Genomic DNA, 288,358 nt, shown 5'->3' with positions numbered 1-288,358 from the left:
ACATTGAAGCTTGCAGATTTATGTCATGTGATGTGTAATATGTGCCCCATTCTGTATTTCGTGCAACCATACAATTAATCTTGGCCATTTCAAGTTATATAAATACATAGTTAAGTGTCAATTCTTCCTCATGTTGTCTATTGTGTAAAGTGAGAATACTGATTCTTGAGTTGCAGAGTTGAGTGATCTGTGACATAGGCTTGTTTCACCCCAAAAAATCACTTAAAAGCCTTGACCTAAAAAGATCACATTCTCGTGACGCCTGCTGCAAAAAGGACATTCCACGTCCGCCGCCAAGGTCTGTGAGTGGTGGCGCTGGCTAACACTCCCAGGGTTCTACTGGGACGCATAAATACCCAAGAAGGTGGATGAAAAAGCGGCGTCGCGGTAGCTGAATTAGTAGAGCATCGCATGCGAAATGCGAAGGTTGTGGGTTCGGTTCCCACCTGCGGCAAGTTGTTTTTTCATCCACTTTAATTTCCATTAATTCATCGTTTCTTTATTTTTATTTACTAAGCACAAGTAATTTCCTCTCTCTTGTCCTTGGTTTCAGTGTTTGTTGGCTTCTCATGATATGACTAATAAAAATCGGGCCCCTCGGTTAACCCCCTTCTCGTTCTAAACATTAGAAGTAATTTCAATTTTTGTTTTAATACATTTGTTAGATTCACAAAAAAAACTTGTGTTTGCAAAACAGTATCGCAGGCGCTTTATCAATGTTTGCAATTTTAACATTCTTTTTTGTGTTGTTTTCTTGTTGAAATATGAAACTGCTACTTATCACATTGTTTTGTTTATATCCTAGATTCCTATTAGCCTTTACGGCTATGGATTCAATCATGATCAAATTGTGCTAAAAATACATACTGATTCTTGTAAAATTGTTCAACCTAGAGGTGTGCAATGAAAGAGTTCATTCATGCTTTTTCTGAAAAGTCAGTGCATTCTGCTGCTTTGATTTGTACACATAATTTGCATCACAAGTGAATCCGGTTATAAGATCTTTAGTTTCTAGATAATGAAAGATGTATGATGTGACTGTAGATGGTTATGCACTGTTTTGTGGAAGAAGTTAATGTATAAACATTTCAGGATTGTAAGGTGTTGTCAATGTGCGAGAAAGATTGACTGTAAATGATGCACACAGTCATCTACTTTTAAAGAAAACGCAAGTAGCCGTGCTCCAAGGAGCGTCAGATGCGGCCATTAAACAAGCTGCTTGCATATGCATGTTGAGAGCCAAAGGTGGGGCATGTGGCTTGTCATCTGCTACTCTTCTGACACGTGCAAAACTCAAGCATTGAAGCAATTTCTTGGATGCTTGACAGCACACTTCTATTAAAAATGAGTCCGGGACAACTTGTTCACCATTTCTAGCAGTTTGTTGTGCTACTTTCCATAAAACACTTGGTGCTTTATGTAGGGCAATATGAAAGACTGGTGTTTGTGTGCTGCAATGCAAGCAAAATCTTTGATGCCAGTATCAGGTGAGGCTGTGCACATGCTGGCAGAGTAGCAGGTGGCACGCTAGACGTGCTCCCTCTGGCTCCATGCACCTGCATAATTAGTTCTAGTGGCCACATGTGGCGCACCGTACTTGTACGGGCACTCGCATGTTTCCTTTTTTAGCTGATGCCCCTGTACATGTCTATCAGAGCTTATATATATATATATATATATATATATATATATATATATATATATATATATATATATATATATATATATATATATATATATAAGCTTATACAGTGAAACCTCGTTAAACCATACCTGGCAGGGATGAAGGAAAAGTATGCACAAACTGTTTGTACAGCTTAACAGGTGACAAAAAATTTGCAGCCACGTACCTAGAAAAAAGTTCAGATACATTGCTCAATGAAAAAAGCATCTGAAGATGCTTTTGTTCTCAAGTGCAGCGAAAAAAAATGTGACACTTCAGCAGCCTGAACGAGACAACTGCAGCCTCAAATTTGTTTATTACTGGTGTCAGCTTCTTCAACAGCTCTTTTTGAATCGCGAAGAGGCACATAATATCCAATGCCTTTGCAGCATCCACAACTGTTGGGCATGGCACATCTGACATTGCATCTTGCTCGTCATTGTCGCGTGCTCCCAGCGATGGTTGGGATACAACAATACCAACACTGTCGTCAGTTAAGTCTGGACGCGTTGCAATATTGCTGTCAATGTCACGGAAGGTACAGAATGGGATGCTACTTGCTGCACATTGCTGCTTCAAAACCTCCACTAGGAGGCTGTCGCAAGCATTGATCGTCCTCAATGTCACTTCGTGTCCCACCTTGCAAGCATCACCCGTTCATGAGTCAAACTTGGCATAGCTAAAGTAGGGCTGCACAGCTGGTTGCTCTCCTTGCTACCGCGAGTAAGTGAGCAAGTGCATGCAGGGCTCCGAGAAAGGCAGTGGAGTAGAATTTCCCTTGTTCCATCGCAAGCAGAATGCTACACAGCAGGTTCTTGTAGTTTTGCTTAACAGTGCGGATGACACCCTGGATCAAAGGTAGTGCAACAGTGGCTGTGTTGGAAGGCAGAGAGTCTATCGCCGAGAGGTTTTGCACTTCAACGTGTAATGACAAATTACCTAAAACGAAAAGGATGTTTCTTCCCAGCACTGATGCTATCCAGGTTCCTCACATATTCTTCAAATAGCTTGGTCATCATCCATGCTTTCTTCTTGCAATGCAGCATGCCGATGGCAGTCGGCTACCCTTTCCAATTACCAAGAGAGGCGTGTGGTCACTTCCTGTCATGTTCGCAACCAAAGCAACACAAATTCTGTCTCGCATGCTTGCAGCCTATACAACTTTCCCCTTTAAACGCAATAGTCATTTCAGGCAGCAGCTTGTGGTACAGGGCAGATCTGTCCACATTAGATATGTCCTTGGTGGGATAGATTTCCAAGAACTCGTGAAGTTGCTAGTGCTTCCAATCCTCTGCAGCATGTGTGTCCGCTGCTGCGCCTTCTCTGGACATGACTCTCACCTTGATGCAGTAGCGGTTCTTAATTCTTGACAGCCACCCATTGCTACAAACAAGAATCATGTGTGAGCTGCAAGGCAAATATCTTAGCTTTATTCTAGCACGAGGGGTCTGCTGACAGAAAAGTTTTGTGTCCAAACACTATAATGCCTCTTCGACATCCAAATACATCGATCCCCATAAACGACACCTTTTGAAATTGCATACCAAAGCTGCACTGAGCCAAGATGGAACTGGCCCTGGTCGTGTCTGCAAATTCGTTGTCGCCATTTTAGATGCTAGCTTTACATCGTGCTTTTAAGAAGAATGTTAATTCTAGTTGAATCTGCAGTATATCCTGAAAACTCTTGCACTATAAGAAGGTTATATACCATACTCCACCATACACTATAATGTGTATGGTAACCTACAGCTAGGTAGGAAATAAATCGTGATTTAGGTGGTCACAAAATGCATCAAGTTCAATGGTAGCATTAGCTGTCACAGTTTCAGGTTGCACGGCTACTGTTTGTGCATGGAGCTGTACAGCTCAATCGGATATGGTTTGACGAGGTTCCACTGTATATAAGTGCAATGGAACATTTCTGCATTGGTGATGTATATAAAATATACACAGGTTAATAAAGGACATTGCTTGCAAGTGTTTTGTGTGTATGTCTCTGTGAATGCTAGCATGCATGCAGCTTTATTAAAAGCCATAATGCTAGATATTGGTCACACTTTCTATACAGCTAAAAAAATGGCCCCTGTGCATATACCTTATTTACTAGGTGTTAAAATTGTCTGGACAGCCAAAGAATTTAAAAGTTTCTAAACCTGTTCGAGCATTAAATTGCATGGCATGATTTCATCCAGTATGGCTGCTACATAGGTGAAGTTTGATTAAGGTTTTGTGCCATACAGGCACCTGTATGGTGCCAGAGGGAACAGTATGAGTCAGTTTAATTACCAAACAGGACCCCTGTTTTGGCCCATTTCTGTGTCGGATCTGAGGCCTGTTTAAACTGGTTTGCAGGCTAAACGGGTCCTTGTTTAGACCTGTTTGTTGCCAGTGTTTGTCCAGTATATACCAGTTTATTTACCAAACAGGGCACCTGTTTAGACCTGTTTATATATGTCAAAGGGTCCAGTTTAAACCTGTTATGCATGCAAAACTGGTATGCATGATACCACCCAGTAGGGTTGCCACAAAGCTCCAGATTAAACCACCTTTTGTGCCAAATAGGCGCCCTGTATGGTGCCAGTGCGTCCAGTATAAGCCAGTTTATTTGCAAACAGGGCCGGCCCCTGTTAAGACCTATTTCTGCGTAAACTGGTCGTGCCTAAACCTGCTTGCATACCAAACGGGACCCTGCTCAGACCTATTCGTGTGTAAACCGGTCCTGTTTATACCTGTTTGCATTCCAAACGGGACCCCGTTCAGACCTGTTCGTGTGTAAACTGGTCCTGTTTATACCTGTTTGCATGCCAAACGGGACCCCGTTCAAACCTGTTCCTGTGTAAACTGGTCCTGTTCATACCTGTTTGTTGCTAAACAGGTCCCTGTTAAACCCAGTTTAAACCTGTATAATCCAGTTTGAATTTAAATAGGATTTTCCAATAGGGCTGCACACTGTACTTTGACAACAATTATTCTGGACACGAAATTAAAGGAAGATATTGCTTTGGTTCAAGAAAGAAGTAAAAGCAGGTAGCTAAGAAGGAAAGAAAAGGACAAACGAAAGCCATAGATGATGCGGCAAGTTCAGCTACCCAATATTCGAGTTTGTTTGTTTGAAAACGCTGCGTGGGCCGGGCTTTCAATGAGCAAGGTCGGTCAAAATTGGCTATTGATGTCCTAGTAATTCACATTCGCACGATAATTTTGACGATGATGCTATCTGTTACGATAAACAGCAAAATTTTCTGTGCGCTTAAAAGCTAATGCAGTCATACGTTTTCATAATTACGCGTTTATGGACCGGAAGGAACAGAGCTTCTTACTTGCACCGATTTTCGCTGCTTCGGCATCTAAAGGCCAAAGTTCATTCAGCGGGGCATTTTAGCGAAGCGTTCAACGACTTCGGTCATGTTGATGTCGACGTCTCTGTGGGCGTATAGAAGCGCCAGCCCAACCATGAGTTTCTCAGACATTGTAGAGCGCAAGTAGGTCTTCAGTAATCTCATGATTGAAGATGTTCTCTCTGCGCTGGTAGTGGTCACTGTAAGGGTGACTAGAATATGTAGCAGTTTGTACAGAATAATATAGAACCTGCAGTCGGAATGCGAGAGGGCATCTGTTCCTGTGCTGGGGCGCTGGCTTGCTGCTTTGTTCGCCCACTTTGTCCACCATAGTCGCAGTTCTCCCAAAGCACCCTCGCATCCACGTCCTGCGCGAAAACGGCCAGGAGATTGTCTGATACTTTCTCTCGATCATCTTTCATTTGTGGTGTTGCGGATGGTACAATTACAGAAAAGATTGTCCTGTGTTTTTCGAACTGTTGGTGTAAATGTGCAAATATCTGATCTATGAATAGAATGAACACAGTTCTCTGGAAATATTCCTCAGCATTTTCTGATGCAATACTCCCACGATCTGTCGGACACCGGCTCGTCGGCAGGTGATTTCCACATACAGTTTTTGTGCGAGTTCCTGTACTTGTGCAAATATGTTTGAGAATGCAGCAGGTCCCATTCTTCGGTCATTTTCTATAGCGTGCTGTACCACATCTATGTCTTCAATGGCGGTGCTCATGTGGATGTTCCTTGTCTGCAGCTTCTTTGACAAAGGCAGCGTCACTGCTAACGATTTCTCTGCCACATGCAGGCTCACAAGAAATGGCGGTGACAAAAATGACAACGCTAGACTATCTGCCTGAACTGGACTTTCGCCATTGCCGTTTAATTTTATCTCCTCCAGTGCCGCGATCACTGGTTCAAACAGATTCACAAATGAAAGAACTGCATCATGTTTCTCCACCCAGCGCGTTTCACATAATCGCAAATGTCGTTGCCTTGTGGACTCAGGACACATCAAACTTATCATTTCTCGTAGGACGTGTCAGCGGTTAGGAGATTTGCGGAAAAAGTACGATATTGGCCTGTAGCGTTTCAAAGCAGTTTTGGATATCTGTGATGAGTAAGCTGGCGCAATGTGGCTGGCGCAATGTGTGTATAATGCGGCTGGATATTTTTCGCGAATTGCAGCTTGTACACCATTCGTTTTACCGGCCATCGAGCTGGCACCATCATAGCCTTGGCCACAAAGATGGTGCATGTTAATTCCAATGTCCAGCAGAAATTTCATAATCGTGCCGGCAAGGGCCCTGCCACTTTGGTCCCGAATTGGCACAAAACCTAAAAAAAACTTCTTCGATGTCGTCAACGTTGTTTAGGTGCCTTGCACAAATAGTAAGCTGCTCGATTAAAGCAATGTCCGTAGTCTCACCTGCAAGTACGGAGAAGCAGCCTGCAGCGTTTACTTTTGCAACAAGGTTTTCTTTGATAATTTCACCAGAAATTTCTATAATTTCGTTCTGTGCATCTGGGCTTAAATACGAGGCATTGCTGGGGCAACTTTCCAAATGGTTCTTCAGATCTTTATCTCCACAATCAGCTCGCACGCGAAGAAGCGCTATGAAAATACCAGCATTTTCAGCGGGGGTTCTACTTAAATCCATGGGACCACTTTCCCTATGGCCACAGATAACCAGATCCTGCCGCCGGAAAAAAAGAACTGTTTCAATAATAGGCCGTAACTGTTTTCTGTTATTTGACTTTGCCTTCGTTCAGCTGATCGATCACGTTGGGCGCGCTTCCTGAGAATGTTTGGAGAAAATTGTCAGCTGTCAGGCTGACAGTCACGGTGATATGTAGTATTGTGTGCGTTGAAGATTTCAAGCGCGTGCTTCCATTTCTGGAATGGCTAGGACACGAGAGCTCCAGTGCGCGCATGTTGGCTCTTGCCAACCTCATGTCTGCAGAAAAGGACACACACTCGGCAAAACGCACCTTCTTGAAGCGCTGAGTAGCTGAGCCATGGGTACCTATCTAGCCAAGCCAACTGAAACCTTCGTTTTTGCTTCAAATCTTTCGTGCATTTGGACATGTAGCCTTGCAGAGGAATCTAAGGAGAAGTTAACAGCTGATATCTGGTTTGATCCTATATTTTTGGGCCATTCTGGTACATCAGAATGTCAAAGTTGCTTGTTTTCACCTTCTGCTGATCTGAAAGAAGTAAATATTTAAGGCATCACTATGTAGTAAGGCATATGACTGCGCTGTTTTCAAATTGTATTCTAATTCAACGAATAATAAACATTAGGCGGTAATTCTCACCAGAGGAGCATGTTGGCACAGTCAGTGCAGGATCCTACGGCACAGTTTTCGGATGAGTCTCTGAAGCCAGTCTCGTATTCAGTGGCGGTAGAAATATTCTCTCTAGAAGGAGTATTTGTGTAAACCGGAAGGGAAGAAAATTAAGCAGCGCCTGTGAGATGTCGCTGTTCCCCGTGAACCAAGGGGGTTTTCAGGTTCGGCGGGAAAGGTATGTTGCCAGCCGTACAAGAAGCCACCTTTGTTTTTTCTTGTTTTTTTTGTCTTTTTTTAAAATCTCGTATCGTCACGTACGGCAGCTGTATTCCCTGTCAAAGTGTATATTTTGCCTCCGTGGGCAAGACCCTTCCTGCAAACTGGTGGCGTAACGTGTTGGTCCGTGGTTTCGTGACTTGACTGAAAATGTGTTTCCGAATTGGCGGAACCGCCTGTGTTTAGTTTTGTCGTGATGTTTTTTTACACGTGTGTGCCGGTAACACAGTGTGAAATTTTCCACCAGTGGTGCGTGAATATGTGCATGAGGGGCAAAATTAAGGCGGCTGGTTTCAAGTTGCCAGCGTACATAATGCTGTGACTACAAATGTATCGTGCTCTTATCGCGGTGCATCTTTTTCTGTGCCCCACCAGAGAGATAGTTAACATCTGAAGGTAATTAACTGGCTTAGTCTTAAGTTTCGCACGATTCAGCAAGCAATACTGCTACATATATGCAAGCTAGCTTATTACGAATCTTCACCATCTCAGAATTAAGAAAGCTATGAAGACCAGAGTTGGTAAATTACCTAGAGTAGGTTCTTGATTCCTTTGAAGGAGCCGGACTTGCGGGGCATCTTCCTGCCCAGCGCCAACATCAGTGCTCGTCTGACGCCCTAGGCATGTAATTATTTCATTGGTGAATTATGGTGAATTATACAAATCTTTCGTACGAGAAACGCATCACGAGAGCTTCGTACAAGTGTTACAAATATATATGTACTTTATCACACCCATCGTGCCACTAGGTGTTTCTTAAAACTCCGGTTATTCAAACGCTAAGATACATGACAGCAAATTTTCAGTCAATCATGAGCGACAATTCGAGTTCAGGAAGCTGTCAGTAATATTTTTTTATGATAAACAAGTAGTTATCCAAAATTACTTGCCTACCTTATAAATGAATTACTTAAGGTCCACGGTGGCGTTTGAAGAGTTGCAAGGCATGTTTAGTAAAAGAAGTAACAGTTTCATCGGAAGGGCGAAGCAATGAATGCGATAGCAACACACCGGAAAACTAAATCAACAAGCATGGCGTCACGCGCGCACAAACGTAAACGCATTTCATTCCATGACCGCGGACATATCGGTGTGAAAACGCATACTGCCGCGCCAAACGCAGCTCGCCCTCACTTCCGCAACTCCCCCCCTCCCCTCCCATTCCCGATGCATCGCGCGCGACGGAAAGCGGTGCGCTTCCTTTCCACTTTTCTCCCTGGCGCCCGGAAGACTGAGCCACTCTCATCGGCTCACCCCTCCCGCCCTCCTGCCCCGGGGTTTTAACTCGCACACAGAGCATGGGGCCCGCGGTGGCGATGTTATCACCCTTGGATTTATAGGGACACTAAAGGTTACTATGAAGTCAAGTTAAAGTGATAAAGCAATCCTCTAGAACGTCTAAGGCGTCAGTATAACCGCGAACAGAGCTTTAGTAGTCGAGAAATTGAGGTAAATGCGTGACACGATTTGAGACCCCCCAGCGACATTCCGGTACAACACTCTTAAAAAAAGGTAGTTTCAACTGACTCTTTTCGGGGTGTATCTGCTCGTCGCACATATAATCACCTTTTGGGTGGTAACACGGACTCTCTTGGATATGCAGTACCGGCGACTCCGTCACAGTACCGGTGACTCCCTCCCACAAGACCTACTGAGGTGTATGTATTACTCCCAAAGCAGGAGTTGATGCGACTACCTCAGTGGTCCATGCAAGTACCCCTTGATAGTCAGAACCCCTTTGGAATTGCAACAATGACCCTTCCTAGGGTAGTCATCTGAAGACTGACAATGGTGGCGTTCATGACTACCATCGCAAGAGTTGGTGAAACGACCCCTTGGTAGTCAGCGGAACCCCTTTGAAATGGCAACAATGACCCTTCCTAGGGTAGTCATCTGAAGACTGATAATGGTGGTGTACATGATTACCATCACAAGAGTAGGTGAAACTACCTCTGCCTGGGTAGTCAATTAGACACTAGACACTTAGACACTGACTAGACTAGACAGATTAGATCTAGACTAGACTAGATTAGACTAGACACTGACAATTAGACACTTCCATCTTAGACACTAAGATGGAAGCGCTAACATAATAGATTATGGTTTGCATGCGCAACAAATGCCTAGTTATCAGCCACCATTATATCCTATGATAAACTGCAATACAATAAACAACTAAAGAAAAAGACTGAGCACATACCACTACAGTGAGTGGTATGTGCACCAAGAGCAAATATTTCACTACTATCACTGTATTAACCTCAATTGCATCAATGCACTATACCTGGCAAAAACAGAAGACAGCAGTCTGATTTGCTAAATTGGAATCAATGGCCAATCTTGAAAAACACTATGCTTCAATTTACAAGGCATACTAAACAGCTGCAATATGTGCAAGCTTATGAGGTAACGTAGCATTTCAGGCATTTGATAAAGGATTTAATCCTTTGCCAAGAAAAAGGGCTCATTTATTTCATTATGCCATGGAGGCATACGTGGACAGAGGAACTAAATATAAATATTAATAATAAACGACCAATTTACAATCTCACCAAATCAAAGCAATCATACAGCATCGATGCTAATCGAAGAAAAGAAATATGCCTAAAGACCAGATAAATGCAAAACCGGGCATTATAAATAGCGCCAGTTTAATATCCCCGTGGTGCCTGCATATTAAGTACATCCCATAATGTTTCAAAAGTGCAACTTGGCCATCATTTCATCCAATTTGTCAAAAAAGACTGTTGCCTCACCTGCTAAATGTTTCCGTTAGCACTGCCTCTACGTTTGCGTCAAATGCTGCCTGCTCCGGTTAAGATCTGAAATAATAACACAACTGTTAAAACTTTATAAACATTTTATTCGGTACGAAAATGCATACACCACAGTAACCTATAGCAAGAGCACATATAGTGATCACAGGGAACACTTGATTCTTATAAGCAGAGAATCCAGTTTACAGCAGGAAGAGAAGAGCCTGAGAATAGCTATAATGCATCCGTTGATGTTCTCTTTGAACGAATGACAAATGACCTTGCCATCACGGTATACCACAAGCCCACACATGTTTATGCACAACAGGGAGAACATATTTAAATAAGTATAAGTTCATTTTCCAGATTCAACTGGAGGGTAGGTTTTTGGCAAAAAGCTGCCTGCACAGCTTGACTGTGTCCAGAAAACCCCTACAAGCAGTAGCACACGAGTGGTACAGGAAATCTTCAACAGACACACATGGAATAGACACATTCAATAAAGAGAAACATTCACTATTTATGCATACAGAGTCTAATAATCTTTGCACAAAATTTGAACAATAAAATCGAAATGCTGAAATGGTCATACATATGTTCAGAAATAATAAAAGTAATAACGAAGCAAACATGCGGCATCTACTAGCAAAAACATAAAATCAAATTTCAACAAAATATTTCCGCAGTTCAGCTTTGGTATATCCTTTTGTATGTTTATATGTGTTTATAATATGGGGCAGGTTATAAGACATTTGTAATTTATAATTAGCGCAAAAAGATGGTATATTTCATGTATTAATAGGTCTTGTGTGTACGTTAACACAACGCATGTCCAAAGATACCAGAGTAGAATAAAAATCGGCAGTGGATGCCGTTGAAAAATAAATTTTTTGTAACAACTTAAAGTTATACAAATGATTGACGCGGACAATCTTATGTGCTTTAAAAGCATACTTGGAGGTAGTTGTGTTATCAACATTGGCGATTATTCGAACAATTTTCTTTTGCAATACGGGAACCTTATTTATGTATGTTTTTGTCATTGTGGCCCATACTAAACTGCATTAGTTAAGGTGAGAATGTACATGGCTTCACTTTGCTGTAAGTAATTTGAGACAACAGTTGTCTTCCAATAATGGGGCTCACTGCTGTGGACATATAGCATAATGCCCTCCAATGTCACATTTTCACATGAAATCTAGAGATGTTTCTATTATACATGAATGAAATGCAAGCTGTGATTCTATGGGGAAATGGCACTGATCTAATGCCTACTAAACAATCTGCGTAAGCGTGAATGACAGCACCATTAACAGGACTACCCTGCTGCTTTGCAAGGAGCCATCTCAGTAACATCAAAAGCGGTTTGCGCGCATCACAGAGATGAGACAAAGTTCCAAATAAGCGCCAGAATTATGTAGTATTGTTTATTGACTAAATAATGCTCACTATGTTCTGTCAAGTTAACAATGCCACACAAAACAGCTAATTATAATGGCCGCCGGCGACTCAGTGCTGTGACTTACCACGTCTAGTAACTGCCTCATCACACATGATCCTTATTTAATACTCTACTGGCGCTTTCTTTTTGCAGCAAGCAGTTAAAGTATTAAAGTACTGCAATGCACTTGCAAAGCACAGTTATTTCCCCGTAGTGGAATCAAGACCACATAATGAAAAGGACACCACAGGTACACCGTAAATGAAGGGTATTCTGCAGTATGTATAAGTGCTGAAGCTTCCTTCTTGGTACTGCTGAGTGATTTTCATGCAGCCTAGTTCCTGTTTCGTGGTCTTACAAAGATTGTGGAATTATCAACACATTGCGACAAGAGTCGCTAAAGTGATACATTCACATTCATTGGAACCACTTTATTTGTTTAACCCTTCAATGACCGCGCATATAAATACAAATCAAATTATTTTGTACCTAAATGTGCTAGAGACTCCTTTAGTAATATGGGGGAAGAAGTGGGCTCCTCCCCAAGCCACATATGGCTGCGTTTGGAATTTGTACAGAGAGCTCTTTGCGTATGTGTACTATAGGTAAAGTGTACTAGAAGAGGGCATTGGGCTCACTGCCCCTTCTTCACTGATGCCGTTCATGTCAAGCACGAGAGGTGGCGCCACCAGCAACTTCACTGTAGCTTCGTGCTGGTCCAGCCTGCGGCGCTGCTCGGTCGCTCACATATATGTATGCGCTGCTTTAATTCCTGCGCCTACTTTTAAGGGGGGAAACGGCTGACGGACGCTCCGTACATGATCCGCAAAGGAATTCATTAGCGTTTTTATGCCCCAGACAGAGCGAGATATAGCGCGGTACCCAATCAGCGACACGTAACGGCTTGATAGAGGAAGATGGTATCATGCTACATTTTTCTGAAAGTAAATGCTACTTTTTTCAGGTGTCTGCGCCGATGTTTCCATGCTGCTGAAGGTGTGATTTTAGAGACGACACTGGCGACACTGGTCAAGCAGTTAGCCAGAGCTCATCTAACCTTTTATTTTAGCAGCTCTAACTGTAGGACAAAATATGTGGTAGTCCTTGATGTCAACGGAAATTCTGAGCACATGCAGTATTCTTTGAAGCTTATCTTGAACATTAAGATAGTCAATAAGCGTCGGCGAATGCTGTGCAGTGAAACCTGAATGCGCACGCTTCTCTTATACCGTGTTTCAGGGCCTCTTAACATTCCTTTACGTGATTAATGTATGCGCATGAAGAGGGGCCTGACAAAAGTAATTCGTTATCAGGCCTCAAAAAAATTTTATTTGTCGCTTAATTCAACAATACAGTTACAAGCACTTGCACATTTACATCATGAACAGCGGCTCAGCTTAAGATGCTTTGCTTTTTCTCGCTTGCCCAAATGCTTGGAGTTTATCCCTTTCACATAAAAGTTCAGCCGAGAGATTATGTAAAAGCTGATAATCCTGGCAGAAAGAATAGGTGCGTGAGCTGAGCAGCCAACCTCTTGTCCAAACCTTTCTTTCACAACGGCCAGCACGTTCTGGATGCTGTCAGTCTGCAGATGATGGCGACTGAAGCATTCAGTGAAAAGGTTTTCAAGCTTGCTGACAAAGTCGAAGAGCACACTCGACGGGTACAGCAGTCCCCCTTTATCAAGAAAATGTGTTAACCTAGCGAGTTGGAAGTCATCATCTGGAGATGGCATTGTGAGAAGTGACATGCAACCTTGGCATCCTATTTTCATCACACATCGACGTGCAACATACCCTGCAATATGAAATATTAGCCGAGAATCACTGCTAACTACATGCTGTTTGTGGTCAGACACAGATGCTTGTGCTGGTAAAGATGTCTGTGATGTAACCGAGCTGTATGCATCAAGGCTGGGATGGTCAGGGTTGTCGGGTTGCATATCATCACCTGAGCTGATTTCTAGCAATGAGGCCAGTGTATCCACTTCACAGTTCCCATGGCTGATTGTTTTCACAAGGCCATAAAAGGACTGGTCTCGTCCTTGTCTCGCCATTGTTGCGCTGTTCCCCAGTATGAGCTTATTTTTCAGCGCAATCTATATCTAAAAGGTCATGAATAAAAATTACCTTGCTTGGAAACTGCACTATTGCAGTTGCTGCTGAAATACACTCCATGGCGCATTAGAACTTTTGTTTTTAACTTTTCTGTCAGCAGCGATTCTTGGTAGTCCGCCTGCCTCATTGCGCCTGCACACAGGTGCACAGAGTTGGTCTGCTGAAGCACTGCCTCCGCATCCTTTTCAGTCATCACTTGACACTCGCTCAGCAAAACACCTCTGGCAAATATCTTGCAGTTGGGGCCGGATGACGAGTGCAAAAGCATGACGACCTTTTCTGACTTGACTTCTCCTTTCGGGGTCAAAAACGATGTGCAGTATATGACACCATCGTGAATGGGGAATTTGTGCATGCTCCAATATTCCGATGGCGTTTTCAGGCAGTACAAGAACTTCAGACTGACTTCACTGCTTCCTGAAACTTTCTGGGCATGTAGAGAGCTTTCGGAGTAAAGTTCTAAGCCGTCTTTATGATTGGTGCCTGCATCACGTTCGGCAGCGCCTTCACTGCCGGCGCACGACACTTTAGCCGGAACCTCACAGTGGTCTGGTCCTCTTTTTTTCCAAGGTGGTCTCTCCCGTGCTGTCTTTTTTGACAAGTACGTCGGCAAGTTAGGTAAAATAGTTGGGACTGCGTGGGCACGAAGAATCGGCTTCCCACGTGGAATTCGTACTTCTTATTTTCTTTCGATAGTGTGCACGTAGTCCCGAAGCACATATCGCGGCTCAAAATGCAATTCGCAAACCGCGCTGGTGTTTTCCAGGGTTCTGTCCGCGCGGTGCAGATTCTTCTCCCATTTTTTTCGCAACTCTTCGTTCTTCGGGACTCCGAATAATGATATCTTTGGAGCACCCTTCACGTGAACGTAACCCGTCCTACACCCAGGTGCGTAGCAGTGGTTTTGTCGGCGTTTAGACATGCTACACAAATTTTACGCGAAGTCTTGGTCAAATTCGCTGCACACACCTTTTCCGCATGTTATCGGAGAACAAAGAGTCATTGACAATACGCCAGGATCACGACGTTTTAAGAAAACGCGATTATAAACACAAGCACGCACGCACAGGCTCCAACACGGTCGACACGGCCCGCTTCATTGAAGTTGACATCGGCGCCGCATCGCGGCCTTTCGGTGAAGCAAAAATCATTGACATTTCCGGCGCGCCCGCCAGTGGGAGCTTGGCTGGAGAGTAAGCCCACTGCCCTCTTCTAGTACTCTTTACTATAGGTGTACATTTCTTCGCATTGTGTCTGAGGTCACTACAGCAGGAGATCTTGCACCGGTCTGTCTCCTCTGACGCTGCTTTCCAAAGAAAGCGAGTCCTATGTCTAACTTTTTTTTCCCATCCTGTGTTCCTGCTGTAAACCGACAAATGACATTTGCTTCCAGTCATTCAGTGTTGGCTCAAGACATTTAACAAGAAACTTCTTACTCAATGCCAAAAATCAGCATGAAAAATTAATATTTTTTTGGTATGCTGTATACAGAACTCATCAACGAAGGGTTAAAACGACTCAAGTGCCAGAGTAGCATAGCCACACACCTTTCACTACATCTTAGCATGTATATCAATATACATAAATGTACACTGTAATAAAAATTCCGTCAAAATGACGGGAAATACCTTGGCAGCTCTATTTCCAAGCATGTGGCCGTTAAAATGATGGCACACCGTCATTTTCAAATGACGGTGTCTTTTCATTATTTTGATGTTTTTCTCGTCAATCCGAAATACAACCGCACCGTCAATTTGATGACATTTGACCATCAAAGTGACGGCAGAACATTATTTCTAAATGACAGTTTTCCATCATTTTGACGTCTTTCTTGTCAATCTGAAATACAACAGAACCGTCAATTTGATGACATTTGACCATCAAAGTGACAGCAGAACATCATTTCTAAATGACGGTTTTTGCATCATTTCGATGTTTTTCTTGTCAATGTGAAATACAACCAAACAGTCAATTTGACAGCACTTGACCGTAGCAGTTACAGCAAGCCGTCATTTCTAAACGACAATGTTTTTTCCTGACTTCTATGTCTTCTTTTGTAAATTTCAAAATACAACCAAACCGTAATTATACCATTTGATTGTCTGTGATGGCAAGCTGTCAATTAACTGTTTTTATGACTTCGACTTTTGCAAGTTTGAAATTTATATAACTGTCAGTACAGCATTGGCCATCAAGGTAATAGCAGGCTGTCATTTAAAAATGACGATGCCTTTAACCATTCCAAAATTTGGCTTGGCAACATGAAATACAACTGTACTGTTAGTATGATGGCCCAACAACACGACAAGTGTCAACATAATTCTGTGTCAATATATTGTGTGGTCAACGTGACCACATGATAGTCACTTGCCGTGGGCAGTACCTCATGAAACATGCAACAAAAAACAAAAATGTACATCTCTACTTGCACACTTATTCATAAATCAAAGTGCTTTCAGCAGGCTGAGTAACTTTGGCGTGATTCTGCCGGCCCTGCCTTTGCCGCGCCCTTTCGTTGGGTTGATCTGCCAGAGGTACCTGGAAACACAATGAGGATAGAATAAATCCGTCCTCCATAAACTGTGCCAATCACATACTCTGGCTACACACGTGAAATGCCATGAATGTGTGAACTGCACTGCCTTCTGCAACACACAGTATTATGACATGAAAAGACAATTAAAATCATGTAGAAGCAAATGTGAGCACACTAGTAGTGCGCTTAAATAGCTACATATACATGCACTAATTATGGATGATGTACTTACATGCAACCATTATTATAACTCGTAAAAACAACCCACAATTGCACATACACCCGTAAAGGATTTCTAGTAACAATAGGTGCACATCATATACAGGGACATGCTCCAGAAACCGTCACTACAAAAGAGGATTTTGCTGCATTTCAGGGTTTCTGCTGTCAGCCGCATACATAGGTCAGTACTGATGTAACACCCCGATGTCCAGGTATAGGCTGCAATTGCAATGTGGCAGTCGTGCGTACATTTACGAACCTCATTATCATGCTTCATCTTACCATTTGGAGAATGCTCATTCTAGTTTCTGTGCCCTTGGCTGCAAATAAGCGGAATTTCTTACTGAAATCTTCTGAGCAATCAACAAACCTGCCACGATGATGAATGTCTAATTTTTTTCTTTTACACTGCAACTGTTGACACACAGGGCTGGCAACTTCTCTGGTGCCGACATAGCAACCTTTATGATGGCTCTTTCACCTGTCCATTTCAAGTACTCAGCAATTCTGGGCAAATATGGGACCACAGTATAATTTTTAAAGGCACTAATCACCCTGCCAGCCCCTAAAAGATCACTAGGTGAAAGGCGAAAGTGCCATGTAATGGTTGCGACAGTACCTGTGAAGCATCCTGCCTATGTGTCATGTCTCCAGTTTCAATGCAAAACGAAAAAAACTGACGTTCATCATTGCAAAAGGTTTGTTGAGTGCCCAGAAGGTGAGGTAGTGAGCTCTATTTTCTTGGGGCTGATTGTACACAGGCTAGAGAGAGCACTGCATCAATGATAACAAGGGAACCTGAGGTCTGTAAAAGTGCAGACAGGCATTCGGCAACTTAGTGCCACATGTGTGGACGCAATCCATAGTGAGGCACACTGTAATGTTGCACTAGGACATTAGCCAATGGGCACGATACATAGTAGAGTGACTTAAAAGAACTGCATTTTCACTTCATTCTCGCTCCCATTTTTCCCGACGTCGGTGCCTATAAAAGTGCTGCACACATTACATTTAGCAATCATTGACAGTAGCACCTGACCAATCTGGTTCTTCGTCCTTGCGCCTTTCTTGCGGTAGCCAACCAACAAAACTATGCGTAAAACCGAAAAGTGCTATCTAGATGCGCTCACAGGACACGTGACCAAGTTTAGGCATTGTAAACTGCCAAGCTGGTGCATTAGTAATGCGACAATGATCAAATCTGCAGTTTTGCAAGTCTTAGAATGCTAGTACTGGGTGCAATTTAAAATCAAAACTTCAACCTTCACCTCGCAACCCTCTGACTCATTGCCAGAGCTAGCAAATGCGCAAGACTTGTCAGCATGTACCACTGGCAAGCAGCACTGTGTCAATAACCTTGCCATTCTACTTTCTAAAGACGGCCGTAATTGGCGAAACACCATACAGCTGTGCCAAAAAACATGATGCTGTGCCAGAGAACGAAGAAATGCACGAGAGGAATGTATGTGAAAACATCTGAATTCCAGGGGAACAGGGCAGGACTGGTCACTTGCAGGCACTGGCTAAGGAGGGCGAGTGGCTTTCCTCTGGAAAAAGAAGCCTACTGCTCACGTTATTGTCTCGGTTTACGATTACTTATCAAAAGCATAATCCACATTCACTGATTTACCTCTGCAAAAACTCCATGGTGAGGGGGCAGTCGGGAGGGTACGCCACGTTGAACACAAAGACGGCAACAAAGAGGAGGCCTATGTCCTTCTCAAGACTTCCCGTAGAGATGAATTCTACAGCATCAACTGCAACGATGATCTTCTTTTTGTCCCCCATGCTTGATCCTGCAAGGAAAAAACATTTGTTCACAAGCAAACGCTCTGCACCAATAATTCCAATGGTGATCCAATAATTCGAGTAACTCTATGGCCTTCGATGTGTACACTGAGAGAAGCCGAATCCAAATGTACACATAAAAAGCCATACTGGGTCGTGTCACTAGGCCTTATGGTACCATGGCAGTAGACAGACGTGCAACATGCTCTCCCTTATCAGTGCTTTACACGCCACTAATTATATCTGTTGAAGACCCTTGCTTTTTGTAAACACAAAATATTACACAGAACTTGTTTGTGGGAAAAGCTTTACAAATATTGCCCGACAAATAAGAAGAATCAACTTTGTCTGTCGACAGAATACTTTTTTTTAATAATGGAGAATAGTGACGAGGTGACGAAACTTAGGCAAGCATCGGGGCAACTTTTCTAAGCCAGAGTGGCCCTCCATTTTGTACCGAGCCTGCCATGACATTGATGAGAAAAGCCCAGTTCAGCTTCAATCATGCTTTCTAGCAAAACGTCATGCTTTTGGCAAGTCAGAAAGGTGCATGTTAGTCTCGATGAACTCTGGCATATCACGTTGTAGTGCAGAAATCGCCCCGCCCTCCCCACTTTTCGACAGTACTGCTACTGAGTTAGAAATGTAAAAAAAAAATGTTTTGCGCACTCTAATAAGAATGGAAAACTACTGGCCAAACTTGCACACTGTTATGTTAAATTATTAAACAAACTTCACATATATAAGATGAAGCAGCAATTAAGCCTTTCATCCTGGGCTAGCCTCATTCCTAAGTTTTGAATATGTCCTACTAAGTAGGGTGAGGTAACACAAAAACAGGTTATCTCATACAATAGTAAAATACAGTGTACAAGCCATGTTTTTGTCGCGTGGTTGGTGCCGCGTGGGGCACGAGCACGCAGGGACGGACCGAAACGTACGGCCACTTGCTTGGACGAAAAGGGAATGCCCCTTCTTTATTGGGCCCGAACATATATAGACCCCCCCCACACACACAGGTCACAGGGGGCGCCACACTCTGGTGGCAGCCTAACAAACGGGGCTGAACTGTGGCGACCTCTACATCTCCCCCCTTGAAGCATAGGAGGTTAGACGGGAGAGATTCAGGAAGCCAAACACGTCAAAAGTTTCACAAATTCAAACGGCGCGGCGGAACAATGGGCCGGCCGTAACGTGTTCGTGTCACACCGTCACTGCGGTCCCTGGCTGACAGGCTCCTGACAGCGAACTTGCTGCAGTGGTGGTGGTTCCACTCCGGAGGCAGTAGGCCCAAAAGGCACTAGGTGACGCCGGTTGCGCTGTAGGGTGCCACATCGTTCCGTTTCGACCACGTAGCTTCTTGGTCTTTGCCCCGGACTGAGGACCGTAGCGTGCACTTGATCAGGTCGCACCCAGACACGCTCACCTGTTTGAAGTGGCGGCAAGTCTCGAGCTCCATGATGCCTGTTGTAGTTGTCGGCCTGCTTCTGCTTCTAAGTCGCATCCTTGGCGACGACTTCTTTCATTGGGGGCCAGTTGGGACCTAGCTGGGAGCCTTGCTTTGGCACTCTGGTTCTGAGTTGACGTCCCATCAACAGCTGGGCTGGACTAAAGCCGTTGACTCCTGGAGTGTCCCTTTAGCTGAGCAGAGCCAGATAAGGATCCTTTGACTTGCGAAACAGGTCCTTGATAGTGCGCACCATCCTCTCCGCCTCTCCGTTCGCTTGAGCGTAGTGTGGACTGCTGGTCCTGTGGTTAAAGCCGTATGACGCTGCAAACGCCGCGAACTCTTGCGACGAGAACGGTCGGCCGTTGTCTGACCTGACTTCTTGCGGGATTCCATGGCGGGGAAAAATGGATTTGAGAGCGCCAATGACTGCCTGAGCTGTCGTGCTCCTCAGGGTCACTACCTCAGGGAACTTTGAGTAATAGTTCACCACCAGGATGAACGTCTGGCCGTTGAGGTGGAACAAGTCCATTCCAAGGAATTCCCAGGGATGTCCAGGTAGGGCCGTGGAGAGCAGGGGCTCGGCAAAGTTCACGCGGGTGGAAGCGCACTGTTCACAGTTGGCAACGAGAGAGGCGATGTCTGTCGAGATACCGGGCCACCAAACTGACTCCCGAGCTAGGGCTTTGGTCCTGTTGATGCCCTGATGACCTTCATGCAACAGCGTCAAGAGCGCTGGCCGAAGGGACGATGGCATCACTATCCGGGCGCCTTTCAGCAGAACTCCGTCGCAGACAGAGAGCTCGTCTGCCACAGAGGCGTACTTTGAGAGGTGCAGTGGTATCGTGGTCTTTCTAGGCCAGCCATTCTGGCAGTAGGAAGCGAGGGCTTTGCACTCACCATCGGACTCTTGTGCCTGTCGCACGTCTTTAGGGCTGAGTGGCAAGACTTCCGACGTGCAGCCGACTACCTGTGCTGCAAAACGTTCGATAGTGTCTAGAGGAGCGGGTGTCTTGTAGGTGATGCGCGACAACGTATCAGCTGTGGCTAGCAGCTTTCCTGGCACGTGCAGCATACGAAACTGGTATCGCATGGTCTTCAGCCGCAGTCATTAAATACGAGGCGTCAACATGTCCAGTTCCATCTTGCCCAGAAGTGAAACGAGTGGCAGGTGGTCAGTCTCGACGTCGAAGGGAATGCCGAGGACGAACTCGTCGAACCTTTGGATAGCCCACGTCGTTGCCAAAGCTTCTTTTTCAGTCTGGCTGTAACGCTGCTCGGTATCTGTCATTGACCTCGAAGCGAACGCGACTGGGCGGCGCTGTCCTGAGGGTTGCGTCTGTAGCAAAACTGGGCCGAGTCCGAATGAGCTTGCGTCTGCAGACACCGTAGTGGCGTACGACGGGTGGTACTTGGCCATGCACCTGTCTGACGTCAAGAGTTCCTTGATTTTCTCGAATGCTGACTTTTGCTCGTGCTACCACACCCAACTCGCAGACTTGTTCAGTAACGCTCTGATGAGAGCTGTGACGTCCGAGATGTGTGGCAAGAATCTGGCAAGATGGTTCACCATTCCGAGCAGCCTTCTAATGCCAGCGATGTCCGTTGGAGCTTCCATGGCTTTCAGTGCTTCGACGTTGCCCGGATCTGGCCTGATGCCCTGTGCTGAGACGACAACTGCGAGGAAGGAGACCTCGGGTACCCCAAAACAACACTTGTCCTGGTTCACTGTGATACCTGCTTTTGCAAGGCGCGTTAGCACCTGGTTCAGTCTGGCGTCATGTTCCTGGCGGGTGCGTCCAAAAACCAAAATATTGTCTATCATATTGGCGACTCCTTGGCCCTCCCCCGCAGGGGCGTCTGCGTCAGCAGGCGTTTGGTGTGTTGCGCCACCACGTACCCGAGCACACGAGGGTTGGACCCTCCCGCGTGTAGCCGTGCGCGGCTTAGCCGTGTCCGGGGAAAAGGGGATCCTGGGGGTTGAGCCAATGCCGGGTGTTTGGACCTTTACGGCCCCTCGGCGGCGGCAACACACCCCTTTGGCCTCGGCTTCACGTAGACGGCACCCCCGGACTGACCCACCCGGGGGAAATCGGTAGTTGCCTTTTCCTGTCTTTCTCTACCTACAACCTTCGTCTTTTCCTTACTTTCCACCTTTCCTGTCTCCTTCTCATTTCTTTATTACTTCCGACCTTCCTGGCAGCAAGGGTTAACCTTGTGTGAGTAGCCAACCTTGGTTATATCATATTAGGTTATAGCGGCAACGTACAGCTGGCGTTTGCAGGCCCTGTTTTTCAGGCCCTGCAGCGTCCCCTTGTTTGACTCCATGGTGGGTGGCTGGCGTTGCTGCCGAAATTTCACATATATTTATGGATAGCTCTTTTCCTCCATTCCGTGATCGCCCTCAGAAAAGAGGGCGCACCGATGAAGTTTTTCAGTTTTTCGGACGCCAAGTCCACAACTTCCCACGTTTCCACGTAGTTCACTCGGAAAAACCCGGCAAACCAGTGCGCACTATTTCACCGTTCCTTGTATCAAAGACTTTGACTGATGTTTTTGGAGCCGGATATAAGGCGACCAGGATGGCAAGCGGTGATCTCCTCCTTGAGCTCCGCGATAAGAAACAATACGAGCAACTGTCTAAGCTTGTGTCATTTGGGGATAACCAACTAACAGTAACCCCGCACCGTACTATGAACACCACCCGGGGCGTTGTCTCGGACGATGATTTGCTGGAGCTCACTGAGGCTGAGCTCTTGGAGGGCTTCAGTGAACAAAATGTTATAGATGTCAAAAGAATTAAGATAAGACGAGATGGAAAAGAAATCCAAACGAAACACTTGATAATCACCTTCGGTTCGAGTGTCCTGCCCGAGTCAATCGAGGCAGGATACATTAAGCTCCGTGTTAGGCCATACGTGCCAAACCCCCTGAGATGTTTCAAATGCCAACGTTTTGGCCACAGCTCGCAGAGCTGCCGAGGCCGCCAAACGTGTGCAAAATGCAGTGCCCATGAACACACGTCTGAAGCTTGCACGAACTCTTTGCATTGTGCAAACTGTGATGGAGAGCACGCCGCGTACTCGCGGTCGTGCCCATCTTGGAAAAAAGAAAAAGAAATTGTCACGATCAAAGTGAAAGAAAATATATCATTCAAGGAGGCACGTAAGCGGGTGGCATACCTGCCTAAGAACACATTTGCCGAAGTGGCGCGTCAGGGGGCAGCGCCACAACGGCCTCCGGCGGCTGTCCGACCCACACTCAGTGAGGCGGCAGTGACGCCATCCGCCCCCTCGGCGGCTGCAGCTAACGCTGCTACGCCAACACAGCAGGCGGGGCCATCGATCCCGAAGGTGGGCGCAGCCGAGGCTGCCCCAACCTCCCCGGCCCCATCCAGCGCTGGCAACAGCCGGCGCAGCCAGACCCATCAGGGAGCCCCATCGACCTCCGGTCTGGTGGGCGCAAGGATCTTGCCTTCCCAGGCAGGACCCTCACAGAAAGCTCGCTCGCAAGAGCATGTGTCCAGCGCCTCCCAAGAGGCAATGGACACTACAACTGTCCTGACGGCGCGCCAAGCGCCTAAGGAGCGGCGAGGCTCCCTCGAACGCTCCAGAAAGGGCAAAACCCCGATTACAGGGCCTCGAAAGAGCTCTGTAATCTAAGACATCTTTCAGTTTCCGTACACACAGCACCAACTTACTTTAAATATGGATACAGAAATCATACAGTGGAACGTCAGAGGTCTTCTTAGGAACCTTGATGATGTGCAAGAGATTATACACAAACACAATCCAAAAGTGCTGTGTCTACAGGAAACACACCTCAAATCACAACACACAAACTTTCTCCGACAGCATGTTACTTTTCGCAAAGATCGCGATGATGCAATCGCATCATCGGGAGGTGTTGCAATTGTAATCCAAAAGAGCATAGCATGTCAACATTTACAGCTACGAACGGCCCTTGAAGCAGTGGCGGTTCGAATTGTTTTGCTAAACAAACTTATCACTATTTGCTCGATTTATATACCTCCACACTACAAACTAAGCAAGCATGAATTTCAGTCCTTCATAGATGAATTGCCAGAACCGTACGTTGTACTTGGGGATTTCAATGCGCACAACAGCCTGTGGGGCGACTCTCGTATAGATGCGCGAGGTCGTCTTGTTGAACAGTTCCTCTTCTCTTCTGGTGCATGCCTGCTGAATAAGAAGGCACCCACATATTATTCTCTCGCCAACAGAACATTTTCATCAATTGACCTCAGCCTAGTTTCCCCGTGTATACTGCCTGAACTCGTATGGGAAGCTATGAACAATCCTTACGGAAGCGACCACTTCCCAATCCTGCTTAGAACACCTGAAGTAAAGGAATATCCACCACAGGCTCCTAGGTGGAAAATTGACACTGCCGACTGGGAAAAATTCCGAACTCTATCTTGTATTTCTTGGGATGACATGTCCTCGCTAGGAATTGACGCTGCTGTCGAATATTTTACAGCCTTCGTAATAGATGCCGCATCTAAATGTATATCACAAGTAAATGGCCTGTCGTGCAAACCGCGTGTTCCGTGGTGGAATGACGATTGTAGGATCGCACGTAAAAATCAGAACAAAGCGTGGGGGTTGCTACGCGCCTCCCCCACTGCGGAGAATCTTATTAACTTTAAAAAAGTAAAATCCCAAGGCAGGAGAACCCGCCGACAGGCCAGAAGAGAGAGCTGGCAGAACTTTTTAATAGGTATCAACTCGTATACAGATGAGGCCAAAGTCTGGAACAGGGTTAGTAGAATAAGAGGGCGACAAACATACTCCCTCCCTTTAGTAAACACACAAGGCGAAACCCTGCAAGACCAGGCAGATTCACTAGGGGAGCACTTTGAGCGTGTGTCAAGCTCAATCAATTATTCCCAGTCCTTTCTTAAGCATAAAGAAATAATAGAACGTCAGCCAATCATACAGAAATCCAGGCAGAATGAACAGTATAACCGGCCTTTCGGTATTGCAGAGTTGAGAGCTGCCTTGAACACATGTAAAAGCACTGCACCGGGACCAGACAGAGTCATGTATGACATGATCAGGCACCTACATACTGACGCACAAGTTACACTTCTTACACTATACAATACTATTTGGGCTTCGGGGTACCTCCCATCCACATGGAAAGAAGCGATTGTGGTTCCTGTCCTAAAGCAGGGAAAAGACCCTTCCTTGGCGGCTAGTTACCGTCCGATAGCTCTAACTAATTGTCTGTGTAAGCTTTTTGAAAAAATGATAAATCGCAGACTTATACATTTCCTTGAGCTCAACAATATACTCGATCCTTATCAGTGTGGATTCCGAGAAGGGCGGTCCACAACCGATCATCTTGTGCGCATGGAAGGAAATATCCGCGATGCCTTTATACATAAACAGTTTTTTCTATCGATATTCCTCGATATGGAGAAGGCATATGACACGGCATGGCGTTACGGGATCTTACGAGACCTGTCGGCAATTGGCATCCGTGGAAATATGCTGAACACAATTGAAAGCTATTTGTCAAATCGTACCTTCCGAGTAAAAGTCGGCAATGAACTCTCACGTCCCTTTACGCAAGAAACTGGTGTACCCCAGGGAGGCGTGCTCAGCTGCACTCTCTTTATCGTAAAGATGAACACGCTACGTGCTTCACTACCACCTGCCATTTTTTATTCAGTATACGTAGATGATATACAAATAGGCTTCAAATCCTGCAACCTTACAGTATGCGAAAGACAGGTACAGCAGTGCTTGAACAAGGTTTCCAAGTGGGCAGACGAAAACGGATTTAAGGTCAACCCCCACAAAAGTGCTTGTGTTCTCTTCACAAGAAAGAGAGGCCTGGTCCTAGATCCTTGTGTAGAACTGGACGGACACCAAATTCCTGTCAGCAAAGAACACAAATTCCTTGGTGTTATTCTTGACTCTAGGCTCACTTTCATTCCTCACATAAAACATGTTAAAGAAAAATGTCTAAAAACAATGAACCTACTTAAAATCCTATCATACACAACATGGGGTAGTGACAGGAAGTGCCTGTTGAATCTTTACAGGAGCCTAGTTCGGTCGCGAATAGACTATGGAGCCGCAGTGTACCACTCTGCCGCCCCGAGCGCGCTAAAGACGTTAGACCCCGTACACCATCTGGGAATCCGTCTGGCCACTGGGGCATTTAGAACAAGCCCTGTTGAAAGTTTGTATGTTGAGTCCGATGAGTGGTCACTCCATTTTCGGAGAACTTACATCAGCTTCAACTATTTTCTGAAAGTGCGCTCTAATAAGGAACATCCGTGTTTCACAACCGTTAACGACTTGACATGTGAAACACTTTTTCATAACAGACCCTCTGTGAGACGTCCTTTCTCACTGCGTGCAAGAGAACTTAGCACGGAAATGGATGTCCCAATTCTCGACCAACGCCTAATGCCTCCAGCTAAGCTAGTACCACCCTGGGAGTGGCAGCTGATAGAATGTGACACATCCTTTGTACAGGTCACTAAACATGCGTCAGAGACACATATCAAAATGCACTTCTTGGAGCTCCAGTACAAGTACTCGTGCACAGAGTTTTATACGGACGCTTCTAAGTCGCATGCCGGGGTGTCCTACGCAGCCATTGGCCCATCCTTCTCGGAATCCGGTGTACTGCACCCTGAAACAAGCATATTTACGGCTGAGGCCTATGCACTACTGTCGGCTATGAAACATATCAGAAAATCAAATGTTCAAAAAACAATTTTATTTACAGACTCCTTAAGCGTGGTAAAAGCCTTGAAGTCACACTGTAAACACAGAAACCCCGTAATTATTGAGCTCTATTCCGTCCTCTGTAGAGCGTATATGTCTAACCAGCATGTCATTATATGCTGGGTGCCTGGACATAGGGGCATCGAGGGTAACGTTCTAGCAGACCAGATGGCCACATCAATATCATTGCATACAGTCAGTCCTACTGCTTCGGTCCCTGTCACGGACCTGAAGCCTTTCTTAAGAAGGAAACTGCGAAACCACTGGCAACGTAAGTGGGACGTAGAAGTAAATAACAAACTGCACGTGATAAAGCCACAGTTAGGTTCTTGGCCCTCCGTAACAAAATCACGGCGAACAGATGTCCTCCCCGCAGGGGCGTCTGCGTCAGCAGGCGTTTGGTGTGTTGCGCCACCACGTACCCGAGCACACGAGGGTTGGACCCTCCCGCGTGTAGCCGTGCGCGGCTTAGCCGTGTCCGGGGAAAAGGGGATCCTGGGGGTTGAGCCAATGCCGGGTGTTTGGACCTTTACGGCCCCTCGGCGGCGGCAACACACCCCTTTGGCCTCGGCTTCACGTAGACGGCACCCCCGGACTGACCCACCCGGGGGAAATCGGTAGTTGCCTTTTCCTGTCTTTCTCTACCTACAACCTTCGTCTTTTCCTTACTTTCCACCTTTCCTGTCTCCTTCTCATTTCTTTATTACTTCCGACCTTCCTGGCAGCAAGGGTTAACCTTGTGTGAGTAGCCAACCTTGGTTATATCATATTAGGTTATAGCGGCAACGTACAGCTGGCGTTTGCAGGCCCTGTTTTTCAGGCCCTGCAGCGTCCCCTTGTTGGACTCCATGGTGGGTGGCTGGCGTTGCTGCCGAAATTTCACATATATTTATGGATAGCTCTTTTCCTCCATTCCGTGATCGCCCTCAGAAAAGAGGGCGCACCGATGAAGTTTTTCAGTTTTTCGGACGCCAAGTCCACAACTTCCCACGTTTCCACGTAGTTCACTCGGAAAAACCCGGCAAACCAGTGCGCACTATTTCACCGTTCCTTGTATCAAAGACTTTGACTGATGTTTTTGGAGCCGGATATAAGGCGACCAGGATGGCAAGCGGTGATCTCCTCCTTGAGCTCCGCGATAAGAAACAATACGAGCAACTGTCTAAGCTTGTGTCATTTGGGGATAACCAACTAACAGTAACCCCGCACCGTACTATGAACACCACCCGGGGCGTTGTCTCGGACGATGATTTGCTGGAGCTCACTGAGGCTGAGCTCTTGGAGGGCTTCAGTGAACAAAATGTTATAGATGTCAAAAGAATTAAGATAAGACGAGATGGAAAAGAAATCCAAACGAAACACTTGATAATCACCTTCGGTTCGAGTGTCCTGCCCGAGTCAATCGAGGCAGGATACATTAAGCTCCGTGTTAGGCCATACGTGCCAAACCCCCTGAGATGTTTCAAATGCCAACGTTTTGGCCACAGCTCGCAGAGCTGCCGAGGCCGCCAAACGTGTGCAAAATGCAGTGCCCATGAACACACGTCTGAAGCTTGCACGAACTCTTTGCATTGTGCAAACTGTGATGGAGAGCACGCCGCGTACTCGCGGTCGTGCCCATCTTGGAAAAAAGAAAAAGAAATTGTCACGATCAAAGTGAAAGAAAATATATCATTCAAGGAGGCACGTAAGCGGGTGGCATACCTGCCTAAGAACACATTTGCCGAAGTGGCGCGTCAGGGGGCAGCGCCACAACGGCCTCCGGCGGCTGTCCGACCCACACTCAGTGAGGCGGCAGTGACGCCATCCGCCCCCTCGGCGGCTGCAGCTAACGCTGCTACGCCAACACAGCAGGCGGGGCCATCGATCCCGAAGGTGGGCGCAGCCGAGGCTGCCCCAACCTCCCCGGCCCCATCCAGCGCTGGCAACAGCCGGCGCAGCCAGACCCATCAGGGAGCCCCATCGACCTCCGGTCTGGTGGGCGCAAGGATCTTGCCTTCCCAGGCAGGACCCTCACAGAAAGCTCGCTCGCAAGAGCATGTGTCCAGCGCCTCCCAAGAGGCAATGGACACTACAACTGTCCTGACGGCGCGCCAAGCGCCTAAGGAGCGGCGAGGCTCCCTCGAACGCTCCAGAAAGGGCAAAACCCCGATTACAGGGCCTCGAAAGAGCTCTGTAATCTAAGACATCTTTCAGTTTCCGTACACACAGCACCAACTTACTTTAAATATGGATACAGAAATCATACAGTGGAACGTCAGAGGTCTTCTTAGGAACCTTGATGATGTGCAAGAGATTATACACAAACACAATCCAAAAGTGCTGTGTCTACAGGAAACACACCTCAAATCACAACACACAAACTTTCTCCGACAGCATGTTACTTTTCGCAAAGATCGCGATGATGCAATCGCATCATCGGGAGGTGTTGCAATTGTAATCCAAAAGAGCATAGCATGTCAACATTTACAGCTACGAACGGCCCTTGAAGCAGTGGCGGTTCGAATTGTTTTGCTAAACAAACTTATCACTATTTGCTCGATTTATATACCTCCACACTACAAACTAAGCAAGCATGAATTTCAGTCCTTCATAGATGAATTGCCAGAACCGTACGTTGTACTTGGGGATTTCAATGCGCACAACAGCCTGTGGGGCGACTCTCGTATAGATGCGCGAGGTCGTCTTGTTGAACAGTTCCTCTTCTCTTCTGGTGCATGCCTGCTGAATAAGAAGGCACCCACATATTATTCTCTCGCCAACAGAACATTTTCATCAATTGACCTCAGCCTAGTTTCCCCGTGTATACTGCCTGAACTCGTATGGGAAGCTATGAACAATCCTTACGGAAGCGACCACTTCCCAATCCTGCTTAGAACACCTGAAGTAAAGGAATATCCACCACAGGCTCCTAGGTGGAAAATTGACACTGCCGACTGGGAAAAATTCCGAACTCTATCTTGTATTTCTTGGGATGACATGTCCTCGCTAGGAATTGACGCTGCTGTCGAATATTTTACAGCCTTCGTAATAGATGCCGCATCTAAATGTATATCACAAGTAAATGGCCTGTCGTGCAAACCGCGTGTTCCGTGGTGGAATGACGATTGTAGGATCGCACGTAAAAATCAGAACAAAGCGTGGGGGTTGCTACGCGCCTCCCCCACTGCGGAGAATCTTATTAACTTTAAAAAAGTAAAATCCCAAGGCAGGAGAACCCGCCGACAGGCCAGAAGAGAGAGCTGGCAGAACTTTTTAATAGGTATCAACTCGTATACAGATGAGGCCAAAGTCTGGAACAGGGTTAGTAGAATAAGAGGGCGACAAACATACTCCCTCCCTTTAGTAAACACACAAGGCGAAACCCTGCAAGACCAGGCAGATTCACTAGGGGAGCACTTTGAGCGTGTGTCAAGCTCAATCAATTATTCCCAGTCCTTTCTTAAGCATAAAGAAATAATAGAACGTCAGCCAATCATACAGAAATCCAGGCAGAATGAACAGTATAACCGGCCTTTCGGTATTGCAGAGTTGAGAGCTGCCTTGAACACATGTAAAAGCACTGCACCGGGACCAGACAGAGTCATGTATGACATGATCAGGCACCTACATACTGACGCACAAGTTACACTTCTTACACTATACAATACTATTTGGGCTTCGGGGTACCTCCCATCCACATGGAAAGAAGCGATTGTGGTTCCTGTCCTAAAGCAGGGAAAAGACCCTTCCTTGGCGGCTAGTTACCGTCCGATAGCTCTAACTAATTGTCTGTGTAAGCTTTTTGAAAAAATGATAAATCGCAGACTTATACATTTCCTTGAGCTCAACAATATACTCGATCCTTATCAGTGTGGATTCCGAGAAGGGCGGTCCACAACCGATCATCTTGTGCGCATGGAAGGAAATATCCGCGATGCCTTTATACATAAACAGTTTTTTCTATCGATATTCCTCGATATGGAGAAGGCATATGACACGGCATGGCGTTACGGGATCTTACGAGACCTGTCGGCAATTGGCATCCGTGGAAATATGCTGAACACAATTGAAAGCTATTTGTCAAATCGTACCTTCCGAGTAAAAGTCGGCAATGAACTCTCACGTCCCTTTACGCAAGAAACTGGTGTACCCCAGGGAGGCGTGCTCAGCTGCACTCTCTTTATCGTAAAGATGAACACGCTACGTGCTTCACTACCACCTGCCATTTTTTATTCAGTATACGTAGATGATATACAAATAGGCTTCAAATCCTGCAACCTTACAGTATGCGAAAGACAGGTACAGCAGTGCTTGAACAAGGTTTCCAAGTGGGCAGACGAAAACGGATTTAAGGTCAACCCCCACAAAAGTGCTTGTGTTCTCTTCACAAGAAAGAGAGGCCTGGTCCTAGATCCTTGTGTAGAACTGGACGGACACCAAATTCCTGTCAGCAAAGAACACAAATTCCTTGGTGTTATTCTTGACTCTAGGCTCACTTTCATTCCTCACATAAAACATGTTAAAGAAAAATGTCTAAAAACAATGAACCTACTTAAAATCCTATCATACACAACATGGGGTAGTGACAGGAAGTGCCTGTTGAATCTTTACAGGAGCCTAGTTCGGTCGCGAATAGACTATGGAGCCGCAGTGTACCACTCTGCCGCCCCGAGCGCGCTAAAGACGTTAGACCCCGTACACCATCTGGGAATCCGTCTGGCCACTGGGGCATTTAGAACAAGCCCTGTTGAAAGTTTGTATGTTGAGTCCGATGAGTGGTCACTCCATTTTCGGAGAACTTACATCAGCTTCAACTATTTTCTGAAAGTGCGCTCTAATAAGGAACATCCGTGTTTCACAACCGTTAACGACTTGACATGTGAAACACTTTTTCATAACAGACCCTCTGTGAGACGTCCTTTCTCACTGCGTGCAAGAGAACTTAGCACGGAAATGGATGTCCCAATTCTCGACCAACGCCTAATGCCTCCAGCTAAGCTAGTACCACCCTGGGAGTGGCAGCTGATAGAATGTGACACATCCTTTGTACAGGTCACTAAACATGCGTCAGAGACACATATCAAAATGCACTTCTTGGAGCTCCAGTACAAGTACTCGTGCACAGAGTTTTATACGGACGCTTCTAAGTCGCATGCCGGGGTGTCCTACGCAGCCATTGGCCCATCCTTCTCGGAATCCGGTGTACTGCACCCTGAAACAAGCATATTTACGGCTGAGGCCTATGCACTACTGTCGGCTATGAAACATATCAGAAAATCAAATGTTCAAAAAACAATTTTATTTACAGACTCCTTAAGCGTGGTAAAAGCCTTGAAGTCACACTGTAAACACAGAAACCCCGTAATTATTGAGCTCTATTCCGTCCTCTGTAGAGCGTATATGTCTAACCAGCATGTCATTATATGCTGGGTGCCTGGACATAGGGGCATCGAGGGTAACGTCTAGCAGACCAGATGGCCACATCAATATCATTGCATACAGTCAGTCCTACTGCTTCGGTCCCTGTCACGGACCTGAAGCCTTTCTTAAGAAGGAAACTGCGAAACCACTGGCAACGTAAGTGGGACGTAGAAGTAAATAACAAACTGCACGTGATAAAGCCACAGTTAGGTTCTTGGCCCTCCGTAACAAAATCACGGCGAACAGATGTCCTATTCTGTCGCCTCAGAATAGGACACACATTTGGTACACACAACTTCTTACTCACTGAAAATGATCCTCCAACTTGCGGTAGATGCGGGGAGAGGCTGACCGTCCTCCATGTCCTCCTGGAGTGTCGGAAAGCCGAATCTGACAGAAAGAAACATTTTCCGTTAGCATACCGGCAGCATATTCCCCTTCATCCTGTAATGTTACTCGGCCCAGAACCGCTCTTCGACACTAACGCAGTCCTAAGTTATCTGAAAGATGTTGTGTTGCATGTTGTTAGCCCAACATGTTCGTAGCGTCTCCTCTCTTCAGAGGATGGCGCTGCGATAGTTCTTTCGTGTAGCACGTGCCTCTAGGCCCTTGTGTTTGAAGGGCTCTGGCGAGGCAACAGTGCTCCAGGCATTTTTACCATCTCATATATTTTCTATTCTGCATCATTCTTTCACGATGGATTTTAGTGTTCATAGTATTCGTCATCTGTCATCGCCATAATTTTATAACAAGTTAATTTTACGCACTCTACAGCGAATATTTTTAGGCCACTTTACAGCCAAGTCACATCTTCCATAATACATCGTCAACATTACAACATCTAATGGCGCTCTTTGGCCAAACCTGGCCCTTGCGCCACAAAAAACCACACATCATCAACAGATGTCCTATTCTGTCGCCTCAGAATAGGACACACATTTGGTACACACAACTTCTTACTCACTGAAAATGATCCTCCAACTTGCGGTAGATGCGGGGAGAGGCTGACCGTCCTCCATGTCCTCCTGGAGTGTCGGAAAGCCGAATCTGACAGAAAGAAACATTTTCCGTTAGCATACCGGCAGCATATTCCCCTTCATCCTGTAATGTTACTCGGCCCAGAACCGCTCTTCGACACTAACGCAGTCCTAAGTTATCTGAAAGATGTTGTGTTGCATGTTGTTAGCCCAACATGTTCGTAGCGTCTCCTCTCTTCAGAGGATGGCGCTGCGATAGTTCTTTCGTGTAGCACGTGCCTCTAGGCCCTTGTGTTTGAAGGGCTCTGGCGAGGCAACAGTGCTCCAGGCATTTTTACCATCTCATATATTTTCTATTCTGCATCATTCTTTCACGATGGATTTTAGTGTTCATAGTATTCGTCATCTGTCATCGCCATAATTTTATAACAAGTTAATTTTACGCACTCTACAGCGAATATTTTTAGGCCACTTTACAGCCAAGTCACATCTTCCATAATACATCGTCAACATTACAACATCTAATGGCGCTCTTTGGCCAAACCTGGCCCTTGCGCCACAAAAAACCACACATCATCATCATCATCCTTGGCCCTCCAGGATTCTTGCCATCTGCTTTTGGAAGTACTCTGGTGCGGAGGTGATGCCAAAGGGGAGCCGGCAGAAGCAGTATCGGCCATATAATGTGATGAAGGTCGTAAGCTCTTGGGAGTCTTCAGAGAGCTTCACCTGGTGGAAGCTTGCGGTCGCGTGCAGCTTCGAAAAAACTGTTGCATCGCCGAGGAGGCCAAGGACTTGCTCGACAGTTGGCAGAATATATCTTTCACGAAGGACTACCTTGTTGAGTTTGTTAAGTCGACGCAGAGGCGGTAGAAACCATCGCCTTTCCGGACGATGACGAGACCCGAGCACCATGGTGTTGGCTTGTCGACCCTACGGATCACGCCTGCGCTTTCCAATTTGTCCAGCTCGCGGCGGACGATCTCAAGCAGCGGGATGGGGATTCTGCGAGGTACGCTTAGCGAGAAAGGTACGGCATCGGGTTTCAACCGGATGTTGTACTCGTCCTTGAGAGTGCCCAATCCATTGAAGCTCGGCGTGCAGCGTCGCTTTTGAAGTCTTGAGTTGATCAAGAAACCGAACTACTTGGAGGGCTTGGAGCGCTGGCAGTCCCAGAAGAGGTACAGTGAGAGACTGGATCACGTAGAGACGCTGACAGCTTGCTTTCCCTTGCCACTGAAGTCGTGGCACATACGAGCCCAGCACGCGCAGTGGCAATCCTCCCGGGCCCGTGAGCAGAGTGTCGACTTGGTCAAGTTTGGCAGGCAAGGTAGGAAAGTCGCTGGGAACAGCAAACACTTCGGCTCCGGAGTCGACTTTGAACTGCGCTGTGTAGTCATCAACGGTGACATCGACGAACTTTGCCGAGGCGGGCGTCGCGACGGCGTGCAGGTGAACGGAGCTGAGCTTGTACTGCTTGAACTTCCGCGAGCGGCATACTTCGGAAAAGCGGCCTTTCTTTTTGCAGAAGTTGCAGATGGAGCGACGGGCCGGGCAGTCTGAACGTCGATGAGGCGCGCGGCGGCAGAATTCACATCTGGACGGCTCGCATGAGCGCTCTGCTTGCGGCTGCGGCGAACGAGGCTTAGCGCCGGAGCGACGACGAGAGGGGAACTTGGCGTTTGCGGCGTCGAGGTTGAGCTCGTGGGAGTGCTCGGTGCGTCGGCGTCTGTCGGCGTCTTCGGATTGACGGGCTTGCGTCCAGGCGTCCTGTAGTGTCAACTTCGCGTTCCGGCACAGCTGGTCCGAGAGACGGGAGTCGCGGAGGCCGACGACGAACCGGTCGCGTACGAGCCTTTCCTCGAAAGCAGCAGATGGATAGTTACAGCGCTTAACCATCCTGCGCAGTTCTGCGTAGTACGTGTCGACGCTTTCGTCGGGCAGCTTAACGCGTCTGTGGAACCGTGACGATTCGTAAAGCTCGTTTGCCGGGTGCACGAAGTGCTCAGTGAAGCGGGTGGCAACGGCTTGGTATGAAGCGAGCGACTGGGCGTCGAGCAAAAAGGTCTCCAGAAGCGGGCGGGCCTCCGGGCCCATGCAGTACAGTAGCGAGCGTACCTGCATGTGTTCCGACGCTTTCGTCAGTCCTGAAACCGCTGCGTAGTCTTCGTAGCAGCTGAGCCATGTCGCCCACGTTGGCGGTTTCGCGAAGTCGAACGCTGCCGGCGGCTGGAAGTTGACGCCGTACAGTTTCGGAGGCTCGCCGGTCTCGAGGGACATCTCGGTGCAGGGGGAGGGGGGGCGTTATCCGGCCACTTCTGACACCATGTCGCGTGGTTGGTGCCGCGTGGGGCACAAGCACGCAGGGACGGACCGAAACGTACAACCACTTGCTTGGACGAAAAGGGAATGCCCCTTCTTATTGGGCCCGAACATATATAGACACACACACACACACACACACACACAGGTCACAGGGGGCGCCACACTCTGGTGGCAGCCTAACAAACGGGGCTGAACTGTGGCGACCTCTACAGTTTTGATCCAAAGTTCTATAAATGACAAAAACACACCAATGACAGCAAGGTGCGGCGTTGCTGGCAGTCCTTCCAGCTTCCCTTCAGCTGCATGCTGGGAATTCACAAGCGACATGTTATTAGACTCCAGAGAAAACATCAAAGGGATCAGATATATGCATCTAAATTATACGTCATAACCATACTTCTAAGGATCCTGCTGTCATCAAGGCACTTTCTACACCTCATGTACAGCATCATTTCAGCAGAAGTGGATGAAAATGCGGTATAAAAAATTAGAAAACCGCAAATTTACTTTACTCAATGATTCCCAGCTAATGGACACGCCAGTCGAAATAAATTTTTGGCCCTTGTTTGAGGCCCATAGGCAATAAACTATAAAAATGAACAAATTTATTCAGAAATAACTATTGCCAAAATATAAGGTAATTAGGCCCATATCTTAATGCTATACAAGAATGAAACTGCACACTATCACTACACGAACACTGAAAACATTCAGCCACTTGGTAACTCTGCAAGACTACCGCCGAACATTTCGGTAAGTCAAACTGAGGAGTGCTTCCTGCCATTGTGGTAGCTGAGAGAAGATTTTAAGAAACTTGAAGAAGCAGGAAAAACAAAGTAGTTAAATCATCTCTCACTAGGAACACAAGTGGAATTAGATCCTTAGAACCACCTGCATCCCCTACTGGGATCAGGACTGCAAAAATATGAAAAAAGAGAAAGAACATGCCGGATGAAAGGAGACTACTTGGCCGTAGTTCTCACCGAAGAAAGCACAAAGCAATTCCAGGATGTAGAAGTATATTGGAACCACTTGTCCATCCTTGTCTACTGCTGATGTCACCTTGTGAAGCAAAGCTCGCATTCCATTCCTGGACAACTTGAGCATGTAGTCAACAGTTCTTGGTCCCTTCAATGTCAATTCATGAATGAATATTTCACAGAAAGAAAAACCAACAAGCGTGTCAAGATGCCCAAAGAAGTAGGTTTCTTCAAGCGGATGAGGCAATAGCTCCCGAATGTTTTGCATTGTGACCTTTCCTTCATTGATCTCTCTGCCCTGCAGAGCATATGTAACTGCCATCAGCCTCGAAACATCCTGACAAGGTGGACTGGTTTGCAATAGCAGTCACCTTTTCTCACTGAGAGCTTCCCAAGTTTCTTGGTTGCAATCTGGCTGCCAGACCACACAGCCATACAAGTCAGTTGGCCCTTTTGCCATCTTTTCTGCAGGTTGATCAACCTGGTCTGACAAATCGTCAGTTCTCTTAGCATTTCGGTTTGGCCGTCTTTTGTTCTCAAGGAACGTGCTCAGCTGCCGGGAAAATGAAGCGGCGCCATCGCCAATAATGTCCCCAGCAGACGTCATGTCTGCAAATGACTTGGGATACTCCATAGGCACCAGTCGCGCAATATGTTTCACCGCTGCCATCCCAGGCATTGGATCATGTTTTGCTACTGCTTCCCCAAGCACCTTCACAAGTTGGCGCCTCATATGTGGATTTGGCCTTCGTCCCTCTTTACAGTCGGCAATGAGCTGATTTGGAAGCTCTGCCCACTTGATCTTAAACTCCTGCAGCCACCTACGAGATGTGCTTGTGGCTGCAGCAACTGACGTTCGGGAGCTGCTGGCTGATTCTGCGCACAATGTTGATGCTTGTTCAGCATTTCCACCACTGCTGCAGAATGGTCCATCATTGCCACTGGTCTTGAGCCCTCTAAGGAGCTTACGAGCATCGAACAACTTCAAGTGAGGTTCGAGATCATCAATTTCTAAGGAAATGAGGTCCTTTTCATGTTGGTAGTCTTCTGACTTCAAATAATTTATAAGCGTTGCAAGTTCTTCAGGGAGTTCTGGAACTGTTCTTCGTATTGCTGACACCACAGATTTCATGCTCTGGTAAAGAAAACAACATTCAAGTTGTAACTCCGTTTATTTAAGGTATGTGCACAAAACAAGATAACAATCATCACCACACTAATCAAAGTACTATTACAGCGTTGAAGAGGAGGTGTCCAGTACTACTGCAGGGCTTTGCAGAAGGGTTTTGAACAAAAATCTGTTTTCTTCTTTGTATTGAAACTACAGAATAACTAACATGTCTTGTGAAGTGGGCGGGGAAACCCCAAAGGCGCAAGAAATCTCACTGCTCTATGGCACTTCTTAAAAAAAAGAAACGTGTCTTCGGCTGTTATCGACCAAATCTCCCCCAAGTATAATATGTAATCCAAGAAACACTCCTTTCATACAAAATGAACAAAGTCAACATCATAATTAAGAGTCAGGACATTCCTAGAGGCACAAGCATACACATTCAATGAACTCCTGTGAACAAGCTGTTCATATTTCACACACACCAGATCCCTGTTTGTGAAGGTTACCACCTTAAGGCCTCTGCCACCCTATTCTTTGATTGTGCAAGGTGCACCAATGAAAGAAATGGTCCGTTCAACGGATACACAGCAGCTAATCTTTGCTCCCTTCAAACACCCACCCACACAATACAAGATAACAGAGCCAGCTTCATAGGTAGTACCCTTATAGGTTTATTGAAGGCTTAGTTCTGCTGACTCTGGTGCTGGGAATTGAGAGTGAGGTGCACGCACTTTTCTGGAATCTATAATCTCTGACTGCAATGCAAAGCACTTTTCTTGCACCAAATCGTCAGGGATAACATTTCCTGCCCTACAATATTGACACGTGTACTTATCTTTATCGGGCGACCACGTTTAGCCGCCTAACAAATGTTATCGCAGAGCGCGGGACGCGCTTGCATGTATCCGAACTTTCTGGAAAGTTATCGATGCTTCTATCCGCTGTCTGTTGTCGCCGAACCTTGTGTTATTTGATTTCATCGCTTGACGCGAATGGTGTAGAACATTGTAGAAGGCATGCGGGTCCCAACGATTAGTCTGGAACATTCGATGACTGCTGTATAAAAGCCGACGCGCTTGACCCGCTGATCAGATTTTCGACGATCGCCGAGCGTGTTCGCCGCTATCGTTGTGCTATAAGTGTAGCCTGTTTTGTGGGCACAGGTTCGCCCAATAAAAGTTAGTTTTGTCGTTCACAGTACTGCTACTGTGTTATTCACCGTCACGACCACGTGACAATATGCTTGAAGCATTTCATGCTTGCTCGCCATTGTAAGTGTAATATTCTTGAAATCCTCTGAGGCTCGGATAATGCACTTGAAGTATGAATGCTTACTTTCAAAACGCAATGTTGACGAGTGAACCAATGGACCGAAACGATAGCAGAGATCGGGGTAATGGCTCAAAAAATGATGTTTGGGTCTGAGAGGCACTGCTGCAAAAAGTCTAACTCTTTCAGTGATGCATTCACCAATAAGAACCCTGAGGTACTCAAGCTGAGTAATATGAAGCTTGGGAGACATAACTATAATAGTAATAGACTTTACCATCAAGTACAAGCTCCATACCTCGTCTTGACACCCCCGCAGGGGCGTCTGCTTCAGCAGGCGTTTGGTGTGTTGCGACACCACGTACCCGAGCACACGAGGGTTGGACCCTCCCGCGTGTAGCCGTGCGCGGCTCAGCCGTGTCTGGGGAAAGGGCGACCCTGGAAGTTGAGCCGATGCCGGGTGTTAGGACCTTTAAGGCCTCCGGCGGAGGCAACACACCTCTTTGGCCTCTGCTTCACGTAGACGGCACCCCCGGACTGACCCACCCGGGGAAAATCGGTAGTTGCCTTTTCCTGTCTCTCGCTCTCCCTCCAACCTTCGTCTTTCTCTTACTTTCCATCTTTCCTGTCTTCTCCTAGCTTCCTCTCACTTCCAATTTTCCAGGCAGCAAGGGTTAACCTTGTGTGAATAACCAACCTAGGTTATCTCATATTTGGTTATAGTGATAACGTACAGCTGGCGTATGCAGGACGTGTTCTTACAGTCCCCGTAGCGTCCCCGTGTAGGACTCCACGGTGGGTGGCTGGCGTTATTGCCGAAAATTCAATCCCTTTATGGCAACCGCTTTCCCTCCGCTTCCTGATCGCCCTCAGAAAAGAGGGCGCACCGATGATGTATTCCAGTTTTTTGGTCGGCAAAAAGAATCCTTCCCTCGTTTTCACGTGATCCACTCGGAAAAACCAGCCAAACCAATGCGAACTATCTCACCATTCCTTGTTTCTAAGACATCGACTGAAGTCTTCGGTCCAGGTTATAAGGCATCGAGGATGGCAAGCGGTGATCTCCTCTTGGAGCTCCGCGATCAGAAACAATATGAGAAATTGACAAAGCTAGTGTCGTTTGGGGAAACCCAAGTAATTGCAATCCCGCACCGTACGATGAACACCAGCCGCGGTGTTGACTCGGACGATGACTTGCTGGAGATCACTGAGGATGAACTCTTGGAGGGCTTCAGTGACCAGAATGTTATCAATGTTAAAAGAATGAAGATAAGGCGTGACAGCAAAGAAATCAAGACCAAACACCTTATACTCACATTCGGCTCAAGTATTCTGCCCGACCCAGACGAAAATGGGAGGTCAATTTCCAGCTGGAAAAGGGTTTTCCAGCTTCATTTCCAGCTGGCTTTTTCAATACCAGCTGGAATGAAAGTTTTTCAGCTGGAAATGCGGCTGGTAATCACATTATCCAGCTGGGCCAGTTTCCAGCCGGACATGGTCCAGCTGGAAAATGATCGCTAGACTGGATGGGCTGCCAGCTGAAGCTGGAAACAGCTAGGAATGTTTCCAGCTGGACGATAGTTCAGCTGCCAGCTGGAAATGCTCAATCACAGACTGTGGATGGAAAATAATTTTCAGGAGTATGGCTGTACTACAGAGTAGAAGGGTAAATGAAGCTCTTGAAAGTCCTGTACTGAATAGAACTCTTACTTTTAAAATGACTATGGCAAAGAGCTGCACAATATTCAGCAGAAGGCATGCCGCATCAAAAGCTCCGAGGATGTTGGTTTCATTAAAGAGTAAAACATCTGCCTGGTTTTAGTTTGCAGTGAATTGTGAAAAAGTGAGTATGTTTGCATTCCCTAGTACACATTAACTAACTTGAAAGCTAGGCAATTAAGGCTTAGCACTTTTTCTGAAATCCTGAAAGTTTTCTTTTTGTTTCTAATACACAGTTATTTTGTTCTGATGGGCTTGTTGTGCCTTGCACAGGAAATTCGAGAGTTGTGAGAGTGAAACATTTTAGACCAAGTTTTTGGTTCCAGGCTCATAATTTACTGTCCTGCTTTTCTGTTTGCTTATTAGCCCCGAGAACGAACACGAGCGGCGCTGCGAGCGCCGCTCGCGTGACGTCAGGGCACGGACTCGCGCCTGTCGTCTCCTACAGTTCGTTCGTTGTACGGGCGCTTTCTGCGGTGTTTTCGTTTGTTCGCCCTCGTTCTCTCTGCTTGTGTACTTATGGTGGTCATCTCAAATATATTTTTATGACGTCTTCCTTTGCGAACATTTATTCAAAGAGCTAATTTCTTAGACAACAATGCAGTTCTCGAAGGCAACGCTACAGTGCCAGCCGAAGCGACGCAGACCAGCCCATTGCGGGTTTTTCATACGCGGATAGACAATCGCAAAAGCATAGCCTATAGGAATCCAGTTATGATACCATACCTGCCGCGGTGCAACAAGTATGTCACAAAGCTGGCTATATATGACTTCTACAGCAGTTACGTTGATTTTATTCCGCTAAAAGAGGTTTGCTCACGACGAGTAGTTCATAGTATAATATCGAATTTTTGCATTTCCTCACAGAAACGCTCGGCAGTAGCACGGTGACTTAACTAATACTGGAGCTTAGATTCTACACGCCTCACTTGCTTCTTTAACTGCTTAAGCATTAGGCGGTTCTTCACGTGTTTATTTTTTTTAAGCGGCGGAAATTTGAAGTAAAGTTAATGAAGGCTTACAGCTATTTACAGAGTACAAATAGGAATGTACCAATATATATGCCCTTTTCCGTGCTACACGTTCAACTTACCTCTTTAGAGCGCGTTTGTTAATGATTAATAATGCATGTTTTGTACCTCTTTTTTTGTCTATGTTACCAAGTGTATATCATTTATTTATTTCAATGCCGCAGTGTGTTTTGCATTGTTATCGTGGAAATATTTCACTGTGCTTTCATATATTGTATAAGTGCAATGTTTTATGGCCACTATATAAATGTAATTTATATGGCGCTTGATGTGTTACCCCATGCAGCCATATTGTACCTAAGAGGGTGAGATTACCTCAAGCCGCGTCTGTGCGGCTTTTTTCCCTCATCCACCTCCATTTACCACTCCTCTGTACATGTGTGTGTGTAAATGGAAATTAATAAATCAAATCAAATCAAACTCACTTGAGAAATTTACTGGTGCTTGTTGCTTGAGGAATATACATGACGAATCTGTTTGGCAAACTGACACAGGCTGCTCGGCCCAATTTTTTTAGTGAAGTATGCCTGCTGGACCACATAGCTGCAGCCAGAAAGCAGTCGAAGCGTCAATGACTAGTAGTATGGGACATATTGAAGATATCGAAATTCCCCCTGTGGAGGGTCAGAAATCAAGTGAAAGTATATGCAAGGCTTGTGGTGCTTTCTTTATGAATGTTTGCGATTGGATTGGAGCAAACTTAAATTAGCCTGCAAGGTTCTCTTTTAAGTACCGACGAAGCGAATAGTTATCCGTTTGTATAATTAAATAACGCTGCATCGAGACATGGTGAGACAAAAGGTGCTTGAATTTTCCTTTTGTAGGCAATCTAAGCTGCGTAGTAGTAGCTCGAGAATACTTTAGCCATTCCAGTTGGCGCTGTAAAAAAATGCTTTATGGTTTTAATTCGAAGTTGAAGTGAACTGATGGGTTTCGCGAACATAGCGTGCCTCGCCATACGGACAGTCGATTGGTACCGTTACGTGATCAGGGGTGTGCCATATTGTCGATAAAGGCTACTGAGGGCCACTATGATACATTTCATCACTTTCAATTGAGTGGCTGTCGATCTAAACAACGAAACTTTTCTCTCAGGTGATTGCTACTATGGTGTTTGTGAATTAACTATGTAAATACTCTATATGGCACGCCGTCGTGTTAGCAGCCATGAGCAATTCCTTTTTTGGAGGCCTGTTTCAGAGGGGGATGAAAGTAGCAGCAAACATTTTCATAAGAAATGCGCGCCTAACTATTTTTTTACGCATTAATGAATGGCCATATTTGAATAGAACAACACACCAGGGTAATAGGAATCATGATGACAGCTTCGCTGGGCAGTGTCTTTTTAACATCGGATAACATGTTGACGCCAATTACCAAATTTTTCTTCCACGTAAAATGCAATACCTCTCATAGCTAATTACTAAAGGAATGTTAAGTGTTTATCGAAGCATCATACACAACTTCGCGCGTTGAATTTGCAGATATTCTTTATTTAGTCAAAATTTACCGATAGACACGGCGCATATACGCATTGCAAAACCTAGTAGACCCCTTTAACGCTGCTTAGCTTGCGATATCCAAGCCACAAAGTTTCTCGACTCACACACTTTTGAAGTAGAAACTGTGGTTAAGGTATTGCAGCTGAAAGAAGCCGACTTATTCTTCAATACGTACGGCTCGAGCCACCTATACCCCAAGCATACACGAAGGGAACGAGCGCGCGCGGCAGCCGAGCGAGCCGGAGCGAGCGGCGTCCTGGCCGTGACGTCACTCGCGAGAGGGCGCCATTCCTCTTTCTCGGGGCTAATAGGCAACAGAAATGATTAAGCTACAAAATTAGATTGTAATTCATTTTCAAGACAATAGTATTTGATACAGGACTGACTTCATTCTATATGATGTGCTTCAGAAATATATGTCCCTTCAGCACATATGTGGATATATGCTTTTAGTGTGCAACACTAAAAATATAATCTCTTGAAAGAAAATAATAAAATTGGTCGTATGAACAATTTTTTATTGCAATTGACAGGCAAAAATATGTGTGGGAAATGACACCTTATAAATGGAACTAGCGAACATCTTGAAGTATGTCTGTTCAAAGCATACAGAATGGCTGCGACACATATTTTGCAACTTATTAGGGGGATCAATAAATGGTAGGACAAAAAAGGACAACATACGGATGGAACCATGTGTTGTTGCACATGGTTCCATGTGCAACAATTGCTTAAACTGCTGAAAATGCAGGAGAATGCTTGGATAGCATTACTTTTATATGAAAACAATCCTGAATTATTACACATAGTGGCGTATTGAATCACAATGTAGTACCAATGAGTGCATCTGTTCTTTGTAATCAAGCGAAAAGACCAAGGTGTAACAGTGGTATACATATAGCCACCTTAGGTAATTTGCTCATACCTGCTTGTACAAAGCCTGCATGATATTCAATATTTTCATAATAGAAGAGTAACATTGAAATTCTTGCAACATCATACAATTACAACATACAGAAAAGGCAGTTAAGTCTCGCAAGTGCTGTGGGCATCTATGCTAAAGCAAAGCATCTGACTTGCTAAGTGGCTGTCAGAAGCAGACTGATGGATACCCTGTAAGCAGCTGGTCTTATGCAGCACGACTTGGATGCAAAATGTCCTGCTACGTGTAGTAAGAGATATATTACTATCTCAAGTACAATACACTAGCACAATAAGGAAGTGCTTCACATGCATGCGGCAAACAGAGGAAGGAAAACTTTTCATCTCTCAAACACCTGCTTACAAGTGGTTTCGTTGATGAATCATGGAGACTGCAATTAAAAGATGCCAAGCACCGTCAGGAGTACAAAACAAAACACAAAGAAAGCAAGAGTACTTGCAAGCACTAGGCAGTACTGAAGATGACTAATTTTTATTTGATTCATGACAGCTTCCTAGCTAAGGTTTTCATACCCCGCAGGGGCGTCTGCGTCAGCAGGCGTTTGGTGCGTTGCGACACCACGGACCCGAGCACACGAGGGTTGGACCCTCCCGCGTGTAGCCGTGCGTGGCTTAGCCGTGTCCGGGGAAAGGGGGATCCTGGGGGTTGAGCCAATGCCGGGTGCTCGGACCTTTAAGGCCCCCCGGCGGAGGCAACACGCCTCTTTGGCCTCTGCTTCACGTAGACGGCACCCCCGGACTGACCCACCCGGGGCAAATCGGTAGTCGCCTTTTCCTGTCTCTCTCTTCGCACATCTTCGCCTTTCCCTCTCGCTTTTAGTCTTTCCTGTCTTCTTTTCACTTCTTCTTACTTCCGAATTTCCTGGCGGCAAGGGTTAACCGTGTGTAGTATATCCAGTCTTGGTTATATGCATTAGGTTATAGTGGCGGTGCATAGCTGGCGTGTGCAGGTTGCTCACAACCTGTAGCGTCCCCTTGTTGGGCTCGGTGGTGGGTGGCTACCACCGCCGCCGAATTTCAAACCATATTATGGCAGAAGCTTTTCCGCGACTTCCAGATCGGCCTCTGAAAAGAGGCCGCACCGATGCACCTTTTGAATTCACCCTCCGAACCGACATAGACAACTTCCAACGTTACCACGTCTTGCATAGTGAAGGACCACAAAGTATGCGTAAGCTATCTCCTTTCTTGGTGGCGAAATGCCTCATAGAAAAAATTGGCAAAGACTATAAAGCCTCGAAAATGACCAGTGGAGACCTACTTATAGAACTTAGAAACAAAGAACAAGTGCCAAAGCTGTCCGAACTCACCAGTATTGGTGAAATCAAAGTCACGATTTCTCCCCATCGCTCCCTAAACACCTGCAGGGGCGTTATCTCAGAGGAAGATTTTCTCAGCCTGAGTGACGAGGAACTTCTCGAAGGATTCCAAGAACAGAATGTCATTAAAGTACAAAGAATTACAATCCGAAGAAACAATGAACAGCTCCCGACCAAACATGTGATCCTCACATTTGGTACTAGTATTCTCCCCACTTCTCTCGACGCAGGATACCTAAAGATAAATGTCAGGCCATACATACCGAACCCGAGGCGATGTTTTAAGTGCCAGAGGTTCGGCCACGCATCCCAATCATGCAGAGGCAAAGAAACGTGCGCAAAATGCAGTGCCAACGACCACTCATCTGAAAATTGTAATGCTCCCTCACGCTGTGTGAACTGCAAAGGGGATCATCCAGCGTATTCACGATCATGTCCCTGTTGGAAGAAGAAGGAAGTGATTGCTCTTACAGTAAAAGAGAAGATTTCATTTTTTGAAGCAAGGAAGAGGCTTTCGCTCTTACCTCAAATAAGTTATGCCAATGTGGCGCGACAGGGGGCAGCGCCACATCGGTCTCAGGAGTCTACAGAGGTCACAGTCAGTGGTCCTGTAGCCACTCCATCCGCCCCCTCGGTGGCAGCAGCTAGTGCTACTCCACCATCATCCAAGGCGGCCCTGCAGACAGTCGTCCCGCAGGTCCCCAGGCTAAACAGAACGCCAAGGCCCGAGACGCGTGTGTCGGCGCCTGGCTCTCGATCATCCAGCGCCTCAGAGAAGGCAATGGAGGTCGACACGAAAACCCCGGCGTCATTGACGCCAAAAGAACAGCGCTCTTCTGAGCGCCCTAAGAAGGACAAGATCCTTATAACTCTACAGAAAAAGGGACAGGCAACCTGAACGGTTACCGCCCATTAAACGTGTACTGTCCCTTATCGAATGTCACCTTTAGTTTTTAAGTTCGCAAACACCACTACATTTTTCATTTTAGAAACATGGCTTTCATTGTACACTGGAATTGCAGAGGTCTTATACACAATATAGGTGACATCAAAGACATTATCAACACTTTTTCGCCAGTTGCAGTGTGTCTCCAAGAAACGAATCTTGGTCCAAAAAATAGTAACATTCTCAAAGGTTTCACCGTTGTCCGAAGGGACCGCGAACACTCTAGCCGTTTGTCAGGAGGAGTCGCCATAGTCGTTCAGGGCGGCACCCCTACACGAAATGTTCAACTGAATACTCCTTTCGAGGCTGTTGCCGTCACCGTTCTATCGCATAAAACCATCACCATCTGTTCACTTTACATCCCACTCCATACTCATTTTACTACTAGACAACTGGAAAATCTAATACACCAGTTGCCGGAGCCTTTTATTCTAGTAGGAGATTTTAATGCCCATTGTAGCCTCTGGGGCACCGATAGAACAGACCACAGAGGGCAAGTAATCGAAGATTTTATCTTGTCTAACAGCATATGTCTTTTAAACTCGGGTTCACCAACATATTTCTCACCAAGCTCACGCAAATTCAGCTGTCTAGATTTAGCCTTCTGCTCACCGTCTGTTTTTAGCGATTTTAAATGGGAAGTCCCCGACACTTCATATGGAAGTGATCATTTGCCGGCATTTATCAAGCTCTCATCCATATTACCTACAATAATCTCTAAGCCAGGTCGCTGGAAAATACATCTTGCCGACTGGCCGCTTTTTATGAAACATGCAAAACTTGAAGATGTCTGTTTAAATGAACTCAATGTAAATGAAATTAATGAGAAATTCACTGCAGTTTTAATTTCAGCAGCAGAAAAGGCAATACCTCAAACATCCAGTCTTGTGCGCAAAAAAAGTTTTCCCTGGTGGACCCCCGAGTGCACAGAAACCAAAAAGCTTCAAAATAGGGCCTGGGGTATGTTACGAAGACACCCCACCTATACCAACCTTTTATGCTTTAAACAGGCCAAAGCCAAGGCACGATTTATCAGAAGGCAGGCAGAAAAATCATCGTGGAAGAAATACGTATCCTCTATAAACAGTACAGTTACGTCTAAACGCATGTGGGAACAGGTAGGGAAATTTCGGGGAGATTACTCATCTTACACAATACCGTTACTCACAAGTCCAGACACACAAACAACAATACAAGAACAGGCAGATATACTTGGCGAACATTTTCGTGATGTATCCAGTTCAGGAAATTATACGAAGGAATTCTTACAGTACAAACAATCTGCTGAAAAACAGAAGCTACCCACTACCTGCGCGTTAAAAGAACCGTACAATTCCCCCCTCACACAACAAGAAATAAACAGAGTCCTTTCTGCAGGGAAAAACACAGCGCCAGGACACGACCGTATCCACTACGCCATGCTGGCTCATCTATCTCAGGCATCTGTAGAAGCTCTCCTTAAGTTTTTCAACATAATCTGGGAATCTGGTATAATGCCCGAAGAATGGAAAAAAGCAATAGTAGTTCCTTTTCTAAAAGCCGGTAAATCCCCAACATCCGCAAGCAACTACAGACCCATTTCCCTCACAAGTTGTCTGGCAAAATCATATGAAAGCATTATCAATATTAGACTCTCATTTATCTTAGAATCAAGAAACCTCATAGACCCCCACCAGTGTGGATATCAAAAGGGCTGTTCAACTACTGACCATCTTGTCCGTCTAGAACATGAAATTCGATATGCGTTTTTACACAAACAACACTGTCTTGCAGTTTTCTTCGATTTGGAAAAAGCCTATGATACCACATGGAGATACGGAATTTTAAGAGACCTGGCTGACCTCGGCATCCGTGGTAAAATGCTAAATTGCCTAACTGATTTCATGTCTAATAGAACATTTCAGGTACGTCTGGGTACAGTTCATTCTAATACATTTACGCAGGAAAATGGCGTTCCACAAGGCTGTGTTCTCAGCACGACACTTTTTATAGTAAAAATGAACACAGTTAATAAGATCATACCGTCGTCTCTTATGCACTCCTTATACGTAGACGATCTTCAAGTGGCTTGCCGTGCCTCAAATTTGCTAACCTGTGAGAGGCAGCTCCAGATAACAATTAATAAACTTACACAGTGGGCTAACAAAAATGGTTTCCGTTTCTCCACACAGAAAACAGTTACTGTTTTGTTCTCTCAGAAACGAGGGCTACACAGCGATCCAGTCCTAAAATTGAACGACACCATACTGCCGGTGAAACAAGATCATAAGTTTTTAGGAGTAACCTTTGACACCAAACTTAACTTCCTAACTCACATAAAAGCACTGAAGATTAAAGCAAATAAAGCTCTAAACATCCTTAAAATTCTGTCTCATAAGCACTGGGGTTCCGACCGAACGTGCCTTTTACGTGTCTACCGGTCTCTTGTGCGTAGCCTTTTAGACTACGGCTCCGTGGTTTACGGCTCAGCCAGACAGTCTTACATCCAACGACTTGACCCGGTACATAACCTTGGACTGCGACTGGCAAGTGGTGCCTACCGAACTTCACCTATTCCAAGTTTATACGTCGAGTGTAATGAACCCTCCTTACAGCACCGCAGAGCATTCCTCACTTTTTCCTACGTACTAAGAATTCAGTCATCACCACAACACATATGCTACAACATCCTTACGCAATGCAACTCACGCCTACACTATACAAATAAACCGAACATGATCAAACCGCTTGTCCTGCGATATGAGGAATATGTCCGGGATTATGACATTCCTTGCGAAGTCCTCGAGGTTGCCAGAAAGCCACAGCGTTTGCCCCCTGTCAGGATTGGGGGCTCAATCCCTTCGTCCGTGGTCCTTTGCCAAGATTGGAGTACGGCATGAATTCGAAGGTAGCTGGCCCATGCCGTCGTCCAACTTATTTGCGCTGAGATCGTTGAAGAAGTGAAGAACTGTTTCTCAACGAGAACGAGGAAAAGGGTTTATTTACAGAAACTAAATCAGTCTAACATGACTGCTTGAGAAAAAGAGTATTAGTCCAACAGGACTGCATGAGAGAATTGACTCAGTCTAACATGACTGCTCAAGAGAAGTGTGACCTCAGCATTCGCACAACCACAGTTTTTATACACTCGATCCGCCGGTCCTACGACGCGGCGACTGTTCGTTTACACATCACCAACTCGCAGCTGCTCTGAAGATCAGTTTACGTACACAAAGGCAACCGCGCTCTGTACACAGAGGCAACCGCGCGGGGTGCCGTTCCGGGAAACTATCGGCGCTGATCGAGGGTCGCTCGTTGTTCCGTGCTAGGCCGAAGCGTGAGACGCTCAAAATACGTCGTCCCCACGGCAGCTTGTCCAGCCTTTCAAATCAGCTCCGCGTTGGGGAACTCCGGAATCATTGTTCACGCACCGAACTAGTCCCGTCACAATGTCGAAGGGGCTGGAGGAAGGCGGCGGATTCCAACGCAAAGGCCGCTTCTTTGAACGCCTCCCAGCTGCAGCGACGGAGAGGGAGAGGCGCGCGTCTTGCACCCCTTGTCGTAATCGGGTGGCAAGGTGGCAATCTTGTTGCGCAACTCGCCATTCTTGACAGCGCCTCCATGGCCCGAAAAGTCTCGACTGTCTAGCGCTGACAACCGCTATGCAGGAAGAGAACGGCTGCTGGTCAGGGGGGGATTGATGTCTTGGCTGGCAGCGACCACTTGTGCATTGATGTCACCGCCCCAAAACATCCAACAAGGACAGGCAACTGCAAAATGAACCCCACAACACGGCTCTGCGCCGAGATGACGTGCATTGGCTCTCACTTTAGACTCGCTAGGCTTCAAAAAAACAACAACATAAGTGCAGAAACAAAAAAAATGCTGCATTTCACTATGCCAATTTCTGAAGCAAATTCCTGCTGACAAATTCAGCAATCATGGAGGGAATTCTGCCAAATGAGAGGGGATTTTCTTCGCCTAATAAAAGTTAACACTAGTAACCCTAAAATTTAGGCGGGACCCTCAAACGCAGAATTCAAATTAGCCTGCTCAAACCATCCGCATTGCTATGCAACTTTCCCTTCTTATATCTAACGGAGAAGTTGTACTCTTGGAGAGTGAGGCTCCATCGGAGCAAGCGGCCGTTTTTGTGTGACATTTGATTGAGCCACGTCAGAGGACAGTGGTCGGTCTCGAAGATGAACTTCGCTCCGTACAAGTAACACGACAACTTCTGGGCGGCCCAAACCAAACAAGCGCATTCCTTCTCTGAAGCGCTGTAGGCTTCCTCTCTTACATTTAGTTTACGGCTGGCGTAGAGGATAGGATGCTCCTCGTTATCGTCGCCGGCTTGACTAAGTACCACGCCCATACCTCTGTCGCTTGCGTCGCATTGAACTATGAATTCCTTTGTGTAGTCTGGCGCGCGAAGCACAGGGCGAGAAACCAATAGCGTTTTCAAACTTTGGAAAGCGTTCTCTTTGTCCTTATCCCAGTGTACGTTACTCGGTGCTCCCTTTCGGAGGGCGTCTGTTAATGGACTTGCCAATTGCGAGTAATTCGGAATGTACCGTTGATAGTACCCCACAAGTCCCAAAAATGAACGAACGTCCGTTTTCGTGCGCGGCTGAGAAAAATCTCCAATCGTCGCTATTTTCAGCTCAGCCGGCCGTCTCATGCCCTGACCAACAACATGGCCCAGATAAGTAACCTGCGAACAACCAAACCTACACTTTTCCGCTTTCATCGTTAAGCCGGCTTCTCTCAACCGTGAGAACACCTGTTTGAGGTGCGATACGTGTTGTTCCCAGCTGTCCGAAAAAATGGCTACATCATCAAGATATGGCAAGGCGAACTCCTGCAAGTCTTTTAAGACAATATCCATTAATTTAGAGAAGCTAAACGGCGCGTTCTTCAGCCCGAAGCTGAGTGCGAGAGGGCGAAAAGTGCCTACAGGCGAGATGAATGCGGCATAGCGGCTGGCACTTTCTGAAAGGAGAACTTGCCAGTACCCCCGCACGAGATCTATAGTTGAAATGTATTTAGCAGCGCTAACTCTTTCAATTCGTTCCTCAATGTTGGGTATCGGGTACAGCTGATCCCTAGTGATCGCATTTAACTTCCTGTAGTCAACACACGGACGAGGGTCCTTGTTAGGGGTTTCTACGAGTATTAGCGGTGACGTGTAGTCACTCTCAGCGGGCTCAATAACTCCCAACTCTAGCATGCGCTATATCTCTGCCTCCATAATCTCTCTCTGTCTTGGAGACACCCTGTAAGGTTTTGATCTTACTGGTTCGGTAGAGGTCAGCTCAATTTCATGCGTTATCAGTTCGGTTCTACCCGGCCGATCGCTGAATCTGTCGAGATATTCCCCTAACACCCCTTTTAGCTCATCTAGCTGCTCGGGTCTTAGAGCATGAGAGCTTACCGAGTGTTCTACTACTTCTTCTAGGCCGATTTCAGAGTTGGAGGTTGCCCTATACTCCTTAAACTTGGTACCAATGCCATCCGGCTCTTTGACAGTATAGTTAATGACTCCGCTCCGCTCTACATACGGCTTCATCAAATTACAGTGATATATCCTCACTTCCTTCCTGCGACCGGGCATTCTCAAAGCATAGTTAGTTTCTGAAAGTTTGTGCAACACTTTAACGGGCCCGTCCCAGTGAACTTCAAGCTTGTTCTTTCTTGAAGGTTTGAGGATCATTACCTGGTCTCCGGCGTTAAACGTACGAAGCCTCGCATTCCTGTCGTAATAGAATTTGGCGTTCTTTTGAGCTAGTGCCATGTTCTTTCCGACTAGTTCTTGGGTTGCGCTTAGCTGTTCCAGTAAATTTAGCACGTATTCAACCACGGTTGGACTCTCCCCTCTTTCCTCCCACATCTCTCTTAACATTCTCAGTGGAGAACGGAGTGTCCTCCCATACACTAGTTCTGCTGGTGAGAACCCTGTCGCTTCATGTGGAACCGTTCGCAAAGCAAACAAAGTTGCCGGCAGACAGTTCTCCCAGTCCTCCTTGTGCTCGTAACAGAGCGCACGCAAAACTCGCTTAAGCACCGAATGCCACCTCTCTACACTGTTTGACTGAGGGTGATAGACAGAACTGTGTATTAACTTTACCCCGCACTTTTGCAAGAATGTGGAAGTCAGTGCGCTCGTGAATACTGACCCTTGATCTGCCTGAATTTCGGCTGGAAACCCAACTCGTGCAAACACTGTCAAAAGCGCGTCTACTACTTCGGTGGAGCTGAGCTCTTTCAAAGGGATTGCTTCTGGAAACTTGGTAGCCGGACACAGCATGGTAAACAAGTACCTGTAGCCTGATTTTGTTTTTGGAAGAGGCCCTACCGTGTCTATTACAAGTCGTCTGAAAGGCTCTGTTATTAAGGGCACTACCTTCAGTGGAGCTTTCCAAGTCTCTCCTGGTTTACCAGAACGCTGGCAGGCGTCGCATGATCTTACAAAGTTTTCTACATCTTTGAAACAGCCAGGCCAGTAGTATTCCATAAGCAATCTTTCCTTTGATTTGTTTATGCCTAGGTGGCCGGACCACCCATTTCCATGACAAAGACTCAAAAGGTCCTCCCTATACTTAGTAGGTATGACTAACTGATCTAAAATCCTACCCTTTCGATCTCTGTAATGCCGATACAACAATCCTCCTCTCTCATGTATCGTTACGTTGCGCCTAGCAATGCCTTCTTTAGCTGTGTCACGTAATTTGGCTAAGCTCTTATCATTCTTTTGCTCAGCTGCCAGTGACTCTCTATCCACGCGTAAGAGTTGATCAAAGTTCTTTGAGGCCGGTGATAATAACGACCCTGTCTCGCTTGTGAGCGCGTCTGCTTGCTCTTCCTGCAGGCTAGAACTCTGACACTCTAGTGCTACGCTCTCATTGAGCTGGTCAACTGGCAGGCTCTCCTCAACTGTTCTTTTGTCCCTCGGGCCTAGCTCGGATTCGGGTACTGAAGTTATTCCCTTTTCTGCTTCCGCTGGAGGAGCTTGAGCATTTTCAGCCGAAAGCGCCGCGATCTTACGAGCTTGGCCTCTGGTCAATGCCTGTACTATGCCCTCTCCCAGTTTGAGCCCTCTGTCACGCAGTAACTGATTCGAACGATTCGAAAAGATGTAGGGATACTGCAGTGACAAAAATTTGGAAACTGCAGCCTCAGTCTCTAGCTCCCCGAATGGTCCACTGATCTTGATTTTGGCCATGGGCAGACACACGCTGTGTTCTTCTACAACCTGTTTTATCCACGCTACTTCTCCGGTGAAGTCATCTACCATCACGTAAGACGGATGGACAATGTCCAGCGTGGCGGCACTGTCTCTTAGCACTCGGCATGGTTTTCCATTAATTGCAGGTCGTGGAGATATGGACTTAGAAGTTCCATATTCTCATCCTTTTCCTCCACGTAGGAAAAAACTACGCTAGACTTCTCGCAGTTTACAGCTATATGTCCCAGTTTGTGGCATTTGTAACAGCGAATTGGTCTAACAGATTCGAATTTTCTTTTCTGTTCTTTTTGTGCGGTTTCTCCGTTAAGTTTCTCCTCGCTCTTTTCTGCGGGCTTTTCCGCCATGTCTACAGGCTCGGATCGTCTAGTTTGCGCACCCTTTTTGAACGGAAATGGTTTCCGCGGTCCATTTCGACCGTCCCAGTTTCCCTCCTCGGCGTTCAATTTTCTACGGGTTGCGTACTCTTCGGCTAATTCAGCCGCCCTTTCCACAGTGTTTACATTACCTCTGTCTTGCACCCACAGTTTCACAGCTTGGGGGATGGTTTTGTAAAACTGCTCTAGACACATGCATTCAATGATCATGTCTCTGCTGTCGTACGCTTCCGCGCTTTTAAGCCACTCGACTAGGTTGGCCTTTAAGCTATACGCAAACTCCGGATAGCCCTCGCTATCTTTCTTGCCTGTGCTCCTAAACCTTTGCCGAAAAGCTTCGGCTGAAAGGCGGTATTTCTTCAGGAGACTAGCCTTAACTTTTGCATAATCATATGCATCCTGCACACTCAGTCTGGCGATTACTTCCGCCGCCTCACACGGCAACATAGACAGCAACCGCTGTGGCCATGTACTCGGGCCGAAGTTCATCTTTTCGCAAGTCCTTTCAAAATTGCTTAGGAACAAGCCTATGTCGGTCCCGACCTCAAATGGCTTTAATAGCCTGTCCATGCGGTACGATTCTGCCTCACTTGATCGTCCCAGAGCGCCTTCACTTCCTTGAGACATCTCCAAACGTTTGCTTTCAAGTTCCAGTTGCATTTTTCTTAACTCGCGATCTTTATCGCGTTCCTCTCTCTCTTGTTTTTTCTCTGTCCCGTTCTTCTCTTTCTTTTTCCCGTTTCTCTCTCTTTTTGAGAAGTTCCAATCCCATTTCAATATCTTCCTCACTGGCCTGATTGGAAATTAGCTCCAATAATTCCGATTTGAGCATTTCCTTGCGTACATCTAGGCCCAGTTCCTCACCAACAATCAACAACTCGTCTCTCAGCAGTGTCCTTAACTCCATGACTGCTGCTTTACTGCCTTGATTCTGCTCTCTAAATCTAGCTAGGAAGACACAACCTAGCTAACACACAACAATCTAGCTTCCCTACTGTTCTAAACAGAACAACCACAAAATGAAGCCTAGAGAGTCAAAGCAAAAACCAAGCACTCACCGCAGATACAGCACCATGTCGCAAAGTCCATCTCACCGCTGTCAGCCAGTTGTCAGGATTGGGGGCTCAATCCCTTCGTCCGTGGTCCTTTGCCAAGATTGGAGTACGGCATGAATTCGAAGGTAGCTGGCCCATGCCGTCGTCCAACTTATTTGCGCTGAGATCGTTGAAGAAGTGAAGAACTGTTTCTCAACGAGAACGAGGAAAAGGGTTTATTTACAGAAACTAAATCAGTCTAACATGACTGCTTGAGAAAAAGAGTATTAGTCCAACAGGACTGCATGAGAGAAGTGACTCAGTCTAACATGACTGCTCAAGAGAAGTGTGACCTCAGCATTCGCACAACCACAGTTTTTATACACTCGATCCGCCGGTCCTACGACGCGGCGACTGTTCGTTTACACATCACCAACTCGCAGCTGCTCTGAAGATCAGTTTACGTACACAAAGGCAACCGCGCTCTGTACACAGAGGCAACCGCGCGGGGTGCCGTTCCGGGAAACTATCGGCGCTGATCGAGGGTCGCTCGTTGTTCCGTGCTAGGCCGAAGCGTGAGACGCTCAAAATACGTCGTCCCCACGGCAGCTTGTCCAGCGTTTCAAATCAGCTCCGCGTTGGGGAACTCCGGAATCATTGTTCACGCACCGAACTAGTCCCGTCACAATGTCGAAGGGGCTGGAGGAAGGCGGCGGATTCCAACGCAAAGGCCGCTTCTTTGAACGCCTCCCAGCTGCAGCGACGGACAGGGAGAGGTGCGCGTCTTGCACCCCTTGTCGTAATCGGGTGGCAAGGTGGCAATCTTGTTGCGCAACTCGCCATTCTTGACACCCCATGGTACAATTTTAAACTGTTATGTGACTGGACATTGACACATTTAAAGAAGAAAGACACCCCACGCGAACACATTACACAAGAATTCCGTGAACTTCAGGAGAAATATAAAAATAACGTGCAATATTACACTGATGGCTCCAAAACGAAAGAACACGTGGGTGTGGGGGTCATAACGGAAAATTGGGAAAAAAGTATTCGATTGCCACAACACGCCTCTGTTTTCACGGCCGAAGTTTTCGCCATATGGGTTGTTGTGAAAAAAATTATCGCTGATAAACACACAAATGCAGTCATATACACAGATTCTTTAAGCACACTGAAGGCACTACATCTCAAATCTGAGTGTGAACCCCTGATTGGAGACATTTTAAACATGGTGGCTTTTAACGAATACGGGAGGTCAATTCGTTTCTGCTGGGTCCCAAGCCATGTTGGGATACCGGGTAACGAAGCAGCTGACACATATGCATTGATGGCAGCACACGAAGACATTACAAACACAACACTCCCATACAAAGATAGCATCCGCGCAATTAGAAAAGCCTTAACGGTAAAATGGCAACGCGAATGGGACCGTTGTTCTGACAACAAGCTACATCTCACGAAACCCATAGTTGGGGAATGGAAGTCATGCTATCATCAGGAGCGGTTCATCGAAGTAGTTTTGTGCCGACTACGCATCGGGCACACACACATCACACACAATTACCTACTTAGGAAAGAAGACACACCAACATGCGAGAAATGTCAACAGCCACTAACAGTTATGCACCTATTACTCACATGTACGCAGATTGAAACACACAGACGAGCACTCTTGCACAAATTATATGAACAACACATACCGTTACACCCTGCTCTAATTTTAGGCGATGATCCACTAGTCCCATTTTGTGACGTCCGTAAATTTTTAGACGACACTGGATTTTTACATAAAATATAGATTATTAACAGTCTTTCACTTTATAAACTGTATTTTAGAACACCTCGTGTTTGGCGCAGCATAGCCTTAGCTGCTTTTGCGCCATTAAACCCCATTTAACTAACTAACTAACTTTCTAGTTTCACTTGACAGCAGCTGCTGGGTGTTGCACCTTGAACCTACTTGGTCGGTACTGAAGTTAGTTCAGCATCATATGGCATCTCAAAGAGCTAGTGATCGCGAAAAAGAAACTCATGAGGTTATGTACTCTGCAGGCAGTACATGCTACTATAGCCTAACTAGCAGATCATCAAATTGGATTTCTTCATTTGTTACCCTGTCCTGACCAATATTCTGCATATGGCAACATCTTTCTAAGGATGAAGAGAGTCTTATACCTACTGGAGCACTGATGGACCTGTGTTCGAAGTCTACCACTGTACACTTTATTTTTGACGCTATCTGGCTGGACAAGAATAAACCAGGGGCCAATCCTAATGCTTCACATTAAAAACTTTGGTGCCAGAATTTTTTTATTGTGAGCTATTAGGTCATCAAAACCATTCAGAATAGTTAACTAAATCGCAAAAGTACTCGTGGTTATTAAAACAAAAATATATGCATGGTCGTATCTGTGCACCAATCTTGAGCGGACATTCATCACCTCGTTTTTTTGCGTTCTTAATGTGCTCACTTGGCAGGACAGAGTCAACAGTGTATACTTCAGAAATAATAAAGAAGTGTTCTCCCGATGGTTCTCTGGAGCAGAATATTCTTTTTACCCTGGCATAAGTGCCATCTGGAAAAACAATAGCAGTGCTATTTGTTCTGACATGTTTGCTGTATCGCTCTGATGCAATTACAGTGCACCCAACCTTCATCCTACGAAATTCAACTATTTGCTTTCCCTGTAGTTCTGTATGGGCAGAAAAATCATGAACTGTCTCCGGTTTGCCTAGAGAAGTAATGTTTTCCAAGCATTCTTTTGCAGCACTTTCTTTGATCAGCGAAAGTGCATAGTTGCTTGCACGTGCTTTCAGGGCTAGCAGACTGCTGCGCAAGAGAAGCCTGCTAGCAATCTGCAAGGCCACTCCATTGGCAGATGTTATTAGCTTCAAGAGCCTGCCCATATTTGTTTCAAATGAGAAACAAGAATGTGCCCACAGAGGTCCACACAAAACAACCGACTTTGGCAAGCGTAAAAGCTGGTGCACATTGTACGTCATGTTGCTCCGGCCGTACAAAAATTCAACACCAACGACAAACTCTGTAAGTAGTTGTGTGCTGAGGTCTACATCTGCACGTGAAATAGAATCCTTTAGCAGGATGAATACACCTGATGCAAGAAGGTTCCAGTGAGTCATATGCTTGTCCTCAAGCACACCAGTGAGACAAGGTACACTGTAATAAAGCAACCAGTACTGCCATTCTGAGGCCTTCCAATATTTTCTAACCTGCAGCGGTCGTGGCTGACGGCTAACACATACAGGCATTCTTATTTCACCAAGCCGTTCATTTATAACCCTCACAGTAGAGGGCATGCCACAGTAATTATCTGCTCCTGTATCAGAGAGCCACAATTCTGTCAACTGTCTTGCGACACCAAGTAGAACACAATGCATGTAATCTGGGCACCATGACCAAGCAGGGCTAAAACCGGGTAAGTTAATAAGTGGAGATGGGCCCTTGGCTCCATGTACAGTAGTGCCAGTACGACAAGCCGCCTTCATGTCCACCAAAGTTTCTTCGTCAGTGCGATCAGGGTAGAGCTGATCCAAGCAGTATTTGATAGTACCTGTTAAAAAAAGCAAAAGTATACACACAGCAAGTTTAATTTACGGTAACTGAATCACACTTCCCTCTACACTGATCCATACTAGAGATAAAATGTGCCGAATACTCAGCCACATAGACTGGCACATTTTTTTGCAGTGGTAGCATGTATTTTAACTGATCCAGCTTTCTGACCACAGCAAAAGAGCCAAGAGTGGCATAGGACTTGCCTTGTACATTGGTTCCTGGATGGTAGCACCAGCTACAACCAAAGTAACCGTTGAACTGGACCATTTGTTGCATTGCAGCTCTGGCAGGTGCATCTGCACAGCAACATATGCAGAAAACCTGCAAAATAATGGAATATCATGTGAATATATACTCAAGAGTTGTGTCGTAAATGTGTTAAAATTTTCTGTTCGGGATCATTTACCTTAGAGCGTACTTGTGTGCCAGCAAGTGTCCACGTGATACCAGTTGCATTTAGCTGCTCCAGTTGATGCACAAATGCCTGCAGCAGCATTGGCATATTTGGATGCTGATGCCCATACCACAGGAGTGGTGCCATTACATTGCTCCAACGCAGCCGGGGTGGTAATTCATTTAAAATTATTTGCACAGGCCATATGCTGTACTTTGACGACTTCAACACAGGACTGCCATCACTGTTCACAGTCAATGTTAAATCATGAGTAGCCATCCCAACCTTTTCACGTGCAGTGCGGTATTGATGGCCATCCAAGATGTCAGTCATTAAGCCATTACTGCTCTGTGGCCGGCTGAGGTTTGCTGCTAGCGCACTGTTGGCTGTCTTGCTAGAAAGAATTGCCATCAGCTGCTTCTCAATTGGCAAAGTTACAAAAAAGCTGCCTGTGCGCACAAGATCACGGCCTACATATTTTGTGTTGCAGACTGTACATTTGACTTCTAGTTTTTGACGCAGCTCCAGGCATCCCGTTGTTTTAGCAAGCAGATGCTTGTAATCTGCGCAGTAAAAATTGAAAATCACATCCTTCATGTCAATTCCACAAAAATTCTTGAAGAGGTATTTGCTTTCCGGAAAACATTTCTTCTCAAAAAGGTTGTTGAAAAGCTTCTGAATGTCTTCAATTGCAGCCCAGGATAGGCCAAATTTAATTGCCAAGTCCAACAGCAGCATATAGGCATCTCCTCGGGTGACTGTTCCACCTTCAATGAATGGTTCACAGAGTTCATCAGCATCTATATGTTTCGGATCACCGCTCGGACACGCACTATTTTCGCCCGGCAAACAGTCTTCCTTCGCGGACACCGGTTGGGAGAAAGATGCATCGGAAGTTGGGTGTTCACCATCACTAAAGTCACTGCAGTCTTCATCACTGTCCTTCTCTCGGGTTAAGTCTGTGTATGTAGACTCATCACAGATTTGGTCCTCGAGAGAGTTTGCTGGCGATGTTGGCGATCTCGTTGATGTCATAGGCGACTTGTGACCTTTTGGTGTTCGCGGAGCGGCGCCAAGTGGATGGTGAAGGAGCCACTTTGTTGACTTCGGCATGCTGCTGCTTGATCCAGGGTCGAGATAGACTTTACGCCTTTTTCGCGGTGCCATTTGGTATCCAAGACAAGTACAGCTATGTAATCGCGAACGAGATAAAGCTCTTGATCCACGGACAAACAGAGCGTCGAGAGCGCGGACCACATGCGCATGGACTAAAATCTACCATAACCTTTTGTGCTGCAGCACTATACCCCGCACCGCAAATGCTCCGCAACCGTGCAATTTACAAACTCTTTTGGTAAAGAGTCATATATTGTTTATAAATGAATAATATACAATAATACATGTTATGAAGTATGAACAAATACCCTTTATTAAAAATGTACTACCATTTAATGTACGCACATGCGCGATCTACATGTTGGTGTTCCAAACCCTCCGCAGAACTCCAGAGCGTGAGAAGGCCAATTAGTGTTCCTCCGCAGTCCGCGCATCTGAGCGCGCGCGGTGCGAGTGTCGCACGGCTTCGTGGTGCCGCGTTTGTGTTGCGGATCGTTTTGCACGCGTGCATCGTATCAGTAAGCGCGATGTTTGCTCTTGTGCGATTTGTTGAAGACAAGACAGACAAACGATATGTTATACCGGTAACCGATGTCAATAACTTCCATCCCGAAAATGAATTGGATTTTGACAATACGATGCGTTACGACGCATACTGGCGGGACGAAGACAACGAGGAGAACAGTGGCGTATGCGTCGTACAGATTCTCAAGCTCGCAGGTAAATACTTAGAGTGCCCTGCTGATTAAAAAAAAAGTGCAGTTCACAGAATTGTGATATCGTTTTTCATTGCCGAGTTAGAGTTAATTGTAAACTTCATAGTTTCGTTTTCTCAAACTTTTCAATTTTCGACAATTTTAAATAGTTGACAACCGCAGTAAAAAATTAGAAACCAGCATTCACTAGATATTAAGTTTTGCTTTTAAGTGCAACAAACCTCGTGAAATTTGATGCAATGGTTGTCGAGAAAAACGAATTCTCCTTTTACATGTATTTAGGTAGGAGCACCGGAGCTAAAAGTTAGCTGCACTGACTTTTCTGGAGATTACTGCCTGTCGGTTGAGTGTATTAGAATAAGGATACTGGCTGCGTATAAACTTGTAACAATTTGAGCACGCACTTATAATACTTGTATATTGTTTTAAAGATACGTATTTAAGGGCTCGGCAAATTAATATGCCGCTCGAAAGATTGCATTTCAGTGTAAAGTGTAGGGGAGTGGACATGTCCACTCCCCTACACTTTACACTTTGAAATGCAATGTTTCGAATTCAGCTGGCATCTGGCAGGCAGTGCAAGGAGACGTTTTGCGGCGCTTTGACCTCATTAATTGGTATTATTTCAGCATTAACCATATGGCTTCGAAGAAGCCGTCAGAAAATACAAATTGGTGACAGCGGTGAGTGGGCGAGCGAGCGCAGCTAAAGCCTGGGAAAAAAAGCGAGCATGCCAAAGGCACATCGCGGAACGGCAAGCCTGTGCCACTGACCTTGCAGTGGCAGGGACCAACTGCCTAGCATGTTAAATTACGGTGCGCTTATACTTGCTACTTACTACCGCTTTAATATGATCCTTCTTTGTACGATACCGGCACAGTCTGACGGCGGTGAAATGGCTGTTGCCCACTCAATATGCCTTCGCGTGATCGGGACTCGGATAATTACGCTTTTGACAATAAAACCACGTTTCAGCAGAAATGTATCTATGCTAAATATATTAAGGGTTACTATAGCGTTTCTTGATATATAGTTTTCCAAATATGATTCAGTCAATGAAACATGTCTGTTGTTTTATACTCTTTGCAGCCACAAAGGAAGAGATGGCAAGAGAAAAAAAAAAACAAGAGAGTGCCCATTCCACCGATCAGGCTGTCAGATGTGGAGGACTTGCCCCTCTCTGAAGGGGATGTGAATGCTAAAAAGAAGAACATAAGACAGGTACATGCATATTTTGCTTTGTCTATACACAGCTCCAGACTACTAAGTTTTTAACAGTGTCACTAATTTCCAGTATTGTCATCCATTATAGCAGGACAAGGCCAAGCAGGCAAATCAGGCTGCATCAAGAAAGCAGCAGTACGAGGCTGTTCTCCGACAGCACATGGCACATGCCCTAAAGAATGTTGACGTTGCTAAGGAGGCTGCTGCACCATTGCCCACACCTCGCACCTCCACCAAACAGTCACGAGGGTCACAAGTATGTAGAAGAGAAGCAAGTATCTTGCAGTGTCTGAAAGACCAACACAGCTGTGCGATGTTAACTTCTGACGTGCCTTTCTTGTGCTGTGAGGTATTACTGCATTGATGGCATGCTAACTTGCAAACACCTCGCCACGATATGCTGGAAGAAGTGGTCATGGATGCAGCCTTTTTTTAAACTGATAGCAATGAGCCAGGGAATTGATTCACACCTTATTTTGCTTATGTTGTGTTTGCACTGCATTGTTAAAACCCCATATTGACTGAGATGCACAAATTTATGCTTTTGCGTACATGCTGTAAATGTAGGTTAAGGCATCAGCAGAAAGTGACTTCGTTAAGTGTTGAATTATGCAAAAAGGTATAAAATACAGGTGGGTGACTTTATGTACACTTTGAGGAGCAATTACTAATGCATAAAAGCTAGCATATAAACCAGTACAGTAGTCAGTATGTGGCACAATGTTGCATACCCTTTTGGCAACCTATTTCTCTCTGCTGTAGCAAAATTTGGGAAATAAATGTAATGACTAGTATCTGGAGGCTCTTGCCCACTTAATTATTTAAGTGCCCACAGTCTTGTGTCTTCACATTTGTAATGGGTACCTGGTATGTGACCATAATTGTAAGGTACCATTGAGTTGCTGTCAACTTGCGATATCATGAATTTGTAAATGCCAAAAGGGTAAATCGTTGGGCAACTTGGTAGCAGCACGTAATAATATTTTATGCAGCATGAAAATGGTTTTACGGAAACAAAGAAGTACAGATGAGAAAAAACACTTTTTCTACTTTTTTATTCTAGAAAATGATTTGCACATTGCACAAACCTTCACCATTAAGAACTTTTTTTATTGGCTTCTTTAAGCTTACCACTGTTTCCCTGTGGCCTGAGGAATGTCATCTAGCGATCTCATGTATGGGCAACCTTGTTCTCTCTTACCTTCCGCTTTGGCTAGCATTAATTTGTGCCCCTTGAGACAAACCCACATGGCATGACCAAATAATAAGACTTGTTTCAGTACTCTTGCTTTGATAGAAGATTTGAAATTTATCTCCCGTATCACCGATAAATCATTTGGCAATCCATGGGATTCTTAAAGCTATATGTCAGTACCAGAGATCAAAAGAATTTATGATAAGCAGTAGTCTGATGCTGTACACTGCACCACATCATCTTTGAGTTATGGAGTGCCACGATAGTCACACTTTCTTTTTTTTACATAGCACATGCTGTTTGAGTTGTTCTTCTAAAATAGGATATTTCAGCACTAAAGTGTGCACACTTCAGTGCAATTTTGTTGAACAGTACACCAACAAATATCAAAAACGTCTTGGCATACTGAACGTGATGTGTGAAACTTGATGTTCATTTTAGGATCAGCTTGAGAGTGAAGACACAAAACCATGGCCTACAGAAAAAAAAACAATGGTGTTGCTAATGCTTTTTGTGGATGATAAAGGCATCACAATAAACTACGTGGAAGGTCCCCCTGCTACCCAGCGTAGCACCCACGTCTCTGCCAAATATCTTTCTTATTAGTCACTTTGATCAAACATTAACGGTGTAAAGTTACTGCAGTTTGAGAAAATCTGGCGCTAGCCGAGATACAATATAGGGAGCCCCAGCAATGGTGCCACAATCTTGGTGCATACCCCAATTTTGTTGTGGGAGTGTTCAATGGAAAAAGTGTATGCACCTCATAATTGTTTTTTTTTTCACAGGTCAAAAGGAAGGTGTATGATGAAACCAGCGATTCAACAGACGATGAATCGCTGGTTTCTTCAAAAGAGCTAATAACTGCACGAAAAGATGCTAAATACTGGAAAATGCAGTGCCGCATTGAGCGGGAGCACAATGCATCATTGAAAAAACACATAGAGTTTTTGGAAAATAACATTAGAACACAGCTGAACAACTGTAAGCATTACTTCATATTTATTGTAGTTGAGTGTATTATATGCTGTCTAACAATGACTACTTTTCATGTTTTCCTAGTTGCCCAAATACTTGACATGCAGAGAAGCGAGAGATGTGAAGGTAAGCAATCATAAATGCAGCACTGTCAGCTGTAAGGTACCTAATATCCTGTATTATCAAGTGATCATCAAAGTGTCACTACTGAAGCTATATTCCTGCAACATTTAATAAAACAACTTATTTGCACTCTTGTGGCAAGTTTGCAGGTGTATTTAACAAGCATTCTGTACAGTATATATTGTGTTTGTGTAGCCAACTATTTTTGTTAAGTATTCTGATAAGAGAGAAGAGAAAGCTTTGCATGGGAAATTATAGCATGGACATTTGTATGGGATAACAGCAGTTAAGCTAAAGACTATGAATACATAGTTTCTTTTCCAAACAGGTACATCAGCGCAAGTCAAAGTAACTGAAGTGTATAGTTGCACGCACAACTCAAAGTTTTCATTACACAGGTGTGAGCCAGCACAGACTGCAACAGCAGTTGTATTGCTGCTGGTCCAACAGCTAGTCTCAAATGGCCACTGGACGTAAGAGTACTTAGTGTACCAGCAATATCACTCATTGCACATTTATGGTGACCAAATACATATGTATCTCAAACTTTTTATTGTACAGGTGAGAGACGACAAAATCTGGAAACACCACTAGTGGCACCTGCTACAGAGCGGCCTCAACGAGTGGCTGCTTTTATCGAAGACGGTGAATGTACTTGCAACATTGTTAATTGAACGAAATTTTGATGTGAACCTATTTTAATTATACTTATTGTTGTCTGTCTCACATTTGCTGCTTTAGCACCAGATTTGCCTGTGCCAGACGCCTTAGACGATACGAAAGGATGCCAGGATGGCAACTTTGTGGCCACATCTGATGGACGTGTGAGTATGGTTGTTGCTCACCTATACCACAAATTTATCGTTAGCACCCAAATTCAAATAAAACTTGCTCTTCAAGCCCTTCACGTGCATGTGTTATAAGCAGCAGTTGCCTCTAGTGCTGTAATACTAGTTGACGCTGTATATAGCAATAAACACCTTTTTTTCGCTTTCTTCCAGTTCCACTCGTCTGGTGGAATTTTCGTCACGCCTGAGCAAGCGGAAAAACTGTTCAGAAATAAAAAGCCTAGCATCCTTGTGAGAGAAACGGCCCAGGTGATCTGGGGCAATGAACTATTGGCAAAAAGAAGTGTCAGCGGCAGACTCGCACCAACAAAAAGTGGCAGCAGCGAGCAGCCATCCAAGCAGCTGACGCCTGCAAAGGTGGAGGTTGTTTATGGTAGGTACTTATTGCTTAAGGTTTGTTAACGAGTATGCATTTTTCCATCTGATCACTGTGATCATCTTTTGAGATACATTATTTTGATTATAGATTGTCTGCGGCACTGGGGACAGATACACAACCAGGACATCGGCGCTGCGGAGCGTGCTCTGCCAAGGACCCTCAGTGAAAAAATTCAAGATGTAAAAAGAAAACTTCGCCTTCCACACTGAGAAAGTGCTGTCAAGTACTAGAGTACCACTGTAAATATTTTTAAATATACGTACATTGTGTTTTTTACTGCTGGCGTTTTGTCCTCTATGCATATGGCTGAGTGGTTGCTCAAAACAACCAGCTATATGCCCTTCTCCTTGGAAGAAAAGCACTGTATGGAAGTGTGAAACGTAATCGATCCTGTTAAACTTTCTTTCCAGAGCAGAACTCGGCTTGGTTTAATTCTGTCTACCTGAAGGACATTTGCAGCTCGGTAGCTGAGACTCCAAGTGGGAATTGCTTCATTTTCAGCTGGAAACGGCTTCGATTCCAGTTATTACAGGAACCCTTTCAAGCTAGATTGAGAGCATTCTCTAGCTGGAACAGGGACACTTTCCAGCTGGAATAGGAGCACTTTCCAGCTGGAAAGAGGAGCAATTTCCAGCTGGAAGAGGTGCAATTTCCAGCTGGAAGAAGAGCAAGTTCCAGCTGGATCAGAAGTTCCAATCCCGGCTGGAAAAAGTCATTTCCAACTGGAACATTTTCCAGCTGGGAAGGATTTCCGGTTCAATAATACAGCTGGAACTGGAAATTTTTTCCATCTGGGGAGTCTGTAGAGGCCGGGTACATCAAGCTCCGTGTTAGGCCATATGTGCCAAATCCCCTCAGATGTTTCAAATGCCAACGTTTCGGCCACAGTTCGCAAAGCTGCCGAGGCCGTCAAACCTGTGCGAAGTGCAGTGCCCACGAACATACTTTTGAAGCTTGCGAGAACACTCTCCATAGTGTGAACTGTGAAGGGGAGCACGCCGCATACTCGCGGTCGTGCCCGTCCTGGAAAAAAGAGAAAGAAATTGTGACAATCAAAGTCAAAGAAAACATATCTTTCAAGGAGGCACACAGGCGGGTAGCTTACCTGCCCAAAAACACATCTGCCGATGTGGCGCGTCAGGGGGCAGCGCCACAACGGTCTCCGGCGGCTGTCCAACCCACACCCAGTGAGGCGGCAGCGACGCCATCCGCCCCCACCCCCGGCGGATGCAGCTAGTGCTGCTACGCCAACCCAGCAGACGGGGCTATCTACCTGTGGGCAGGTGACCCCGAAGGCCTCGTCCAAGGTGCCGAGGCCTTCACGCCAAACAAAGCGCTCGGAAGAGCGCCTGTCCAGCGCCTCGCAAGAGGCGATGGACAAAACCACCAGCCACACGGCGCCACCAGCGTCTAAGGAGCGGCGAGACTGGGAACGTTTTAGAAAATCCACCCACATATCACGGGATTTTATAGATAATTTTACTATAGATCATGCTGTTTCATACTTCACCGCTTTTATCATTGACGCCACTGAAAAGTTCATTCCTCAAACAAGAGGCACTTCATCCAAAAGACGGGTCCCCTGGTGGAATGACGATTGTAGAGAGGCGATGAAGAGACAAAATAAAGCTTGGAGCAAACTACGCGAAAGTCCTACAGTAGAAAATCTAATAGAATTTAAACAGGTTAAATCGCAGGGAAGAAGGACGCGACGACTGGCAAAGAGGGCAAGTTGGCAGAGGTTTCTATCTGGTATAAATTCATATACTCAAGGATCTAAAGTATGGGATGGGCTGAAAAGGCTTAAGGGGCAAGAAATGCATCCGTTGCCCCTAGTAAACGGCGAAGCACACCGCTTCGAAGACCAAGCTGACACCCTTGGCGAACACTTCCAATATGTTTCCAGTTCTAAACATTACTCCAACGCGTTCCTAAAACACGAACAACTAGCAGAACACAAGGCTATCGACCGCAAATGCAGACATAACGAACCCTTCAACGCGTCTTTTAACATCGCCGAGTTAAGAGCCTCCCTGACTGCATGTCAGAGCTCCGCATGTGGACCGGACAGGATCATGTACGACATGATTAAACACCTTCCCAGTGATACTCAAATTACTCTGCTAACACTTATCAACGCAATATGGGCTGCGGGATACCTCCCTACCGCTTGGTAAGAAGCGTTGATCGTTCCGATTCTTAAACAGGGCAAAGACCCCACTTTAGTAACAAGTTATCGCCCAATTGCCCTCACAAGTTGTATATGCAAACTTTTTGAAAAAATGATAAACCGTCGACTTTTACACTTCCTTGAATTAAATAAATTTCTTTATCCGTATCACTGTGGTTATAGAGTAGGACGATCTACAACTGACCATCTAGTGCGCATGGAAGCAAACATTCGCCACGCCTTCGTGCATAAACAGTCCTTCTTATCCGTGTTTCTCGACATGGAAAAGGCGTACGATACAACTTGGCGCTATGGCATCCTGCGTGACCTATCGACGCTGGGGATCCGCGGCACTATGTTAAACATTATAGAAAGCTACCTGCAAAACCGTACATTCCGAGTGAAAACAGGTAATGCGCTGTCGCGTGTATTCATACAAGAAACTGGAGTACCCCAGGGAGGCGTACTGAGCTGCACGCTCTTTGTATTTAAAATGAACACGCTTCGTAAAACATTACCCCCATCTATTTTTTATTCTGTCTACGTTGGCGACATACAAGTAGGTTTCAAATCTTGCAACCTAACAGTCTGTGAGAGGCAGGTACAACAGTGCTTAAACAAAGTCTCCAAGTGGGCAGACGAAAACGGGTTCAAAGTGAACCCCAACATAAGTTCTTGCGCTCTTTTCACGAAGAAAAAAGGGCTTGCTGCAGATCCCACTGTTGAAATATATGGGCAACGAAAACCCGTAAACAAGGAACACAAATTCCTAGGCGTTATATTTGACTCCAGGCTTACATTCATCCCACACATAAAATATATTAAAGCAAAATGTATTAAAACAACGAACTTACTTAAAATCCTATCCTACACAACATGTGTAGCGACAGAAAGTGTTTATTGAATCTTTATAGGAGCCTAGTTCTATCACGACTAGACTATGGTGCCGTGGTTTATCACTCCGCCGCACCGAGCGCGCTAAAGATGTTAGACCCTGTTCATCATCTGGGTATCCGCCTCGCCACTGGCGCATTTAGAACAAGCCCCGTCGAAAGTCTATATGAAGAGTCAGACGAGTGGTCACTACATTTTCAGCAAACATACATCAGCTTCACCTACTTTCTTAAAGTGCGCTCTAACAAAGAACATCCGTGTTTCACGACAATGAACGACTTAACATCCGAAACACTTCTCCGTAACAGACCCTGCATGAGACTTCCTTTATCGCTGCGTGTAAGAGAACTTAGTGAAGAAATGGATGTCCCAATACTCGAACATCGCCTAATGGCTCCTGCTAATTTATTACCGCCCTGGTAGTGGCTGGTGATAGAATGTGACACATCCTTTGTAAAGGTCTGGAAGCACGCTCCTGAGCTTGAACTTGCCATGCATTTCCGAGAGCTTCAATCGAAGTACTCCTGCTACGAATTTTACACAGACGCGTCCAAATCCCGTGCTGGCGTATCCTACGCTGATGTTGGTCACTTTCTTTCTGAATCTGACGTGTTGAATCCCCTAACAAGTATCTTCACTGCAGAAGCCTACGCACTGTTGTCTGCAGTAAAACATATAAAGACACTGAAACTTGACAAAGCCATCATATTCACAGACTCGTTAAGTCTTGTAAAAGCACTCATTTCGTTACCAATCCTGTCTTCAATGAACTCTACACACACTTATCTAACATCTATTCATCACACAGACATGTAGTAATATGCTGGGTTCCAGGCCATAGAGGAATCGAGGGAAATGTGCTTGCTGATGAGATGGCCAAATCAGTGGCATCGCAGGGTATTCGTTCTGCTGCAGTCCCTGCCACAGACATGAAGCCTTTCCTCAGAAACAAACTGCGAAGCCATTGGCAACGCTTGTGGGACGCAGAAACGAGTAATAAGCTTCACGTAATTAAGCCTAAGTTAGGTGTCTGGCACCCAACAACGAAAACACGAAGAACAGACGTCCTGTTCTCTAGACTAAGAATAGAACACGTTCGGCACTCATAACTTTCTCCTCACCGGTAACGAGCCTCCAACCTGTGGTAGATGCGGTGACAGGCTTTCGGTCCTCCACGTCTTCCTGGAGTGCCGGGAAGCCGAAAGAGACAGGAGGAAACATTGTCCTTTTGCATACAGCCATCACGTCCCCCTGCATCCGGCCATGTTTCTTGGTGTAGAACCGCTTTTGAAGACCAAAGCAGTCCTCGCTTACTTGAAAGATGTGCTACACGTGACAAGCCCAATTATTCCGTAGTGCATTCTCTTTCCAGAGGATACATCTACGATGGTGTTCCTCGCATAGCACATGCCTCTAGGTCCTTGGCTTTCAAGAGCTCTGGTGAGGCAGATGTGCTCCAGACATTTTAGCATCTCACGTATTTTATATATTGCATAATTTTTTCTCAGTGCCTTTCAATGTTCATAGTACACTTCAATAGTCATTCCCATAATTTTATTACTCGTACATTTTATGGAATTTGCATCAACTCTTTTAGGCTCCTTTACAGCCACGACACATTAAGATCGCAGAACTCATCTGTCCACTGCGAACTCATTAACATTAGCATGGCGCTCTTTGGCCACACCTGGCCCTTGCGCCATTAAACATCATCATCATCATCGTCTTCACAGTCAAGTACTTTATCATGGATGAGAATAGGCAACGGTCTTATCAAGTAATAGATTTCAACTGCTTGCCCGCGCACTTTACAGCTGTTATTATTCATAAGCGTTGCTGGCCTGCTTTTAGCGTCCCGACGGCTTAGAGATATATTCTTGATTCGCTCATTTAACTGCGCAACTGTAAACCATTTTTTTATGAACAAGGTGCTTCACAATTAGTGACAACTCAAATGGAGCGATCCCTTCTAAAATGTCATGAGCAGCACATGGTGGCAGCCCAGACGTCACATGAAAAGACTGCAAGGCATTAAAAGCAGAGTCAAATTTCACTCCTTTTACCAAGTCATCGTAACCCTGTTCGGCCATGCTCACACAGTTATTAGCTCATCACGTGAGCGTTGTAGCCCCAGTAAATGGGGGTTGTTGAGAAAGTCCTCCTTCGTGACCTCACTGTATCAACAAAACCACCTTGATGTAGAAAAGTTTTCTGTGAAGCTACCAATTCCATGGCTTCCCAAATTGTCACCCAGGATAGCAACCAAGGCACATTTGAAGTGATCACTTCCCACAATAATTCCATTTTCTTCAAGGTCCTTAAGTTCTGCAACAACTGTCTTCATTACAGCATGGTGGCCTAGATTTATATGTGTCGACTCATAACAAATGATCACTAACTGAATATTATGTACCTTTGTGGTAAAGTGTGAAGGAAGGTTGGTAGCACTGTAATACATCCCCATAACTTTTTGCCTTTTTCTTGCCGACCCAAGAGGATTTGCCACTTCAAATGCGTCCTGGTACAAGAGCAGCTGAATAGCGCCACTGTTCTGCTGTAAGTAGGCAGACTCTTTACAGAGGGTTCCATCATTGAAGCCGGAAAGATACTGGCTGTCACAAACAGCATCCTTGTTTAATTCTTGTTTCACTGTGACATCTGCAAGCATCGCAGCCAGAGACTGCTTAATTGGCACATAATGAATACTTCGTTCATTCTTAAAGGTAATCTCGACTGGCTCTCTAATTTTAAGTTCCTTTTTATAACAGTCGTGCCGTGAATATTTACTTCGCAGCACACCACCAACTATATTAAAAGGGGTTTCTTCATTGCTTAATGCAGAGAAAATCTTGCCAGATGCTTCGTCATCTATGTTGTGTTCGTGAAGTATCTGACCAATAACATTGAGCCTGTGGTCTGCAGACAAGAAATTCATAGAATGAATTTCAGCACTGATACTGTGCACCACGGATGACGGTACAAGGTGAAATGATTCTAATTCCATTAAAAACAGGGCTGCATTTCTTGTTTGCCAAGACGGCGCACTAGAGTCTGCAGCGTCTGAAGATGCTAGATGAACAGCGGTGCAGTCATCTACACTGCTTGGTGCAGCAAAATCTTCACATTGTGCCACACTGCGCCTTGGACACAAAATGCTGCCATGACAGCGACTTACATGAGAAGTGAAAGATTTCGCGTTTGAAAACTCTCTTTTTGCAGTCAACAAAACAACATGCTGTGGCAACACCAGAAGAAATGTGTTTTTTAACATGCGTAACAACATCTTTCTTAAAGAGAAACAGGGCATCACAGAATGTATGAGGACAGCTAAATGCTTCTCCTGATGAAGTTGGAGAAGCAACATCTGGTACATGACTGCGCGAAACATGCACACGCAGCGCATTAAATGTTCTGAAATGTTTGGAGCAGCCCTTATTTATGCACGGTATGTTAGTGTTATGAATATTGGAATGAATTTTGTAGTGTCTCATATTTGTACAAGTTCAGCACTGGAGTCTAGCAAAAATGACAAAAAATCATGGTAGTAAACGAAGTTTGCAGGCAGTCTAGCTTACAAGTATGCGCCTATGAGCCAGCTGCGCTGACGATGTGACGATGTGCCGCAGACGTGCCTTGGGCGCATGTGGAGAGCTCGCCTGCGCTTTAAAGATTTCAGTTACTAATCTTAAGTGTTCTCAGAAGTAAGAAGTAGATGAAAGAAAATTCTGCAATATCAAGTGCATACCATGCTTGATGGAGTTTCAAAATTGAGTTGATATCCGTGGCCAAATATTCAGAGTTGCCACAAGGTCCACGCTGACCCTAGAAAATTTTCCAGACCTCCTGCAAACTAGAGATGATTGGTGGTTTTAGTAATCAATCATAGCCACTTGACAGTTGCGTAAGGTAACTTGCACGCTACAGGCACAAGCAGATGTTTGCCCGTGCCTTTGTTATAAACACTTAAACATTTTTATGAATGCATTAGTGCACAATGCAACGAAATATACATTTTCCTGACTGCATCCGACACCACATACACATTAAATCTTTATATTATTGCTGTGTATACCATATAAAGGATTGGGGTTACAAGACAGAATGTTTAAGTCACCACTGGGCTGGTTGTTAGACAGACTGTCATGCTTTTGAAAACACCATCACTGTCGCTCAGATCTCTGATAACTTCAAAATGGTAGGCATGGGGTGCTTTGCGGACAGAAGCGGCCAAGCTATACAAGGCAAACTCTTGCACAGCTTAACACGTTCACTGCGTAGCCCCTTATCACAGTTTTGATCTTTGTGCGTCGTGGCCCATCGGTAGGTCACCCGAGGCTTTCCGCAGGTGCGGCGTGACACACCGGTGGGGCACACTTCTGAGGCTGTTTTTTTCCGCGTGCTGAAAGATGGCTCTACTGGCATTTTCGGTCGCAGCTTGCGCGGGTTACTTCAATCATGTATGCTAGCGAAGAAAATCATCACGTGATTCACTTGGCCCGTGCACTTCTAGGAAGTTGCTTCACTAGGGCCTAATTTTATACGAATACATTGTCCATTTTCCGCTCCATTGCGCGTGACGTAAGCCTGACGGGATCATCAGACGAAATCAGGCCTCGACCAATCGCAGAAATGAAAAGCAGCAGACACCCGCGTTGACGATAGCCTTCGCCATTCGTTGCGCGCTGTGGTTCAGTATGGGCTGCCAGGTGCACCCAATAGTGAGGTCCAGTCGCCAATGATCAAATAGTCAGGTCGCTTCCCACGGACGTTTGAACGGCACGGCTACGTCATCGAACAATAATGACCTGACGTGAAGGACCAAATGGATCATAAAAACAAAATGGATAATGGATCTTTGTAGCATACGGCATCTGGAGAATTTATCGAGTTATTTATTACCTCGACTCTGCTCGCTTCATCCCCACTGAATGCGACTGAAGCGCGTTCTCAAGGATGTCCTTGAAAAGCGGCGCCCTTTCGGTCAACAAAATTTCTGCTTTATGTAACTAGAGCGCGGCCATGAGGTTCGGTCGTTCTGGTCCGAACAAGTGCCAGAAGCGCTTGTTGCTCTCGCACCCTCGATTCTTCTTTCTTTTCCTGGGCATGCACACGTTTCCACAATAAAGAATTTGCGTTTTGAAGCCGTTGCCTGCTACGTTTACTACCCACCGACCAGCTACCCTGTGTAGGGCAAAGCCACGTGACCCTGCGTTCCAGCATTCACTAAGCACCAAGACTCAAGAACAAGACCACAAAGTCGACATTTTGTTGAAATACTTCCAGAATAATTTTCGGAAGAAAAAAAAAACAGTTAAAATCACAGCATTTGCAACTAAACGTCTTACGTGCCACCAGCTCACGATGTCTAAAACGTAGCCTATGTTCAGGAGTTCTATTCGTGCAGAAGATTGAAACATGGCAAACACATAAATGGCCTTCCCGCGCAATTTGCGCAAAACGTAACAAATTTCTTCGCCATTACCCTTGCCTGCTCTGGACTTCTGCGAGCTCTCAGCGATGCGTAGCATCCAGCACATCTCCTTCGGACAGACCGTGCAGGTCCATCGGCCTTTTCCAGCGTATGGGCGCGCTTTATTCCGCGTGTCCTTTCGGTCTCAATCTGAGCTGTGGCGAAGAGTGCGCGTGCCAACTCCTCGCGGAATTCGATGATTGGCGACGTTTTACCGTCCACCATTGAACAGACAACCCATGCGTTCACAACTGCAGTTCCAACGACGAGCTCCACCGCAGCTTTCCTATACCACTTGAGCCCTTTCCGTAGGCAGGAGTAGTAGGACGTCATTTGGTCACTGTAGTCTACGCCCTTTTTCGCCACGTTGTAGTCGAAGAGTGTGCGCGGTTTCATAATCGGCTCACCCTTTCTCGTTGTTTTTTTCCGGTATCAACAAGGCTGGCGTCATGCTCAGCAACCGTTGTCATCATGAGAACGGGCCGTTTATCCAACCACTTCAGCACCTTTACGCCGTTGTGGGATTCAAGACCAACGACATCCCCTTTTTTACTGTAGCTTGCGTAACTTCTTTCGGAAGCCCCTTTCGGATCGATCGGAGAGTGCGAGTTAAAAATGTATCAGCTTTCAACAGGCGTGACGCAAGCGGCATGCTCGCGTAGAAGTTGTCGACGAAAAGTGTGCGACCACAGCCGGTGAAGCCAGCCATCAAATTTACTACTACTTCTTCGGCATGCCCTACTACAACTAGAACTGATAAAAAAACTAGAACTAGAACTAATTAAAAAAAGAAAACACTGAACAATACCCTGACAGATTTACTCCAAATGCACACTGAAGAACGAAAAGGGAGTCCTCACAAACACTGTATAGACACACTACAATGCACTGACTACAAACAATACAAACAAATCCTTGAACCAAACAACCTGTCTGCAGCTGGTCTGCATTACGAAAGCGTTTTGAGCTTTCTTTGCTGTTTCTTTTTTGACAGTTCGATGTTTAAGAGGTCTGTCTTCATTTGGACATAATTTTTAAGCAACGTGTTTGCTGCTGCCCACAGTATATTTTGATAGACATCATCAGGATGATGACCTTGAGAACAGATATCGAATCCTTCATCGTCTAATACTTCTTGTGTCAAACTAATCAGCAATTCCCTTTGATGTCAGGAAGCATGAAGCTGCACAACATTTTCTTGTGTAGTCAATTTCTCAAGAACTAGTTGCATTCGCAGCACGGCATCTATGACTACAGGCCTCGGGAACTTCAAACCACCCCGGGAGAGGTTCTCAATTATTATGTTGCGATCCAGCTCCATTTCTCTTTCCTGTGCAGTAAGGTTTTCTGCACAAGCTGTGCAAGGAATCTTTTTTAGAACTGCATGTGCACAAAATCCTGCTATGTATGTAATAGCTGGAAAGCTCGACTCCTTGCTTTTAATGTCTTCTTCTGTTATTTTTATCTCGTAGTCTTCTATGAGGCGGCTGGCATCTAATGTTTTGCTGCTAGATTTCCACATGTCTCTCATTTCAGGGAAGAGAAGCGAGTCTTGCAGCCTTAGCTTCACATTTGATCTTAGCCTAAAGGCCGAGAAGCGTCCTTCTCTTCAATCTTCGTCTTTCTAAATTTTGATCTTTCCTGTCTTCTCCTCATTTCTTTTTTACTTCCGCTCTTCCCTGCAACAAAGGTTAACCATGTGTGGTGCAATCAACCTTGGTTGTACATATTTGGTTATAGCGGAAACGTACAGTTGGCGTCCGCAGGACTTGTTTCTTTATAAGACCTGTGGCGTCCCCTTGTGGGGCTCCATGATGGGCGGCTACTGTTACTGCCGAAAAAGACATTTCCTTATGAATTATTCCTTTCCAAAACTCCCTGATCGCCCTCATAAGCGAGGGCGCAGCGAAGAAGTATTTAAATTTTTTGGCCGACACACTGAAAACTTTCCCCGCTATCAAGTCATTCCTTCTGAGAAACCTGGAAAGACAACGAGAATGATCTCGCCTTTCCTCGTTTCCAAATGTCTAACTGAAACTATTGGCCCAGGCTATAATGCATCTAGGCTAGCAAGTGGCGACCTCCTCCTAGAACTGCGTGACAAAAACCAGTACCAAAAACTAAGTAACCTAGTGTCTATTGGGGACACTCCTGTTTCAGTGACCCCACACCGCACCATGAACACCATCCGTGGTGTGATCTCTGAAGACGACTTAATCAACCTGACCGAGGCTGAACTTTTGCAAGAGTGGAAGGATCAAAATATCATCAACGTAAAACGAATTAAAATCAGGCGCGACGGTAAAGAAATCGATACTAAACACCTAATTCTTACATTTGGCTCCAGTGTACTGACCAGGCGCCAGCTAACATTGTCGTACCGTTTAAGAGACGCTGCAAGCGTGACGCCCTTCTTCAAAAGGCGAAAAAAAAACGGCTTACCATGAATGACATTGGCCACTCCTCAAATGAGCCCATTTTTCTGAACGAACGTTTGTGCCCACCATTGAAGCGGCTCCTGGGCATGGTCATTGAGAAAAAGAGAGCGTCAAACTTGAACTTCGTTAGATTAGCAACATGAGCTTGTTGGTTTTCCATCCTGATGTTAGCGCAAAATGTAGACGAGAGGCGAGACAGCGCTTGTGGTGTCGTCTTCTCGTCTCGTCTCTTGTCTACATTTTGCGCTGTTAACGCCAGGTTGAAGATCGTGGGGGTCAAAATGGTGATATTCTCGCGCGTAAAGTTGAACATAAAAGACTCCCGAGTTGTCCGAGTGAGATGTGCACGGGACATCGATATGATTCAGTAAGCCTACATAACTGCATTCTTTGTTCGGTTCACAAAGCAATGGCCGTTCCACCCGATGACGTAAATAAAAAACTTATGTTGGAAAATATTAAAGGATTCACATGTTTCCACATCAGTGTTGTGGGGTTCCCCTCCCGTACTCTTGGGACAAAGGAGCGACAACACAGTAGTGCAAACGATCACAAGGGCATTTATTGCACCTTTCCTAGATCAATGCCTGCTAGCCGAGTCGCTAACCGCAAAACATGCCGATGGGCGCGCGGCAAATCTAGAAGTCCGACTCACCGCGACCGCATGACGAGCGAATACGTTCGCCCCATGCTGGATCCCAACGCCTGGCCGTGCGCGCGTACTGTCACGCGAACGGTGGCGCGTTCACACGAGGCCTCACGAGACGGTCTCGCAGAGCCATGGATCGGTGCGCGCGCGGGACGTCCGCGCTGTTCGCCGATCCGCCGGGAAAGCGATACCTTTCTCCTTTTCGCTCCCAAATAACCCTGCCGGAGGTGGCGTTAGCAGCGCAACACTCACGCCATCTCTCGTGCTGCGCCTCAACCACTCCGACTGCTGCGGGCGCCAGGCCACGCTGCGAAGCCGCACTGCCGAAGACAGGAGCTATGCGGGAAAACAAGATATCAGGGGACGCGTGAGAGTCACGCATCCCCGCAATGTAAGGTCGGTACAAAACAAAGAAGATGAGTTAGGTATTCTGTTTAACAGTTTCAATTTTATGTTTTACTTCATATTTCTAACCGAAACATGGCTTACCTCAGAATGTGACACTCCAAAACATGAAAATTACGGCAGCTTTTCGGAAAGCAGAAATAACCAAAATGGTGGTGGGGTGCTTATATATGTGCAGTGTCAGATCCGGTTTAATGGAAAACTTTTCGTTAATGACGGATGACGTAGAGAGTCTTGTTGTCCGGTCCAATGATCGAATGTTTGCCGTCATGTACGTACCGCCCGCCTGATGGGAATTCACTCAATTTTTCGCCTACCTTGAAGATCTGTTTATGTGCGTAAATCAAAACGGACTGACACATGTCCTTGGCGATTTTCATATTAACATGTGGATACATCCACCCCGCGGCACGCGTTCCAGACGCTTTTAGATTGGAATGGTCTCTACTGCACGATTAATGTGCACAAGCACATTAATCGGTCTATTCATTACCAATTTTGCACCGCATGATAAAATAGGTGGTGTTCTCCCCTCCCATATTAGCGATCACTTGGCTATATTCCTGCTTATTAGGTCACCGCACCAGAGAATTGGCACACAGCTTTCAGATAATCGGAAAATCCAAAACATTAATCGAATCACGCTTGAGAAATTTCGCTCTGAGCTAAAAAGCATAGCTTGGGGCAGTATATATCACACAGATACAGCTGATGAAGCGTGTGATACATTCTTATGTCTGGTAAAAGAAGCCTACCATGAGTCTTTTCCTTTCATTAACTTTGGATTTCGAACTTCTGCTTTAAATTGATAAAAAATAAAAAATAAATTTTTAGACATTTTTGTCCACGAGAAGCCCTAATGACTGGGAACAATTTAGACAGCATAGCAAGAATACAACCGCCTGCTTTCGTAACGCGAAAAGGGAATACTTATTTACCTTTTTTTTCAATTTGGCATATAATGGAAAGGCAGATGCGGTATGGACAAGAATAAATTAATTGTTGAATCATTCACCTGCAGTTCAAAGTGCTCTAGAGATAAGCATAAATGGTTTGGTTTTGAAGGGCGGGAAATTGGCTGAAGCTTTCGATGATTTTTTTGTCAATCTAGTGAACACTTCGCACTATCCTGAGGCTGTTAATCAAATACATAATAATAAAAATAGCCTATATCTGAACCCTACGAGTGTGAATGAGGTTATAACGACATTTAACCTGCTTAAATATATCAATGTCTGGGATGTGGATAACGTACAATCAAAACCTGTTAAGTACACAATTGATATAATTGCAGCACCACTCGCACATATCTATAACCGAGCGATGACTACTGGCAATTTCTCCAAACGGATGCAGCTCTCTAAGGTAATTGTTATTCGCAAAGGAGGAAAAAAAAACACGTTTCTAACTATCGCCCCATTTCCATTCTTCCAGTGGTCTCATAAGCGCTACAAAAAATAATACATTGTAGAATCGAAAATTTCGCCTCTAACTTCCATTTAATCACTAACGCTCAGTACGGCTTTCGTAAGAGCAGATCAGCAGAACTTGCTTTATGAAACCAAAGGTAATAACTTTAAAAGCTTTTGAAGAGAAAGAATTTATAGCTGGTGTACATATTGATTTTTGAAAAGCCTTCCATCGCCTGAACCACATAACATTGCTAAAAAAACTCGAGCTGTATGGAATAAGAGGCACACCCCTACAACTTCTAAGCTCTTACCTAAAATTTCGTAAGCACGCTGCAGTGATAGGTGATTCCCTCTCCTCAGAAGGGGACGAAGGGAGCATCCTTGGTCTTCTTCGGTTTCACTTTTACGTTAAGGACATAATTAAGATAACCACGAAACCGACATTTGTTATTTATGCGGATGGCACGGTACTACTGTTCCGAAACTCTAACACTACGACACTTCACCTCGATATAAACGATTGCCTTGACAAATTGCACTCCTAGAGCAAGTTAAATTCATCGCAGATAACCGTCAACAAAACAAAGGCAATTCTCTTTTCACCCAAACAATCACGTGTTGTGCTAGAAGGTAATATTCTTTTCGATAATGAGATTGTAGAAGTTGTTGACTCCGTTAACGCTTTTGGTGTCCATTTTCATAAAAACATGTCCTGGGATCTGCATATCATTCACGTTATTACCCGTATAGCAAAACCTGTTGGTATTTTAGCAAGTTTCGATTCTTTTTACCGCAACAGGTTAAACAAAAAATTTACAATGCTCTTTTCCTTTCTCATCTTCATTATTGTGGCCGTGTCTGGGGGAAAACCACAACAACGAACTTAAATCGCATACTCGTACTCCGAAAGAAAGCTCTTAGACATATACCCAATGCAGATAACCAGGCTCATACTAAACAACTTTTCAACAACGATTTAATTTAGTTTCTACTCGCAATCTTCGCTCATCTGGCGATAAGATATGAACAAAGCCTCAACAATCCTGGAAATTTATTAGCTTCCCTTGCAGATCTGACCAATTGGATGCCGGTATATCACACTCGTATCACGAAACCTTGGCAAATACCATTTTCGCGAACATTGTATGGGGAGCAAATGCTTCGCTGTTCTCTTCCTATGCTAATAAATTATGTACACAAATAGGCACTAACGATAGAAAATAGTAGTAGAGGAAGACTTCGCACATTTCTTGTACATGCCGAATAATATCTTCAAAATAAGTTTACGATGTACTTATATGTTGGTAAGATTATGTTTCTTCTCATTTGTACGCCTGTGTTATTGTGCACTAGTTATTAACTTGTTCTGAAGTATACTTGATTCTGTTGTTTGGATGCTTAATTGTCACCTTCGCTGTGTCTTGTAAAAGGGGGCCCGAACCCTCGTCCAGCGGACTAGGTTCCACTTTTCTTTCGGGACTCCTTCCAAATGTTCTTTGGAAAAAGGAAAGATGATTTGACGCTGTCTGTGCAAAGTTTTGCAATCAGCTTCCTTGAGAGTAACGACAAACTAGACGCCCTTCAATGTGGTTTCAGAGGGGGAAGGCCGACAATAGACCACCTTACTTTACTGTCTCTTGTAGTAGTCCTGAACATGAAATATTTTATTTCTGAAGACCGAAGGCTTGACGCAGGATTTTCAATCTCTCATAGTGCATTTTGCGCCATTCTTCAAGAAGTGCATGTCGCTCAACCTGCCTTTGAGCTCTGCGATTTTATTTCTCAGTATCTCTGGCTGTTTTACGACACTCCCCCTCTTCATTAGTAGCCCTTATTTTAGGAAAAGAAAACAGCTTCATGTGTCGCAACCGTGCAGTGCTTGCATTCGGTTTTACATTAGCATTTGGTGACTGCCTTTCATTTTTCTCAATGCTCTCTGCATTTGGTAAGACTAGTGTTGGGGATTGCTGTGAGTCCTGGAAAATAACCCCCGAAGCATCTCTTTGCACATCTGGTTCAATGATATCATGAATAATTTCTATTTTGCGAATTTCTTGATCAAATGACATAGGGCTCGGGGATGCCCCGTATCTGTTGTTGTCTTAGGCAGCCTTGCCACGTCTGATCAGTCTTGTGCCGGTTCTCACATTGCTCTGCCGTTTTCTTGATACCAAGTACAGCTCCAACATCCATGGAGATTTCCTTGAAAGCCTGGTTTTCTGTTTTTAAATTTCTTGAACGGGTCAATCTGCGGGAAGTACTTTTAGTAGTACTCTAGCAGCATCTTTGTCTGTCCCTCGGTCGACTAAGCAGCTGGAATGAACATACAGCCGCGGCCACGTCTGTGTAGAGCGCGCGAGCAGACGGCCTTGCTCTGCGGAGCGACACCATGGGGCAGTTGTGGGATCTGACGCACTGTGCCCAGGAGCATGCGCGGCCTAATAGACATGCAGAACTACATTGCACGAGTGGCAACGTTGAAACGGGCAGTTGTTTAACCGAATATGTACTTTTCATCAGGGCGCTCTCGGTATAGCCGTGCCAAAAGATTACGCGTTTCAGCTGATAACACGCACCCGACTCTATCGCTCTTTGGGACATTGTGCGCCCCATAATAGCAATTGCGCGTCACTCATCCGCTGTGAGTCGGGGAGCCATTGCGAATAAATTCTGCGAAAAGGTTTGACTTGTATGTCTAATATAGGCAGCACGCTTGCGATGTTGTCATTTCATTGGCCGATAACATTATCTGGGATTGGTGAAGACAGTTTTTCATATCAAGTGCCCTGACAGAATCGCACATGCTATCACTCACGTGCGCAATTCCCTTGTCATCGCGCGTAGTAAGATGGCGCCCTCGGGTAATGCGCACAACCGGCAAAACACGCGCGCTTAGCAACATAATTTCTGTTTTAAAGCAGCGTGCGCCGACCTGCATGTCTATTAGGCCGCGCATGCTCCTGGGCACAGTGCGTCAGATCCCGCAACTGCCGCACGGTGTCGCCCTGCAGAGCAAGGCCGTCTGCTCGCGCGCTCTACACAGGCGTGGCCGCGGCTGTACATCTTAGACAGTGAGCGGAAACTGAGGCGCTCACCACCACCTCCTCTCCTAATGCCCGATGGTCTGGCCTGAGCATGTGCCTTCCCGTCACTTGGTACTGGTGCAATGGTCGACGAGCTTCTATGCAGAATTGCCTGTGTACCACCCATAAAGATGACAGAACAGTAAATGTAGGGCTTCAGAAAAAAGTAATACTTGCCACTCCCAGCTCCAATCCACGATCACCAGCCTCCTTGCAGCCTCCATCACTTACTGGTATTTGCACATTGGCAGCCGAATTGGTACGAATAGCTGGAAATGTTTTCGCACGTGATCGAAAGGTATTCATTCACTCATATAGCGTAAAATAGGCCCCTAAGCAGCGAGATAATTTATGCTTACACACATTGTTATAAGTTTGGATATCAGTAGAATGCTCGTACAACGGGCATAGATGGAGTTTAGTGAATTGCATTGGCTGTATGAAATATTGCACAAATCATCAATAATAGAGAAACACTTGCGACGCATAATATTTCCCATGTGCGTAATGCATAAAGTTGCTTGAAAACAACCATCAAAGCTTCATTGTCTCACCTGGCATGCTGATCTCTGGCATCATCAGGCTTGTTTGCTTTTGGGTAGCATTAGTGCACAAAACAGCCGCTGAAATCGGTATATACATACTGAGTGTTTTCGCGGCTAAACTGTTTTCGCAGCTAAACAGCTTAGAGATACTTAAGAGTTTTACTACACCACTTTCGCCGCAAAACTCCTTTTACTTTACAACGTTCACTTCAGTCGCTCGTAGCTGGCTTCATGTGAAGTAAAGCAGCAAAAGCAGGAGCCTAAGAAACGGGCCTTCTGGCTCATACACATGACATCGGAGTGACAGTTTTAAAGTCACATGCTCCTACATTCGTACAGCTTGCATTGCAGCTAGGTAAATTGCATCGAGAAAAAACAGCCTTGCAATTTTTTACTATGTGTATGTCAGGAGATGTGGGTCGCTTTTACGCGGCATTAGCTACACCTCTTTTGCGAATTCATAAGTAAGCTAAAAAAAACGTCATACATAGAATGGATGAAAGACGACCGACCTAAAGTTCACCACATACAACGAAGAGAATTGTTTCTGCGAACATAAACAGAAGAACCACAGGAACAGGATAATATGAGTGAACACACAAAACACATGTAAATCAAATTGGGTCCGAATTGGATCCAATATCCAAAATAGATATTCAAAATTCTTCAAGAAACTTCACTAATGCGCATGGTGCTCTCTGTTGCAAGTATTCCGATGGCAGTACGCCCAGTATTTTATCCAGTTATATTGGTTTTCTATTCAGAGCGTGAATATTCTCAAAAGCATGTTACGATTAGTCATATCTTTTGCACTGTAACAGCATACGTTCTGTGTCTTCTCGAGCCTACTCACAAGAGCACACAGCAGCGTAAGTTTTTCATGCCTTGTCCAAGAAGCATTTATTATTGGGCGTATTGTTTAGCGTTACAGAAACGGCGGCAAAGCAAACGTACGTGCATTTACAAATATCTCTACAGCGCATTCCTGATGAGAAGGCACGTTAGCGCTGTGGGCTGTATATCATAAATTTAATTATCGGTTGCGAAGTGCTGTGCTGTATTGGACAGCATGTAATCGTTCTGCAGCCGGTTTCTAAGCATGGATATGCTTATCCATGCTGGATGCCTGGCAGAAACTTCAGACCTTGAATTCTTCTCGCTAACGTATTGCTTCACGGGAGAGGGTAGCCTATCTCTCTGAGGGCTTCGTACCCGGTGTTTCCACAAGCAAATGATTTTGCAAACCTTGATTGACTGTTCGCGCTGACCACAAGTTACCTTGATTGTTCTGGAAAAGAGCACGAATTTAGTCCTCATTTAAAAACGTCGCGTTTTGAGCGAAATTAGTTGCTCTTTCTGAAGCTTACGATGCTGCCTCTGTATATTTCAGACAGTTGTTGAATGGTCGATGTTTTTTTTTTCAGTTTAGTCTAGGCTACTGTAAGGTCTGCAGTCTTCTTTCTCTGCCAATCTAAATCGGTCACACTAACTAGTGAAGTTTCTTCAAGGCGTGCATCATCGGAGATCAAAGAAAGTTGCCTATTAGCATCGCCTGACTTGTGTACTCCTCGATCTCTCAGCAGACACCGTGCCTGAGAAAGTATCAATGGGTGGAAATTCATGCTTAGTTAACCCTGTAACGCCCTGAAGTTGTTTTAATGAAAAAAAATATTTATATGTAAATTAACGCTTCACATGTCTCAGAAATCACAACCAAATAATATTTTATTTTTGTGCATAAATATTTATACATAATACAGGGCGTATCATATGTTATACACTGGGAATTACTGCTAATTACTATGGATGTGCCTTACACATGGTATGAAGCAAAACAGTCGCGATCTTTGAGGCATAACTGAACATTGGACTTGCCACAATAAATTAAAGAAAAAAGTTATTTGCTGGTGGGCAATGCCTATACTTTAGCCTGTCGGTGCCCCAGATTGGCATGTGGCCCACTCCATCCTTGCTCACCTCGATGTGGGGCGAACTTGCACATACCTTGCCCTTTTCGGAAGCCGGTATTCTGAATGAGGATGGTCTTCCAACAGGCTTTTTTACCCAGTGCAATGACGCACTCGGCTATACAGCTCTGGAAGTGTCGGAGGTTCACTACATTCTTCTTATTCAGCCTGCACAGTACAGTAGCCAGGTATTCACGGTACTCATCATTATCATATGAAAAAACAAGGTACTGGTACCATCTGCGAGATTTGATTCGAAACTTGTATAGCTCCAGCAAGTAATTCAATGGTTCCATGCCTTGTTGATCAGTTTTGAATTCTATCTTATCTCTTGAGTTAGACACTTTTTATTCTTTGTCTTTTCTTTATTAGGTCCTTTGTTACATGGGAGAACTTGCCTATTGGTTGCCTTGGTGCCTTGCCTCCCACTTGAAGGGAAGCCAGCCTAGTTGAAGCCAGCCTAGTTGCGGTTTCATTCATTACCTCTATGTCATCTTCATCTCTCTGTTCTAAGGCTGTATACTTCTTTGGAAGTACCAGCCTGAATTTGTCTGCGTTTAGGCTTACTGCCTCTAGGTTGACCTGTTTCTTCTTGACCAATTTTACTCTTTCTCTCTTGAAATTGCGGTGAATCTTAGCCCTCACTAAGCTATGACCACTGCACTTTACCCTCCTTATCACTTCTACACCCTGCACTATGCTGCACTATGCGCTATGCTGCGTCCTGATCTATGCTGGCATTGGCAGAAAGTATGAAATCAATTTCATTTCTTCTTTCACCATTAGAGCTTTTCCAGGTCCACTTCTGTTGCTTAGCTTCCTGAAAAAAGTGCTCATTATTCGCAGCTGACTCCTTTCTGAGGATTCTACCAGCATCTTTCCTCTAGCGCTTCTAGAATCGACGCCATAGTGGCCAATTTCTTGTTCACCAGCCTTCCTTTTCCCCACTTTTGCATTGAAGTGTCCCATTACTACAGTATACTGAGTTTGTAGTTTCTTCATCGCTAATTCAACATTTTCATCAAACTGATCATCGTCATCTTCACTGGATGTTGGAGCGTAGGCTTCCACTACCTTTAATCTATACCACTTATTAAGTTTCATTACGACTACTGCTACCCTTTCATTACTGCTGTAGAATTCGTCAACGTTTCCCGCTATGTCCTATGGATTAGGAATCCTACACCCTTAGCTGGGTAACCCTTAGTATAGGCGCACAAATTCGCATTTATAAGGTACATCGTAACTAATATATTATAATGTACATTGTAATTAATACAAAATATAAGGTACATTGTTGCCCTGGAAAAGGTTTACAAGGTACATGGTAACTAATATATTATAAGGTACACTGTAACCAATATAAAATAAAAGGTACATTGTTACCCTTGAATATTCTGCAGCTTTAAAGGTTACGCTGTAGTCTTTTATTTTCTAAAAGCAAATGTAACCTCTAAAGGACGTGTTAAATTTGCGGGTTACTTCAGCAACTTATAGGGATATTTTTCGTTTTGATTGCATCATATTTGTATAGCCAAGCTAGAAAGTGTACAATTTTCGACTACAAGATATTTGCATGTCGAGTTGGGCCGATATTGTCATGCCTGCCAGTTGACTGATATGTTTCACCTCAGATTATAGTTATGCTGGTGTTTAAATTGTGGGACTGTAAATAGGAGACTTCCACTGTCAATGCATTTCATTAAAGCTTTAAAGAGAGCATGTAATTTGCTCGAATTGGTATTGACCCGCACATTTTTCTTTCAGTCCCATAATTCAAACTTCTGCATGACAATCTGCGGTGAGAAGACATCAGAGGCAACTGACAGGCATCTCAATGTTAGCCCCATTCGAGATGCAGAACATTTTGAATCATGACGCGGTGATAGATCTTATAGGTTAGCTATAAAGATACAGCGCAATCACAATAAAGACATCTGAATAAATAGCTGAAGTAACCTCTAAATTTAACATAGCCTTTGGGGTACAGTTCCTGCTTGACTACCAATATAACTCAGCTGTAGGTGCCTAACATATACAGCCTCTGAGTTAACGTCCCTCCAAAAAAATGTGAAAGCCAAAAATACCTCCAGTTCCTAGAGTATTACTTGTGCAGAAATGCCACTATTTATTAAAAATTCATTTTGCGAAGGTACAAAATTACTTGAAGTACACACGTTTCAGACGTTTCAGACGGGCAGAAAGCACTCCTTTCACTAGCTTGTCTCCTGGCAGCACAACGTTTTGCGCGAGAGCAAGCATTTGGTAAAATGCAAATGGATATTCTAGGTTCTTAACATAATATGTCTGCAGGCAAAAGGTACGTGCCCGTTGTAATCCACACGTGGAGACAGTGATCACTTCGGCTTGGCTGCCCGCAAAAATACATATCTTGGCATGAGCACAGTAAATGTGAGGTGCTGTAACTTGGAGCTTATCAGCTGGCAATGCCATCTGTGAAAAGAAATTACAGATGACATAGACCGCTTCCCGAAATTTATTTATGTAGGTTAGAGCACGGCATGTATGTCGGATTTCCCTACATAATAAAGCAAAGAGATGTACGAACAAAGGCAAAAGGAGAGAAGTCAGCTAGGAATGCTAGCACTAGCAAACCAGACAGGCGTGTTACTCACAGTCAACACATATTGATTGTGCCTGAGTAGTTTGTATTTCCTAATTCACTGACTACAACGAATGCTCAAAACACGCATCTAATAATATATGGGGTTTTACGTGCCAAAACCACTTTCTGATTATGAGGCACGCCGTAGTGGGGGACTCCGGAAATTTTGACCACCTGGGGTTCTTTAACGTGCACCTAAATCTAAGTACACGAGTGTTTTCGCATTTGGCCCCCATCGAAATGCGGCCGCCATGGCCGGGATTCGATCCCGCGACCTCGTGCTCAGCAGCCTAACACCATAGCCACTGAGCAACCACGGCGGGTAAAAAAAAAAAAAACACGCATTTGTGGTCTAGTGTAGGTTGAGCCAGTTCCCATGCATTGTTCTCTTAAACGGTCGCATCTCTTACCAAAGTTTCCGAGGAAGAAATATCTCCACAAGAAGAATGAACAAATTGCTTTGCTATTTACTGAAAAAATTATGTAGCCCAGGTTATAAGTAGAACTTATCTATCTTACGACATCTGTAGTCCATTAGTTTAATGCTCGGAAGTGAAAGGCAGGAAGAGCTCGCACAACAAGCAAGACAATGCACAAGTTCTTCTCCCACCCACGGCATAGCTGTAAACCACATACGGGCACCAACAATGACATATGGCATCGCACTTTATATATATATATATATATATATATATATATATATATATATATATATATATATATATATATATATATATATATATATATATATATATATATAGCGTTGGCACTGGTAGGATAATAACGAAAAAAGATAGTACGCCGCACATTGTTCTTGCACAGTACATTTTCCGAACGTTTCGCTTTGACAAAGGCTGGGCCACCAGCCAAAACATACGTCGCACTTTCTTTTTTTCTTTATACACACTCATGTTCACTATACAGACGTCACTACATATAAACCATCGGTCCAGACTGTCACAGAGTGCATGCCCGCTACCTTCTCAAGATGGCCGTCATTGCCGCAGCAGCAGCAACGCTGCTTGCTCAGCGATGGGAAAGAGAGCCCATTGTCCCTGAGCTCGCCGGACCCGTTGGTGACGTGGGTTGCCTGAGCGCGACGGAGGGACGAGCCGGCTCGGCGAGCGGGAGACTGGCTTGGAAGACGGAGCAGCGTGGCCGTGCACCGGGAGACAGCTGAAGATTTGCTCGGCAGGCTGAGATCTCCAGGCCGAAGTCTTCGCCGGTCGAGCGACAGACGGTGCAAGTCCGTCAGGATCCTCGGCAGCGAGGTAGCAGCAGCCCGACGCTCTTCAGATCGGGATCTCGGCAAGCACGCCCCAGATAAGCCTCGTGTTCCAGCCCGCTCTCAGAACTTTCCGCCGCACTGTATTTTTTTAATCGCGTGTCATCTTTCATTTATTTATCCATCGCGTGCTAATTATTGTATGTTCTGTTTGTGTAGTGTTTGCCGCGTTTATTGTCACGTGTATTTTTCATTTTTGTCCCGTATTTTGTTTGTTATTTCGCGAGTGTAGGATTTCCCACGTGGTGGGCTTAGTGTCGCGCGAGCGGCGTCAGGGCGTGTGTTGTGTGACCCGCACGCCTTCCACGAACTAGGCCCCGCTGCTGGTAATTTGTATGTCTTTCCAGTATGTCTCGCGCATGATTTCACTTTATTAAATTGAGTGTGTGTCGACCTTATCGTCGGTCAGCAGTCGAACCCTCAATAAACGCACGCGGGGTGGTTTTGTAGTCGCCCCATCCCCTCCGGTTCGGTGAGTGCGACTGGCTCACCACCAATCTTTGACACAGACCAACATTACTTGCAAGAAAACATAAGCAACAAATTGAATATACAAACAAATTAGATCAATTTCATTTTATAAACATTAGGACACATGATTGCATCTTAAAGCTGAACAGAATCGTCGTAAAAAAGCAGGGCTGTTCATGCAGCAATATGTTCATATCGAATTCAAGTATAATAGAAAGATGAACCTTGAATATAGAATCAAAGCCATTATATATGCATGAGCTAAAGTACAGTGCGTAAATTGAGATATTTGTGTCGTTTGGTTTCAAAGTTGTTGCAGTTGTCAGGATAGCTAGCAACTTCGGAGAGAGAGGCACTGACTCAAATTCCTTTCATTTCTCAGGACACCTGCATTGTACCAGTATACCTCAGGTTATTCTAAAATATTGGGTTCAGTTTGGTCTACGTCTGCGTTCTTTTCAACAAAGATGCATCCCAACCACACCAGATTTTGACTGCACTCGAGTGCATGCATGCAGCCGACAATGCCTGCTTTCAGAAGTGAAGGGGAACAGGTATTGACCCCATTTGCCCCGACCCTGGTGAACCATCTATGTAAGTGGTACAAGCTCAAACTTGCTATGAGGAGGTGTGTGCAGCGGTAGCCTCTTTGGCAATGCTGGCTCACAGGGCATGAAAGCGTCGCGCAGGTGGCTCGCACCGACAGAACCTGTTATGCGTTGTGGTAGGGCATGAAAGGCAATGCTCACTGCAGTTAAAGGACGGATTATGAATAAAGGTCCGTTAATTACATCATTGCTATGCTGCAAGAAAAGTTCGCCTCAGTTGTTGAATTTGCCAATGTACTGCCAACCGTCCTCATCATCAGCGTATGCTATGTCCACTGCAGGACGAAGGCCTCTCCAATAATCTACAATTTACCCCGTCTTGCGTGAGCTGATTGCTTTTTATGCCTGCCGACAGCGACCGAATCAAAAGCGGGTGGAGGGGGGGGGGAGGCTCAGCCTCCCTTGTTTGAAAGTGGGGGGGGGCAAGTGCTCCCCCCATCCCTCGGTACATACGCCTATTGGTACCTGGATGCCCCACCACAAGACACGGAATGTCCACGCTGCAGCCCTTTGTGGCCACTTATATGCTGCACAAGAAACGCACCCGCCTAGGGCACAAAGTGCAACATATCGCTGAGACTAATTGAATAATTTTGTAACGTCGCACAGCGCATTCCGGCACGACGCTCTCAGCCAAACGACACAATCATCTGACGCTCTATCCTTTTTCGTCCTCTGTTCTCTACAATAGATCTCACATGCCAGTCAGTTCGTCCTTTTCAGTGTGCGCCACTTGACCTACTACAATACTTTCCGAGTCGCAAGTGCATCTGCTTAATAAACCCCGAGTCATTGTTATAAACATTGCAAAAACAACTCACAAAAGTAGGCAGGTTTATCTAAGGATGAAAAGCTGTATTGCTGCGCAAAGCAGAGAAGGGACTTCATTCCTGGCTCTCTGCTATCCTTATTAGAGTTTTAGTGTAGGGGACGCAAGCGGCTTGCGTACGCAAGAACTAGGGGCGACGGTACTGCGCGTGCGCAGACCGCTACGTCTACTTGCGTCCTTGGGTTGTTTGGCCGGCCGAAAACATCGCTGCCCCTAAGTGGTCACGTTACCCACGTGACTCTCGCGGTGTAGGAGGACTTACGAGTAGCTAGCGAATAGATAATCTAATAAATCTTTCGCCAAGTGTCGACAGACGTCGTTTTGGTATATATTAGAGAGGTTTAGCATGTCCGGTATGCGGATAAACGCAGTTGGGGCGTTGGGGCGGAGCCATAAAGGGGAGCGTCTTGCATGGTGCATCCACCTGGCGGCGTAAAGCGCAAACTGACAAAATCAGCTGATATTTCTGTAACCAAGTCTATTCTACTTCGCTGCTGGTGTAAATTTTCGGCAATGGCGTAATTGTGTTGCTACAAAAATTTATACCCGCAGCAATGTAAAATACACTTGGTTACTGCTATATTAGCTGTTTTTCTCTGTTTGAGCTTTGCGCTACCAGGTGGCAACACCATGCAGGCAGCTCTAGTTCATAGCTCCGCCCCAACACCCCAGCCTGCGTTTACCCGATTACCGGACACTCTAAACCTCTCAATTAACTGCTTTTAATAAGAATAGTTTTATGTGCTTTACTTCATATGCTTGATTTCATGTTTTAAAAAATGATAATGCATCAAAGATCAGGCGTTGATGGCGCTGCGAGCGCATGCGACCTCACTCCGGCTTGCGTTTGGGGCCGCTAACCTATAACGTGTTTCTGCTTGCGTACGCAAACGCAAACGCACCCAAGCGCTTGGGGCCCCAACGCCTTGCGTCCCCAGTACTGGAACTCTCTATTACCTCAAAACCCGAATTTTATTTTATTGACGATACTGCCCCTAAATACTTTACTTATTGTGTTTTAAGGAAGCAAAGACACATACAGATAGATCCCAACCACACAATAAAGTACATCGCTCTTTAGAAGTATTCGCCAGCTAGAGATGAGAATATCTTGAACTAGGTTTTTCAGTCTCGCAAAGAACCCTGTTCACACATCTATGAGAGGATTTGAGCAGCAAACTATTCAAGAGTGCATGTCCACCTACCTCACATATGAGACTGGGCCCAACATTGCCTTGTATGTGCTTCATAACAACCACCAGCGTGCATTCCCGTTCTTCTTTTCCGAGAAGACTCATGCCACAGCAGTGATTTTAGAAAATTGCTATGAATAATTGGTCACAAAATTAGCTTGAAACAATAAATAATGTTTGACATCGCAAAAATGAGCTGTACAGATCAGAACATTTAATAATTAAGTGCACTAGCTCATTCGCTGAGAACTACTTGGGAGCGTTCACCATTAAAACTACTATCATGGTTACTGACCAATTTTTAATGAATGTATTTTCTAAACTTGCTTTAAAATTTTCAAGATAACATTCTTGCACATTTCAAAAACATTCCAGACTACCAAGTACGTTAAGAGTTTAGTGAAAGCTGGTAACCTGTTTGCTTTTCTGTTTTAGTTAAGCTGACATGCTTTTATTCCTGCTACATTTCTTCTTCTGCCAGCTGAACTGAAAGCTTTAACTTATCTCAATAACATTTGCATAATGATTGCTTCCTGTGTGGCATTTCACGAAATAACCAGTACAACCTCCAATAAGTTTTCTTAAACGAAACAAATCTGCAACGGCTTTTACAATATTCAGCCCATAAAGTAACATTAGTAACAACAGACTATAGGTTGAACACGAGGGTTTAAGCTAAAGAGCTCACGTTTAAGCCAAGAATTTGCCTGCGCTAGGCAAGTCCCCATACGAAATCCTGGCTTTTTAGCTAAAGCACTCCCATCCAACCTGCAGCTTATTTCTATCATTCAAACATGTTTTGCCTTCAGACAACCTTAAAATATTAGTAATCTAAACTTGCTATTTCCTCCACCAAAAAGTACTGTGAGAGAGGGTCCATGTGTCTATGGCGGCGGCCTGGAAGCGTCACCGTGAGCAGGGTTCTTATTCTTTCAAAGTCAAGTGATGCACGAGTCATACTTGAGGAGCTTAGGGTCGGAAATAATTTAATTATATGCATAAATGGCAGCGCACCTCTCTGGCAAGGATCTATACAGAGAAATAGACTTGGCATAATGTGGCTTCTAATTCTGATTAAAGACGTTAGGGAACAAACCTGTAGTTCAGAAGCAGTGTTGTCATTTGTGATGGTTGCTCGGGGTTCCATAGCTGGTTCCATAGACCCTGTCAAAAATTTAATTTATCAGCTTATTTCTTCGCACAGAAGCGCACGCACAGTGCACGCACCGTGTCATCGCTCCTTGACGAAATTGTAGCCAATCGATCAGACACACCGCGAAGGATATCAGCGCCTGCTGTTGTAACAGCCGAAGTTCCGGATGCGGGAGTACCGATTAGCGCGACGATCTTGGCGTTCAGCAGCTTGATTTCACCTTCAGCGGCCTCCTGTTTCTGTTTCCAAATGTTTAGTTCAGCGAGTAGTGTTACCTGATCGTTTTTTAGCTTTTGGAACTTGTTCATAGCTGCCGTATTACTGGCTTTGGCACTAGTTAGTTGAGAAAGCAAGTGTGAGTGCGCTTCTCCTAATTTCCTAATAGCCTCTAGTGCAGCAGCAAAAGCTTCTTCTTGAGCCTTAGTCATTGGTCCAGGATTAGTTTCAATGCCTCCCGACAGCATCAGTGTTATTGCAGACAAGGCATAGCATATTTCACACGCCAGAGCCAAGAACTGTTTCAACACATCATTCAGGTCTCGTGGGCACGACACCACCAACAAGCAATAATTGCTGGATTTAACGCAAGCAGCACCTTTCAGGTAACTAATCTGAAAAGGTAACGAACGTAAGCCTGCCATTCTGGAAGTGGTGTCGTGCCCAAGTGAAGCGGCTGCCAGCTGACGATTATGAAGGCAGCCGGTTGCGTCCACCTTAGTCGTGCTGGATCCATGTTGCCAGATGAGCTCGCTCGTATCCAAGCTTGGCGTCCTGCGCAACCATGGCGGCCGTGCTGTAAGCGGATCCTCTACAGCAACATGGCACGAACCGAGCGTCCGGAACACACGAGTCAGGTGAGCGTGATCTGAAACGGCAACGGACGTAAGCCTGCCATTCTGGAAGTGGTGTCGTGCCCAAGTGAAGCGGCTGCCAGCAGGCGATTATGAAGCCAGCCTGTTGCGTCCAATAATAATCTCATGCTTCTTTTTTCTCGCCTCATAAAGAAGGCAGAAGAGGCCAGAGGAGCATTAATTTGTCACTTGATAAACTATACGTACGTTGAAAGTGCTCCCCAATCCGTAAATGTCAGACTCATAACAAACAACAACAAAAACAATTGCGGCGGCGTGTGTCGGAAGCGGCATGCGGCGGCAACGGGATAGCTTTCTGCAGGACACATGTAGTGCCATTGAAAAGCGCTAAATGTATATAATATTTGCTCGGTCGGTAATTGTACTTCCGCCACGAATCATCATTATTATTACAGAGCATTCTTTACCCGCGGCCTATAGCTTCCGCTATGCGGCTCTGCCGGCTCAATCAGTAATTTGCTCTCAGGCAAAATTTGCGACTGAACACCTGTACACGTGCGTATCAAGTGGATCAACCATGTGTGCACGCAGGTAACTTATCCTGCGCTTTGTTAATGTGTAAATTGCGAACTTTCACTGCCTATATAATGTCTCCGTGGGGTCTCGGTTAAAGGTCACTTAAAATTCTACAGGTTACAAAATAGACGTCAGACACTGGAGTTTTGCAAGACGCGTAGCGCCACGTGCGTGTGCAAAGAGGCAGTAATTGAGTAGTGCGAAGCCCGACTCCCTTGCTATGTTGCCTATGCAGCTAGCGACTGCGAAACAACGATTTAACTAGATTTTGGTTCATATTGAGAGTGTTTTGCGCATTTAACACTCAGACAGAGAGCTGTGAATTTATCCGATAGTCGGACGCGCCGCCGAACTGCCATAAAGCGCTTGCTGGCTCACTCGTCAGACTGATGGTGGGAGCGACGGCAACTCCGATAGCTCCACCCGCTACGAAGAAACGCCGAAATCGGTGCTACTGTTGTGCTGTAAATTGCCATGAACGTGAAGGACTGAATAACAACGTTCCGTTTTAGCGATTTCCATCGCGATCGTAGGAAGGGGATAGGCGAGAGCGCCGGATATGGGCTCTTCAACCTGTTGGGTAATCGAATTACTTGTATTCCCCACAACACAGCGGTTTGCATGAGCAAGTGCGACAATTTTCTTCTGCTGTAATTTGTTGTGTAGCCCTGACAGAGGGCCGTGGTAGCCAAGCGAAAACTCAAGAATCTGCAGCCGCCACTTCGTTGGTAACAAAAAAAAAGGAAACGTTGCGAACCATCCTGATTATGTGCCATCGGTATTTCCAAATTTTAACAGACGTCCGCCTCCGCTTGACTCAACAAGTGGAACGGAGAGATTTGGCAGGTCAGTTTAACCAAACATTTTCGTTAATTTATGAATTCAAAATCCTGTTCTAGAGCATCGTTGTATCGCGAGCTCATTTCTAGTTCCGGTATTTTGTATGTCCTGCGCCGATACAACAAGCACGTTTCGCAATGTGCTGAGCCTGCTCGACTGTGTTTTTCAAATGTGAGCAATAAAGTTGCTGTAGGAGCACTGGATGAGTAATTGCGAAGTAACACGCGTGTCTAAAGAAAAAAGAAATTCGCGTTTATTTACATTTATTTGTGCGCGCTTGTTGCTCGAAGCATCTGCGAAAAGTTCGAAGGTACTGAGCGATGCTGTAGCTCCTGCGAGAAAGAAAGATGCGGCGCGTATAGCAGTCTAGGAAGCTTACTTTCGTCTTGTTCGCACGCTGTTTGCTGCCTTGGAAAACGTTTTCAGTTTGCTGCCCTGAAAAAGGCTATGGAAGGATTTACTCTCTGTAAATAATTGCGAGAAAAAAACACTAAAATGCGTAAAAATATTGGAGATACTTAAGTCTTGTGTTCAGGACATTTTCGATATGAACCAAATTGAAATGCTTAGATTTTTATACTGATAGGCCTATAAACAACCCCGATGCTCCCTGTACTTGCGAGTTGCAACACGCCGAAATAACACCTGTGACTTCTAATATATTGTACACGTACTTCGCCCTGCTGAGCTTCCTCCCTTCCTTCTTCAAATAGTCATATCGGCCGGACATTTGCAATGAAATACGACCGTTTATAACCTTCTAAATAGACTGTGTGTCATTTAGTGCGTCTGCTGTCAGATGTTCATTTCGTCTTGGCGAATACGTACGAAAGCAGACTTTTATCCCTTTTTGTGCTAGCTGGAGACCAACTAAAGAAAAGCGGATTTCAGTCAATAAAGCTGCGAATGAGGCCATATTGTTAAAGTAGTCTGACAAAATAGTTTCCTGAGGGGTAACGTCACAAAGGCTCCGTGGTGCATGTCCCAACAATGACTGCCGTCTACTGTCTACCTGGCTCGACGTAGCTGGAAAAAGAGTAGAGACATCCCGGAACTAGGGAAATGTGCTCAGCAAAGCTCCCTATCAACAATATTCACCAAATTATTTGTCTGCTTTCGCTGATTCCACGGTGTGTGAACGTATGTCGTTCAAGTGGTGCTCCCAATTCACTCCCATGAAAGTGATTTGTGGCCCACTCTACCACTTCACGCGTGGGCGGCCGTATGTGTATACTTAAAAATTAAATTATGTGGCTTTATGTGCCAAAACCACTAATTATGAGCCACGCCGTAGTGGGGGACTCCGGAATAATTTGGACCACCTAGGGTTATTTAACGGGCTTATGTAGCACGGACTTATGTAGCTCCAGTAGCATAGAAGTACGCAATGTTGATGTATCTTAAGCAAGCATAACTTCAAGATCCAAACCATCAAACCTGGTGACCTGGCCTTTTATTCCTCACCGCACAGACCACCATGTGTATCACCCAGGCTTGTATTTCCCGCCAACACGCTACTAGGTGAAGTCGAAGCGCGAACCAAAATGATGCATTGGCGGAATTAAAATGTAATTTTTCTTCTCAATTACAACGCCAACTACTTTGATTAAAATTTTCCTTGCGAAAGTTGTGCTTTTCAATTATATGCGCTATTCTCCTTATTTTTTCATGGACGACTTTAGTCTGCCACCAACATCTCAACATAGGCCAAAACAGCGTTTTTGCCAAGCTCAGGGCTTATTTTAGAGCCTGTGCGCAGCACATAAGCGAAAATGAAATTTTCGTAAAGTTTAGGGAATGTTCTATCAAAGTAGTTTCAGGCTTTCTTCCCTGACCGTATTTTCTGAAAATTTTCCACAATACGCTACATTTTCCGCATTTAAACATCGGTGCTAACGAGTAAAAAACAATAAGTCCTTTTCTTAAACTGTTTTATAATGAAAGAACAATGTGGAGAGAACGCAAAAACGCAAATTTTGAAAGAATGCACAAAACGGTTGATCTTTGGCGAACTTTTTTAAAATTTGGTTTGTCACTATTTGGTAATATTCAAATGGCCCTCACGTACCCAAAAGTTTTTTTCCGGTTAAAATTGTTTGGGAAAATGCTGTGCAAGCACTGCTTATAGAGGTGCAATTCTTTAATTTATTGACAGAAATTACTTGCGAGCTTCGCGGCTGGATCAGTTAACGTGGAATGATTCATTTCCTCTTTTCATGCTTAACGCTCTATTTACGAAATTTGTGCCTTACGAGATGAGCACGTATGGACACACCGGTGAATACCGCCTGCAATCGATCAGGCGCTCTTGCAACGGGGCGGCACAGGACCTGTTTGCAAGCACTAAAGCGTAGCTGTATGATGCTTTCCAAGAGGCAGTTCTACCGATTCAGCACAATGCAATCTACGAAGCAAGCGAACGAATGCAACGTAAAGGTGCATTACGTGCAGTCACACAGGCACGTAAACGCTTTTGCAAAGCTGCCAAAGCTGTTAAAAGCAGACGCAGCCAGCCTTCGGGATCACTTGTTATGCTTTGCCTAAACCGACTACCGAAATCCGTGGGCGTCGCATATTTCTATTTTTTTTAACAACGTTTCCTTCGTGTCTCGTCTCGCCCTGTGATTCATTGCCTAACTTTGCAGTTTTCTTTCGCCTGGTCGCTACTCAAACTCCCGTCCGCATTGATGATCTAGAGACGACAGAAACGGGGTCATTTGAATCGGGGTCAGCTTTGAATCAAGGTTCACTCTGTTACAAACCAAGGACTGGCGATAACATTTAGATAAACGACAGCAGAGAAAGTGCCCCAAGGAGCGCAACCATAAAACGTATTGTCGGCCGGGTCGTCAACGACGCACATTCTTTTACGATCACGGACGAGGCTGTGGCTGGACGTGAACGAGGTGAGTGGGCCTTTTTTTACAGTGAAAAGCTGAGCTTTTTGTGACGTATTGCTTCAGGTTTCTGTGCTTTGCTACTGTCTGCGCGGTGGCTTTCAAACAGAATACCGCGTGAGAGAGCGCGTTGCACAGGGCTCGCTTCAGCAGTGTAAGGCTTAATCTAGTATCGCAAGTGATGATTGTGTAGCATCCCACAAAGGGAAACGGATAAAAAATAAAAGCCGCTGGAAAAAAGTGCACTGAGCAGCTTACCCACGCTCTTATGAAGCGCAAATATGTAGTTACATCACATCTGCATGAAGTGTCTCGAAAAGATTGCCAGTAGATACGACGTTCACCTCGTATTTTTGTCAAAAGGAAACTTACCAATATTTGTGCGGCCATTCAAAGAAAATTTCGAGGCAGGGCAGGTCATGAGGCTAGTGCATGTTTAGTAATACGCGTCTTCGCGCCTTGTATGTCGTTTTCATGTCACAAGTTCTTCATTGGGCAGACCGGCCGATGCGCGAATGTCCGCCTGAAGTAACAGTGCAGCTCACTAAAAGACGACAAATTCCCGTTTGTCAAGTCATTGTCGTTGCTGGTGTTGCTAACCGGATTTAGCAAACACGGGCGTCGTCATCAGACAAAGATCAGCGTACACGTGAGGTAGCTGAAGCTTATCGTATCCAGAAGCACCAGCGGATGTGTGCGTGTCAACAGCCTATCAGTTTAACGCCGGGTCAATGGGCATACTTTAATATTATGTAACGAGACGTATATAGTGCTTAGTCTGTTTTGTCGTTAGTTTAGCTCGTTTGTTCGCCTGTTTTTGGTTTGTGGCGCTGTATGTATACATTTATGACGTCTTAATGAAGTTTCAGTTCAAAGACAGAGCTTGTGTCGTCCCTTCTCGTCCGTGTCCATTCATTGCCCTGCTTCACAATGAAATTTTTCCAACTCGCCCAGTTCACTACAAGTCATGAAATGCACACGAATAATGTTCTAACGTGTCCTGCACGTTCTTGTTCTTATGGAACTGCCACAATAATAAAATAACGATTCAATTCAATAACTGATCAGGGCAGCCAGAAGGTCGTTTCTGCTACGTCTTCTGCCATGTCAACGAAGTAAGAAGGGAAGAAGCTCACCTTACATGATATTAAAGCAATGGAAACTTCGCTTTGTTTCTAGATTACCTCGACCGTTCCTGTGACGAGCATTGTACATTGCACTCGTATCGTTCTCTAAAAGGCAGCGGTTGAAATGAAAGTGCTGCGAGTTTAAATAGATTGTGTCATCGTGATGTAGTGCTATGAAAAATGGGTGTCGTGCATTAATTCTGCCATTTTGCTGATTTTGTAGTAGCTTACACGGCATCACGATTTGCTCACATGTCTGGAAGAGAGGGCATCGAGAACGGTGGTGCTCGACACACCAAGCGGAAAAGAAAATTTTTGTGTGGCTGCACAGACAAATTCCACTTAAGCAACGCACGGCTCTCTTCCTTGCCTTTGCTTTGTTCGGAGGGGAAGGGGTATTTTATGGTGGGGTTTCTTACGTTCACACTTATCAGTTAACAGTACTGTAGTAGACGTGAAAACTGCACAGTGTCAATGTGTCCTTGCTCTTCCATAGCGCAGTGACTTAGTGGCTGTAGCGTTGCGCTACTGACCTCGGGCCACGTGCCTCGGGCTCATGCGTTCTATCCTGACCGCTTTTTCATGAACGCAAGAACGCTCGTGTACTTAGTTGAGCACACGTTAAAGGACCCTCTTGGGTTCACATTAACTTGGAGTCACCCGCTACGGCGTGCCTCATAACGATAACGTGGGTTCGGCATGTAAAACCAAAGTTTTCTTTAATAAGGTGCGGTTGGGACCAATTGTGGGGAGACCCTTTTCGGAACCATCACATTATTTTTCCCATAAGCAAAAAATAAAATGGGCATTTTTTTTAGTATGAGAGAACACCAAGGAAGGACGGTCAATGAAGCGATGAGGCTTGAAAAGGATGATGGGAAATTTCGTTTGCCGCTAGACTTTCGAACTACTCATGCAGAATCATGTTAAGCAGCGAGCGCCCGTGGCGAAAGCGTGGTACGTGGTCATAAAACTCAGGCGAGGCAACTGATTGTCGCAGCAATGTCGAATATTCAAATTGAAACTTGTGCTACTTACTTGACGGGACATCGGAACGGTGGGGCTTTGAGCACCTGCCGACTTGGACGCAGTACAGCGTATGCGGCACGTGCGCAGTGTTTAAAACCAGCACTCGTGTTGTCTTTTTCACACATCGTATGTGCGTCACATAAACTGCTCGAAGTGCCTGCAGGCACTTGCTGAAGCATTGCCAAGAAGTGCCTCGTCTTTGCGGCGCCGTCACTGCTCTAGCGGAACACCAGGGCCGTTACGCCAAGAGCGTCAAGTTTGTGTCATTTTTGTATTCCTCGCTATGTTCCCTTACTTCCATTATCAATAGAAAATAACGGCATCACGAGCCTCCAGCAAAAACAACGAACGAAAATAAAAAAAGCTAAATACATAAACAAAGAAAACAAAACCGAATGGTCGTGGATAAACACCGGCACGCGATGCGCACATAAATATTGGTGTAAGCGCGCCGCCTGCCGAACTGTAGAATTACGACCGCGTTGAAAAAAAAATGTCTTGGTTACCGTCCACCAATTTCCACAGAGCCTTACGAAGAACGTTGCGGAGATGCCTTTGGCACCAGAATAATTCTGACCACCCGGGGTTCTTTAGCGTGCACCAAATTTACGGTACTGGATCGTTCTTTCGTTCCGGCCGAGATCGGACCTCGCGCTCTGCAACGCGTCATCGCCATTGACCTACCGAAACGGTTGGGGGACCGCGTTGAACCAGTTGCATAGTTGCAGAGGTCTCGGCTTTCTTACCCGCTATCTCCGAGTTGGCGCACGGAAGAGGGCGGTGTGTGAAGCTTTGGACTCTATAGATGGTGTCGAGTTTACAAGCTCACTGTTCTGCAATGTACACCTAGTTACTTTTTTAGGTAGAATCGCTGTATTGGTATTTGTACATTTTGGAAGTGTCAATATTGCCACTCCTTGTGGCGTAACTTTGTGCTGTTGTGCCACCTGCGCCACGTGATTATAGCTCTAAAACGGCTTGTACACCTTAATTAATGTGGCGTCCCTTATGACCACGAACGGCGGGCTGGTCAATTCAACAGGGCCATGTGTGCACCTATTAAGTAGGTTGGTGTCATTTTGCATTGCTTATGTGTATGTCAAATGTACAACTTGCTTCTTATATGTAAGTCTGCTACTTCCTGCGAAAGTTCCCTCTAATATCGCGGCCACCGCGTCAGTGGCGCTGTCATCGTGCTTTCACGTCACGTAAGGTATTATGGGGAAGGTTTGCAGGTGAAGTGTGAACACAGGCGCAAAAGCAAATCACATCCTCACCTATCGACGTATGAGTTGGACATAGCGCGATGCTTCTGTGCTCTGTCTCAGTGCCGCTGGCATTCGGCTGAGAGCGAGCTAGCGGACTCGGTTAAAGGCCATGGTTCGTCGGCGGTGGAATGCAAAAGCGCTTTCCTAACGATTTTTAGGTGCACGGTAAATAATCCCAGGTTGCCGTCGTCTGTTTCAGTGCCTGCTCATGGCTGCCGCCTCAGTGGACACCGTGCTGGACAAGCTGTCCCGTTGTCACGTGGTCATCTTCGTGTTCGCCTTTATCCGAGGCTTGCCTGTCACGTGGAACCTGATGATGCCAGTGTTCGTGGCACCGTCAGCAGTTGAGTTCCGCTGTGCCGACGCATTGAACGAGACTGTGGCGACATCCAGCGACGGCGGTCACGAAATATGGACGAACAACACGGCGCAATGTTTCCACTCAGCTGGAACCAATGCCAGCGAACCGTGCGAATCCTGGGTCTACGACCGCAGTGTATATGGCAAAACGGTCACTGAAGAGGTATGGCATGTTATAAACTTACTTTCACCGGCTGCATCTAAAAGTTCTGTAAATTTCTGTCTTGCTTCACAAACCGGCTTTCTCGGTTAATTCTACAGCCATTGCTTATCTCTGTATTTCCCATATTGCTATTCCCCAGGCGTCATTTAAGCACCATTGGGTTCTGGTAAGGTTTGAACTATCCTCGTGCATTTGTGTTGAAAAAAAAATACACGTTATTAAAATATGTTCGAATATCTTGCTTGCACACGGCAGCACTGTCGTACTTTCACCTATAGCGTTCTGTTCTCAAGCACACAGACCAAGCCACAAAAGTAGAGCACTCCTTTTGGAGTTTATAGAGCAAAAATCTCTACAGCTCTACGTGACGTCTTGAGAACAGATCAGATCTTTGTCCTGAATTTTAGTTCTCTCAACCGGGTTTCTGGCGGCAACTTTCGAGGTCGCGTTCAAATGGCTGTAGCTACGTACTTTGAAGTGAAGGTTTAAAGGAGTACTGACACACACAAAAAAAATCCACGTGGTTTTTTCTGCTTTAATCAGTAGTTAATGACCCAGTAATCACGGCACGAAACCTCATTTACTTCAGAGTGCGACAGGTAATTATTTGCAGTCTTTTTTGTAGCGACCAGTCGAAGAGAGCAACGAGACGGGAGAAACGTAACAAAGTGTAAACAAAGTGGTCACGTGTTCGCAAAAAGTCATGACGTATGCTCTGACGAGCAGCCAGCCTGCACGACCAACTTGCTAAATATTGTTGTGGGACTGCCGCATCGGTCGGACGACCGCAGCCAATGACAGCGCCGGTAGCGTGAACGTCATGGCGACGTGGTATACCCGGCGGGGCGGGGCCGGTGAGCGGGCGCCTCGCCGCTCTGATCGTCTGTTTCTTTTCTCTCTCTGGTCGAAACGCGGGCCCCTTTCGCCGCTGACGGCGGCACATAAATCGGCTACAATTTGTTTCTGACACGAAATAACTTCTAGAATAAAGTGACCTCGAAAAAGTGCGAGTTATAAAATGTTGTGCGATATAGTAAATCGTCGGCATGATTTCTACTCGGACGCAGTAAGCGCAGACGCGCCAGCAATCGTCTGTATACGAACGGCTCGCCCGACTGGCGTGTTTACTCATCGCTACTAACGGCACCGGCAAAACTAACCGTATTTTCACTCAAGAGAAACATAAATGTTCAGGCATTGATTGTGCTGACGAATTTAGGCGCTTTATTACGAGCTGCAGATGCATCGCAAGGGCCCTCGGCCCCGGGTAGACGGCCGGCAAGCTAGGCCTACATCATATCCCAGCGATCGCAAGCTCACCTGGCATGCTCGTTCGCTTCTGTTGGCGCCAATGAAATGAAATGTGCTGCAATTGAAGCGTGACATAACTGTGTACACGTTGTGCCGACTAACATAGGCGCTTCGTTATACGCGCTGCAAGCGATCGTGTCACAAAGGCCACCAGTGTCGGATTCGATGGCCCAGCGAGCTATGCCTGCCGGCTCCTGGCCATCGGCGGCTGTCAACCAACGGATCCGATACTGCTAATGCGGCCTTGCGGAAACACATCTACAGAGCTCGCATAGACGTGTTTATATTGTCATCGTTTGTTTCAAACACGATAGCTGTGTAAACACGGTTGCTTTCACTTTCTGTTCGAAGTTACGCAGCATTTCGAACTTCCACGCAGGGGCGCCAGTTCTGAGCGGAGCTATCCGTCGCTCGCTCATTCGTACCATGTGTCCCCGAATCGCCGCATGCGGCAAGCCGCACACGACGCGCCGTACGACAGGTCGCACGGAAAATCGCACCATGTGTCTCGCGCTTTAGACGTGGCCAATCACTCAGCGACTCAGATATTGCGGCCGGCGATGGCGAGGACGAACCTCAACAAAACCCTCGCATCGGCCACGATCAATGGTAAGACACAAAAGATCGGCGTTGAACGTTGTGGCAGCGCACTCAAGCTGGTAGTGGGGGAAATATTCCGATGGACACGACAAAAAACTGCAGTTGCAGCGACACGGATAGCGTCCTACTACAACAGCTAGAACAAGCAACAACGGAGGAGAAGAGCACATGTAAGCCGCATGGCAGCCAACGAAAATTCGTGACGTAGGCACATGACGTCGCGTTTTCTTCGCTATTTACAATCCCGGTTGATGTCGTTGTCGCGAGGTGCTCTGTTTTGCGGTTGGCTGCGCGCACGTACATTAAAATTTATTTTAAATATGTTCTAAGCGATATTCGCCGCTGATATTTTATAGACGATGTGTGTGTGACCAACTAAATCGATCTCGCAAGTTATCTCAACTTCAAATGTTTGTGTCAGTGCTCCATTAATGAATGAAATACAACTGTGAAATACTGTTCCTTCTCTCTGTAGTCCTTTTACAATAATTAGTTTCTGATAAATACTAGGCGAGAACGTAGCACCACTAACTTAGAATGTGATAATTGTGACGTCTTGGCAGCAGCGCGCGCGTCACGGGCGACTTCGAACACTGGCAGTTATGAAAGTTACGTCTATATACCTGGTTTCTCTTGCAAACTTATGATTTCGTGCACACTGTGACGCACTCGCATAAGCTGAACACACTTCGAGTTTTCTGTGGCTTGTTACAAGGTAGTTGAAGTCAGCCTATGATGCTACAAATAATTGCGTGACGGACGCTAGGATCGAACTTTCGTCTTCCAGCACAGAAGCTCAATGCTGTAAATATTGGGTCATAATTTCGCGCACGCTTGTCGCGTCAGTTTATAGCACTTTTGCCTCATGATAGCTGACACTTTGAGACGTAGGGCTACACTTCGCTGCCTTCGTAATAAGCCCATATTTTTCGTCAGAGGAACGTGAAACCTTAGGTGGCGAAGTCTGCCTATAATGCTATTGTATGAAAGCGGATGACGTAGGTCATGTGTATCTAGGCACCCTTTCTGGAAAACAAATGTAGAGGTGAAACTGAAACTGGTCATCGGAAAGCTAATGTAAAATGTTCCGGGCACCCCGAGACTTCACAGTATTATTTCTACGGCTTCGTGGTCTAAAGCCTTTACTTAGCGGGAAAATGTGGAGTCGAAAATGTAATGCCAGTACCCCTTAAATCAAAGTTAAAACAAAGTTGTTTGAGCTGTAATAATAACTTACCCTTTTAAGACAAGAAGAAGAAGACACTCTTACCGTGAGGGGAGGATTGGTACACTTGAACACACGCGAAAAAGGAAGATGGGTGGCGACTCCGCCCTGAAGTTGCCGGACTTATTCGACGTGACTACATGAACGTTAACGGCGTCTGCTTGGGCCTAGTAAGCCTTTACAGCGATATATGTCCTGCATAGTATTATAAGGGAGCCCAAGACAGAACTTGGGAAGTTTCCACCGCAATGACGCAAATACGAGAAAGTGCTTTGAAGCTTTGGCACGCAGGCCAAAACGTTTATGCGCGACATCTAAAAAAAAGTGATAGCTTACCTTCACCTTCCTTTATAATATTCAATATATTACCTCAAGATTTACGAAAAGAAAGAATGTTTCATGAGTCTAAACTGATTCAGTGTTGCTGTCTAGTGTTCTTGAAAGAAATTAACGCACCTGGAAACCTGGCATGGACCGCTCGTTGCCCAGTCACACCGTCGGATCCTGTGTAACAATAGGCGGGCAGCCATATGGTAGCATGGCGCAGTCACTCTTAGCACGTTAGCGTCGTCTTCACAGGGGCACTGTAAGCCCACCCTGCCAGCACGCAGTACAGAAGTAGCAGTACCATGGAAGTCGTTGGCGGAGGCTTGCCGAGTCAGGTATCCTTTGTTTAGACCCCGGACTTCCCATGTGATGCCTCAGTCCTTTACAGTGAACAACGCTATTTGGTTCTCTCGTCTGCTTTTGTGGTTGATAGTGGTGGGACTTCCATCGTCGTATAAGAGGCGTAGTTGCAAAGGTCACGTGCTCTTGCGCAACCTAGTTGCGGGGCGCATTCGTTGTTGACGACCAACTCTTAGTAGGTTTTAGTCACCCCGCAACTCTTAGACACTCCGCAGGGGCGTCTGCGTCTGCAGGCGGTTGGTCTCCGGACTGAAGCACCCGGGGGAAATTTGTAGTTGGCTTTTCCTGTTCTCTTCAATCTTCGTCTTTTTCTCGTACATTCCATCTTTCCTGTCTTCTTCTCACTTGTGTATTACTTCCGATCTTCCAGACAGCAAGGGTTAACCTTGTATGAGTAGCCAACCTAGCTTATGTCATATTTGGTTACAGTGGTAACGTACAGCTGGACTTTGCAAGACGCGTTTTTACACGCCCTGCAACGTCCCCGCGTAGGGCTGCATGGTAGGTGGCTGGCGTTGCTGCCGAAAACTATACGTTTACCTATGGCTGGTTCCTTGCCCTCACTGCCTGATGGCCCTCAAGAAAGGGGGCGCACCGATGCAGTGTTCCAATTTTTTGGACGACAAAAAGAACGCTTTCCTTGATACTACGTAACTCATCTCCAGAAACTAGATAAGACAGTAAGAATGATCTCACCTTTCGTAGTTACAAAATCTCTTACCGAAACTCTTGGTACGGGCTATATAGTATCCAAGATGACGATCTCCTTCGAGAACTCCGTGATAAAGCAACGTGAAAAATCTTCCCTAAGCTAGTGCCGTTCGGGGACATCGCGGTGACAGCTACCCCACATCGTGCCATGAGGTGTCATTACACAATTAGAGGTGTCATTTCTGATGATGATCGTATGGAATTGACGAAGCCAAACTTCTAGAAGGTTCCAACGACCTCAACGTGATCACTGTGAATAGAATTAAAATCAGGCGTGACGAAAAACAGGTCTATACCAAACACCTAATACATTTGGCTGAAGCAACCTGCCCGACACTATAGGGAGAGGGTACGTGAAGATCCGAGTCAGGCCGTATATCCCAAATCCTCTGAGATGCTTAAAGTGCCAGTGATTCAGCCACAGTTCACAGATATGCCGAGGCCATCACACTTATGCAAAATGCAGTGCTAACGAATACTTCTTTGAATCATGTCAAAACTATCTACACTGTGTTAACTGTGATGAGGAGCACGCCGCATAGTAGGGGTTCTGCCCATCATGAAAAATAAAGAAATAGTTACAATCAAAGCAGAAGAGAACATTTGCATTCAAAGAGCGCGTGGGCGTGCGTACCTGCGGGAGAACAGCTCTGCCAATGTGGCACAACAGGGCGCAGCAACACAATGACTTCCAGCGGCTCTCCGGCCCACAGGAAGCGAGACGTCCCCCCGGAGGCTGCAGTTAGCGCTGCTCCGCCGGCCAGCAGAATGGGCCATCGACCTCCGGGCTTGTGACCTTGAAGGTTACGTCCAACGTGTCGAGGTCTTCACGTCAAACAGAGCTCTTCACAAGGGGTGATGGACACAACAACCAGACAGACGGCTCCACCAGCACCTAAGGAGCGGCGACATTTTCACGACCGCGAAAAAAAAAATCTCACATCACAGGGCTCGACAAGGGGTTTTCAAGGTGACTTACATTCCCTAAATACACAGCGCAAATCTCTTTTCATTACGGACACGCAAACATTGTAGTGGCACCGTTAGGGAACTTCTCTATAACCTCGATGACGTTAAATCGCTCCTTTATAAATATTTTCCGAAAGTGCTGTTCAGGAAACGCATCTCAAATCAGCAGACAAATTTTCTGAGGCATTACGCCATCTTTCGCAGAGGCCGCCAGCATGGTATACGGCGTCGTCCGGAGGCGTAGCAATTCTTGTAGATGAATATGTTTCTTGTCAGCGTTTTTCCTCGCCAGACACGCCTTGAGGCTGTATCTGTGGGAGCAATTCTCTTCAGTAAGTTTATAACTATCTGTAGCATTTATATAGCACCTAATTATGACCTCACTAAAACAGAATTTCAAAGCCTCATTGACCAGCTCCCAAACAATACATGATCACTGGTGATATTAAAACCCATCACAATCTTTGGGGAGACCCAATGGGGCACGAGAGGCCGGCTGATGGAAAACGTCTTACTAAACTCCGGTCCATGTCTCTATAGTAAGAAGCAGGCAACCTATTATAATATTTATTATAATTCATATTTATCAAAGGTCTGTCGATTGGCTCCTCTTTTCGCTGATTAGAATGAAATGCACTAAAAATGCATGCGGGCGTGACCACTTTCCAGTAACCCTAAACTTAGACCACATGACTCTCCTCCGCATGCCCCTAGGTGGAAACTAGCCTCGGTCAACTGGGAATATCTTAAAGGATCGACTTTTTATCGTGATATTTTATGAGGTAATTTAGTATATTACCATTGACACAGCAGAGAAATGCATTTCACAAACAAATGCTTGCTCATGACCCGCAGCGGCGTCTGCATGAGCTGGCGTTCGGTGTGTTGCGACACCACGTACCCGAGAACATGAAGATTGGACCCTCCCGCGTGTAGCCGTGCGCGGCTTAGCGGTGTCTTAGCGGGATTCGGCGGGTTGAGCCGATGCCGGGTTTTCGGAGCTTTAAGGCTTCGCCCCGAAGGCAACACACCTCTTTGGCCTCAACTTCACAAAGACGGTACCTGCAGACTGACCCATCTGCAGGAAGTTGGCAGTGGCCTTTTCCTCTCAAATCTTCATCTTTCTCTATCGCCTTTTCATCTTTCCTGTACTCTTTTCACTTCTTCTCACTTCCGTATTCTGGGCGGCAAGGGTTAACCTGGTGTAATTATCCAGCCTTGGGCATTTTATATTAGGTTATAACGGCGATGCATGGCTGGCGTCTTCTCCCAACCTTGTAGCGCCCCTTGCTAGGCTTGGTGGTGGGTGGCGACCATCGCCGCCGAATTTTCGAACTTTGTATAGCAAGTGCTTTTCCCCTACTCCCTGATCGCTCCCTGAAAAAGGGGCGCACTGATAAACCGTTCAACTTTCTTACGCAACCGAAAGAGTATTTTCCCAAAAACTACTTTGTTCACAGTCAGCACGAAAGATAGTCCCAATGATCTCAACATTTCTTGTAGCCAAACCTTTCACTGAAGCAATAGGCCCAGGTTATAAACTAACGAAGATGGGAAGGGACGATCTTCTCGAAGTTCGCGACAAGCCAGAATACAACAAGCTCTCTATCCTTGTAGCGTTTGAGGGCATTCCCGTTTCAGTAGGCCCACGCAGGTCGATGAATACAGTGCATGGTGTCATCTCGGAAGATGACCTTCCCAAACTTAGCGAAAGTGAACTACTAAAAGGAAGGAAAGAACAGAACGTTGTCAAGCTGCAAAAGACAAAAATAAGGCGAGATGAAAAAGAAATATCAACCAGGCATATAATCATTAATTTTGGAATCAGCATTCTTCCTGAATCAATCCAAACCGGTTGCTGTAAGCTTCATGTTAGACCGTGCATCCCAAATCCGCTTCGATGCTCCAAGTGTCAGCGTTTTGGGAATAGGTCGCAAACCTGAAGAGGGTGTGCTACTTGTGATAAGTGTAGCTCCATTGAACAATCTTCAGATGCTTGTACTCCAGCAACCCACGGTGCCAACTGTGAAGGAGAGCACCCTGCTTATCGCGATCCTGCCCGTTGGGGAAAAAAGAACAACAAATAATAGAGCTCAAGGTGAAATTGAAGATGCTATTCCCAAAGGCACGTAAGCATTTATATTCAGGCAATCAGTCCAGTACTTGCTACACCGATGTGGCGTGCCGAGGGGCAGAACCACATCATTCGGCGGCCCCCCAAGTCACACGGAGAGTGAGGGCGGTCACGCCATCAGCCCCCCTGACTGAAACAGCCAGCTCTGTTCCGTCGCCCGCAAAGGAGGGCCAGCAAACCCCTGGGCCTACCGGACCCAAGGCCACTGCCTATGCAGATCGGCCCAAAACTCCCGCGAAGGTGCCCGCTGCGCGGGCAGTATTCGCAAAAGAGGTCTCAGAAACCTGTAAGCGGCGAGGCCTGTCGGTGAAGTCTTGTTACTTCAGATGTAGTCTACGAGATTACGGTGCATTAATTTGCTGCTATGAAGTATAACGTAATCATTGCTTAAAAGTGCAAGTGATATATTATTAGACATTCGCGCTTTATTCTATGCTTCGGAAACAAAACCACGCGCATGGCACGGCAACACGCTGAACTGTGTATCACGTGTAAAAGGGTCGTTTTGTTTTCGATCCTATTGTTTTCGTCTTGACTGGTTAAATACCAAAGCAGTGGGACAGCAAACCACAAAACGAGTAGTTATTGTCGCAGAAACACTTCAACACTTCGGAAAACGTGAATCGCAGGAACATTGACTTGATAAGCGAATGCATAAGTTCTCACAGTTACACCCGCACTTGCCATTTGCCACTTGCCATCCCACTAATGCCGGCCTATAATCGCTATCACGCCCACTCCTCACTGTTTCCAGCCTGCTGCCAGTGGACGACTACATGCTCACTTGACATAGAAAAATTCTCATAAAAATGTTCCGTGTCGTTTTCCGCGTTACCACTTCATGATTAGACACTCTCACCGGTAAACTTTTCAGCGCTGTAAAGAAATAGGTACCCTGAAGATTGTCGGTTCCCTTGACGTAATAGAAGGAATTTATTCAGCCATACGTTCCGTGTTAGATTTGGCAATGCTCTGTCCAAGTTATTTATCCAGGAGGCTGGTGTACCACGGATTTAAGTACATAGTTGCACCCTTTCTACAGCGATGCTGTTTATGGCAATTGTTGCGTACATTTGTGTCCAGCGTGTGCAAAAACTATGGGCCTATTCCGGATATAGTGAAATACCCACCCGACCCACGGCGGAGCCGAAGCAGGCTTCAAGCACTCCGCCAAACTGCAAAAATAAATTTAATATCTTGGTTCAAATAGAACTCGTATCTGGTGGTAAGCTAAGAACAGATACTACACTTTTATCCGTGTCGGCAATGTCTACGTTCGCACCGCCTTCTCTTTCTCGGCGTTCCAAGCGCTTGCATGTCTACTTTCCTTTCCTTCTGCTCTGCTGTGGGGGCTGTCCCGTCGAAACGTCACGCGTGTGTAGTTTCTTCCTGCTCCTCGGGGCGGCGGTCCCCTTCTCAAAACAAATGTGTACAAAAATCAAGGTAAATGAGTTCGTACTTTGTTAAAACTTCTGTGTCACCTCTGCGTTGAGTGCAAAGAGCTTCGCTGGTCATACACTTTTACAGAGTGGAGTGGCTCACGATTCCTTTATGTAAAAATAAATTTTGTTACAGTCGTTTATGCAATGAAGCATGTTTTATTCTATTTATGTTGGTAACGTGTAGATGGGTTTCAAGTCGTGTAATCTGGCTATCTGTAAACGGCAGGTTCAGCTTGGCATGAACAATGCGTCCAGATGGGCGCAGCGGAATGCGATTAAGCTAAATCCCTAGAAAATCTCCTGCGTCATTTTTTTGGAAAATTGTACAGGCATGGCTCCAGCCCCATATTGAGTGGCATGGTCAACACTTACCTGCAAACGGAGACCAAAAATTAACCTTTATTACATACGTGAAGTACCTTAAAAACAAATGCTTAAATGGCATCAACATTCATGAAATTGGGTCACACGCAACATGGGGCGCGCACGGAAGGTGCATTATGAACCTTTACAAAAGCCTCTTTCGGTCACGCTTAGATTACGGGGCCATAGTATATCAATCGCCTGGTCCTCGTGCGTTGAAGATGCTGGATCTTGTCCATCACGCAGGTAGCCGATTGGCGACCGGTGCCTTCAGGACAAATCCTGTAGAGAGCCTCTACGTTGAAGATAACGAGTGGTTGCTTCTTCGAAGGTCGTGATACAGTTCCCTGTACTTTCTAAAAGTGAACGTGAACCGCGACCATCCCTCTTATGTAACCATAAACGACGTTATATCTTCAACGCTGTTTAATAAAAAACCAGCAGCTAGAGAACCATTCTTTCTGTGCGCAACACAAATTTCTCAAGAAATGGGAGTTCGAATTCTTCAGCATAACCTGATGATCCCAGCGAAGCCATTGCTGCCGCGCCAATGGCAGCTCATAGACTGTGATACATTTCTCGCAGAGGCGACAAAACACGCCCCAGAAGCACATAATGGAATGCATTTCCTAGAACATTAGTCGAAGTACTCGTGCATAGAATTTTACACCGAAGCTTTTACATCACGTGCCGGCGCGTTTTAGTAGAAATCGGTCCATCCTTCTCCGAATCCCATGTATTGACTCTGAAACAAGCACCTTTACGGCTGAGGCCTATGCATTATTGTCGATTGTAAAACATGCAGAAATTAGAACTTCACAAAACAATAAATATTTACAGACTCGTTAAGCGCCGTAGAAGGTTTAATGTCGCTGCATAAAAACAGAAACCCTGTACTTATGCGCTTTATTCCGTTCTTGGCAAACGTGTAAGGTCTCACTAGCAAGTCATTATATGCTGGGTGCCTGCGCATAGGGGCATATAAAGTAATATGCTAGCTGTCCAAATCGCCACATCAATTGCATTCCAAGCTACCTATCCTGTCGCTGGGGTCCCTGTCTTAGATCTCAAGCCTTTCCTACGAAAGAAACTGAGGAGCCACTATCAGTGGCCTACACAATGAAGACACGACGAACTGATGTCCTTTTCTATCGACTCAAAATGGGACACACATATGGCACACCCTGTTTTTGCTTACCTTTAATGAACCTCCGAATTGTGGTAGATATGGAGAGACGCCCGCAGGGGCGTCTGCGCAAGCAGGCGTTTGGTGTGTTGCAACACCACGGACCCGAGCACACGAGGGTTGGCCCCTCCCGCGTGTAGCCGTGCGCGGCTTAGCCGTGTCTGGGGAAAAGGGGATCCTGGGGGTTGAGCCGAAGCTGGGTGTTTGGACCTTTAAAGCCCCCCGGCGGAGGCAACACACCCCTTTGGCCTCGGCTTCACATAGACGGCACCCCCGGACTGACCCACCCGGGGGAAACCGGCAGTTGCCTTTTCCTATCCCCCTCTCCATTCTGCGTCTTTTTCTCTTCCTTTCAATCTTTCCTGTCTTCTCGTCTCTTCTGTTTACTTCCGAATTTACTGGCAGCGAGGGTTAACCTTGTGTGGGTGGCCAACCTTGGGTACTCCAGATTGGGTTATAGCAGCACCGTACAACTGGCGAGGGCTTGTCTTATACATAGGATCTGCTCCGTCCCCATGTTGGGCTCGGTGGTGGGCGGTTGGCGCTGCTGCCGAACTCAAGACCCCTATATGGCTTCAAGTAAACCACTATCCCTTGATCGCCCTCTGAAAAGAGGGCGCACCGATGCAAGCTTCCAATTCTTTTTGAAGAGCAATGAGGAACATTTCCCTAAGTACCATGTCATACACAGTGAAAGCAACACAAGCGTGCGCAAATTCTCCCCCTTCTTGGTGGCGAAATGCCTTGCAAGCACGATAGGACCTGGATATATAGCCACAAAGATGTCTAATGGAGACCTACTCCTTGAATTAAAAGATAAAATCCAATATGAGAAAATGAATGACCTGAAATGCATAGGCGATGTAGCGGTCACTGTGTCCGCACATCGAACCATGAACACGAGCCGTGGAGTAATCTCTGAAGACGACTTCATGGACCTTAGTAATGAAGAGCTGCTTGAAGGTTTTCAGGATCAAAATGTCATCAAAGTAGAACGAATTCTAATCCGCAGGAATAACGAACAACTTCGAACAAAGCACATTGTACAAACCTTTGGTACCAGTGTGTTGCCTAGTACAGTGGATGCAGGCTATATCAAAGTACGTGTAAGGCCGTACATTCCAAATCCTCGACGGTGCTTTAAGTGCCAGAGGTATGGGCACGGTTCCCAGACATGCCGAGGACGGCAGACTTGCGCGAAATGCAGCTCGAACGATCATGCATCAGACACTTGCGACTCATCTCTACATTGTGACGGAAGCCATCCAGCTTACTCTAGAACGTGCCCTAAGTGGAAGAAAGAAAAAGAAATCATTACATTAAAGGTCAAAGAAAATATAACATTTCACGAAGCAAGAAAACGTCTGTCATACCTGAATCACACGAGCTTTTCCGAGGTGGCGCGACGGGGGGCAGCGTCACAAATCCCTCGGGAGTCTACCGCGGTCAATGACAGTGGCCCGGTAATCACTCCGCCTGCCCCCCTGGTGGCTGCAGCAAGTGCTGCTCCATCAACATCGAAAGTGGACCTGCCGACTCCAGTCCCGCAGGCCCCAAAGCTAATCCGAACTCCACGGCCTGGGACGCGAGTTTCAGCGCCTAGTTCACGATCTTGCAGCACCTCGGAAAAGGTTATGGAGGTCGATCAAAAATCGCCGGCGTCATCGACGCCGAAAGATCAGCGCTCTCAGGAGCGCGCTAGGAGAGACAAAATTCCTGTAACTACTCAAAGAAAGGGTCCGGTAACCTAAACGGTTACCGCCCTAGTATACATATCCATCTATCTTTACTACGTTCTCTTGAACACAGACAACCAAAATCTTCCTCGATATGGCTACACAAATAATTCAATGGAATGCCAGGGGCCTATTTCGCAATCTAGATGATATCAAAGATCTACTAGCGGAATATCAGCCACGTCTGTTCTGTGTTCAAGAAACACATTTAAACTCTACACACCAGAACTTCTTAAAACAGTACATAGTTTTCCGTAAAGATAGAAATAATGGTAATTCTTCTTCTGGCGGTGTGGCAATCATAGTCCAAAAGTTAGTTGCATGCCAGCATGTATCACTCCAAAGTTCATTTGAAGCAGTGGCTGTTCGGGCTATATTGTTTAACCAACTTATAACTATTTGCTCTATATATTTACCGCCTGATGAAAGGTTTGATATTGCTGAATTTGAAAAGCTGATTGACCAGCTTCCCGAACCTTATATAATAATCGGAGACTTCAATGCTCACAGCACATTCTGGGGTGACTCAAGATGTGATGCGAGAGGACGGGCAATAGAGAACTTCCTTCTTTCTTCTGGAGCCTGCCTATTTAACAAGGCAGAGCCAACCTTTTACAGTTCCACACACAACACGTTTTCATGTATAGATTTAGCAATAGGGTCAGCGTCACTTCTTCCATACCTGGAACGGAGAGTTATCAGTAATCCATATGGGAGCGATCATTTTCCTACACTCCTAGAAACAACGAAGTGGCACGATGGACCAGCTTACCCCTAAAAGTGGAAAATTCATAGTGCAGACTGGTCAAAGTTCAGAAACATATGTAAACTGTGCCTGGAAGATGTGGACCACCTAGGTGTAGAGGAACTGGCCAGCTACATCACTGAACATATCCTCTGTTCTGCTAAAAACTGTATACCTCAGTCCTGCACAGATAAACCCAATCCGAAGCCGTGGTGGAACAAAGACTGCGAAACTGCAAAGAAACGCCAGAACAAAGCATGGAGTAGATTTTCACGCTATCCAACCACAGAAAACCTAATAGAATTTAAGCGCTGCAAAGCAAATGGACGCCGTATCCGCCAAATATCCAAAAGAGAAAGCTGGACACGCTACATATCCTCAATAAACTCATACACGGACGCTAGCAAGGTATATAATAGGGTACGTAAACTAAAAGGACAACGTCCAAATCCTTTTCCTCTCGTCAATAGCTCTGGTGAGTCAATAGAAGTTCAAGCAAACACTTGGCGAGCACTTTGAGAGAGTATCAAGTTCAGAAAACTATTCCGAAACTTTCTTAAAGCATAAAAGAATAGCTGAAAATATTCCTCTGCGTCCAAACAAGTCATCAGAAGGGTACAATAGACCGTTAACATTCCATGAACTCAAGCTTGCCCTAGGCTCTTGTGGGAGCTCGGCTCCAGGTTCTGACGCAATAACTTATGAAATAATCAGCAATCTGCCTCGTGAGACCCTAAACTGCCTGTTAAGCCTTTACAATAAGATATTTGCTACTGGTCAAATACCTTCATCTTGGAAAGAAGCAATAGTCCTACCAATACTCAAACACGGCAAAGTCCCTTCCTTAGTTAACAGTTACAGACCTATTGCACTCACTAGCTGCTTACTTAAAGTATTTGAAAAGATGATTAACCGACGCCTTGTCTTCTTTTTGGAATATAATGGTATATTGGACCCTCGCCAATCTGGCTTCCGAAGAGGGAGGTCTGCTACCGATAATCTAGTTCTCCTTGAATCATATATACGTGATGCATTTGTACATAGCCAATACTGTCTATCTATATTCTTTGATCTTGAGAAGGCATATGATACTGCCTGGCGATACGGTATTCTGCAAGACCTGTCTTCCTGTGGAATTTGTGGTAGTATGCTGAATATTTTGCAAAATTACTTATCTGAAAGGAAGTTCCGCGTTAGAATTGGCAATGTACTATCGCGTACTTTTATTAAAGAAAACGGTGTACCACAGGGAGGAGTGCTAAGTTGCACACTTTTTATAATCAAAATGAACTCTCTCCGCTCTGTTATACCTTCAATGGTATCGTATTCCGTCTATGTGGACGACATCCAAATCAGCTTTAAATCTTGCAACCTGTCCATATGTGAACGCCAGATACAGTTGAGTGTTAATCGGCTCACGAAATGGGCAGACGAAAACGGGTTTCGATTCAATGTAGAAAAGACTTCCTGTGTGCTGTTTTCCAGACGAAGAGGTGTATGTCCTGACCCTTGCATTACCATACATGGCAGAAACCTGGTAAATAGAAAAGAACAAAAATTTCTTGGTATAACATTCGATAGTAAGCTAACCTTCACGCAGCATATAAAACAGCTGAAGCTGAAATGTCTTAAAACCATGAACCTTTTAAAGATTTTATCCCATCAGTCGTGGGGAACAGATAGGTATTGCCTCCTATCTCTTTTTAAAAGCCTTGTGTTGTCACGCATAGACTACGGATGTATTGTTTACCAGTCTGCTTCAAAGACAACACTTAAGCAACTCGATCCTGTCTATCACTTAGGTATCCGCCTAGCTCTTGGTGCCTTTAGGACGTGCCCCTTCCAAAGTCTATACGCAGAATCGGATCAGTGGCCGCTGAATTATCAACGTACATATCTGGGAGTCACCTATGCAATAAGAATCATGTCACTAAAACACCACCCATGCAAAGCACTCATAAGTGATCAGTCCACAAACCAGTTGTACTTAAACAGGCCTTCACACGCCCCACCGTTCCCGTTGGCAGTAATATCTGTTGCGGAAAAACTCGGAGTACTTTTCACAGATCTACAGGAAAGTGACAATGCTGAACCTATTCCACCCTGGGAACAATGTACAGTTATCTGTGACTTGTCCTTTAGAGAACTGAACAAAAAGAGTTGTCCAAGTGCCCTCATCCAGCAACATTTCTTGGCCCTTGAAGACAAGTATAGGTCAACGGCATTTTTCACTGATGCTTCGAAGTCGGCAACTTCGGTATCATGTGCAGCCCATGGCCCAAACTTCTCCAACGCTAAAACCTTACATAACCATAGCAGCATTTTTACAGCCGAAGCGTATGGTATCCTGATCACTGTTGAATACATAGTGCAGCACAAGATACAAAAGTCCATAATATACACAGATTCCTTAAGTGTTGTCACAGCCCTGTCCTGTGGCAAAACAAGCCGAAACCCTGTATTAAACATGCTCCTTAAACACATTCACCTAGCATATAAACAAAACCTAGCTCTTGTTGTATGCTGGGTGCCAGGACACTCTGGGATTGCAGGCAATGAAATGGCAGACAAGAATGCTGGACAAGCGGCTTATCGGGGTATTATTGATGTAAGCTGGGTACCTGGTGTAGATATGAAACCTGCTGTACGAAAGGTGCTTCATAACCATTGGCAAGCTGAGTGGGACAAGCAAGTGGAAAATAAGCTGCACCTGCTTAAACCGCGATTAAGCAAACCTTTCCCACTGAAGCTTGATAGGCACACCGAAGTCGTCCTAGCACGACTCAGAATAGGACACACTTATGGCACACACAAACACCTATTGACTGCTACTGACCCCCCGACGTGCACACGCTGCGGTGAGAACTTAACCGTCCTACATATCCTCATTCAATGTCCCGAACTTCACCAAGAGCGATTAGCTCATTTTAAGGAACTCTACACACACCATATACCACCCCATCCCTCGATGTTCTTATCAGAAGATGCACTTTTTAACTTTAAAAGAGTGCTTAATTATCTTGCTCAATCTAACTTTCTAGATATCATCTCATTCCATGCTAACCATCAGACTGTGCCTCACAGGTGAAGTACAGTCTGATGCACATAAGTATGTCTGAGCTCTTGCACTTCTTGCGTAGGCAAGAATTGTACAGCAAGGGACTCGGGCAATCCGCAACAATTTACCATGTGTCCATATAACCTATAATTTTAGAATTCATCCACCAGTATTTATAGATTTCTTTTACGTGTAGGCCTCTATACAGCCTTTATTTTAAGTCACAGCACCAAACCCACAATTTTACTAAACAAAAACATATGTCCTGGCGCTCTTTGGCCTTAGATGCCCTTGCGCCATTAAACTCCAATCATCATCAGATATGGAGAGACGCTACCGTCCTCAGTGTCCTCCTGGAATGTCGGGACGCAGAAGCTGACAGAAAGAAACACTTCCTTTAGTTGTTACATGTGGTTAGCCCAAGAAAGTTGTCGCGCATCCTCTCGCCAGAGGATGCCGCTGTGATAGTTCTGGTTTTTAAAGCACATGCCTCCAGGCCCTTGTGTTTTACGGGCTCTGTTCAGGCAGTAGTGCTTCTTGCAAACTTTTGCCTCTGACATATTTTGTTTATTATACCGTTCCATCGCTATGCGTTTTTCATACTCATAGTACACCTCATTAGTCATTGTCATAATATTATTACTTGTAGATATTATGCACTTCACAGCGACTGATTCTAGGAGCCTTTACAGCCACGTCACAATTGCCTCTCGAAATTCATCGCTCCACTGTCAACTTATTAACACTAGCCTGACATTCTTTGGCCATATATGGGCCATTCGCCACAAAACGCCACACATTCATTCATTCTTTGGTATTTACTTTGAAAACGTATGTAGTTCGGCACACTACTCCTACTCTTTCCTGAAACGTGAAACTATAGACAAAAGAAGGCCGTTGAAACGTAAATATATAGACACAAACTCTACAGCCGTCCTTTCATTCTTGCCAAATTTAAGACTGCACTGAGCAGCTGTAGCAACTAAACACTCCAGCAACTAAACACCTGGAGGTGGCAGAGTTGTATATGACATGATAAGGTACCTGAAAGTTGAAGCTCAAATGACATTTCCTTCCATTTTTAATATAATCTCGGCTGCTAGACACATACCTTCGACATGGAAGGAAGCTACAGTAATTCCTAATCTAAAGACAGGAAAGGAGCTATCCATGGTATTCAGCCAATATCATTCATGAGTTGTAAGTTTTTCGACTTAATGATTAATCGACGAGTGCTGTAATATCTGGAAACCAATGCTGCGTTTACTTCGTATCAATATGGGTTTACAGGGAACAGATCTGATGAAGAGTACCTTGCTTGAATAGAAGGAATTATAACAGATGTATTTGTCCACAACTAATATTTTTATTAGTCTTCTTTATATGGAGAAAGCTTACGATACGACATGGCGCTCTACAGGACCCATCTTCTATGGGAGTACGAGGCAGGATGTTGAATCTTATAAAAAAGTTTTATCTCGAACCGGACTTTCTGTAGAAAAAATTGGAGGACGCTTAAGCTTCGCCTTCAAGAGTGGAACGCGATAGCCTTATCGTACCCCGTTCGCATCGACCACTCAAACGATCTACGCGAGCCAAACGTCGCGATCGGCACGAACAGCCGGGCCGCTACGCGCCATGAAGGCGGACGCGATCATGAGGTGAGTAGCGCGCCACGTGTCGGGGCAGCGCCGTAAATTGCGAGGAGGGAGTCTGTCGTGTTTGCCGCAAGATGGCTCTGCGTGTGCGCAGAGCCTAGAAGAAATGTAGCGGAAACGTACTTCGCTACTCGTTCCCGATATGCACCGCTATAATTACCGATATACACCGCAGTATAACTGTCTACGGCGAGTTTCTAAGGCAACACTGCATTCACTAAAGGCACTTTTGTCGCGCTTGGACCCATCGAACTTGTGGCTGAGTGGTAGCGTCTCCGTCTCACACTCCGGATACCCTGGTTCGATTCCTACCAAGCCCATATTGCAAGTCGTTTTTTATTTATAAAGTGCCTTCCGGGATTTATCGCTCACGGCTAACGCCGGTGACACCGGCTTTTCTGCGACACGAGCTGCTTAACGCTATCGCGTTAAAACCGGCTAAGAAATTGTTAAGGCGCACAACATGGGATTCTTCAGGTCGGCAGCGGCGCCGCTGTGATTGCGTAATGCCGTCTGGCAGGTACGACCTCATAGTCCACTGCGCTGATACCTCGCATGATCGTGTAGGCTCCGAAATAGCGTCGCAAAAGTTTATCACTAAATCTTCGTTGGAGATTTGGTGTCCATACCCAAATACTGTCGCCGGGCAGGCATTCCACGTAGCGCCATCGAAGACAGTAGTGTCGGCTGTCTGTCCTTTGCTGGCTTTTGACGTAAAGGCGGGCAATTTGTGCTTCATCGGCGCTCTGCAGATAGTCGGCGACGACGAGATTCCGTACACCAGCTTGAATGGCGTGACCGGCGTTGTTCCTTGCACCGTTGCGTTATAAGCAAAGACTACGTAAGAAGGACTGCATCCCAGGTCGTCGACGTACATCGGTAACATGTCGGCGAGAGCTACATTCAGGTGCTCTGTAAGGCCATTCGTCTGCGGGTGGTAGGCAGTTGTCCAGCGGTGACTAGTTTGGCCGTATTGCAGGATGGCTTGAGTAAGCTCTACCGTAAAAGTAGTTGATCTGCTGGGGATCAGGATTTCTGAGGTACCATATGGTAACAGGATGCTATCGACGAGTTTCACCACTTCCGTCACAGTACCTTGGGGTAGGGATTTCGTTTAGGTGTAGCGGGCAACGTAGTCGGTCGCTACGACGACCCACTTGGTCCTGCATATTGATCTCGGAAATGGCCCCAAGAAGTTCTTTTCGATGTGCTGGAATGGTCAGCAAGGTAGATCGATCGGCTGCAGCAACCGGCTGGGGTTCTTTGTGATGTCTTGCGTCGCTGGCATTCTGGGCATGTTCTGACGTAGTGGGCAACATGAGTGCTGAGGAGGGGCCAGAAATATTTCTCTTGCACCCTCGATGGCGCACGGGAGAATCCGAGGTGACCAGCGGTCGAGTCGTTATGTAGGGCGTTCAGTACGTCTGGATGCAATGCTGAGGGAACAAGAAGGTAGTTGGCACGGACTGGTGAGAAGTTCCTCTTTACAGGTGCGTCATTTTGTAGGGAAAATGAAGAGAATCCTCGCCTAAATGCCCTAGGGACAACGTCGGTGTTGCCTTCCAAGTTCTCCACGAGGTTTCTTTAGCTGCGGGTCATCTCGTTGCTGTTCAGCGAAAATGTCAGCGCTTATAGTTCACAGAAAGGCGTCCTCATCGTTGTCATAAGACGGTGGGTCAAAGGGGGTGCGCGACAGGTAGCCGTCATCAGGGTGCCTCCGTCCCGACTTGTAGACGATGGTGGAATCAGCTCAAGCCTGTAGGTCCATCGTGCGAGGCGTCCTGATGGGTTTTTTAATTTGGCTAGTCAACACAAGGCATGGTGGTCGCTTACGACTTGGAATGGCCTGCCCTAGAGCCAAAGGCAGAATTTCGTGGTAGCCTAAATGATGGCAAGGCATTCTTTTTCTGATGTCGAATAATTATCTTCTGCTTTCGACAGCGACGGGTTCCCATAAGCAATGACCCTTTCAAATCACTCATTCCGTTGGACGAGGATGGCGCCAAGGCCTAGGCTACTTGCTCCGATGTGTATTTTGCTGTCGCCGTCCTCATCCAAGTGGGCTATCAGTGGCGGTGACTGCAGGCGTCGCTTAACCTCCTGGAATGCTTCGATTTGCGGCCTTTCCCTCTTGAACTCGACGTCGAATCTTGTGAGATATGTCAATGCCTCGGGGATTGGTGACAAGTTTTTGAAGAAGCGCAAACATGGACTCCAGTGGCGCCGAAGCACCCACTCATGACGGAGTAGTCGGCTTCTGTGTCCACTAAAGCGGTGACTGCGTGGCCTTCAAAAAGCACGTCGATGTCCGTGGTTCTTTGTATAGCGTTACGGCTAGGTAGTGGCGTCGGATCACGGCTGCGCCACACTGTGCCGTTGTTACCCCTTGTCGTCAGATCTTCTGCACGCGGTCTTCTGTTGAAACGTCGTTGTCATCAACGCAGGATCCTCGGTTTTTCGACGTTGCCTCTTTTTCGAGTTGCTACTTTAGTTTTCTGGGTAGAGGCTCAAGGACCAACCACAAGATGGGCCAGTGTTTTGTCGGCGCTGCGGCGACACGCAGTGGCCTGATGATGTAGAACGGGTCGGTCGTCGAGTGCTCCACTGAGTATTAGCGAAGCATTCGGCGATATTACGAATCCGTTCACCTTTCTGTGGGCGCGGCGCGTTGACGGCAAACCCTCGCAGTCCCAATTGGTGCTATGGGCATCGGTGGTAGACATGGCCGGGTTCTCTGCAGTGATAGCAGAGAGGGCAGTGGTCCGGATTGCACCACGCATCTGTTTTCCTTCGGTAGCTGCCCTGGGCGACGGGCCGCGTAGCTGGCAACTGCGGCGGACAACGGAATTGCGGCGTTACAGGGCCCTGGCACGGGTGCGGAGGCAGATCTTGACGGCGAGCGACGGAGGAGTAGGCCATCGCTTCTGGCTGGGGTTGCGGCGATGCCGGAACTTTGTGTAGTTCCAGTGACCGCTGAAGCTCTCCCTAACTATACCAGCTATCTAGGGCCTCTGGAGCTGTGCGACCTTAGGCACAATTCCTGTACAAGCATTCCGATGGTCTAGCGCACCTTGTCGGCGCCAGCGGTTGAGCCTAGGCGTAGATGGTTGTCAATGCATGGCAGTTGTGTTGCCTGGTTCGCATTTCAAGTATTTTCTCGATTGATGTGGCCTCCGAAACAAACTCGGCTTCAGTCTTGGGTCGATTGCTTATGAATCCGGCAAATAGCTGCTCTTTCACACCCTGCGTCGGGAACCGCACTTTCTTCAGACATGTCGGTGTCGGCGTGGCGGATGACGCGAGTCATTTCCATGAATATCGCGATGTTCTAGTTCGGTAGCTGTAGTAACTTCAAAAAAAAAACGCAGCGGTGGCATAGAGGTAGAACACCCGCCTCGCGTGCAAGATGTCTGTGGTTCGAATCCCGGTGCCGGCAATTTTCCACCGGATTAAAAAAAAAAATCCGCGTGTTGATAAAATTGCACAAAGAGGCCTGGAGTATGGCCTGATCCCGGTGACCACAACCGGTAACGCACTTCCTCACCAGAGCAGGATTGGCCACCCTGGTGCAGTACTTGGCCACAACCTCCTATATGAACACAACAATCAAACCCCGGCCCTCAGTTCCCAGCAGCGGCGAAGCAACTGACCACGGTGGCGGTCAGACCTGCGACGCAGCAGAGGGTGCTAAGAATCACTGGCTCCGGACAGGCCGCCATTGGAATATGAACCTGGCAACGTTTAACGCTAGAACGTTATCTAGTGAGGCGAGTCTAGCAGTGCTATTGGAGGAATTATAAGGCAGTAAATGGGATATAATAGGGCTTAGTGAAGTTAGGCGGCCAAAGATGCATATACAGTGCTAAAAAGCGGGCACTTCCTGTGCTACCGGGGCCTAGCGGATAGAAGAGAACTAGGAGTCGGATTCCTGATTAATCAGAATATAGCTGGTAACATACAGGAATTTTATAGCATTAACGAGAGGGTGGCAGGTCTTGTTGTGAAACTTAATAAGAGGTACAAATTGATGATTGTACAGGTCTACGCCCCTACATCCAGTCATGATGACGAGAAAGTCTAAAGCTTGTATGAAGAGGTGGAATCGGCGATGGGTAGAGTGAAAACTAAATACACTATACTAATGGGCGACTTTAATGCCAAGGTAGGCAAGAAGCAGGCTGGAGACAAGGCAGTGGGGGAATATGGCATAGGCACTAGGGATAGCAGGGGAGAGTTATTAGTAGAGTTTGCGGAACAGAATAATATGAGGATAATGAATACCTTCTTCCGCAAGCGGGATAGCCGAAAGTGGACGTGGAGGAGCCCGAACGGCGAGACTAGAAATGAAATAGACTTCATACTCTGCGCTAACCCCGGCATCATGCAAGATGTGGACGTGCTCGGCAAGGTGCGCTGCAGTGACCACAGGTTGGTAAGAACTCGAATTAGCCTAGACCTGAGGAGGGAACGGAAGAAACTGGTACATAAGAAGCAGATTAATGAGTTAGCGGTAAGAGGGAAAATAGAGGAATTCCAGATCAAGCTAAGAACAGGTATTCGGCTTTAACTCAGGAAGTAGACCTTAGTGTTGATGCAATGAACGACAATCTTGTGGGCATCATTAAGGAGTGTGCAATGGAAGTCGGTGGTAACTTCGTTAGGCAGAATACCAGCAAATTATCGCAGGAGACGAAAGATCTGATTAAGAAACGCCAATGTATGAAAGCCTCTAACCCTACAGCTAGAATAGAACTGGCAGAACTTTCGAAGTTAATCAACAAGCGTAAGACAGCTGACATAAGGAAGTATAGTATGGATAGAATTGAACATGCTCTCAGGAACGGAGGAAGCCTAAAAACAGTGAAGAAGAAACTAGGAATCGGCAAGAATCAGATGTATGCTTTAAGAGACAAAGCCGGCAATATCATTACTAATATGGATGATATAGTTCAAGTGGCTGAGGAGTTCTATAGAGATTTATACTGTACCAGTGGCAGCCACGACGATAATGGAAGAGAAAATAGTATAGAGGAATTCGAAATCCCAAAGGTAACGCCGGAAGAAGCAAAGAAAGCCTTGGGAGATATGCAAAGGGGGAAGGCAGCTGGGGAGGATCAGGTAACAGCAGATTTGTTGAAGGATGGTGGACAGATTGTTCTAGAGAAACTGGCCACCCTGTATACGCAATGCCTCATGACCTCGAGCGTACCGCAATATTGGAAGAACGCTAACATAATCCTAATCCATAAGAAAGGGGACGCCAAAGACTTGAAAAATTATAGACCGATCAGCTTACAGTCCGTTGCCTACAAACTATTCACTTAGGTAATCGCAAATAGAATCAGGAACACCTTAGACTTCTGTCAAGCAAAGGACCAGGCAGCATTCCGTAAAGGCTACTCAAAAATAGATCATATTCACACTATCAATCAGGTGACAGAGAAATGTGCGGAATATAACCGACCCTTATATATAGCTTTCATTGATTACGAGAAAGCATTTGATTCTGTTGAAACCTCAGCAGTCATGGAGGCATTACGAAATCAGGGTGTAGACGAGCTGTGTGTAAAAAATTACCGACGATTACGTTACTTCCTAATGCGAAATTTGAGCGCAGCAAATAAGCTGTTTCACCTTTTCGATAGATTGAGGCAAAGAAATCGAGCAACACATGTATGCGCTATCACAGAATTTTTTTTTTATTTTTCACACGTATTCCTTTAACAAAGACTCCACTAACAGTTCTTGACAGTCATGAAGGAAGCTTTGTGGTCGGAGAAATAGACTGATATATGTTCGACTTGGTACACCAATGCTTGATTCTCGAAGACGTTCACAAAGACGTTCACAACTTGGCCCTTAATGCCATATTGGCCTCCGCCGTGCATCAGTCGTCGCACTTGCATGAATGGGATTCGCGAAGATACGAGTCTTACACTCACCGCATTAAGTTGTGGAAGGTGCGCTGGCCTCGAGGGATATTTGTAACCGTTTGTTGTCGAAATAACAACCAAAACAAGCGCGAACGAGACCGACCCAACAGAACCAAACAGGCGCGGGCGAGAGCTGTGGCGCGAGCAGACGATAGTACGAAACGAGCGGATCGGCTGAGACCAGACACGAGTGCGCATCGAGCCGCAAGGAGGGTCCGCATGACACCAGCATCGCGCGCGCACGTCACTGAAGGGGCCGCTCTCACTGGTCTCCGCCATTCGCGGCTCGCGTCCTTCGTCTCCCACTCCAGCGAAGGGGGGCGGAGCTGGTTACGAGGCCGACAACGCCGACGACGACGCGAAACCCAGGAACGGACGCCAAAGAGCTGCGCTCTAAAATACTGAAAGATATCTATAGCGGCTCCACGGCCACCGTAGTCCTCCATAAAGAAAGCAACAAAATCCCAATAAAGAAAGGCGTCAGTCAGGGAGATACGATCTCTCCAACGCTGTTTACAGCGTGTTTACAGGAGGTATTCAGAGACCTGGATTGGATAGAAATGGGGATAAAAGTTAATGGAGAATACCTTAGTAACTTGAGATTCGCTGATGATATTGCCTTGCTTAGTAACTCAGGGGACCAACTGCAATGCATGCTTACTGACCTGGAGAGGCAAAGCAGAAGAGTGGGTCTAAAAATTAACCTGCAGAAAACTAAAGTAATGTTTAACAGCCTAGGAAGAGAGCAGCAATTTACAATAGGCAGAGAGGCACTGGAAGTCGTAAGAGAATACGTCTACTTAGGGCAGGTACTGACGGCGGATCCGGATCATGAGACGGAAATAATCAGAAGAATAAGAATGGGTTGGGGTGCGTTTGGCAGGCATTCTGAGATCATGAACAGCAGGTTGCCATTATCCGTCAAGAGAAAAGTGTATAATAGCTGTGTCTTACCAGTACTCACCTACGGGGCAGAAACCTGGAGGCTTACGAAAAGGGTTCTACTCAAATTGAGGACACGGAACGAGGTATGGAAAGAAGAATGATAGGTGTAACGTTGAGGCATAAGAAAAGAGCAGATTGGGTGAGGGAACAAACGCGAGTTAATGACATCTTAGTTGAAATCAAGAAAAAGAAATGGGCATAGGCAGGACGTGTAATGAGGAGGGAGGATAACCGATGGTCATTAAGGGTTACGGACTGGATCCCAAGGGAAGGGAAGCGTAGCAGGGGGCGGCAGAAAGTTAGGTGGGCGGATGAGATTAAGAAGTTTGCAGGGACGGCATGGCCACAATTCGTACATGACCGGGGTTGTTGGAGAAATATGGGAGAGGCCTTTGCCCTGCAGTGGGCGTAACCAGGCTGATGATGAATGGCTCGTACTGGGAGATGTTTTCGACGCTTTCTATGTGCCCCAACATTATTATAACTTATTGAGGTAGTTCTTGGTCACGATCGCCGCACCTGGCTTTGTGACGTCCGAACTCCGGGGGCAGGTTTTGTAGCCTGAGGCTAGCCCCACGTTCCGGGCGACGTTCCTGCTCTCTTGGAGGTTTGGGCTTGGATCATGGTTTTCGGAGGCATCTGGCACATGAACGGAAAAGCACTTTCATCTGATGTCACGTTGTACGGAGGGTAAAGAACAACAAACGTGACAACTGTGAGTAACAAATTTAGCGCTATATTGGCCGAACCTGTGCCGAGCAAAACAAGTAGCACTTGAGCAGAGTAATAGCTGCGAGCCGAGTTGGCGATCGTTAAAAATCTTATCAGCCGGTTTTGCAGGTCGGCTTTTATACATGAGTCGGCAATGGTCCCATCGTAATCGATGGTGCCCGCGTGCCTTCCAGAAAGGACTACATAATTCGCGTTGCGCATACAATCAAATTACACAAACTCCGGTGACAGCAGACCACGGATAGAACCATCGATAACTTTCGTGAAAATTCCAATACCATTTGTTACCCTTTGAAAAGCGGTCACCCGAAAAAGATAAACAAGTACACATATCAACATTTAGACACGCTCCCGATGAATTAATACGCAGGCACTTCCTAGAAATACAATAAGAACACCTTTGCCCTGAATTTTATACGGACGTTTCAAGATATCCCGGGAAAACTTAAATTAAGTTATGCACTTTTACGTCCCAAAACCACAATCTAATCATGAGACACGCTGTAGTGAAGGAAGAATTTGGACCATCTAGGCTTCTTTGACGTGTACCTAACTCTACTCCTAGGAAAGCCCCCTTTACCGATGTTGGGCGATCTTTTTTTTTTAAGTTATCAAGGGTTCTCTATCCACAAAATGAATATTTTTGCTGCCGAGGCTTATGCAATAATGTCGACTGTGAAATACATAAGAAACAAAAGCTTAGAAGAGGTATAAATTACAGACTGAAATCCTTGAAACCGAGACTATAAAACATTGAAGAAGCACAAAAAACCTTTACTGAATGAACTCTAGTCATAGTTTGGCATGGTAAAGATATCCAACCACCACATACCGTAGTGTTGGGTGCCTGGGCGTAGATGCTTTAAAAGCAATGTGCTCGTTGATAGTAATGCTACATCCGTCGCCCTGGAGCCGCGCCCACCGACGTAATAGTGTCAGTCTTCGTTTTAAAAGCTTTCCTGGGTATGAAGTTGAAGGAATACCGGAAACGAGAGTGTGACAAAGAAGCGTGAAATCAACTGCGATTGCCCCGCAGGGGCGTCTGCGTCAGCAGGCGTTTGGTGCGTTGCGACACCACGGACACGAGCACATGAGGGTTGGACCCTCCCGCGTGTAGCCGTGCGCGGCTTAGCCGTGTCCGGCGAAAGGGGGATCCTGGAGGTTGAGCCGATGCCGGGTGCTCGGACCTTTAAGGCCCCCCGGCGGAGGCAACACACCTCTTTGGCCTCTGCTTCACATAGACGGCACCCCCGGACTGACCCGCCCGGGGGAAATCGGTAGTTGCCTTTTCCTGTCTCTCTCTTCCTCCAGTCTTCGTCTTTCTCTCACTTTTCATCTTTCCTGTCTTCTCCTAGCTTCCGCTTACTTCCGATTTTTCCAGGCAGCAAGGGTTAACCTTGTGTGAATAGCCAGCCTAGGTTATATCATATTTGGTTATAGTGGTAATGTATAGCTGGCGTTTGCAGGCCGTGTTTCACAGGTCCTGCAACGTCCCCTTGTAGGACTCCACGGTGGGTGGCTGGCGTTACTGCCGAAATTACAATCTATTATGGCTTCTTTTTCCCCCCCTTACCTGATCGCTCCCTCAAGAGGGGGCGCACCGATGATGTCTTCGAATTTTTTGCCCGTCAAAAAGAAACTTTTCCTTGTTTCCATGTAGTGCACTCCGAAACACCAGACAAACGTGTGCGAGCAATCTCACCATTCCTCGTGTCCAAGTCTCTTACCCAAGTTTTTGGTACAGGTTATAAAGCATCCAGGATGGCAAGCGGCGATCTCCTCTTGGAACTGCGCAACCAGAAACAATATGAAAAGCTACCCAATCTAGTTTCATTTGGTGACGCCAAAGTAACCGTAACTCCTCATCGTACCATGAATACCGCCCGTGGCGTAGTTTCTGATGATGATCTCTTGGAGCTGACTGAGGCTGAGCTCTTGGAGGGCTTCAGTGAGCAGAATGTCATAAATGTTAAGCGAATTAATATGAGGCGTGATAATAAGGAAATACAGACCAAACATCTGATGCTTACTTTTGGCACAAGTGTTCTGCCCGAGTCCATCGAGGCCGGGTATATCAAGCTCCGTGTTCGCCCGTATGTTCCTAATCCCCTGCGTTGTTTTAAATGCCAGCGTTTCGGTCACAGCTCACAGAGATGCCGAGGCCGCCAAACCTCCGCGAAATGCAGTGCTCATGAGCACACCTCTGAATCTTGTGAAATAAACTGTGAAGGCGAGCACGCCGCGTACTCGCGGTCGTGCCCGTCTTGGAAAAAAGAAAAAGAAATTGTCACGATCAAAGTGAAAGAAAATATATCGTTCAAGGAGGCACGTAGGCAGGTGGCATACCTGCCTAAAACACATTTGCCGAAGTGGCGCGTCAGGGGGCAGTGCCACAACGGTCTCTGGCGGCTGACCGTCCCACACCCAGTGAGGCGGCAGTGACGCCATCGACCCCGAAGGTGGGCGCAGCGCAGGCTACCCCCACCTCCCCGGCCCCATCCAGCGCTGGCGACAGCCGGCGCAGCCAGATCCCTCAGGGAGCCCCATCGACCTCCGGGCTGGAGGGCGCAGGGATCTTGCCTTCCGAGGCAGGACCCACACAGAAAACTTCTCGCTCGCAAGAGCATGTGTCCGGCGCCTCACAAGAGGCAATGGACACTACACCTGTCCTCACGGCGCGCCAAGCGCCTAAGGAGCGGCGAGGCTCCCTCGAACGCTTCAGAAAGGGCAAAACCCCTATTACAGGGCCTCGAAAGAGCTCTGTGATCTAAGGCATAACATCCGTTTCCTTACATACAGCACCTATTCACTTCCAGTATCCCCGCAGGGGCGTCTGCGCGAACAGGCGTTTGGTGTGTTGCGACACCACGGACCCGAGCACACGAGGGTTGGACCCTCCCGCGTGTAGCCGTGCGCGGCTTAGCCGTGTCCGGGGAAAGGGGGATCCTGGGGGTTGAGCCAATGCCGGGTGCTCGGACCTTTAAGGCCCCCCGGCGGAGGCAACACACCTCTTTGGCCTCTGCTTCACGTAGACGGCACCCCCGGACTGACCCACCCGGGGGAAATCGGCAGTCGCCTTTTCCTGTCCTCCTCTTCAATCTTCGACTTTCTCTCTAGCCTTTTCATCTTTCCTGTCTTCTTTTTACTTCTTCTTACTTCCGAATTTCCTGGCGGCAAGGGTTAACCGTGTGTAGTATATCCAGTCTTGGTTATATGCATTAGGTTATAGTGGCGGTGCATAGCTGGCGTGTGCAGGTTGCTCACAACCTGTAGCGTCCCCTTGTTGGGCTCGGTGGTGGGTGGCTACCACCGCCGCCGAATTTCAAACCATATTATGGCAGAAGCTTTTCCGCGACTTCCAGATCGGCCTCTGAAAAGAGGCCGCACCAATGCACCTTTTCAATTCACCCTCCGAACTGACATAGACAACTTCCAACGTTACCACGTCTTGCATAGTGAAGGACCACAAAGTATGCGTAAGCTATCTCCTTTCTTGGTGGCGAAATGCCTCATTGAAAAAATTGGCAAAGACTATAAAGCCTCGAAAATGACCAGTGGAGACCTACTTATAGAACTGAGAAACAAAGAACAAGTGCCAAAGCTGTCCGAACTCACCAGTATTGGTGAAATCAAAGTCACGATTTCTCCCCATCGCTCCCTAAACACCTGCAGGGGCGTTATCTCAGAGGAAGATTTTCTCAGCCTGAGTGACGAGGAACTTCTCGAAGGATTCCAAGAACAGAATGTCATTAAAGTACAAAGAATTACAATCCGAAGAAACAATGAACAACTCCCGACCAAACATGTGATCCTCACATTTGGTACTAGTATTCTCCCCACTTCTCTCGACGCAGGATACCTAAAGATAAATGTCAGGCCATACATACCGAACCCGAGGCGATGTTTTAAGTACCAGAGGTTCGGCCACGCATCCCAATCATGCAGAGGCAAAGAAACGTGCGCAAAATGCAGTGCCAACGACCACTCATCTGAAAATTGTAATGCTCCCCCACGCTGTGTGAACTGCAAAGGGGATCATCCAGCGTATTCACGATCATGTCCCTGTTGGAAGAAGGAGAAGGAAGTGATTGCTCTTACAGTAAAAGAGAAGATTTCATTTTTTGAAGCAAGGAAGAGGCTTTCGCTCTTACCTCAAATAAGTTATGCCAATGTGGCGCGACAGGGGGCAGCGCCACATCGGTCTCAGGAGTCTACAGAGGTCACAGTCAGTGGTCCTGTGGCCACTGCATCCGCCCCCTCGGTGGCAGCAGCTAGTGCTACTCCACCATCATCCAAGGCGGCCCTGCAGACAGTCGTCCCGCAGGTCCCCAGGCTAAACAGAACGCGAAGGCCCGAGACGCGTGTGTCGGCGCCTGGCTCTCGATCATCCAGCGCCTCAGAGAAGGCAATGGAGGTCGACACGAAAACCCCGGCGTCATTGACGCCAAAAGAACAGCGCTCTTCTGAGCGCCCTAAGAAGGACAAGGTCCTTATAACTCTACAGAAAAAGGGACAGGCAACCTGAACGGTTGCCGCCCATTAAACGTGTACTGTCCCTTATCGAATGTCACCTTTAGTTTTTAAGTTCGCAAACACCACTACATTTTTCATTTTAGAAACATGGCTTTCATTGTACACTGGAATTGCAGAGGTCTTATACACAATATAGGTGACATCAAAGACATTATCAACACTTTTTCGCCAGTTGCAGTGTGTCTCCAAGAAACGAATCTTGGTCCAAAAAATAGTAACATTCTCAAAGGTTTCACCGTTGTCCGAAGGGACCGCGAACACTCTAGCCGTTTGTCAGGAGGAGTCGCCATAGTCGTTCAGGGCGGCACCCCTACACGAAATGTTCAACTGAGTACTTCTTTCGAGGCTGTTACCGTCACCGTTCTATCGCATAAAACCATCACCATCTGTTCACTTTACATCCCACCCCATACTCATTTTACTACTAGACAACTGGAAAATCTAATACACCAGTTGCCGGAGCCTTTTATTCTAGTAGGAGATTTTAATGCCCATTGTAGCCTCTGGGGCAGCGATAGAACAGACCAAAGAGGGCAAGTAATCGAAGATTTTATCTTGTCTAACAGCATATGTCTTTTAAACTCGGGTTCACCAACATATTTCTCACCAAGCTCACGCAAATTCAGCTGTCTAGATTTAGCCTTCTGCTCACCGTCTGTTTTTAGCGATTTTAAATGGGAAGTCCCCGACACTTCTTATGGAAGTGATCATTTGCCGGCATTTATCAAGCTCTCATCCATATTACCTACAATAAACTCTAAGCCACGTCGCTGGAAAATACAGCTTGCCGACTGGCCGCTTTTTATGAAACATGCAAAACTTGAAGATGTCTGTTTAAATGAACTCAATGTAAATGAAATTAATGAGAAATTCACTGAAGTTTTAATTTCAGCAGCAGAAAAGGCAATACCTCAAACATCCAGTCTTGTGCGCAAAAAAAGTTTTCCCTGGTGGAGCCCCGAGTGCACAGAAACCAAGAAGCTTCAAAATAGGGCCTGGGGTATGTTACGAAGACACCCCACCTATACCAACCTTTTATGCTTTAAACAGGCCAAAGCCAAGGCACGATTTATCAGAAGGCAGGCAGAAAAATCATCGTGGAAGAAATACGTATCCTCTATAAACAGTACAGTTACGTCTAAACGCATGTGGGAACAGGTAGGGTAATTTCGGGGAGATTACTCATCTTACACAATACCGTTACTCACAAGTCCAGACACACAAACAACAATACAAGAACAGGCAGATATACTTGGCGAACATTTCCGTGATGTATCCAGTTCAGGAAATTATACGAATGAATTCTTACAGTACAAACAGTCTGCTGAAAAACAAAAGCTACCCACTACCGGCGCGTTAAAAGAACCGTACAATTCCCCCCTCACACAACAAGAAATAAACAGAGTCCTTTCTGCAGGGAAAAACACAGCGCCAGGACACGACCGTATCCACTACGCCATGCTGGCTCATCTATCTCAGGCATCTGTAGAAGCTCTCCTTAAGTTTTTCAACATAATCTGGGAGGAGGAGGAGGAGGAATAGACTTTATTTGTGCACAGCAGATTAGAGACCTAGGCCTCTACCTAAATGACGGCCTCGAGCCCTTGGGCCCTGGCGGCATCTTCGGCCTGCTGGATTGCCTTGCGTTGGTCTTCCGGTGCACAGCTGAGCAACGCGGTCTCCCACTGCTCTCTGGTTTTAATTATTTTATTCTGTATGGGTGTACGAGGACAAGCCCATACCATGTGTTGTAGGTCCGCCCTTTCTTCACAGAATCTACATCTATCCGTGTAAAGGTCCGGGTAGTAGCGGTGGTAGGCCACCGGGTTCGGATATGTATCTGTTTGTAAGAGGCGCCATGCCGTCGCTTGCCGTCTATTTAACGAGGAGTGTGCCGGGGGGAAGTGGGCCCTTCCCAATTTATAGTGTTTGGTGATCTCGTTAAAGCTGGTCATCCGGTCTCTCTCCGTTCCCAGTATTTATTGTGTGTCACCTGCTCGGCCTGTCAGTTCTCGAGCCAGGTTGTGCGCTATTTCGTTCCCGGGAAGGGAGGAGTGTGCGGGTGCCCATATAATGTGAATGTCGCGATCTTCACGAAAGTTGTTTAAAATTCTGAGTGCTTCCGGCGAGATTCTTCCTTTTGCATAGTTCTTGACTGCTGTCTTGCAGTCGCTTACTACGATGTTGGCTTCCGTGGAGGCTATTGCCAGTGCTAAGGCAGCTTCCTCCGCCACCTCTGCCTTCCATGTTTTCACCGTCCCACTAACTCTGCAGTCACCCTCTAGACTCGTAGCAACTATCGACATACTCTGTCCATTTGCGTACTCCGCCGCGTCCACATAGACCACGTCCCTGGCATAACGGAATCTTTTGTGGAGAGCTCTCGCTCGTGCGTTTCTTCGATCTTGGTGAAACTCCGGGTGCATGTTTCTGGGGAGTGGGGGTATTGATAGATGTTCCCTTATTTTCCTTGGGATGTCTCTCCGCACTCCGTGCTGTGCTTCGTAGGTTATTCCGATGTCATCTAAGATGTGTCTCCCCGTCAAACTCTGCGTAAGCCTTTCATACTGCGCTACTCTCTGTGCCTCAATAAGTTCGTCTAATGTATTGTGCACGCCGGGCGCCAAGAATTTCTCGTTTGACGTATTTGCGGGAAGTCCCAAGGCTTGCTTATAGGCCCTTCTAATAATGCAGTCTATCTTGGCTTTCTCCGCAGCGTAGAGCTTGAGGTAAGGAACCACATATACAATACGACTGATTACGAATGTTTCTATTAATCGGATGAGATTGTGCTCTTTCATGCCATAGTGCCTGTTGGATATCCGCTTTATTAGTCTGATTGTTTGTTGAACACTATTGTCAAGTAGTCTAATGGTTTCTCCGTTATGGCCGTTTTCGGATATGCGGAGTCCCAGTATTCTCAGGCTCTCCACTATCGGTATTGTGGTGCCTTCTACTGTGACCACAATACCCGGCCTTTCCCTAATGCTTTTTCTACCGCGGCATGTGGGCCTATAGAGCAGAAGTTCTGATTTTTGCGAGGAGCATCTCAGTCCCTTGTCTTTGATGTAGTCTTCTACCGTGTTTACTGCGGTTTGAAGGATCTCTTCCACATGGAAGCGATAATCTGGGAATCTGGTATAATGCCCGAAGAATGGAAAAAAGCAATAGTAGTTCCATTTCTAAAAGCCGGTAAATCCCCAACATCCGCAAGCAACTACAGACCCATTTCCCTCACAAGTTGTCTGGCAAAATCATATGAAAGCATTATCAATATTAGACTCTCATTTATCTTAGAATCAAGAAACCTCATAGACCCCCACGAGTGTGGATATCAAAAGGGCTGTACAACTACTGACCATCTTGTCCGTCTAGAACATGAAATTCGATATGCGTTTTTACATAAACAACACTGTCTCGCAGTTTTCTTCGATTTGGAAAAAGCCTATGATACCACATGGAGATACGGAATTTTAAGAGACCTGGCTGACCTCGGCATCCGTGGTAAAATGCTAAATTGCCTAACTGATTTCATGTCTAATAGAACATTTCAGGTACGTCTGGGTACAGTTGATTCTAATACATTTACGCAGGAAAATGGCGTTCCACAAGGCTGTGTTCTCAGCACGACACTTTTTATAGTAAAAATGAACACAGTTAATAGGATCATACCGTCGTCTCTTATGCACTCCTTATACGTAGACGATCTCCAAGTGGCTTGCCGTGCCTCAAATTTGCTAACCTGTGAGAGGCAGCTCCAGATAACAATTAATAAACTTACACAGTGGGCTAACAAAAATGGTTTCCGCTTCTCCACACAGAAAACAGTTACTGTTTTGTTCTCTCAGAAACGAGGGCTACACAGCGATCCAGTCCTAAAATTGAACGACACCATACTGCCGGTGAAACAAGATCATAAGTTTTTAGGAGTAACCTTTGACACCAAACTTAACTTCCTAACTCACATAAAAGCACTGAAGATTAAAGCAAATAAAGCTCTAAACATCCTTAAAATTCTGTCTCATAAGCACTGGGGTTCCGACCGAACGTGCCTTTTACGTGTCTACCGGTCTCTTGTGCGTAGCCTTTTAGACTACGGCTCCGTGGTTTACGGCTCAGCCAGACAGTCCTACATCCAACGACTTGACCTGGTACATAACCTTGGACTGCGACTGGCAAGTGGCGCCTACCGAACTTCACCTATTCCAAGTTTATACGTCGAGTGTAATGAACCCTCCTTACAGCACCGCAGAGCATTCCTCACTTTTTCCTACGTACTAAGAATTCAGTCATCACCACAACACATATGCTACAACATCCTCACACAATGCAACTCACGCCTACACTATACAAATAAACCGAACATGACCAAACCCCTTGTCCTGCGATATGAGGAATTTGTCCGGGATTATGACATTCCTTGCGAAGTCCTCGAGGTTGCCAGAAAGCCGCAGCGTTTGCCCCCATGGTACAATTTTAAACCGTTATGTGACTGGACATTGACACATTTAAAGAAGAAAGACACCCCACGCGAACACTTTACACAAGAATTCCGTGAACTTCAGGAGAAATATAAAAATAACGTGCAATATTACACTGATGGCTCCAAAACGAAAGAACATGTGGGTGTGGGGGTCATAACGGAAAATTGGGAAAAAAGTATTCGATTGCCACAACACGCCTCTGTTTTCACGGCCGAAGTTTTCGCCATATGGGTTGTTGTGAAAACAATTATCGCTGATAAACACACAAATGCAGTCATATACACAGATTCTTTAAGCACAATGAAGGCACTACATCTCAAATCTGAGTGTGAACCCCTGATTGGAGACATTTTAAACATGGTGGCTTTTAACGAATACGGGAGGTCAATTCGTTTCTGCTGGGTCCCAAGCCATGTTGGAATACCGGGTAACGAAGCAGCTGATACATATGCATTGATGGCAGCACACGAAGACATTACAAACACAACGCTCCCATACAAAGATAGCATCCGTGCAATTAGAAAAGCCTTAACGGTAAAATGGCAACGCGAATGGGACCGTTGTTCCGACAACAAGCTACATCTCACGAAACCCATAGTAGGGGAATGGAAGTCATGCTATCATCAGGAGCGGTTAATCGAAGTAGTTTTGTGCCGACTACGCATCGGGCACACACACATAACACACAATTACCTACTTAGGAAAGAAGACACACCAACATGCGAGAAATGTCAACAGCCACTAACAGTTATGCACCTATTACTCACATGTACGCAGATTGAAACACACAGACGAGCACTCTTGCACAAATTATATGAACAACACATACCGTTACACCCTGCTCTAATTTTAGGCGATGATCCACTAGTCCCATTTTGTGACGTCCGTAAATTTTTAGACGACACTGGATTTTTACATAAAATATAGATTATTAACACAGTCTTTCACTTTATAAACTGTATTTTAGAACACCTCGTGTTTGGCGCAGCATAGCCTTAGCTGCTTTTGCGCCATTAAACCCCATTTAACTAACTAACTACCAATATGGATACACAAATAATTCACTGGAACATCAGAGGTCTTCTTAGAAACCTAGATGATGTGCAGGAACTCATCCAAAAACACAATCCAAAGGTGCTGTGTTTACAGGGAACACACCTAAAATCGAAACACAAACTTTCTCCGACAGTACATAACCTATCGCAAAGATCGCGATGATGCTGTCGCATCATCAGGCGGTGTCGCCATTGTTATCCATAAGAGCATTGCGTGTCAACTTTTACAGCTACGAACGCCTCTCGAAGCAGTGGCGGTTCGAGCTGTTCTCCTAAACAAACTCATCACCATTAGCTCTCTTTACATACTCCCACATTACAAATTAACGAAACATGAATTTCAATCCTATGTAGATCAACTGCCAGAACCTTATGTTGTTCTTGGCGATTTCAATGCGCGTAGCACCTTGTAGGGAGACTCTCGCATCGATGCGCGAGGTCGTCTCGTTGAACAGTTCCTTTTTTCTTCTGGAGCGTGCCTTCTAAATAAGCAAGAACTCACATATTACTCTCTTACAAACAGATCCTTTTCGTCAATAGATCTTAGTATAGTTTCCGCGTCTTTACTGCCCGAACTCAAATGGGAAGTTACGAGCAATCCTTACGGGAGCGATCACTTACCCGTACTGCTAAGAACATCTAAAGAAAATGAATTTCCCCCACAAGCTCCTAGGTGGAAGATAGATACAGCCGACTGGGAGAAATTTCGAAATCTATCTAGCATCTCATGGGCTGATATGTCTTCTCTAGAAATCGATGCCGCTGTGGAGTATTTTACAGCGTTCATAATAGATGCCGCATCTAAATGCATATCTGAAGGAAGTGGTTTGGCATGCAGACGACGTGTCCCGTGGTGGAACGATGAATGTAGGATTGCTCGTAAGAAACGGAACAAAGCGTGGGGGTTGCTACGCGCTTCCCCCACTGCAGAGAATCTTATCAACTTTAAGAAAGTAAAATCTCAAGGCAGGAGAACCCGCAGGCAGGCCAGACGAGAAAGTTGGCAGAACTTTTTATCAAGTATTAACTCGTTTACAGATGAGGCGAAAGTCTGGAACCGCGTAAATAGAATTAGAGGGCGACCAGCATACTCCCTTTGGTAAACATACAAGGCGATACCCTACAAGACCAGGCGGACTCACTTGGGGAGCACTTTGAAAGCGTGTGAAGTGCCAACCATTACTCGCAATCCTTCCTGAAATATAAACAAATAGAAGAATGTAAGCCACTCATGAGAAAATGTCAACAGAATGAGCCTTACAACCGTCCTTTCAGGATTGCCGAATTGAGAGCTGCCCTGAGCGCATGCAAGAGCTCCGCACCAGGATCTGATAGAATCATGTACGAAATGCTGAAAAACTTACACAGTGACACACAAGTAACACTACTTACACTTTTCAACCCTATCTGGGACGCAGGGTACCTTCCGACCACATGGAAAGAAGCCATTGTGGTCCCTGTTTTAAAACAAGGCAAAGATACTTCCTCAGTGGCAAGCTACCGCCCGATAGCCCTCACAAGTTGCATGTGTAAGGCATTTGAAAAAATGATAAATCGGCGACTGATCCATTTCCTTGAACAGAACAAAATGCTTGATCCCTATCAGTGTGGCTTCCGAGAAGGGCGCTCCACAACCGACCATCTTGTACGTATTGAAGGAAATATCCGGGACGCATTTATACATAAACAGTTCTTCCTCTCGATATTTCTCGATATGGAAAAGGCGTATGACACAACGTGGCAACACGGCATCTTGCGAGACTTATCGGAAATGGGCATTCATGGTAATATGCTCAACGTAATAAAAAGCTACTTGTCCGATCGTACCATCCGGGTGAAAGTCGGCAGTGTGCTGTCACGCCCTTTTACACAAGAAACTGGTGTACCCCAGGGAGGCGTGCTCAGCTGCACACTTTTTATTGTTAAGATGATAACGCTTCGTGCTTCCTTACCACCGGCCATTTTGTATTCCGTCTATGTGGACGACATTCAAATAGGCTTCAAATCCTGTAACCTCGCAGTATGCGAGAGACAGGTACAGCATGGATTTCACAAGGTGTCAGGGTGGGCAGAGAAAAATGGTTTTAAAATCAATCCTCAAGAGGGTTCTTGCGTGCTGTTTACAAGGAAGAGAGGCCTGGTTCTGGATCCTTGCTTGGAAATGTGTGGACATCAGATACCTGTAAACAAAGAGCACAAATTTCTAGGTGTTATACTCGACAATAAAATTACTTTCGTCCCACACATTAAACATCTTAAAGAAAAGTGTCTGAAAACAATGAACCTAATGAAACTTCTATCCCAGACTATGTGGGGTAGTGACAGGAAGTGCCTAATGAATCTCTATAAGAGCCTCATCCGGTCACGATTAGATTATGGTGCCGTGGTATATAACCCTGCCGCCCCGAGCGCACTAAAGATGCTAGACCCTGTTCACCATCTAGGTATCCGCTTAGCCACGGGCGCATTCAGAACGAGCCCGATTGAAAGTTTATATACCGATTCAAATGAATGGTCTCTCCACCTACAGAGATCATACCTTAGCTTCATATATTTCCTTAAAATACGCTCCAATCCTGAACATCCATGTTTTCATAACGTTACCGATATGACGTGCGCTACACTTTTCAGCAATCGTCCCTCCATTTCTCGCTGCGTGTGAAGCAGCTTAGCGATGAAATGCACGTCCCGCTCCTCGAGCATCGCTTAATGCACCTAACCAAGCTCTTACCTCCTTGGGAATGGCTGGTTATACGATGTGACATATCCTGTATAAAAGTTACAAAGCACGCTCCTGAGGCCGAAATCAGAATGCATTTCCTAGAACTGCAGTACAAACACTCCTGCGCAGAGTACTACACAGACGCTTCGAAGTCAAATGCCGGGGTATCCTATGCAGCCGTCGGCCCATGCTTCTTGGAATCCGATGTACTGCATCCGGAAACAAGCATCTTTACAGCCGAGGCCTACGCATTACTCTCTGCTGTGAAGCATATAAGAAGATCAAAACTTCCAAAAGCAGCGATCTATACAGACTCTCTAAGCGTCGTGAAGGCCCTAATGTCACTCTAAAAACATAAAAATCCCGTATTCAATGAACTGTATTCGGTATTGTGTAAAGCGTCCTCATCCAACCAGAACATCATAATATGCTGGGTACCTGGCCATAGAGGTATCGAGGGTAATGTACTGGCTGATAAAATGGCCACATCACTCACATCACTAAACACTTCTTCTGCAGCTGCTGTCCCGGTCACAGATCTGAAGCCTTTCTTGCGTAAGAAACTGCGACAACACTGGCAACGTATGTGGAACGCAGAAATAAACAATAAATTGCACGTTATAAAGCCACAGCTAGGTTTTTGGCCCTTACCATCAAAATCACGGCGAACAGATGTCCTATTCTGCCGCCTCAGAATAGGGCACACATTTGGTACACACCAAATCTTCTTACTGGAAACGAACCGCCAACCTGTGGTCGATGTGATGAGAGGCTGACCGTCCTCCACGTCCTCTTGGAGTGTCGCGAAGCCGAACCTGAACGAAAGAAGCATTTTCCTCTTGCATATCGTCATTGCATAGCTCTTCACCCAGCTATGTTTCTTGGTAAGGAACCGCTTTTTAATACCAAGGCAGTCCTCGACTTCTTAAAGGATGTAGTTCTACACGTTATAAGCCCAATAAATTCGTAGAGCATCCTTGCTCCAGAGGATGCCGCTGCGATAATTGTTCCGAATAGCACATGCCTCCAGGCCCTTGTGTTTTTCAAGGGCCCTAAGGAGGCAGTAGTGCTCTAGCTAATCTACTATATTTTACCTATCGTATCATTCTTTTTAAATGCATCTAAACGTTCATAGTACAACTCATACTCATCGCCATAATTTTATTATACAGATTTTACGCACTTTAGTGCGTATATTTTAAGGCCCCTTTACAGCCACGTCACACCAACCTCATAGTAATCATAAGTACATTGCAAACCCATTAGCACAGACATGGCGCTCTTTGGCCATACTTGGCCCTTGTGCCAAAAAAACCTCATACATCATCATCATCAACGGCGCTTGGTAAAGTCCCAAATAGGTAACTGTGTCAGTGGAAAGCAAGCAATGCAAACTGATATGGCACTCACCCGATTGAGTCACTCGTAGCTTCTCAGTGGAAATGAACCGCCAAGCTGCACCAAGATCGTGCAAATGCTCATGTCCTAGAACAATGCAATGACGTAAAAACTCACAGAATGAAACATTTTCCTCCGATATGAAGGAGCGTATTCCACTGCATCCTGCGCTGTTCATTGGAAGAGAGCCAATTGTCCCTAGTGTCACTGAACCTGCTTCGACAGGTGCATGACTATTGTGAGCCCAAGCGACAACTGCAATCCTTGCATAAATAGACTGCAATTTAGACTATCCCATGAACATTCACAGGCACTGTTCTGATCTTGTTTATCTGCATTCACTGTCAACTCTTCAACATTTAACGCCTTACTGTGTGCACGCTCATATTTTATTGCATGGTTTCAAGGATTTTGCGGTAACTTTAGGCTCATTTACGGCCATGCTACATGCAACATCCTACATAGCACTATCTCACAGCATTAGGAACATTGTTCTGGCAATCTATGGCTACAATTGGACTTTGTGCCATTAGAGAAAACAATACATCATCATCAAAGCACTTATCGCGCGGCATCTTGACAAACAGATGCGTCACGGCGCTGTACATGCTTCAAATACAGCCATAAATGTATTTTTGGGGACATGAAGGAACTCCTCCTCAAACCGCTATTTGTTGTTAAACGGCGCGCTCTTCTTTTGCAGTGGAACATGGTGTGCAGCAACAGGTGGATGGTTTCTTCTTCCCAGAGCATCTACCTCGCTGGCATGGTCGTCGGAACAGTCGCTGCGTCCCACATTTCCGACTGGTGAGCACTAAATATTCATTCTAAGGTAGCCCATCCTGTACGATCAACAGTGTCGCCTCTAGCGACATTACCTCAGTCGTTGAACTTTGTAAAAGAAATTTTATCTCGAATCGTTTTGCTTAGTAACATAGCTGCGGACTCCATACCTGCTCTGTGGCGCCAGAATTATGTAAACACGCAACCAATGATTAATTATATCCTCTTTAATTCGGCCACTTCCAAACGCGCATCAAAGCGCGTGTTATGGGTTATTACTGTCCCATTATTGTGATTCTGTTACACAATTTAAACCCGCCGTGGTTGCTCTGTGGCTATGATGTTGGACTGCTGAGCACAAGGTCGCGGGATCGAATCCCGGCCATGGCGACCGCATTTCGATGGAGGCGAAATGCGAAAACACCCGTGTATTTAGATTTAGGTGCACGTTAAAGAACCCCAGGTGGTCGAAATTTCCGGAGTCCTCCACTACGGCGTGCTCATAATCAGAAAGTGGTTTTGGCACGTAAAACCCCATAATTTAATTTTCATTTACACAATTTAAGATGCCTGTTCGCGATATTACTTCCGCTTTCTGATCATTTTTTGGATATTATAATGTATAAAGCCCTTGCTTTCTTTCTTCTTTTTCTTTTCATTCTCACTGCATTTGAGCAAATGTATGGGTGGAGGGACTTAGTCAGGCAGAGTTCATGTCCCTTTAGTCCTTTCAACCCTGATAATGTATGTCTGAATAAAGTGAAACTGACACTGAAAGCATCGCGGCTTCCTGACATAGTCTTTTGAACAGCATGAAAATCGGAAGTAGTCGCCACGGGGTACCACACACCATTGATGCACTGGTCGGTGTGCCTGGCCGCTCAGTTGAAGTTGTCCCAAGCCACGCAGTGTTTGTGTTGACATAACCTGTGCGCGTTTCCCGACCATGCATCCGTCTACATTTATCCATTAATCGAGTAAATGTATCCCACTAAGCGAGTAATCTTCATCGATGTCCACCTTTCCTTTAATCGACCTAATCTATCAGGACTGTTCGAGCAGCCGTTCTCCACAGTTGGACAACAGTGGCGCAAAAGTTTTGAAATCGTGCTGGAATGGTGGCGCACAAGGAATGACTGTGCTGCTGGGATAGGGCGACTGCCGACTGTTTGTCCCGAGTCCCTCGTGACGCCGAGCCGAGCGCTTTCCCTCTTTTCCCCCACACCGCGCACGCCACCGCGCCGCCCGAAGCCGGAGGCTTGCAATGCCCTCGCGGCTCAAGACATATTCTAGCGACCCCGTCGTTGATCGTCTTGCCACTCCCACTCCACTAAAGACGCGGCACAGTATGCGCGCTAGTTTGGAGCATGTATTTGACATAGCGATAGAGTTCATGTCGATTGCGGCAAATCTATAGCGTTCGAGCATCGATGCCCGCATGCTGGTGTGCGGCCATTCAGTGATGGTGTCGGTTTCACATAAGTGTCCCAGGCACTTGACATTGCTTCGCTCTGCAGAAAACATCATGTGGTTTAAAATGTTAAAACAGGAATTTTCTTTTCCACTGTGTATATTGTAATTTCTTGAATATTTCAGTGGCAGTACACCTTCAATATTGTCATTTTTCTTATTTCGTGTTTAACTGTACCGTCAGTGTATTCACCAGTTCCATGTATCTTATATAATTCTGCACTAAGTGCCATTTTATATTGTTACGAAGAGTTGCGAATAAATGGTTTTATTTACAGGAGATGGACGATGATCGTAGCGTGATCGTAGCAAAGTCCGGCCTCTCAAACTCCTCGTTCTCTTCGTCTTCTCTTCTTTCTTCTTGTACCCGCTTTTCGTATCCGTTACGTTACTCCGCAAGCAGATGAAGCCTGTGGGGTGAGTCAGAATGGACAAGCAGGGTAGAAAGGCTTCAGGCGAGCAATATGAGTCACCTATGTTCTTGTTGATCGCCGACCATTAACCAGGAGGCGAGCTATGACGTAGGTGAGTTCAGTCAGGCAGTCCACAACTACAAATATGCCTGAATATTGTGACAAGAACATTTGGCACAATCCACGCTTGTGTTGCGGTGTCCAAAGAAGGATCAAGTAACCTTTTTCGATTAATACTTGTACGTGACGGCCGTCGTATCGCTCTTTTGAACGACTTTGCGAGGCCACAGTACGAAGACGAGCTATTCGACCGGCTTCTTCGATGAGACAAACAGATGCGTTGAAGTCTAGGTTGAAGATGCGATGAAATCTTCGATACAGAATCGTCACTGTGCAGAGCGAAGGGTAAGGAAATGTCCAGAGGGCTTCGCGGTAACCTTGCATAGAGGAGATAAAATGAACTATTGTTCGTGGTTTCGTGTTTCGCCGTGTTGTGCCGTGTTGTATGCGTAAGTGATCAAGAGCAGCATGTCGTCCTAGTTGTTATGATTGGAGGAGGCGTACATGGCAAGCATGTTGGCCAGTGTTCTGTTTGTCCTTTCAACGAGGCCATTGGTCTGTGGATGATACGGTGTGGAATGACGGAACTGTGAAGTGCACAAACGAAGTAACTCTTCAATGGCATCAGCAGTGAACTGGAGACCACGGTCGCTGATGATGACACGTGGTGGGCGATGACGAAGGAGAGAGAGAGGGGGCTCTTTATTAGAAGAACAGAGAATTTTGCCGGCGCGTATATAACCGCTGGCATGCTACTCTGTATAGGGATGGGGAATGGGATTAAAAGATTCCAGAAAAGAGTGGGAGAAAAAAAAGGATAAAAATAAATATGAAATGTCCTAGTGGACCTGATACTAATTTTTACACGTGACATGGCGGGTAAATTTAGGCTTTTGTATAGGAAGGATGCAATTTTTAAAGTTTTCCTATTCGACCAATTTCTGTCAGGTATTTGAACAATGAATCAAAACCCGTCGCTGTTTTGAAGGGCCGGGCATTGGACCTAAGATGTTCGCTAACGTTAACGGTTCGTGGCGAATCATGTCCATTTGGTGCTCAAAAAATTGTCTCTCGTCGCGGTACGCGGGGCATTCTAGTAATATGTGCTCAATTGTCTCTAAGTTGCGACAGTTAACACAGTATGGGTTAGTGTTAAGTCCTATGCGGTACAGATAATTTTTCGTATATGCCACGTTCAGTCGAAGACGATGGTACAATGTCTCTAAGTGTCGAGGAAGTGGTCGTGGAATTTTCGGTATCATTTCTGGGTCAATGTAACGTAGGAAGTTGTCTTGGTGAAGCGGCAGATTGAAGATGCGGTCTTTTTCTTGATAGGCATATTTTTTTGCCATGGTTGAAGCGTCGGCTTTTGTAAGATATGTTCTTCTGAACTTGCGGTATTGGAGTCCATTTCTGGCAGCTTCGTCCGCTCTTTCATTTCCCGAAATGCCGGCATGGCCAGGTATCCACTGGAACTTTATGCATTGCCCAGCAATCTTAGCCCTGTGGGGAAGATAAGCAATGTCTAATGCTGTTGGTTGATTATTGCAACTCTTGTGCCGGTTCCACATACTTTGTAGGGCTGCTTTTGAGTCTGTGAATATCACCCATGTCTTTGGCGGCTGCTGTCGAAGTATATGCACAAGGGCCTCCTTAATGCCATATAGCTCCGCTGAAGTAGATGATGTCGCTCGCTCAAGACGAAACGAGAATCGTTGTCCTGTAGAGGCAACAAAAAGTCCGCATGATGAACGATGTGGAGTTGTAGAGCCATCTGTGAAAATGTGCGTTGCGGCTGCGTATTCTTTGTGCAAATATTCTAAAGCTATCTGATAAGTCGCTGCTTGAGGTATTTTCTTTTTCGCACTGATTCCAGGTATGTATGGCACGATTTCCAGTGGGGACAGTGTCCATGGTGAAATGTTTCGCGGCATAATTTGTGACGCCTGAGCAGGAATCGAAATAGATATGCTTCCGACGGCCTGCCCAAAGCTAGATGTAGCACGGGTTCTGGAAATATCCTTTAAAAAGTCAGTCTTTGTATGAATGACGTGGCGGAGGTGTATCCGAAGTGTCTCCTGCGAACATAGCACTTCCAGAGGCAGGCATCCAGCTTCTGCTACAGTCCCTGAGCGGGACGACCCCTTCGGAAGGCCAAGACATACGCGAAGGCAGTTGTTTCGTGCTGCCTCGAGTTTTCTCTTGCTTGTAGAAGATATTTTGTGCAGGATCGGGAGGTAATATCGTAGTGTTCCATCGACGTAGGCCTTATGGAGGAGCACCATTGATCGACAGGTGCTGCCCCACTGTGATCCGGCTAGAAATCGGAATACGTGCGACGCCGAGGAAATCTTCTCACTCAGTTTTTTCACTTGGGGCGACCATGTGAGGTTCCTGTCGATCGTCACTCCAAGAAACCTTTGCGTCTTGACGTATGGAAGGGCGCGACCACCCAACACTAGTGGGTATTTTTCCACACATCTCCGCGTGAAAGCCATGGCAACGCTTTTGTCGGGGGACAATTTCAGACCCCTTGGATTTAGGTAGGCCGATATATTTGCTAGCGCTCTCTGGAGGCGTTGTTGGGTGGTACTGCGGGAACGCGCCGCACTCCAAATGCATATTTCGTCCGCATACAGTGTGATTTTGACGCCAGGGGGCAGGTTTCTTTTCAGATGGATGAGGACTAAATTAAATAATACCGGGCTTAACACAGCTCCTTGTGGCACTCCCTTCTCGACGGCATAAAGCGCCGTGGGGCCATCCGGGGTACACATGAAAAGTTGGCGTCCTTGAAGATAGTCTGCAATCCATGTGTAGAGCCGTCCTCCAAGACCAAGGGTTTCCAAAGCGTCAAGTATTGCTGTATGTTCGACCGAATCATATGCTGCCTTAATGTCTAAAAATAATGCAGTAGGTATGTTGCCAGAGACCAATTCCTCTTCAATTGATGAGACCAAGGCAATGACATTATCAATTGCGGATCTATTTTGCCGGAAGCCATTCAGTCAACCTTTCGACGTGACCAGATTGGAAAACTTGTTGACAAACACTCAGTCTCCACATATTATTTGTGGCGATTTCAACGCACATAACGAGATCTGGGGCAGTTGACATACATGTGCTCGAGGTGCCAAGCTGGCGAAGCTTTTTGCTAAATACAATATATAGCCCTTGAACGATGGCAGCATAACATACCTGAAAAATCCGATGACTGTTAGCTGCATTGACGTCACATTCGTATCAAGTCAAGTGGCCCCTATGTTCGGATGGTGTACAGATTTCGAGACTCGAGGTAGTGATCACTACCCGATCCTAATCTCTGCCCTTCATTTTCGGACGTCGCCCAGAAAAGTGAAACTGAAGTCGGTAGACTGGGAAGCTTACACAGCAGCCGTAGACAAAGGAATCACAGCCTCGACTACGAATACAGAAATAATACCGACAATAGCTCATTGCCTCAAACAAAGTACCCGCTCTGCCACTAAGCATTGTAATGTACCAACAAACGACGAGGAATTTGAAAGGTTATGTGCAATTCGAAGGCGTGCCGAAAGGAAGGCTCTACGTACTAAGAATATCGAAGACCTCAGAACTTGTCGATGGGCACAAAGACATATACGACGTTACCTCACCAAGCTGGACCGAAAAAGGTGGAGGGACTTTTGTGCGACACTGGACATACGACAACCACTGAGCAAAATCTGGCGAGTCGTCAGAGGCATTCGCAAAGAGCCGCAACAGCTTTATCCTTTTATCGCCCTCTCATTACATGAGCGCGCATCCCTGAAAGAGGTGGCAGAGCAGTACTGCAGGCTCCTTTCCAACGGGGCACAACCTTTGCGGCAAATTGCAAGTCGTCAGCCTAGTCCACCTCGAGCTACCCTTCCTGACTTCGAATTACCATTCACCATCGAAGAGCTCACGGCAGCAATCAGCGACGTAAACAAGCGATCATCACCTGGCCATGACGGCGTGAGTTATGAAGCACTCGCAAATCTATGTCACACATCTCGCCTACGCCTTCTGGAGTACTACAACGCCTCATGGATAACTGGGGAGGTTCCTACGGAATGGAAGCTTGCGAAAGTCATTCCTATATTGAAACCATCGAAGCAGCCAACAAATTACGCCTCCTTCAGACCCATATCTCTGCTTAGCTGCGTAGGGAAGCTATTCGAAAAAATGATCTACAAAGGACTAAATTGGTTCCTGGAAACTGCAAAAGTTTACCCGGAGGAAATGACGAAGGACCACGAAACGCAGCGGGAAGATCGCCACGTAAGTAGCAGTGGAAGACGGTATGGCTGCAGTTTTTGCATACCGTGTAAGATGATCTACGCAGACAATTATCCAAGGTTTTTTTTTGTTAGATAACGGGAATGGACCCAAAATGTCAAAGCCTACTTGCTCGAACGGCGTACTGGGCGGTGTCAATGGCCGAAGCGGACCCGGGGCTACGGTGGTCGGTCGCTTGTGACGTTGGCACGTTTCACAACTAGCGGCATAGCGCTTGGCTGATTCGTACATCTTGGGCCAGTAAAAGCGCTGCTGCGTGCGGTGTAGCGTACGTACGAAGCTGAAATGGCCGGATGTCACATCGTCATGCATGGCGCCTAGAACGCCGGAGCGGAGACTCTCGGGAACAACAAGCAGAAAACGAGCGCCATGCGCGGAGTAATTAGTTTTGTAGAGCAATTTATTACAGGCAGTAAAGCGACCGCTGCCTTGAGAGGTACGGCCGGCGACAGCAAGCGGATCCAGGGTAAGACCATTCCGTTGTTCTCGCTGAAAGTCTGCCGCGTCAGGGAACGTGAAAGTAACAGGAGCGAGACAGTCGTCAAAATTCTCAGCATCGCAGCCGGTAGTCGCAAAAGGAATCCTAGAGAGGCAGTCTGCGTCGGCGTGATGATGGCCACTCTTGTAAGATACCACAAAGTCGTTTTCCTGGAGGCGCAGCGCCCAACGGGCGAGGCGACCAGAGGGATCACGCAAACCGACCAGCCAGCATAAAGAATGATGGTCGGTGATAATCTTGAATGGTCTACCGTAAAGATAACACCGAAATTTCTGTATGGCGAAAACAGCTGTCATGCATTCCTGTTCCGTAACCGTATAATTGCGTTTAGATTTGCTCCGGCAACGGCTGCCATATGCAACAATATGTTCTGCGCCACTGTGACGTTGTATAAGCACCGCTCCTATCCCAATTCCACTAATATCAGTGTGAACTTCAGTCGGGCAAGATGGATTGAAGTGACGCACGAGGGATGCCGACGTTAGTATAAACTTCAGTTGAGAGAATGGTGCCTCACACTCTGTGTCCAATTGAAGGACGCATTTTGTCGCAAAATACTTGTCAACGGGTAAACGATGTAGGAAAACCGGGGAACAAAACGACGAAAATACGAACATAGGCCAATGAATGAGCAAAGATCTCGTGCTGACTGCGGTGGCTTGAAGGAGCTCACCGCTTCAATCTTACGAGGATCGGGTCTGACGCCATCCTTGTCGACTAAGCTTCCTAAGACCAGTGTTTGACGTTCGCCAAACCAACATTTTTTTACTTTAGAACCAGTCCAGCTTTCTCAATGCAGTGGAGAACAAGGCTGAGGCATTCGTTATGTTCTTGAAACGTGGCGCCAAAGATTACAACATCATCGAAGTAACATGCGTATCTCCCACTTTAGGACACGTAGTGCTGTGTCCATGAATCTTTCGAAGGTGGTAGGAGCATTGCAAAGGCCAAAAGGCATAACATTAAATTCGAATAGGCCATCTGGAGTCAGGAAAGCGGTCTGTTGCTTGTCGGCAGGGTCCCTAGGTATTTGCCAATACACCTATCTCAAGTAAGAAACAGCGTGTAAGCAATCAACGACGTCATCGATTCGCGGTTCTGGATAGACATCCTTCTTCGTCACTGCATTTATATGTCTGTAATCCACGCAGAATCTCCAGGAGCCATCTTTCTTTTCGGACCAGGATTACTGGGGCTGCCCATGGACTAGACGAATCTTGAACGACACCTTTGTTCATCATGTCCTTGACTTGCTCTGCAATAACTTCGCGCTCGTAAGATGACACTCGGTAGGGCTTCTGGCGAATAAGATGTGCTGAGCCGGTATCTATTCTGTGACGAGCGCGGGAGCACGGTAAATGAAGGGGTGCATCTCCATGCGTGAAGTCGAATGAAGCCCCATGCCTGGCAAGGACTTGTACCGGTGCTTGCCGTTCCGATGTACAGAGTCTTGCTAATCATGCCAAGCATTAGCTCTTCAGAATGGCGATTATCGCTGTAGAGACGTCCGCAGTTAGTGCCGCTATTGAGCTACATGCTGCTTCATCCAAGAGAGCGATCTTCACACCGCGAGGAAGGACAACCGGCGTGGCGAAACAGTTCAGCGCCCACAATGTGGCGACTCCTTTCGCCATGCACATGACAGAGCAGGGCACAAGCATATTTTTAGCACAGTTTATGCGGAGAGGCCTAACTACAAGGTCAACACAATCAGCGTCAACAGTAGTTGCAGAAACACGAACGGGCGTCAGGCACCACGATGATGCAATCACTTGATCAAGAACGACTGAGTGTATCTGTGTCCCTGTCTTCGCCACGCGAGCTTTGTTCGGAATGTGCTGATATAGATAACTTGTTCAGTGATATTTCGCCACAACCACAGTCTACGGAAGCGCCGCATTGCTCAATAACATCGATATCAAGAATAACATCGTGCGAACAACGAGAAAGTGCAAGGAATTCCGAAACAAACCCTTTCCCAGCCAAGAAAACACTCACAGCACAAACACCAAGGGGATGAAGCCAGTCGCTGCCTACTCCACTAAAGGTAATACCGTCGTTCCAAGAAAACATAACTTTGTGGCCCATACGATTTTTGAAAGCGAGGCTTATCACAGACACAGTCACCCCAGTATCAACTAACGCCATGGTCGGTATTACGTCAATCGACACATTCACTTTGTTTTTGAGCATCACAACAGGCAAAGGCATTTCTTTCAAAGACTGTCCGCCGACCTCACCTAGTTTCATGCTAGTTTTCCGGCGGCGGTGAGGAAGAACGGCGCCGAGGGGACGGAGAGCGACGGGGACGGTTATTTGGTGGCGTCAGGCTCCGCTCAGAGGCTAGCGAATCGCTGCGTCTGGTCTCGTGTGAGAAGTGGTCCATTGGAAGCAAATCGGTCGTGCGCAAGTCATATGAAGTTCTGGTTCCGGGCGGCGAAAACATCCGTGGTGTCCTTCGTGATTGACGGCCTTGGCAACAATACCGAGCTATGTGGCCTGTGGAACCGCAGCTGTAGCACACGGGAGGGTCGCGGTTCACAGCATCTTCCTCGAAACGAACGCTAGGCTCCTGCGTGCGGCGAGAAAGTTTGTTGTCATGCGGATAACGTGTCTCTTCTGCTGGCTGGAATCCGTTGTATCGGTCATAAGTCACGTCGTGGTAGTACGGTTGGTGCTGTTCTTGTCGTGGCCTGACAAAAGTGACAAGGACTCGGGGGTAAAAACGCGGCTGTTCTCAATGTGGCCGAGCGTCATAAGCACGGCCTCTGTCGTAGAGACGTGGCTGCTGTCGGGGCGCGAGTTCATAATCCTCAGTGCCCCTTGCCGCAGGATACGGGGAGAAGCATGCCACGTTTGGCTCGAAAGCAGGCGGAAGCTATGAGTGCCTGGATGTGTCACTTGCGCGTGTAGGCTGAGCTCTTCCCGAACTATTTGTCGGATCGTTTGTGCAAGGTCAAGGGGCTGGTTGTTGTCCACGCTTGCAACTGTCGCCACATTGGCTTGCCTGCCAAACTTCGGCGTGATGCGCCTCGTCTTTAGTTGCTCGAAAGTGCGACAGTGCCGAATGATGCCAGCGACGAAAGCCAGGTTGTCTTTTGCGATGAGGAAATTGTAAACATCTTCGCAATTCCTTTTAGGATGTGCCCGACTTTGTTTTGTTCAGACATTCCAGAGTCCACCATCCTACACAGTTTTATTACTGCCTCAATGTAGGTCGTGCATGTTTCGCCTGGCACTTGCGCGCGTTGCAGTAGCGTCTGTTCTGCCCTTATATTTTTCGTCGCGGAGTCGCCGAATCGCTCTTTCATTTCCGAAACAAATGTTCTCCATGTTGTGAACGTGTCCTCGTGATTGTCGAACCATACCAACGCAATATCCGTTAGAAAGAACGCGACGCTCGAAAGCTGAGAAGCGCTGTTGCACTTGTTGGCCGCACTCACCCGGTGATAATGGATGAACCATTCCTCGACGTCTTTGTCCGATCTTCCGGCGAAGGCAAGCGCATCTCTCAGTTGTAGAACGGAACTGGTCGGCGCAGCAGTTGGAATGGGCCGTTGTTCGTCTGCGTCGTGGGACATATTCAACTCCGGTGTATTCGGTGGGAGTGCAGCAAAGCGACGGCTCCGTCAAAGAACTTGTGTTTCAGCCTCTGTTTTCGGGTGTCGATTACCCCGCACCTCCACCACAACTGTTACGAAGAGTTGCGAAGAAATGGTTTTATTTACAGAAGATGGACCATATAAAGATTATCCTCCATGGAACGTTTATACACTTGTGTTTCAAGCTTGGTTCACCTCTGAAACATTGAAATGTAGTCCTTTAGTGGTCCCATGCGCCACTAAACAACACACATTTATTCATTCATCCGTTTGGTTGTCTAGGTCGTTCACACAAGAGACCGGTGTGCCGCATGGAAGTGTAGACTGTTGCACACCATTCATTGTAAAAACGAATTCACTGGAAACAGTGATCCCACGCACAATGTTTTATTCTGTTTATTAGACGATGTGCAGGTAGCGTTGAAGTCATGTAATGCTATTTGCAAACGATAAGTGCAGCTTAGAATAAAGAGATTGTCCATATGGGCAGATAAAAATGGTTTTAAACTCCCAGAAGAGCACTTGCGTAAGGTTTTCGAGGAAGGGAGGCGTCACACCAGTTCCAAGTATTGAAATCAATGAAGATGAGCTCTCTGTGAGCAGCGAACATAAGTGTTTAGGAATTATTTTGGATTCTAAAGTGACGTTTACTTCTCATCTTAAGCATCTGAAGACAAAATGTCTGAAAACAATGAAACTTCTAGACTTTCTGTCGGGCACATGAAGCTCTGATCAAAAATGTCTCTTAAACTTGTATAACAGCCTTGTCCGCTCATGCCCTGAATACGGAGCTATAATCTATTATTCCGCAACGCCAAGTGCGTTCAATGTCCTTGACCCCGTTCACCATCTCGATATCCGCCTCGAGACCGGTGCTTTCCGGACATGGCCGATCCAAAGCATCTATGCATACTCCATTCAGTGGTCATTTCATCTGCAGCGGTCATATACCAGTTTTAAATAGTTTCTGGAAGTATACGCGTACGTTGAACATCCTCCTTATTCAGCGATAAACGATTTGACCGCTGCCACACTCTTCCATAACTGACCTGCAGCGAAAAAGCCGACCTCTTTTCGTGTAAGGAACCTTAGTGAGGAAATGGATGTTCCAGTGCTTGAACATTCTCCTATGGATATAGGGAAACTGTTACCGCCGTGGCAGTGGAAACAGATAGAGCGTCACGCACGTGTCACACACCCTTTGTATAGGTCAGTAAACATGCGCCAGAGGCATATATTAGAATGCATTTTCCGGAACTCCTGTCCAAGTACTCGTGAACAGAGTTTTACACAGACTCTTCTAAGTCACTTGCCGGGGTGTTTTATGCAGCTGTCGGTCCATCCCTCTCGGAATCCGGTGTATTGCGCCAGGAAATAAGTTTCTTTACAGCCGAGGCCTATGTACTATTGTCGGCTGTGAATCGTGTAGGGAAATCAGAACTTCAAAAAGCAATCATATTTCAGACTTCCGAAGCGTCGTGAAAGCCTCGACGGCATTCTGTAAACACTTAGATGCCGTACTCATTGAGCTCTATAGTCGGATGCAACTTAAGTCTGCAGTGAAGCCCCGCCCGCGGCCTCATAACCACCAGTCACTGTTCCTCCGCGAGGCTGCAAATAGTTCGTAGTTCAAACTTTCTAAATAAGGCGGTAACCACACTAATGAATTAAAAGCGCGTAATTTTACACGTTTTCACGTGTCTACTATTGTGGAACGGTAAATGCTTAATTCTTTATTGAACTGAAATAAAATGCTTGCTCCGCTGCAACTATTTGCTGTCAAGTGTCATTTCACTTGGGATTCAAGTTTCATGAGTAAACGGGGCTCAGAAGTGAAATGAATTGTACCGCGGACTTTTGAAGAATGTAGTGCTCAGAATCCCACACTCTGTCCAAGTATGTTGCACAATTTATCGCTTTCGCCGATGAAAAGACTCAAGAACAGCAGACGCTCCGGAGGTATGAAGTATGACGCCATTTTGTAAACGTCGCATGACGACGACTTTGTTTCCTTCTTTGCTAGGCTAGTAACACAACGCCGCGCGGTCCGTGTGGCTTGGTTGCCAACTGCTCTTTTTTTAAGTTGTGTTCTACTATAGTCCGTTCTGTGCAGAGCGTGAATATCTAACAGCGACCTCAATATATCCTGGGTGCTTGACCATAGAGGCATCGAGGGTAATGTGAGAGCAGACCAATTGACCACACCAATTACATCGCAAGCTATTAATTCTACCCCTGCTATCCCTGCCACAGATCTGAAGCCTTTCTTGCGAAAGAAACTGCGAACCCACTGGCCATGCTTGTGGGACGCTGAGACAAATAATAAGGTTCACATGATTAAGTCACAGTTAGGTTCCTGGCCCTCCTCAACGAAAACACGACGAACTGATGCCCTATTTTTTCGCCCCGGAATACAACACATACGTAACACCCACAGTTTTTTTTCTTTCTATTTTTTCTTTCTATTTTTTTTTTTTTTTGCTGACTGGTAATGAACCTCCAACTTGCGGCAGATGTGGTCAGAGGCTGACTTTCCTGCACGTCCTTTTGCATTGTCGGGAAGCAAAAGCTGATAGCAAGAAATCCTTTCGTGTAGCATACCAGCAGGACATCCCTCTTCATTTCGTATTGCTTCTTGGCCTAGAACCGTTTGTTCACACTGAAGCTCTCCTAGGTTTCTTGAACATGTTTTACATGTTATTAGCCCCATAACTTCACAACATAACGACTTTCCGGAAGATGCCGCTGTGAGTTTTGTAAGGCACGTGACTTCAAGCGTTTGCGCTTCAAGGGCTCTGTTAAAGGAGTAGTGCTTCTTGCAAATGTTTAACTTTGACGCATTTTATTACTTCATCATACTTTCACAATGTATATTCCGTAGCCATGGTGCACCTAATTAATCGTTGGCATAATTTTATTACATATAGGTTTTATGCACTTGTCTTTAGGCCCCCCTTACAGCAACGCAACATCTCTCGTAACTCATAGCACCACTGTGAACTCATTGACCTGTTCGTGCGCTGATTGGCCGTACTTGGCCTCTACGCTGCAGCATACCACATTCATCACCACGCCGTTTACATGGTGCTGAAATGATCACTTGACGCCCACTTGCGGCTTGACCACCCAGAAAGAGGATGGGAAGCGTGTAGCTAAGACGAGCATAAAGGCTCCCAGCTTAGGTGATAACGTGCTGCTCGCATGCGGCGGGACTGTACGAGTGGGGCTGATCACATTCTGCCGGTGTGGCGTGTGGCGAGGCACTCACTGGTGTTACCGTACAGGCCCCTCTACGGCCTTTATAGGCACATAGTTTTGTATACGGCTGCCATATACATATACAGGGGCGCTACTGTTCAGGGATGCCAGCGTACCAAGCGCAACACGCTGAGGGGCGAGGTGGTTACGTGGCGTGACGTCACGGCTCTCGCCCATTCACTCTCCTCCTTCATCCGCGCCCCATAGTCTGCAGAGACGATCACCTTCCTGTTGGCTAGGACAAACCTTTCACTAAAGGTCAAGCTCTCTCCAAAATGTTGGCGCAGTACTTTGCACAAATGGTCAAGCCTTCTCCTGAGCATATATCGAAGAAGGTTACTAGATTCTTCACCGGTCGTGTCCGTTGGCGCCTAATGTGGTGTTTTTATTGGCGTAGACGAACGGGGACGCTATCCTCATAGCACAAATGCCCTGTGTTAAGTTTCAATGCCTCAAACCGAGGAAGGGATGAAGCGTTGGCGTACTGTGCTTTTTTAGAACTGTCTTCGGCATTGGTGTGACCAGCCATAGTAAATTCGATCAGCGTTGACAAAATGAGTGAGGGCAAATAAACGTTACCTTTGTTTTGTACCTATTGTTGCTTTGGCATTCCCTAATTGAATGATCTGTCAATTTGTGCAGGTTCGGCCGCAAAAATACCATACTGGGCGGAATAGTGCTCTCAGTCGCAGCGAGTACCATGACGGCCTTCTCGACATCGGTCACCATGTACTACATCTCGCGGTTCATTGTGGCCCTGGGAATCTCCGGATACGCGGACGTCATTTACACTCTGAGTGAGAGATGTGCACTGTCATGGTTGTACTTCAGGCGGCAACTGTATTGTAATGCCTCTAATATTACTGCCTCTTTGATGCTCCCTGTGGGCCCGCAATTATGGTTTTACTATAGTACAGTAAAGCTCGCCATATACAACAAAAGACGGAGTACTGTTTTTTAATATGGACCGCAGAAGACCACCGTATACAGCAAATCCATATTAAGCAGACACTCGACCAGCGGGCCGAAATTTTCCTGCAGCTGCTGAATCTGACCGTTCACACGAAATCTAGGCCAGTATGGCACCGACTCCGACGCGACGTTAGCGCCCGCGATCTGGGTCGTCGGTAGTCAGCGTTGCTCTTAAATCAAGCAGCGTCACTTCGCAGAGCGTTCCGATGGCACGACCAACAAGCGATTCTTATCGCAGTTTAACCGTGTTGCTTACTTACAACGCTGACAAAAACAAACAATCCATGTCTCGGACATCTTCGACGTCCGAAAGATTGGTCCCTGAGCGAGAACGTCACGATAAACAACTTACTCTGAATGCGACCACCTTGCATCGACTTTAGTAGGACTCAGATTAAGTGAAAGCAGGAGTTTAATGCTCATTGTAGAAACTATTGGCTGACTTGTCAGCCGTCGCATTATGCTCCGTCGCGCAATGCCGTTCCGCGAAAGGCTTACCGCGGCTGTATTACCGTATGGGCCGCTATTGAATCTAGGAGCACGGTAATCGTTGCGCACATTGCGTCTTCTCGCCTTGGTGGAGGTAATGATGATTTCAAATAAACTATTCCTTTCTTACATTAGAGAGAGCGTTCGCAAAGTACAGCGCCTGCAGTGTCAGCAACGTTTCGTCAACGTTGTCAGGTTTGGCCAGTTGCATCTCGCCGAATTCAGTGTCTCGGTTAACACGCTTATTTTCGGCGAAATCTTCTTTAGTTTCCACCAACCGAACCAGTGGGGCGCCCTTCGTTGCAGCTGTAGGTAAACAAGCGTCACCAACCGCTAGGGCACAGCATGCGAGGAGGGAGGAGGGGGTCGCGGCGTACGACTTCAGTACATGCGATTGTGCGATAGTCGCCAGACTTTTTATGACCCATGACTACACGAAAAAAAAAGATAGTTTTAAGAGTGTTTCATAAATACCTTGACTTCACCGCATTGCAGTTTGTTCATTTGATGGAAAAGAACACGGTGGCTTGAAGAGTTGCATTGCGAAAAGGAAAATACATGATGCGATAGGACAGTGCGCCGACATTTTCTCATGCGAGTGATTCAATATCGTAACGTAACCGGGCAGCACGTACTCAGCTCTTTTCGCCTGGGAAAGAAGCGTTTTGCAGCGGAAGGGCTCATCCTGTCAGCCAACAAGCACAAAAATATTGAGAAAAATCTGAGAAGCTTCAGTAGAACAAAGGAACGACACAGGCTAGGAAGCGTCACTCAAAAATTCGATTGGCCTGTCGCATCGTGTCCCTCTTATCGTCTTATGCTGTATTCAGCAGCGCTGAATCTTGGAATCCTACGTCGCCTGTATTTTCGACTTTTGTTCGAAATTGCAAGAGTGAACAAGGCAAAAGTTTTTTTTTTTTTTAAACACAGCGCTGACGAATGACAGAGCGCACAAACTACTAAAAAAGAACGTTTTGTTTGTTGGTTTCCTGCTTTCTATGCGTCATTGTTTTGATGTCTGCATCCTCGGCAACAAGTCGGAATGTTAACACCTTTAGTTTTTGTTTCTGTTTTGTCCACAGAATGCATTTTATGAGCTCGCTCCTATACACTAATTCTGCGCCGTACTCAAATTCCCTTAAGCATATTGCATAGATAAGCACAATGCCAAATGCCTAGATATTTAGAGTATTCGAGGCATTATGGGTAAGCAAGGAGAAAATTTCAGTGAGGGAACAAAGTTTCTACAAAAGTACCGATACTGTTGCTACAAGAGGCTGTTTGTCAAGGTGACGTCCCCTATGAAAGCTAGATCAAGAGGTCGCATTTCTTCTTGTGCGCATGTTGTACGTGAAGGGTGTTCGACAATTGAAGTTTTTATATATTTAGTAGTTTGTATTGCTTTGTCCCTCTCGTGTTCATTGTATGCCCGCAGTTATGTTCCAGTGTGAACATGTCCGGTTTAATTATAATTTATCTGCCTCTTCGCACGCATCACCGTCCCCTTTTCTCATAGCGTCACCGTTCCTTCTTAGTCTACATGGAACTCTTAGTCATCTTAGTCAAGGAATTCTTAGTCATCTTAGTCTACAAGGAATTCTGCCTTCCCCCTTTAACCTGGCTGTTGTCTTTTCCCACAGCTTAAATTCGTTTTCTGAGGCCTTCTCGAAACAAAATAACATGTATACGATAAACCCCATCGTGCAAGAACTTGTCATTTTTTTAACCAAGCAAAGAAACGAACAGTCAGCAAGCACTTCACCAGCACGCGTTCCCCAACTTCTCACCCAAATCGCTTGTATTACAACGCGGCATTCGGAAAGCGACGCCTTCGACGAACTTCTGTACGCTACTGTTGCCGGTTGCCAAGTCATGGAGACGGTGTCGCCGCGCTACCGCTACATGCCGACAATGACCATGGGCAATGGCTGGACGACGGGCATGCTGCTGTTGCCGTGGCTACACTACTTGACGCGGGATTGGCGTGCCACCCAGCTATACGCAGCGCTACCACTGGCGCCGCTGTTCGTGCTCGGCTGGTAGGTACGCACTGTTAATATGCCACTATCCTGTTTAGGCTTCTTTATTATTAGGCAATGTTTACTTATCTGCTTGATTGTAATTTAATATCTTTAATTTTATCCATATTCTTACGACACTGCGCGCACCTCTTTTACCCTTATTTGTTTCGTCTGTGGCACTGTAGCCAAGGCTTAGTGACCGCTGCCTTATTTCCTTCAAAACGCGAGAAAAATATACGTTGTAATAGGCCATTTTTGTGCTATATAAAATGACACTTGAAATGACCGCTGCGTATCGCCTTATACTGATCGTAGTTATAAAGTTGTTGCTGGTTTTTGAAGAATCCTCTTCTGTCCCGGTGAAATCTCTTGTCTGTGGGAGCGGAACTGCAGCATTGACGGAACACAGAGAAAGTAGGGATGCTTTTATTTGTAAGAGAAATGCCTTTTACAGTTGAACTGCGATATAACGAAGTTGTACTTGAAGAGAAAACTATGTTCGAACGAATTCCGTTCGAGGTTTCGAGGTTTTAAAATTTCAGCAATAAGCACAACTACACAAATTCCCAGAACATCCATGCTATAAGATATCTTGTTAGTAAGCACTTATAAACAAATCGCAAGAAGGTTGGGCCACAGTAGCACGGCTATGAGCGCCACCGCGTGCGGTGCGGATCGCACCGAGAGCAAAGCATCGATGTGGCTCACGGCGTCCGTGATTTGCGTGTGTCGGGCCGCGCGGTGCCGCAAATATTGGAGGCCATAGCTGACCGCGCTTAGTTCCCGCAGCCGGCGCCCACAAATTAAGAACAGGGTGTAAAAAGATACAGATTTGGTCCTGAGACAAACCCATCAGAGAGACTACACGAAGTAAGGTTCGTAGTGCTATCGGTGTCACGCGCGCTCAGGCAAACATTAGCAGACCTCCCTCGATGACCATGAACTGGCAGTCACAGCGCGAGTAGCGCTTCGTACCGTGCCTCGGAAACTTGAGATTACGCCACTGCCAACGCTAGACGCAAGGGAACAACAATATGCGCGTGAAGGCACTATCCATTTCAGCTTGCCGCGAAGAGATTACCTGCGTCCGGCGTGTGCCCCCCCCCCCCCCCCCCCACACACACCTTTCGTCTAGTGCGTGCTTGATCACGTTACGGCCCGTTCGCTCCTTTCCCATCCCTGTTGCGCAAAAGGAATCGTCAGCCCTCGTGTTTCTCCGAGCTATTTATCCACGCGACAAATGACGCACAGGTGTTCCCTACCCACCGAATCCTGGCGCCCAGGCTTTGACAGCGGCTTTGCCGCTCGAAGTTTTCGCACAGAAGGACGCTTTAAATAACTTTTGCCTTGGCCGACATAGTATTCTGTAGATTCACTAGCCATACCGGTTCCAAGTAGATGATTGAAATGAGCGAAAGCTTCGTGAAATCGAACCTCTGTCGCTAAGGTACTTCGTTAAATAGCGAAAAATAAATACGCGGGTTTCAATGCAACTATAATCAGGAAATGAAAATAGTTCGTTACATCGCGAATGTCGGTAAATCTAGGTTCGTTATGTCGACTTTTCATTATATAGGATATCGGAAATGCCGTGTAAATCTAATCACTAGAACATACAAAGGAAAAAGAACGAAGAGAAGGTAACCTGATTCAGGCTGTGATAGCGCTACTGGAGCAAACATAAGTGCATTGTTTTGTCTTAAAGTACTAGTGAGGAATCCATTGCACATTCCTCGCCCTTCCCCTTCTTGCTATAAAATATCACGATGATGCTTCCCCTCACGACCTATCCCTGTTTTGATAAGCCAGATTTATTCTAAGAATCTGTCTCGAAACCACAATTTTGACAGTGAGCTGATAGCTGTAGCCGCAAGGTGCACAAGTACACCTCTCGCCCCCGACCCATTATTTCTACATTTAATTTATTCAGTTTCCTCGAATTTGGAGCGTCGTTTATTTGGAACATTTTAATGACATACATCGCAATTTCATAGGTTTCTCCTGGAGCAAGTACGTTTAAACTTGCTTCGCGGCAGCAAACTCCTTTTTGCAAATTCCTTTTAGCTGTTTTTCGATGGCACATAGTGGATTACTTCACCTCCTGAGCGAGCTGGATGCAAGCAGACTCAGCGATGCATGCAGGGTCGGGTTATGGCCTTCTTTGTTAGTTCTCCACTTGCTATTATATTTGCTGCTGTCATCGCTCTGTATTTTTATGTTTCTCCGACTTGCAGCATCCTGTAAAATTTTCGTCACTCTAAGGGTATTTAATTGAATAAAGGAAAATGAATAAATTGTCCTAAGGAACGAAGCAGCGCTCGAAGAACCAGTGCACGGGGTTCCCGTAGGATGAACAATATTGGAGACCACACTGTTGTCCAGAACTTCAGCTTGCTCTGCCAATCATATTCGCCATATTCGAAAATAAAGCACACAGGTCAACGAAACCCGTGCTTACAGATTTATGATACAGTAGCTATTAATACAGTAGCTTCTAATACAATAGCTGGATACAGTAGCTATTAGTAGCTACAGTAGGTAATAGTGATACAGTAGCTAATACAGTAGCTAGTAGTAGATAATACAGTAGCTTCTACTGTAAATTAATCTGACAATAATTGGGCTAGTTCTTTAACAAACGTAAATGTAACAATGGCGTCGCATTTATGCTAAAGCACATTGGCAGTGCAAGAAGACAGGCGAGGGTTATGCGAAACATCTGTTGTGCTTAATCTTGTCGCTACACGGGGGGATGCCAGTGGCGCGTTGCTTCGGCACACCGAGCGCCGTGGTGGACGCACCCTGCCCATAAACCGCGGTCTGGTGCACGCTCGAGGAAACAATACAGGACGAGCACGTGTGCATTCGGAAAGCATTTATTACGATTGCAATTAACGAGCAGGCCAGCCAGCTATATAGTTGACATAACTGCGGGTTCCATCGAAGACAATACTGCCCTAGGTAAAGAAGAGCTTGCTACTTACCAGGAGGGAATATGGGCGGCCGCGATGACTCCCACGGCAAAAAAAAAGAAAAGAAAGAAAGTCGCAGTTACAACCGAAGAGCGAAACACCGATTGCTATAGCAAATTAGTAGATAGCTGTACGAAGTAAGGATAGTAGTTTTACCGGCCGTATTAACTTGTAAACAATCGCTTGCTAACTAAATTAAGAATCATATAATGTGTAAGCGTGACTGAACGAGGACTTAGAAAGAAGCAGACACACAGGGGCAGCGCCGTCTTTGTGTATCTGCTTCTTCCTACGTATTTTTTCAGTCGCGCTTACTCATTCTATCATGGATTCAAGCCGAATAGCCCGCCAACGTTTTCTAACACTACGAATACGCGCACGCTAACGAGTGCGAGTACGCTACCGTACTCCGTACTTTTAACGAGTACGCTACAGTAGTTTCACCGCCCGTATAGACTTGGAGACATAAACTTACTAAGTGAATAGCAACCATGGTGTCACGCGCGCACAGGTAAACATGAACACATCTCGCTCGTTGAGTGCGGAAACCCGCTGTCAAAATCCAGCAGTGAGGAATCGCTGCAGCAGCAAGCGAATTGACCTTCGTGCATCTCTCGCTTCAACGCGAACGAAACCTCGAAAGCACAGCGCATACGAAGCTACCGGCACTACGCGCACCCTGCAAACATCGTAGATCACTTTGAAGATGAGGCGTGCGCGGGCGCGCACTTTGGCCACGTCGCAGATTGCTTTTCAAGATGCAAGAGCGCAGGCAACGCGTCCTTACTACGGTGTCCGCCATTCGCATGCCCAACGTCGTGTAGACGCCGCGGATGTCTTCGCTCTGTACTGAGTGGCGGGCGAGGACGACACCGAGGCAGCCTAGCAGCCACCGGAGAAGAACGCCCCTCCTTCCTTTCCTGACATGTGCCTCTCTCGCGACAGGAGATGACATGCTTCAGGCCCGCGTTCCTCGCTCGCCCACGCGAGGTTGAACCGCGTTCGCCGGTTTAACCTCGCAAGCCTTCACTCGCACATACAGCGCACGGCGCGCGGCAACGGTTTTATCGCCCTCGCACTTTATACAGAGCCTCACTGCGACGGCGACGGCAGAAATGCGCCTGGAGCGTCCGTGAAGTTGCTAACGCAATAAAACGTAGCTGACTAGCCACGTGCGGGAAAACGGCGGCGGAAAGCGGCGCCGGAAACTTGCACACTCGCAGCTTGCTGGCGGCCAAAGAAATTCGGGCGATATCAGAGGGATCTCACGTGACACACCCGGTGACGCTGATAGCGCTTGCGATTCGGGTGCGCCGGCCACGAATTGAAGGTTTCCCCTCCCCAACCTACTTGGCGCGCGTGCACCCGACGCGACGCTCACCGCGCGTGCGACGGACATGGGATCCGAGGATTCCCACAACATATTGAAGATGCAGCAGGACATACATGCCTGCCTTGAGGAAGACATTACCAGAGCACAAAATCGGGCGAGCTGGTTTGCTTATAGAAATTCCTACTTACGGCCGAAGGTGTTACGGTAGAAGGATGACAGCAACATAAATACAAAAAACGCAACTTCACTTGCAGTTCATGCCGCGTTACATTCATCATCACCCAACCCTGTTCCTGACCTCAAATTAATAATAAATGCGCACCGTTAGACAAAGCAGGGTATGCACCTCATAAAACAAAGCTCTCCATTACAAAATACTCTTCCACCATAAAAAAACAATTGAGAAAAACCAAAACAAGAAGAGGAAGTACAAGAACTTTCGGGGATGCAGCAAATGTTTCGACGCATGAGAAATTTCAGATCCGCATGACCATTGGGCCACATCTGCTTGACTATTTCACTGCCTTACTGCATGGAAAGAATAAAATCAGAAAAACAGGAATGCTAGCAAATAATCATTTTAGCTTTACCGGTGGTCATGACGCAGTGACGCATAGTTACAGGATGAAGGTAATTATTTTTCAGACGGTGTTTCGACATAGAAACATAGTACCTAGGAAAGTTCAATGCAGGAAAGCACGTCTCCTTCATAACTGAGGCTAACTCATTAGTTGTTTAAAATATTTTATGTCATGCTCAAGAGTTCATGCCTTGTTAACAATAATGCAGCGCTGTTTTGAATTGACTTCAAGCTAATTTAGCGTAATTTAGTTTGCCTGTCTGAAAACTGTGCTAGCGTATACATATGTTGCTCCAATATTAGTTTGGAAAACAAGTTCCATAAGAACCTGATGGCACCGCTTCGAATTATTTACCCTGATGAAATTAGAGACTCGGCCGTCTTGAGAGGTTTTGTATGTGGATGTTCTGTGCAAGGTGGTTATTCATGATTTAATAACAGCGCGATATATGACAGAGGTAACCAGATACAAGCACACAACTGACTTCTATATAGTTTGTGAGAAGAAGTATATTTGTGGTAGGAAAATTAGCACATGACATATTTTTCACCATGCGCAGGAAACGCTTATTTCCGTCGCCAAGAAAAATTATTTTCTTGACTCTGAATATACTGCTATCTTCGAGGGGCCGGTGGCATTTCGCATAGGTCTCGACTGGCGATATTACTGACAGTGAGCGGCGAATAGAATGAGCGGCGTTTAACCGAGCAGCCCAGTTTTTTGCCAGAGTCTCCCAGGTGGCTGATGGCGATGGGCCGGTTCCCAGCAGCCAAGCAAGTGGTCATTAAGTTCGCCAGGAACGCCCCAGCACACGTCGTTGACGACATCATCGATGAGGCCAAGCGCCAAAAGGCAGCGGTGAGTCATCTGGTGTGTTTGTGTGAGAGTGGTGTTATTTTCTCTGTGCCCGGAAAAGACAACGCCCAGTCTGAATGACTTAAGCGTAGGGCTTAAGCACAGGTTAAGCAATGGCTGCAAACACAGGTTGGCAGAGTAAGCGGACAGTCACTCATACTCATGCACCAATCCTTTCGTAGTCTGTGTACTCACACATACTCATTTGTGCTGACACTAGCTGGCACTCACTCACGCTCCTAGTCGTGCTCACGAATATTAACTTGCCGTTCAGAGCAGCTTCCATTCACACTTACCAGGGCCCACTGATGTTCACACACGCGTCAACACCATCTAATTAGCACTCACATACATACTCGGGTCCCTTCACACTCGCCGGCAGTCACTCAGGTGAATACTCACGTCCACTGACCGTCACTGAAGTTTGTTCGTACTCACGTTACCTCATGCTCACTCACGTTCACTGTCACGTCCACACACAGCCTTAACCACTCCTTAACGCCTTATCTAAAGCCCATGAAATGAGCCTGGAGTGAATGCCAGTCAGGGTGAACTCGTGAATACGTATGCTGAACGATGTCTGCAAGAAGGGCCTATGCACAAATGGCGAACGGTAGCGATCAGTGAACGATATGCTTTCCCACACACCATAATTTTGCAAGATTCGCATGTACACCCTTTCAAAAAGTTAACCCTAGTGATCCATTGCCGCGACGTCGCCCGATTGTCGTTTACTTTTTTCTTTGCTAGACAAGCTCCACAACTGCAACCATAGAGGTTTATTCCAATGACATTCGGGCACGAACAGGCAGATTTATCATTGATAGGTTGTATGAGTACGGCAGTAAAATGAGTAAAAACGCAGCCAGATCAATTTCTTGCACTACACCTAATACTACCTGCTGGCGTCTCGTGAAGGTTGCCAGGGTGCTTAGCAAAAGCGTTGACGAAATGACTAATTACTCATTAAAGCGTGCTGACGCATGAACCAACCATCGCGTTCATCATGGACAAAAATGTTACAATATTTGCACATATTATCAATGTAATTCTCAATGTAAACCATGATACTCGTGTCTTCTGACTTTATTTGCCAGTCTATTCTGGGCACATGCTCAGTGACGCATCTTCTGAGTGTTACATGTGCAGCTTTGATCCTGGAAATAAACGCGTACAAAGTAGCGCGGCATTTTTGTGCCTATGTGTGCGTTTCGTTTTTATTCCCTGCGTCGAGTGCTGTACACTTTAAACTTGCAGTAAGACATGTCAACTAGCCCAGCGTACAAACTTAAGTCCTAAAATTTAAAAGTTTTTCCCCTTATCTTCATTTAGGCTCGAGACATTGGCAGAGCAAGCATCGCTGACTTGTTCTCAACAAAGGTTTGGGCCAGAAGAACGACGCTGTTCAGCTTCCAGCTGTGAGTCCACCATTCGAATTATGTCGAGGGTTGGCTGCTTGGTGCCTTATAGCGTCGTAGTGTTGGTATATCATGAGCTATTTTGTCAGATTGATCAAAACTGTTTGCGAGAATAAGCGTGGTAAGCAGGACCAAGACTCGCCACCAGTGTTAACAAATATTGCGCAATGTTAATAGAAAAGTTTCAGGAAATATGACAAATGATACGACGCGATGTGAATGACAAAAAGAAACCGGAAACGAAAAAAATAGCAAAAAAATGAAAAATACGACAACATTGTACAAACAGCTGTAAGTCTGTTACCTGAGCATATAGCTTTTCAGCACTCGAAAGCAAAAGTCCTATGAATGTGTCGCTTGAAGGGAAGCTGATGTCGATGCTACCAGAGATACATATTTCTCCGTCAGAACCCGAGATAACGGAGAAAACCTGTACGTTGCGGCTCCACAAGACTTTGTACCCAATTCTGACAAACATACCAAGTAGGCTCACTCTGTAGCTTTGCGCCTAAGTGAATATGTTAAACAAAACAGCGATGAAATGAGCAATAAGATTGATATATCGACGAACACATATAAAACGAAACAAGGTTCCTCCCTTATAGGAAGGCCAGGCGCCGGAAAGGCCAAGGTTATGAAAAATAAGAATAAGGCAACAAATGTATAATTTATACGTCAACGCAAAAGAAAGATCTAAGTTCAGAACAAGTTCGAGGTCTTAAGTAATGAACACTGATCAAACAAGGAATGATAGTAGAGCAAATGTTTTGTCAAAATAACTTGTCTTCGTCACGGTTGCAACGGCTCTCATTAATAACGTTTATGTAGGCTTAGCTCACTCTACCCCACCATCGAAGCGGAGGGGGAGAAGAAGAGGCAATAGACAGTTTTAGCAGAGCGTTGCCTACGCTCCGCTCCGCGCACATTTCACGCGCACCGGTGGCTGCATAGAATGCGCTGACTTCGCTTATCTAACATGCGCGTCTCCCAGAGATGTCAGTTACATGCTCTCAGATGAGCTGTAAAACGACAAAGAAAGCAACTAGACGCACCCTGATGCTCCGCAAAATCGGGTTCCTAGCCGAACGTGGGCAGCGTTCTACGTTCCGCTGCCGCCATAAGCGTTGTGCGCATGCGCACCAGTGTGCGGATTGTTATGATACGCCGGTCTGAGCGGAGTGGACCGTAAACGCTCTGCTAAAACTGTTTTTGGCCACTATACAGCCGCATTACATGCACCACTAGTAGTTCATTACAAAGCTGAAAATTCATTACTCACTGGCTTGGCGTTCTTTGACTAGACCTCGATCCTGCGCTACTGAACCACACACATGATCAAAGCAGGAACGCAGCAGCCCAACATTACCGCAGCTCGTCTAGAAAATCAGCTACGACGCTATATTGGCATTACGCTTAGCTTTCCCTACTGATGGCTTCTTGGAAAAATGACAAGCACAGAAGATGAGTGTGTTTCTCAGCACGTCAGGACAGATACGTCGAGACTGGTACTTGCCTCACCATTTTGATTTAATGTAAGCATTGCCTCACTTTATATTGCCACGTAGCCAGAAACTTCCTCTACCGCGAGCCACCTCTCTTGCTGAAATCACACGCCGTCGTTTCCAGTTGTTGGGATAGCACCACGTTGGGAGGTCGTGCACACGCAGGCTGGCAGGCACGCGCACTCCGCGTATCTTGACGGACGCTTGTGGTGTTCCGCTTTGCTGCAACGCTTGCGTTGTCCAAAGCGATTTGTGCGGTACATGAATGCAGGCTGCGTGGCAACATGCACAATGTTATGTAGTGGTTTAACATAATTACCTTTGCATTATTAAGAATTTGTCGGCTCAATGAATGCTGGTATTTCTGGTGCAACTAAGGTATAAACTTTTTTAAAACAGGGTTGAAGTGCCTCAGACAGGCTGGCCAACGTTTCGATAGGTGGACCTATCTTCGTCAAAGGCGGCCTCGTCATCCTCGGCGTGTTAGTTTTAAAGGGTTAGTGCAGTGACGTCACGTGCGGGTGTTGTCGCTGGCGGCTGGTTTTAAAGAGAGAGATTACAAGAGGGAACAGGCGTTGTCGTCCGACGTCTGTGAGCCTCATTCTCAAGACGAAGGGACAAGAGCGTGAGAGTGGGCACGCGGGGAGGAAAGAAAAGAAATAGAAGCAGAAAAAAGGGGGAAAAAAGGAAAAAAAAGCAGGGGGGAGCCAGGGCCGTACCAAGACACAACAAAGGGGGGGCGGGTGAAAGAAAAAGAAAGAGAAAAATGAAATCTTTAAGAAATACGGGGGCTTGGGAGCGTGTTGGGGATGCGAAAGGTTAGGAGGTATTCAGGGGAGTCGTTGGCGGCATGTTTTTGAGGCATTAGAACGGCCGGTCAAGCAATAGGTCGAGTAATTTTGAAATAGTTAAGGTGGCGACGAGTAGTCTGCGGTGCAATGTGTGGGTTGACTGAAAGGCAGCGGCATGGTCTTTCAAGGGGCACTGCCCCACGCGCTTAACGTAGGTGTCGTTACGGCGGCATCCAGAAGGCGATACTCCGGGTTGAGGCGCCGAAAAAGGCATATTGACTTCAGTCAGTATGCCTTTTTCGGCGCCTCAACCCGGAGTATCGCCTTCTGGATGCCGCCGTAACGACACCTACGTTAAGCGCGTGGGGCAGTGCCCCTTGAAAGACCATGCCGCTGCCTTTCAGTCACCCCACACATTGCACCGCAGACTACTCGTCGCCACCTTAACTATTTCAAAATTACTCGACCTATTGCTTGACCGGCCGTTCTAATGCCTCAAAAACATGCCGCCAACGACTCCCCTGAATACCTCCTAACCTTTCGCATCCCCAACACGCTCGCAAGCCCCCGTATTTCTTAAAGATTTCATTTTTCTCTTTCTTTTTCTTTCACCCGCCCCCCCTTTGTTGTGTCTTGGTACGGCCCTGGCTCCCCCCTGCTTTTTTTTCCTTTTTTCCCCTTTTTTCTGCTTCTATTTCTTTTCTTTCCTCCCCGCGTGCCCACTCTCACGCTCTTGTCCCTTCGTCTTGAGAATGAGGCTCACAGACGTCGGACGACAACGCCTGTTCCCTCTTGTAATCTCTCTCTTTAAAACCAGCCGCCAGCGACAACACCCGTACGTGACGTCACTGCACTAACCCTTTAAAACTAACACGCCGAGGATGACGAGGCCGCCTTTGACGAAGATAGGTCCACCTATCGAAACGTTGGCCAGCCTGTCTGAGGCACTTCAACCCTGTTTTAAAAAAGTTTATACCACAGTGTGCCATTCCATCTGCCAGCCCCTTTCTTGTTTTTGGTGCAACTAAGTGCAATTCTCCTCAAGTAATCTAGCCGAAATGGGAGAAGTCGGCAATTTGCGGAGAGAGAGACAAAAGGGGAGGAAAGACAGGGAGGCTAGACAGCATAAATACCGGCTGGCTACCCTGTAAAAAAATAAAAGGAGAAAGAAGAAAAAATTGAGAAAAGCCTGCCACAAGCTGTTCAATTAAAGTTCCGCTGTCGATCCCGCTTGAACGTACGCAGCACATACCGACCGACTTTGCAGGATAATTTCCAGCTTGGTATGGTACCATATGACAGTCTCCACGGCAGGCGTGGGTGGCAATCCGTATGTGAACTTCGCCATCGGCGCATCATCCGAGTACCCGGTGAAGCTGATAAACGTGGTGCTCATCAAGTACTTCCGTCGCCGGTTCACCATCTGTGGCACGATGTGCTTTTCGGCGCTGGTCATGGTGGCCCTCTGGCTTTTGCCTCGCGGTAAGTGGCTGAACTCATAGGAGCGGGAAATAGTACGTGTAATAATAAGTGAGGGCATGAAGCAAATACACGTAACTTATAATGCAAAGAAGAGTAGGATAGGTCAGCTCTGTTGTCCTTCAAAGTGGTTCCTGAGCGAAGTTGCGAATAAAGGCGATATATATATAGCTACTAAAAGAAATATAGAGGGAAAATGAAGTATTCCTGGCAAAGCCTAATTTTGAAGGGAACAGCAGGCTACATACAGAGCTCTGTGACGCTTCATTTGATGTCTATATAAGAGGACACTTAAGAGCACTAAAATAAGAGCGCACCAAAGTATGTCTTAATGACTCGCCTAAACAACATGTAGTAATGGTAACTGCCAGGCAAAGTGAATCCAAACGACAGTGTCTTGTTAGTAGAGACCCAGAGCACTAGTCAACAGCTTGGTAATATCTGTCGAGGGAAGGGGGGGGGAGCTGGATATCGCACTTATGTAGAAAAATCAGGTCTCATGGCTGTTAATGATAATAAAGCTCACGGAGTCTCAGTACATGATTCCTGGTTACCTACAGTGGGCGAATATACATATCAAGGTGTGTACAAAAATATGGCAATTATCTATTTTTAAACCTACGAACATGCACTTAGTACAAACGGCGAGAGAAATACAACCATATTGAAGCACTTGTCATTAGGGGCTGGAGTGCAAGCACATTAATTTTTTTTGTTTGCCGTCAAGTACAGTTATTTGTTTCTTTAAAATGTTCAGTTTCTGTGCACATATTGAGGGCATGAGTCGGCAAACATGATAAGACTCAGATCAGCTAGTGAGTCTGAGTAAGACAGGTTCAGTTGAATTCTGGTGAGTGACTCCGTGTGAGCCCAGCTCAGCAGATGTTTGGTTAATCTGAGTCTCATTCCGCTCTAAGAAAACAATATATTTTCTGAATGAGCCTGAGGAAGTACCGCCTATTTTTCCGACGTATGCGAGCCATATGGTGCACTGAAAACAAAGCGAAGAGCTCCAAAACTGTTTTCCAAAGGGAAGAAAAATGAACTTTGAGTATGTTGAATGAGATTAAAAAGGTACTTTTTGTTCAACATTATTTGATGACACAATAAAAAGCAAATGTTGCCGGCTGCAAACTATAGTAGCACGGTAAGTGGTATGGGTTTGACAATGTACACCCGTGAGCTAAAGTATACGGAGCACAGGGTCGCCAAAAAAACTAAATTGCTTTGTAATTAACATGCATGAGCTGAAATTCACTAGCACACTGGAAAGGTCACAGCGCCAAGTTCGGACTTCAGCCCCCATACTGAAGTTGCATTCACAGGCAGAGCAAAAAATCGGCTTTATCGGGCATCCCTGGTCCGTATACTTTTGCTCATGGGTGTACGTGTATGTGTGCGTGCGAGCTTGTGTTTTACTTTGTGCGCGCGTGTTTCTGTCTGTCTGTACGAGAGAGGGGACGGTTGGTGCTCGCACTAACAGCGAGCGCTTTCATTTACATATTTATTTTATTATTTTTCGTACGAAGAGCTCATCTGCGGAAACAATACGAATTGAGTAATTGAAAGCGCAGGTGTTTGAGAAGTGCCCTAGGAAAGACTTGTAAAGCGCAAGTGGAAAAACAAATTGGTTAGTAGTTGAAGTACAGTGGTGAGCAGCCTTGTCTAGAGCGCGGCGACGGTGCTCTGCGCAGCAAGTCAGCGCCACCTAACGTTACGCTCTGGGTTTGAGCTATGCGTCTCGTGCGCATGCGCGGCCAAAATAAAGCGGTGCCTGCTCGTGGGTTCTCGGCCTCAGCGCTTACGCTTCAGTCCGCCAGGGCCGCGCTGAATGATATTTAACGGGGGCCGGAAAACCAACGCGTTTCGCGCGAATCACGGGGCGGCTAGGCAAGGAAGTGCAAGTAATATCGGGTGGTCGCGCGTTTCTGAAGCACGTCCAAGTGATAGCGGGTGATCGCGCTTTGCAGGCGCAGACCAGGCTACGAGTGCGAGAATTGGGCCTATTTGGTTGTTTGGTGTCTATTTTCGTCTTGTCCGTATACAGCATATATAGGGTTTGAGCGTTACCACCACGCACCATGCGTTGCAGGCATATTGTGTGATGGCGTGTCTTCGCGATGTGTTATCAGCTAGCTACAAGTGACACCGCCTTTGGCATCCATACAGATCTGAGAATTTGAAACACGGCAGCATGGCGACGCCCTCGCCGCCGTCACAGCGTCACAATTGCAGGCAGCGCGTCCCTGGCGGCACGAAACGAACTCGCAAGGCGGTGGCTGGACAAGGAAACGATCAGCAGGCATGCCTCTGTTCCTGCCGCCCATGCGCGCGGGACGCATAACTCAAACCCAGAGCGCAACATTAGGTGGCGCTGACTTGCTCCGCAGAGCACCGTCGGCGCGCTCTAGACAGGGCGGCTCACCACTGTACACTTCACAAGAACTAGGCTACACAATTGATCATCTTAGATTATCAAACTTTGATATAAAAACATTTCCGAGCTTTTACGTGCCAAATACATAATATGAATGTGCGTCACGTCGTAACGGGGCACTCAAGATTAGTTTGACCACCTGGGGTTTCTAACGTGTACCCACCCCATGCATGATACACGGCTTCCACACGAAAGACGGAAGCTCTTTTTTCCCATGTCTTTACTCAAATTTAATAGATCGAACGGACACCACCTTGCGAATACATTGTCTCAGATTCGTTGGAATCACCTTGATCCCGCTTCACATTTAGTATCGTGAACTAAAAAATCTTGTAGTTGCTAGCGGTATACTTAGAGCTCGTGAGTCGCTTCACAAAGACCGACCCGTGAGCGTCAGTCAGAATGAGCCCGTCTGAGCTGAATTTCGGTGAGTCTTTGTTCGAGTGAGCCCAGCTGCGTAGAAGTTTCGTAAGTTACGAATGTGCCTGGCTGCGCAGATTTTCGTGAGGCTGGGACCGAGTGAGCCCGGCAGAGTTGAATTTCAGTGAGTTTGAGTGAACCCGGCTGCGTAATTTTGGTGAGTCTGAGTGAGTGAGCCTGGCTAGGTTGAATTTCGCTGAGTCTGAGTCGGAGTGAGTCCTGCAGAGTGAGTAGAATTTTCGTGAGACTGAGTGAGCCTGTTTGCGTAGGTTTCGGTGACTCGAAGACCAAGTCAGCCCGGCTGAGTGTAATTTTGGTGAGTGAAGCCAAGTGAGCCCTAGAAAAAAAATATATATTTTACGAGTGAGTCTCAGTGACTTTGGTTTAGTTTGCCCACTTATGATTGTGAGACGTCTGCACACATTCTGTCATTAAAGAAAACAGTTCGTTTATAGTGTAGTCGCTGCTTGTTGTAAAATATTTTTGCACTTTCTAAGAATCTGGCTGACATCGAGGGATGCAAATTAGGCTATAAGAACTGTCAAATTACTATAGATCAACAAGGAACATGTATCCATAGTTTCAATTATAATATTCCAGATTTAAAGGTTACCGCTGCTAAGGGCTTAGGTCTCACAGCAAATAACCAACACACTTGCACAAGATACGCATAGATATTATTTGTGGCAGGGAATAGCGAAAGTAATGCCTCTTACGGGAAAACATAAAGTTGTCTTCCACCAGCGTTAAGCTGCAATCCGCCTGCTCGCTTATTTGCCCTTCCTTTGAGTATGTTGCCGTGGCTTGCGATTCGGGCTCTGCCTGGCGGGCGATTCACTGGACGGCGCTTGCTAGGAGTGACGCAACGCTCTGCGCGATGGAGTCTTCATCGTCCGAAGTTCGATTACTCGCGTCTACATCAACCTGTAGCCGCAGACGCCCTGGCCGGAGCCTATAGAAGGCGACGAATAAGATGCAACGCGCTTCAGGTACCCGTGAGACGACGACTACGACATCCAGCCAGAGTACGAGGTGGCTTCGCCTACGAACCCGATGAATGTAGTGTCAACACCATGGTGCCTTCGGAAAAGCGCTGTCATCGTTCGGCAAGCTGGTGTCATCCTGTTGAAAAGTAGTGTCATGGAGAAAGAACACTCAACGCAATGTGCGCGAAAAACGAACAAGAACTCCGCAAATAAAACTTATCTGAGAGATAGCGATATGACCGCTTTGCCGTATAGCATTAATCAAAAGACTAGCGCAAATAGGAGAGACACAGGCGGAGGAAGCGACAGGACGAACGCTAAACATCAACTGAGGTTCTACTGCGAGAGAAGGTACTACATATATACATTGCGGTGGTGCATGCGCACACTGGGTTAAAACAGTACAAGCACAATCTAATCAAAATGTGGCAAACTATTTTGCAAGTAAATCTTTTTTTCCTTTTTGGACAAGGCGAGTGATGTCATACTGTCACACCAACTAGCCCAGCTCTCTGCCTTGATTGCCGTATAGCGTTACTGCGACCTCATAAACAGCAACATTACACTCCGTAAGATAACGCAAACACTCTCAACTCAACATTTCGCCGCAACGCTAGACTCGGCGAAATGACTCAGCGACACACTGAAAGACAAATAGTGCTCTTGCAATGACACATCATAAGGATGCAATATCGGCTTCGGAAAAGTCTTTATCTACTTCGGCACTCCGCAGATCTTCACAAATAGACTGCTACAAAATATTAGAAAACACTCTCATATCTCTAGAACACAGATATTTGAAAATTCTTTTTTATCCTAACAGACTAGAGGAGTGCATTTCTTCGTCTTCAACAGCTGTAGGGTGTAGTTATATGTATTTCCTCATCCGAATAGTTTGTTCTTCCACCCTTTAGCAATCTATCTCTCCTTCGTTGGTCAGCCCTGCTTCTTGCAGTATTTGTTGTATTTAAGTGATTTGCCTTTAAGCACAATTCGGAATAGCGAAATTGAAACTAAGAAGCAGTCATGTCACGTGTGTTCAGCAGAACACCTAAGCATAGCACGATTATATAGACTGGCGCCATCACCACAGTGAAAAGCTTTTATAACGAAGCACTTCGGAGCTCCGATATCTTTCGGTATACAGGTCAGTTCATTGTAAAGGTCAGGCACTTTACCGTTAGCGATAGAACAGGCTAAGCGCTCGCTCACACAAACACACACACACACACACACACACACACACACACACACACACACACACACACACACACACAGAGAGAGAGAGAGGGAGAGGGAGAGACAAATAAAAAGTAAACTTAATCCACAAAGTGCAGGGCAAGTCAGGTATGCCTCCACTGGGTTCCTGAGCAACCCCGTCGACAAAATGTGATGAATTTTCTGGAATACTGCAGACAGATGTTGCATAATGCGTGACGATTGTGACACAATTATGTGAGTTTCTCTCTTATTTCTTTTTTGCCTTTTTGCATCATATTTGCCCCTTCGTTCGGTGCGCCAACAGGCGGCATTTTCGAGTTTATTGCTATACATGCCTGCGGTGCACCCGTCTAGCGAAAGTAGCGTGGCATTCTTCGCAGAATACTCGTGGCTGCGGCTGGGCCTCCTCATGCTGGGTAAGGTGGGCACGTCAGTGAACGGCGCAGTGCTGCGTGTCCAGCTGAGCGAGACGTACCCCACCGTGGTGCGTTCAGTCGCCATGGGCTTTTGCTACACGCTCGGCAGGCTAGGCTCGGCTCTGGCACCCTTCTTCGACGACTTGGTAAGCGGCTACGCAGAGGTCGATGACATTCACAGCTGGTGTATGATGGTGTTGGAAGGGTTCGGATTAGGCCGACAAAGCTCAGGGGCTCGTTCTCGAAATGATGAAATTGATACCGCAATGTACTGATTTAAGCGCGCCAAACTTGACAGAAAACCAATTGTTGCGTTTTCTATAGACTATAGTTTTCAATTACGGATAGTTTCACAGACTAAATACTAACGAAGTATCACACTTAACAATGTATTGCTCAATTATCATTTAATTAGTTCTAATGCGGAGTCCTTAGCCAGGAATAAATGTGAACAAGTTTTTGTTTTTCTTTGATGTGGAACAGTGCTTGCATTTTCGGAATTTGTTCGGGTAATTGTTATGTCTGACCATGCTCGATCGTTCAAAGACATTTAGGCCAAGTATCTTTTGTGAGCGTTATGAACGGAGGTAAACACAATTAAAGGCATAGTTTTGCCTGACCTTTACAACTCAGTGAAGAGAATGCGTCACGAACTTGTCCCAGTAAGGTTCAGTATACGCGAAACTAACCGTGGTACATGGCCGAGCTGCTTTTTCGCTAACTGCGTCACAAACTCAGGTGCGGCGAACGTGACCAAAAACTACCTCAATAAGTTATAATAATGTTGGGGCTCATGGCAAGCGTCGGAAACATCTCCCAGTACGAGTCATTAACTGAAATTAACTACGCCAGGACGGCCGAGCTGTGTTTAGCTAACTGCGTCGCAAGTCTCGGTTCCGTGCCGTAAAAGCTAAAATTGCTTGAAATGCGTCGCAGACTATCCAACAAAACATTTCTCACCTTGCCCTAGTCAAATAGTGCAGGGGTATCGTGTCGAAGTGCAGAATGAACGCAAGAATACGGCGGGAGCCCAACAAATACGCTATATCCAAACGAGACGGGTCGCCGAATAGGCGAACTTTACATGCGCAACGGGCCTCACTGGATTCGACGGCCTGACTGGCGAATGACGCACGCATCTGTCGCGCCTGGCGTGCCTTTGGTTGTTGCTACGTGACGCAAGAAAATAAGTTGCGAAGTATAAGTTAATTTATATGCAAAAGCTTTAGTTCTGGTGGGAAAGAAAAAAAAACTAAAACGTTTTCTGTAAGCTCATTTCACATTCTTTTTTTTTCTGATGCTCGCGCCAACTAACGGATGGGATTAACACTCAGCGTGACGTGTTTCCTGTTGCAAGTTTTCACCAAGTGTTCCCTCTTATTGAATTTCTTTTTCTGTGGTTTTGCTACCTTCTTCACCGTCACTACTACGTGACAATATAAAGGAAGCCAGCCGTCACTAATGGAAGCCAGCCGTCACCAACGGAAGCCAGCCGTCATCAGTGCAAGCCAGCGATGTTCGCTAGTTGTTCTGCAATTTATTTTTCGCTTTAGGTTCATGCGCCCCCCTCAGTAGTTGATGAAAAGAAAAAAAATCGGCTTCCATTCTACCCTGTAAAAATGCATGTACAGCGAAGCTGTTGCCCACGTTAGACAAGAACAACCACTCCAAGTGACGTTAGACGTCGTTACTTGCGCGGGCCCCTAAATTCCTCGACTTTGAGCCGTACTGCCATTTTTTTCCCTCTGCCGTCGTTCGTACTCACGCTCCTCTTCTGCGGACCTACGTATACGTGGCCCACCCATATCGCAGCCGCAACGACACTGATGTCCGTTGCTATAGGCTACTTCTCCTTGAAAAGGCCCCCGCCATCTGCCATTGGGTTTTGCCGATTGACGTGAATCCACACGCCGCCACCTGCAGGTGCATTCTGTCTATTGACGTCAGCTGACACGCTCACTTTTGCAGATGCCGTTTGAGGTCTGTCTAAGTGGGCGCGGCCGCTAGGTGCGACACTTGCGCTGTGCGGCAGATGCAACGGGCACAGCGCGCACGCATCAAGGAGAGACACTTTGGGCGCACATGTACAGTCGCGTGTAGTGTGAGCTCAGAACAGGGTTCACTTGTTCAAAATGGCTCCAAGAGTGCACGGCGACACCGACCAACGAAAAATTGGCACAGTAAAAACCAGTGATTGTAATGGTGTTCAGTTATCCAAATGTTCAGATGTCGGCGGCCTCCGTGCAGCCGTGGGCCCTTTTGAACCCGAGTACCGTGTTTTAGCTCATATAGCGCGCGACTGCACGTCGCGCGCACGTATTAGTGCGGAAGTGCAGCATACGTGCTCATTCTTATAGGCCCTCCGCTAAGCGCAAGTATCCTATTGAACTTATTGGAATTCCAGAGTAAATTTCGTCATAAAATTTGTAAATTACGACTAAAACACAAGCTGCGGACATGGTAGCTTGAGGTTGTGGATGGAATATACAAAAACATATAATTCTGTTACGCGGAAACTCCAAGGCCCTTTTCCAGCTGTCGTTTGGGGTCTGCCTGTGTGGCTCCGGCCAGTAGGTGGCGCTAATGTCTTTAGATGGACAGGAGCCGATGAAAAAATCCCGACCAACTAGAGGCTCACAGCTTGCTTGTAAAACTTGCCCAGCTATGATAAGGATACGTTCCTGATTGTACTTGTTTTGCGCCAGCAACAGCCACGCCGGTTGCCCGCGACAGATCAGGCTCCGGTCACACGCACCGGCACGGCTGCGCTGCGCTTGACATTTTGCTTGACTTTTCCTCTTTCTCAAGAGCAATTCCGCCAGAACGATGGAACCTTTAACGCGATAGCGTTAAGGAGCTCGTGTCGCAGAAAAGCCGGTGTCGTCGGCGTCGTTGGTCGTGAGCAATAAATCCCGGGAGGCACTTCATCAATAAAAAACAACTTGCAAGATGGTCTGGGTGGGAATCGAACCAGGCTCTCCGGAGTGTGTGACGGTGACGCTACCACTCAGCCACGCGTTCGCTGCTTCAAAGGGGTATAAAGGCGCCTGTAGTGAATGCGGTGTTGCCTTAGAAACGTGCTGGAGAAAGTTATACTGCGGTGTATATCGGTAATTATGAGCCTGTAACTTACAGGGGTGCTATTTTGTAGGAATGCCTTTTTTCATGCCAATGCCTCTTCGCGTGACGTCATCGATTTTGGAAATTGTGTACACGTAGGCACGACGTTTCTTGGATCGTCCAATCAGAAGCTCCCTTCATTGGCCGGATGTTTCTTTCGTATTCTCTTCTCTTTTTCCGGGACTGTATAGCAAATTTGTTTTGTGAAACAGCACTTAATGAAAGCGGACTTCCATGCTGCGCAAAGCAAATTCATTTTGTTACATTACAACGCAAAAGCTGCCGCAGTCCAAAGAAATGCAAACGCAAGTGCTCTATTTTTGAAGCCGTAGCCACATAGTAGTCGGATGTGCATCCAATCCATGCCGTTGAGCTCACGCAAAATGGCAGCCTTTGTTTACCTGCAACAGCTGACAGCCGCTAGCGTGTCGGTAACGCAGCGCAACTATTTGCGGACCACAGCGGTACACTTGCATCTGAGAAGAATCTGCGCTGCTTGCAGGAGCCGTGAGATGCAGCAGAGTGAGGTGAGTAAATATTGCTCGTGTAGTGCTTACGTTGTCGTGTGGTTTTCGGTGCATCATGTCTGACGTGTGATAATTTCTTCTTTACGAAGGGCCAACAAGAATTAACCGTAACCCACGAGGACAAACTTTGCAACATAGTGGATCGAGAACTGTCAAGCCACTCAGCACCCTTCATTAGAGTACCGCCACGACAGAACAATAGCCTCGTCAATGTGATCGCAGCAACAGTAATACTCTGGGCCTGGCGCCCCTGCGCTGACGGTTACGCTCCGTGAAAGAAGCTGCTACAACGGTAAATGTGAGTAGCTTGTTTACCTTTTCTATATTAGTGGTATAAAAAGGCAAAAAATAATCAATTCGTAGTGAGCACTTTATGCAGGCGCTTAGCTTAGACAGAATGTTTGACTGTAAATTTCTTACTGTGTTGCGGGCCGGCTGAAATTCCCAAGTTTGAAAATCGGCAATGGCGGCAGCGAAAGGGCCCAGAGTGTCACAAGAACAGACGGATATTCTGGTGCAGTTCATCGAGCAGCACCCATACCTGGCGAGAGCTTCTACGGAGTTCTCGCCACGTATGACTGCTGCTCGAAAGAACGAGCTATGGGAGGCGGTGGCGGCAGTGTTGAACGGTCAGGGCCCAGCGGTTAAGACAACGAGCCGTTGGCGAAACCACTGGGCCAAAATGGCTCACAAGGCCAAGAAAGAAGCGGCCAGGGCCGCGAGCGAGAAGAGGTGAGCTTTCTAATGATGCTGACAGTAACGTCGTTTCACGTAGTTGTTGTCGTTGTTGTGTTTGCAGGGCCACTGGAGGCGGGAAAGTGGGTGGGGTGGACGGCCGCGTCCTCGACATCCTTGGGAGGACAGGCGGCCTCCTTGTTTCCCCGCCGCAGTACTTCGCCGATAGCGAGGTGCGTACATTGGGTTTAAAAAGTGTTGTTTGTGCTGCTGTAGCCTAACACATTTTCAGCATTACATTGTAATACAACATTCCAAAATCTCTTCAGCCATATTTTTTTTTTCGTTTTTTGTGCTGGTTACAATATAGGTTATGCACTCTGAGCAGCAACTTGTGTAAATGATGCGCATTGCACATACTGCTCGCAACGACACTACTCTGACTGCAGGACGCAAGTTCGGAGGATGCTGCAGGGCCCTCCCGCAGTGCACCAGCAGCAACAACTACGTTTGTGGTGTCGGGTCCTGCAGCTGTTGCTGGGCCAAGTGGCCTTACACGTAAGTCAGTGACCCAGCTTTTGTTGTAGCATTGTTTGCAGTTGCTGTATGACCTTGCTATGAAGTAGCCCACTGTGCTGTTACTACCTTTGTGTCCAGCATTCAGCTCTTATTCATGGAGCAGAAATGCAAGCCTACAAATGACATGATGTTGTAATAGAGATTCCTTGTGCTTCTTATAGGTTAATGTAACCAGCAATTTTCTGTGACATCTTTTGCTCCAACTATGCGACTGCCTTGTGTATCATAATTGTAGCTGTGCAGCTGCAATGACATTTCGAAGTGACTGGTTAGGACAATCAAGCTGTGTGGGTCGGATAACAGTGGATGAGCAGCGTTTGCTTTTGTCTTGCATGAAGAGCAACCGCCTACCCTCCAGCAGCCACCCTTCCAGCCGACCCCCCAGCCAGCTCCACGAGAGCCGCAAGCACCCCCCCATAGGCAGTCGAAGCAGCAAGACCTTGAGGGCGCCGTCCATATGGCTACTGCCGAATATGTTCGGCAGGGCCAGTCGGCGGAAGCCAGGGCACAGGAGGAGGCTCGCTTCCGCCGACAAATGCTGGAGCAAAACCAGCGGGTATGTGTAAGGCCACAGACGTATATTTTTCTGCATATGAAATTGACGAGCATATGACCTCTCCAACAATTAATCGTTAAACAAGCATAATGTATGCATACAGTGCTCTGATTATATCTTGTACACATTTGCGTGGAATAATATGTGTCAATATTTACGCAATTATGTGGCGAAAAGAAAGAAGTGGCATTAGGTTCAGGGAAGCAGGTATAACCATGTAAGACATCTTAATGGGATGGGACTGCACAAATTTGATGGACCAGAAAGATATTATCAGTGTTTCAATATACAGTGACAATAGCCTGCAAATGCAGATGAATGCAACACACCAAGGCATTGTCACTGAGCTTATATAATTAAACTAATTACACATCTTATTCGCTAACAGCACCACGAGGCCCATATGGACATCCTGCGCCAGCAGCATACAGTCCATATGGAAGTCCTGCGGCAGCAGCATGCTGTCCACATGGAGGGACTTCAACAGCTGAGGGAGGTGGCTGGCAGCATGCGCGACGTGCAGCAGCAGCGGCTGGCAGTGGAACGACGCGCACTGGAGACACACCAGCGTATCCTGCAGCTGCTGCTGGCTGCACTGGCCCATGGTGGCAGCCAAGTCCCTCCCCCCTCTGAGGACCCACATATGTAAATAAGAAGTAGCATAGGCAAGGAATTTTATACCATTTTTTTATTAGCTTAAATTTTGCTGTTGTAGTAATGGTGATATGAAGGCCGGATATTGCTAGTTAGCAAGAAATAATTGCTCAAGTCACCCTTTCATGCAACCACAAGTAGCATAGCCGTTGCAGCATGATTTTTTTTGCTTGAAGTTGTACTTCAGCACTAAGAGCGCCCACACTATAACGCTCACCTGCACAAGTGCCAGCAAGCCCGATGGTACATTAATCTGACTGCGGCATTGCAATTATGCGGTGCCTAGTTGTTGTCATGTCAAGTTAAGCACGAAGCAACACTGCAAATGTTCTACAATTCAATCCTATGTCATCAATGCGCCTTAATGTAATGTCACACGGAACCTCTGAATATGCACAGCAAAAAGCTCTGAAAATTCCTTGCCTATGCACCTTCACCTCATCTGTAATGTGTATTTTTTTGCATATTTATGTACATATTATGCTTGCATTTTTTTGGCATGCAGGGCTGCAATGTCTTCTTTTCGTGTTTGTTGTCATAACATTTTTTTTCCATTTACTGTACTTTCATGGTCAATATTTTTTTTGTAGTGACATACAAGGCTTAATGTCTTCTTTTCTTGTTTTTCATTATAACGTTTCGTTGCCATTCACTGATATTTCATGGTTATTTCTTTTTTGTCGTGACATAGGGGGCCTACTGTCTTCTTTTTCATGAGTACGTTTTGTTGTCGTTCAGTGTTTTTCCATGGTTTATATAATTCGTTGCCGTGACATGCAGGGCTTGACGTCCTTTTCTTGTTTTTCATTACCAGGTTTCGTTGCGATTCAGTGTTCTTTCATGGTTGTGATACATTGTACGTTTACCCCTCGTGTGCAATATTTATGCAGTTTCTCTTACTCAATATCAAAGCAAGATGTCATGGCTTTCTTTTTCAGTATGGAACTCCACGACAGCATGTTCCTTTCACACGTAGTGATGTACCTACATATTTTGCAGTGATATTCTTCTGTCGATGCGTGATTTAAGCACCTGCACCTTTTTCAGGTGCAGTTTAAGCCAGTTGCTATTTCTGCAGCGTACAACACTTTCCTTACACGCTGCCTGCCGTTACCTGTGAATCTTTCAGATGCAAGAACAATGTGATGCAATATTTATTGCAACTTGTCTGTGATATGTTGCATATGTCTCTACTGCTGCAGTACTCACTGTTCTCGCACTTATTCAATGTAGAGACTGTCGCACGTGATGTGTACATAAACAAGTGTTACCAAAAAAATGTCTGTATGTTGAAGGGTGAAATAATACGGAAAGGTGCAGTGTTCTGGTGCTTTTATTTGCATGGCGCTACTGTATTTGCAGTGCTAGCTTGCACTGTGGAAATGTAATTACACACTCTGCAATATTCCATTCCCCGAGTTCAGTTATTTACAATTGAGGGCACTTTGTTGAAATGTATCAACTGCTCATGCGTGCCACACTTCACAGGAGCCACAGCATTTGACATGTCGGATGACCAGGTGGACGGCATTTTCGTCACTACAAAGGCACTTTGCTGTTGTTGCGAGACAAACTGGCGCAGGAACTAGAAGTTGCACGTGTAACAGCACGTTCAATGGAGCGGAAGGTGTGACGTACACTGTACATTTTGGCTTTTGGGAGCTTCTCTGCGACGAATACAAAGCAAGTAGACAGGCGTTTCTGTCCATCAACGCGTAAGGGAACACAGAACTTCACCGATACGAGTAGAAATAATTATGACAACTGCAGGCTACATGCATGGCACGCAGGGCATCTAGGTGACGACAGCAGCAACATGCAAATCATGGCAGACCCTTTGAAAATACACTTATTTTTAGCTTGCTTTCAATCTTATATGTCGCCACTAAACATACTGTTTCACTTAGTATAAATGCAGGCCTTACATAACGGTTCACTACACAACTTTTACATTCCTTGACCAGTCATGAATGCTTTGCATTACATAAACATCACCCACAACTTAGCATGGGAAATCTGTCTACAATTTCACAGCATGAAATGCACAATGCAATTTTTCGGCACATGTTATGCTACAACTGTGTGCATGCACCTAGCGATGCTGACGCTGCTGTTGACGTCGCAGCTGCCGCCGAACACTTCTCAGGTACTGTATGTGCTGCGCACGGGTTGTCCCAAACATTCCAATCACAGAGTCACGGACGGCCCGGCCTTTCAAATAATTCATTCTCGACCCTGTGCTTCGGGGCAGACCTTGCGGAATGGGGTCGTCATTACCGCAGAGCTCAGTACTACTGCTGCTGCTGCTGTCGTCATCGCTGTCATCATCGCCCGAGTCTATGTTGCCCTCAGACAGGCGAAGATTGTGCAACACAGCACATGCCGCGACAATGTTGGCTGCACGTTCCGGCTCGTGGAGGAGGGTGCGATATCGCTGAAGACAGCGGAAACGGCTCTTTAAGAGCCCAATGCACCTCTCCACTACGGAACGCATGGCGCCATGTGCTGTGTTGTACTGCCCCTCGGCTGTCTGCGCTGGAGGATGGCCAGGAACTGGGGTCAGGAGCCACGGCTCCAAGGGGTAGCCACTGTCACCTGCACGAAGATGGAAATAGTACATTGAGTACTCCTCTGACGAGAGGCAAGTTGTAAACTTAGTAAATCTACAGAAGGCTCCAGAAGTGAATCCCAAGTAAAAGCATGAGTTGAGCATGTCCATACCCGACACAAACGGTTAACAAATTTACAAGTGCACTACTCGGTGCCTGCCACAAGCATAAGAAATCAACACTTGTTGGTACTATCAATGACAGTAGTAGCAGTAGCAGCACTAATGTTTGTTCATTTCTTCTGCTTCTGGCAGGCACTTGGTGTAGTAGCAGCACTAATACGTATTGCTTTCATCTGCTCCTTGCAAGCACATAATGTGCTTGTAACTTAACACTTCGAACATTGAGAATGGTGGCAGTCACAATGGTGAATTCATTTTTTTTTTCCCGACTTATGTGCTTGTAATTTGGTTAAAAGTTTGGGTTGGAGCGGACACGGCGTTCTGCGCTACTGAAGCGTGACTGCGCCAAAAAAGGTGTTTCGCCTCACCGAGGAGGTATTCTCCGGGATTCACGATGCGGCCCGCTTGAAACCGCCGGCGCAACCATGTCGTGCGCCAGACAAAAGCGTCGTGGTCCGACCCCGGTCGCAGAGGGTCCACGGCCAAGATTTTCATGTCCGCATCGCAGATCTGGTAAAACGTAAACAGAGAAAGTGCCCGATGACATGAGCAACATTACTGTCAAAAAGGATCGGCACCAGAAAACGTGAGGTTTACTTACGAACATGCAGTTGAGGGCGTAGTATCCCTTGCGGCACATGAACGCAGCCTTGCGCTCACCCTTCGGTGCGACAATAGCTACGAGGCTGCCGTCGACGCATCCTATGACACCGGAGATAGCACCGCGGCGAAGAAAGCCTTCCTTTACGGCTGCCTTTTCCTCGGCCGCCTTAGGAAAATGCACCCACTTGTTGCGCGCCCCGGCCTTCACAACAGCCTCTGCCACCCGTCGCACGCACTCGCTCACTGTCGACTGCGACACACGAATCGTCTCCTCGCTCCCAACGGACGCTTGGAAGCTCCCAGTGGCAAAAAAGCGCAGCGCACACAACACCTTCCGCTCCACCGACAGTCCCGTCGCTCGCTCCGCTTCTAGTTCCCCCGCCAGTTCCTCGCACAACAACCGCACCGTTCCCTTCGAGAGTCGAAAATGCCGTCGAAAATGGTCATCCGGCATGTCAAACGCGTCGTCTGGCTCTCCGTGTTCACGTCGGCGACGGCGAAGAGCCACGGCCATAGCAATCAGAGGGGCGGCCATTTTTGTTATGCCTTCGGAAACGACCCTGCCTCTGGCCGTGCCAAATATCCGTGCCTTTTGCTCCGCATAATGAGTGCGTCAACGTCACGATGACGAATACAGTTTTTGCGGGTTCCTGACGTCGCGTGATTGACAGACAAAATGGGCGCGGCCCGGTCATTTTCGACCAATGGCTGCTCAGTGATGGCGGCAAAACGCATAAAAAAAGTAATAGAATTCCTACAAAATAGCACCCCAGAAGTCGCAATTACACGAGTAGCGAAGTAAGTTTCCGCGACATTCCTTCGCTCTGCGTACACGCAGAGCCATCTTGCGGCAAACACAGAAGACCCCTTCTCGCAATGTGTGGCGCTGCCCCGACACGTGGGGCGCCACTCGCCCGCTTCTCTCCTTCGGGCCGTGCGGGGACCGGTGCGAGGATGCCCCACTACCCTTGCATTTAATAAGTTTTATCACTCTCTCCCCTTCCAACGTCCAGCGTGCGTCACTGAAATCCTCGTGTCCAGGCGACGCAGCTCCTCTTTCCGCGCACAGCGCAATTCCTAGGTTCAGCGTCCGATGCGGGGTTCCTCTGACGTGATCGCTGCGGCGTAGCGCGTCTGATGGGAAAGCGTACCCTGCGATGTGTGCCGAGCTGCTTCCGAGGAGTCATGCGTCTGCGTGGTGCTCCCAAGCGAGATAGAGAACGATTCCATCGAGGCGTCAGCCCCATGATCGCGTCGGCCTTCATGGCGCGTCGCGGCCCGGTTGTCCGTGTCGATAACGACGTTTGGCTGGCGTAGATCGTTTCTCCTTCCGAGACACCGAGTTCTTTGGTTCGTTGCGCTTGCTCAGGCGCACGTTTCGTTGCCGCGCCGAACGCTGCGTTGCTCGGCCCTAACCGCGTGATTGGTGGGGGCAAAGTCCGATGCGGGGCGCCTCGTAGGTGATCGCTGCGCCGTAGCGCATTGTCTTACACCTCTTGGCGTGTCGACGGGAACGCTATCGCGTTCCACTCTTGAAGGCGAAGCTTAAGCGTCCTCCAATTTTTTTGTGTAAAGCAAACGCCAGCGGGTTCAAGAGAGATATCGCGAAACAAATTCCCAAGCCTCAAGTTCTCAAATTTGGCTTTGCATTCAATCTTGTAGCCTCTTGGTTATCTCAATTGGTAAAAAGACCGCACCACTGTGGTGGTGATATTCCGCGGACAACGTCTTCTTTTTTTAACTCCAAGGCTATAGCTTTCAGAGGGACCCGTCCGTATATCTGTGCTGCATTCAGTTGGCTTGAACATTCATTTATTTTCTAGTACTTCCTCCTCCACCTTGCAGGCTGCCACGTAACCTTTTCTATTACAAATTAACTGATAGACCAACTTGCATTAGCGCTTGGAGAGCATTCTTGTGCGAATGTGCGGCGCTTTTCTTTCTTCGACTACAGGGTGAAGCGACGCAACCGTGGGTGCCAAGCGTGGTGTCGGCAGGCCTCTGCATAGCCGGCGCCGGTGCATCCTGGCTGCTTCCGGAGAGCTTCCAGAAGACGCTGGAGGACGGGTTTTCCAATGGCGAGGCCGCAGTGAACGAGTAAGCGCATTGACTCTCTTGCGAGCCAGTGAAGAAGCTTGCAGGGAAGCACGAGCGACTGCTCGGTACATCTGCGCACTGAAGTGCCTGCAGCACAATGTGCGATAGGCATACTCCTCTGTCGCACGGGAGGGGCCATAGTCTTAAACGGCGCGGCGTGGTAGATCGGTCACTATGGCCCTGCGCTGCTAAGCACGGGGTCGCAGGCTTTATCCTGGCGGTGGTGGCCGTGGGGGCGGAATGCAAGTACGCTCGTGCCGTGCAATGTGTACACCTTAAAGAAGCCCCTGTGGACAAATATAATTAGTAGCCTTCCACTATGGGATCTCCCATAACCCGGTGTACAGTTTGGGACGTTGAAGCGGGCAAGTTGACCCTTTAACTGGTAGCTCAACAATATTGTTGGCCTAACAAAAATATCTGCAAAAATGAGACAAATTAGATATCAGTCTGTGCCTTTCAATTTACATCTGTTTATGTTCCTGCTCAACAGTGGCATTCAGAAAAACTGTCGATCGTGAGGAGCAGCAGATGCTTTGATGACGAAACCGGAGGACTTCGGCATTATCTTCTTAGCGCACATGGTGGTCGCATTCTCGCCATTGCGATTTTTTTCATGCAAGCAGTCATTTTTTATCCCCATAGAGGTGCATTTCAAGAATACGCATTGACCTTGTCAAAGCAAATATCAAGCACCAGCTTTTGACTATACATCGATCTTCAACGAACTGATGAAGAATATTTATGACCTACTGCATCTCGCTTAGTTTTTACAGAAACTCTTCGATATTTCAGCTGGTGTTTACTTGAGCAATGTAATGAAGAAAAAAGCAATAAAGATGTTCTAGGTCAAGCCTTTCTTATCTTGCCAGTTAAAGGGTTAAATTTATTGCTGCAGCATTTAGGTGTTCGAAACATCATTTGGCTTGTGCGTTCGTCCGTCCTGTCATCCCGTTACGCTAACGCGTATTATTTACAGCGAATGAAATGCTAACAGCGGAGCGCGCGCCTGAAGTATAAATGAAGGTACATTACGCGCCCGCCACCGGCCAGTCGTCCTTCTACACATGCGCGTGCGTATACACTTATAATGCAGAGCGTGGTGCTGCACACCCTACTGTGATAATGCTGCGAAACTTATTTCACAGCATATCATTCTAATGTCTCTCAATATATACATTAATCTGTCTAATCGGGATTAGGTTGGGTTGGTTTAGCTTAGGGGACCTAACCTAACCTGGCACAGCACAACCGAACCTAACTAAATCTTGGCCAAATTCGTCTAATTAAGAGCTGTTTAGATTATGTTCAATTAGGTAAAGGAACCCAACCCAACCTAGCCGCATAGACCTCAGACTCTGCCCAGGCGGCGCTGCGGAAAAACTCGTCACCAGCGCCCCCATCGGAGCCTTGGCACGAACTGAGTAGTGCAAGGAGGGCTGTCCGCAAGCGAAGGTGCATAGCCACAATGGACCCTTCTCTTTCGTTTGTGTTGAGGCACGGTTTCCTAAAAATCACGGACTTGGAAAGCTTCTTCCGCCCATCCACGCTTCGTAAAGGAAGCTTAGCAGGGCGAAGTACGTGTACAATATAAAATAAAGTATCAAGTGTTATTTCGGCGTGCTGCAACTCGCAAGTACAGAGAGCATCAGGTTTGTCTATAGGCATATCAGCATAAAAATCTTAGCATTTCAAATTGTTTCATGTTGAATATGTCCTGAACACAAGGCTTATTATCTCCAATATTTTTATGTATTTTATCGTAATGTTTTGTCTCTCAATTATTTAGAGAGTAAATCCTTTCATAGCCTTTTCCAGGGCAGCAAACAGAAAACGTTTTCCAAGGCAGCAAATAGCGTGCGATCATACCGAAAGTAAGCTTCCTACAGTGCCTACCTGCTGCATCTTTCATTCTCGCAGGAGCTACAGCATCGCTCAGTACATTCATTTGAACTTTTTGCAAACGCTTTGAGCAACAAGCGCGCACAAATAAATGTAAATAAATGCGACATTTTTTCCTTACACATGTGCGTTATTTCGCATTTACTCATCCAGTGCTCCTACAGCAACTTTATTGCTCACATTTGAAAAACGCAGTCGAGCAGGCTCAGCACATTACGAAGCGTGCTTGTTGTATCAGCGCAGGACATACAAAATACGGAAAGTAGAAATGAACTCGCGATGCAACGATGCTCTAGAACAGGATTTTAAATTCGTAAACGAACCAAAATGTTTGGTTAGACTGACCAGACAAATCTCTCCGTTCCACTTGTTGAGTCAAGCGGAGACGGACCTCTGTTAAAAGGCGGAGATATCGATGGCACATAAGCAAGAATCCCGGCCACGGTGGCGGTATGTCAATGGGGGCGAAATGAGAAAACACTCGTGTGCTTAGGTTTGGGTGCACGTTAAGGAGCTTCAGGTTGTCCAAATTTCTGTAATGCCCGATTATGGCGTGCCTCATAATAAGATCATGGTTTTGGCACGTAGAACCTGATAATTTAATTTTATTATAGCATCCTTTTCTCCTTTGCTTAATCCTCATGCTCGAAAGTGGGGATGCACCGATGAACTCTTGAACTTTTTCACCCGATCGATAGACACTCTTCCTCGCTTTCGTCTATTAGACGCTGAGAAAACTAGAAAGCTGAAAAACCTATCAGAACAAATTGTCAATTTGTTGTTGCCAAGCCTTTCACTTACAGCCTAGGCTCGGGCTTTTAGGTCACAAAAATGGCCAGCGGAAACCTCCTGCTGGAAGTTCGTAACAAACACTTGTACGGGCAGGAGACCATTCTTGTGGCATTTGGAGGTACTACGACCAGTGTTACACAGCATCAATCCATGAATAGCGCATGCGGAGTAATATCTTAATCTGATGTCACTGACTTGACAGAAACCGAACTCCTGGAGGGCTGTAAAGAACAAAACGTAACCAATGTTCAGCACATCAACATCCGGCGTAACAATAAAGAAATCCCACCTAAGCATCTGATACCAACCTTTGCACCCAGCGTTCTGCTACAGACCATCGAAACAGGGCATTCTTAGATAGTTGTAAGTCCATACATTCCGAACCTCACACGATGTTTACAGCGTCAAAGACATGGCCATGACTGGCAGAGTGGGCGTGGTCAACTCGTGCGAAATGTGATGTCCAAGCTCACCCCTTGGATAATTGAGCTGACACACCTCACAGTGCGAACTGCGATGGCGACAATCCGGCGCATTGACGATCATATAAAAGGAAAATTACCATCAGTAAAAGGGAAAAATAGAGCATTACCCGAAATGTCAAATATCTCGATTAAGGAAGTCCGCAAAAGATGGTCGGCATTTCACGGCAGAACTTAAGCTGATGAGGCGCGTCAGGGGGCAGCATCGCACCAGCCAGTCCACCAAGAAGCGAGCTGTCAAATGTGGCGCCATTCTCCATGGCGACTGTAGTTAAGTCTACTCTGCCCACTCAGCGACACAGCTCAGCAAATTCAGAGCCGTTGGGCTACAAAGCCCCTTCACGTCAGATGAGGCCTGAAATACGAACGAACAGCCCGCAAGCGCGGGCATCCAGCGCCACCCAACCGGTGATGGAATCAACTTTGGCGTCCAACTTGACCGCGGAAGGAAAGAACAAAAAATCAAGAGTCCAGTTAATAACATTTGAAAATAAATTGAATTCCTATTTGACACACTGAACGCTTTTCTGGTATAATTATTGCGGAGACGCAGGTAGGAATATTACGGGACTCATTAACAAACTGGATGACATCACCGAATATCTCAATATCAGGCTCAAGTGCTCTGTGTCCTGAGGCACACCTAAATCGGAATCTAACGAATTTCTTTCGGCAATACACTATTTTCCGACACAATACGACGACTGTGTTGGCTCGTCTGGTAGGGTAACAGTTATTGTTGACAAGTCTCTTGTCAATATGTAGCAATAGAGGACCGTTGAAGCAGTTTCTATACCAGTGATTCTGTTTGATAAGCTGATAACTTTCTTGTCTATTTCCGAATTAGAACTTGAGACTGACTCCAACCAAATAACTGAATTTTATTAGCCCGACGTTTCGGAGCCCATTCGGCTCCTTCTTCAGGGGGTTGTTCTTCGGGGGGTGGCGGTGTGCCGCTTTTAAAGCGTCTTTTTTGAAGAAAGGAGGGGGGGGGGGAACACGGGAGGTGGGGAGACACTCCACAGACGGAAAGGTGGGGGGGAACAAAAGGAAAGGGGGGTTTGTGTTGTTGACCGCTTCCAAGGTGCTGCGATGACCGGTGCTGGGTGGAGTGCTCACGAGGGTGCCCTTGATGGGCCGCGGGGGGGGGGGGGGGGAGGAGGTTACAGGGTCGCGCCGACGTTCTGTGTTGGTGAAACGAGCGGGAGTCTATCTGGCTGTGCGTCCTTTTCTTCTTTTCGTCATGTCGCCAAGGCCATGGACATAGACCGAGGGTAGGTTGCCCTTCACACGGTTTATGTTATTCTTCGTATTCTGAATGTGCCATGACTCCAGTAGTAGTCTCTTTCGCCAGTTCGTTTCTGTTTGAAGGATTTCAGTTTCCTTGAAAGCAATTTTGTGGTCGGCGACTTCAGAGTGTTCAGCGACGGCGCTGCGAATACGGTTGAATGTCCTGACGTCGTTCTCGTGTTGTCTGATCCTTTCTTTTAGATTTTTGGTTTCCCCGATGTACGACGCCGGACAGTCAGCACAACTGATTTTGTAGACGACGCCTTGAGCTTTTTCTTTTGGTGGACGATCTTTTGGTTTAGGGAGGAGGATATTGAAAGTGTTTATTGGTTTGTGCGCCACTTTGAGGCCTTCTTTTTTTAATATTCGGCTGAGCGCTTCGCTGGTACCTCTGATGTACGGGATGGACACTCGCTTCTGGGGTTGGGGAGAAGTAAACGGCTGAAGGTCCCGCATTTTGCTTCTTCTTTTTTGTTGTCTGGTTGTCTTTCGAATGAAGTCATCTGTGTAGCCATTCCTCTTAAGTTCGTTGAGAACCGTTCTCTTTTCTTTCTTTAGATCCGATTCCGATGAGGAATGCGTTTCGGCTCGTTTGAATAAAGAATTTACAACAGACGCCTTGTGGTTTGCCGGATGGTCGGATTGGAAATGAAGATAGCGGCCTGTGTGGGTTGGTTTTCGGTAGACTGAAAATTTTAGAATGCCGTCTTTTCGTGTAACTTGTACATCTAAGAATGGGAGTGATCCGTTCTGTTCGCGCTCATATGTGAACTGTATATCCGGGTCTATGGAGTTTAAGTGTTTCTGCAAGTTTTCGACTTGGCTCGTCTTCACGATGCAAAAACAATCATCCACGTACCTGAGGAAGACTTTTGGTTTCGGGAAAAAAGTATTTAAAGCTCTCTCCTCGATGCTCTCCATAGTCAAGTTAGCCATGGCAACGGAAATTGAGGCCCCCATAGGAGTTCCTTTAACCTGTTTGTAGTAGCTGCCTCGGAAGGTGAAATAGGTATTGGACAGGCACCATCAAACTACCACCTCACCAAGACAGAAGTGTACAGCCTTATGACCAAGTCCCAGAACCTTACATTATCAGCTGGTACTTTTATGCTACTAACCGTCTCTGGGGAGACTCTGGTTGCGATGCTAATTAAAGGTCCGCCTACAGAAAATGTCCTTGTAACCTCCATTGCATGCCTTCTGAATCACAAGTAAGTAACTTATTACAATATCTCACTTAAATCATACTCTTCTACAAAACTAGCGATAAGCTCTCCAGCTTTTCGTCCTTAGAATGTAGTGCAGCAAAAAATCCTGATGGAAGTGAACATTTCCCACTTATGCTAAACTTTATAAAGCAACAAATTTTTTTTCAATGCCCCTGGGTGGAACTAGTCTCAGCCTATTGGAATAACTTGAAGGAGTCAACTTACTTTTAATTATCTTTTATCACCAATGTTACTGTAGACAATGTAATAGCGTATTTCATTGCGTTTATCATTGACGCAGCAGAAAAAGGCGTTCCACGAACAAGTGACACTTCATGCAAAAGACGAGTTACTAGGTGGAATGACGACTTCAAGCAGCTGGGAAGAAAAACAAAAGAGAGCATAGGGCATCTCTTTCAATCGCTAGTTGCTGAAGATATGATCGAATTGAAACAGATTAAGTCTCAGGGCAGCCGGACGCGACGGCAAGCTAGGAGAGCAAGCTAGGAAATGTCCCTCTCGTGCATTAAATCATACACGAGGGAGTGAGTGAGTGAATGAAACAACTTTATTTGGTCCACTATAGACGCAAGCAAACTCAACGTCACCTGGCTAGGCCCACTCGGGGACCATCAGGTGAAACCTGACGGCCCTCTCGCGAACACTCTGGACTGCCAGGATTTGAGAGGTCTGATCCTGGGCCCTAATTAGCTTCATCATTTCCTATTGAGTGAAAGGGGGACCGGCAGAGGCGCAGCCCCACAGGACATGTTCGAAGTCCGCGTACACACAGAGGGCATTCAGGGCTTCGGAAGCGTTGGGGTACATTGTGTGCAACGCCGCGGGGCTCGGGTAAGTGCGTGTTTGCAGAAGTCTGAGAATGACTGCCTTGGCCCTGCACAGCGAGGAGAGCGGTAAAAGCAGGAGTCTTCGCGACAGATAATTATGTTTGCAAATTTCATTCTACGAGCAGAGAGGCTCGGGCCGCCCAGGAGAGGACGCGTTACCTCGTGCAGCCTAGTACGCCTCCTCGTTGGGATAGATCGAGGCACCCTCAATGGTTCCAAGGTGCGCAGGGAACCAGGCCAAAGAGTGATGTTTCATGGCTTTAGCACTTTGGATGATACGTAGGGCCTGGGGAGCTACCATTCCCATCTGAAAGGCCCTGACAGCGGCCTTGGAATCTGAATAAATCGTGTTATGCACACGTACACAAGGGAGGTAATATTTTGGAACGGGCTAAGAATGCTTAAGTGGCAAAAAATCCATCCGTTGTACCTGATGCATAAAGAAAGAAACAAGTTGTAGGACCCGGCCGAAGCTCTTGCTGAACACTTCTGGCGCATGTCTAGTTGGATCCACTATTCGGAGTCCTTTCAGATACACAAATAAATGCAACAGCGTAAGCCAACCAACTTTAAATGTAGGCCAAATCAACCCTATAACGCTCCTTTTAGCATTGTTGAGCTTAGACCTTCCTTGACTGCATGCCAGAGCTCTGCACCGGGGCTTGATGGAAGATTCTACGATGTCATTAAGCGCCTCGACTCTGATGCACAACTCATGATACTCCAACTATGTAATACTGTCTGGTCTGCTGGATATCTTTCATCATGAAAATAGGCTCTTGTTTTCCTAGTATTTAAGCACGGTAAAGATTCTTCATCGATGACCACTTACTGTCCTATAGCACTGACGAGCCGCGCAGGGGCGTCTGTGTCAGTAGGCGTTTAGTGCGTTGCCACACTATGGACCCGAGCACATGGGTTCTGGACTCTGCTGCGCTTAAAACTGACCGGGGAAAAAGGGATCGTGAGCGTTGAACCGATACTTGGTGTTTAGCCCCTCAGCGGAGGAAACACATTCCTTTGGCTCCGGCTTCACGTAAGCGGCACTCCCTGCCTGACCCACCTGTTTGAAATCGGTAGTTGCCTTTACCTATCCTCCGCTTTATTCTACGGCTTTCTTTATTACTCCCTATCATTTTTAACTTCTCGCTTCCTTTTACTTCCAATATTTCCGGGCAGCAAGGGTTAACCTGGTGTAGTTTATCCAAACTTGGCTGTGGTATATCAGGCTATTGTAACTATATGGAGCTGGCGTATGCGATGCCTTCGGTTAGTGTCCCCTTGTTGGACTCGGTGGTAAGCGGCTAGCACGATTGCCGAAATCAAACAAATTATTTATGGCTCTAGCACCATTCTCAGACTGCCTGATCGCGAAAAGATGGTGCACTGAAGAAACATTCCAATTTTTTGTCCAACGCAAGGAATGCTTCCCTTGCTACCATGTTATACGCAATCAACGCCCCGAAAAGACAGTCCGAACCCTTTCACTTTTCACTGTTGCGAAAGTTCTCACTGACGCGCTGGCTCCCGCATACAAAATCACTAAAATGGCTAGCGGCGACCTGCTGCTTGAAGTACGCGACAAGCTCCAACATGAAAACATTTCAAATCTCCTGGCTTTTGGTGATCTTCAAATCACGGTAACCCCAGAGAGCTCAATGAACACACCCGGAAGTGTTGTATCAATGATCAGTGATCTCTTGAATCTGATCGAAGAGCATGGAAGGAAGATGTTGGTGGAAAGAGCATGATGTTGTCAAAGTGCAACGAATAACGACCAAGCGCGACGACAAAGAAATTTCTAAAAACATCTCATTCTCACCTTTGCTATTAATGTGCTGCCAGAATTTTTTGAAACAGGCTACACAAAGATATGAGTAGTACCATACAACCCAGATCCACGAAGATGTCTCAAATGCGAAAGATTTCACCATAGCTCGCAAAGCTGCCGAGGGCCGCTCAATTGCGCGAAATGTGGTGCGCTATATTGTAAAGCTATTCCAAACTTTTCTATTCCAGTTGTGCAATCAGCCCTCCGCAATTGGTCAAAAACTTTTTGGACCACCCTCACTTCGCCTGTCTGGTACGCGACGTCATTAAAAACGCGATAGCTCCCAATCTGGTATGACGTGTACACACTAAATATGCATGAGTCGACCGGACAAAGGAAAAATAATTATTTTTCAATACAAGTCTTTTCGCCATTAACCCTCTGCTATCGGCCAAATCGAAGCCTTTTCGCCATTAACCCTCTGATATTGGCCAAAAGGTTTCAGGCTGCACCCACATCACCTGCTTGTCAATCGACGACACAAAACCGCGAAAACTCATTGCGTCAAAGGGACGTGTGAGGGTTCAAGATGCATTAATATGCCGAACAAAACTGGATTTTTTTTCTGAATAGCCGGAGAACGCCCCGTTCAGAAAGAAATAGAAGATGGCTGCCGCCAATCCATCAGGCACTGGCTAGGTGCACCTACCGTAGAGCATGGGTTTATTGCCGTATAACAAACCTTTCAGCGAAGCCGCATAACGTTATCGAGCCCCTTCGGCACCTATACAACATCGTTTTGCCAACTCTTCTTTGCTGATGATCCGTTTTAGCGACATTTCTAACTGTGTGTTGCACGCCGCTGCGATTTTAGACAAGCCACCGCAACCTAAGGGAAAGCGGACGAATCGCAAACGCTAGCTACCACCCTGTTCATCCGGTTATATATATTCAGTGTGCTGGGTCGACCCCATCGAAACATTCTCTGCTTCAGCGTACTCTTCACCTCTTGTCAACCAATTAGATATGAAAAACCCTTCAATGTAAGCAATGCTATTCGTTTTGAAAGCAAACAAATGTGACCCCCAATAAACGAAGAGGGAGTTTGATTGGTCTGTTCAAGCAACGTTGCGGGTCACTGCCTGATGCTTGCGCTGGCGGTTACGCAAATTTGACGTCAGGAGATTGGCACAAAAACACACTGGAATAGTTTTACGTTATAGGCCCCGTGGTGAACAACAACACGCTTCCGACAACTGCACTGGCACGCTCCACTGTGCGAACTGCGACGGCGGTCATACCACATAGTCCGGATCATGTTCCACGTGAGCAAAAAGGGAAAAGATATCATTACGCTGAAAGTCAAGGAGAACATCTCGTTTCAAGACGCACGAAAACGGGTTTCCTTCGTTTATACCTCAGGATACGTTAATGCGGCGCGTAATGGGGCAACGCCGCAACAGACTCCGGCATCTGCTCGGCCCGCAAAGAGCGTGGCCGTGGCTGTGCCGCGAGCCCCCGTGGTGACAACAGCCAGCGATGCTTCGCCGTCCCTGAAGGAGGGTGCGTCGACGTCCGGGTTGCTGGGCTCCAAGGCTGCGTCGCTCGAGGAGAAGTCTACATGAAGCACGCATCGCTCGCTAGAGCGAGTGTCCATGACTTCAAGGGGCTGCGGACACTACTCCAAGCAAGGTGGCGCAGCCAGCGCCTAAGGAGCTGCGAAATTCTTCTCAATTTACTGATCGGTATTAAATTTTGCGCATCATGCATGCCTCTCATCAACACGTATTATGTTGGGTGCCCCGCCATAGACGGATCGAGCGTAAGTTGTTTGCTGACCAGATCGGCGCATCTATAACAAAAAAAAAACTAGCGATTTTTCTATAGCTGCTCCCACCATAGGTTTGAACTCTTTCATACGGAGGAAACTGAAGAGCTATTCGCCGCGTATGCGCTACAACGAAACACTGGCACAACGGAACAGCAACTGCCGCTTGACAACAAAACTCCCCGTTGTCAAGCCGCAGTTCGAATTCTGGCCTTCATAACAAAAGCTGAACGAACTGAATTCTTATTCTGTCGACTCAGTATGGAGCAAACATATGACACAATTTTCTGCTGACAGTGGTGGTTCTCCAAAGTGTAGTAGTTGTGGTGAAAAGCTGTCAGTCCTGTATGTTTTGGTAGAATATCAGGAAGCAGAACTTCTACGTGAAAAATACTTCGCTTTAGCCTTCATACAACAGATTCCTCTTTATTCAGGAATGTTCTTAGTATAGAACCATTTATTGTCATTAAATGAGTATTAAGCTTTTTACATGTCAGTGCACTGCAGGTCATAAGCCAAGGGGATCGAATCACATCCTATCACTAGAGGCTGCTGCTGTGACAGTACCGCTTTGTATACCACATGCCTCCGGGCCCGTCCGTTTAAGGTTTCTGGCAAGGTAGTAGTTCTGATAGCACTGGCGTCTGTTAGTGTACCACCCTTGATAGCTTAGCTTTCATGTTTATAACACACCTTACGTGTATTTGTCAGAGTTTTAAAACACATGCAACATATTTCGCGCAATTTACAGCGAGTACATATAGGTCATTATACAGCCATCTCAAATAGTTTTCATTGACCTCAGCATCTACTACAGCATACCATTTCTTCGAGCTCTTTGGTCATTATTAGCCTTAGCGTGCCATAAACATGTACATAACATCATCGTACGTTCACTTAAACTCCGCTGTTCGCATTTCATTCGCCCTCGATAGACCATGTACAGTTTATTCTAGTCACCCATCAAGTCCAACAGGGATCTATGGTGATGATGATGAAAAACTTTATTTGTCCCTCTTTAAAGGGAAGGGGGCAATGGAATAGAGGGTGGGGGAGGAACTACTTGAAGTAGGCCTGCTTTATCTATGGTGCAGACCATAGGTCTACAAGTGATAGGTGGGCCGCTTGGGTGTTGTTCCTTGCTTAATTTTGACAGTAACGGCACCTCTATCACTGTAGTCTGGGACAACTCCGCAAGACGTGCGGTAGAGCTGCGAGAGGAGAAGGAACACTTCGAGGCGCTGCAGCCTAGCCTATAGTCGGAAGCCCATACACAGGCTGTAGGTGAGGTCAGTGCTGCACTCACGCCGACCTTAACGCAATCTCTTGGCAGCGGAGGCCGGGCGGCAGGTCTTTCTCCGTGCTTTGCAGGCACTTGCTTTTGCTTTTATCGTGAACTTATATTTCAGGACTTCTCCAGTATTGTGCAGCTTATGTGGATAACCACTCTAATTGCCGCTGGCCAGTGCTAGAAGGTGTCTGCTGTCACTATATGTTCATTTATTTGATGAAGCTCTAACGCCTCGGCACTGCCGCGTTCATTTGCAGTGGGCCGTTCCTTACCTCTCGCCTTTGTTTTGGGCTACATGTGCCTTGCATGCCACACGAGCTTGGAAAACTCACCACGTGCAAGCTACCGCATTTTGATATTGTTTATTTCCTCTTATTGCCCTTCCCAAAATGCTAGAAAACGTGACTACTACAACACAGCGTGGCTATAATTTCCCGATGAATCTATATAGGGTTCCACATTACTATACCCTACGTAATTATAGTTTTACATCATTGTTATTATTGCGATATCAATTATACGGGCACTCCAGACGCATTTCTTGCGTCAACGTTGCCGTTGCCGTGATGTTTGATTGAAAGCATGAGGAAAGCCGATGATCGCGGCTGAATCAAATCGCAGGCGCAAGGGTAACTGACGATGCCGGCTAACTGTTGCTCACCATCTATGGAGGAAAGCGGAGAGGTAGTGCGCGAGGGAGGGGGGGGGGCGGCTTGAACTCCGTCAACAAGTGCGTACCTTTGAAAGGTATCCGCAGACGGCTCATACTCCTGTGGGCGCTGTTTTCTCGCCGCTCTTGCGTTGAAGCCATAGACCGCACGAACGTCACTTCGCTCGCTGCTGCTGCCGCGCTTGCTCACACCGGCGTTTTGACAGCGAGTGTCCGCGCATATCGAGTGGGATCTGTTATGTTTGCTTGGGCACGCTGACACCATGCTTGTCAATTCACTTCGTAAACGAATGTTTCCAAGTTTATGCGGCTGATAAAACTACTATCACTACTACGTATAGCTGCCTACTAATATGATATCGCAATCAATGCTTCGCCTTTCAGGCGAAACTGCGACTTTTTTTTCCCGCGTGAATCTCAAAATTGATGCTTGGTCACAGATGAACCGCTCCTCTCACTACACCCATTTCGCTTGCGCGTCTAGCGCAAAGGCATAAGTTACTTGCGACTAGATGGATCATACGTGCCAGAGACGTCTATATGGAGCCCCCAATGCTTACTCTGTACCGTGTCACTAAAGGAGCACAGAGTCGCTCCGCCTACCGATGTACATATAAGCACTGAGCGGGTGCCTTTTTCCGCTGCTCGTTCCAGGCTCCATATTCGTCACACTAGACAGTAAGCAGCGAACGCGCCATGGAGGGAAAGTAAATTGAAATCGGTACCTGCTGCTGGAACAAAGTAGGTATAACCCTACTTTTGTCCGAAAGTCTCTAGGGCGTGCTACGCCCTGCAGACACCTTGTGCACTCTCATTCGGACGCCTTCCTTGCCATTATAGAAGTACGAGCCGTGCGTTCCTCCAGGGACGCCGTTGTTCCGTAGATGTCGTATCTGTGAGTGTAACTGAAATGTGTGAGACGAATCGCGGGTTGCATGTGTTCCGCGTCACGCTGCAGAACGGAAATGGAAAGCTGTATTCATAGCAGTATTCCTAGCCATCCTAGGAAGCGATTCTTGAATATCGAAAGTACCAAAACCTGAAGATATGCGCCAGAGCACTTTCCTGTGGCAGCTATCAACAGACATTCTGGCGTGCCGTACACACGCCTCGACGATCCCAGTGGCTCGTTTACAGCGACTGCCAATTTACGCTTTGGACGGCGAGAAAGCGTTTTCATTTCCTTCATCGAAGAGCGCAAACGCCTTTTGGCTAGGCAACCCGCCATAATCGTGTCGCTAAAACGCAAGCTGCTTCTAAGCGGGAATTACGGTGCCGTGAAACACTAGTCCCGAGCTGGAGTGGCGCAGCATATGATGTGCCATTTTGCTATCCGCCTGTAAAAGTGAATACGTACACGAAGTTCGTAATTGATGATTGAATAATAACAGCGCGCACATGTATAGCAGAAACAAATACACACGCACATCAATACTTTGTGCCCTCCCACAACGCGTGGGATGTGTAATTTTTTCCCTTCTTCTTTTGATGGTCAGTGCAGTTTGTGCACAGATTCTGAGAGGGTCATCTTCAGAGGTGGGTGTATGTCCTCAACATAAGGGTAACTACACCGTAGTTAAATCATTATTGCCTTGTTAGCATGACAGCAGAAAAGGTGCTCTAGTAATTTCAAGTGAAATAGTAGAAAAGCCACATGAAGTGTGTTTTTAAACTTTTACCTTTCTGTTCTTGCAGAGCCGCTGCCACCACAACTTCCAGCCCAAAACAAGTCTATGTTCTTGAAATGACGCACTTTTAACTGTACTAGACGACCAGAAGTTTTACTCGACAGCGGACAACATGATGGAAGATGGAAATATCGCCGCAGCCGAAGCAGTTGTAAGCAAAGGCGTTTCTGCAGCTAACTTTGAAAAAGTTTGCGAAGTGGCTACAGCCAGCCTACCATTCTTAAATACTTGTTCACAGGCTAGTCATTGTATAGTTTAAGAAGCACACTGCATAAAACGCTTACGTGAGACAATCGGGCGACGTAATATCAAGGCTTAATCAAGCGCTGGAGCATGTCTCATGAAGAGGACAGATAATCGCACTAATGACGCGAACACCTGAATTCGTTTTGCCGTCACCAACAGTTGAAATCATCGTTTGATTCAATAAAAGCGTAAACCATTTGTAAGACTTCTTTCATATTTCTGTTCTCTTTACCAACAGTACCTAGAATGAATGGCCGCGGGCTCTAAACAGTATTATTGGGGACGAGCTCCACCACTGGAAAAGCAGGCGCCACTGTCCGCGTGACGTGGCATGAGGGATCACGTGAATACAGTGGCAGCGTCGGCTGCTTCGGAAACGCCAAAGCGAGCTGAAGATGAAAGTTTAAACTCCCACTTGCGGGCTGCCGTTCTGGTTAAGTGGTGAGGCTTTCTCACCTTGGGTGTCTGCTTGACGACATCTGAAAGCACTAGAACAGGTAGTGGCTGCCTATGGAGGCGTGCAGCACGGTAGGCTACTGCACGGTGCCGTAGTGCCGGACGTACGCAACGGAGCGCGGTGTGAGCCTTATTCACACGTAGCCGCGGGACAAAAAGCTGCGTGAAGCTTGGCTCGCGAAACTTGGAGCCGGCAAACAGCCATCGGCTACAACTCGGGTATGTAGCAAGCAGAACACGATGAAGATTTCTGCTACGGCGCCGGGACTACGACATTCGGTGAGTAGCAGAAAACACGCGCTGATGCGCTCGTCATGCACTGAGGCGCTAAACACGCACTGAGGCGCTAATGTCATGGCGGTTTGGTCTATGATCCTGTAGATGCTAGATACTGGCAACTTCACTGGAATGGAAAGGGAGCGGTAAGAAGCACATCAAAAAAAGGCATAGCATACGGTGATCTTTGTCTTATGAATTAATGTACAGCATTACAAAAAAGAAGCAGCGGGAAATAAACGCTGAGAAAACCGATAGACATACAGTGCGACGCAACTTGAGAAATAATATTGAAACGTCCAACAATTTAGAAGAAAAAAAAAGATTGCATAGTCGCGAAGGCACATCACAGTCACCGTAGGCGTCGAAGTCTCTATAGCGAAATTATTTTTGAACAGCTCTGATAGCGTCCACGCAGCAATGGTTGCTTGTGTACTGTCAAATACACGCATTTTGAGGCCTAAATAAAGCTCACGGCACGGTGCTAAAACCCGCTCAGAGCGAAAGCGTAACATTGTGCGCAGACATGCATGTAGACGCGCAGTCGGTCGCTGCGAACCTGTGCGATGACTGCATTGAGGCTTGATTCTGTCATGCTCCATTTGGTTATACAGACAGCCCACTAAAAGAACACATTTCACATAGTTTGCTCTAAGCGTTTGCCTACCTTTCGCGCGAGTAGCCGGTTCGGGAGTCTCCATCGCCCGACTGCGCGCAGTGGCGTTCACTGTACGTATTTGGTAAAAAGGTAGCGTTTGTAAACTATTCTGTGCTTTCTGCTGGCCGAATATTATTATGTTGACGGTACAAAACTTCCGTTTTTTCGAGAGAACTTACAGAAATGTCCAGGAGGGCTCTTGCATGGTGTTTTATTGAGCGCCGACAACCATACCTATGAGGAGCGCGCCGCGTGATCCTTCATATTGTCACGGGTATAAACTATTTACATGATGTATTTACACGATGCGTATATATTGGCGGCGAGGAGTTACGGAGTCGCCCTCTATCGGAAGCGCCTCGATGCCGTAGTATGAGGGATCACGTGACGCGCTCCTCATAGGTTTTGCTGTCAGCGCTCACTGAAAACACCACGCGCGAGCTCTCCCGAACATTTCTGTAAGTACTTTCGAAACGAGAGAAGTTTCTTACTGTCTAAATAATAATCTTGGGCAAGCTGAAAGCACACAATCGTTTACAGCCGCTATCTCTTTACCGAATACGTACAGTGAACGCCACTGCGCGCGGTCGCCGCGATGGAGTCTCCCGAATCGGCTTCTTGCGTGAAAGGTAGGTAAACGCCGAGAGCAAACTATGTGAAATATGTTCTTATAGTGTTTTTATAACTAAATGGAGCGTAATAGAATGAAGCCTCAATGCAGCGATCGCGCAGATTCGCAGCGACCGACTGCGCGTCTGCATGCTTGTCCGCGCACTGTTTCGCTTTCTCCGCGCGCGCGTTTTCGCACCGTGCCATGAGCTTTAGGCCGCAGAATATGAGCATTTGACAGTATACAGGCAACCATTGTTGCGTGGGCGCTATCAGAGCTGTTCAAAAATAATTTCATTGTAGAGACTTCGGCGCCTACGGGGACTGTGATGTGCCGTCGCGGCGATGCAATCTTTTTTTTTCTTCTAAATTCTTTGACCTTTCAATACTATTTCTGGAGTTGCGTCGCACTGTATGTTTATCGGCGTTCTCAGCGTGCAATTTCCCGCTGCTCCTTTTTTGTAATCCAGTGCATTAATTCATAACACAAACATGACCATATGCCATGCTTTCTTTAAATGTGCTTCTCACCGCTGCCTTTCCACTCCACTGAACTTGGCAGTATCTATAGTATCGACAAGTTCATAGACCAAACCGTCATGACATTAGTCGGACAGCGGACTCAGGCGAGCGTCTCAGTGCGCGTTTTGAGAACATCCCAGACCGGGCGCCGTAGCAGAAATCTTCCTCGCGTCTGTGCTTGCTGCATACCCGAGTTGTAGCCGATGACTGCCGGTTTTATGTTTCGCGAGCCAAGCTTCACACAGCTTCTTGTCCTGCGGCTACGTGTGAATAAGGCCGACACCGGCCTCCGTTACGTGCGTCCGGCCCTGCGGCACCGAGCAGTAGCCTACCATGTTGCGTGCCTTCAAAGGCAGCCACTACTACCTATTGTAGTGCTTTCAAGCGTTGTAAAGGAGACACTCGAAGCGGGAAAATTTCGCCACTGAATGAAAACCGCAGCGTACGCGGGAATTTAAACTCGTTTTCAGCTCGCTTCGGCGCGCCCGAAGCAGCCGACGCGGCCGCTATGTCCACGTGATCCCTCCTAGCACGTCACGCCGACGGTGGCGCCAGCTTTTCCAGTGGTGGAGCTCGAGGCCAATACAGCAGCACAGAACCCCGAGAGGCTGTTCACTTCGACGTCTTTTCCGTCGACGACTTTGTCCTCTTCCACCGTAACATGACCCCGGCAGAAAAAGCACCGTCCCGGTGCTTTAGACGGGACCGTCGGTAAGGGCATAGTACGGTTTAAGCCGAGAGAATTGTACGACGTCAGGTGATGTGGAACCGGGTGCCATGACGGAGGTCTCGGGGATTATCTCGTAAGTGATATTGGTTACTTGACGTAGAACATGGTAAGCGCCTTTGTAGCACGAGAGGAGTTTCTCGGGGAGTCCCACTCGGCGGCAAGGAGACCAAAGTAGCACGAGAGAGCCTGGTGAAAAATATGCGTCACGATGGCGGTGATTGTAAGCCTGTCGTTGAGATTCCTGTGATGCCAATAGACGAGTACGGGCAAGCTGGCGCGCATGGTCAGCGTGGGCGATGGCGTCGTGGGCATACTCGGTCCTCGGATCCTGTATCAAGGGGAGGGAAGCGTCCAATGGTAATACTGGGCCACGACCGAAGAGTAAGTAAAAGGGGGAATGCCCAGCAGTATCGTGACGTGATGAATTATAGGCGAACGTGACGTAGGGCAGCACCACATCCCAGTCCTTCTGGTCGGGTGAAACGTATTTCGATAGCATGTCAGTAATAGTCCGAATAAGTCGCTCTGTAAGGCCGTTGGTCTGGGGATGATAGGAGGTGGTCAGTTTGTGCTTGGTAAAACATGACCGTAGGATATCGGCGATGACTTGGGAGAGGAAAGTGCGGCCGCGGTCAGTAAGGATCTGTCGCGGGGCGCTATGTACTAAAATAATATCCCGGAGTAGGAAATCTGCGACGTCGGTTGCGCAGCTCGTGGGAAGTGCCCGAGTGATTGCATAGCGCGTCGCGTAATCAGTAGCCACAGCGATCCACCTTTTGCCGTAGATGAACTCGGGGAAAGGGCCAAGGAGGTCCAAACCCACGCGAAAGAATGGCTCAGGTGGAATGTCGAATGGCCGTAAGTACCCGGCAGGAAGCGTTGCTGGCTTTCTGCGATGTTGACATGGCTTGCAAGCAGCTACATAGCGCCCTACGGAGCGTGCGAGGCCGGGCCAGTAGAAGTGGCGGCGCACCCTGTCGTAAGTGCGAGCAAAGCCAAGGTGTCCAGCAGTTGGGGCGTCATGAAGCTCCTGAAGCACGGTTGAGCGGAGGTGTTGAGGAGAGAAAAGGAGAAGGGGAGGACCGTCAGGATGAAAACTGCGTCGGTACAATATTCCGTCGTTGAGAACGAACCACCGTAACGATGGATCAGTAGGAGCAGATTCCATTCTGTCAATAAGGGTCCTCAAAGTAGTGTCATGGCGTTGCTCGTTGGCCATGTCCAAAAGCTGGGAAATGGAAAGAACGCTTGCGGCAACGTCCTGTCGGCGTTGGCGGGTGTGTGTAAAGGGTAACGGGACAAACAGTCGGCGTCCTTGTGCAGGCGACCAGTCCTATACACCACCGAATAGGAATACTCTTGTAGCCGCAAAGCCCGTCGTCCAAGCCTCCCTGTGGGATCTTTTAAGGACGAAAGCCAACAGAGGGCGTGGTGGTCCATTACAATAGAAAAGGGCCTGCCGTATAAATAGGGGCGAAATTTCGCCACTGCCCACACAACGGCCAAACATTCGCGCTCGGTAATAGAGTAGTTCCGCTCCGTAGGTGACAAAAGGCGGCTAGCGTACGCGATGACACGTTCATGGCCGTGTTGAACTTGTGCCAAGACGGCACCGATTCTGTGGCCACTGGCATCGGTGCGCGCCTCTGTAGGGGCTGAAGTAGCGAAATGTCCTAGAATCGGTGGAGTGGTGAGCATGGTGGTAAGGCGAGAAAAGGCGGTGGCCTGAGAGGATCCCCAAGAAAACGGCACACTTTTCTTCAGGAGACCTGTGAGAGGGCGTGCCATCGTGGCAATATCTTTAACAAAGCGGCGGAAGTAAGAGCAAAGTCCCACGAAACTTCGGACATCTTTTGCGGACCGTGGGACAGGGAACTCTTTCACGGCGCGAATTTTCTCTGGGTCCGGTCGGATGCCAGTCGCATTGACGACATGCCCGAGCACAGTAATCTCACGGTGGCCGAAGTTACATTTCTTGGAGTTGAGCTGTAGACCGGCCTTGCGAAAAACAGCAAGTACAGTTGAAATGCGCTCAATATGTGTGCTGAATGAGGGCGAGAACACAATAACATCGTCTACATAGCAGAGACAAGTCGACCACTTTAATCCTTGGAGTAATGAGTCCATCATACGCTCAAAGGCAGCCGGAGCGTTGCATAGCCCAAAAGGCATAACTTTGAATTGGTAAAGACCATCAGGCGTTATAAAGGCGGTCTTTTCACGATCTAGATCATCGACAGCGATTTGCCAATATCCGGACCGCAGGTCGATGGACGAAAAATACTGTGCCCCGTATAGGCAATCGAGGGCGTCATCTATACGAGGTAGCGGGTAGACGTCCTTCTTTGTTATGCGATTGAGGTGGCGGTAATCGACGCAGAATCTCCATAAACCGTCCTTCTTGTTGATCAGCACGACAGGGGATGCCCAGGGACTTGACGATGGCTCAATGATGTCTTTCGCTAGCATCTTGTCAACTTCCGTTTTGATGACGTGACGCTCCGAAGCTGACACTCGGTAGGGTCGCCGATGGATGGGTGGAATATCGCCTGTATGTATACGATGTTTGACAAGTGACGTCTGGCCTAAGGGTCGGTTGTTCAGGTCGAATATATTCTTGTAGGAAAGCAATACACTGCAGAGCTGTTCAGTCTCTGCAGGAGTGAGGTCCGGGACGATCATTTTTCTAATGTCGTCGTCAGTACGTTTAGCAGACCGGAAAGGCTCACAGGCAGCGTCGACGGCGAAGGTCTCAACGCAGCTAACTTCGAAAGGAGTGATTGTTACCAGGGTGATATCTTTCGGCAGAATTTGCTTACCGAGCGCGAAATTCACCACAGGGAGATACGTGCGCTTGTCTGTGACCCTCACAATTGTATGCGGAACGGTAACGTTGTGGGTGAGAACGACGGCAGTTATAGCAGCGGAGATGTAATCACCATCGGGTACTGGCTTATAAGGCGACATCTTGATCTGAAGATCCGTGGTGGAACGTGAACCAAATCAGTCCGTCTGAGGCGAATTTCGTGTGGTGTCGGAGGAACGTGCAGCAGAGGCAGGTCAAGGCGCACAGTACTTGAGGAACAATCGATGAGCGCTGAATGGGCGGAGATGAAGTCTAGGCCTAGTATGAGGTCATGGAGGCACTGGTGAAGCACGGTGAAAAGGACGACAGTATGGCGGCCGGAAATGCTCACAGGTGCAGTACACATTCCGACCACGGTCACCGTGCTACCGTCGGCGATTCGTACGAACCGAGTAACGGCAGGCGTAACAATTTTATTTAAATGGCGGCGTAGGCGGCTGGTCATAATCGATATGTGTGCTCCGGTATCTATGAGTGCTGTGACGGGTGTGCCATCAACTTGGACGTCAAGAAGGTTATTTCTTGTGAACAGCGTCAAAGGAGGATTATGCGGCGAATGCGACATCGCAGCACCACCTCGAGGTGCCGCATTGCCTAGTTCTCCTGCTTCGACGGTCCTGGGTAGGTCGGCGACAGCGAGCGGTGAAGCTGGAGCGGACGTGGCTGACGACGTTGAGGCGAGGACGAGCGAGCATAGCGGCTAGTCGACTTAGTAGCATTGGAAGCGTCATAGAAGCGACAAGGTAAGGAACTTCGAGGCGAACTCGCAGTCCGGAAGGTGGTTCGAGGAGGGGACGGCCAACTGCTCCGGCAGTGAGGAGAAACGTGACCGATTGGGCCGCAGCAGAAACAGATCGGTCTGTCGTCAGGTGTACGCTAGTCCGATGGATTCCTGGTAGTATAGGGATAACGGACACTGTGAGGTGGACTGCGATAGGACCGAGGCATAGCAGCAGGGCGGATATCAGGGCGAGAGAAGGAGCAGGAAAGGCCCATATTAGCGATTTCCTGGCGGACCACGGACTGGATCAGCGATATCGTCTCAGCAATGTTGTTCCAAGACGTCTGTTGAGGCGAGGCAGGAAACGCTGCTTCGAGTTCGCGACGTAAAATTCGGGTCACGTTTTCGTTCGGTGGTGGCGAGCTAGATTAGTCGGTGGGGTCGGTACAGGAAGAGGTCGCTACAGTATTTGGAAGCCTTGTAAACTTATTGTATATACGGCGACTCTTCGCCTGCTCAATATGGCGACATTCCTTCACGATGGCATCGACAGTGGATGCGTTTCTAAAGACCAGAAGGTTGAATGCGTCGTCCGCGATGCCTTTGATAATGTGTCCAACCTTGTCCGCCTCTGGCATGGACGTGTCGATATTATGACAGAGGGCTAGGACGTCCTGAATGTAGGAGACATAGGACTCGGTAGCAGTTTGGACACGCGTGGCGAGTTGTTGCTTGGCGGCTAGTTGTCGACCGGTCGGATTGCCAAAAATTAACGTCCGACAGCTTCTCTCTGAATAAGTCCCAGCTGGTTAGCTCTTCTTCGTGTGTGTAAAACCACGTACGCGGTGTTCCGTCGAGGTAGAACACGACATTAGACAGCATTATGGTCGGATCCCACCTGCTCAACTCGCTGACACGCTCATACATCTTCAACCATTCTTCTACGTCAACACCTTCGAGGCCGGTGAACTTTCCGGGGTCTTGTTGCTGAGGCAGAGCAACGTACTGGGTATCCGTAGTCGGCATTGTAGCTGCGGACGCGGTGCCTTCCACTGGAAGCATGGTCCCAGGCTGGGTGAGACGTCCGCTGCGAAGCTCCGTGGCGAAGAGGCGTACCCCGCACGTCCACCAACATGGCACGGGTATAAACTATTTACACGATGTATTTAGACCATGCGTATATATACAACAGCACACAACCCCGAGAGGTATGGTGTGGTATGGTATTCTTTATGCGATAGCGCACACCCGCTTTGGGGGATTGGACAATATTTGGATGAAATTAGGCAATCTTTATGAAGTACTAAAATTGTTAAAGCTGACTGGAGGAAATGAACAAAAATAAAATGTTTAAGAATTCAAGGCAATCTCTTTGTAGCAACTATAAATTGCTCCACGGTTGAGCAAATATCCCTGTGGCACTTTCCAAGAGAGGAGGCTCCTAGAGAAAGGATATTTATCATTGAAAAGCTTCAACCAAGCTGTGTAAATCCTGATTCTAGAATATTTTTTCTTAAAGAATTAAAACGGCGGCAGAATAAGAAAAAATGATCTATTGCTACATTTTCTCCACAGACTGGGCACAGAGGGTAAGGCACCAAACCAGCCCTGAGACGATATAAGTTTAATTTTGGTATTCGACAACGTAATCGGGTAAAGATGACTTCAGTCTTTCTGGTGTGAAAGGAATTTTGGGGGCAAGGGAATAGGAGGTGTCGATATTCTGAAAAATTAGCTACAGCTCGCCCTTACAAAAATTTTTAATGTGTTTTTTTAGAAAGTCTTTTGAACTTTCTCTATAGAACTTTATTGTGTTTAGTTTGATTGCCTATAGAATTTTCCTATAGAGTTTCAAAAGTTATTTGGCCACCGCATTCTTATAGGAACTCTAAAGACACATTTCTATAGAACATTTCTATCGAGTTGCTTTAGAGATGCTAAAGACAAATTTCTATAGAATATTTCTATCGAGTTCCTTTAGAGATGCCAAAGACAAATTTCTATAGAATATTTCTATCGAGTTGCTTTAGAGATGCTAAAGACAAATTTCTATAGAATATTTCTATCGAGTTCCTTTAGATGTGCTAAAGACAAATTTCTATAGAATATTTCTATCGAGTTTCTTTAGAGATGCTGAAGGCAAATTTCTATAGAATATTTCTATCGAGTTCCTTTAGATGTGCTAAAGACAAATTTCTATAGAATATTTCTATCGAGTTTCTTTAGAGATGCTAAAGGCAAATTTCTATAGAATATTTCTATCGAGTTGCTTTCGAGTCCCTACAAGCAAATGCCTATAAAAGCTAGGCCGATGTGTGTAAAGTACTTGCAATTTACCAAAGTTCTACTGTAGGCAATAAGGACTACAGTAAATGCAGTGGCAAAATAATTGGTGCTACAACCACAAAGTATTCAGTTTGAAATGTTTATTGCACTTCAGACTAGATACATGCTTCATATATGTGACATACACACTTCAGACTAGAACTTGCAACACACAAACTGTAGCTGCCAACATGCTTCTCAGGTCAAGCTGGTGGTGCAAACACACGAAACATGAGGTAAAAGAATCAGTGGCAGACTTGATTACAGTTGACACCTCGCAATAACAGGCTTGACTAGGACAAGAAACCATACCATTAAAACTGCAAAAGGAGTGCCTGTTCCAGCAGTGCACATTAAATGTTTGGATACTAAATCCTGAAAATAGACTGATATGAATGTGCACTGCAATGTTGTGTCAGCCTGACGAAACGACACAGCATTTTAGTCTGAGCAAAAATAACACTGGCAGTCGCTGCAAAAATGTGGCAAATAATGGCTTTCACAGATAAGTACACCATATACCGAAACCACACAGCATTTTAGTCTATGTTTATGTGTAAGATTAGCACTGGTAGGCCCTGCAAAAATGTGGCAACCAGGGGTTATCATAGAGCAGTACAGCATATATCGTAAAAAGTTTAAAAGCTTGTATTTCGTTGTAAGGGAAACAATTTTGAGATCAGAGCCAATATTCTAATTAGGGTGAGAAATACAAACCAGACCGACACACGCAATGACTAAAAAAGATCTAGCTCAGGAGCTCCTATGTAATGCACATGAACAGTAAAATCGTTTTTCTCGGCAACTATGCAACCAAATTTGATGAGGTTTGATACATTTAAAAATGTTTAAATTATAGTTTTTACATTAACACCATCAATTTTTATTAAAATTTGCTGAAAATAGCAAAACTTGAAGGAAAAGGACTTAGTTTGCAACTGTAAATAAAAAAAAAGAGCTAGCACAAGTTCGTTAATTCTGTAAATTTTCCTACTCAAATACATCCAAAATACAGAAATACTTTTCAGACAACCACAGCACTAATTTGAATTAAGTTTGCGGCATTTGAGAATTCTACCTGTTGCAGGAAGGACTATTTGGCAGGTTTAAGAAAAATAACACCACGAAGCTTACTAATGCCCGTCTCTGTGCCAGAAAGAGATATCATAGTTCTGCAGACTCCATCTGCTATGTCTAAAGTCAACAAACTGTATATATGAATTTACAGCTAGCATGAAATTGTTGCAATGTTTGAGAGTTTCGCGCATCTACTCATAAATTAGTGATTGTATATTAGAGCAGCATATGGTATCTCTAATTTGACAGATTAAATTATGGTATTAGGTCCAACAGAAATGTGATCTCATTTTTTGTTATATAAGATTTGTTAACCTTACTGCTCTGTTTCTTCAAAATTTACAGTTTCCATGAATTCGTGCTACGTGAATTATGCTTTTTCAAATAACGTTTACTTTGATGCAACAATATTTCTTTATTTTACCTGACTCCTTGCTAAAAAAACTGCACAGTATTCATGAGATATGAATAAATAAATATTAAGTGAATAAGTAAACAAATAAATATTGCGGTTTGTCTTATCATTCCACCACCAGCATGAACTGTAGGGAGCTTTGGCTACTGCCCACATGGTTGCAAGTTCATTCTTACATGACCACCTGCTATTTCACTTCCCAGGAATGGAGCGAGGAAAGGCTAGTTTTTGGCCTCATTTGGTCCGTCTAGTAACGGCGACGGTGGAGCCTGGAAAATAAAATTGAAATTAATTTTCAAAAGGTGTAATGAACATTCAGTCATAATGTATTAGCAGGCACAAACATGCCACAAATATCTATATAGTTGTAGCATTATGCTAAGTTTCATTTCAGTATTTCAGAAAAAAATTATAACAGAAAGGTGGCAGAACGCCCCACCTCCCCACCACTCTGCCAAACAGTGGCAGTTCTTTTGAGAATCACTTTTGAGAATATTTTTACTTTCCCAAGATTCGGTGACATCAGCACTGGGCCAATGTGCCTGGCAGTAGAATATCATTGCTGATGACAAAAAGCATCTCCGAACGACAACAGCCTAGTCACACATTAATCTCATCTTGCAATGACAACACATTCCCATTTATAATATAAGCAAGCAGGAACACCCATGAGCTAAGAGTCCTATACAGATGTCACACTATGCATAGAAAAATTTTTTTTTGAAAAGGGAATGACCTACTGGCTTCTATTGCTGAGCGGTAGACGAAATTAATATTCCATCCGCTATTAGCCATAGTTGGTATGTACTATGCTTAATATGCGAATAATAAATTTCTCACATGGAGCTTGGGCATCTAAGTATGCATTGTATGGGGAACAATAATGTTTTAAGTTGTTTTCGCAAACTATGATGGATAACTGCCAATTTGTGGTATTTGGAACACAGTCGCGGTGTCACTGTCAGATACAATGGACACAGTATATTCGTGCTTTTTGAGTTATTGAAACAATTAGTTTCTAATCTAGTACGGGTATGTACACTGATATGTATCCTAAACGCAATGATAAGACTGCCCAATTGCAATTGAAATGTTAATTCAGTTTTAATTAAAAAGGGTCCTTCTTGCAACCTGGCATGTGAAAAACAGAAAACAAAAATTATACTAATCAAGTAACTTTGAAAACTGATTGCATAACTGCTCTATAGGTCAAGCAGAAAATTTAACAAGAAATAACGTGCCTAAAACTAGTTGCAACAAACAAATTTGTTACTACGAAGGTTGCGGACAATTCAGTAAACAGATTGTGACCCAGTCTTTTTATGTGGCATTCCTCAGCGATGTTGTTGGCCAATTGGTTGCCGCAGCTGAACAAAACAGATGAACAGTCTAAATCAGGTGCGCAGCCCCAGTCCCATCGGTGCATGGTCAAGTGGGACGAACATACTGATCCGGGGAGTGAATTATGGTGCTGTCTTAGGCACGTGTTGAGGCACCGGCCAATCTGTTGCATGTACATTTGACCAAATATACACATGATCACAAGAATAGACTACACTACCCCTGACAGACAAGACAAATTTAGTGGTATCTAAGCAAGCCTTTCTTGTCAGGGTGCCATATGCACAGCAGTGTGCAAGAGAATTGAGAAAGGCAAGCAGGCAAGGGAGGCTTGCTCGGTGAAAGATACCACCAAATTTGTCGTGTGTCACAGGCAGTGAGTGCACTGTATCCCTTTCACATGTGGTCAAGCGTACATACGGCAAACTGGCCGGTATCTTCTCATGTGTATAAGAGATCCAGTATGGTCATCCAACTTGGCCGTACATTTCCACAACGGGGCTTCATGTTGGATTACAATCGTTCATCTGTTTTCATCCACCGTAAAAACTGACAAGTGAAATCGATGAGGCATACCACATATATAGTAAGAGATGTGGGTGAGCCCCCATATTTAATGCAACAAACAAAAAAGGCATCCTGTGTAGGTCAACAAGGTATCCATATCAGTCTGTGCCTATGTACTACAGAAGTAAATGCAGCTTAGTAAATACTGACCTTCATATTAATTTTTAAGAAATTAAAGCTCACCAAATGTGTATTTTGCAGTGGCTGTTACTATGGGAACAGAGAAGTAACTGTAAAGATATCAATGATAAACAAAGATGTGCACACTACGTGCTTAGACCTGTGGCATATTTAGTCCACTACCCTTCGAATTCCTACATGCACAGAAAACTGCACGAGATTCTAGCACAAACAGAAAAAAAATATGCAAATAGGGGTACAGCATAGGAAATAGTTTTCAAAGAATAAAACCCCAATAAAAAGTCATAAATACACTATGTACAAAGCAAAAAATATATGTAACTTGCAGGTAAGCAACTTACGCAAAAGAAATACTAAACATCAGGAATGGTTGGGTATAGTTTTATACAGAGCACAATCATGTGGGCATAATGGCTATGCACACTAATAGGTAGCAAGTTCAATAAGGTTGCATAAATATTTAGTCTCTTTAGTATGCTACATTAAGTAATGTGTCGACAAACTTCACCATGAATGACACCAAGCCCCCTTTTTGGAACACGTACATTTCATACACACCTGTCATGACGATCCAGATCACACGCCATGCTGCTGCAGCCATATATCCACAGGGTCGGCATTTCTTGGGGCTCCTCGATCTTGTAGCTAATGTTGTGGGTCACGGCCTCGCCACTACAAAATCAATTCTATGTTAGCTTAAAGCAGTGGCACAATAAAGCTGTGATATCGTGAAAACATGCGATCAGCACCTAAAAGAGTCACGAAAACAATGTCTGCACTAATGTGGAAAGAGAGCAAATGCTCGAAATCATCGAATGTCATGACAATGCGGACCTCTACATCAAATAAAGTTTTGGACGCACCGCAGCAGCAGATTACAATCTAAACTTAATGTTTTTTTTCCATTACTTAGTATAGGCAACGTTCCCCTGTCATGCTTAGTTAAGTCAGTTATGTCAACACATCTTGCCTTGGAAATAAAGCTGTACTAGTAGCAAGCTGTGATTGGCTTACATTTTTTTCTTAGAACTGTTCGTTAGCCAAAAACCTCGTAAGCAGAGATTGTGCACAACGTCGAAGCATTTATAAGTGAGGAAACGTCATTGAAGAAAGAATCGATGAAGAGGTAGACGGGTCGTTACTATGCAACTTTAGCAGACAGGCGGGAGCTCACGCACAACTGCACAAGGCGAACACGATTTCCGAAACTTTTCTCAGGGGAAGCAAACGCTTATCAGGATTATCAATTCCGCACTGTGGCAATAGAGTTGCGTACCCAATTCTTACAACCAGCGCGTAGCAAGTATCAGCACAGGGTTCACTGTTGTCGTGGGTGTTCCACTTACTACGTTCGCAAGGCACTCTATACACACACGGGAAGCACACACAACACGGATGAACGCACGTGTAGTTGGCGAGCACGATTGCTTACCGTTTCAACAGTACGACGAGGTCGAAAGGCACTCTCCAAGTTTCCAGTGATGCGTCTGCGATGTTACTTGCAGCAAACAAGCCACTGGGTAGTGGACGAGCTGAGGCGCGCTAATAATACGCATTACTTCTCTGCGCCGTCCACCAAACTTTCCACGAACACAAGCGGAGACAAAGGGAACGCACTCCATGGCATGAAAATCGTTGGTCCACATTTAGCTGGCGCGCCACGCATACGGCGTGCTTACAGCGAGACTCAAGCCATCTTCTGGCACTTTCGTGCTCGCGAACTACGTCTCATTTCATTACAGCAAACCTAATAACACACGGGCAAACAAACACATCGACGCAGCTCGCACGACAACCGTTGAAGACGGAGCAATAACAACACGCCGTAGCTTCGTATTCTACCTGTCGCGTTGAATACGAAAATACCGGCGCCGCCAGTGCCGTCTGTATAATAGTGCGGCTGCTGTGGCCTCCGTGATTCCTACAATACTACCCACTACAGCAGGTTTTGCGCCGTTTTGAGCCGGCCTTTGAGCCGAACTACATACATATGTTGCTAGACAAGAAGAAACATTGACATGCTCATATTGTGTGCTATAGTTTAGGGCAGAAATAAATTACATGCAGTATTCTTGCTTTTGAATCGCTTATGCCACATGTAGTCAGCAAAAAGCATGGCCTTCAAGATCTCGACAATTTACCCTGTGTAAGCTATCGTTGCGGTGTGATTTTAACGATTTCAACCTCGGTCACTGGCCTTAAAACCCTAACTGACTTTATGCGCAGCCGTTACCTGCAGTGCCTGTGCCCTCACTTCGTTTCTCATTGAAGTAACTTCCTGCTGTCGTTTAAATGTAGCCCAGAAATTGTCGAGACAACCTCGGAGGTACACGTGTGCAGTGTGTGATGTTTCCGTGCGCTTGTGTCCGTCGCACAGCAACGTATATACGATGATGTTTAATTTTACCCGTGAGGTACAGGTTACGCTTATGTGTTCCCTATCTTGCTTTCGTGGCGATGCGCTTATCATGCCCGGATCGTGCTCATGTGGTCTGTGACTGCTCAAGATTCCTTGAAAAAAAAAATCGTTTCTGCAGCGTGCATTTGAGTGGTATGTGCCAGAAATTTGCGGCGGCGTTCGATCTGTTTCCGCCCCAAGTGCTGCAGTCACTGCATGCCAGCAAATAGATATGACGCGATTGCTAAGGCGCAGTTTTGCTTAGTGTTTCTTGGTATACATCTTTGTGATTTACCTGCATATGCGATATAAACCACAATGCGCGCTTCCGTTATATTTCTTTGGTTTTCCTAATTTCGATTAGTGTGATGTTTGCCTTGGTCAATGAGTGTCTTTTTAACGATGCTCTTACTTGATAGTAAAAAACCTCTGAAATGCCGATTGCAAGAACCAGCGTCTTCCAGTGCCTTCCAGTGTGAAACCAGCGCGTTTTTCTTTTTTCTTTTTCTTTCTTTTTTTTAAAGCACTGGATCGCACTGGGTACGCTGGCGCTCGCTGGGACTCACTCGAGACCAGTGAGAACGCTGGATAAGAGCTGGGTCACACTGGAAGAGACGCTTGCATTGGAAACGGCGCTGGTTGTGTTTGTGCCGCGCTGGCTCCAGCACGCAAGGACGAGCGCTGCTGAATATTAAATGCTTTATACAATTTCATGCCTTGATACTAGTCTCTTGTCCTAAATAACGCTATATCTTAGGGTCATAGAACTCTTTCGTGTCGCAGCATGGAATAAAGGTGCGTGAGCTGCCTTGTTTATTCCTGCACATGTGACACTGAAAATCACTTTCGTTTTTTGCATTTTGCCTTGTGACAGGGCGGACAGCTAAATTCTTTAACGAAACCACGCATAGACGGAGGACGCCGCTTTTTTAGTAGTTCGCACGTAACGTATGACTGGGAGTTATCGCCATTGTCGCAGTGTTGTGGAGTGGACATGAAATCCAGAAGTCGTTCAGACGCGCTCGAACGGACCCCGAGTTCGATGCCTACCGCTGCTTGATATTATCGCACCGATAACAAGGCTGAGGCGATTCGTGCGCTTCCACTTTCCCTATTGTACTAAAAAGAGTTCTGAGGCTCAAATACACACATTTTAGCTTTCGCCAGCTACCCGCGCCGAGATCAGTCCCCATCGAAGCTTAGGCATAGCGTATCCGCCGAGTCCGTCTGCACGCTATCGGCGCGTCTAACCTCAAGAATCAAGAAGTCTAAAAAGGATAAATTACTTTATATTTCAGATTTCGCATCGGTGCTTTTAAATAAACAATTTTTTCATGTCTACAGTGCCAGCACAAGAAGTGAGGAGCGCCGATGTGACGCATCATAAACGCAGGTATATGTGCTGTCGCCGAAGGCTCCCAGCACTAGCCTGCGTTTCTCTGACGAATATATATGGCTAGACAGACGTGTAGACTGAAAGGCATCACTGAACTAAGAAAACATTGCATACCCCTCGCGTGAAGAACAAGAAACGGCTATCGAAATCGGCAGTAACAGCCCATTCATGCAGCGTCCCGGGTCGGTGGTTCATTTAGGACTTTTTTTCGAAGCTAAAATACCAATCGCAATCGATGTTATGGCACTTCCGAGCACACTATTGAATATGGAGAGCAAATTTTTCTTTGAGGTACAGGCGTGAGTTTTAGTTGCTGGCCGATAGCGCATCTACCACGTCTGTGCAAGACTTCTCTCTGTGAAACTAAAACTGCTTCTCGATTTTGATAAGCTAAATTATCCGCCCATGTCCCTATGCTGACGCGGCGTAGCGGTAATGAGCCGGGCTGGGCATCTGCAGGTACGACGATCGAATCCTGGTCAGAGCACTTCTGTTCTTACATGTTCATTTTTTCGATTTATATTGTACTAAAACGCTATCTGTTGCTTTCTGTATTAAAAAAAAATACATACGGTGTCCAGGCACCACGTATTTAACGCGCTAGAGCTGTTTTTCGCACCAGTAACCAGCGCCTCCCAGTACGCCGCGCTTGCCCAGCGCCCCATGCATCCAGCGCGCGGCACTGGACCCATAATCCGGCGATGCACTGGATACTGGGTACTGTTTATAGAGTGAAAATATAGAGCCGTTCTTAGACAGGCCGCACTTTAGCTTGTTTAATTTCCTATAAACGTTCCTTTACAGAACTCAGTACGTATGCCATATGATGGCACACTTTTAGAACGGGAATGGAGAGCCAGTCTAGAGACAGGCCGCATTAGAAGTTCTGAAAACGTTCTATAAATTTTCTATAGAATTTGGTACATAAGATGTCAACACGACCTCTATAGAACTTTTATGGAGGATGTAGAGCCATTCTATAGACAGGCCGCATTAGAAGTTCTGAAAAGGTTCTATTAACATTTTTCTGTAGGATTTGGCACATAAGATGTTAATACGACCTCTATAGAACGTTTCCGAAAACGTTCTATAAATTTTTTTCTATAGAATTTGGTACATAAAATGTCAATACTACCTCTATAGAACATTTATGGAGGGTGAATGGAGAGTCAGTCTATAGACAAGTCGCATGAGAAGTGTTAAAAACTTTCTATAGACATTATTTTATAGAATATTGTACATATGATGACAATAAACCCTCTATAGACTGCTTATAGAGCGTGAATGGAGAGTCAGTCTATAGACAAGCCGCATTAGAAGTGTTAAAAACTTTCTATAGACATTATTTTATAGAATTTAGTACATATGATATCAATACAATCTCTATAGAACATTTATAGAGAACGAATGGAGAGCCATTCTATAGACAGGTCGCGTTAGAAGTTTTAAAGACATTCTATAAAAATTACTTTATAGAATTCAGTACATAGGACGTCAATACACCCTCTATAGAACATCTATTGTGTGTGAAATGACTTGTTTCTATAGAAAGGTTCTATAGACTTCTTATAGAGATTCTATGCAGACGACTCTATAGATCGCGAGTTCCTATAGAGTCCCTTTTGACTCCATAGGAACTCATTAGGAGTTCTAAAGGAACTCTAAATCCATTTTCATAAGGGCGGTTCAAAAAGTCTTGAATAATTGTATATCTCCTGAATCTAGTAGACGTTAGTTAAGCTATTGGAGGAAGTAAAGGTAATACAGGGCCACTGAGGGCCGCTCTCACGAGACCGTCAGTAATTTCGTTCATGACTAATCCTTTATGTCCAGGCACCCAAAGCAATTTAATTAAATTTATGGGGGCAGTCACTAGAAAATGAAATGTACGTAAAAGGTTAGTGGCACCATTTGCTGTGAGCGAGGAACATAAGGATAAAGAATCTGTTATTATTGCTACCGCCGATATTGACGAATTCAGGTTGCGTAAGGCTAGAAGTACAGCTAGGAATTCAGCTAAAAATACGGAAAAGAAGTCCCGAATCCTGATTGCAAATGACCAGTCTAGAGCGGGAGATAAAATGCCGATTCCAGATTTTTCTTCACGCTGGGAGGCGTCTGTCACAATGACCGTACTTATAGATAAACTCAATAAATCGTCCTCTAATAATCCGTTTAATATATTTTGAGAGAAGTAATAATTTATAAACTTCTTGCGTCTTTTCAAATCGTCGAATTTTTGAAAATCTTTTTCAACAAAATTCAGGCACTAAATCGAAATTTCACTCGTACAGTAAATAGAAATTGACTTTCTCTATCAGATGCAACAAACTTCATAAAAATAGGTCTAGGGGTTATCTCAGAAAAGCGTTTTTGCGTTTTGCATGCATTTGAATAGGCCACGCCGGAGTTGGGCCTGAGCTAAAGCTTCCTCTTGAGGAAGTTTTAGCTCGGGTTTTGCAAAAAATATATTTCTATGTAACTGAATAGTATTTAGCTTCATGTGTAACATGTCAATTCGTCCGCTTTTGATGTACTATCAGATGCAATTCACAGAATTGCGATATCATTATTTCTTGCTGACTTAGAGAGTTGTAAACTTCATAGTTTCGTTTATTGAAACATTTTGCCAATTTTTAATAAAAAATTGCAACCTAACGGAAAATTCGAAACACGCAGTCAGTAGATTTTAAGTTTCTCTTTTAAATGCAACAAACCTCGTCAAATTTAATGGATTGGTTGCCGAGCAAAACTAGTTCTACTTTTACATGTATTTAGAGAGGAGCACCCGAGGTAAAAATTCCTCTTAAGCTTGCCGCTTAAGCTTCATCTGCTGTTTGAGTTTCCTTTGCGTAATAACACGATTGCGAGAGCAATCGTAAAACAACGTAGGGTGATATAACTAAACTTTTGTAGGCATTTGTATCACGATCCGAGCTCATTCTGCACGTCAGGGTTGGCCTGCCGAGCTGCTGAATCCTCACGTTACTTTTAGGCCGTCATATTGCTCGTGACCAAGAATGCCGTACACTTGCCTTTCTGGAAACAACGAAACTTTTGGGCGACTTATGAGACTGATGCTTATTTACAAGTTCTCGGGTACATGCTAGTATGATGGTGAGGTCAAGCTTGCATACGCGTCAGCTGTTTGTAACGATCGAAACGTCTACGCTTCGTGTTAGACTATTGCACCTTCGCACGTTGTTGTATATTTAGTAACAGAGTGCCGGCCACTGCGCCCGAATTTCGATTGTGGCGAAATGCGTAAACACCCTTGTACTTAGGTTTGGGTGAACCTTAAGAACCTCAGGTGGTCCAATTTATTCAGGAGTCCCCCACTATGGCGTGCCTCATAATCAGATCGTGGTTTTGGCGCGTAAAACCTAATAATTTAATTTTTTAGTATTGAAGAGCGTTTGTCTCTTTTGAGTAAAATAAATTTCTGCCAAGTGATTTACTGTGTCGTTTAAGCTTTGTGTACCGTTTGAGTTTCCTTTGCGTAACCGCGATTGCAAGAGTGGTTACGCAAACCACGCAAGTTCCAAGCAACGGAACTATTGTAGGCATTTGTATTTCAATGGCAGCACCTCTCACACAGGGCGGTTGACCAACCGAGCCACTTCAGTTTTCTTGTCGCATTTCTTGTCATTTGGGCCAGCGTATGTGCTGACATGTGTGCGCGACGCGCTGGACAAGATTACGAGACTGTTGCATTCCCATATTATCATTGTATCTTTAGTGAAACCATGTAGTCGGCATTCGCCAATTTTTTCTTTATTACTGCGATAGAAATTGTACGAACACTCCTGTCGAAATTCCGCTGACGCGAACATGCGTTGTGTTGGGTTGTGGCTCCGCAAGTGTTGTTCCTGCGCAGCTGTTGTATCGAAGATCGCGAAAAATTGGCTCTGGAAACGCAATGCAGCTGGAAGCAGAAAGAAGCGATCGCGTGTCGCTGCTGCGTCGCTTCATGACGCCAGCGTTCCTACAGCGTGCTTACCGTCAGCGAGATGCGTTCATGTTTCGCTTTGCGCACGACACCAAGTTAGTTAACAAGGTAGCGAAGGTTTATTGTTATTGTGTTGATAACACGTACAGCTGCTTAAATATAGCTGTCTGGTAATTTGTTGTCGCAATCATTGCTTCGCTTTTAGGGCGAAACTGCGACATTGTTATTGTTATTAGCTTGCTTGACATAGCTAAGCTGACGCAGAGACTAGGAGAATTACTTTTTTCTTTGTACTAAGTTGAAATCGTTACAACTTCTGTTCTGGTAACTGTTAGCTCAGCAATTTAGTACACAGCCACAAGGAAGCAAAGTTGCTGTCAGAACTAGCACATTGATGTTAAAAGTGCAGGTTGTTAACGTGCACATGTATATTGACAGCAATTGGATCCACATGTACATATATATGGATCCGCATATATGGATCCGACATGTACATGGATAGCAATTTTCGTACACATTTCTAACACGTTCTTATATTGCATGCTTTACAGGCATGCTATGTTCCTGCCATCAGCCTGGTGTCATCTTTGGTTGATATCATTCTTCGTTGATGATCAGCACAGAAACAAGCACACGGAAATCTGCTAACGTTCTTAGTACCTCTGGTTTCAAGAGTGAATTTTCTTGTTTCCGACCACTGGAACCGATACTGCAGGATGACTAGTAAATTGTGTAGCGCAACCGTGATCACCTCTGTTCTGCATGTGTAACCATGAATGAAAGGATCCACCCAGCGCATGGTAACTTACTTATGCGCCCATGTATCTGTGAACTCTGGTTTCATTTTGTCTCTATGACTGTTCAAGCAAGTCCACAGAAACGCCCCACTAAATTTCTGAGTACATATGAACTGCAATGTCTGCGACCGCTCAGCCAGCCTGCAGCGAGCCATAGTAAAGTGTTCAGTCACAAAGATACCCGTGATCCTTCCAGAGGTATCTTTATTTGTTGTTGTGGTAGAAGAGCCACGCTCTGCCTCTAGTAACTTCCATCGAGGTTTTCTGATACCTGTGAATTTTTAGGATGAACTTGTGTTTCTCTGTGGCCGCTGAAGCAAGCCCGCACAAATCCTCTGTTAGCTTTTGCTACAGGGGAACTCATATAATGCATTTTTGTGTCTCTGCCTGCTGAAGCGAGTATGCTGCAAGCCTTTATTTAATTGTGTCGACGTCAAGGTACCTGTGACGGATTCAGCAATATTTAACTGCGATCACGGAAAGGTCGCATTCAGTTTCTGTTTATTGTGTTTGCCTGTGAACATTTACGGTGAGTTTGTGTTTGTAACTATTTCAGTACAGCAAGTATCTTGTAACTTCTAGTACCTATGAAATGAGTTTGGCTTGCGGCGAAGCAAGTGTCTTGTAACTGCTTTTGTACCTGTGAACTCTCTAGTAATGTTTGTGTCTGCAACTGCTGAAGTGATCCTTTAGTAATATTACTATGCTCCAGCGTGTCTATCAAATATTCAGTACTTTGGCTAGGTGCGAACATTGAAGCAGGCCCGCAGAAAGTCTGGAGTAGCTTCCTTCATGGCTAAGACCCCTACAAACTTGCCAGTAAGCATTGCATTTATGTGTCTGCGACCGCTGAAATGAGCCAACCCCCAGTTCTCCTGCTAACGTCTTTGTAAACCCCATCTTTGCAGAGGACTTTTAGTGTTCTTTTACTGGCCGAGGTGCTTATGAAAGATATTAGCTCAGCTTAAATGGCCCTGACACTACACGAAAACGTCAATGTTTGCTCTGGTGACCTTTACTAGAAATTGTTATGGATGCATAGCGCATTTCTTCTATAAATGGATCATCATACAGCAGCTGTTTGTGCCTATAGGTGACTACTGGACTTGCATCAAGAAATTTCGTTAATGCCTAATGCAGTTGTTACATATTTAGCATAATTCGTGTTAGCGTGCTTAACTGCTAAATATGGCCTAGGGAAATGCTCTGGCACCTTAAGGTGGCTAACATATCTGAAATGCTAAGCGAATTTTGCATTGATGTCGTTGTGACCACGGAAGTGAACCCGCAGAAAGCCTAATGATAACTTCCGTAGTGGCCCCACTGCGAATTAAAATTTTTTTTTTGCTATGCAAAGTGAATTTGCAAACATTTTACTTCATGCATACTTTTAATAACCATGGTGCGTCATAAATAACTCCTGATGGCTGATCTTGTATGATGGAATTGTTGAGTTTTATTTGTTTGCATTGATGAGTTTCACTGACAATTGCTGAGGGCATCTGAGAGTTGAACTCGTGATCGCCTTCAACTGTTTTATTAAAATAAATGCTGTATTTTTAATGGGATTGTCAAATGATTCAGCAGCCTGCAGAACTTAGTTCTGTAGCTTCGTTTCTGTTAGCACAAGAATGTCTAGCTTCCATGTCTATATGTTTTGATTTAATTCAATTTTATCAAGTTGTATGTAATGTATTAGCTTACCGTAGCACGGAATTATATGTCAATGCTTTGCTGCACTGCAGCCTTCTTCAGCATGCTTTTAAGATGCCGTGGGCTGTAGTGCTGCTGGTTTGTCTCCTGGTACTTTAGCTTCTGCATGACAAAAGTGTTTGGTCACCTTATTGGAACGCTGGGATGGGTCTTCAAAAGCCATGCAATTCTTTTTCATCATTGCCCCACAAGCGAATGCAAAACCAGGCCAAAATTTCTTTGTTAATGGTGTGTAAAATGCAGCAGGCCTGCTGCGCTGCTAGGGCACATTATGAGGAATATCTCTATTATGTTAATTTATAATCAGTATGGACGTCCTGCGGATATTCTGAATCTACAACGAAATGTCCCACAAACGTCCTTTGGACTATTGGTAAGGAAATGTCCCAGATGTAGTCATGATTATGCAATAAGAATAATCCATATTTAAACGTCTCTTAGACGTCCGCATATCCCATTATGACGTTCGTGGGACGTTTCTATGAACGTCAATTTGCGTGCATGGCACAATCCCATAGACGACCCAGGGACATTCGCGTGTCTCGTTTCCGTGGGACGTTGGTGGTTTTATGGGTTACCTTGCAAGGTCCAGTAGACGTTCGATTATCCGGTTTTGAAGTACAATGGACGTTTGTTGGATGTGTATTTTCTTTGCGTCGGACATCCTGCGGACATCCGTAGTACATCTTTGGGACTTCTGTGGATGTCCGACAGACGTCAAAATATCCGTTGTGGAATGTCCTTTGGGTGTTCACTGGATATCTGTGGTCAAACGGGTAGTAAAGACACGACAACCCATGGTGCAGAACACAACGCATATCTTTGCGTGTCGTCGACGACGATGTCTTTACACCGCCCTATCGTGCAGTCTTGTTCCGGTTATTTGCGACGCACAGTACAACGAAGACGGAGTAGCCGAACAAAGAACAGCACTTCTGCTTCGTCACGGTACTTCCATCGCTCGTGGCATTGTCAGCTCAGCAGAGGAATGTGCTGACGAGCTGCTGACCAATTGCACCAACGAACGGCAGTACATCAGCAAAGGCACCACGTTAGTATCCCTTGAGCAAATCCACAATGCCCAATACTGTTTTACGGCTAAAGAGGAAGCAATAGTTGATGTGGCACGAATGTGCCTGTCGTCGACGTTCGTCCAAGTTTACTGCTGAAAGATAGACAATTGGATTGTTTCTCCTTGACATCGCGGGTTGGGGAAACGCCGCTGACTAATTACGGCGCAATAACGGAGGAGAGCGCAAGATCCATTCGCAAAAATCCGTACCCTGTGTCTCAGCAAGAACGCGAGGAAATACAACAGCAGGTTTTTAAATTTTAGAGGATGTTATCATCTAACCGTCAAAAAGCGCCAGTGGTGGTCTTAAAAAGAAGGATGGTAGCTTGTGGTTTTGTATTGATTATCGCATGCTGAACCGTGTGAAAAGAAAGACATGTATCCGCTGTCACGCATAGATGATTCTCTCGACAGGGTACGACATGCGCCTTTGTTCTCATCGACGCATCTGAAAAGTGGGTACAAGCAAATTCGTTGGGCGTGGTAGAAAGAACGCCGCTTTCATGACGCCAAATGGGCTTTAAGAATTCGAGGTTCTTCCCTTCGGTTTTTGCTCAGCCCCGGCCACTTTTGGATACCGAATAATGGATACCGTCATGTTCGGCTTCAAATGGAAGACTTGCTTGGTATACATGGACGCTGTACTTGCTTTTTCGGTCACGTTAGAGGAACATCTTAAACGGGTCCTGTCAAATATTCAGGTCATACGGTCGTCTGGGCTCACTTTGAAAACAGAGAAATCTTTGGATTTGAAGGACTTCAGTTCTCGTGTCATGTTGTCGGCGCGGTGTTGGACCGTATCCTGATAAAATTGCGGCCGTCGCGATGTGTGCAAAGCCCAAGGACAAGAAAACCGTGCGACACTTCATGGGCCTCTGAGCCTATTACCGGCGTTTTATCAACTGTTTTGCGTGCATGGTCTCTCCGCTCAACAGTCTCGGAAGACAAGGCGTCGCATTTATATGGGGAGAGGAGCAGGAGGCGGCATACAGCGAGTTCCGGCAACGCCTACAAAGCCCACCATTAGTCGCTCACTTCGACAAGGATGCACCTACATCAATCTACACAGATGCCAGCAATGCGGTCATAGGTGCAGTTCTCGTTCAGTGGCAAGATGGCTCTGAGCGAGCCATTGCACAGGCGAGCACCGTCTCACGTGCAGAGTCCAACTATCCCACCACAGAGAAGGAATGCCTAGCTGTAGTATGGGCTGTCGGTAAGTATAGCGCGTACTTTACAGCCACTCTTTCCAATTAGTGAGTGGCCATAACGGGCTTTGCTGGTTTACAAACATGAAAGACTACTCTCGACGTTTGGCTTGCTGGAGCCTACTACGTCAAGAGTATATGATGGTGGCCCATAAATCGGGGAAGCAGCAGTTACATGCCAATAAAGCGCCTCTCAAGATCGCCACTTGAATAACAAGGCAATAATGAAGATGGTGGATACGCAAGCCTTTTCGCAGTTGTTGATGCTGCCACCTTTTCTCGCCAATCACACAATCAAGAGCCCCATTTAGTGAATAACTTTTTGGAAGACCGACCTACAAGATGTCGCAAGTGTATTTAAAAGGTCTATCATCGTTCTGCTTGCGCAACGGTATCCTCTATAAAAAGAACTCTTTGTCGACTTGGCAGAACTACCTGTTAGTCGTCCCATATACTCTCCACAAGCAAATCATGCAGGCATGCCACGACGGCCCCACGTCAGGCAACCTCGCTGAACGCAGACATTGGTTAGAATCAGAAGCATGTACTACTGGCCGAAGTTTGCAGCAGAGGTGAAGCACTACGTCACCACTTACCTTTACTTAGAGCGGCCTAAAGTTCCGCCCACTAAAGGCGTCGGGCTGTTACACCCTGTTGCAGGGCCGGAGTCGCCGTTTGCACCAAATTAATTGGATCTTCTCGGTTCATTTCTAACGTCATCCAGCGGAAATCAACGGGTCATAGTCGCGACATACTACCTCACCAAATACGCGTAAACCAAGGGACTTCCGAGTGACACGGCAGCTGAGGCAGCAACATTTTTTATTGAGAACATCGTCCTAAGGCATAGTGCTCCAGCTGTCGTCATAAAAGACCTGTCAGACCCCTCGCTTAGCTCATTCCTCGTGTTGGATGGCATCTTATACCGCCGAAATATGCGCTGAGAAGGACATGAACTGCTGAGAGCCGTTCCTTCTCATCTCCGGGCAACTGAACTTGCGCAACAACATGATGTACCCACCGCTGCCCACCTGGATGTTTCCAAGACCTACGACTGTGTCCGGCGACGATTTTTCTGGCCTGGACTCTACCGTACCGTGCGACGTTGTGTGGCTGCTTGCGAACCATGCAAACGTTGTAAGAAGCCTGCTTTGCTTCCGGCTGGAACCCTCCAGCCACTTGATGTACCCACTGAACCCTTTTATCGTGTTGGCCTGTTCCTGGTGGGCCCTTTCCGTAACTGTAGATCTGGCAATAAGTACATCGGTATTGCAACGGATTATTCAACCCGCTGTGCCGTCACACGAGCCATCCCGACCAATTGTGCTACCGACGTCGCAGACTTCCTGCTCCAAGACGTCATCTTATGCCACGGAGCTCCTCACCAGCTTCTCACAGACAGGGGCCCCTACTTTTCATCACGGGTTATCGACGATCTACTTTGCTCTTGTGCCACGAAACACAAGTTCACGACAGCATACCACCCTCAAACGAACGGCCTCACTGAACGCCTGAAGCGAACACTTCAAGATATGGGGCGCTATAACGTAAAACTATTCCAAACATTTATATTCCAATTCTGTAATCAGCCCTCCGCGATTTGTCAAAAACGTTTTTGGACCCCCCCCCCCCCCCACCCTACTTTACCTGTCTGTCTCGCGACGTTTCATTGGTCTCTTACGACAACCCTGCGGGTGACCACCCTGTGCTTGCGTCAGCGGTTACGCAAATTTGACGTCAGGAGTTTGGACTACCAACATATTGGAATAGCTTTACGCTATAGGGCCCATGCTCGCCATGTATCTCCCCTCAGATCGTCGTGACTCGGACTTCGCGCTTCCATTTGTGCCGTTCGCGTACAACTCGTCACGTCACGACATCGCTCTCTACACCCCCTTCTATCTCGTCTTTGATCGTGACCCGACCTTGCCTTTTAACACGCTCCTGCCAACTGCTCTCGAGTCCCCGTCTGAGTACGGTCGCGACGCTATTGATACAGCCGCCCAGGCACTCCAGATTGCCCACCGTCGCCTTTCTGAGTCGCAGGCAAGACAGAAGTATCTTTATGACAACCGTCATCGTAATCTCCAGTTCTCTGCCGGCGACCTCGTCCTCCTTTGGACTCCTTCGCGGCGTGTTGGCCTCTCGGAAAAACTTGTCTTCCGGTAATCTGGCCCTTACTGCGTCGTGCGACAGCTCAGTGATGTCACGTATGATGTAGCCCCAGCCGACGCTTCTCCGTCGTCCACGTCAACTGATATCGTCCACGTGGGCCAGCTGAAGCCCTATCATGCGGCCGCCATCTCGAAGACGCCGGGTCGTCGCTTTTGCCGACGGAGGTTATGTCACGATGCCACGAGGGGGACAAAGACGAGGAACACCAGCAAGACGAAAGAGACGACGTAGTGTGGTTAACCTAACGTGCGGCCATACTGGTTGTACCGACCATATTTTCTGCAGAGTAAACGCAGTCCCATTTATTCTTATATATATAGCACGCCATTATATGCTGGGTGTCTGAGCATAGAGGCATGGAGGGTAATGTGCTAGCAGACCAAATGATCGCGTCAATTAAATCGTGCGCTTTTAATCCTACAACTGCTATCTCTGCCACAGATCAGAAGCCTTTATCGCAATTGAAACTGCGAACGTACTGGCAACGTGTGTGGGACGCTGAAACAAATAATAAGCTTCACTTGATTAAGCCAAAGTTAGGTTCCTGGCCCTCCAAAATGGAAACACGACGAACTGACGTCCTATTCTGTCGTGTCAGACGAGGACGCACATACGGCACCCACAGATTTTGACTGTCAGGTAATAAACCACTAACCTGTGGTAGGTGTGGTGACAGGCTGACTAGGGATGGTCCATTAATTGTTTTATTCGATTAACGAATAATAATTCATCATTTCAGCCTTTAATCGATTAATCACTTTCGGTGAAGGGGTTCTGATCGACTAATTGATTCATTTAAATTCTTGCAGTGCACTCTTATATTGGTTGAAACACAGTTGGTGGACCTTATGTGAATGTTTGAGAGGTAGAACGAAGTTCGATGCGCAAGTTTACAAGCGTTTCATAAGGTATAATCTTTAACTTGTAACACTATATATGGTCTGCACTAGTGGCTTTTCAAAAAGTAAACAATATGTGTTGGAAAATGACACTTAGTGAAGAATTAAACAATATACGTGGCAATAGTGAATCCCTGTACATACATTTAAACAAGAAATAAGTAAAGATGGCGTAAGTGAAAAGTGAAGTCCAACTGAAGTATGCAAGAAATTGCAATATGCACAAGGGAAGGAAACTTACTGGATTAGGATTTTAAGCCACATGCTCTTTTCTACAGAGCAAAGGAATGTCAATTGGCTGTGATGTTTGGGGGAAATCTACGCTGTCTTCGAACGGCCGTGCAATAATCTTGCGAGAATAGACACTCCGACTCTACAGATTGGCGAAATCGCCATGAACGCCATCGCTCTCTAGAACACGTGATGCAAACCGGTGTGAATGCTGCGCCACGTCTTTATTGTACTGGGAGTGGCACAGTGATCAATGAGTGGGTTTGCAACAGTACGCCTTGGATTGTAAGGTCATTTCGAGCCTCGGCCTTCGGGTTGCGAGGTGGCATGCGTGATGTGGTGAAATAGGGGGGAACGCTCGGCTTGGCATCATTCGGAAATACATTCCGCAGTCGCTCTACTAAAGCGCACAGTCACTGCTCATGAGCCACCATTCGAGAACAATTTCAAAGCTTTCGCGCCACTGCTGTCAAACTCTGGAAAACCACTAATGAAACAGGTCTATACGTTTAAGTCGATTTAATGAAAGGTGGACATTACTGAAGAATAATTGTATTGCGGGATACATTCATTCGATTAGTCGATAAATTATTCATCGATATTACCAACCCTAAAGCTGACCGTCCTCCACGTCATCCTGGAGTGTCAGTAAGCAGAATGCAAAAGAGAGAAAAAAAAACACTTTCCTGTAGCATAGCGGCAACACATATCCTTCTTCATCCCGCAATTTTTCTAGGTCGAGAACCGTTTTACGACATCGGAGCAATTCCTAGCTTTATTGAACGATGTTTCCTTCGGTGGTATTATATCCATAAATTTATAGCACATCCGCTTTCGAGCGGATGCCGATATGATAGCACTTTTGTATAGCACATGCCTCCATGCCTTTGCGTTTCAAGGGTTCTTAAGGCGGTAGTGCTTGTATCAAACGTTTACCTCTGACATATATTACTATATCACCATTCTTTGACAATGTATTTTTTGTGTGCATAGTACACCTCATTAACCATTGGCATATTTTTACTACGTATAGGTCTTACGCGCTTTGCAGCAACTGTTTCTGGGCCGCTTTACAGCTACATAACGTCTGCCTCCCGTAATCCATAGCTCCACTGTCAGCTCATTGAAACCGGCCTGGCGCTCTTTGGCCATGCTTGGCCATTGCGCAAGAAACAGCCGTTCACCCTCATCATGCTCATCCAATTAAACATAAGATCACGAATCCATCACCTCAAGCCAATTATGTCATGCATGACAATGACGTCATGGCATAGATGCCAGATGTGACTCATGTGATACATGTCATGTCATTCATGTTATGAATATCCTGATGCAAAAACTAAAAATTGACCTGACACGAATGACAATCATGTCATGACGCGGATGACATGACATGCTTGTTATGACATTAATGTAATGAATGAAATAATCTGACGCGTTTTTAACTGTATATATTCTGGGTATGTGTGTCATGACATGCACGCGGGACAAGAACGATATATCATGAAATGCATCTAATGGCATGATTGGCATGAATGTCAATAATGCATGTCACGGTATGTCTGTATGCGCGCGATCGTGTCCTAATTATTAGAGCACTCTCAGATGTCACAATCGACATTAGACGTTCGATTACCACATCGGTGACACATCTCATTTTTAAGGCGAAAGCCGTAGATCTCCATGTTTCGAGGTCGCGTTATAAGGTAGAGAAAAACGGAACGCTCGTGCCATTGCTCCGACGTTTGGTTTCGGCTTCTTCCACGTCGCTGCGACATCGATGCCGGTAACCATGCTAAAAAAAGGTACAGATAGCTAATATAGCAACAATTACGGCACTCGAACCCACGACCTTTGCTGGGAGTTGAAACCACAACTTTGGTGTTAGTTAAGGCGAAGTTGATCAAGGCACACTTCAATAAAATAGAGTTAATTAGGACTCTGCAACGCACGACCTTTAGTGGTAGAAAACAATAATAAGTAACAACGAATTCGAATAAGAACTTCAAATAATTTAATGGATGTCGCTTGAGCGTGCCGGCTTTGGCCTTAACCCTCTTTGGTGTATGCCAAAGTGATTGTAAATTTTTTCTAAAGAGAGGCAAAGGGCCAAGAAGTAGTAGAGAAACGCTTAGCATCAAGAAACTACACCAGTCTATCACTCCAGGCTTGACTATTGAAGTTTAACCTGTGCTTCTGCTCGCGTATGTGCTTTGCATGCTTGCAAAGTTGACTGCAGCACGTAACATTGCTTGCTTGAATGAGTCAGTAACCTAGGAACACTGGCGCGGAACTCTACAACGTAAGGTGTGAACTTTAGCTAGTTGGCTGTGCATATTTCACAAACGGCACGTAAGCGGACACAGCACAGAAGTAAAGAGACGACAAGGACAGGAAAAATTACGAAGCACCTCGAATACGTTGTCTATACGGTAAAACTTTTGTTTCTGAGTTTGTTTTAGGGAATTGCATGGTTTCATGTGCGGAAACCACGATCTAAATATGAGGCACGCCGTATTGGGGCACTCTGAAATAATTTTGACCAGCAGCGGTTCTTCAGCGTGCCTCCAATGCAAGGGACATGTGAGTTTTTGGATCTCACCCCCATCGAAATGCGGCCGCCGCACATCCTGTCACCGTGTGCCTAGCAGCGCAACCCCATAGCCGAGGAGCCATCGCGGCTTTCTTGGCCTGGTGATCCTGCCCCTCCCCCACACCTTTACATCAAACTACAAAGCGTCCCGCTTTTCCCTACCAATGAAATGCGCTTTGACTATAATTATGATGGCATTCCTATGGCACGTCTTCCTGGACAGCGCAGTGTTAACACAGTTAACATGAAAACGTAGGCACATTGTCTGACCATATTATGAAGATGGTCACGCAGAGGCAAATAATCCTTACACAAGCATGCTTTTTTTATGAAATCAGCGCTTGCAGCTGCAACATGATGAACGGGTTGTTCGAAAAGAGCAACCACATACGGACGCAGCTAGAGTGAAGGAACGAAGCGAAGGTGTGCGCATAAGCCCGTCTGGCTTGCATCAGGAGCTTGGTTTTCGCAAATGGCCTATCGGTATTCTCTTTCTAGTTGAAGTCAGACAACGCTATTAACCATGAATGTCAAAATAACAAGGGGCTCTTTATAAAGCAGGGCCTCCTTAGTACTTGCTGTGTAATGTGGTTTAGTTGCAAAAGGGACGATCAATCCGGTAGCAGCCTAGCGGCAGCGAATACCACGCGCTCTCTCACGATCACAGCACGGGTCGTCGTCGTGGTCTTCGAGCTACCACCGAAAATACGAGGCGCGTCTGGTTCATTACATTGGCCCGGTGTGCGAAACGAAACCATCCTGGCGACTCAAGAAGCAACCAAGATGACGGGGTCGCAATAGGGCTTAAGGCGGTTCACAGGCACTGTCTCGTGGCGGCGACTAAGAAGGTCCGGAGATAATGAGACGAGCTCAACAATTTACATCACAGGTGAGGTGGCGTCGATGATACGGCGCGGACAGCAGTACCATGCGAGTAGTTTAGAAGAAAGGCCAGGGATGTGAGGCAGTATGCAACGTCAAACAAGGAAACTGGCAGGGAAGGTAGGCGTGGCTGGTGACTGTCACGTCGTGTCTTCTGACGACGCTGATGCTCACTAACCAGCGAATGAGCCAGCTGGCGGCAGTCTTCAGTGTTTCGGGCTACTTCTGAAATTGTGCACTCAGAGGCGTCGGATAGATAGAGCAGGATAGTATACATTGGAGACGATGGCTTACGTCCAACCAAAAGAACAAAATGTGAAAAATCTGTGGTCGCTTTCGTCAAGGTGCTATACGCGAACGTAACGGACATGAGCATTGTGTCCAATTGGTGTGGTAAGGCGAAAAGTACATCCTCAATATGTCGCCGAGTATTCAGTTCAACCGCTCCATGCAACCATTCTTTTGCGGGTGGCATGCGCTCGATTTCCGGTGAGTGACGTTGCACTCGAGAAGGAGTGATTGTTTTGCTTCTGGCTACAAATAAAGGAAGACATCCTTAACAAGATCCCGAAAGCATGCGAAAACATCATGGCCCTAAACCTGAAAGGGGCTTTTGACAATGCCAGCTACGGAACCATCGTGGAAGGGCTAAACAAGGCCAACTGCGGCAAGGGAGTCCACGATTACGCGGGGGCATTCTCGTCAAAGCTCACGGTGACAGTAAGACTCGGAGACCTGCGGAGTGATACCTTTGAGACGCCTAACAAGGGTACCCCGCAGGGCTCGGTCTTTTCGCCAATTCTCGTTAACGTCGCGGTGATCGGGTTAGCCCAGAACCTGAACGAGGTCGAGGGCATCCAGCATGCCATGTATGCGGATGACATCATGGTTTGGGTAAATAACAAATCATTGGGCCAAAAAAAAGAAAGAAAAGCTTCAGAAGGCGGCCACATGCGTCGAACAATTCGTCAAGGCGAGAGACCTCGCGTGCTCAACCGAGAAATCAGAAATTCCGAGGATTGGAAGGAACACCATCAAGAAAAAGATAGAAATGTATCCGGAAGGTCAAGTCATACCAGAGAAGGACATAATACGCATCCTGGGCATGTGGACTCAGAGCAGCAAACAGTGCGGACACACGCTAGGCCTGCTAAAGCAATCGACGGAGCCAGTCAGCAGGATGATCATGAGAGTGTCGCAAAGATGGAGCGGCATGAAGGAGGGGGACACGTTGAAGCTGGTCAGGAGCCTGGTGGTCAGCAGGGTCACTTACTCACTCCCGTACCACAATATCACGCAACAAGAGAGAGAACAAGCCGAGACTCTCATCAGGAAAGCATACAAGACGGCGTTGCATCTGCCCAGAAACACGTCGAACGACAAGCTGCTCAAGCTAGGTAGCCACAACACATTTGAAGAGCTCAAAGAGGCACAACTGGGTGCGCAGCTGCACAGGCTCCAGCAGTCAACCACCGGCAGGGCGCTCCTTAAAAGATTAGGCTATAAAAACATAGAAGCAACGAAGGATAGGAAAGTTAACATACCAGACTCTTTTCGCCAGACACTGAAAGCTATCCCCCTACCGAGGAATATGGACCCGAATGTGCATGCGGCCAGAAGACAGGCGCTAGCAAAATACGTAGAAAAACACCTGGCCACTAAAAACAATGTGGTATACACGAATGCAGCCCTACACCCGTGGGACCAGAACACCAAAGAACATAGAGTTGCGGCAGTGACCGTGGATCACATGGGAGAGCTGATAAGCAGCGCAACCATAAGGAGTTGCACGGTCACAGAGGGGGAAGAAGCAGCTGTGGCTCTAGCAGCGGCGGAAGGTTACCGTAGAAACAGATCCTTGATAATACTCACAGACTCCAAAGAAGCATGCAGAAATTTCATGGCAGGTAGAATCAACAAAGGGGCGCTGCGAATCCTCCTCGAGGCAGGACTTCCGAACGAAAAGATACTGCGTACGATTTTCTGGGTGCCGGGTCACACCAGAATAGAGGGTAAATAGAGGGCCGACAGTCTAGTACCACTATGACTGTCGGCTGTCGGCTAGTACCACTATACCACTATGACGGTGGAACCAACGTACGCGGAAATACTATACCATCACCGAGGCAGAAGGATAATATATCCACTGCCCCACCCATCTTTAACACAACACGAAGCAGTCGGCTGGCGAAGGCTGCAGAGAGGAACGTTCTTCAATCTACACATGCTGCATAAAATGTTTCCCAGTCAATACAGGGACACATGCCCATGGTGTGGGGCCGTCCCAACACTATATCACATCACATGGCAGTGCAGAAATAACTTCTTTTTCCACAAAGAAAAAAAAAACCATTGCGGAACAGTAGGAGGGCCTGCACACCAGCGGCGTGCTCACTTTCCAAAAAGGATTGGTGCAACACGCTCTCAACGTGGTCAGGCTCAGCGGCGCTCTGGAATAGGGGCGCCGACAACTCAAGACGACGGAGACTTCAGTAAAACATGACGACCATTGTTAGCCGCTGAAAGCTGTAAATAGAGCATTAAAGTTTTTTCTTCCTTCCTTCCTTTGCTTATGGCCAGAAGACGCGACCCCTATCGCTGAGTAGTACTCGAGAAGCAGCGTGGCGAAGGACAAAGCTATCAAAACTGAACATGCAACGTCGCACGCGGTCGCTGCGGGAAAGGCCGTCGTCTTGGCGTAGCGCATCGGGTGATCGACATCAACAATAATCCAGCCATTTCCGCGTGCACTCTATGGAATCGGGCGAAGAGACCGATGCCGACGCAGTCGAACGGTGGAGCAGGACACGTTAGCGGCTGTAGTGCGCCAAGAGGGCACTTGGAGGGGTCTTGCTTTCTTGACAGTCGGTGCAAGAGCGAACGTAGTGCTGGACAAACCGGTACATTCAACGCCAGTAGTATCACTAACGCAGCCTTGGGAATGTTTTTTACGACACTTTTATGGGCGCTTTGGGAGTCTGCATGGAAGTACGCGCAGATATCGGATCGCATGGGACGAGGGATAGCCAGAAGCCATTTTAAGTCGTCGGCCATGTAGTTGCGGTGGTATGAGGTGTTGTCTCGCACGCAAAGTGGGCTGCTTGACGGCGTAGCCTCCGTGTTGACGGAACGACCGATAAAGCGGCAATGTAGTCATGTAGCAGGGCAAGCGATAGGTCAGTGCGTTGCTCAGAGGGCATGTCAATGTCGTCCAGTTGTGACGGGTGTGCGATCATTGAGGGAACAGAGAGAGAAGCTACATCAGATATCATCGGCTATTGGGAAAGCGCGTCAACGTCGGAATGCTATTGACCGGAGCGGTATACGACACGAATGTCACATTCCTGCAGGCAAAGCGCCCAACGTTCGAGGCGGCCCGACGAGTCTTTCAAGGAAAGCCAACAAAGGGCGTGATTGTTCAGTGATGCTGCTGAAAGGACGAAGGTAATGCCGAAACTCGCCCAAGGCCCAAATGATGCCTAAGTATTCCTTTTCTCTGAAGGAGTAATTCAACTAAGCTTTATTGAGGGTACGGCTTGCATCAGTCACGACATATTCTTCATTCCTGGTTTTCTGTTTGGCCAAAATCGCACGAAGACCGACACCACTGGCGCCGGTGTGAACCTCTGTCGGCGCAGTTGGGTCGGAATGGCGAAGAATCGTCGGTGAAGTGAACAATCACTTTAACTTTTCAAGGGCTTCTGCGCATGCTGATGACCACTTGGAAGTGCCTTTGCTTCCGGTAAGCAGATTCTTCAAGGTTGCCATGATAAAGGCGATGTTCTGGAAAAAGCGGGGAAGATAAAAGCACAGGCCTATGACACTTTACACAGGGCCTTGATGGATGCGGGCTTTGGAAACTCGGTGACTGCACGAAGCTTGTCGGGATAGGAAAGACTGCCGTCTTTCGAGACAATACCACCCAATATATTGAATTGTCGTATGGCGAAACGCAATTTCCTCAGGTTTAGCTGTAGGCCAGCAGAAGTGAGAGAGGTTAGGACGTCATGCAGGCGGACGAGCTCTCTCGGTAAATGCTTTGAGCAAACGACTATATCGTCCAGGTAGCATAAAATATTTTTCATTCGTAGCCGCGAAGGATGTTATCATCATGCACTCGAACGTAGCGGGCCCATTGAAGAGACCGAACGGCGTAATGTTAAACTAGTACGGGCCATAGGGGGTGAAGAAAACTGTCTTCGGATGTTCAGCATTTGCCATGGGAACCTACCAATAGGCAGAACGGAGATCTAAAAAGGAGAATAATCTGCACCTTGACCATTGTCCCTCTGAGGCAGTGGGTAATTGGCTTTTCTTGTAATCTTGTTTAAGCGGCTGTAATGACTACAATATGCAATGGAGTTATCTTTCTTTTTATTTGCGAAATAGAACAAGTGAGGACCAAGGACTTCGAGAAGGCTCAATGACGCCTGGCTGCAGCATGTCGCCCCCTTGTTCTGTGATTACTCGGCGTTCTTCTGCGGAAATGCGATACAAACGCGGTTGCAAGGCGGAATGTGAACCGGTGAAAATGGTATGAGAGGCGTTTGTCCTGCGATCCAAGCTTGGTTGGTTGCAGTCGAACGAAGAAATGACCTCGTTAACGAGATCAAGAAGTTATGTGTGATGAGATGGCGGAAAGTCTGCGGCGATAGCGCATTCGAAAACGGCTCAAGGCAGTGTTGATGAGACAGAAGTTATGGCTTCAAGGTGTGAACGGGTTGCACACATATGCGATAATGAGTCATCATCACCATCATCGGCACCGGCTGATGCTGAATCACATAACGGCGAAAGGTCCACTTGCGCGGGAGAAACATCGGTGATTGCGCGCGCTATGGCATGACAAGAAGTCCCACCTGAAGATGACATCATAACAGGATGGCAAAAAAAAAACTCGATGACTTACAAAATCTCGTGGATGACTACACGGGCGGTGCATACCGCTGTACGATGAATACACTGCGCGCTGGCAGTGCAGAGTGCCATGCCAGAGTTAGAAGTAGTGCCCGTTTTTTAGCTTACGTCAAATATTTTCATGGATGACGGAAACGGCCGCCCCGGTATCAACAGCCGCTTGTGCGGCTGCACCCTCGACATGGACCTCAATGACATGCTGTGGCGAAAACTGAGGTCTTAAAAATTTCGACGTACCTGCATTTCTTGTTTCTAGAACTGCGCTAATCAGCCTCCCTCGGCAGTAGCTCGTCGACGACGCACCGGTAAAAGCAACCGTTGACGTAGAGGAGAACGGCGAATGCCTGAATGGCGGTCGAGATCAAAGGTTCTCGGCGGCGAGTCAGTGGCATCTCAGGAACGAATCTTGGCGGCAGGTTGCGGCGCGTAGCGGAGCTCGCCGAAGGCGCCAAGGTTAGACCACATGTTACGACGAGAGAAGCCACACAACGTGACCAGCAATTCCACAGGCGAAGCAAATACACCTGTTGTTCGGCCCGTGTCATGTGTCTGCGCGACGAAAAAGTCTGGGAAGAAGCGGCAACTGCAATGGAGGAGCGGAGTCAGCCTGTGGGACATTTTGGCGCGTGGTGTTGCGTCGACGGCGTAATTCGTGGAAACTCTGACACCGGTGGAAGATAACGGTTACACTTGTTGCCCTCTTGGCAAGCAGAATATGAAAGGCGTCGTCTTCAATGCCCTTGAGAATATGTTTCGCCTTCTCTTCCTCCGTTATAGCTTGATTAACATGTATTGCATCTCTGCAGCCATTCTCAATATAGCTTGCGAAAGTCTCGTCCGGCTGCTCTGCCCACTGGCGTAGACTCTGTTCGGTGCGTAGCTTGCGTACAGCGGGGCGGCCAAACACTTGTGTGAAATGTGTCCACACTGCAGACCAACTCGAGATGTCAGATTCATGATTTTTAGCCACAGGTTCGCAATACCATCAAGGTAAAATATGACGTTGTTAAGTTTCGCCTGGCCATCGCAATAATTGTGAGCGCCTACAGTTTCACAGGGGAACAGCCAGTCTTCAACATCATGTTCACCGGTTGCGCTGAAGATGGCCGGGACACCCTGACGGAGAACGCCGCCGCAAGTGACAGGGGCAGCCATGGGGTCAGTTGGTGGGTTGGCCGCGTCACTCATGGTTTTGGTGGGCAACGTACGAGTGCTCAGCTCCAGAGTGACTTGAGGGATTGCAGCCACCTCTAACAAATGTGATGTGGTTTAATTGAAAAAGGGATAAGCAGTCCAGCAGCAGCCTAGCAGCCTAACAGCCTAACAGTGATCACTGCACGGGTCCTCGTCGTCGTCTTCGAGCTACAACCAAAAATACGAGGCGCGTCTGCTTCAGTACGCCTGTATTACCTCGATAACCAAAGCACACCAAAGAAAGAGAGATAGGGAGAAAACATTCATATTAGTATCCAAAATGCGTCTTGCATTTTGTACTGTATTCTTTTTTTATTTTCTCTTACATTCAGTATTTTATTCTGCAGGTAACTTACCCTTCTGCTTGGGTCTCCGCAAGGCCTGCAGTATTTTCAAAAGTAAAATATATGTACAAAGTAAAAGGCAGTGAGGTAAACAGACTCCGCCCGGTGGGCTACCCTGCACTGGAGAAGGGACAAAGGATGCTGAAAGATGAAAAGAAGGTGAGAAGTTCTTGGTACGCACGAACTTTGGGGCTTCACCGTTCAAGTCATGACAATCGATCATAAAATCTAGCGCATCTCAGAGAACGCCAGAGAAGCTGGCGGCACACTAAAGGGGCATCAAGTCCGGTTGCACAGTAGTATGAGCTGAGCTTTATTGCAACAACCAAATTCCCTGTAATAGGTGCCTTGTAGCATTGCACGAACCCACTGACAGGTAAGAACTTAACCATGCAGACGCTATGCTATAGTGCTAAGCTAGTCCAATTCGCTTGCATTCTGTGGCATTTACGCAGCGGCGGAATCTGTCCCTATAGTATCCCGGCCGACAGAAGCAGCTAGCTGCGCAGGCCCTACTGCAAGGCTTCTGCTGTGGTGGTTTCAGCAATTCTAAGCAGGTCTTTTCTCCGCAATTGATGCTTGCACAGGACTTGAACTCCGACGTTGGCTGGCATACTGAAAGTAAACCAAGAGTTATGAGAAAAAAAGAAGCTTTGTGAAAATAAGGAATAACTTCGCACATTTCATATACAAAAACGTTTAATCAAGTGCGCCACGTCATCTTCATCTTCGCGTATCATCATCGCGTCACGCATGTCCCGGAGCTCACGTCACCAGAACTGAACGCATTCTCGCTCTCGACTAGGCGTGTCACCGGAGCCGCCGCTCCGCTCACCGATTTCCCTTCCCGAAAAAATACAGGGATGACGGCATCGGTCGTCGCCCGCCTTCGTATCTTCATACAATGTGGATTGTATAAGAGTAATACAGCTTCTTGCTAGGGCGAGTTGGTTCACAATGCTTAGGAGGAATAAAATACGCAATGCAGGCAAGGAAGAGAGGTCAAGAGCGCCAATGCGTGTCCCTTGACCCCTCTTCCTGGTCCGAGTTGCGCATTTTATTATTTCTAAGCATATAGGATTGAACTTTGACCACCATATTACGGTCACGCTTGTTTGGATAGGTACAAGCACGTGAACGAAAATCACAGCAGGCTCATATATACTTCCGCACTCGGCAGACGTCTTCGCGGAAAATTTTAGTAGCTTAGTTCCCTTTCATTCCTGCTGCGATGGCCTAATGGAAGCTGCCTTGTTACCTATCGTAAACTGCTGTTCTCTTCAGAGACTGTTAAACGTTACTTTAGTTTTCTGCAGACTAATTTTTAGACCCACCCTTCTGCTTTGCCTCTCCAGGTCAGTGAGCAGGTATTGCAGTTGGTCCCCTGAGTTACTAAGCAAGGCAATATCATCAGCGAATCGCAAGTTACAAATGTATTCTCCATTAACTCTCATCCCCAATTCTTCCCAATCCCGGTCTCTGAATAGCTCCTGTAAAGACGCTGTGAATAGCATTGACACCTTTCGTTATTGTGATTTTATTGCTTTCTTTATGGATGACTACGGTGGCTGTGGTGCGGCTATAGATATCTTTCAGTATTTTTACGTACGGCTCGTCTACACCCTGATTCCGTAATGCCTCCATGACTGCTAGCTGAGGTTTCGACTGGCTTAATAAAGTCAAGCTTATTATTTGTTTCAGCGTTCCACAAGCGTTGCCAGTGGGTTGGCAGGTTCTTTCGCTATAAAGGTTTCTGATCTGTGGCAGAGATAGCAGTTGTAGGATTAAAAGCGCACGAATTAATTGACGTCATCATTTGGTCTGCTAGCACATTACCCTCCATGCCTCTATGTCCAGACACCCAGCATATGGTGGCATGCTAGTGATATATATACGCTCTACAGAGAACGGTAAGAGCTCAATGATCACTAGATTTTGATGTATCAAAGTGAGTTCAAGGCTTTAACGACGTTTTGGGAGTCTGTAAATTTTGAAACGGGCACAGGTATAAGATTAAATGGGACCGTGTTTACTCTGCAGAAAATATGGACCGTACAACCAGTATGGTCGAACGTTACGTTAACCCCACTACGTCGTCTCTTTCGTCTTGCTGGTGTTCCTCGTCTTTGTCCCCCTGGTGGCACCGTGACATAACCCTTGGCGACAAAAGCGCCGACCCGGCGTCCTCGAAATGGCGGCCGCATCATAGGGCTTGAGACGGCCCACGTGACGACATCAGTTGACGTGGACGACGGGGAAGCGTCAGCTGGGGCTACTTTATAAGTGACATCACTGAGCTGTGGGACGACGCGGTAAGGGCCAGAGTACTGGAAGACCAGTTTTTCCCAGAGGCCCACATGCCGCAAAGGAGTCCGAATGAGGACGAGATCGCCGGCAGAGAACTAGACATTACGATGACGTTTGTCATAAAGATACTTCTGTCTTGCCTGCGACTCAGAAAGGCGACGGTGGGCAATCTGGAGTGCCTGGGTGGCTGTATCAATAGCGTCGCGACCGTACTCAGACGGGGACTCGAGAGCAGTTGGCAGGAGCGTGTCGAAAGGCAATGTCAGGTCAAGACCAAAGAGGATATAAAAGGGGGAGTCGAGAGCGGTGTCGTGACGTGACGAGTTGTACGCGAACGCCACAAACGGAAGCGCGGCGTCCGAGTCACGATGATCAGAGGAGACATACATTGAAAGCATGGGCCCTATTACGTAAAATTATTCCAATATGTTTTTATTCCAATCTTCTAACGCCAAATTTCCGTAACAGCTTACGCAAGCACTGGGCGGTCACCCGCAGGGTTGTCTTAAGGGGCCAATCAAACGCTCTCCTCGTTCATAGCAGATTACTTTTGTTTGCTTGAAAAACGAATAACATTGCCTACACTGAGCGGCTTGTCTTTTCTAATTGACCGAAAAGAGGCGAGGAGCACGCTAAAGTGGAGAGTGATTGGATAGGGCCTAGCCATTGCACTGAATATCGATAATTGGATGAAGAGGGTGGTGCCGGCACCTGCGATTGGTCCGCTTTCTCTTACATAGCTTGCTGTGGCTCATCGACAACCGGGGGGGAGCTGGGGCGATGCAACGGACGCTTAAGGATGACGCTAAAACGGATACTCAGCAAAGCAGAGTTGGCAGAACGAGGTCGTAAACGTGCCGAAAGTTTTCGAAAACGTTACATGGCTACGCAATTTTTTTTATTACACGCAAATAAACGCATGCTCTCCGACAGGGGAGCGTAGCAAGTCCCGGTGGGATCGGTGGCAGCCATCTTTTATTCATTTCGGAACGGGACAGCCTGGGGCTATTCAGGAGAAAATCCCGTTTCGTTAGGCACATTAATGCATCTTTAACACGTACACGTCACTTTGACGCGGTAAGTTGTTGCGGTTTTGCGACGTCGCGTGAGAGGCACGTGAAGTGGGTGCAGCACGAAAACTTATGAGCAATAGCCGAGGGCTAATGGCAAAAAGGCGTCGAATCAGAAAAAACAATTTTTTTTGTTCGGTCAAGTTATGCATAATCAGTGTGTACACGTCATATCAGATGGGGAGCTATTTAAGTTTTCGTGACGTCGCATGACAGGCAAGTGAAGCAGGGGTGGTCCAAAGAAGTTTTTGACCAATCGCGATGGGCTGATTGCAGAATTGGAACAGAAAAATTTGGAATAGCTTTACATTATGGCACCCCATATCTGGAAGTGTTCGGTTCAATCGTTCAGTGAGGCCGTTCGTTTGAGGGTGGTATGCTGTCGTGAACTTGTGTTTCGTGGCACAAGAGCAAAGTAGATCGTCGATAACCCGTGATGAAAAGTAGGGGCCCCTGTCTGTGAGAAGCTGGTGAGGAGCTCCGTGGCATAAGATGACGTCTTGGAGCAGGAAGTCTGCGACGTCGGTAGCACAATTGGTCGGGATGGCTCGTGTGACGGCACAGCGGGTTGAATAATTCGTTGCAACACTGATGTACTTATTGCCAGCTCTACAGGTACGGAAAGGGCCCACCAGGTAGAGGCCAGCGCGATAAAACGGTTCGGTGGGTATATCAAGTGGCCGGAGGGTTCCAGCCGGAAGCAAAGCAGGCTTCTTACAACGATGGCATGGTTCGCAAGCAGCGACAAAACGTCGCACGGCACTGTAGAGGCCAGGCCAGAAAGATCGTCGCCGGACACCGTCGTAGGTCCTGGAAACATCCAGGTGGCAAGCGGTGGGGTCATCATGTAGTTGCGCGAGTACAGTTGCCCGGAGATGAGATGGAACGACTTTCAGCAGTTCATGTACTTCTGTGCGCATATTTCCGTGGTATAAGATGCCGTCCAAAACCACGAACAAGCTAAGCGAGGGGTCTGACGTGTCAGAACGGAGGCGGCTGATGAGGTCATGCAAGAATCTATCACGTGCTTGCTCCTGGCCGAGGTGATGGAAGGCGCAGAGCGTGAATATTCCAGCAGTTACATCACTATAGTCAGGACCGTGGACGGGGTGCGAGAAAAACAATCAGTATCCTGGTGTAGCCTACCGGACTTGTACACCACTCTCTAGACAAATTCTTGAAGACGTGGTGCTCAGCGACCAAGACGACGTGTTGGATCCTTAAATGTCGAGAGCCAACAGAGGGCGGCATGGTCCGTGGTAACAGCGAAATGTGGACCATATAAGTAGAGCCTACTTGCATACGCAATAACTTTGTCACGCCCACGTTGGCACTGAGCTAAAACCGTGCCAACTTCATAGCCATTAGCGTCTGTACGGACCTCTGTTGGGGTAAATATGTTCACGTGAGAAAGAATTGGCGGACTAGGGAGCAGGGTGATAAGGCGCTGAAAGGCCGTAGCTTTGTCAGGCAGGACCCCATGAAAAGGGGGCGCCTTGCTTCAGATGTTCAATCAGAGGCCGAGCATTGTACGCAAGATTTCTGACAAATCGACGGAAATAAGAGCACAAGCCCGCAAATGTGCGGGCGTCTTTTGCACAGGTCGGCACAGTAAAATCGAGAATAGCACGAACTTTTGCGTGATCGGGGCGGACGCGAGTCGAGTCGACGAGATGACCTAGGATAGTAATTTGTCGGTGACCGAAGTGGCACTTCGAAGAATTGAATTGTAGCCCAGCAGCACGGAAAACGGAAAAAATGGACGAAAGGCGTTCCAGGTGTGTCGCGTAGGTCGGCGAGAACACGATGACGTCGTCGAGGTAACAAAGGCAAATAAAGCACTTAAAGCTGTTCAAGAGCGTGTCCGTCATACGCTTGAAGGTGGCTGGAGCGTTGCGCAAGCCGAATGGCATGACTGGAAACTGTTCAAGGCCATCTCGCGCAACATGTGCGGCCTTCTCTAAGTGCATGCCATCGACGGCAATCTGCCAGTAACCGGTGCGCAGGTCCATGGGGCTCTTGCATTGCCCAGGGGGCGCTGCGAAAAAGGTGCTAAAAAGCGCCCTCTGTCCTAAAATTGGTCGTACCAAGCTCGGTCGTCTGCTTCGGAAAGCACGTTTACAATATGGACCCGCCGCTTTCGGTTGTGTTGTACCACAGCCTGCAGCGAATATCCGGTGCCGAAGGTTTTTTCAGGGGTGGCACGCTGTGTAAAGGCAAGAAATTATGCAGTGCCGAATACCTGTATGCCGTTCAAGCATTAAGCGGCGAAGTTTTAGCGCGGTGTCAATCGCAATTGAAGCGAGTCGCGTACGAAGTGGAACATCAGGTTAGGTTTGCCCGCTGCTAGATTCAGGCGCACAAACGCGAGGAAATGCTTGATATAAATGAATCCACAGCAGCGATAAGCAGACATCATGTGTACGGAACTGCTGGTCGTACGCGCCGCGAAGGCAGCGGTCTTTCGACATGCCGCGAAACGGCGGGCGTCCTGCAATCTTTGTTGACTGCATGCCGCTAAACAAGTAGATATGCCTGCGTTGTCGTAGCGGCCATCTGTCCCTTTTAGTGACTGGTAATAACTGATGCAATGCATATGAGCTCGCACGTACGTGCGAATCGCGCTGCAGCGCGAGCTCGTGCGCTGCTGGCTTGACGTAGCTTTTATGTAATGAAAGCTCTCGAACATCGATCTGCTGTAATCAATACTACCTGCTTCGCTGCCTCAACATGCTGACTTGAGGTCAGTATGAGCACATTTAACTCTCTAACCTGTGCTGCTCGTAGTGGGGTAGTGAATTGTCACCGAATCAGCCCGGCCATTTGTGGTCATTTGCACATACCTGGTCACTTAACCACTTCGCATCGGTCGAATTGTTAATTGTCGCTGTGGCCGGGCCTCGAATCGTTAATTACCACCCATGCCTCCTGCTATGTCGGTGTGCTGTGGGGACTGTAGGTGCAAAAGACCGAAATTTAGAACGCAGACAATCAAGCAAGCTTCAAGACAGGCGAAACAGTCACCATGGCGCGAAGTTTCGCTTACTCAGCGCGACGAACTGCAGCTATGCAGCGCGCCCGACGCTCCACTTCGTGAGGCCTTGAAGGAAAACGGTAGAATCTGATGTTGGGATTCAGGCCTTCTTGTTAATGGCAGCCCACGACGCAGAAGTAATGACGGTGACGCCTTCTCGAGGCTGGGCTAGGTCTCTCCGGATCGGCGTCACCGATTCCGTCTGCTCCCAGCATTACGTCCCACGGCACACGGAGAGCCTGTTTTCGTTAAACTGTAGGCTGCGGCGAACTCGCAGCGTGGTCGGCATGGTCAGTGAGAAGTGACGAGCCTTTTCGCACTCGCAACAGGGCAGAAAAAAGTGCGAATCGACGCAAAACTCGGCCTAGAAACGTGCTTCGCCATAGCCAGGGCTCAATACGACCCAAGCTGGTACGACCCAGATGTCGTTTCCCGCGCCGCCACCAGGCGCCGCTACTATATCTCAAACTCCAGCGCAAGACTCCCATCGATGAAAAATACGTCACACCGTGTAGGCAATCGAATGCGTCGTCTGTGCGTGGCAGTGGGTAGACATTCTTCTTGGTTATTTTGTTTAGATCGCGGTAATTTATGCACAATTGCCAGGCCGACGGCATCTAGCCTTATCTCGTTGGAGTACTCGCCGCTCTTTTTTAAAAGTAGATTGTCGATACGCGCAGTTCTCAGCGGTCGCCCTTTGATAGCTTCCAGTAGAGCAGATAACCAATAACCGAACAGATAACCTTGCGCAGATAAGATAGCCGATGATTCCTTAGAGATAGAAAGTATGTACCAAGAGACGGGAAATGGCCTTCCAGGACGACATGTATTAGATGGTAGTATGAGACTGGAAAATTTGGAGACATATGATGACGTCACGCGGCGCACGACAGGCGCAACCTAATATCGCTGGGAAAAGCCGTGGTCATGCAGTGTACATAAATAGATAGGCCCATGATGGCGATGAAGATAAACATCGTGCTACTTTCCTGACTATGGGTCCTTTGGCAGTCTTAAAATGTTATTGGGTCTTAAAGTTTTGATTTCCTTATATGCTTCACAGTCGACAATAGTGCACAGGCCTCAGCCATTAAGATACTTGTCTCCGGTCGAAGTAGAACGGATTCCGAGAAGGGCGGACCTTAGAAGAACGAGTACGTCTTGGCTAATAAAGATGCACGAAAAAATTCTGGCAGAACCCATATCACGATGAATGTCGACATTGATGCGATGATCATTCAAGCAATAGAGCGACACACCTACTTGCTGAAGACATCTTTATTTAGAATCTGTAGTTAGCATCCCAAGATTTCCATTACTTCGGCTATATTTGACACATTGTATCCGGGATCGGCCCAATTTGCATTGACACGCACTCGCCAGGATCGGCCATGACCATGATGGTATGACGACTGTATGACGAAGACGCAATTATGACGATGGAATACGAAGAAATGACGTCACTGCAGGGACGAAGGCAGTATAACGATGATGACATGACGACAATGGGATGGAGATAAGAAAATTATCACGCCGATATGACTACTACAGTGAGACGATCCGGGCATAAGGACAATTGGATGACGACGAATATACGACGACGTTGGTATGACGAGAATCGGATGACGAAACTGGGATGACGATAGAACGACCACGACAATCCCGACCACTAGCACACACGTAGTGTCTCAATTTGGGGAGGTTTGTTGCATTTAAAATAAAAATTTTAAATGTAGTGGCTGTTAGTTTGGAATTACCGATTAGGGTCGGTATTTTTTATTAAGAAGTGGCAAAAATAAGACATTTTCAGAAAATGAAGCTATAAAGTTTCCAACACTGTAACACAGCAATGAAAAGTGACATCACAATTATGTGTATTGCATCTGATAGTACATCTAAAGGAGACAAAAATGATAGCTTACACGTAAATCTAAGAAAATCTGGTAATATGGAAATACACCTTTTGCAGAACCTTTGTACACAATGTAACAAATTCTTGTAAGGTATAAAATAACATGGCAAATTTATTCGCTTTCAATGATCTAGTAGATGCCGTTTACAGAACCACGAATCTATTTTTGATGCAGAGCTAATAATTTATAAACTTCGTGCTTCTTTTGAAATCTTGGAATTTTTGAAGATCATTTTAACAAAATTCAGGCCTTAAATAGAAATTCGGCCTCCTACTGTACCTAGAATTTAACTTTCTCTATCAGATGCAACAATTTTCATGAATATAGGTCCAGGGGCTATCTCAGGAAAGCGTTTTTGCGTTTTACATGTATTTGAATAGGCCACGTATGAGTTGGGCCTGAGCTAAAGCTTCCTCTTGAGGAAGTTGTAGCCCGAGGTCTGCAAAAGCTATATTTCTATATCATTGAATATACTTAGATTCATGTGTAACACATCAATTTCGTCTGCTTTTGATGTACTATCAGATGCAATTTCCAGAATAGCGGTATCATTTTTTCATGCTGAGTTAGAGTTCTAAACTTGATAGTTTCGTTTAGTGAAAGTTTCCGATTTTTTTCCAATGTTTAATAAAAAATTTACATCCTAAATCAAAAACTCGAAAAAGCAGTCACTAGACTTTAAGTTTCTCTTTCAAATGCAACAAACCTCGTCAAATTTGGTGGATTGGTTGCCGAGAAAACGAGTTCTCCTTTTGCATGTATTTCGATAGGAGCACCCGAGATAAAGATTCCTCTTAAGCGTGTCGCTTAAGCTTCTTTTGCTGGTTGCGTTTCCTTTGCGCAATCGTAAAACAACGTAGGGTGATATATCTAAACTTTTATAGGCATCTGTATCACGATCCGAGCGCATTCTGCACGTTAGGGTTGGCCTGCCGAGCTGCTGAATCCTCACGTTACTTTTAGGCCGTCATATTGCTCGTGTCCAAGAACGCCGTACACTTGCCTTTCTGGAAACAACGAAACTTTTGGGCGACTTATGAGACTGATGCTCATTTACAAGTTCTCGGGTACATGGTAGTATGATGGTGAGGTCAAGCTTACATACGCGTCAGCTGTTTGCAACGATCGAAACGTCTACGCTTCGTATTAGACTATTGCACCTTCGCACGTTGTTGTTTATTTAGTAACAGAGTCCCGGCCACTGCGCCCGAATTTCGATTGTGGCGAAATGCGAAAACACCCTTGTACTTAGGTTTGGGTGAACGTTAAGAACCTCATGTGGTCCAATTTATTCAGGAGTCCCCCACTATGGCGTGCCTCATAATCAGATCGTGGTTTTGGCGCGTAAAACCTAATAATTTAATTTTTTGTATTGAAGAACGTTTGTCTCTTTTGAGTAAAATAAATTTCTGCCAAGTGATTTACCGTGTCGTTTAAGCTTTGTGTACCGTTCGAGTTTCCTTTGCGTAACCGCGATTGCAAGAGCAATCCTACAACCACGCAAGTTCCGAGTAACGGAACTATTGTAGGCACTTGTATTTCAATGGCAGCACCTTTCACAAAGGGCGGTTGACCAACCGAGCCGCTTCAGTTTTCTTGTCGCATTTCCTGTCATTTGGCCCAGCGTAAGTGCCGACATGTGTGCGCGACGCGCTGGACAAAATTACGACACTGTTGCATTCCCATATTGTCATTGTATATTTAGTGAAACTGTGTAGTCGACATTCGCCAATTTTTTTCATATATTACTGCGATAGAAATTCTAGGAACATTCCTGTCGAAATTCCGCTGACGCGAACATGCGCTGTGTTGGGTTGTGGCTTCGTAAGCGTTGTTCCTGCGCAGCTGTTGTGTCGAAGGTCGCGTAAGATTGGCTCTGGAAACGCATTGCAGCTGGAAGCGGCAAGAAGCGATCGCGTGTCGCTGCTGCGTCGCTTCATCATGCCAGCGTCCCTACAGCGTGCTTACCGTCAGTGAGATGCGTTCATGTTTCGCTTTGCGCACCACACCAAGTTCGTTAACTTAACAAGGTAGCGAAGGTTTATTCTTATTGTGTTGATAACACGTACAGCTGCTTAATTATAGATGTCTGGTAATTTGTTGTCGCAATCATTGCTTCGCTTTTAGGGCGAGACTGTGACATTATTTACTGTTATTAGCTCGCTTGACATAGCTACCTGACGCAGAGACTAGGAGAATTACTTTTTTCTTTGTACTAAGCTGAAATCATTTAAACTTCTTTTCTGATAACCTTTAGCTCAGCAATTTAGTATAAAGCCACAAGAAAGCAAAGTTTTTGTCAGAACTAGCACATTGATGTTAAAACTGCAGGTTGTTAACATGCAATTGTATATTGATAGCAATTGGATCCACATGTCCATATATATGGATCCATATATATGAATCCCACATGTACATGGATAGCAATTTTCGTACACATTTTTAACACGTTTTCTTTTGCATGCTTTACAGGCATACTATGTCCCTGCAATCAGCCTGGTGTCATGGGTTGACATCATTCTTCGTTGAGGATCAGCACAGAAACAAGCACATTGAAATCTGCTATCTTTCTTAGTACCTCTGATCTCATGAGTGAATTTTCGTGTCTCCGACCACTGGAACCAATCCTGCAGGATCCCTAGTAAATTGTGTAGCGCAACCGTGATCACTTCTGTTCTGCATCTGCAACCATGGATGAAAGGATGCACCCAGCGTATGGTAACTTACTTATACGCCGATGTACCTGTGAACTCTGGGCTCATTTTGTATCTGTGACTCAGAAACGCTCAGAAACGCCCCATTCAGAAACGCCCCATTCATTTAGTCTCAGAAACGCCCCATTAAATTTCTTAGTACATGTGAACTGCAATGTCTGCGACCGCTGAGCCTGCCTGCAGCGAGCCTTAGTAAAGTGTTTAGTCGCGGAGGTACCTGTGATCTTTTCAGAGGTATATGTATCTGCCGCCATGACGAAGAGCCACGCTCTGCCTCTAGGAACTTCTAACGAGGTTTTCTGATACCTGTGAATTTTTAGGATGAACTTGTGTTTGTGTGTGGTCGCTGAAGCAAGCCCACACAAGTCCTCTGTTAGCTTTTGGTACACGGTATCTCATATAATGCATTTTTGTGTCTATGCCTGCTGAAGCGAGCATGCTGCATGCCTTTAGTTAATTGTGTCGACGTCAAGGTACCTGTGACGGCTTCAGCAATATGTGGCTACGACCACGGAGAGGTCGCATTCAGTTCCTGTTTATTGTGTTTGCCTCTGAACATTTAGGGGAATGTGTTTGTGACTAAAGTACAGCAGGTATCTTGTAACTTCTAGTACCTATGAAATGAGTTTGGTTTTAAGCGAAGCAAGTGTCTTGTAACTGGTTTTGTACCTGTGAACTCTCCAGTAATGTTTCTGCCTGCAACTGCTTAAGTGATCCTTTGGCAATTTTACTATGGTCCAGTGTGCCTATGAAACCTTTAGTACTTTTACTGTGTGCGACCACTGAAGCAGGCCCGCAGGAAGTCTACAGTAGCTTCCTTCGTAGCTAGGACACATGCGAAATCGGCAGTAAATATTAACACGTGTGCTTATCTTTATCGGGTGACCACGTTTCGCCGCCTAACAAATGTAATCGCACAGCGTGGGACGCGCCTGCATGTATCCGAAGTTTCTGGAAAGTTATCGATGCTTCTATCCGGCTGTCTGTTGTCGCCGAACCTTGGGTTATCTGATTTTATCGCGTGACGCGAATGGTGTAGAACTTTGTGGAAGGCACGCGGTTCCGAACGGTTCCGAACAACCCGCTGATCAGATTTTCGAAGATCGCCGACCGTGTTCGCCGCTATCGTTGTGCTATATTAAATTATGGGGTTTTACGTGGCAAAGCCACTTTCGGATTATGAGGCACGCCGTAGTGGAGGACTCCGGAAATTTCGACCACCTGGGGTTCTTTAACGCGTTGTGCTATTAGTGTAGCCTGTCTTTTGTGGGCACAGGTTCACCCAATAAAAGTTTTCTTTTTCACATTATTGCTACTGTGTTCTTCAACGTCACCACTACGTGACAATATTGCATTTATGTGCCTGCGACCGCTGAAGTTAGCCAACCCCCAGTATTCCTACTAACTTCTTTGTACCCACGACCTTTGCAGAGGGTTTTTAATGTTCTTTTACTGGCCGAGGTGCATCTGACAAATATTAGCTCAAGTGAAATGGCCGTGATACTACACGAAAATGTCAATGTTTGCTCTTGTGACCATTACTAGAAGTTGTTATGGATGCATAGCGCATTTGCTCCATAAATGGATCATCATACAGCAGGTTTTGCGCCTCTATATGACTACTGAATAGCCTCAAGTAATTTCGTTAATGCCTAATGTAGTTGTTACATATTAAGCATAACTCGTGTTAGTGTGTGTAACTGCTAAATATGGCCTAAAGTAATGCTCTGGTAACCTAAGGTGGCTAACACACCTGAAATCCTCAGCAAATTTTGCATTGATGTTCTTGTGACCACGGAAGTGTACCCGCAGGAATCGTCATGATAACTTCCGTAGTGGCCCCACTGGGAATTTTATATTTTCTTCGTACCCAAAGTGAATTTGTAAACATTTTACTTCATGTATTCTTTTACTAACCACAGTGTGTCAAAAAGGACTCCTGATGGCTGGTCTGGTATGATGAAACTATTGAGTTTTATTTGTTTGCATTGATGCGTTTTACTGAAAACTGCTGAGGGCATCTGAGAGTTGAACTCGTGATCTTCCTGCAAATGTTTTATTGAAATAACTGCTGTATTTTTAATGAGATTGTCAAATCATTCAGCAGCCTGCAGAACTCAGTTCTGTAGCTTCGTTCCTGTTAGCACGAAACTGTATAGCTTGCATGTCTATAGGCTTCAATTTAATTCATTTTGATCAAGTTGTATCTAATGTATTAGCTTACCGTAGCACGGAATTATATGCTAATGCTTTGCTGCGCTGCAGCCTTCAGCATGCTTTTGAGATGCGTTGGGCTGTAGTCCTGGCCTGTCTCCTGGTACTTCAGCTTTTGCATGAAAAAATGTTTGGTTGCCTCATTTGACCGCTAAGAGCCATGCAATTCCTTTTCATCAATGCCCCACAAGCGAATACAAAACCAGGCCAAACTTTCTTTGTTAATGATGTGTAAAATACAGCAGGCCTGCTGCACTGCTAGGGCACATTATGAGGAATGTCTCTATTATTTTACTTTATAATCAATATGGATGTCCTGTAGATATCCTAAATCTACAACCAAATGTCCCACAAACGTCCTTTGGACTATTGGTAAGAAAATGTCCCAGATGAACTCAGGATTATGCAATAAGAATAATCCATATTCAAACGTCTCTTGGACGTCCGCATATCCCATTATGACGTTCGTGGGAGGTTTCTATGAACGTCAATTCGCGTGCATGGCACAATCCCATAGACGACCCAGGGACATTCGCGTGTCTCGTTTTGGATCTCTGCTGGACATCTGTGGGACGTTGGTGGTTTTGTGGGTTACCTTGCAAGGTCCAGTAGACATCCGATTATCCGGTTTTGATGTACAATGGACGTTTGTTGGATGTGTATTTTCTTTGCGTTGGACATCCTGGGGACATCCCTAGTACATCTTTGGGACTTCTGTGGATGTCCGACAGACGTCAAAATATCCGTTGTGGAATGTCCTTTGAATGTTCACTGGATATCTGTGGTCAAATGGGTACTAAAGACACGACAGCCCATGGTGCAGAACACAACGCATATCTTTGCCTGTCATCGACGACGATGTCTTTACACCACCCTATATGTGCATTCTTGTTCCGGTTATCTGCGGCTCACAGTACAACGAAGACAGAGTAGCCGAAAAAAGAACGGCACTTCTGCTGCGTCGCGGCACTTCCACCGCTCGTGGCATTGTCAGCTTAGCAGAGGAACATGCTGACGAGCTGCTGGCCAATTTCACCAACGAATGGCAGCGCATCAGCAAAGGCACCACGATAGTATCCCTTGACCGAATCCACAATGCTCAATACTGTTTTATGGTTAAAGAGGAAGCACTGGTTGATGTGGCAAGAATGTGCCTGTCATCTACATTGGTCCAAATTTAATGCCGAAAGATAGACAATTGGGTTGTTTCTCCTTGACATCGCGAGTTTGGCAAACGCCGCTGACAAATTACGGCGCAATAACGGAGGAGACCGCAAGATCCTTACGCAAAAATCCGTACCTTGTGGCTCAGCAAGAACGCGAGGAATTACCACAGCAGTTCTATAAAATTCTAGAGGATGATATCATCTAACCGTCAAAAAGCGCCAGTGGTGGTCTTAAAAAAGAAGGCTCGTAGATTGAGGTTTTGTATGGATTAGCGCATGCTAAATCGTGTGAAAACGAAGGCATTTATCCTCTGTCACGCATAGATGATTCTCTCAACAGGCTACGACATGCGCGTTTCTTCTCATCGACGGATCTAAAAAGTGGGTACAAGCAAATTCGTTGGGCGTGATCGAAAGAACGCCGCTTTCATGACGCCGAATTGGCTTTCAGAATTCAATGTTCTTCCCTTCGGTTTGTGCTCAGCCCAGCCACTTTTGGATACCGACTAATGGATACCGTCATGTTCGGCCTCAAATGGAAGACTTGCTTGGTATATTTAGACGCTGTACTTGCTTTTTCGGTAACGTTGGAGGAACATCTTAAACAGCTCCTATCCAATATTCAGGTCATACGGTCTTCTGGGCTCACTTTGAAAACAGAGAAATCTTTTCCTTTGAAGGACTTCAGTTCTTGTGTCATGTTGTCGGGGCGGTGTTATATCGGATCCATATAAAATTGCTGCCGTGGCAATGTTTGCAAAGCCCAAGAACAACAAACTGTGCGACACTTCATGGGCCTCTGAGCCTGTTACCGGCGTTTTATCAAGTGTTTTGCGTGCATGGTCTCTCCGCTCAACAGTTCCCGCAAGACAAGACGTCGCATCTATGTGGAGAGAGGAGCAGGAAGCGGCATACAACAAGTTTTCGCAGCGCCTACAAACCCCGCCATTAGTCGCTCACTTCGACAAGAATGCACCTACATCAATCTACACAGATGCCAGCAACGTGGTCATAGGCGCAATTCTCCTGCAGTGGCAAGACGGCGCTGAGCGAGTCATTGCTTCGGCGAGCACCCTCTCACGTGCAGAGTCCAACTATCCCACCACAGAAAAAGAATGCCTGGCTGTAGTACGGGCTGTCGGTAAGTTTCGCTCATACTTTACAGCCGCTCCTTGCAATTAGTGAGCGACCATAACTCGCTTTGCTGGTTCACAAACATGAAAGACTACTCTGGACGTTTGGCACGCTGGAGCCTACTACGTCAAGAGTACATGATAGTGGCCCATAAATCGGGGAAGCTGCAATTAAATGCCAATTAAGCGCCTCTCAATATCACCAATTGAATCACAAGGCAGTAATGAAGATGATGGATACGCAAGTCTTTTCGTAGTTGTTGATGTTGCCACCTTTTCTCGCCACCAACAAGACAATCACGAGCTCCATTCAGTCAATAACTTTTGGGAAGACCGACCTACAAAGTTGCCCCAAGTGTTTTTAAAAGGACTATCATCGTTCTGCTTGCGCAACGGTGTCGTCTATAAAAAGAAATATTTGTCGACTTGGCAGAACTACCTGTTAGTCGTCCCATATACTCTATACAAGCAAATCATGCAGCCATGGCACGACGGCCCCACGTCAAGCAACCTCGCTGCACGTAGACATTGGCAAGAATCAGAAACATCTACTACTGGCCAAAGCTTGCAGCAGAGGTGAAGCACTCCGTCACAACTTGCCTTTACTTAGAGCGGCCCAAAGTTCCGCCCAATAAAGGCGTCGGGCTATTACACCCTGTTGCAGGGCCGGAGTCACCGTTTGCACCAAATTAATTGGACCTTCTCGGTTCATTTCTAACGTCATCCAGCGGAACTCAACGGGTCATAGTCGCGACAGGCTACCTCACCAGAGAGAGAGATAGTGAGCAAATGATAAGTGAAAGGTAGGGAGGTCAACCAGGACTGAGCCCGGTTGGCTACCCTACACTGGGGAAAGGGAAACGGGGACGGAAAGATTAAAGAAAGAAGAGAAAGTCCACCGAGGATACCCTTCAGTCACTCAGTCCGGATTACAGACGCTGACTCAATCCTGTATCTTTCAAATATCGCAGCAGCGCTTTTGTGGCCTTTTGTAGCTGCGATATACGAGGCCATGGTCCCAAGATCTTGTTCAAGGTGAACGGTTTTCTATCTAACTGGTTGAGAGCTGTGCAGAGATCTTGTCTTTCATTTTCAAATGATGGGCAGTAGCACAGTAGATGGTCTATAGTTTCTTCGACACCGCAGGCATTGCACTCGGCGCTATCAGCCATTCCAATCAAAAACGTATATGCATTCGTGAATGCGACGCCCAAGCCTAAGCCGCACAGCATTGTTTCCTCATTACGCGGAAGCCCTGGTAACAGCCGCAGTTGCATAGATGGATCGAGGGAATGCAATCGATGTTGAGTGAAATCAGGTGTGTGCCACTTCTCCAATGTCATGCGGTGCGCTAGCTTGCCTAAGTGTTGGGCTGCGTCAGTACGCGATAAAGGTATAAACGCAGCTCTCCACGTGTACGGTTTCCGTGCACCTCACCAAGTACACGGAAACCAAGGCACTTACGAGACACGGCAGCTGAGGCAGCAAAATGTTTTACTGAGAACATCGTCCTAAGACCTAGTGCTCCAGCCGTCGTTATAACAGACACAGTAATCGCTTCAACAGCCGTGCTTTTAATAAGTGTGCTCAAGCTCAGCGTTACGGCCCATAGGAGGACAACAGCAAACCATCCTCAAACGAATGGGCTTAAGAACGGCTCAACAAGACCCTCGCTGACATGATCTGTATGTGCGTCGACGTGGAGCACAATTGGGATAAAATTTTGGCGTATGTCACCTTGCGTATAATACAACACACCAGGACCTCACTATCCTATGTTTACCGCACTTTATCCTACCTAATACTTCTACACCCTGCACTATGCTGGAATCGTCGGAAAATGAGATATTCTATTTCTTGTGTCGGCATTAGGTTTTTTCCAAGTCCACTTGCAGTTGCTACGCTTCTTGAAGAAGATAACCATTATTCGGAGCTTATTCCTATACACGAATTCTACTAACGTCTCTCCTGAAGTGTTCCTAGAATCGATGCCGTAGTTCCGGTCGCAACGGGGGCGCAATAGGGCTTAAGGCGGCTCAGATGCACTGTCTCGTGACGCCGACAACGAAGGTCTGGCGAGAATGAGACGAGCTCAACAATTGGTGAGGTACCGTCGATGATACGGGGCGGACCGCAGTACCGTGCGAATAGTTTAGAAGAAAGGCCAGGGATGTGAGGCGGTATCCAAAGCCAAACAAGGGAACTGGCAGGGAAGGTGGATGTCGCCTGGTGACTGTCACGTTGTGTCTTCTGACGACCCTGATTCTCACTAAACAGCGAACGAGCCAGCTGGCGGCAATCTTCAGCGTATCGGGCGACTTCTGAAATTTTAATGCACTCAGAGGCGTCAGGTCACTAGGGCAGGATAGTATACAGTGGAGACGAAGGCTTACGTGCAACCAAGAGAATAAAATGTGAAAAATCAGTGGTCTCTTTCTTCAAGTAGCTATACGCGAACGTAACGGACAAGAGCACTGTGTCCGAATTGGTGTGGTCGAGCGAGAAGTACATCCTCAACATGTCGCCGAGTGTTCGGTTCAACCGCTCCGTGCAACCATTCGCTTGCGGGTGGCATGCGCTCGATTTCTGGTGAGTGACGTAGCACTCGTGAAGGAGAGATTGTATCGCTTCTGGCAAGAAGACGCGACCCCTTTCGCTGAGTAGTAGTCAAGGACAACCGTGGCGAAAGACAAAGCTATGAAAACTGAACATGCAACGTCGCAGGCGGTCGCTGCGGGAAAGGCCGTGGGCTTGGCGTAGCGCGTCGGGTGATCGACGCCAACAATAATCCAGCGATTTCCGCATCCACTCTATGGAATCGGGTCAAGAGGTCGATGCCAACACAGTCGAACGGTTGAGCACGACACGATAGCGGCTGTAGTGCGCCAACGGGGCACTGTGGAGGAGTCTTGCTTTCTTCACAGGCGGTGCAAGAGCGAACGTAGTGCTGGACAAACCGGCACATTCAATGCCAGTAATATCACTGACGCAGCCTTGGGAATGTTTTTACGACACCTTTGTGGGCGCTTTGGGAGTCGGCATGAAGGTACGCGCAGATGTCGGAGCGAATCTGACAAGGACATCCAGAAGTTATTTTTAGTCATCGGGCATTTAGTTGCGGTGGTATGAGGTGTTGTCTCGCACGCAAAGTGGGCTGCTTGACGGCATAGCGTCCGTTTTTAAGGAACGACCGACAGAGCAGCAAGGTAGTCATGTAGCAGGGCAAGCGATGGGTCAGTGCGTTGCGCATAGGGCATATCAATGTCGGCCAGTAGTGACGGGTCTGTGATCGTAGAGGGAACGGAGAGAGAAGCCACATCAGATATCATCGGCAATTGGGAAAGCGCGTCGGCGTCGGAATGCTATTGACCGGAGCGGTATACGACACGAACGTCACATTCCTGCAGGCAAAGCGCCCAACGATCGAGGCGGCCGGCGGGTCTTTCAAGGAGGAGAGCCAACAGAGGGCATGATTGTCAGTGATGCTGCTGAGAGGAAGAAGGTAACGCCGAAACTCGACCATGGCCCAAATGATGGCTAAGTATTCTTTGTCTCTGACGGAGCAACTCAACTAAGCTTTATTGAGGGTATGGCTTGTACCAGTCACGACGTATTCTGCATTCCTGGTTTTCTGTTAGGCCAAAACCGCACGAATGCCGACACCACTGGCGCCGGTGTGAACGTTTGTCGGTGCAGTTGGGTCGGAATGACGAAGAATCGGAAGTGAACAACCCCTTTAACTTTTGAAGGGCTTCGGCGCATGCTGATCACCACTTGGAAGTGCCTTTGCTTGCGGTAAGAAGATTCTTCATGGCTGCCATGATAAAGGCGATGTTCTGCAAAAAGCGGCGAAGATAAGAACACAGGCTTATGACACTTTACAGGGCCATGATGGATGCGGGCTTTGGAAATTCGGCGACTGCGCGAAGCTTGTCGGGATAGGGAAGACTGCGTGGCATTGTCTTTCGAGACAATGCCACGCAAAATAGTGAATTGTCGTACAGCGAAACGGAATTTACTCAGGTTTAGCTGTAGGCCAGCAGAAGTGCGACAGGTTAGGATGTCATGCAGGCGGACGAGCTGTCTCGGCAAATGCTTTGAGCAAACAACTATGTCCTCCAGGTAACATAAAGTGTTTTCCATTCGTAGCCGCTAAGGATGTTACCAATCATGCACTCGAACGTAGTGGGATCATGGAAGAGCCCGAACGGCACAATGTTAAACTGGTACGGGCCATGGGGAGTGAGGAAAACTGTCTTCGGGCGTTCAGCATCTGCGATGGGAACCTACCAATAGGCAGAACTGAGATATAAGAAGGAGAATATTCCTCGCCTTGCAGACAGTCAAGAGCATTATTGATCCGAGGCAGTGGGTAATTGGCTTTTCTTGTAATCTTGTTTACACCGCTGTAATCAATAGAATGGCCGATGGACTTATCTTTTTTTTTGCGGAATAGAACAAGGGACGACCAAGGACTTTGAGAAGGCTCAATGACGCCGTGCTGCAGCATGTCGCCCCCTTGTTTTATGATTACCCGCCGCCCTTCTGTGGAAATGCGACACAAACGGGGTTGCAAGGTGGCATGTGAACCGATGAAAATCGTATGAAAGGCGCTTGTCGTGCGATCCAAGCATGGTTGGTTGCAGTCGAACGAAAAAATGACCTCGTTAACGAGGTTAAAAAGTTAGGTGCGATGACATGGCGAAAGGTCTGCGGCGATAGGGCAGTCGAAAATGCCTCAAGGCGGTGTTGATGAGACAGAAGTTATGGCTTAAAGGTGTGAACGGGTGGCACACATATGCAATAACGAGTCATCATCAGCGAAGACTTTGCGCAAACTGAGGTCGGCGCTGGCTGATGGTGAATCGCATAACGGCGAATGGGCCACTTGCGCGCGAGAAACATCGGTGATTGCGCTGTGGCATGATAGGAAGTCCCGCCCGAAGACGACATCACTGGATGACAAAAAAAAACTCGATGATTTACAAAAGGTCGTGGATGACTACACGGGCGGTGCATACCGCTGTACGATGAATACGCTGCGCGCTGGCTGTGCAAGGTGCCATGCCAGAGTGAGAGGTAGTGCCTGTTTTTTAGCTTACGACAAATATTTTCATGGATGACGGAAACGGCCGCCCCGGTATTGACAGCCGCTTGTGCGGCTGCACCCTCAACATGGACCTCAATGACATTCGGTGACAAAAGCTGAGGTCTTAAAAATTTCGACGTACCTGCATTCATTGCTTTTAGAACTGCGCTAATCAATCCCCCTCGGCAGTACGTGGTCGACGATGCATCGGTAACAGCCACCGTTGACGTAGAGAAGGAGAACGCCGAATGCCTGAACGGCGGTCGAGATCAAAGGTTTTCGGCGGCGAGTCAGTGGCATCCCAGGAACTAATCTCGGTGGCATGTTGCGGCGTGTAGCGGAACTGGTCGAAGGCGCCAAGGTTAGACCGCATGTTACGACGATAGAAGCCGCACAACGTGACCAGCGATTCCACAGGCGAAGCAAATACACCTGTTGTTTGGCCTGTGTCATGTGTCTGCGCGACGAAAAAGTCTGGGAAGAAGCGGCAACTGCAATGGAGGAGACGGAGTCAGCCTGTGGGACATTTTGGCGCGTGCTGTTGCGTTGGCGGCGTAATTCGCGGAAACTCTGACACCGTTAGAAGATAACGGGTTACCCTCTTGGCAAGCAGAATTTGAAAGGCGTCGTCCTCAATGCCCTTGAGAATATGTTTCATCCTCTCATCCTCCGTTACAGTTGGATTAACATGGATGCAGAGATGTAATACATTCTCAATATACCTTGCGAAAGTCTCGTCCGGCTGCTCTGCCCACTGGCGTAGATTCTGTTCGGTGCCTAGCTTCCGTACAGCGGGGCGGCCAAGCACTTGTGTGAAATGTGTCAACATTGCAGACCAACTCTAGATGTCAGATTCATTATTTTTTTGCCACAGGTTCGCAACACCATCAAGGTAAGATATGACGTTGTTAAATTTCGCCTGGCCATCGCACTTATTGTGAGCGCTTAGAGTTTCACAGGGGAACAGCCAGTCTTCAACGTCATGTTCACTGGTCGCGCTGAAGATGGCAGGGACACGCTGACGGAGAACGCCGGTGCAAGTGACAGGGGCAGGCATGCAGTCAGTCGGTGCGCTGGCCGCGTCACTCAAGGTGTTTGTGGGAAACGTACGAGTGTGGAGCTCCAGAGTAACTTGAGGGATTCCAGCCACCTCTAAAAAATGTGATGTGATTTAACTGAAAAAGGGATAAGCAGTCCAGCTACAACCTAGCAGTAGCGAACGGCGCGAGCTCTCTCGTGATCACTGCACGGGTCCTCGTCGTCGTCTTCGAGCTACCACCAAAAATACGAAGCGCGTCTGCTTCATTAAGCCTGTATTCCCTCGATAACCAAAGGACGCCAGAGAAAGAGAGAGAGAGAGAAAATATTCATATTAGTATCCAAAATGCGTCTTGCATTTTGTACTGTATTCTTTTTTTATTTTCTCTTACATTCAGCATTTTGTTTTGCGAGTAACTTACCCTTCTGCTTGGGTCTCCGCAAGGCCTGCAGTATTTCCAAAAATAAAATATATGTAAAAAGTAAAAGGCAGTGAGGCAAACAGACTCCGCCCGGTTGGCTACCCTGCACTGGAGAAGGGACAAAGGATGCTCAAAGATGAAAGGAAGCTGAGAAGTTCGTGGTACGCATGAACTTCAGGACTTCACCGTTCAATTCATGACAATCGCTCATGTAATCTAGTTCATCTCAGAGAACCCCAGAGAAGCTGGCGGGACACTAAAGGGACATGAAGTCCGATTGCACAGTAGTATAAGCTGAGCTTTATTGCAACAACCGAATTCCCTGTGGTAGGTGCCTTCTAGCATCGCACGAACCCACTGACAGATAAGAACTTAACCATGCAGACGCTATGCTATAGTGTTAAGTTAGTGCAATTCGCTTGCATTCTGTGGCATTTACGCAGCGGCGGAATCTGTCCCTATAATATCCCGGGCGACAGAAGCAGCTAGCTGTGCAGGTCCTACTGCAAGCCTTCTGCAGTGGTGGTTTCAGGAATTCTAAGCAGGTCTTTTCTCCGCAATTGCTGCTTGCACAGGTCTTGAACTCCGACGTTGACTGGCATACTGAAAGTAAACCAAGAGTTACGGAAAAAAAAGCTTTGTGAAAATAAGGAATAACTTCGCACATTTGGTATACTAAAACGTTTAATCAAGTGCGCCGCGTCATCTTCATCTTCACGCAGGCACGTACTCAGGAATCTTTTTCGGGGGGGGGGGGGGGCGCCCACAACCTCCATCATCATCATCACCACCATGATCATCATCATCATCATCAGCCTGTTTTATGTCCACTCCAGGACGAAAGCCTCTCCCTGCGATCTCCAATTACCCCTGTCCTGCGCAAACCGATTCCAACTAGCGCCCACCAATTTCCTAATTTCATCGCTCCACCTAATGTTTTGTCGTCCTCGATTGCGTTTCCCTTCTCTTGGTACCCATTCTGTAACCCTAATGGTCGAACGCTTATCTAACCAGCGCATTACATCACCTGCCCAGCTACATTTTTTCCTCTTGATGTCAATTAGAATATCGTCTATACCCGTTCGCTCTCTGATCCAAACCGCTCTCTTTCCCTCTCTTAACGTTATGCCTAGCAATCTTCGTTCGATCGCTCTTTGCGCGGTCCTTAACTTGCTCTCAAGTCTCTGCCCCATATGTCAGCACTGGCAAAGTGCACTGATTGCACACCTTACTTTTCAATAATAATGGTAAGCTTCCAGTCAGGAGCTGGCAATGTCTGCCGTATGCGATCCAACCTATTTTTATTCTTCTGTAAATTTCCTTCTCATGATCAGGGTTCCCTGTGAATAATTGACCTAGGTAAACGTATTCCTTCGCAGTCTCTTGTGGCCGACTGGCGATTCTGATCTCTTGTGTCTTTGCCCGGCTGTTTATCATTATCTTCATCTTCTGCATATTAATATTCAACCCCACTCTTACACTCTCTCTGTTAGGTCTCCAATCATTTGTTGAAACTCGTCTGCATTGTTGTTGAATAGAACAATGCCATCGGCAAACCGAATGGTGCTGAGATATCTGCCGTTGATCTTTACTCCTAAGCCTTTCCAGTTTAATAGCTTGAATTCTTCTAAGCACGCAGTGAATAGCTTTGGAGAACTTGTCTCCCTGTCTGACCCCTTTCTCTATAGGTACCTCCCTGCTTTTCTTGTGTAGAATTAAGGTAGCTGTAGAACCTCTGTAGATATTCTTACGCGAAGGACGAGGTCAGTAAGACGAGAAACTATTTACAGAATATATTTACAACAACGGTTGCAGCGCTGACTGGTTAGATTCACAGCGCGAGCCCAGTTCGTTCTTCCTCCTCTTTAGGGGTGATGGCGCCTACGCGCCTCGTTCAAACAAACAAATACCACATGCATGTAGCAATATTTTCCCAGCTTTTTACGTAAGCGTTCTGTACTCCTTGATTACGTAGTGCCTCTATGGTTGCTGGTATCTCTACTGAATCAAATGCCTTTTGGTAATCTATATAAGCCACATAGAGAGGCTTATTGTACTCTGCAGATTTCGCGATAACCTGATTGATGACATGGATGTGACCCATTGTAAAGTATCTCTTCCTGAAGCCAGCCTGTTCCGTTGGTTGTCAAAATCTAGTGTTGCCCTTATTCTATTGGATAATATTTTGGTAAATATTTTATAAAATACTGAGAGCAAGCTAATGGTGCCATAATTTTTTCAATTCTTTAACGTCTCCTCTTTTGTGGATTAGTATAATGTCTGTATTCTTCCAGATTTCTGGGACCTTTGCAGTCGATAGACACTTCGTATAAAATCCGCCAGTTTTCCAAGCATTATGTCTTCTCCATCTTTGATTAAATTAACTGTTATTCCACCTTCTGCTCCCGCTCTTCATCGTTTCATGTCTTGCAGGGCCCTTCTGACCTCATCGCTAGTTATAGGAGTATTTCTGTATCCTGTTCACTACTGTTTCTAAGTGAAGTATCGTGACTCCTCTGGGTACTGTATACAGGTCCGCTTAGAATTTTTCCCCTGCTTTTACTATATCTTCGAGATTGCTGATGATATTATCCTTCTTATCTTTTAGTGCATACATCATGGTATGTCCTATGCCAGGTTTCTTTTCTACTGATTTCAGGCTGCGTTCATTTCTTACGCCTTCTTCAGTCTTTCTCATGTTATAGTTTCGAATATCAGTTATTTTCGCCTTGTTGATCAGTTTTGACAGTTCCGCGAATAGCGTAACGCTGTGCGGCCGCCAGTCCCATACAACTGCGTAGAGCGCAGGACTGCGATTCTAGATGTACTGCGCTCACCGAGAAAGGTTAGAAAAACACCCACATAAGCACAGCAGAGAAGTGGGTACGTGAGGCGGTTCCACCGATAACTGTAGAAGCGTCATTCAAAACAAGTAATTGTTCTCCACTTCCGGCGTCGTTTTCCCTACTTCCTTTTTAAACAAAAAGATGTTGATCCATAAATATTCTCATAAACAACGGTTAACTTTTTTATTATTCGCTTTTGCTTGCAGTTTGGTTGTTGCCTTGGCTCTCTCTCTTAGTAGATCGCTTAATTTCTCAACTCCTTGCGATTTGCGTTTCCAGTTGCCAATTTTGCACGAGAAGTGCTATAAAATTAGGGAAAAACAGACGAGGTAACGGGCGACAGCCATCTTGCTTATGGGTTTAAGGGTTATTGAGGGTTTCATGATGGACGCTCTTTCATATTATTTTATTTCCCACCTTATCTAACCCATATCACGTGTATATGGTTCCGGGCATCTGCCAGCGTCGCGGCGAGCTGTAACTCAAGGAAATAATGAAGCAAACGGATAAGTTAAACGCAATTGGCGTTTTCTCCGGCCGCAACTCGTTCCATGAGAGTACAGACCAGCTGAGTAACAGCCGCATCCCTCTCATGGTCCCAGGATCAGCCTAAACAAAGAAGGTTGAACTAACGAAAGCAACAGCTATGCGCGTGACGGTTGAATAGATGGTGACAACTGAACGCATCTCGAGTTAATCGCGCGGGTGCGGAATCTATGAGAAACCTGTCCTTCACATTACAAGAGGTGCCGATAACTACCGCCGTTAAAAGGAGTGAAAAAGGCAGCATAATGCTGACCGATGAACAGCTGTCAAGTCTCAACATTGATCTGGCGGCGCTTTAGGAATGTGTGAGGAGTGGTGGCGTGGGTGGGGGGGGGGGGAGTATGCCACTTGATTTCGGGGGGGGGGGGGCTGGGCCCCCCCGGGCCCCCCCCCCCTGGGTACGTGCCTGTCTTCACGTATCATCGCCGCGTTTCGCATGTCCAGGAGCTCACGTCACGAGAACTGAACGCATTCTCGCTCTCGACTAGGCGTGTCACCGAAGCCGCCGCTCCGCTCACCGATTTTCCTTCCCGAAAAAATGCAGGGACGACGGCATCGGTCATCGCCCGCCTTCGTATCTTCATACAATGTCGATTATATAAGAGTAATACAGCTTGTTGCTAGGGCTAGTTGGTTCGTAATGCTTAGGTGGAATAAAATACGCAATGTAGGCAAGGAGGAGAGGTCAAGAGCGCCAAGGCGTGTCCCTTGACCCCTCTTCCTCGTCCGAATTGCGCATTTTATTATTTCTAAGCATATACCACTGAACTTTGACCACCATATTAAGGTCACGTTTGTTTCTATAAGTACAAGCACGTGAAGGAATATCACAGCAGGCTCGTGTATACTTCCGCACTCGGCAGGCGTCTTCGCGGAAAATTTTAGTAGCGGAGTTTCCTTTCATTCCTGCGGCGACGGCCTGATGGAAGCTGGCGCGGGCGCACACATACTTGTGCGAACGGGGATCTCGTGTGCATGTGCTACTCGACGTGAGGCACGCCCCTTCCCGACAACGCAGAGGCAGATATCACGTGAAAAGTATGGGCGGGTTCGTTATGAAAGCCCTGCGCGAGCAAGGCAGGACTATGCGTGAAGTTGTTCACGGAGGGAAAGCGTTGCCTGGTAGAAAACAATATATCAAAGCCCCGGCGAGAGGCAGCGATGACGTCATTACATTAATTTGGCAAAATATGACATAGCAGCGAAAGTAATTCGTGTCGCACGAGTATTTTTTCAACGGCTACGGAGTCAATGACGTCCAAAAACTTCAAAATCTGTCGACTCGACAGATTGCTTCGCTACTACACGCTCGTTTCAAGTGTCCTTGAGTTGTTTTAGCAATCTGACGTCCACTACTATGGCGCCACCGTCATAAGCGGCAAAATGCATCCCCGTCAGTGACTGACCTTGAAAATGATCATAAATATTTAAAAGCGGATTTTCATTGCTTAAGTGTTCCTACATGTCATTTCAGGTTAGTTCATTGTATTTTGCTGGCTTTTAAGGACGACGCAAAAATGCTTGAGGTAATTGTTTATTTCTTGTGAAGGCGTTGTCGACACACCATGCATAAAAGTATGCTGTTAAAAGGAGACTGTGGAGATCGCACACACTGTGAGAATCGATGCCATGCGAAACGTTTTGCAGACAGCAGGCTATGCGGCATCCTTTGGAGTTTCGTTGCCATAGTGGAATTAGGGGCAGCGTTGTCGTACTTGGACACTATGTGCATCAGCACCAAGCAGGCCTGAGTGTTTGATTGAGCGGCCCAGTACGTACGAAAACAGCCGTGAGATTCCCGTACGAGCTTCGGGAGGAACGAGGAGGCGGCACATTGCTGTGCGGAGCTCGGAAGTTAACAATGCTGGGAAACTTCGTTTTCAATCCTTGTTTGAACGGATGCAACCTCCACCCGCTTGTCTGCTGCCGAGATACCGGGATCTAATTACACGTGCCCTCTGACTCGAGCTCAGGTAGATTGCGAAAGTCACAGACGAGAATCGAACTACGAAGCTTGAATGGCGATGCAGCGACCATAACAGCATCGCGAACACGTGCATCGGCACAAGTTATTAGACAATTGGTCGACAAGGTCGGCGTAAGCTTTTGACATGAAAATAACAGCGTGCCATGCATGCATATCATGAATTTAAAACATTATTGCAATCCAAGGCAATACAGTCATAGGAATCATGTAATGGCTTGACATACATACATTCATGCCATGACATGCATTCATGACAACCGTGCTACTTATGCTATTACACACATTTGTTCTTGTCCGACGTGCATGTCCTTACACGCCTACCCAGAATGTATTCAGTTAATGAAGTGCATGTCGTTAAGTCCAATAAAGGCGTGTTGATTCATGACTATATTGTCATAATATGCATGTCATGTCATCCGCGTCATGACATGATTGTCATTTGTGTCAGGTCTATTTTTAAAGTGTTGTGCATCAGAATATTCATAACATGAATGAAATGACATGACGTTCATCATATGAGCGACATATGGCGTTTATGTCATGACGTGATTGTCATGAATGAGGCAAGTGGCTTGGGGTGATGGATTCGTGATCTTATGTTTAAATGAATGATCATGATGAGGGTGAATGGCGTGCTTTTTGCGGAAGGGCCAAGTATGGCAAAAGAGCGCCAGGCCAGTTTCAATGAGTTGACAGTGGAGCTATGAATTACGATAGGCAGAGGTTACGTAGCTGTAAAGCGGCCTAAAAACAGTCGCTGTAAAGCGCGGAAAACCTATACGTAGTAAAAATATGCCAATAGTTAATGAGGTGTATTATGCACACGAAAAAATACATTGTGAAAGAATGGTGATATAGTAAAATGTGTTAGAGGTAAACGCTTGATACAAGCACAACTTCCTTAACAGCCCTTGAAACGCACGAGCCTGGATGCATGTGCTATATAGAACAGCTATCGCATCGGCATTCGCTGGAAAGCGGATGTGCTACGAATTTATGGGGATAATAACACGTAAGGCAACATCGTTCAAGAAAGCTATTATTGCTCCGATGTAAAAAAAACTGTTCAGGACCTAGAAAAATTACCGGATGAAGAAGGATGTGTTGCAGGTATGCTAAAGGAAAGTGTTTTTTTTTTAGCTTCCTCTTACTGACATTCCAGGACGACGTGGCGGACGGTCAGCCTTAGGGTTAGTAATATCGATGAATAATTTATCGATTAATCGAGTCAATGTATCCCGCAATACGATTATTCTTCATCGATGTCCATCTTTCATTAAATTGACCTAATCAATTACACCTGTTCCATTAATCGTTTTCGAGAGTTTGACAGTAGTGGCGGGAAAACTTTGAAATTGTTCTTGAATGGTGGCTCATGAGCAGTGACTGAGTGCTGTAGTAGAGCAACTGTGGGATGTTTTAGCGAATGATGCCAAGCCGAGCGTTTCCCCTCTATTTCACCACATCGCACATACCACCATGCAGGCCGGAGGCAGAAGCTCGAAATGCTCTCACAAACCAAGGCCTACTAGCAAACCCAATGAGTGGTTATTTCTCGTGAAAGCGTTCTCGACACACTAGGAATACGATTATCCTATTAAAGAAAAGCTGTGGAGATCCCACACACTGTGAGAATCGACGCCATGCGAAGCATTTTGCAGACAGCAGGCTATGCGGCATTTTTGGAGTTTTGCTGCCATAGTGGAATTCGATGCAACGTTGCCGTACTCAGACAATATGTGCACCTGGTACGAGCTGGCCTGGGTGTTTGATGAAGCGTTCCGGCACCGACGAGAACAGCCCTGAGATTCCCGTACGAGCTTCGGGAGGAACGAGGAGGCGGCGCATTGCTGTGCGGAGCTCGGAAGTTAACAAATGCTGGGAAACTTCCTTTTCGATCCTTGTTTGAACGGATGCAACCTCCACCTGCTCGTCTGCTGCCGAGATACCGCGATTTAATTACATGTGCCCTCTAACTCGAGCTCAAGTAGACTGCGAAAGTCAGAGACGAGGATCGAACTACGAAGCTTGAATGACGATGCAGCGATCATGATGTCATCGCGAACACGTGCATCGGCACAAGTTAGTACACAACTTCGTCCTCAGGGTCGGCGTAAGCTCTTGACATGAAAATAACTTCGTGCCCTGCATGCATGCATGCCATGAATTTGTAGCATTATTGTAATGTACGGCAATACAGTCATAGGAATCATGTCATGGCTTGACATACAGACATACCATGACATGCATTAATGACGTTCATGCCAATCATGCTATTAGACGCATTTCATTACATATCGTTCTTGTCCCGCGTGCACGTCATGACACGCATACCCAGAATATATGAAGTTAGAGAATGCATGTTATTCAGTCCTATAAAGTCCGGTTATTTCAATCATTACATTATTGTCATAACAAGCATGTCATGTCATCCGCGTCATGACATGATTGTCATTCGTGTAAAGTCAATTTTAAAGTGTTGTGAATGAGGATATTCATAACATGAATGAAATGACATGACAGGCATCACATGAGTGACATATGGCATCTATGCCATGACGTGACTGGCATGTATGACATAAGTGGCTTGAGGTGATGTATTTGTGATTTTATGTTCAATTGGATGACCATGATGACGGTGAATGGAATGTTTTTTGCGCAATGGCCAAGTATGGCCAAAGAGCGCCAGGCCGGTTTCAATGAGATGACAGTGGAGCTATTAATTACGAGAGGCGGACGTTACGTAGCCGTAAAGCGGCCTAAAAGCAGTCGCTGTGAAGCGCGGAAAACCTATACGTAGTAAAAATACGCAAATAGTTAATGAGGTCTATTATGCACACGAAAAAATGCATTGTGAAAGAATGGTGATATAGTAATATATGTCAAAGGTAAACGTTTATTACAAGCACAACCGCCTTAACAGCCCTTGAAACGCAAGGGAATGTAAGCATGTGCTATACAAAACTGCGATCACATCGGCATACGCTGGAAAGCGGATGTGCTATGAATTTTTGGGGATAATGACACGTTAGGCAACATCATTCAATAAAGCTAGGAATTGCTCCGATGTCACAAAATTGATCAAGAAAAATGTGTTTCCGGTATGCTACAGGAAAGTGTTTTTTTGCATTTAGGTTCTGCTTACTGATACTCCAGAACGACGTGGAGGACGGTCTGCCCTAGGGTTGGTAATATCGATGAAGAATTTATCGACTAATCGAATGAATGTATCCCGCAATACGATTAATCTTCAGCGATGACCGCCTTTCAATAAATCGACCTAGTTGATTAGACCTGTTCCATTAGTGGTTTTCGGGAGTTTAACAGTAGTGGCACGAAAATTTTGAAACCGTTCTTGAATGGTGGCGCATGAGCAGTGACTGTGCGCTTTAGTAGAGCGACAGCGGAATGTATTTACGAATGATGCCAAGCCGAGCGTTCCCCTCTATTTCACCACATCACACATGCCTTCTCGCAGCCCGAAGGCAGAGGCTCGACGTGCTCTCACAATCCAAGGCGTACTGTTGCAAACCCGCTCATTGATCAGTGTGCCACTCCCAGTCCAATAAAGACGTGGCGCAGTATTCGCACCGGTTCGCATCATGTATTTTAGATAGCGATGGAGTTCACGTCGATTCCGCCAATCTGTAGAGTCGGAGTGTCGATTCTCGCAAGAATGTTGCACGGCCGTTCGAAGAAGCCGTCGATTTCCTCCAAACATCACAGCCAATTGACATTCCTTCGTTCTGTAGAAAAGAGCATGTGGCTTAAAATCCTGATCCATCAACTCTCCTTTCCCTTGAGCATATTGCAATTTCTGACATATTTCAGTTGGACTTCACGTTTCACTTACGCCATTTTTTTTATTTCTTGTTGAACTGTATGTACGGGAATTCACTATTGCCATGTTTGTTATTTAATTCTGATCTAAGTGCCATTTTACAACATATATTGTTTACTTTTTCAAAAGCCACTAGTGCAAACTGTATTTTTGTCTTCGACAAGTTAAAGATTATACCTTATGAGACGTTTGTACACTTGCGCATCGAACTCGGTTCTACCTCTCGAACATTCACATAAGGTCCACCAACTGTGTTTCAACCTATGTAAGAGTGCACTGCAAGAATTTTAATTAATGGGTTAGTCAATCAGAAACCGTTCACCGAAAGTGATTAATCGATTGAAGGCTGAAATGATGAATTATTAATCGGTAATCAAATAAAACAATTAATCGACCATCCCTAGTCAACCTGTCGGCACATCTACCACAGGTTAATGGTTCATTACCTGACAGCAAAAATCTGTGGGTGCCGTATGTACGACCTCGTCTCACTCGACAGAATAGGATGTCAGTTCGTCGTGTTTTCGTTGTGGCGGGCCAGGAACCTAACTTTCGCTTAATCAAATGAAGCGCATTATTCGTTTCAGCGTCCCACACACATTACCAGTCGGTTCGCAGTTTCCATTGCCATAAAGGCTTGCGATCTGTGGCAGAGATAGCAGTGGTAGGATTAAAAGCGCACGATTTAACTGACGCGATCATTTGGTCTGCTAGCACATTACTCTCCATGCCTCTAGGGCCAGACACCCAACATATGATGGCATGCTGGTTATATATATACGCTGCACAGAGAACGGAACGAGCTCAGTGAGCACAGGATTTTGGTGTTTACAAAGGCACTTCAAGGCTTTAACGACGTTTCGGGTTTCTATAATGATTGAAACGGGCAGAGCTATAAGATTAAATGGGACCGTGTTTACTCTGCAGAAAACAGAAAATATGGTCGGTACAACCAGTATGGCCGAACGTTAGGTTAACCCCACTACGTCGTCTTTTTTGTCTTGTTGGTGTTCGTCGTCTTTATCCATCTCGTGGCACCGTGACATTATTATTGCTTTCTGAAGTTCTGGTTTCCTCATATGCCTCACAGTCGACAAAAGTGCGTAGGCCTCAACCATTACGATACTTGTTTCCGTGCGACGTAGACCGGATTCGGAGAAGGATTGACCGAAGAGGGCATAAAATACTAAGGCACGTGACTTAGAAGCGTCTATGTAAAAGTCTGTGCACAAGTACTTGGACTAGAGTTCCAGGAAACGCATTCTAATATATGCCCTCTGTCCTATGTTGTGTGTGTGACACGTGTGGGGCACTCTATGAGTTTGCACTGTGACGGCGGTAACAGTTTTGCTGTTGCCATGGGACAACGTTCAAGCACCGAAACACCCCTTTCCTCACTATGACTCCTTACACGCAAAGAGAACGGCTTTCTAGCTGCATGTCAGTTATGGAAGAGTGCGGCAGCGGTCTTATCGTTTATGGTAAAATACGAAGGATGTTTATTATTCGCGTGTACATTCTGAAAATATGTAAAACTGGTATATGGGCGCTGCAGATCAAATGACCATTGATTCGACTCTGCGTAGACGCTCTGGATCGCACCAGTCCTGAAAGCACCGGTCACGATACGGATGCCTAGAAATGTGGACGAGGTCTAAGATTTATAATGCGCTTGGTGTTGCGGAATGATAAAGCTCCGTAATTAAGGCATGAGCGGAAAAGAATATCCTACAAGTTCAGGAGGAGACACTTTCGATGAGAGCCCCATGTTGTGCGTGACAGAATGTTTAAAAGGTTCATTGTCATCAGGCATTTTGTCCTCAGATGCTTAAGATGAATAAATGTGAGTTTAGAATCTAAGATGATTCCTAGAAACTTATGCTCGCTGGCCACAGAGAGCTCATTTCAATTCTTGCTTCTCCCCAAGCCACATGCGTGTAGAACTGCTAGTTACAGTTCTTTTCCGATGTAACACAGGGGTATATACGCTATCGACTAAAAGTTTAGACCTCGCCCGCTACCAAGCAATTAAAATTTCGTTTCCATTCCACTTCCATTTAGTACATCTTCAGCAACATGTAATTCCTTCCATATATTACTTTAATCGGGGACGCAAGCGTAAACTGGCCATTTTACTTCAGTCGGCATACTCAGACTGCCAAGAAACTTTATTCCCAGGCATTGTTCCTCTCAGAACTATCGCTCGCGGTAATTCGGACATCACATAGTATGCGCATTACCTGTATCGCACCTAGGTAGTCGAAGATATTGCAGCTGTCGTGTGAGGAAAGTTCGAAAACTGGCCGACGGCATCTAGCCTTATCTCATTGTAGTACTAGCCGCTTTTTTTAAAAGTATATTGTTGTTATGCAAAGTTCTCAGCAGCCGCCTATTGATAGCTTCTCGGAGAGCAGACAACCAATAACCGAACAGATGACTTATGCGCAGATCAGATAACCGATGGTTCCTTAGAGAAAGAAAGTATGTGCCAAGGGAAGGGAAATGGCCTTCCGGGACGGCAGGCATCAGATAGTAGTATGAGTCTGGAAAATGTGGAGACAGATGAAGATGTCACGTGGTGCACGACAGACGCAACCTAATGTCGCTGGGAAAAGCCGTGGTCATGCAGTGTACATAAATAGATAAGCCCATGATGGTGATGAAGATAATCGTCGTGCTAGTTTCCTGACTATGGGTCCTTTGGCAGCCTGAAAATATTATTGCTTTTTGAAGTTTTGATTTCCTTATATGCTTCAGAGTGGACAATAGTGCGTAGGCCTCAACCATTAAGATACTTGTCTCCGAGTGAAGTAGAACGGATTCCGAGAAGGGCGGACCTTACTGAACGAGTACGTCTTATCTAATAACGATGCATGACAAAATTCTCGCAGAACCTATATCACAATGAGTGTAAACATTGATGCGATTAGCATTCAAGCAATAGAGCGACACACCTACTTGCTGAAGACATCTTTATTCAGAATCTGTAGTTAGCATCCCAAGCATTCCATTGCTTCGGCTATATGTGGCACATTATATGCGGGCTCGGCCCAATTTGCAGTGACACGAACTGGCCAGGATTGGCCATGACCATGATGGTACGATGACTGCATGACGAAGACGCAATTATGACGATGGAATATGAAGAACAAATGACGTCACTGCAAGGACGAAGGCAGTATGACGACAATGACATGGGCGACAATGGGATGGAGATAAGGAAATGATAACGCCGATATGACTACTACAGTGAGACGATCCCGGCATAAGGACAATTGGATCACGACGAATATACGACGACGACGGTATGACGAGAATCGGATGACGAAAGTGGAATGACGATAGAACAACCACGACAATCCCAAGCACGAGCACATACGTAGTGCCCCAAGCTAGTAGACAACGTGGGACACTGGGTCGGCGTAAGAAGCCCGATAGATAGACCCAAAGCGGTTAGGTAGACAAAGAATGCTAACCGCATTTTTCAAAATGTTAAGAACCAGACAGTCCGCGGTGGAAAGGAAAAAAAGTATTGATGCGTTGAGCATTCTGGGAATACTACCACAATTTAGTGTGCTGCTTTATAATCACTGCGTCATGACAACTTTAGTCACTGGGTATTTGCTTAGGGCATGTACAACCGGCCACAAAATATTACGGACCACGAAATTTAAGAAAAAGCTGAATATCTCCACAACCTCACAACGCAACCTGGTATTTTCATTTCGAGCATCGGCTAGAATATGTTAAGAACATTTTCGTATACAGCTCTATTGGCTACTGCTGCAGGCTGCTTGCAAATTGAACGTTTTCTGCGATGCCGTGGTCCGTAAACTTTTGTGGCCGGGTGTACGTAGCCAAATAAACAAACCGGACAGGAGCGTTCAGTGGCACAAGAACATTTACCGCAATATACAAAGAGAGTCACTTATCGTGTGTCAGTGGGTATGTGCCCATTCTTGTTTACTGCCACCGAACGGGATTACCCTGCTGGATTACTACTCGGGATTACCTGAGTAATCAAGCAGGGCAATAGGCAAGAAGTGAAGATGTCGGCAACAAAAGCAGCCGAGTATAGAAAAATAATTCAAATGAACAAACTGAGACTTCAGCGTGCACTAAGCGAGGGGCGTTGAGCTACAGAGAAACGAAGAAGTCGGAAAAAAAATTGAAGTCGGCTGTCAAGTAGTGCGTAAAAATACATTCCATTTCCGTACTTTTGCACAAACATTTCCGTCTTAACTATTTCACTTTTCTTAAAACTTGTTTTAACGCTAACGTTCGACTTCGCTTAACACTGATTCCCACATAAACGTAGGATTCGTGCAATCAATAACTATTCCAAATTAATGGGCATTTCAGGATGCCCACTACAGCTTGTAATTCAAGGCGTTTTCTGCGGTACGGTGCATCGCTACATTGCTTTAATGCTAATCGCGTTAACACCGACAATCATCGCGACAAATGTGCCTCAATGTTTGTAACGTGTACAGTTACGACAAAACCATTGCTTACATCTAAAAAGTGGGTTGATATAGTTCTGGCTGAACTTAAGAGCAAGAGATAGTGCTGGGAAGGCTGCGTAATACATACAACATATGGCCGACAACCTATAACAGAGCGAATACAAAGGCGCGCGACAGGAAGAAAAGGTAAAAACACGAATATCATTGGAGAAGAAAACGAGAACTGCGGCTTAAGGCTGAGCTCGATTTACACAGAAGAAATGCAACAAATGATCTCAAGAAAATTCTTCCTCCTGCAGTAAATAGGAGGCTGCAGGAGGTACGAGATACGACGATGCAGCTGTCTTCGTCTGTGTATCCCGGTTTATCTACTAATGCCGCTACCGCTTGCAAAGGTAGCAAAACATTATTTTTTTATTTCTGCATATAACGCTAAATCTTTCAACAGTGCTGCGCAACTTCAGCCTGCTGATTTAACCACAATTGCAGCTGCTCGACCTTCTTGCTCTTCTTTGCATACTCGAGTTTCATGTTGTCTGGTTTACGTGGTGTTACTTCTTTTATATTGGCTCTAAAAGGCATCATTCCTGTACATAATTTCCTCTTGATCGAGCTTTGCCCAGGGTACTTTAATCTTTTTCGACAGGTGCGTCAAAGAATCAAAGCCTTCTCTCTCCACGCGAATGAACAACTTGAACGTGGGTCAGAGGTCTTATGCTAGCGTGCTTAACGCGGGTACCCAAACGCGCGATTTTAAATGCGTACCTGGAAGCCCTCTGCTCTCCACTTGACCAGTGCTGCCCATGGAAGCTTCGCCAGTGGTGGGCGTCAGTACTGCGTGCCCTGTTGTGGCTAACAAAACCAAAAGTGCAGCAGTTAGAAGCATGGCGGAATATTGAGTTGAGGTACGCCGCTGCAATCACTTCTGGGCGACCGACCCATGTGCGAATCTTTTTTAGGTGGCATTTCCTGTTCCATCTTCGCTTGACTCATTACTTATGAATACGTGCTTCAGGTCGTTTTTCAAAGCCCTAGCCATTGTGTAAGGTATTCTTTGTTTAATTCGCCAGATAGGTTTCCCGTGACATTGAAAAAAACACGCGCTCATTGTTTTCTAGAGGACAGTATTGCTTTAGACTGAATCCTTGACAAGTCAAAGATAGCATACATTTTGACAGGCGTTTTTGGTGCGTCTTACCAGTGCAGAATGGGGCTCTTGCGTCGGATTGACATTACATGTAGACTACAGCTGTTCTGTCACCTGGAACGCTTTCACTCAGTTGCTTGGTTCGCTTCGTCTAGATGTAAAAGCAGACTTTTTAACTGTGAGGAATATAAAAGAATGATGGCTATTTCACGATAATATCATTTTGCCGTAGAAGTTCGATGTTCTTCTGGCGCACTGAGCCTCAAGACTCGATTAGGAAATATTTTTTGTGAATATAAACATGAACGGAGGTGATGCAGGTGGCGTTAGCTTGGCAGATAAGGCCTGCGATTGCTTTTCCCTGTCGGAAATCTCTTTCCATGTAAAATGTTTCACCATAAGATGATAAATGCAATCTGTCGAAGAAGTGTGAGTAGGATGTGCGAAACGTTCTTGTACACTATCCGCGGTCCTTTCAGAAAATCTGACTGTTATGCCCTTTCGTGAGGACACCCTCTTCTCATGATGTCTAGGAGCCTCTCTTCTCAGGGCATAAGCACTTACAGCATTATGTGAAGTGTTGCATATCGCCCACTTCTTCTATATCGTCCACAAAACATGAGATTGACAGGTAGGACAGCTGAAACCCGAGCGTCAACGCAGTAGTTCAGGCACATCATGCTTTTCCCCTGTGTGAGCAATTTGATATGACATGCTGTACGCAATACTGGGACCAATTTACGCAGTGGTAGACTAATGCGCAGCGAATGTTTGAAGTTCTGATTGTATTATAGCCAATCTGTACCCAGCACCCCAATGCCATTTCTGACTCCATTTCTTATGTGCGTCACCCCGAAATAAATTGAGCATTCATTGGTTGTGTATAGTCTTCTAAAAGGAGGCCAGTGCTAGGGAATACAGGGATTACCGCTTCGGCTCACATCCTTCATGGATGTATATCAGCCGTGTATTTTTTGAGCGACGTCATTCGAGTAGGAAGAACCCATTTAAAGTCAATCTCTCCATATTTGATCTTGAATCACAACGTTACTATAATTCCAACATTCTTGCGAAACATTTAAGATTATTTTGCATGTATTCGTCATTTTCTACAGGTTTTTGTTTTTGCGAATAAATTTACTGGAAATACAAGTGGTATTCAAAGATTATTAGCATGTCTCGAAGCCTATGTTATTTGCGAGACGCTAATGGTAGGGGAAAGCTTAGTCGATGGAGAAACACAAATCTAGCTTTCGTTCTTTCCGCCGTGCTTCTGAGTCCTTGTGCTCCGCACCCAAAAAGGTCTGCAACCGGCGGCAATATTTCTTTCCGCTAGCAGTATTGGGACAGACACTATTCCAGCGTGCACTACAGATTAGGTGCGCTCTGGGTAGAGAACTCTTGAAAAATCATGTTTTTGCCAACATCTATGAGATGTTTTATTCGTGGTGACAGGCTCGTTACTTGGGCGGACAGCTACCTGTCGTGTGACGAGAACATAAACAGGCGTAAAATGCAAGCTCGTTTATATGTTATAAACCCGGGAAACTTGTCATTTCCTTTTCCACAGAACTCTGGGTGCCTATATGTAGCTAAATCATCTATCACTTCCACTTCGTAGTTGAAGATATTCAGACATTGTCGGCTAAAAAGGTTTTGAACCTATTTGTTTCAGTATTTTCTCGTAGAAATGTTGACTGCTTGATAACTGTGTGGACATAGTAAGCATCATAATGACATGTTATTCAAACTATTTTAAGCGAAGCATGGTCACGAAGCCATGGTTCTGGCACTGATAAAAGAGTGAAATTCGACTTGATATCTTGCATCTATCAGCAACAGCCACTTGCTAGAAAACCATGTGCAGTAATAAGCCTTACGGACCCATATTGATATGACCACGTCAGGAGGTTATTGTCATGATGTAAATGTACTTTCAGCAGAGATGGTAGCCCTTGAAATGAGAAGATATCTTTATTGCTCTTGAAGGCAAATATCCCGCTGTGCATGATACTAAGAAAAACACGAGTTGTTTAAGGACCCCAATAGTTTGTGAAGGCGCTCAGCTTGCCCCTAGTATACCGTAGACACCTGTCATGGTAGAGCTTTCTTCAAGACTTCCGGCACTCAGTTGCTGTTGCGCATGTATCGTTGTGATGCCTGTAGAAGCCTTTCCGACAAAAGCAACCGGTCACGCAGTCTTTATTGCAATTGGGCTTCTTTGGCTGGGTTCCAAGCAGCTGACGGCAGCTCTCTTCGCCACAGTTGCTGCTCTCGCACTCCTTGTGTATTTCTCTTCCTCCGCATACTGAATGTAAGAGACAAGAAGAAGGCGAACGTTCAAGCAACACGGAGTGGTATAAAATTCTGAGAGCCCATAATCTCAGTGCGCTACGACGTGTCAATCGCTGCTACGAGTTTCTCTGCAACCGGTAGGAACAATAAAATTATTCTGGAAGCTCAGCTGACGCTATATAAATAGGGTCGTTCGCTTTCTATATAAACATATATATATATATATATATATATATATATATATATATATATATATATATATATATATATATGTGTGTGTGTGTGTGTCATTCCATCCCAAGTGTACTCGGTGTTTTATCGACCATCTGCGATTCTGCTGAAAAAAATCATACTGTTTTACCTCAAAGTTCGAAGTAATTATTCAAGCGATTTTTCTTGAAACAAAAATTTCTAATGCCCTGAGGACGCTTTGAAAGTTGCGCACACAAGTGAAACTATGCCAGCTAGCAAAATTTCTAGAAAGTTATTGCTTTGACCTGTTACTGCGAATATTTTTTTAAATAGTCGCCCGACGGTGCTTTTTCGTGACTATTGTCGTTTATTACTTTTTGTTTTAATTTACATAATCTTTAGCCGTAAGAAAAAGTCGACAATTGCCCCTTTTTTAATATTTTTTATAAAAGAAAGTAACGTTTCCATGAAGAATATATTCACAATAGGGGCTTGGTATGTGTGTATACTAGATGATAAAAATATGCGTATAAGAAATAAAGCCTAAACTTTTGCTTAATGTCATGGTAAATATGAAAAAAATTACGTTCTGACTCAATTTGTGGCTTCATTTTCGCAATGTAGCGTTCCAAGTAAAAATATGGCATAGTCGGCATTGCATAGTCTGCTTTGCTGTCTATCTATGTACAAAGATTTAAAAGATTAAATTTTGTTTTAAGCGAGAAAAAAAATTTTGAACTGCACAATCACAAGGTTGCGCGGAGCATCTCGTTGCTTCGCCTTCACTGCATAGCACGTCGGCCGGTGTTTCAGTCTCGCTCATTTTACGTGTTTCTTCTTTTTCTTTTTGAAGACGAGGTCGTTTTTGGCGACTTCAGGTTGATTTGCGGTTCGTGGGGTCTGAGTTTCTGGACATTGTCATCTTGTAAGATTATATAATTGCAGGCCTTCTAGTGCACGTAGGAAAAGAAATAGGCGTCTGAGTTAAGCTTGGAACGAAATAGATGCAGAAAGTTAGTGTACTTCTATATACGGAGAAGTTACAATGCCTAATGGCTAAATAACTTAACATGTGCCCGTTCGCACAGCATGCGCCTAAAACCGGAACCGGTAGTGTGGCTCTACGAAAGATATGGGCCAATCCCGGAGAGATTGCTGTCTAAAATTTTTAGCTGATCGCAAAGGCGGTACACTATAGACAACAAACCACATGGTGCCCTAATGCGCCATGGATGACACTTTCTTCGATGACCACCGCTAGATGTTGAGTCATGTTCTTTTTTTTTTACCCAGCGCTTCGTTTGCAAATATTTACGATTCCCAAAATAAAACATCACAAATAGAATATACGTTCTCATGGCGACTTTATTTCGCACGGCACTATTTCAAACTTACTTTGATATAACTTATATACCTGCCCGTCTTGTCTCCGTTCACGTGTAGCCTTCCACTGTAAGCATAGTTCACTTCGATACTCGAACTATTTCTGTGGTTGAATAGGATGTAACCCCAGCGAGAATCGAAGTCGGCGAGAAGTGCTTAAAGTGATGAAACTTCCATGTGCCTTTTATAGTAGTCACTTTGCTGAACCGCGGGGACAGCACAATTTTTCTTTTTTGAACAGTTTCCTTCGAAATCCAAAGAATAGTTATCCCTTGGATACTCTCCTTCGCCCACGTGAACAGCTGGTGTGGAGTCATGATTTGGTCATGAATTGGCCTCTGAAGACTGGCTCGGGCTGCTAGCCGTTTCACGGTGCCGCCAAGACCATCACAGGCACTCTTGCCATGAGCTGTAGCATAAAAATTCTATTCTGCGCCAATTCCGAAGTCATCGTCGTGATTGCAGAGGTTCACAAGGTTCCTTTTGTTTTTGTGCTGTGCTGGAGCTCCGTCAGAAAAGTAGAGGATTTTTCGTAGATGTGGCAACTGTTGCTTGAGTACTGTCACAACTTCTGCCTGGAACGCGGACACTGCAACGGCGTCGTGCTCTGTACAGTCAGAAATGACAACGTAATTCTTGACTACAATTTCTTCGTCAGGACAGCAATAGACTACAAATGGGTGCAGTGTTGCTTGCTCATTCACCCAGTGGTAGGCCTGCGGGGCATCTTGCGCAATGAATGTATAGTTCTCTGAAAAGTCTAGAAGAACAAGCGCTTCGGTTTTGGTAAGCTTTGACTTTGCATGACGAAGGTAGGATGCTTGTTTCTTGCTGATATAATGATGAATTTTCACTTTGGCTTGCATCTCCAAAAATTTCTCGCGAAAGTCATCCGGAGTTAGCAGAAGAGTTTCGAGTGTGCTTCGTAGGCCACCTACCCACTGCTGTACATGTATGTGGTCGACTTCTTCGTTGTTAAGTAGTGGGCTGTTACGAAGCGCCGTTTCGACGTTTTCTGTACCGGGGCAGGTCTGGCACCTCCCACGCATGCAATCTTCATTTCCTGTGTCACACAGAGTGGTTGCCAACAGTTCTTGCAGGGATTTCTTTAATCCGGAACTGTGGATCATCAACTTAAAATTTTGGTGATCCATGCAGACGCAAATGGAGTGTGTGCCACTTGCCCCTGCTACCACGCAGTTTGATGGTCGCAAACTTGCAAACATGGAAAATCCACACTTGATATTATGAGTATACTTTTCCACTCTGCATACAGCTGCTTTAAATTCAAAAGCAACAGTCGATTTTGTCGGCCTGTTATTACTTCTTCCCCGGGAGACAGTATGAAACACTATCGTCTTCATAAAAGTCCTTTATCAAAGTCTTCACGCTTTCGCTGATTGGGTAGCCCTTCTTTATTGGTGGGGTGCTGAGGATTCCATGCTCAGTTCTCAGTTTGATTGCTGCCCATACTTGTCTTTGCGAGACTCCGAAATATTCCATAATATTTTTTTTTTTGAGACCACGACACAGGAGCAAGGGTTAAGAGCTCTATTTTCCTTTCGCGTTTTGCTTCGGCGTGAAGCCTTTCTCTTACATTTTCCTTTAAAGTCACATAGTCGCTAAGCATAAAATCGATACGTTGTCTCTTTGTCCTTGCAGTCTTACTGGGTGCGGGTATGGTTCGCGCTTGTCTCTGTGCTGGGGTTCCATGGCTCAGGCCTTCGACTGTTGCACAATATGTTGGGCTTCCTTCATCGCTTGCTCTGCTGGCAGATGTCTCCACAGCAGTGGCATTCAACCCATTCACACCTCCCACATGTGCGACTACCGAAAGGGCCGGCACCTTTAGATACTGAAGTGCTTCTCGAGAAGAGCACCTCTTCTCCACTTCATAGCACCGGCGCATGCAAGCTTGGCACAATCTAGATCCTGGAATGAGATCTAAAGATGGGTGCGAATCTGACAAGGATAGTGATATCACAGATGAGCCTCGGTAATTCTTGATGTGTGATAGAAACGGATTCGAGCACCACTTGGATGCTATGTGCGATGTTTTCTTCTTTACGTAGAGGTGGTGATGATGGCCACATACTGTATCATCCAATGTGCATTTTGAACGCAGAATCAAGAGCCGGCGATCAAGTTCGCTCAGTTCATTGACACTACTGATGTACTGATTTTTCACGTAGATTGTCCTGTGGCATCCATTCGGTCCAAGTGAACAGTGCGGTAATTCTGCACCCAAAAATATATCGTAAAATTACTATTGCCAGGAACACGTGCCATTGAATTATATATTGATGCATACATGCCAGAAAGTCTGACATAAGCCACCTGTACCACGCAAAAAGAGCAAGAAACGTAATTCAACTTTACGGCCACGTTTTCTCGTCCTCCTACGAATGTAAGGCTAGAATTTTTATGTGCGTCCGGCAACACAATGGTGTTAAAATCACCCCTTGTCCTGGAGAGGAAATACGTGAACTAGAGACATCGTGTAGTTTAAACGTGCCATGAATTATTACTCAAATCCGTGTACCTGAATTCTCAGAAGCTGAAGACGCACCAAAACTGTCGTCCAGCCTGTCGACTTCATACATTTTCTTCACACCTCGATCATCGGAAAGAAACTGTAAACATGAACGCCGGTTTGCTTCTGTGACAGCTGTAGCTTTGCCTGGGATAAAGAGGAGCAGTAACAGACGAGACAACTATCGTCTGCTCGTAATGCACGCTCCTCCCGTCGTTCACCCACCGCGATGCCACCCACCGAGGCTGGGAAAGCGACGTCAACGTCGCTTTCCCAGCCTCGGTGGGTGGCATCGCGGGACGCGTTTACGATACGAATACGTGTTCCAACCACACATTTAAAGCCGCTTCGCAGACATTCTAGGTATCAAGCCGGCCAGTGGCCTTTTTCGTTGTTTTAGGTTTAGCAGAACGCCACAAATCGCCTGTTCGTTGAATAAAGCCCCAGTTCTGGTTCCTGTTCTGGCGCGTTTTTAGTGACTGGTGGCATGTGGATCGAATTTCTTTCGCCGTATTTTTAAGAATTACGCGTTATAACTTCTCCGTATATAAAAGTACACTAACTTTCTGCATCTATTTCGCTCCAAGCTTAACTCAGACGCCTATTTCTTTTCCTACGTGCACTAGAAGGCCTGCAATTATATAATCTTACAAGATGACAATGGCCAGAAACTCAGTCCCCACGAACCGCAAATCAACCTGAAGTCGCCAGAAAAGACCTCGTCTTCAAAAAGAAAAAGAAGAAACACGTAAAATGAGGGAGACTGAAACACCGGCCGACGTGCTATGCAGTGAAGGCGAAGCAACGAGATGCTCCGCGCAACCTTGTGATTGTGCAGTTCAAAATTTTTTTTCTCGCTTAAAAGAAAATTTAATCTTTTAAATCTTTGTACATAGATAGACAGCAAAGCAGACTATGCAATGCCGACTATTCCATATTTTTACTTGGAACGCTACATTGCGAAAATGAAGCCACAAATTGAGTCAGAACGTAATTTTTCTCATATTTGCCATGACATTAAGCAAAAGTTTAGGCTTTATTTCTTATACGAATATTTTTATCATCTAGTATACACACATACCAAGCCCCTATTGTGAGTGTATTCTTCATGGAAACGTTACTTTCTTTTATAAAAAAAATATTAAAAGAGAGGCAATTGTCGACTTTTTCTTACGGCTAAAGATTATGTAAATTAAAACAAAAAGTAATAAACGACAATGGTCACGAAAAAGCACCGTCTGGCGACTATTTAAAAAAATATTCGCAGTAACAGGTAAAAGCAATAACTTTCTAGAAAATTTTCTAGCTGGCATAGTTTCACTTGTGTGCGCAACCTTCAAAGCGTCCTCAGGGCATTAGAAATTTTTTTTTCAAGAAAAATCGCTTGAATAATTACTTTGCACTTTGAGGTAAAACAGTATGATTTTTTTCAGCAGAATCGCAGATGGTCGATAAAACACCGAGTACACTTGAGATGGAATGACCCATATATATATATATCTGTGTGTGTGTGTGTGTGTGTGTGTGTGTGTGTGTGTGTGTGTGTGTGTGTGTGTGTGTGTGTGTGTGTGTGTGTGTGTGTATTTGTTGAAGGATGGTGGTCAGATTGTTCTAGAGAAACTGGCCACCCTGTATACGCAATGCTTCATAACCTCGAGCGTACCGGAATCTTGGAAGAACGCTAACATAATCCTAATCTATAAGAAAGGGGATGCCAAAGACTTGAAAAATTATAGACCGATCAGCTTACTGTACCTTGCCTACAAAGTATTTACTAAGGTAATCGCAAATAGAATCAGGAACACCTTAGACTTCTGTCAACCAAAGGACCAGGCAGGATTCCGTAAAGGCTACTCAACAATAGACCATATTCACACTATCAATCAGGTGATAGAAAAATGTGCAGTATATAACCAGCCCTTATATATAGCTTTCATTGATTACTAGAAAGCGTTTGATTGAGTCGAAACCTCAGCAGTCATGGAGGCATTACGGAATCAGGGTGTAGATGAGCCATATGTAAAAATACTGGAAGATATATATAGCGGCTCCACGGCCACCGTAGTCCTCCACAAAGAAAGCAACAAAATCCCAATAAAGAAAGGCGTCAGAAAGGGAGATACGATCTCTCCAATGCTATTCACAGCATGTTTACAGGAGGTATTCAGAGACCTGGAGTAGCAAGAATGGCGGATAAAAGTTGATGGAGAATACCTTAGCAACTTGCGATTCGCTGATGATATTGCCTTGCTTAGTAACTCAGGAGACCAATTGCAATGCATGCTCACTGACCTGGAGAGGCAAAGCAGAAGGGTGGGTCTGAAAATTAACCTGCAGAAACTAAAGTAATGTTTAACAGTCTCGGAAGAGAACATCAGTTTACGATAGGTAGCGAGGCACTGGAAGTGGAAAGGGAATACATCTACTTAGGGCAGGTAGTGACCACGGATCCGGATCATGAGACTGAAATAACAAGAAGAATAAGAATGGGCTGGGGTGCGTTTGGCAGGCATTCTCAAATCATGAACAGCAGGTTGCCACTATCCCTCAAAAGGAAAGCGTATAACAGCTGTGTTTTACCAGTACTCACATATGGGGCAGAAACCTGGAGGCTTACGAAAAGGGTTTTGTTGAATTTGAGGACGGCGCAACGAGCTATGGAAAGAATAATGATCGGTGTAACGTTAAGGGATAAGAAAAGAGCAGATTGGGTGAGGCAACAAACGCGGGTAAATGACATCTTAGTTGAAACCAAGAAAAAGAAATGGGCATGGGCCGGACATGTAATGAGGAGGGAAGATAACCGATGGTCATTAAGGGTTACGGACTGGATTCCAATGAAAGGGAAGCGTAGCAGGGGGGCGGCAGAAAGTTAGGTGGGCGGATGACATTAAGACGTTTGCAGGGACAACATGGCCACAATTAGTACATGACCGGGGTAGTTGGAGAAGTATGGGAGAGGCCTTTGCCCTGCAGTGGGCGTAACTAGGATGATGATGATGATGATGATGATGTGTGTGTGTGTGTGTGTGTGTGTGTGTGTGTGTGTGTAATTTTCGAAATTCGGGAGGCGGGTAAAAATAAGACGTTCCCTTTAAGGGGGAAAATGGGTGAAATCGGGGGCTTCTTACCGCGTAGCTCAAAGTTCAGGATTTTTCTTATACTTTCTACAAACGATTAGCACAAGAAATGGTCGTCATTTTGAAGAAATATAATTAAACAAAGGAAATCGCTCACAGAAGCATGCAATGGCAAGGAGAGCGGATCACAAATCATGTAGTGAACTTACCTCTCTAAATCATTCTTGTCAAGCATTATTAGCTCTCATTAAACGAACCACGATAGGAAAAACAACAAATGAAGACTTGTTTGCCAGTCTGTTTGTTCTCTGCACTTATATACCTCAAGAAAACAGTACAAGAATGTGTGGTGATGGGCATGCATCGCAGGAGATGTGACAGTTTTCCTTAGAACAGAAACCCTTCTTGACGTGCATACTCATTAGCATTCGGGGCATTTCTGTGTCCATCCTAGGGGGCACATGTCAGGCTTGCCGTCATTGTCTGTTATCTTCGTGTTTTACTGGTTGCCAACTTATGCTCTATCAACAAAACTAATGGAATACCAGCTAGAAGAAACATCCACCCCTTGAACGTAACGCAGTTTGGTAAAGAGCCTCCCGACGTCATAGCTGCACTTTGCAATGCGAAGCAACGTCTGCGTTGGGTTAAATCGCCTCCTAGCACATTGCCACTATATACATGTATGCACTGGCCGAAACATTTTGCGAAATGCGCCAGTATGGCATTTATATAAATGCGGCTACTACAAACGCAGCAAGCTTTCATTCACTCAACGCAGGCAGGAAATTGATATAATAAATTTTTAGAAATTTCAGTTTCCACATCAGAGAACTGTTTAGTCCTGCGTTCGATGTGCATTAGCAAAAGCCTGCGCACGTAAACAAGCGCTGACGTTTCAGTAACTTTGGATTTCGGTAAATGCAATCTAACGCTCATATATGAATACATGAGATCTCACTAGTAACTGTGTCTACTGTGTCATTTAGCTACAAGGGCGAGATTGTGAAGCCAGAGGAGGAGTTCGACTCTCTAATAAGAGCGAAGCAAACAAGCTGGTATAAATTCAGTGACATTTTCCTGGCAAGCGCTGAAAAGAAAATCAAACAAGGGCAGTCCCGAAGGAACTCGCGGTACACACCTGTAAAGTGTCCGATTTTTTCTTCTGCATTTTGGTTGCAGCGGGGACGCAGGTTGACAAACACAGAAAGCCAACCACTCACTAATAATCGACACTCTTGTTTTCGTCCCTGTTTATGCTCTAAGCTAAATGCAGTATAAACAAGTCGACCAGCTGTCCGCAGTGCTAGATTTATTTGCAGATTTCATGTTCTGTCTTATATGAGACTGATAATTTTAATAAATTACTACAACGTTTTTAAAGGTATCTTTACGAAGGGAAATTCGGAGGTGGGGGACCGTACCAATGAGGTGCTGTCGTTAAAAGTCACTTATGTCAAAACGTTTGTCTCCATACATCTCTCGTTCGCGGAAATTCCGTTAGCCAAGGTATGACTTATACCAAGTCTGTTATACTACCTCTTTTGAGCGTCACATGCATCTGTTGCGAACACACCAATAATCCTGTGTCTGCCCTCAGCGCCTCAAGTCGCGAAATTTCTTTCTATTTACACACGTGCGTGTGCAGTTAACCATTCAACACTTCTGATAACTGACAAGAATTTCCAAATTTCCAGTAGTTTAGGCTCTAGCGCTATCGATTTCTGGGAAATATTCTAAATAACACGCAATGTATAGCAATGATGCGACAGGCGAACTATGCTGGGCGCTTACGTAGGAGAACTCTCTCTTCCACTTTCACTGCGTCGCGCGAGGAAATTTGAGCGTTGGCGTTTCTTGGCCAGGCATGGCACCTCGGCACCACCAGGAGCACCAGGATGGCTGCAGCTGAAATCTGGGCGAGGCTCATCTTTTCATGCACAAAAGAGAAGCCTTGTCTGACAACGTTGCTGCTATTTCGAGAGGTGCGTATATACGAATAAGCCGTGCTGCTGCCCTTTGGTTCAGTCAAATGGGGCGACTGCCGGTTAGAGGAACTGTTCCAGGGATGCCTGCTTTTCTTGACATTTCATTGTTTGCGGACAGCACCTAACAAATGAATATGTTCGAATGGTGATTTCATCTCCCCTTGCCTTGCGATATTGTCTTACCAGGTAGAACAAAGGACCGCGAACGTTGGACCAAAAGCATTCCCTCTCGCAGTCACTTCTACCGAGAGCTGTTCATTTTGGCAGGTGAGGCATGGACGCCACAAAAAGCTTTTCTTTTCGCCAGGGACACAGGTGTTTGACGACGTCGAGCATCAAACCGACGTGTTCGTAGTAGTAAATGCGAAAAGCGCGAGTTCTCGTCCAGTACTCCAAT

The 288,358-nt window shown here is 46.2% G+C and overlaps 5 protein-coding genes, 4 long non-coding RNA genes and 2 pseudogenes across 10 annotated transcripts; 3 read left to right on the top strand and 8 right to left on the bottom strand.

Moving 5' to 3' along the window:
* Positions 1 to 33,853: 33,853 nt before the first annotated feature.
* LOC139047880 (uncharacterized) lies at positions 33,854 to 35,300 on the bottom strand. Its single transcript, XM_070522034.1, has 2 exons — positions 34,276 to 35,300; positions 33,854 to 34,139 (listed from the first exon to the last, which is right to left on the bottom strand). Exons 1-2 carry the CDS (start codon positions 35,298 to 35,300, stop codon positions 33,854 to 33,856), a joined length of 1,311 nt encoding a protein of 436 aa, XP_070378135.1.
* Positions 35,301 to 45,797: 10,497 nt separating this feature from the next.
* LOC135917218 (uncharacterized) lies at positions 45,798 to 59,941 on the bottom strand. Its single transcript, XM_070522033.1, has 3 exons — positions 58,787 to 59,941; positions 58,584 to 58,701; positions 45,798 to 46,066 (listed from the first exon to the last, which is right to left on the bottom strand). The coding sequence occupies exons 1-3, from the start codon at positions 59,939 to 59,941 to the stop codon at positions 45,798 to 45,800; spliced, it is 1,542 nt and encodes a 513-aa protein (XP_070378134.1).
* LOC135917202 (BEN domain-containing protein 5-like) lies at positions 59,391 to 65,585 on the top strand. Its single transcript, XM_070521400.1, has 9 exons — positions 59,391 to 60,610; positions 61,696 to 61,827; positions 61,919 to 62,086; positions 63,814 to 64,009; positions 64,088 to 64,129; positions 64,688 to 64,771; positions 64,868 to 64,950; positions 65,128 to 65,347; positions 65,441 to 65,585. The coding sequence occupies exons 1-9, from the start codon at positions 60,482 to 60,484 to the stop codon at positions 65,560 to 65,562; spliced, it is 1,176 nt and encodes a 391-aa protein (XP_070377501.1). The 5' UTR covers positions 59,391 to 60,481; the 3' UTR covers positions 65,563 to 65,585.
* Positions 65,586 to 74,836: 9,251 nt separating this feature from the next.
* LOC135917234 (uncharacterized) lies at positions 74,837 to 75,418 on the bottom strand (annotated as a pseudogene).
* A 21,608-nt stretch (positions 75,419 to 97,026) lies between these two features.
* Positions 97,027 to 201,283, top strand: LOC135917233 (organic cation transporter protein-like). Of its 2 annotated transcripts, XM_065450771.2 has the most exons (11): positions 97,059 to 97,685; positions 101,300 to 101,623; positions 141,954 to 142,057; positions 156,277 to 156,431; positions 158,966 to 159,134; positions 164,719 to 164,860; positions 166,190 to 166,275; positions 169,836 to 170,050; positions 175,492 to 175,673; positions 186,927 to 187,069; positions 200,847 to 201,283. In XM_065450771.2, the coding sequence occupies exons 2-11, from the start codon at positions 101,309 to 101,311 to the stop codon at positions 200,908 to 200,910; spliced, it is 1,575 nt and encodes a 524-aa protein (XP_065306843.2). In that variant the 5' UTR covers positions 97,059 to 97,685; positions 101,300 to 101,308; the 3' UTR covers positions 200,911 to 201,283. The 2 variants fall into 2 exon arrangements, with proteins under 2 accessions (XP_065306844.2, XP_065306843.2); XM_065450772.2 differs by lacking the exon at positions 156,277 to 156,431 and having other exon boundaries at positions 97,027 to 97,685; positions 158,966 to 159,138; positions 164,730 to 164,860.
* On the bottom strand, positions 110,353 to 110,528 carry LOC135917240 (U2 spliceosomal RNA; annotated as a pseudogene).
* On the top strand, positions 179,064 to 180,346 carry LOC139047562 (uncharacterized). Its single transcript, XR_011507219.1, has 4 exons — positions 179,064 to 179,174; positions 179,264 to 179,472; positions 179,974 to 180,082; positions 180,299 to 180,346. It is a non-coding gene; the product is annotated as an uncharacterized lncRNA (long non-coding RNA).
* LOC139047443 (putative nuclease HARBI1) lies at positions 183,731 to 185,537 on the bottom strand. The gene is made up of 3 exons (XM_070521264.1): positions 184,971 to 185,537; positions 184,738 to 184,879; positions 183,731 to 184,233 (listed from the first exon to the last, which is right to left on the bottom strand). The coding sequence occupies exons 1-3, from the start codon at positions 185,505 to 185,507 to the stop codon at positions 183,731 to 183,733; spliced, it is 1,182 nt and encodes a 393-aa protein (XP_070377365.1). The 5' UTR covers positions 185,508 to 185,537.
* Positions 201,284 to 210,291: 9,008 nt separating the features above from the next.
* Positions 210,292 to 215,571, bottom strand: LOC135917199 (uncharacterized). The gene is made up of 3 exons (XR_010569224.2): positions 215,222 to 215,571; positions 214,348 to 214,461; positions 210,292 to 212,009 (listed from the first exon to the last, which is right to left on the bottom strand). It is a non-coding gene; the product is annotated as an uncharacterized lncRNA (long non-coding RNA).
* A 24,270-nt stretch (positions 215,572 to 239,841) lies between these two features.
* LOC135917225 (uncharacterized) lies at positions 239,842 to 276,285 on the bottom strand. Its single transcript, XR_010569233.1, has 2 exons — positions 276,109 to 276,285; positions 239,842 to 240,172 (listed from the first exon to the last, which is right to left on the bottom strand). It is a non-coding gene; the product is annotated as an uncharacterized lncRNA (long non-coding RNA).
* Positions 276,286 to 278,445: 2,160 nt separating this feature from the next.
* Positions 278,446 to 288,001, bottom strand: LOC135917227 (uncharacterized). The gene is made up of 2 exons (XR_011507218.1): positions 287,768 to 288,001; positions 278,446 to 278,798 (listed from the first exon to the last, which is right to left on the bottom strand). It is a non-coding gene; the product is annotated as an uncharacterized lncRNA (long non-coding RNA).
* Positions 288,002 to 288,358: the final 357 nt, after the last annotated feature.

This window comes from Dermacentor albipictus, chromosome 7 (genome assembly GCF_038994185.2).
Source record: "Dermacentor albipictus isolate Rhodes 1998 colony chromosome 7, USDA_Dalb.pri_finalv2, whole genome shotgun sequence".
In the NCBI taxonomy this organism is placed as follows: Eukaryota; Metazoa; Arthropoda; class Arachnida; order Ixodida; family Ixodidae; genus Dermacentor; species Dermacentor albipictus.
Note: the sequence above shows the minus strand (reverse complement) of the source record. Positions and strands in the feature narration are given on the sequence as shown.

What these genes read in the sequence shown, in the direction of transcription:
- LOC139047880 (XM_070522034.1), bottom strand. Translation starts at nt 35,300, where the DNA reads ATGTCCCTCGAGACCGGCGAGCCTCCGAAACTGTACGGCGTCAACTTC. An exon ending in CCACTGCGCGTGCTGGGCTC is followed by an intron (nt 34,140 to 34,275) that starts GTATGTGCCACG and finishes GATCAACTCAAG; the next exon opens with ACTTCAAAAGCGACGCTGCA.
- LOC135917218 (XM_070522033.1), bottom strand. Translation starts at nt 59,941, where the DNA reads ATGGCACCGCGAAAAAGGCGTAAAGTCTATCTCGACCCTGGATCAAGC. An exon ending in GCACACAAGTACGCTCTAAG is followed by an intron (nt 58,702 to 58,786) that starts GTAAATGATCCC and finishes ATTATTTTGCAG; the next exon opens with GTTTTCTGCATATGTTGCTG. An exon ending in TCCAGGAACCAATGTACAAG is followed by an intron (nt 46,067 to 58,583) that starts GCAAGTCCTATG and finishes TGTCCTTCTTAG; the next exon opens with GGCGCTCAGAAGAGCGCTGT.
- LOC135917202 (XM_070521400.1), top strand. Translation starts at nt 60,482, where the DNA reads ATGTCAATAACTTCCATCCCGAAAATGAATTGGATTTTGACAATACGA. An exon ending in AAAAGAAGAACATAAGACAG is followed by an intron (nt 61,828 to 61,918) that starts GTACATGCATAT and finishes CATCCATTATAG; the next exon opens with CAGGACAAGGCCAAGCAGGC. An exon ending in TAGAACACAGCTGAACAACT is followed by an intron (nt 64,010 to 64,087) that starts GTAAGCATTACT and finishes ATGTTTTCCTAG; the next exon opens with TTGCCCAAATACTTGACATG.
- LOC135917233 (XM_065450771.2), top strand. Translation starts at nt 101,309, where the DNA reads ATGGCTGCCGCCTCAGTGGACACCGTGCTGGACAAGCTGTCCCGTTGT. An exon ending in CCGCTGTTCGTGCTCGGCTG is followed by an intron (nt 159,135 to 164,718) that starts GTAGGTACGCAC and finishes CGAGCAGCCCAG; the next exon opens with TTTTTTGCCAGAGTCTCCCA. An exon ending in ACGCTGTTCAGCTTCCAGCT is followed by an intron (nt 166,276 to 169,835) that starts GTGAGTCCACCA and finishes CCGACTTTGCAG; the next exon opens with GATAATTTCCAGCTTGGTAT.
- LOC139047443 (XM_070521264.1), bottom strand. Translation starts at nt 185,507, where the DNA reads ATGGCCGCCCCTCTGATTGCTATGGCCGTGGCTCTTCGCCGTCGCCGA. An exon ending in ACGCCCTCAACTGCATGTTC is followed by an intron (nt 184,880 to 184,970) that starts GTAAGTAAACCT and finishes ACGTTTTACCAG; the next exon opens with ATCTGCGATGCGGACATGAA. An exon ending in TCCCGGAGAATACCTCCTCG is followed by an intron (nt 184,234 to 184,737) that starts GTGAGGCGAAAC and finishes ATCTTCGTGCAG; the next exon opens with GTGACAGTGGCTACCCCTTG.